This window comes from Lethenteron reissneri, chromosome 59, assembly GCF_015708825.2.
Source record: "Lethenteron reissneri isolate LAM-NWPU_2019-01 chromosome 59, ASM1570882v1, whole genome shotgun sequence".
NCBI classification, from domain to species: domain Eukaryota; kingdom Metazoa; phylum Chordata; class Hyperoartia; order Petromyzontiformes; family Petromyzontidae; genus Lethenteron; species Lethenteron reissneri.
The window spans coordinates 6,921,367-7,209,724 of record NC_083837.1 but is presented as its reverse complement, the minus strand read 5'-3'; the positions used below and the strand labels follow the sequence as shown (position 1 = coordinate 7,209,724).

The 288,358-nt window shown below is 48.3% G+C and overlaps 3 protein-coding genes across 8 annotated transcripts in view; 2 read left to right on the top strand and 1 right to left on the bottom strand.

The window, feature by feature from the left end:
- Positions 1 to 132,342: 132,342 nt before the first annotated feature.
- LOC133357662 (short transient receptor potential channel 7-like) lies at positions 132,343 to 217,725 on the top strand. 2 transcript variants are annotated; one of them, XM_061575742.1, is made up of 14 exons: positions 132,343 to 132,509; positions 173,781 to 174,139; positions 175,958 to 176,122; positions 178,624 to 178,889; positions 181,399 to 181,584; positions 184,029 to 184,193; positions 186,490 to 186,706; positions 188,136 to 188,366; positions 195,157 to 195,421; positions 201,379 to 201,574; positions 203,057 to 203,278; positions 214,653 to 214,724; positions 216,438 to 216,513; positions 217,241 to 217,725. In XM_061575742.1, the coding sequence occupies exons 1-14, from the start codon at positions 132,391 to 132,393 to the stop codon at positions 217,423 to 217,425; spliced, it is 2,724 nt and encodes a 907-aa protein (XP_061431726.1). In that variant the 5' UTR covers positions 132,343 to 132,390; the 3' UTR covers positions 217,426 to 217,725. The 2 variants fall into 2 exon arrangements, with proteins under 2 accessions (XP_061431726.1, XP_061431728.1); XM_061575744.1 differs by lacking the exon at positions 214,653 to 214,724.
- A 14,739-nt stretch (positions 217,726 to 232,464) lies between these two features.
- LOC133357647 (nucleoporin p58/p45-like) lies at positions 232,465 to 262,574 on the top strand. 5 transcript variants are annotated; one of them, XM_061575715.1, is made up of 15 exons: positions 232,465 to 232,696; positions 240,945 to 241,060; positions 242,827 to 242,943; positions 243,522 to 243,674; positions 244,347 to 244,745; positions 245,555 to 245,585; positions 246,392 to 246,457; positions 247,257 to 247,431; positions 248,226 to 248,305; positions 249,122 to 249,240; positions 250,307 to 250,389; positions 251,880 to 252,129; positions 253,512 to 253,592; positions 256,124 to 256,225; positions 260,308 to 262,574. In XM_061575715.1, the coding sequence occupies exons 1-15, from the start codon at positions 232,620 to 232,622 to the stop codon at positions 260,487 to 260,489; spliced, it is 2,031 nt and encodes a 676-aa protein (XP_061431699.1). In that variant the 5' UTR covers positions 232,465 to 232,619; the 3' UTR covers positions 260,490 to 262,574. The 5 variants fall into 5 exon arrangements, with proteins under 5 accessions (XP_061431699.1, XP_061431698.1, XP_061431701.1 ...); XM_061575714.1 differs by having other exon boundaries at positions 251,880 to 252,138; XM_061575717.1 differs by lacking the exon at positions 256,124 to 256,225.
- A 1,808-nt stretch (positions 262,575 to 264,382) lies between these two features.
- The window catches only part of LOC133357658 (fatty acid hydroxylase domain-containing protein 2-like), a 24,932-nt gene continuing 956 nt past the window's right edge, over positions 264,383 to 288,358 (bottom strand). Inside the window, exons 2-9 of the mRNA XM_061575738.1 lie at positions 283,787 to 283,837; positions 281,566 to 281,657; positions 276,443 to 276,546; positions 274,965 to 275,086; positions 273,765 to 273,970; positions 271,835 to 271,940; positions 268,968 to 269,134; positions 264,383 to 268,071 (exon numbers count right to left, since the gene is read on the bottom strand). Of these exons, the coding sequence (XP_061431722.1) occupies positions 267,909 to 268,071; positions 268,968 to 269,134; positions 271,835 to 271,940; positions 273,765 to 273,970; positions 274,965 to 275,086; positions 276,443 to 276,546; positions 281,566 to 281,657; positions 283,787 to 283,837 (1,011 nt within the window). The 3' untranslated portion in view covers positions 264,383 to 267,908. The remainder of the gene's footprint in view (positions 268,072 to 268,967; positions 269,135 to 271,834; positions 271,941 to 273,764; positions 273,971 to 274,964; positions 275,087 to 276,442; positions 276,547 to 281,565; positions 281,658 to 283,786; positions 283,838 to 288,358) is intronic.

Sequence of the window (288,358 nt, the reverse complement as noted above, 5' to 3'; positions counted from 1 at the left end):
TACGCATGGCAGTCTTGGCCACTGATGACTCTTCACTTCGCATCACATGGCCGTACCACCGAAGCCTTGCCTCAAGCATCTTGTCCGCAATGGGGGCCACACCAAGTCGCTTCCGAACGTCTTCGTTCATGACACGATCCCATCGAGTGAGTCTGAGGCTCCATCTGAGCATCCTCATCTCCATGGTGTGGAGAGCTTGTTCGTGTACAGTTGTGGCTGGCCAGCACTCGGATCCATAGAGTGCCACCGGTCGGGCGATGGTCTTGTAAATTTTTCCCTTCAGCCTATCCGGCATTTTCCGATCACAGAGGACTCCGGTGACTTTCCTCCACTTCATCCATGCCGCATTGACTCGTGACCTCACATCAGTCGTGATGCTACCATCTGAGCTGATGGTGGAGCCCAGGTACTTAAAGTCCGTCACTTTCTTCAGATCTTCTCCGTCAATGCTGATGGTGCCGTCGGTTTGGGGGCCACACTCCATATACTCCGTCTTTTTGATGTTGAACCTCATCCCGTTTTCGTCCAAACGTTCCTTCCACAGGCGCGTTTGTCTTTCCACTTCTCCTCTCTCTTCATCTGAGAGGAGGACGTCATCCGCGTAGAGAATTGACCATGGCAGGGGCGTGTGCAGGTCGGCAGTGATCGTGTCCATGCACAGGATAAACAGGAGTGGTGACAGGGCCGATCCTTGGTGCACTCCAACGCTGATGGGAAATGGCGGTGATATGCCACTGCACACCTGACTGCACTGGTGACCTTCTTGTATAGGAGTTGCACCCAATGCACGTAGGTTTCAGGGACTCCATGGGATCGAAGCGAGTGCCAGATGAGGTCGTGGGGGACTCTGTCAAATGCCTTTTCAAGGTCGAGGAACGACACGTGCACAGCTTTGTTCTTCTCTCTGTGCCTCTCCAGCAGAAGCCTCGCCGCGAATATGGCGTCCGTAGTGCCACATCCTTTGACGAAGCCGCATTGGTTGGGTGATAGGGTGATGATGTTTCTAATCCTCGTGTCCCAAACTCGCTCAAAGATCTTCATCGCATGACACAGGAGCCGGATTGGCCTGCAATTCGAGCATTCTGCCACGTCCCCTTTACCCTTCCAAATTGGAACTGTCGTGCTGGTCGACCAGGCTTCTGGGACCTCACCGGTGCTCGTGATGGTGCTGAAGAGCTGGGTAAGGAGGGCAGCACCCTGCCTGCCAAGGATCTTCCAGGCCTCAGCAGGGATATCGCCCGGGCCAGTCGCTTTCCCATTCTTCATTCTCTTGATAGCTTGTTACAGTTCGGTGATGGTGATAGGTGAAACCGGACCGAGGACGTGTTCAGAGCTAATAATAGGTGGGTGGGGAAATTCCTGGTTGCAGATTCCAGAGAAGTAGTCGCTCCAGCGTTGAAGGATGGCGGGCGGGTCTCTGAGAGCGCTGTGATTCTCATCCTTTATGCATTTGACCTGACCAATATCTTGAGTCGAACGATGGCGTGCCTTTGCAGTCGACATATCTTATTGGCACCTTCTGGGGTGTCCAGTTCGACATACAGTTGGTCGTATTGAGCTAATTTCACCGCTGCTACTACTCGCTTCGCTGCCAATTTGCAGTTTCTGTATTGTTGGTAATCCAGATCTGCAAGCGTTTGGCGCCACTTCTTGAAAGCTAGCTTCTTCTCTTTCACTGCTAGCTGAACTTCTTCGTTCCACCACCATATTTGCTTGTCAATTAAGTGTTTCCCGGCTTAGTTAGCCCCAGTGCTTCCGTTGCTGCTGTGCACAGTTGGCCGGCGAGATCTTCCCAAATCGCATTCGCTGGTCGGTTGGTGTTCACGTCAATCTGATTGAGGGCGACTCTCAGCTGATCCTTGCATTCCTTCATCCGCCACCACTTAATTCGCTGCTGTCCCGTTGTTGGTGGGCGATGTCGCTGGCCAATGTCCATTTTCATGTCCATGACCAGGATGCGATGTTGTGGGGCGATATTGTCCGATGGTATGACTTTAGTGTTTGTCACCGTTTTCACCTTATCCCGCTTGACAAGCCAGTAATCAATTTGAGTTGATCTCCCACCACTGGCGTACGTAATGAGATGGGACGGTCTCTTCTTGAAGAAGGTGTTGGCGAGGACAAGATCATGGGCTTCCGCAAAGTCCAGGGCTCGGTTTCCCTCATCGTTCCGGGTACCATATCCTGAACAGAGTCGACAATTTTGAGGACAAAAGTGCTGTCATGCGAGACGACGTAGCAGATGATGGCGCCGTCGCAGCCAATGATGTAGGGCACAACGCCGTAGCCGTTGATGGTGACAATGGGAACATGCTGTTGAGGGCTCGGTTTCCCTCATCGTTCCGGGTACCATATCCTTGGCCACCATGGTTTCGAGGGTATCCATCCCGGGCGTTTCCAACGTGTCCATTTAGTTCTCCACCAATTACTAACTGCTCTTCTCCATTTATCGATTGCATGTGTCCATCAAATTGTTCCCAAAATTCCTCCTTGGTATCTGCTGGGCAGCCAGGCTGCGGCGCATAGCAAGATACCACCCGGAGGCGTAGGTCGTTTGAGTCGATTTCGATGGACATGAGGCGGTCGGAAACACGGTGGACGGCCACGACGTTGTCTCGTAGATTTTGGCTGACTGCGATTCCAACGCCGTTCTTGGTGTTTCTTTCACTGTTGTAGAACAGTTTGTATCCTTCTCCAATCTCCCTGGCCTTTGCTCCACTCCACTTCGTTTCTTGGATGCATACGATGTCGATACGACGGGCCTTTAGGGCAGCTAACAATTCTCGACTTCTCCCTGTCAATGTTCCGATGTTGAGTGTTCTCAGCCGAAGTCGGACTAACTTCTTTAGCCTGCCCCATCCATGAGCAGGTAGCCCTCGTCCACTTCTCGCGTCGTTTGGGCGAGGACGGCGCGCGTTTCCCCCGGGGGGCGCCCTAGCTTGTTCCAAGTTGATTTGACGTTGCCATAGATGCGACACAGAAATACTTTGGCCGGTGGGTCACTCCATCTGACGCCAAAGACCCTCACCGTTGGTTGGAATTCAGCCGGCACCGCGTGGAGGTGGTGATGGGATTTTGCCAGCCATAGAAGTGATAAGTATGGTCGAGTAAATACGGTAACTTCTTGGAGGATATTTATTTTTGTCTGTGTGTGTGTATTCATGCCAATTTCACATTATAAACAAATGTAACGCGACGAAAGAATGTGCAACAATAATTTATTTTAAATGATGTTGATGATTATCCGGCGTTTTTCAAAATCCGGCGCCCCCTCTCCCCACTGGCGGAGGGGGGGGGGGTGGCACGTGCCCCCCCAATGATCCGATCGAAATCCCTAATTTCGATCGGATCATTGGGGTTTATCTACATACACAAAAGGGAATTTTGTGAATGTGTGTCTGTTTAAAATGTTTAGCGTACTTCCCGACATGCAACAAACTTTAAATTTGCCATGTGGGTACTTTCCAGACTGTACACCATGCAAAAATTATAAAAATAGACTTTTGTATTTTATTTTGGGGGGGGGGGGGGGGGGGGGCACAATAATGCATATATTTTGCACGGCAAGTGAGCTGTGACGTCACATGTCGTGTCACCCGCGCATGCGGAAGCGTAACGCAGTGTGCCTGCTGATGTCACGCACACCCCCCCCAACGCTCTGCGAGTAAAGTGCCATACAAATGTGTTGCAGGTCTAAGGCGTTCTTCACGCAGCATTGCTTTATTATTTCAGTCGTTAACTACCTTACGCACCCTGAAAGTTGTGTGTGTCTGCAGCAAGCGCGTGCATGTGTACCTATGGACGCGCGTGTGTGGGGGGGAGCGGTCGTGTAGTGGTTAGCGCTACGCTGCGCTACGAACCCGGCAACCCGAGTTCGATTCTCGCTCACGGCCACCACCGGTGACGATTATTTGAACCTGGTTCTGGGCCTCCCATAGGTCGACTCAGCCTCAAACGAGTAACTGGTGTGGTGTGTGAACATCGCCACTGGGGAGACAAAGGCGGCCGGGAGTGGTGAATCCAAGTCCGGGGCGAAGCCGGGTAGTAAAGATAGTTGGTAATAAATCGGCATTTTGCGACCCCCACTGCCACTGTGTAGCATATTACGTGCCAGGGACTCTATGAGATGATAGGACAATAGTCTGAGTCCATAATTGGCAATAAGTAACGGCAAAGCAGTTATAAGTGACTCAGAATTGTGCGCAGTTGCGTCTACAGTACATGACTTCCCTGAAGGCAAACACCTTCAGCGAGCGTGATGCCGATCACACATGCACCATCGCCGCACATGCGTCGAATCGACATGCTATTCTTGCTTACACATAGACTGACATTAACTTGCAAATTTTTTAATTAACTTTTACATGATTCTCTCATCAAAATACATATGCTAATTGTACATGCTAATCTGAGCTCTTATGCGCTACGGAAGCTCATTAACTTTGCACCATAATCCAACATGCTAATCTAATTTAATTTCCTTGAACATGCCACGCTATGTATTACCTTTGCACTATAATACCCCATTAACACTATTTCGGCTACCTTTGTTCTCAAAAACTTATATAAACTCTTGCTGGTAACAACTTCTCTTCACAAGTCAGCAAACATTGCGGCTGTCGTGATTTTCACCTGAAGACGATGGCTTGTGTTGCTATCGAAACGTCGTGATTCATTTTGTTTTATTTCTACCTACGTGACATACCGAAAGAACCAAAGAGTAAGGGGCAAGTCCTGACTTACTGACAACTCCTGTCAATTTTCATTGCTGGAGGAGTTGCCCTCCTTACCTGAAAATCCTGGCTCTGCCATTGCCTCCCCCCCTGAAGCTGCCGAATAATCGATGATCGACCGTATTTTGGATAACGGGCCGTCATCTATTCTTAGTGGCATGTCATCCCCAAGTCCACTTAAAACGAAACTACTGAACATTTTTTTTTTCAAGGTAAGGCCCACTGAGCTATATTGCTCTTTTTCAGAAGCAACCTGGCTATCACAAATGATAGCCCAACGACGTGGCTTACCATCATGTGGAAATGTATAGCAGCCAAATACTCTAAACGCATGTTTCTAAATGTGAAGGGAAAAACCGGAGGATCTTGATAAAAATACACGCGACCACGGGGAGAACATGCTAACTCCAAATATACAGGCATCATCAGGGTCTGGATCAGGATCGAACCCACGACCTGTATACTACCGCGGCACCCACTTGCTTGCAGTATACTTCGCAGCATTATACAGAAAAAAGGTCGGTGTTTTTACATGAAGAGCATTTGTTGTGCAAAAAACACCTTAAAGTTGTCTGTGAAAAGAGCAATGTTCTGAGAAAAGAATATTACAAAGGTATTGTTAGCACAATTTTTAATGATGAATGGAAATATGTAGAGCCATTATAATCATCAGTGATGAAAAAAATGGTTATGACTATGGCACATGTGAAGAAGAATGGAAAATTGGATAGAAGTGTAGTGGGTCCAACCTGAGTCGCAGACGTTGTTCCTTTTAGAGGCAATACTTTTATTTGTAACACCGTAACACAAGGGGGTAACTGCCCCTTTACCAGACTACAGCGAATTACTGCTACGAAGGGTCGATTCCTCACTCGGGTCTCCAACCACGTAGTTGTCTCGTAGGACGGAGAGCTTCAGCTTAAGATGTAGAGCTTCCCGCTTGTAGATGTTGAGCTTCCAGCTTGTAGAATGCAGCAACCCCGGTCCCTCTCAGGGACCCGCCTGATATCCCTCTCTGATCGAGGCCGCTCCGCCATCGACCCCGCCCGCCTTCTCGAACATTCTCGTTCCCTCTCGACCCTTCTCAAGAGCTCTCTCTGGACACGTGATCACCCACTAGTCCTCCCACCTAGGGCTCCCTGTGTGTACATTCCGGATCACGTGTCTACGGGGTCAACCAGAGTGCCATGGCCCGGGGCAACCCTGCCCCTGGGCTGACACTCACTCCCTCCCCCTCGGAGGAGCCCCACTACACGCTGTGCGTGGTGCCCACACTATCCCAGTGATCGCCAAGCCCCGCTAGGGCTGGTACTACACACAGCCACCCACATGGTGCTGTCCACGATGTAGGAACATCGAACGGCACGACCCTCCCGGGCCGGCACCATACAGTGATATCCCCTATGTCACTACAAGCAATGAGGCTCTGCAGTTTATAATCTCAAATACAATTTTTCGGGCCATTTGCAGGTTGAGTGGTTGCACGGTGGTTAGCACACTACACAATGCACCTTGTGCCCTGAGTTTAATTCCCAGCCACGGCTAACGTCAGTGGCGGCTGATATCTGAACTAGTTCTGGGCTCTCCACCGACACATACTGACCAGATTAGTAAAGTATGTACACTTTTGTCAAATACCAATATCCCCAGGAATAGCCTTTGACATAACTGTTGGTTCAGGTGGCCTTAGCGAGCACCTATGAAGATTGGCACTGCAACACAAGGGGGCTGGATGGCCAACACCACGGATGTCTGGACGCCTTTGTCTACCCAGTGGTGATGGTAGCACACTGAATCAGATCAGAAAAGGAATATTTATGTATACTGAAGGAATCCGATAACCTATAAGGCTCTTTTCCACAGTTGTCCATTATTTTCACAGACGAGTCGACGGAGGGGAGGACCAGGATCAGTTCACACATTCACCACTGATATTGACTGTCAGCGGAAATCGAACTGGGGTCATCAGGTTCGTAGCGCAGTGTGCTAACCACTGCGCCACCGATCCCCGCTTCCCACTCCATGACCAGCGGACGAGGGGAGGTCTTCATCCAGCAGTGGATTGACAGCATGGCTGAAACATTTTTTGTATTATTAGATGGTGGATACTGTCTCCGTCTAATGGTTATCAATCCAGAGGTGGTAGCTCAATCTTCCGGTGCAGCAATTGAAACAATGAGCAGGTTTTTTTTATGTTTGAATCCACGGCACTACTGTCTATCCGCACCTCCGATTCCCCGCACCTACGATTAGCATGGTTGGCTACGTACGGTGCGAAAAAAGTTGAACGTACATAAGTACTCACTCACCCACTACCACACCTTCGATTAGCACGTTTGGCTACGTATGGTGCGAAAGAAGTTCAACATACATAAGTACTCACCCACCCACTCGCACACTCATCCACTCCCGCATCTTCGTTTAGCACGGTTGGCTACGTGCGGTGTGACAGAAATTTAACATATCCAGCGGTATAAATGGGTAACCACAGTTAACTGATCGGCATGATGCGTACGGTGGGGTAACGTGTGAGTGCTCCAACCTCTTCCGGGGGGGGTGTCTGGAATGCGTGGGAGAGTAATCCAGAGCAGCGTGAGCAAGCAGTGGAGCGAGCAAAGTCAATTGAGGGCCGCACCATGTCTACCGTATGACACTGCGGAGCAATGGCACGTTGGGCGCAGCGTCCAGAGAGCGTTGCCCCAACCACCACCGCTCACGGCTTCTCATCGCACAGCGCGGGGCCATCTGGTTCTAGGAACACCACATTAAGGACCTGGGGGTGGGTGAGTGGAGAGGGATAATGTGGTAATTTAGACATCGCGCGGGTAATTCTTCAAATGTGCACCGTGCCACTGACACGCGACCGCGTACCCCGTGGCACGCGAAGAGCACCGAGAGGTCGCGTGAGGGCAGTGGGGGGCGGGGGGGGGCACGGAGCGCTCGCTCCTTGCGACGTTGCCCCGCAGCCGTCGCCGCCGGGCCATGGTCAATTCGTTGCTGATTGAAGGCCTCCCCAAGCCACCACCGACCACCACCATCTCTCGTGAACCCTGGCTATGGGACGGTCCGCCCCGGCGGTTCAATTTCATCGCTCCGTCTCCGCGGTGTGTGCGTAATCGCGGAATGCATTCGATTGCGCTCGGCCGCCACTCCATCCGTACACTCGGCCCAGGAGCACGGGATGGGGCGTGCGTACTCGTCCCCCCACCCGCCCCTCCTTGGTTGCCGATCCAGGGGTTAATCGGTGGCTAGGAGATGTTAACTACCTCGCCTGGTATACAGGAGGTTGTGGGTTCGATGCCGACCCTGACACCTGCAGCATATTTGGAGTTTTCATGTTCTCTCTCTCTCTCTCTCCCCGTTGGTCGCGTGGATTTTTCTCCCGGTAATCCGGGTTTTCCCTCCACATTTAGAATCAGTGTGCGTTTAGAGTATTCGGCCGCTATAAATGTCAACGTGATGATGGTAAGCCGCCACATAGCCAGGTCGCTTCTGAAAGAGAGCTGTATAGCTCAGTAGTGGCGCCTTACATGGTAAAATAAAAACATGTTTAGTTTAAACCTCAACATCAACGAGGTCACGGAGAGCCAGATAAAGTTTTGAGAGGATCTGAAAGTACGTAAAGACGGTGGTTGATCATTATTTTCTTCACCTGTTTACCCCGAAGGCAAAACTCGGCGATCCTTAATTGGAATTGACGTGGCCGTGGCGCAGCGAGTTCACACCAGACACAGTATCCCGTTACGGTTACTAAACTATGTTTTATTTGTATTTTACCAGGTGTAAGGCCAGCTTTGGATTGTTAAGTCTTCTAGCCCGCCCTCTCCAAAGACCAGAGATTGCCGACACTCTAGGAATCACTAAATTTGTAGCCGTTAGAAAGTGACGCCAGGCATCACACTTAGAACATTCAGTTATATTGCTCCGAACTATAAACTAAATAAATGTTGTATTTTTTACCAGGTAAGACCCACTGTGCTATATAGCTCTTGTTCAGAAGCGACCTGGCCATCACAAATGATAGCCCAACGAAGTGGCTTACAACGCGGAAATGTATAGCAGCCAAATACGTGATGTTGATTCTGAATGTGGAGGGAACAACCGGAGGACCCAGAGAAAAATCCACGTGACCACAGGGAGAGACACGCAAACTCCAAATATACAGCAGACATCAGGGTCGGAAGAGAACCCATGACCTCCTGTATGCCATCAACAACACAACCCAATTGAGCCCTTCTGCAGAGCGTAGACCGACAATGAGCCCTCATGAGAATTGGCTACAAGGGAGACATCTACATTGGTTGTCACATGTCCACGTGTACCACGCCATCTCGATGAGGGCTTCCCTACGCCATGTTGTTGGTCGTGGGGGTTATTTGACCATACTTCCCCACCTTGCTGGTCAGTGCGGTTTGATAAAGGCGATGGGCAATAAGTCTTGGAAGCATATACATAAGCACATTACGACAATTCATGTTGCTGCACTACCCTTTGATGCCCTCCGCGTGGCCCCTTATCCCCTGTGGCAACATATTTGTGGATGGTCGACACCCATTCATACACAATACAAGCTCAGGCCTGCTTAGCCTATGAGATTTGACAGCCGATTTGGCCGCGAGGCTATTAAATGTGAGTGCGTATGAACACAGACACGGCTCGGGTATGGAATTCCCTCGGGGACTGCATTTCGTCAAGGAGCATAAACCACCATCACCGCGTGAACTCCAATCATCCTCGCAGCACCGGTTTTTCCATGGACACCGAACAAAGACGGTGGTCACCGCATCGCACGGCGCTTTCAGATGCGCTTCCGCGGCTGTCTGGAACGCTTTTCCCCTCCGATGTTAGGAAGCCATTGGAGCTGTGCACTTTCAAATCTAGATGGACAAACTCATTTTTTTAGAACTTCTTTTTGTGTTTAGTTTATTGTCCTTCCCCTGCACCTCCGATTATCACGATAGGCTACGTTGGTGTGGAAGAAGTGCAACATACATATACGGCACATCGCTACAGAAAGTTGGGGATTTTTTCGGTAACGCGCGTCTATTTTAAGTCACAAAGCGCTCACAAGAGACTAATCGTGTTAAACAACACTGACATGACCGCCTTTATTATCCACTTAGTGAAAGCCAATTAACGAGCAATGTGTGGCGCCTTGAGATAATTACATGAATCCCATGTCAAAGACAAAGATCCCCGAGTAGCCTTAACAGGCTGTAGAGGCAAGTGCTGTTAGCGAGCACCTATGAAGGCCGGCACTGTGGCACACGATGGGGTGGGTGGCCAGTGGCATGCCTGGTCGCTTTTGTCTCCCTCGTGGCGATGTTTACACACCACACCAGGTACTCATTTGAGGCTCAGTGGACCTAGGAAGGGGTGGGGGGCAGGACCGTTTCAGTTAATCGTCAACGGTGTTGGCCGTGAGCGGGAATCGAAATTGGGTCGCTAGGTACTCGTGTCAATATTCCGCTCTCCACCTCATCGTTTTCCCATCCTCGGATGCTACTGGACATTAACCCCACACTTCCTCTCCGTTGTACATAAACGTTTAAACTAAAACTCGTGTACCACGGGGAGAACATGCAACTCCAAATATACAGCAGCCATTGTCAGGGTTGGGATTGAACCCACGACTTCCTGCATACCAGGCGAGGTAGTGAACATCTCATAGCCACCATGATGATGATGAGAGAGATAGAGACACACAGACTCCAAATATACAGCAGCAGGCATCGTCAGGGTATGGATCGAACCCACGACCTCCTGTACACCAGGCGAGGTAGTTAACATCTCGCCACATGAACACGCACTGGCCACTTCGTCAATCCCCTGCTCGACGGAGGCTTCCCTCTTACCTGACCATACTTCACCACGCTGCTCAGTGCGAGTTGGTCAACGCGGGGGAAGGTGGGGTACTGACGCGGGAGCACAGAAGTTCAGGACAACAATGGAAGTTGTCCCTCCGCACCGTCCAGGCGGTGGTGGTCACCCACCCGCTCTGGTGCTGTCCACTCTCCTCAAGCTTGCTTCGCCTCCGAGATCTGACGAGAAATGGGGCAGAGGCACAGTGATTGGTCGCGGGCTTCCTCGCGTTCAGAATCGCAGTGTTTATTTATCAGAATCTTTATTCATCCTGGAGGAATCCGATGAGCTGTGAAGTTCTATTTTTTAACAGATGTCCAGTCAGGGGCACAGGGGTCGGCAAGTTACAACAACAACAAGCAACACAGTCACACGGAACTAGAGTGCCAACAACAACAACAAACACATTAGAATGCACACAATTCACACTTGGGATGATTGCCCCTCTTTGCGGGTGGCGAGAAACTAGCGAACACAAAAAGCCTTTTCACACTCTCGCGCCAGCGAAGCTTTTAGCGAAAAGATCGGGAACAGCGTGGCCCACCTCCCAGTGAGGGGGCTCAGCACTCCCCTTGCGGCCCCCCCTCACCCCCCCTCACCCCCCGCCTTGAGAGACGGAGTTTGTGTGTCGGACTTTCTCCCATCATGTCGCGGGCGACTGCACCGGTTTGTTTGGGTTTCTAATTTCGGGCGCAGACAACGAGGCGACTGTCTCTCTCTAAATCTATTCTCTTCTAACCATTTGATTTCATTTGACCAGGTAAGGCCCACTGATGTATATACAGTTATAGCTCTTTTCAGAAGCGACCTGGCCATCGCCATACACCAGTTGACTCTGGCCTGCGGGTTAACCCATCACTCACGGCGGGTTTTCAAATACGGGTGTTGTTCGGTTTGCTCTTGTGGGCTTGCATATGTAACGAGTTCCGGAGACACTTGTAGAGGTAACTTCTTTATTCCACTCCAACAGCACTCCAACACTCCAACACTCCAACCTTTCCAACTCTCCAAAACTCCTGATACTCTGTTACAGCCTAGGTACACAGCCTAGGTACACAGCCTAGATACTCTACTCTGGCTACGTTCTGGAACTCGCCCTCACAAGGTCGTAGAGTCGGGAGTTCCAGAGTCCCACCACTGGCTCTCACAGCGTCCCAGGGTCCTCCGATGGCTGGTCTTGGGTCTTGGGTGTTGAGCTACGACTGGGCCCTGATCATCCAGGGAGCTCCCCTTTTATGCCTGGTCCAACGAGGGGTGTGGCCGTGTGCGCCACCAGACATCCCACAGAGCACACACAGCCCCCCCCCCCCCCCCCCCCCCGTTGGCGGCGCCAAGAGGCTTAAGCGTCTGGGAACCCAACGCCTGGTGCCAAGAGGCTTAAGCGTCTGGACCCGTCTGGGAACCCAGCGCCTGGTGCCAAGAGGCTTAAGCGTCTGGACCCGCCTGGGAACCCAACGCCTGGTGCCAAGAGGCTTAAGCGCCTGGCCCACCCAGGGTCCCAGAGCCCCCAGCAGCCCCTCCCTTCTTATGTCACTACACATATGTCACAAGTCTAGTTGCTCGACAAATCGCCAGTGATGGTGGTTCCAAATGTTGGCCTCCTCCCTCCTCCCCGCTCCAACCCCCTCCTACCTCCTCGCACTGCAAGGCTAATCGGTGAAGGCTTAATCATTGTTGTAAGTGGAAGAGACATTCAAACAAAAATCACCGTGATCACGCAGTAGGCTCAGTGGTTGACACGCCACGTTTTTAAGCCGGCGACCTGAGTTAAATTCCTCGTACCCTCTGACATCACTGTTAAGTGATATCAGAACTGGTCCTTTCAATTATACAACTATAACGATATTTATTTTACCAGGTAAGGCCCACTGAGCTATATACTTTTTTTCAGAAGCGACTTGGCCATCTCAGATTATATCCTTGTGTGGAAATGTATAGCAGCCAAAGACTCTAAAACACGTTATGTTGATTTTAAATATGGAAAGAAACACCGGACGCCCCCGAGAAAAATCCACGTGACCACGAGGAGAAAGAGAGAATGTGCAAACTCCAAATATACAACAGGCATCAGGGTTGGGATCCATACCAGGCAAGGGAGCTAACATCTCGCCACATGAACACGCACAGCCCTCTTTGTCAATGCCCTGCTCGTTAAAGGCCTGACCATACTTCACCACGCTGGTCAGTACGAGTTGTTGAACGCGGGGGGGAGGGGTGGTACTGATGATGGGAGCCAAAGTTTAGAGCACTCTAAGTGCACGATGTTGGTGTTAAATGTGGAGGGGAAAAACCGGATGACCCGGAGAAAAATCAACACGACCACGGGGAGAGAGAGAGAGAGACGTGCAAACTCCAAATATACAACAGGCGTCTTCAAGGTCAGGATAGAACCTACGACCTCCTGCGCACCATGCGAGGGAGTTAACATGTCGACACCGCCGCGGGCATGGCTTCGTAAATCTACAAGGCAGCCTGAGATTTGTGAATGGGCATTTACTTAATTTATTGTGCGCATGCTGTCTGACTAGATAGAAATGCTGACATTTTCTCGTTACATATTTTACATAGCGGAATATGAAAATAAAAATGTAGTCACGGGCAATTTGTTTGTCAAGGGATATATTTTAACCCACTCCGTTCGGTGCTTAAACAAGTACGGAAAAATGCATTCCATCTCCCCGCTGTTCTCGTCAAGCAGCAATAAACCATCATGCGAACTCCGCTCACCCTCACAGCAACAGCAGCAGCGGCTTTTGGCTCAGCTGTCGAACAGAGACGGTGGTAACCGCATCGCGCGGCGCTTTCAGATTCGCTCCTGCAGCCGTCTGGAACGCTCTTCCCCTTCCGATATGAGGAAGCCTCTGGGAGCCATGTACTTTTAAATCATCTCGATTGACAAACTCATTTTTGTTGAACTGCTCTTTGTGTTTAGTTTGTTGTCCTTCCCCCTGCACTTCCGATTAGCGCGGTTGGATACGTACGGTGCGAAAGAGGTTCAACATACATACAAACATACCTCATAATCACAGTCATCCATGATCAATCCACTGCTGCATTAATTCCTCCCCAAGCTGTCGCTCTTTCTCGCTGTGTTGCGATGCGATGATCCACCCAGCGCCTGCTCACGAACTCGTTCCATTGCTCCATCTCCATGTCGGTCAACCCCTCCCCCCTTTTTGGTCGCCACTCCATGAAAAAATAGTTGTATGGCTCATCGGATTCCTCCTGATATAAATTCATCTTCTGATTCTGTCGTCTGACCACGGGGCCGTCGACTCTTCTCGCGCTGGACATGGCTCACTACAGCAGAAGCCCTCTTAACGACCACCCTTTCTAACGACTAAGCGCTTAATAGTGCCCAATGTGTAGTGTAGTGTATAATAGTGTAGTGTATAGCAGTGTCGTGTAGTGTAAAGCCTCCATAGAGCCCAATGTGTTGACTTACCCACCATTCCCCTGTTAACCACGCACTGTTATAGATATGTAATATTGTAAATTACGGCAGCAGACCACTTGACGGGTAGCACACTTTATTAACACTTTCCTTAGCCACAATAACACGTGTGGACAACTACAGCTCACGCTACACGTTCCACCCGGCTACACACACACGGGCTCTCCAGCCCCATAGCTTCCAGGGGAACTCACAAACCCACCCCAGCTGGGATATGGATCACGACCGCTCGGTCCCGCAGCCCGGCCCTCACAAGGACGTCCGGCCGCGGGTCCCAAGGTCCCGCCTCTGAGCCACACAGGGTCCCGGCCCTTACAAGGACAGCGGGGCTAGGGGTCTCAGGGCCCTATCTCTTCCTCCTCCGTCTTCCGTCTTCACTGGTTACCAACTCCCCGAGCGCCCGCGCGCATCGCCTTTTATAGTCCTCCGCTCCCGAGGGGGCGGAGCCTATGCGGACCGCGATGTGAGCACCCACTCTAGTTGACCAATCACCACGCGCTGCCACACGATCCCTTTTGCCAGTGCGTGTCACCACCACATAACCAATCGCCACGCGCTGCCACACGATCCCTCACTGTCAGCGCGCGTCACCAATACACAGCCAATCACCACGCGCTGCCACACGATCCCTACTGCCAGCGCGTATCACCACTACATCACCCCCTCCCACATAGCTCGCAGCCGGCCCGGCTGCCAAAAAAAAAAAACCCCACTCCCCAAGTGTGCCCCGTAACATAACCATAATGCAACACAACAACACAACACAACAACGATGTTAACCAGTAACAATAACGAACTATGTACAAACCGACGAGTAACACAATAAAAGTTATTTTGAAATGACCGACGTGTCCAGTGTCTCCTCGATTCCCAATCCCCCTCCCGCTTGCTCCTTGAACGGAACGATAGAGCGGTCGAACGGACGGGGAACGCCGTGACGAGACGATCCGGCCGACTCGTCCCGCACCTCCACCTCATTTATTGGGTCAGGAAAAGTGGCGCGATCTAGCGCGAGTCCGCCTGGCCGGTCCGTCATACGGGACGGGACGCTGTCGACCGTCCGGTGGCTCCGGCAGCCCAGGAAGGCACGGTTCGGGCCTGGAAGAACCGCCCGTGCCGCGGGGATCAGGTCGCCGGTGGTCGGCAGATGTCAGTTCCGAGACACCTGGGAGCGGATCAGGCGAAAACATGTGAGGATCAGACGGAGACATTTCCCTCCCCGGGTCGTCGGTCACATCACATGCTCAGTCCTCACGACATAAAGGAAGGCCATATGGTGGCAAGAACGGTTTCAGCCGGGAGGGGTGAACGTACCAACGGCGCTTTCCCCATTTTATCTGAACACACTGGGGGCGTGCAACCCGCACGACCTCCACGGGTCCCCGCCATGGCCTAAATAATTTAGGCGACGTATCCAATGGTGCATGAGGGCAGTGCAGCCAGGCCCTATCGCCCGGTTTCCAATCATGCACGGACACCTTCCGTGCACGCAAGCGCCCGTTGGCGATTTGGCGAGACCTTGAATTTAGCCGTGCGGCCTCCCGTGCCTCGGCCAGTTTTGCAATGTTAAATTTAATATGGTCGACCAACTTGGAATTAGGCCGTGGCACGGAAAGCCCCAGCTGAGTCTCCATGGGCGGATCGGCCTCCCGACCGTACATCAGATAAAATGGGGAAAATCCCGTAGCTGCATGGGGGGCCATCCTGTACACGGCGAGGACCCCCGGGACCTGCAAGTTCCAGTCAACCTGTGCCTCGCACACCTGCTGGCACAACATGGAAGTTAAAGTTCTGTGGAGTCGCTCCACCATCCCATCAGTCTGTGGGTGGTACGGGGAGGTACGCACCTTATTTGTACCCAGAAGGTCGCACACCTCATGCAGCAGTTTGCTCGAAATTTTTTCCCTGGTCGGTCAGCAAGCGTTCAGGAGCCCCCTTGTCCAAGACGTAGCCCTGGACAAAGGCGTCTGCCACGGCCGCCGCCGACTAGTTGGCGAGTGGCCATGCCATAGGCCATCGAGTAAAGTATTACACACCAACCAACAGGTACTTGTTACCCCTAGGCGTGACAGGACTGCAGCGGTGGATTTGGCGCAACGGGCGGTGGTTTCCGTTTCGCGCAATCCACACACCCCTTCAGTATATTGACCACATCGCTCCCCATCCCCGGCCAATAATAGTCACGCTGGAGCAGAGCGAGCGTTTTGTTTACTCCCAGATGCAAGAGGCGTTCGTGTGCGGCCAGAACAACTTTGCCCCGCATAGCGGAAGGCACGACGAGTGCGTGCCGCCGGGACATATTGTCCCATCTCATTAGCAGGCCCTGCTTAAGCAGCCAGGAGCCAGCTCGCTTCTGACTTTCCTTGGGACCCCCCACCCTGCGACGCAACGTGAGCAGGGAGCTGTCAGCCATCTGGAGTCGGCCCCACTCAACGACAGACAGTGAGAGTAGCGAGTCCCCGCCCGCAGGAGTAGCGGGAACATCAACCAACGGTGCATTCGCGGCCGCGACCAACTCACCCTCGGGTACAGCACCATGCGGTTTACAGCGCGCCGACCCCATCAAGCACGCACATTCGGGACGAGGCGACAACCACGACAGGGCATCCGCGTTGGTAGTGGCGCAACCCCTTACGGTAAGTGGTCGTAAATTGATAGTCCTGGAGGACCTCCAACCACCGTGATAATTGGCCCGAGGGTTGGGCGACACTCAATGCGTACTGAAGCGCCGCGTGGTCCGTACAGACCGTAAAATGACGGCCATAGAGATAAGGTCTAAATTGCTGTACAAAAAAAACAATAGCCAGCAACTCGCGACGGGTCACGCAGTAGCGCTTTTCCGCTGATGATAAAACCCTGCTACCATAGGCGACCACCCGTTCGACTCCCCCAACGACCTGTGAGAGCACCCCCCCAATGCCCGTGTTACTAGCATCAGTATCCAGCAAGAAGGGTCTCGTAAAATCAGGGTAACATATGGGCGGGGCACCCACCAAGGTGTCCCGAAGGGAGCAGAACGCGGCCTCCTCTGGCCCCCATCGAAACCTGACCCCTTTGGCTGTCAGAGCATGCAAGGGTTTGGCAATGGTGGCGAAATGCTCAACGAATCGGCGGTAGTAGGAAGCAAATCCAATGAAACTGCGGACTTCAGAAACCGACGTGGGCGTCGGCCATGAACTGACACAGTTCGTCTTCGCGGGATCGGTGGAGATCCCCGAAGAGTCGACAACGTGGCCCAAGTACCTTACAGATTTCCGAAGCAGGTGGCATTTAGCCGGTTTAAACTTCAACTTAGCCGATCGCATCCGCAAGAACACCCCCCTTAATCGCTGGAGGTGTTCCTCGAAAGTTCTACTGAAAACAATGACATCGTCAAGGTAAATCAAGCAAGTATCCCATTGCAGACCCGACAAAACCAATTCCATAAGGCGCTGAAACGTCGCGGGAGCAGAATGGAGTCCCATGGGCAAGCGATTAAACTGGAACAGGCCCCCTGGGGTCCGGAATGCGGTCTTAGGTTTAGACTCATCGTCGAGTGGTAGTTGCCAGAATCCCGACAGTAAGTCATGTGTAGAAAAATACCGCGCCCCAGATAATGCGTCCAGAGACTCATCCATTCTGGGGAGCGGATACGCGTCAGCCACGGAGATCTTATTAAGGCGACGGAAATCTAAACAAAAACGCAAGGACCCGTCTTGCTTCTTAACCAGAACTATAGGTGCTCCCCACGGACTGGATGAGGGCCATATGATGTCGGCAGTCAGCATGTCATTGACGGCCGATTGAACGTGTTCCTTCTCGGCAGGACTCAGCCGGAAGGGATTCTGCCGGACTGGTGCCGCATCACCTGTTTCAATGTGGTGGCGTAACAGGTCCGTGCACCCAATATCATATTTGTGCTTGCTGAACACATCGGAGAATTCGATCAGCAGAGCGTGCAGCGCACCCAATTGAACCCTCGACAAATCACTGGAGCCCGCACACAGCGAGTCCACCCATTCAAGGTCCTCACCTGATTGAATTTTCTGCGCCGGGACGGGATCAACATGTGCAATAAGCCGCTCTTCCGCAGGGACCCGTGCCGCGTGAGCAAGCACGGTGCCCTGCGGAATAACGTCCGGCCGCGAACCAGCGTTTAAAACCATAACGAACGAGTCCCCGTAAGCCCGAACCAACGTTTGAGCCACCGCTAAATCCAGACCCCCGACAGCTCTATTCGACGGACCCAGAAGCACGCCTTGTCCCGCAGTCTCCCCACCCAATGGCTTCCGCAACCGGAGGTGTACCAACATCTGCGAACCCGGGGGCACGTGCACCGTATGGGTCGCTTGGATCGTCGCACAAGCCGTCCTTATTTCAGTAGGGTTAGACAAAAAGGAAATACGGCGACCCGATGGCAGCTCAATACAACCTTGATCAACCAGAATTTTAATGGGCATCTTAGCCAAAAAGTCTGTACCCAACAGACAAGGAACTGCTAGGGAAGAGGAGACCAAAACAGGTCCCGCCAATTTAATATCCCCTATGCAAATGCTCGCCCGAATCTGACCGACAATGCCCAACGAGCTCCCATTTGCCGCGTAACATGGCACGTCCACCGGGAGCAGAGGTCGACATTGGACAGGGAGAATGTTATAAATGAGATCGGAAATGATAGTCGCCGATGCTCCCGTGTCCACCAACACCCTGACCTCGATACCGTCTATGAATCCCATAACGACAGACGAGCCGGCCGACGCAGCCACTATTCTGTGGCCCAACTCGGACCATTTAATTTCCCCCGGGCCCCGTACGAACCCCCCTTTCCGAACCGAATCCCCGGCCCCCAATCGCACCTCCTCCGCCGCAAAGCGGCGGCCCATGTATGTCGTGTATGTAGGCCGAGCATGTGAAGTGCCGCGACTTGCCGGGGGTAGTTGGGACGACTTGGGGCCTTGGTCGTCGTTCAGCCGAGGTCCCGTGGCGCGCTGACGTGCAGCGCGGCACCCGGACGCCACGTGGCCCCGAAGGCCGCAGTTGTAGCACGTGACAAGGGACGTCGGAGGTCTCGGTTGCTCCAGCTTGCGGGTCGATCGCAGAGGCGAACGACCCCCCGACCTCCAATCCCCTGGTCGTACTGCAGCGAACGCCTCCTCCCATGGGCGAATGACTTGGGGCTCGGTGTCCACCGGGGCCGGAGCTGAGACCGCGGCAGAAGCGCAGACGACCACCTGTTTCCGCTTCAGGACCTCGTGCGCCTGGATGCTCGTCGCAACACGCAACGAACATATGTCCACCTCGTCGGCTGTGTTGATGGGGACCCCCAGGTCCTGAGCCAACTTCAGCAGTTGTTCCAAAACCATAGCGTCCTGCCCCTCCTCGTCCATATGAGGGAATGCGGCGTCCGCAAGAGCCAACAACGCCGTGCAGGTAGGCGAGCGCGGTCTCTGTGTCCGCCTTCCGTCGCTCGTAAAATTGATGGCGGCAGGCCGAAGGTGGTCCATACACCTTGGCCATGAGGCCCAGCGCGGCCTTGAGCGTGGAGCGGGCCGATCTCGGGGCGGACCTGAAGGCCGCAAGCGCGTTGTCGTCCAGCATCGCAGGCAGTGTCCACAGCGCCGTAGCGTCGGACCAGGCCGACATCTCTTGATAGGTGAGAAATCTTCGCTGGAATGCGCCCCAGTCACCCCCTTCCGCCTTGAAAGCCGTCAACGCGGGAATACGCTGCTGGAAAATAACGTCGTCCTCCGCCTCGTGATTTTCCCGCGCCGCACCGTCGGTAGGCGAAATGGCGGCCCCTATGACGGGTGGCTGATGGCGGCCCGTAGCGCACGCTGATGACGTGAGCGGCAGAGATTAGAGGACCCCCACCACGTGTTGCTCGCGATTCCCGCCAATAGACGGCCGCTCGGTGGAAATGGCGGGATTTTCAAAGTCATTCGTGTGAAGCACATTTTGGCGGGAATCCGCAACGCGACCCCTTTCGATGTCCGTCGCCGCTCTCCCTCCTCCAGACGTGGTGATCTCCGCGAGGATGGACGCCGCGGTGAGTAGCAGCTCTGCCAGGCGGGAGTGCGCGTCGCGGAGTCCGACCTTGGACCCCAGCGGCTCATTGGGCACCCATGAGGGGTCCTGTGGCGTCGGCATCTCCTCTTCTCCCTCCGATGCCTGCTGGCCCGAGTCGTCGTGGTTTTCCTCCCGGTCACGCTCGTGAGTCCGAAGAGTCTTCCTGGTATCCATGGCTGGAAGACTGTTTCACTTCTGACGCCAGTTGTAATATTGTAAATTACGGCGGGAGACCACTTGACGGGTAGCACACTTTATTAACACTTTCCTTAGCCACAATAACACGTGTGGACAACTACAGCTCACGCTACACGTTCCACCCAGCTACACACACACGGGCTCTCCAGCCCCATAGCTTCCAGGGGAACTCACAGACCCACCCCAGCTGGGGTATGGATCACGACCACTGGGTCCCGCAGCCTGGCCCTCACAAGGACGTCCGGCCGCGGGTCCCAAGGTCCCGCCTCTGAGCCACACAGGGTCCCGGCCCCTACAAGGACAGTGGGGCTAGTGGTCTCAGGGCCCTATCTCTTCCTCCTCCGTCTTCCGTCTTCACTGGTTACCAACTCCCCGAGCGCCCGCGCATATCGCCTTTCATAGTCCTCCACTCCCGAGGGGGTGGAGCCTATGCGGACCACGATGTGAGCACCCACTCTAGTTGACCAATCACCACGCACTGCCACATGATCCCTTTTGCCAGCGCGTGTCACCACCACATAACCAATCACCACGCGCTGCCACACGATCCCTCACTGTCAGCGCGTGTCAGCAATACACAGCCAATCACCACGCGCTGCCACACGATCCCTACTGCCAGCGCGTATCACCACTACAGATACAGTAAATATTAATGAACTCGTTGATTAACCACCTCTCTTTTAATACTATGAATTTATAATGCTGTAAATATATTCATGTATTAATATCCACTGTTTACATTTTATGAAGTAGGTATTTTGGGTGTAAAAGGGGTAACTTTCGATGCCATCGGATCTAATTAAGCCTCTAATGTGTATTTCCTCAACTCGCTTAACGACCAACATCACTTAACGGCCGGTTTCGTGGAGCCAATCACCGTCGTCAAGAAGGGTTCTGCCGTTTACGACGTCTCGAACTTGCGGATGGACAAGCGGCCGTTCATTGCTTAAGCGCGTGCAGCGTGGGACGGACGCGTTTAACAATCATAGGGCGCATGCAGCGTGGGACGAGCTCATTTGGAAGGGAGGAGGAGTAACATTGGCGAACGCGGAAAGGCCCAGCATCGTCGTCGTGGTGGTGGGTCACGAGGACGAGGACGAGGACTGCAGTTTGGGAAACCCTGCCGCTGAGAAGTCACGTGATATACGGGAGGCTTGAGCTGATTAGATGCACAGAACATTACTCTTTGGTTCTTTCGGTAAAGTCACGTATAAAGATAAAATAATACATTAAATAATAGCATACTACGACGTTCGATTGCAACACAAGCAATCATCATCAGGTATAAAAGAAAGAAATAGCAACAAAAATCTAACCAGAAAACTATAGACAGATATATAAGCAGACAGATATCACAAAGATACACAGAGAGAGGACATGCATCGGCACAAAGAGAGAGATCGTCTCTGTGACGGGGCCTTAAATAGAGGGGGGGCGGGGTCGGAGAGAGGGAGGTGGCAGAGGAAAAATTAGCATGTCAATGAGTAGGGCGACGTGTGGTACGGTACGCAAGCTTGAAAATTAGGAGAAAGGGAGAAAGACACACTAAAATTAAATAACCTAGCAAAATATGGAAATGTAATGTAATGCAACACAGAGAGTCGGTCAACACACAGTTTCTCTTTCTGCCTGTATCCTCTCTTTAGAATTTTCACACTTAAATTCTAACTTAGCAATCTTTGAAATACGTAATCGACCAGGCTATGCGTTAATTGTGTGTTGACCGACTCTCTGTTTTGCATTACATTACATTTCGATATTTTGCTAGGTTATTTAATTTTAGTGTGTCTTTCTCCCTTTCTCCTAATTTTCAAGCTTGCGTACCGTACCCCACGTCGCCCTACTCATTGACATGTTAATTTTTCCTCTGCCCCCTCCCTCTCTCCGACCCCGCCCCCCCCTCTCTATATTTAAGGCCCCGTCACAGAGACGACCTCTCTCTTTGTGCCGATGCATGTCCTCTCTCTGTGTATCTTTGTGATATCTGTCTGCTTATATGTCTGTCTATAGTTTTCTGGTTAGATTTTTGTTGCTATTTCTTTCTTTTATACCTGATAATGATTGCTTGTGTTGCAATCGAAACGTCGTGGTATGCAATTATTTAATTTATTATTTTATCTTTATACGTGACTTTACCGAAAGAACCAAAGAGTAATTCCTGCAGTCACGAAAGCTTCAAATTAAGATTGAAACACAGAACATTGATTATCCGGCGGTTTTGGGGGCGCCGGATAATCACCGCATCGTCATTATTCAAAGTAGATTATTTTTGCACATCCTTGTATGACATTCTGTTGATCGTGTTGTGTTTTTTTTTAGTGCTTTAAATTTGCTCACTGTATGGAAGTGGCATAAATAAACATACAACTAAACACGAATAAATATCCGACTGTAAAAAGTTACTGTATCGTACTTACCTCTTCAATCTCGAAGAATCCGCATGGGATGTAATTACGGAGCATGTGTTTTCATTGTTTAGGTTGTATGTAGTGTATAATGCACCGTATATAATATATGACACAACTCAAGCATAGATATTTTTTGTCACGCACACGGTGCCGATCGTCGGACTGGTTACAGCCTTCGGAGCGGTTTCGCCGGATCGGCCTGGGACCGCTAGACAATGTTGAAAGCAGCCGGATAATCGATGATCAACTGTATGTATATGTGGATTGTAATTTACGGGAGACATGTAGAGGCTTTGCGAAAACGTGTACGGTGTTTTTGTTTCTATAATGTATCCCAATGGTTTTATTGGGGCGTCTTCAAGTGAATCACCGGTAAATATGAATGTACAGCAGGGGTTTTAATTAAATCCGTATACAATAATGAGAAGGGAAAAAAATATCATAGCAGACGCCTTTGAGAATACTGATGGCTTTTCTCGTCATTAACCAATTTGATTATTGCTGGCATTAGCCAAGCTAATGGGTCCCCGCCCCCGCCACCCCCCCTGGGTGGGGAAGTGGAGACTCCGCGTCTACGATTTCCTGCGGCAGGCTTTGCGAGCAACGAGCAGTGGTGACCGTACAGTGCTGACAGGTCCTCGTGAGTGCAAAGCCAGTCAACTGTTTGCCCACCTCAAATCTATGTCGGCGGAGACCTAAGACAAGTGGAAGCCCCTGGAATTACACAAACTCCATACTCTTTGGTTCTTTCGGTAAAGTCACGTAGGTATAAAATAAAATAAATTAAATCACGACGTTTCGATTGCAACAAGCAATTATCATCAGGTGGGAAAACCACTGCAAGAAAAAAAAATCAGCAAAAAATGTTCATTTATTTTATTTTATACCTACGTTACTTTCCCGAAAGAACCAAAGAGTATGGATCCCTGCAGTCACGAAAACTTCAAATCGAAATTATGCAAACTCCTGTCATCATCTCAGCGGTGGCGGCGGCTTTTGGAGAGCCATCGAGCGGAGGCGGCCACCACATCGCGCGCTTAACAGATGCACTTCCGCGGCCACCTGGAAAGCTCTTCCTTCCAACATTCCGAAGCCACTGGAGCTTTTAAGTCACCTAGATCAAACACTAATTTCTTTAAAACAGTTGTTTGTGCTTTGTTCTTGCCCCGCACCCACAATTAGCATGGTTGGCTACGTACGGTGCGAGAGAAGTTCGACATACATACAACACTATGCAGTTCTTCAGGAACTGCTGATGATTTTTTTGCACAATGCCCCGCTCGGGCAGTAGAGCCCGCATCACGGATTTCAGCAAATAGACCACGGAACCAAAACAACACCGCAGGCCTCCCAAAGTCGCCATTCGTGTACCCACAATCCCCCACGGCCGTTCCAAAAAAAGCTTATCGAATTTAGGATTTCCATTTTTTATCCATAAGAAAGTTTTTTTTGGGTTAGATCGCGAAAGCCATCGTGTTTAAATTGATTGCATTTACTATTTGCTTAAATGGCCACGGCATCTGAAGGCGACTTCCAAACGCATGTCACACACACTCTGTGACGCTCAGCCCTTGGTCGATCCACTGCTGGCCTGTCCAGGTCGCGTAGGTCATTGCGGTTGCTTTGACCGTACTTCACCGCGATGGTCAGTGTGGGGATGGTGACGGCGGGGGTCGGGAGACCCAAGCCCGGCTCAAGGCATCACGAACCACCGATGTTAGCCGTGGCCGGGAATCAAACCCAGTTCGCCCCATCCTCCAGTGCAATAACCACCCACGCCACCACCGCTCTACCGCTGCGAGTACAGAGCGAAGAATGAAACGTGTTTGGGTGCGAACACGGTGGGAGGGGGGAGGGCAGGGTGTTGGATGAGAGAGAAAGGGGAGAATGAAGGGAATGAAATGGCACCGAGTCAAAGCAATTAGCAATTATCTTGACGACGTGACAGGGAGATTATACATGTGCAATATTATACAGCAATCGGTTGCAAAGGTGGCAATGGTGGTTAGTGCACCACGCTGTGAACACGCAACGAGAGCTCGACTTCCCCAGGCCGTAGCTACGCCATCGGAAGGGAGTGAAATCTGAAGCCCCAGTCTTGATCTTTTCTGTTACCGAAAGCCCCACTGGTGAAGTATGGCCGATGAGATATCCAATGTGGTAAGATCGTGTTGAGATGGCGGTAAGCCCCTGAGTGACCACCGTGCTGGATCGCTGTGCAGGCCCCACCAAACTCTGGCTTGCCACAATGGTGAGATGTTAACTACCTCGCTTGGTATGCAGGAAGTCGCGGGTTCGATTCGAACCCCGATGTCCGCTGTATATTTGGAGTTTGCATGTCTCTCTCCTTGTGGTCGCGTGTATTTTTCTCCGGATCCTCCGGTTTTAGCCTTCCACATTTAGAATCAACAAGCGTTTTGAGTATTTGGCTGCTATACATTTCCGCGCAATAAGCCACTTCATTGAGCTATCATTTGCTAGGGGGGGGGGTCGCTGTCCCCCCACTTGGAACGTCGATCGCCAGACCGAAGCGCACACAGCTTTGCCGGGGTTTTGCGCATCGAGACGCCCCCCCCCCCCCACCGAGGTGTCCACAGCGTGACGGCCGTCTCCCTCGGAGATGGAAATTGCGGTCACGCGGCACCATTCGTTTTGGACAAAGCAAACCCCGGATTGGTTTCGACCCTCTGCGTCTCGTCGGCCGATTGTTTTTTCAGACACGGCTTTGCTTATCGGAGAATGCTGGTGACGGGCCGCATCTCCCGTCTTCGCGATGACGCTCAGTTGAGCTCACGCGCAAACAAAAAGTCTATTCAGAAATACCCCATCTTCAAATGCAAATGTGGGAATACGTTGCACTTAAATATATCTACTTCCATTTGTCACTCCACATGCTTTGTTTAACAAGCCTCATTCGGATAATGAGGCTCAAAAGGTCGAAGGAGGTCAAGAGTTGATTTGATTAACTAATGCTTGTATGATGACTCGAGGCCAGAAGGCCAACACAAAGTGATGGGGGAAACATGTTTATTATGTTACGTGTACTGACACTGTGTACACGTTTTTTTAAAATTACATTTCCCATAATGTTCTGCACCCACATCTGATCAGACCTCAGGAGCTAAGCAGGCTTTTGAGCCTGGACGGTGCTTGCATGGGTGACCACCGCAATGCATAACAGGTGCTATAGGCTGCTGTGAGGCTACGTTGTCGGCAGAGGGCAGTGCGGCAAAGTACATTGCTGTACTGTACATTGCTGTACTGTACAGCAATGTACCCGCACTGACCAGCGAGGTGAGGGAGTATGGTCAAATAACCCCCACGATCGACATGGCGTGGTACACGTGGACATGTGGGCACCAATGTAGATGTTTTCCTTGTAGACAATTCTCATGAGGGCTCAATACAGGTCTATGCTATGCAGAAGGGCTCAATTGGGTTGTGTTGTTGATGTAACATCTCGCCGCGGTGGTGATATGTTAACTACCTCACCTGGTATACAGGAGGTTGTGGGTTCTCCGGGTCCTCCAGTTTTCCCTTCGCATTGTAAGCCACTTTATTGGGCTATCATTTGTGGCCAGGTCGCTTCTGAAAATGAGCTATACAGCTCAGTGGTCCTTGCAACTGGTAAAATAAAAATAACATATCGGTGGCGAGATGTTAACTACCTCACCTGATATACAAGAGGGCATGGGTTCGATCCAGATTCTGACGATGCCTGTATATTTGGAGTTTGCATATCCTCCCCGTGGTGGTGTGGATTTTGTTCCAGCTCTGACGGTTTTTTCCTCCACAATTATAATCAACATCATCCGTTTAGAGTATTTGGCTGCTATACATTTCCACGTGATAAGCCGCTTCATTGGGCTAACAATTGCCGTCGCTTCCGAAAAAGAGCTATACAGCTCAGTGGGGCCTTACACCCGGTCAAAAAAAAAAGTTTAGTTTAGTAACCGTAATGGGTTCTGTTCATCTGACTGTGACCCGGGAACTCGGTTGCACCCTGCTCGCGCATCCCTCCCTGCGCCACTGGCCACGCACGCACTGCTCGCTGCTGCTGTGAGGGGGTGAGCGTTGTCATTGTCTAGCCCCTTGAGGTGGGGTGGACACACGTTGGACAAGGTCACTGAGTTGTTGCCCTTTGAGGTAACAAAACAAACAAAAAAGCCAGGTGAAAAAGGCCAAACCGGCTCTTGCGCGACCTTGTTGATTCTTGAGGCAAGCTACCGGCGATCCGCGGGAATTAGAGCCGTCGCAAAATGAATCGGCGCGTGCACTTCGGATGACTGAGGTCAACTCGGAGGCATTAAGGAGCACAGAGGGTGGAGCAGAACAGAGCAGAAAGAAGGAAAATAAATGTTTTCAACTTTGTCGTTTGGGGGAAAGCTGTCTAGGGACAAGAGCGAGAATGGATAGTATTGATTGGACACCGCTTGAAGTCTTGCACCGTTCTACATTTAACGATTTTCAATATCAGATCATGTCAAGAGTTGATGTACGGATGCGAATTTCCCAGTGCAAAACAGATGACTTTGCTAAGATGCTGCTATTTGTGGGTAAAATGTTGCCTATATTTACATAATAACCATACTAAACCTCAATAAATAAACAAGAATCGGAATCCCTATTTCATCTCGTACAAGAAGACTGGTTGTCTTAATATTACACAAACTCAAGAGATGGCGACTCAGATGGCACGGACACGTACTCAGAATGGACCAAGGGGATTGTATACCAAAAATTGCCCGAAGATGGACATCACCGGGCAAAAGGAAAACCTGGGAGACTCAAGACCAAGGCCGTATTAAGGTTCTTGTAGGCCCTAGGTACAGTGGCTACTGTGGCCAATTGGATAATACGGCCCTGCCCAAGACCACCTGACGGCAGCGGTCAATCTCTGTTGGGGCGAGGCTCAACATGTTATCATGGACAGCAAGAAGCGGAGGGAACTTGTTGCGGCGCGATGTCGCATTGGGGATGAAGGGGATAACTAACTCTAAGGGCGCAATACTGAGCCAGGCCTGGCCAAGTCACATGTGTTATCCCTTCGGTGGCATTGCCTTCCCCTGCTTTGAAAACCTGGCAGGACCCTCCTGAGGATCAGTGAGACTCTCTCCGAGCTAAATGAGCGACGTGATGGATAGCGGAGATCAGAATTGGGAACTGTGCTCTTGTTTCCCATTGACCCTCAAGGATTCACACACAAAGTGCCGCGTTGGTCACTGCGACACAAACGTGAACGGTTTCTATTCGTGTGGAGTACTGTATTTCCTTTCAAGTACAGTACTGTATGTATGTTGAACTTCTTTCGTGCCATACATAGCCAACCGTGCGAATCGAATGTGTGGGGAAAGGAGAACTAACTAAACACATAAAGCAGTCCTAAAAATGGGTTTTGAATCTATATTTAAAAGTGCATAACTCCCAGACGGCCGCAGAAGCGCATCTGAAAGCACGCGATGCGGTGACCACCGTCTTTGTTCAACAGTCAGCCAAAAGTTGTTGCTGCGACGATGACCGGAGTTCGCGTAATGATGGTTTATGCTCCTTGACGAGATCAACGAGGTATTGCGGTTTATTTGTGGCAAGCACTTTGTGTATGTAATGAGCGTGACCTTAAAACGTATCCGTTCAGCAACCGGAAGCCAATGCAGAGGTTTGCCGAGCACTGGATGGACACGGTCGGATCTTGCAGTACCGCGTCACGACACGTGACACCGATGCAGCAGCGACTGGTTGAAGCAGCAGTAGTCAATCGTAGCACCGCTGTGAGGAGCTAAAAACGCAAACTCCAGGTGGTCCGTTGAACAGTTATAAAATGACAGCAGTGGCTTCATTGCAAGTTTCACATGACACGACACACACACACACACACAACTGTGTACGTGCATTGTGCGAAATAAATTATCAGCAATTCCTAAAGAAGCGCACTGTGGTAATTCTAGTCTTGCAAACTTACGACAGTGGTCACCAAAAAAAATTTAAGTCGAGCAAATGTGACAGTCGACTTAGAGCGGCGGTGATGGCGGCAGCAGCGATGCGGAGATGGGCGAGTTTCTACACAATTTATTCACAACGAGATGGGTTTCTCTCGTAGCTTATGGTTTTTTTATTGTCGAGTTCATCACACTTTCGTCCGCTCGACGGTGCCTTTCATAATCCGGGCAGGCCCCCCCCCCTCCCCCCCTCGAGAACCGCTCTGGTAAAAAGTGTGCCCGGCGAAATTGTGTTATTTCCTCTCCCCAGTTCACTCCTTGATCACAGCAGTAGCCTCACTCCCAAAGACATAAAAGGAGAGGACAACAGACTGAACACAAAAAGCTGTTCTAAAGAACTGAGTTTTGCCAATTTACATTTAAAAGTGGATAGCTCCAGTGGCTCCCTATTATCGGAAGGAAGAGTGTTACAGACGGCCGCAGAAGCGCATCCGAAGGTGCACAATCCGGCGCCCATCTTTGTTCGATGGCCAGCCAAAAGCCGCCACCGTAAAAAAGTCAACATCTCCTACAGCGACCCTACAGTTGAACCTCCCCAGGTTTCAACCTTACACGCCACCAACTGTCGACCATCGACCGAATCGAGACCGGGGTGGGCATGGCCGACGCGGCCACCCGATGCCATAAACGGCGCGTCGAATATTCGGCGGCCGGCGAGTGAACACTCCGCCGCTGCTGCTGTCTTCACTCCCTTAAAGGAGGAACGGAGGAGATCCACTCCGCTTCTGAGCAGACGAGTGTATAGCAACGTCTAAAATAACAATTTTAAATATGCTGCTATTAATCAGAATAAGAGACACTAGCGAGTTCCCTCCCACCTGTAGCCAGAAACGACGAGGGGTGGAGATCGCTTTCATCTGCCCCCCCGCTCCCCAATCTGGGGTCCACATGCGCTGCCACCCTGTGGGCGAGGCGCCTCTCTTCATCTAGGCGGAGGAATCAAAAGAGGTGAAGGTGCAGCCCTGCAATTGCCGTGCCAATTCGTTACTACTTCAGCACGCTGAAACACCGTGTGTTGGGAGAGTAAACCCGCAACATTTGATGAGGCTTGTTTTAATTACTGTCGAAATGTCACGAGCTGCTCGAATTGTAAATGCTGTAGTGGGTTTACTCTCGAAAATGCACCGGTGCATGCTGAAGTAGTAACTAATTGGCACGTTTTGTTTGCGTGGCAAAACCTTGCTAATTTGCCCGTGTCGGGTGGTGGCGGGTTTAACGACGCATTTATTGTGGATAATTTTGGTCGCGAAAGCCGACTGCTGCGTGTTAAACGTGCCACTGCTGTATGCAGGGGGAGGGCGCAGGGGGCATGGGTGGGGGGGGGGGGCAAAGGGGGGGGGGGCGTTGGCTCCCCTGCACCCCCCCCCACCACCAACCGTACTAATGGGAGGTGCGAAGGGCCTCCAACTGGAGGGAGCTCTGGAGAGCTCTCTCACGGGGGTGTTTTAGCCGAATCCTCCACGCAGGCCAGGCCGTCTTGGTAGAGGTGGGAGTGCCCACACTTTACCCCCACCTATTTATTACTTCTGGGGGAGGGGAACAGAGGAGATTCAATAAACCCGTCAGCATTTCATTTACCGTGCCCGGAGATCGAGCCGGGCGATCTCTGTGCTGCGAATTTCACCGTGCTAATCATTGGTTACATCAACGCGGAGTATAAGATTAGGAATGCATTAACAAACAAATATTTTCAACAATCGTATCCTGATTGTGTGTTAGCGGCGCCATGGTGTGGGACGGAGAGTCAGTTTGGATCTCTCAGCGGGGGTGCCATGCAAATCCCGACCCCGTGGAGTAGTGCACACTCTGTGGCCACAGTGTGTGCGTTTGTATGATGGCACAGACGAGAGCGGTGGCGAGGAGATGTTAACTACCTCGCCTGGTATAGAAGACGTTCGTGGGTTCAATCCTGGCCCTGACGATGCCTGTATATTTGGAGTTTGCGAATCTCTCTCTCTCTCCGTGGTCGCGTGGATTTTTCTCCGGGTCTTCCGTGTTTTCCCTCCACATTTAGAATCGACATCACATGTTAAGAATATTTGGCTGCTATTGTTTTCAACACAATAAGCCACTTCGTGGAGTTATCATTTGTGGCCGGGTTGCTTCTGAAAAAGAGCTACGTAGCTCAGCGGGCCTTACCTGGTAAAATAAAAATAAAGAATAGGATTTTGACAAAAGGCAGTCAATTTAATTATTCCTTGATAGAATTGTTTGCGAGAAGATTCACCCGAACTTCATGGCTAGTGGAAATATTGGGGCACGTGACTAATAAGTATAACCCGTAAAAACAAAGTTTTTCACTATAAATCCTTTATATGCGTGGCAGCGAACTTAATATAAAGGATTTAAAAATATATTCGCCTGTGGAGGACGCGGGGATCGATCCCGCGACCATTTGGCATGGGAAGCGAGGGCGCTACCAACTGCGCTACTCCGCCACGGCCTGTGGAGGGGTTACGCTCTGGGCTCTTACACGCTGACGTTCAGCCAAAGCCATGAATGCGTTCTATTTGAATATATGTAAAATAATTTTTTTTTGCCAAAAAAGTGTAAAATTTGGGGAATTTTTTTTCACGAACAATAATTGTCTGGCACAACGAGTCTGTGTGGAAAATGTCAGCTCGATTGGATCACGGGAAGTGGGTTAAAAAACGACCGGAAGATTTGCACGGTCCTAAGCAAGCACGCAGGCAAGCAAGCATGCGAACTTAATATAAAGGATTTAAAAATAATTCTGAACCCCCCTCAACCTCAGTCGGACCTTCTCTGCACCTCCGATTAGCACAATTTGCTACGTAGGGTGCGAAAGAAGTTCAACATACACACTGCCCATAGACTCAACACTACAACATCCGATTAGCATGGTTGGCTACATACGGTGCGAAAGAAGTTCAACATACATGCGTGCATACATGCCCAGCAGTTAGTACATGTGTAGTAAGTATATATGGAGGCTTGACGACAGGATCGGAGGCACACTTATTTATTACACCAACACAGTTATTACAGGTCACTTGGCTACAGGGATTTCTCGACAGCTAACCCCTCTAACCTATACCAACTCCTCCACTACGGGACTAGGGGAGGCTATCTGTCCCAGCTTGGTTAAGCTGGGATCCCGGCTCCCTGAGTCACCAGACCAGCTTCGTCTGGGCTCTCGGGGCCACGCCACCGGCTTGCCCTGGTCGGCCCTTAGAAGGACAGCGAGCCAGGGGAGCTCCGGGGCCTATACTAGCAGGTCTTCGTTCTTCTCTGGTTAAAGCTGAGTCCCGACTCCCGAGCCTTTCGGCTCATCACCTTTTATAGGACTTGCCCCCAAGGGGGGGCCCGTGGGGGATACACATGCGGACGTCGGTGCGAGCGCCACCCTTGTGTACGGCCGTAACCCCGCCCCTTGTGTTTGTTGGCCATCCGTGGCCATGCATAATCACGCCTCAACATTCGTAGCCATGTGCAATTACACCTCTACATCACCCCCCCCCCTGTACAGCTCGCAGCCGTCCCCGGCTGCAAAAAAAAAATCAGAATAAAGGTGCATCCCTCACGAAAACCCCGTGTGTGTGCCTCGCGTAATTTTTAACAAGAACAACAAGAGGAAGAGAGAGAGAGAGAAAAAAAATAACCCGACGCACCCTCCCCGGATAAATACCCCAAAACCAACATATATATACGCTCCGGACGCCACCTTTCCCATTGTCCGCAAGGCCCCCCAACGGCCGACCTCACAACACCCCTTCCCTTTTTGTCCGCAAGGCCCCCCAACGGCCGACCTCACAAAAGTCTGCGCGTTTTGGCGCGCGTTCTCGCGGCGGGCCCGTCACAAGGGCCCGTCCCGGCACGCTCAGTGACGGTTGTAGACGGTCCGGGTGCAAGAGGGTCAGGCGTCGCTGCCGAGTGACCCCCGACCCCTCCGGGAGGGGTTGGTGGGCGTGGGCCCGTCACTCCTGTTTCACCTGGGGACGGAACAGCTGGCGTCAGGTTAGGCGAGTGCAGCGACGACGGGGAGTCGGCGACACCCTCACACGTTTGGCCATGCGTGTGTGTGTGTGAACCACGGGGCGGCGTGACGAATGGTTTTAACCTTGAGGGGTGCACATACCACCGGCGCCTCCCCCATTTGACGCGAACACATTGCGGCCGCAAAACCTGCACGACCTCCACTGGCCCCCGCCACGGCCGTACCAATTTCGACGAGGTTGCCAGCGGCACCTGAGGACAGTGCAACCACGCCCTGTCCCCTGGTTTCCATTTGACCACCTGCACCCGCCCCAACCGAAGCCTCTCGTTCGCCTTCTGGCGGAGTTCGGAATTTTGCACGGCCGCTTCCCGCGCCTCAGACAATTTAGCGATGTTAAATTTAACGTGTTCGGACAAGTTAGACTTCGCCTGGGGCGCCGAGAGCTTCAGCTGGGTCGCCACAGGGGGGTGAACTTCGCGCCCATACATCAAAAAGAAAGGGGAAAATCCGGTGGCCGCATGGGGAGCCATTCTGTAGGCCTGCAACACACCGGCTATACGGAGGTCCCAATCCGTCTGGGATATCGACACCTGCTGGGACAGCATGGACGTGATGGTCCGATGCAGCCGTTCCACCATCCCGTCAGTTTGTGGGTGATACGGAGAGGTCCGAACCTTCTCCGTACCCAAGAGGTCGCACACCTCACGTAGGAGTTTACCAGAAAAATTCCTACCCTGGTCAGTAAGCAGCCGTTCCGGAGCACCTTTGTCGAGGACATAGCCCTGGACAAAGGCCTCCGCGATGGCTGCTGCCGACTGGTTCGCCAGGGGCCAGGCCATAGGCCATCTCGTGAAGTATTCAACCCCCGTTAGTAAATACCTATTGCCCCTGGGTGTAGCGGGAAATGGGCCAAGTATGTCCAGAGCGACGAGCTCGTTAACCCGGGAAACTTTTATGGACTGCAGCGGAGGGTTGGACCCCCTCGCAGGCGGCTTCCTCTGCGCGCATTGTGTGCATGACCCTAAGAGATCCCCCACGTCCTTTTCCATGCCTGGCCAGAAGAAATCCAGCTGGAGCGTGGCAAAGGTCTTGTGAACCCCCAAGTGCAGAAGCCGCTCATGAACAGCCCATACCACCTTACCCCTTAAAGCAGCAGGCACCACAAGCCGCTGGCGCCGGGTTTTTCCATCCCAGTGCATCAAAAGACCCTGGAACAACCCCCACGAGTCAACGTTTTCTACCCCCTGACCAGCCCCCCTGACGCGACGGCGCAAAGCGAGGAGGGAGGTGTCCTCCATTTGGAGGCGTCCCCATTCCGCGACCGGCAACCCCAGCAACGAATCCCTCCCTTCTTGCTCGATAGGACCCGAAGCCGAAGGTGCATCGGCAGCGGCCACGAGGACCGAATCGGTGGTGACGTTCGGGGGCCTACAACGCCCCGAACCCAACAGGCACGCGCACTCCGAAGTGGGTGGCAATCGTGACAGGGCGTCAGCGTTCGTGTGGCGGACACCCTTACGATATGTGGTGACAAAGTCATAGTCTTGGAGGATCTCCAACCATCGAGACAACTGGCCCGATGGTTGTTGAACCCGCAGGGCGTACTGTAGGGCCGCATGATCTGTACGGACGGTGAACCGCCGACCGTACAGATACGGGCGGTACTGCTGAATGAAATAAACAATCGCCAATAATTCCCGACGGGTAACGCAGTACTGCTGTTCGGCTGGAGACAGTACCCGACTACCGTAAGCCACCACATGCTCTACGCCCCCAATGAGCTGGGACAGCACGCCCCCGATGCCCGTGTTACTTGCGTCAGTATCAAGCAAGAAGGGTTGTGAAAAATCGGGGTAATTCAACGGCGGAGCCCCCACCAAAGCATTTCGGAGGGCGCGAAAAGCAGTCTCCTCCTCCGGCCCCCAATGAAACCTGACTCCCTTGGACGTCAAGGCATGCAATGGTTTCGCAATCGTAGCGAAGTCAGCCACAAATCGTCGATAATACGACGCGAACCCAATGAAACTCCTGACCTCTCCCACCGAGGTGGGAGTCGGCCAGGAGCTGACGCATTCCGTTTTGGCGGGATCAGTGGATATCCCCGAGCGCCCAACAATGTGACCCAAATATCGCACCGATTCGCGGAGTAAATGGCACTTCTGCGGTTTAAATTTCAAATTGGCAGCCCGCATTTTGAGAAAAACAGCACGCAACCTCTGGAGGTGTTCCTCGAAGGATTTGCTAAAGACGATGACATCGTCTAAGTAAATCAAACACGAATCCCATTGCAAACCTGCCAAGACCAATTCCATTAACCGCTGAAAAGTTGCCGGCGCAGAATGTAAACCCATCGGCAAGCGGTTAAATTGGAAGAGACCTTGCGGTGTCCGAAAAGCAGTCTTAGGTTTTGATTCGTCATCCAGAGGAAGCTGCCAGAATCCAGATAGCAAATCGAGGGTGGAAAAGAATCGCGCCCCCGCCAAGGCATCGAGCGACTCATCCATTCGAGGAAGCGGGTACGCATCTGCCACAGAGATTTTGTTCAGACGCCGAAAGTCGACACAAAACCGCAGTGAGCCGTCGTGTTTTTTCACCAAAACGATCGGCGCGCCCCACGGGCTGTTGGAAGGGGAAATGATATCGGCGGCTAGCATGTCATCAACAGCCGATTTGACATGATCCTTTTCGGCGGGACTCAACCGAAAGGGATTTTGGCGGATTGGCGCGCTGTCACCCGTGTCAATATGGTGTCGCAGCAATTTAGTACAACCAATATCAAATTTGTGTTGACTAAAAACGTCAGCAAATTCTCTCAGGAGAACTCGCAGCTGCGCGCGCTGCGAGTCGGACAGGTCCACTGAACCCGCGCAAAGCGCATCCAGCCATCCGTCATCACAGTCCGAATGCGGTCGCGACGGAGGATCGGTGGATACCTGACCCACGAGTGGTTCCTCATAGGGTACCGGCGTTGCGTGTGCAAGCACGGTCCCTTGAGGAACCACGGCCGTTCGCGATCCCACATTAAGGACTGCAATGAAGGGGTCCCCATCCCCTCGCACCATAGTCTGAGCCGCGAGCAAATCGGGTCCATTGACCCCGGCCCGAGATGGACCCAACAAGACCCCCCGATCCGCAACCCCTTCATCAAACGGCCGACGCAACCTAAGAGGGACGAGCATCTGGGCCCCCGGAGGCACGCGCACAGTTTTTGTGACGAGCGCCTGCACGGTGGCAAACGCCCGACGCTCCGTGGTGGGGGAAGACAGAAATGTAACGCGTTGGCCCGATGGGAGCTCAATGCACCCTTGGTCAATAAGGATGCGGATGGGCATTTTGGCCAGAAAATCCGTCCCCAACAGGCACGGAACCGCGAGTGAGGAGGAAACCAAAACAGGCCCGGATAATTTAATGTCCCCAATGCAGATAGTGGCGCGGATTTGGCCAATAATGCCCAGAGAGCCCCCGTTAGCGGCATAGCACGGCACGTCAACAGGGAACAAGGGACGACTTTGAACGGGAAGGATGTTATAAATCAAATCAGATATAATGGTCGCCGATGCCCCTGTGTCAATTAAAATCCGCACCTCTACCCCATCAATGTGACCGACCACGACCGATGATCCCGCCGACGCAGCAACGACACGATGGGCGAGCTCCGACCACTGACCCGGTTGGAGCGCTCGCCGCATTACCGAACAATCGCGCGCGACGGACGGGGAATTTGGAGCCCTGTTTAGTTGAGCGCGTGAGTGTGTGTCGGATGTGTGCGTGGGCCAAACGTGTGAGGTGCCGCGACTCGCCGTATTTCTCTGCTGGAGCTTGGGAGGAGACGGCGTGGCGTCCTGACGAGGTGTCGCCCCGCGCTGACGGGGAGCCCGGCATCCTGACGCAACGTGGCCTTGCAGGCCACAGTTGTAGCAGCGTGTGAGCGCCCCAGATGACCTGGGCTGCTCCTGGCGGCTCGGTCCATTCCGAGCCTGCGGTGCCGCCGATCTCCATTCTCCTCGCCGCTCCACCCCGCAGACCTCCTCCGATGGGAGGGCGGTGGTCGCCATGGCATGGCCGGCCGCCCCCTTTGCCGCCTTTCGGCGCAGGGACCGCAAGCCCCCGTGGATGTGGCGCGCGACCAGCAGGGACGACATCTCCGCGTCGTCCTGAGCCAGGACGTTGACGTCCAGCTCGTCAGCGAGTAGCAGCAGCTTCTCAGCCACCATGGCATCCACTCCTTCCTCGTCCATCCTTGGGAAAGCAGCCTTCGCCAGAGCCAGGAGGGCCGTCCGGAAGGCCAGGGGTGACTCGTTGGCGCCCCGACTCCGATCGTGGAACAGCTGCCTGCAGTCCGAAGGCGGCCCATAGACGGCTGACAGCAGCTGCAACGCCAGGTGTAGAGTGGCGCGCTTTTCCCTCGGCGCCGAGGTGAGGGTAGCCAGGGCGTCGTTGTCCAGCATCGCTGGCAGCGCGCGTAGGGCCTCGGCGTCCGACCAGTTCGCCATCTCTTGATGAGCGATGAACCGCCTCTTGAAGCCGCCCCAGTCTCCGTCAGCGCCGACAAATTCTTTAAGAGGCGGCAGACGCTGTTGTAAGGCGGCGTCCGTGGCCGCAGAACGCTCTCCGTCGCTCCCCACCGATGATACAGTGTGGGCGGGCCGTGCACATGGCATCGCCGGTCGCTCCGATGTTGACGCGCCGGCCGGCGTTGATGATGTCACGGCTTGTGCTTGGCGCTCAGCAGACACGTGACGCGGGCCGGCCCCGCCCTCCGCTCGTACTGTAGAGATGGCGGGAAATTTGACCGCGAGCCGCGTCGGGGTGGCGGGAAACGTCGCCCCGCGCCAGCTGCCGTCGTCAACCCGCGCTGCTCCTCCAGCCCCCAGCCGCGTGATCTCCTCCAACGCGGCGGCCGCGGCGTAGAGCAGGTCCGCCAGGCGGGAGTGGGCCAGCCGGAGTCCTTCGGCCGACGCATCCCCCTCCTCCTGTCGTAGCGGCGCGGGCGTACTCGGCCCCGGCTGCTCCGATTCGACCCCGGCCATCTCTGGTGGTGATTCGGCCGCGGCGTCTTCCATCTCCGACTCCCTGGTACGTGTCGTCCCTCGTGTGTCCATCGTTGGACGTTTACTTCTGACCCCAGATGTAGTAAGTATATATGGAGGCTTGACGACAGGATCGGAGGCACACTTATTTATTACACCAACACAGTTATTACAGGTCACTTGGCTACAGGGATTTCTCGACAGCTAACCCCTCTAACCTATACCAACTCCTCCACTATGGGACTAGGGGAGGCTATCTGTCCCAGCTTGGTTAAGCTGGGATCCCGGCTCCCTGAGTCACCAGACCAGCTTCGTCTGGGCTCTCGGGGCCACGCCACCGGCTTGCCCTGGTCGGCCCTTAGAAGGACAGCGAGCCAGGGGAGCTCCGGGGCCTATACTAGCAGGTCTTCGTTCTTCTCTGGTTAAAGCTGAGTCCCGACTCCCGAGCCTTTCGGCTCATCACCTTTTATAGGACTTGCCCCCAAAGGGGGGGGCCCGTGGGGGATACACATGCGGACGTCGGTGCGAGCGCCACCCTTGTGTACGGCCGTAACCCCGCCCCTTGTGTTTGTTGGCCATCCGTGGCCATGCATAATCACGCCTCAACATTCGTAGCCATGTGCAATTACACCTCTACACATGGGTTCGCCATGGCTAGTCGACGGGACAGGCCACGCGTGGTGGGGTAAAGTGTGGGTAACTCGCACGGCTTACATCATCCTTTAAAACGATACAAACTCATTCGCGTTTGTAATTGAAGTTAAAACAAATGTTTATATATAAAAACAAACGTTTTAAGGAACAAAACATTTGGAAATCCAAATTAGCCGCACATTGTCGAGCGATATTATTTTTTTTTTTACATTCCCTAGCCATGCGGAACTTTTGTACCAATAATTCCGGCCGCTCATTTGATAAGGAGATGATCTCCATGCGAATTAATTGCATACGACGGTGTCATGTTGAATGAGAGATGAGTGCTCGTGAGCTAACCAGAGGAACCCGCGTGCAGGACATGCGCGAGGTACAACGTAGAATGGGCTCTGGCCAGAGGAACTAATCCCCGAAGAAGCAGTGAATCATTGATTGATATTCAATCCTTAGGCCTCAATGGGATGCATAAGGATCGCATTTAGTTGGAAACAAAGAGGCATGTTTATTAAATTCCCCCCCCCCCCCATAGCCTCCGTCCTCCAAGCAATATAAAGGGGCAAATTGTTACGGTCATTCCATCGGCAGGTCGCGTGTGTGGGTGGGGTAAAGTGTGAGTACTTCCGCCTCTCTCAAGACGTCTGGCCAGCGCGTGGCATCTCAAGAGCCTCCTCTCTTGGTGGAGGAGACGTTTCCACCAGGTAGACATTTTTATTTTTTACAATGTTTTTTTTTATTTTACCAACGACCCCACTGAGCTGATGTTTAGCTCTTTTTCAGAAGCGACCTGGCCATCACAAATGATAGCTCGACTAGAAGTGGCTTATCATCACGTGGACATTCATAACAGTGGCCAAATTATCCTTATGGCGGTACCCCGGGGTAACAAATAATACAAAATGGCCAAGGCAATTAAATCGTTTATTTGTGGTACAATATTTTTTTCCAAGGGTGTACTTAAACTCCGCAACTGGGGTACCAATCAATTCGAAATTGATGTCGAAACGCAGCGAGGACGATTGCGCTGAAACCGTGGACGCTCGTATGCAGCATCGTGCATCGTGTACAGCTTGTCGAGATGAGTCGATTACCGCATCGCCAACCATCAACAGACTAAAAATTACTGCAGCACGGACATTATGCGAGGGTACCGCCATAAGGTGCAAATACTCTATATACACGCGTGTTGCAGCACCTACGCCTGGTATCTTTTTACGTTTTTAATGTTTTTGTATTGAGTTAATGTGCGGACCCGATACATCGCGTTGTGACGCACGTACACACCCACACCGTCAACATTAAACCAACCCGGTTGTGGAAAGCAGTGGGATATAGAAAGATGGGGGACGAGCTCGCTGCGCCAAACCAAACAGGGGGTCCCTGCGAATTGGGGAAAGGGTAACTTTTGTATTTATTTATTCATTTATTTTAAGGCAAATGTGCGAGCCCGTTACATCACGTCGTGACGTACACACACACACACACCGTCAACGTGAGCCAACCCGGTTAGGACAAGCAGGGGGGTATAGAAAGAGAGGGAAGGGACTTGCTGCTTCAACCCATGCAAGGGGGTCCCAGCGAATTGGGGGAAGGCTAACTAACTTATTTACTTTTTTAAGTAAGAGGGAAGGGATAGCAAAGGCAGGGAGGGACATAAACGCAACACACGCCTGACGTCAAGAAAATAAAAACACGAGAGGCGAGCCTAGACGAGTATTTTTACTTTCCATCCCTCTGAATCCGGCTCCTCCTCCAATCTGCTCGTGGTTATGGCCCCTTATCATCGGTCCCCGTATCCTGGACCCTACATCTGATGCCTGCTGTATATTTGGAGTTTGCGTGTCTCTATCTCTCCCCGTGGTCGCGTGGAATTTTCTCCCGATCCTCATCAACGTGCATTTAGAGTATTTTTGCAAGGGGGGAGTTTGACTAATACATTTATCATCGATTCCCGTCTACCAACCCTCCATCCTCCATTCTGCTTAACTTATTTCAGGTGTTGGGTGTTGTATGACGGGGGGGTGGGGGGGGGGGCAACCTCCACTTCATTTCTAAGTGGCTGGGGTGCCCCGAGGGAGTGTCTGAGAGCGATCACCCCTTGGAGCTTGGAGCCAACTCATTCCCGATAATTTCTGCGGACGCACGTAACCAAGGCAGTCGACCTCATTTGTTGACCTCAATTGGAAGAAGAATAGATCATCGTGGATCCATCGGGGGGGGGGGGGGTTGGGGGATGATCCACCAGGCCCCCCCCATACCAAACCCACCCCCCACAGCCCATGGCATTTAATGAATTGAGTTGTGATTCCATTGAAGATGCGATTCCTTTGTTTTTTTTAGCACTGCCGTGAATGGTAGCACCTCACTTAATAATCAGACTACATGAATTCCAGAGGTCAGTTTGAATATCAATGTGTTTTTAAGTCCAACTTCTCCTGTCGAATCCAAACACGGTGTACGACATGTCCACTAAACACGGGGAATATATAATCTCCTGTAGATTTAGATGCCACTGGTTCTTTACGTGGTGCAGATGTAGATGCCACCACCCCCATCTATTAATGGCGGTTGAACTTACGACTCTCGGTCCGAACAGGCAACTGGACACGCGGACGGCTTTGTTCGTATCTCTAAAAGCTCGTAAGTCGAATGTTCGTAGTAACAATTCGTAATAATGTTTTTATTATTTTTCTATCTACGTGGCTTTACCGAAAGACCCAAAAAAATGCTTTTTTTGTTAATCGCGAAAACGGAGTCGAATGTGCAATGTGCAACCTCTTTTTTTCACATGGACTCGCATGGGAAGCCACAAATAAGGGTGAAGCCCAGCCATAACCGGAGCCAACACATTGTTCGAGCTCTGTGGTCCTATATATTTGAATTTCCGACGCCATTAACAGCAGTTATTTCACCTGCCTCTTCACTACACTGGCCACGTGTGCAGGATGGAGAAGGGTAGTAGGTTCGTCAGACACACTCTGGAGTAGAGCCCAGAGGTTTGTGACCAAATCGAGATTGAGAACTCACTTTTTTATAACTGCCTCTGCGTTTAGTTTGTTTTCCTTCCCTCACTCTTCCGATGAGCACGGTTGGCTTATCTGTAGTGTTCCCACGTGTTTGTGCGAAAATTGTGCACGTTACAAAATTCGAGACCATTTCGTGGTTGGCTGCGGGTTATGGTTGGCGACGTACGATGCGAAAGAAGTTCAACATACATACAGTACATACACACCAAGGGGAAGGCCCGGAGCCAGACGTTGGTCTTAATGGCAATGCAAGAGCAAGATCTAAAAAAGTCTCGCGTCGAACTTCAGAACTATGGGATCGAGTCAAGTGATTGGTCACGATGACCTCTTAACCTTTCTGTGAAGAAGACCAGGCATTCTGTTGTAGACAGATCCACTATATTCCAGTGTCCCACTACCGTATTCTCTCCGGATTATGAGACGCTCCAGAAAGTAGCACGCACCCCCAAGCGAGTATGCCGATGTTATCCAACTCTGGTCCCACACACAAACACACGCCTACCGGATTATGAGGTGCACCCCCATGATGAAATTTCGCTTCAAAATAGACGGTTGGCAAAAAAAATGTGCATCTCATAGTGTGGAGAAGGCGGTATTCCCACGGCTGTATTCCAGTAGGCAGTGTGTCCGTCCTGGATGTTGCTCGTGGTTATGCTATTAACCCCATAAGGCTTTAACAAAGGACACACCCCACATTACTTGCAGGAACTAAGACATTTATATATTCCATTAAGGCCAATAAGATAATCTGATTTCCAACTGCTCAGCACTCCCAGGTTTAGGCAGTGCCGGATTAAGTTAGTGCGGGACCTGTAGCATCTTATATAATAAAAGTCTCTGCGTGGGAATAGGCTATTCCTTTTTCACCTCCGTCACCTTTAAATGAGTAAAATTAGCGATTTAGTGGGATATCAGTTTAACACGTAGGCTTTCGCGACCAATGTTATTCATAATCCACGTTTTTGGGTTTAGATCGCGTTTATTTATAAATGTGTCGTAACCCTCCACCACCCGACACGGCCAATCAGTAAAAATGTGTCACGTTGACAAAGACAAATAGTTCACTGCTTTAGCCCACCGGTGTGTTGAAGCCACAACATTTACAATTTGAGTACGACGTTTCGCTGGTAATTGCAACCAGCATCATCGGGCAATTCGCCAGAATGGTGAGGCTCTGCTGTCTCCCGTTCTTATATAGAGCAGCAGCAGGGTGACGTCATCATTAACTCATCAACTCATCAGGTGCAAAGATTCAAGGGGGGAGTGATTGTAATTATATACTAGATTAGTAATCAGGCTATTGTTACGATGCGAGTTGTAGATTAGTAATCATTTGGAATGTTTTTTTGTGACTATGCTACATTAGTAATCAGTTAGTGGTTGTTTTCCTTATAAGTAATTGTAATGTATCTTATTTAATAATACGCTTCCAGGCCGCACTAAGCCTGTAGCTGTCTGAGCGATTAAATTCAATTGATTTTGACAACGTGGAAGTGTTGTGTAAAACTAGTTACTACTGGCAAAGACTAATTAGAGAATCGATTGAAATTGAGAGAAACAAAAATAACTTTAATCGCTCAGACAGCTACAGGCTTAGTGCGGCCTGGAAGCGTATTATTAAATAAGATACATTACAATTACTTATAAGGGAAACAACCACTAACTGATTACTAATGTAGCATAATCACAAAAAAACATTCCAAATGATTACTAATCTACAACTCGCATCGTAACAATAGCCTGATTACTAATCTAGTATATAATTACAATCACTCCCCCCTTGAATCTTTGCACCTGATGAGTTGATGAGTTAATGATGACGTCACCCTGCTGCTGCTCTATATAAGAACGGGAGACAGCAGAGCCTCGCCATTCTGGCGAATTGCCCGATGATGCTGGTTGCAATTACCAGCGAAACGTCGTACTCAAATTGTAAATGTTGTGGCTTCAACACACCGGTGGGCTAAAGCAGTGAACTATTTGTCTTTGTCAACGTGACACATTTTTACTGATTGGCCGTGTCGGGTGGTGGAGGGTTACGACACATTTATAAATAAACGCGATCTAAACCCAAAAACGTTGATTATGAATTAGTGGGATATCTATATATATAAAATCGTTCATGTCTGTGTGTCTGTGTGTGTGTGTGTGGACTGCACTTTCATTGGACAGCGGTTGCCCCTGGCAACGGCTAGCCATGCCTTCGCAGCTTTCATTGGACGGCGGTTGCCCCTGGCAACGAGTAGCAACTTTTCTCCGCGGGGTGGACGCCATTTTTAATAGCGCGGCGGGGGGGGGGGACCGGCACCCGTACCCAGCGTTCGCCGGGTGGGAAAATCAGGCAAGGCGGGAGGCTCTGCACGGTGCTAGGCCTCGACACCCAACACGCCACTCTGAGGTAAATTCATACAAATTTCACGTCCTCTACAGAGTGGCGAGGGAGGCAGAGTGGCGAGGGAGGCAGAGTGGCGAGGGAGGGACTCAGCCTCAAAACGAGTAACTGGTGTGGCGTATTAACATCGCCACTGGGGAGACAAAGGCGGCCGGGCCTGGTGGATACAAGTCCCGGGCAAAGCCGGGTCATGACTATGTGTGTATGTGTTTGTGTATGTCTCTGTGTCTGTATGTATGTGTGTATGTATGTGTCTGTATGTGTTTGTGTGTATGTATGTGTGTGTCTGTATGTATGTGTGTGTGTATTGTGTATGTGTTTGTGTGTATGTATGTGTGTGTTTGTATGTATGTGTATGTTTGTGTGTATGCATGTGTGTGTATGTGTTTGTGTGTATGTGCGGTTATGTATGTGTGTGTATGTGTGTGTCTGCAGCAAGCGCGTGTATGTGTACCTATGGACGCGCGCGCGTGTGTTGTGTAGGGGGAACGGTAGTGTAGTGCTTAGCGTACTGCCTGTGTGTGTGTCTGTGTGTGTGTGTCTGTGTGTGTGTGTGTCTGTGTGTGTGTGTCTCTGTGTGTGTGTGTCTGTGTGTGTGTGTCTGTGTGTGTGTGTCTGTGTGTGTGCGTGTGTGGTGTGTAGGAAGAACGGTAGTGTAGTGCTTAGCGTGCTGCCTGTGTGTGTGTGTGTGTGTCTGTCTGTGTGTGTGTTCTGTGTGTGTGTCTGCGTGTGTGGTGTGTGGGGAGCGGTAGTGTAGTGGTTAGCGTGCTGTCTTTGTGTCTGTCTGTGTCTGTCTGTGTGTTTCTGCGTGTGTCTGTGTGTGTGTGCGTCTGTGTGTGTGAGGAGCGGTGGGTGTAGTGGTTAACGCTACGCTGCGCTACCAACCCGGCGAACCGAGTTAGATTCCCGCTCATGGCCACCACCGATCAAGATTATTTGAACCTCACATAGGTCGACTCAGCCTCAAACGAGTAACTGCTGTGGCGTATTAACATCGCCACTGGGGAGACAAAGGCGGCCGGCCGTGGTGGATACAAGTCCCGGGCGAAGCCGGGTAGTACAGCTAGTATTTATTTATTGTGTGACATTGGCCGTACCAACTTACGCCAATTGGGTGGGGGGGGGGCGGACCCTGCCAAGTGATGCCTGTTCGGTCGAGCTCACAGGGGACATTTTCTTTTACGCGTTCCACATGCAATAAATATATACATAGCGCTGCGGCTATTTCTTCACAGTGTCATGTCCTCTTTGCCTCCCCCAACACGTTGCGTGCAGTTAATACTACAGAGTCCGTAGATAATGATATTATAGTGGTTAGATACCATTATTGTTGCACGGGCGGGGGGATGGTGGTGGGGGTAGCGGCCCAGCCCCCAGCCTGGAAACATGCTACCTCCCCTGGCTCGGCAATGTAGGCCAGGACGGGGGCTCCGCACGGGACTAGGCCTCAACACGGCTATGGTAAGTACAAATTTCATTGCTTCTTACGTTAAGAACTTAGGTTCATTGTTTACTATTATGAAACAAATAAGTTGACAAATATGACAATAATCATGTTTGTGTGCAGATAATAACTCAGGTTCATTACTTGCTATTATTAAACTAATACGTTGACAAATGCTGTACTGGCAGTTTGTCATGAGGCCTGCTGCCTGCTGATTAATTTACGTCAGTGCACTGGCACTCTATTATCTATACTGCTAATTTGCCTTTTGCCCATTATGAGTGTATGCCAGTCTATAATCTGTTGCCTGCTTCTTTACCTCACTCAGTGTACTGCCAGCCTTTCATGTTCACTGTTTTCTGATTTTTCAGCTGCTGCCCGTATTGCCAGCTTTTTATGTCGACTGTACCAATGCTTATGTCATTGAGTCGGCATACTGGAAGTCTATAATCTAGACTGTAGTCTGCTTCTCAACTTACCTGTGTGTACTGCTGCTCTTTAATTTACACTTATTACAGCTTCTTTCTTCAATGCTTTTCTATTGTTTTGATTGCTCACGTCACGCTATTTACTGATACATAGTATTGCGTTGCTGATTAATGTGTTCTACTGCTAAATATGTTGGACTTTTTTAGCTACAGCCCATGGCATTTCGTCTGTCGTTTAGTTACATTAGTGCGAACATCACCCTTGAAATGTTGCCGTACCGCACTCTTTACTTTTCACCAAAGTAGGGAGCACACAGGGAGGTTCAATGCCCCTAATTTTGTTGACCTTGCTTTCTTACGGTGGGTAAGGAACATTTTCAGAGAGAGACATTGTTCATCCATACCAAGAATATACCATCGCACGATTTCCTGACACTAACAGAGTATACGATGCCCTACAATAACCTAATTTTCCTGTCGCAAGGCCAAGATGGGTACCACGTCAAGATTCCTCCTATTGCAAAGCTGCAGGACAAAACATCCTCACGAAACTGTCTCCTCTAAAAAAAACTTATATTCCTTCGTGATCATTGACAGAGGAGGAAACCCCATATTATTGTGCGCCAACCTCTTTCACCAGTATGTTGTCAATGACTATGCCAACATTGAGAGCGAGCGCCTTCTTTACATTCAACTGAATCAAAACCGCCTGCGTGTGAACAGAATGCTCATCTCTGGGATGCCATCAATGCTGAAGGAGATGCAAACGGTTACAATGTGGGCTGATTAGTCATTTTGCCTTCATCCTTCACAGCTCCACCAAGATACATGCATGAGAAGACTCAGGACGCCATGATGCCAATATGCCACGCCCCATCTCTTCATCACCTTCTCTTGCAATCCCAAATGAAAGGAGATCCAGGTTTACCTTTTCCCAAACCAAAAACCATCAGACAGACATGACATCTTAGCGAGGGTCTTAAAACTCAAAGCTTATGACCTCATGATGCTTATTACGACCAATGAAGGCGGCGTCTTTGGATAGACAAGCAGTAACTTGCGCACAATTGGGTGGCGAAAACATCGTCTTCCTCAGGCTCACATTTCGCTATGGATGAGGGAAACAATTCATGCAAGTCACATTGACACATTTGTCAGTGCTGAGCTACCTCACCCCCATCAAGACCCTGCCCTTTTTTATGTGATCTGCAACCAAATGGTCCATGGCCCATGTGGCCAGTTCTATCCAAATGCGCCATGTATGCAAGACCACAGGTGTACCAAGAGGTATCCACGGAACTACTTGAAAGACAGTCAGTCGGCCCATGATGGCTATCCTCTATATCGTCACAGAAATACTGAGCATGGTGGATTTCAAACAACGCTCAGACCTGCCACTAACTCGCTAATTAAGGTTCACAACCGGTGGATCGTTCCCTACTGCCCTCTTCTGTGCAAGATCTTTCATGCCCACTTTAAAGTGAAATTCTGCTATTCTAAAAATAGCCATCAAATATGTTTGCTAATACATCAACAAAGGCTCTGACATGACTGTTTGTGCCTTACAAAACAGAGGGGCAAAGTGTGCATGAGCTCAAACTTTTTTCCAAAGAACATACATCAGCAACAATAAGGCCATTTGCTCAATTATTGGCTTCCCCATCCATGACCGTCCCCCCACAGTCGTCCATTTCGCACTTCACTTCCAAAATGGTCAACGCATCTACGTCACCAAAGGAACTGCCCCACAACAGCCCTGGCTCCACAAGATACCACCCTGATGGCGTTCTTTGTTTTGTGCCCAAGTGACACATTTGCTGCCAACCTCCTCTACCATTAACTTCCCTCCTACTATACATGGACTGGTATAAAAAGATTGAAACGACGTGCTGCTGACGGTTAATCGGATGCCTTAGGACGAGTCGACACAGTTCATCCCAACAATCAGCAGTGCTACTTTCTCCCAATACTTTTCCATGTTGCTAAAGGGCACAAATATTTCCAAGACCTCTAAACAGTGGAAGGAGTTGTCTGTCAAACATACAAGGAACTTGCAATATTTGTGCAATTCTTGCGCTTGATCACCATCTTCATAAAGATATGACAGAAGCTTCTGTTGGTCAGTCCCCTTTCCAACTGACATTGCTCTTCTGCATACATCTTCAAGTTTGCAGTCCATATAACCCCATGGGACTCTGGCAAAAATACAAAGAGGGCATGAGTGTCATCCTCTACGGAGCTCAATGAGAAAATACAAACCTCGACGTCAACTTTTCTGATGTCATCTTAAAACAGGCCCTCATCCTACTTCACGACAAACTGCGCTCCATTGGTGGAAAATACCTCACGTCTATGGGACTACCAACACCCTACAGGGACAACCTGCATGCCCTTGCTCAAGAGATCCTATGTTAAATATGATATTATGCGTTACAGCTTCTTAAACTTATTTAGGAAAATTAACCAAAACTCACGCATGCACAAATTGAAGCCGACACGAAAATCTTGTAACACATTGAGACTACAAATCGAGTATTTTTTTCCCTTGATGCACCTGCCAGTACTGGGAAGACCTTTGTTTTCAAACTGCTCCTCGCTAAGGCTCGCCAGAAAGAGAAAATTGCTCTAGTGGTGGTGTCATTGGGGATTGCTGTGTAAGTCGATGTGTGTGTGTCAGTCGATGTGTGTGTCTTTGAGTCCATGTGTGTGCGCGTTTAGGTCTATATGTGTGTGTAAGTCCATGTGTGTCTGTGTATTTTTTGCCCGGGCAACGCCAGATGTGTGTGTGTACGTCGATGTGTGTGTGTAAGTCCAAGTGTGCGTGTCAGTCCATGTGTGTGTGTGTGTGTAAGTCAATGTGTGTGTGTGAGTCGATATATGTGTGTAACTTCATGGGTGTGTATCTACAGTCCATGTCTGTGTGTGTGAGTCCCTATGTGTATGTGTGTGTAGGCCAATGTGTGTGTGAGTCTATGTATGTGCGTGAGTCCATGCGTGTGTGTGTAAGGCGATGTGTGTGCGTGGGTCCATGTGTGTGTCTCCTAGTCGATATGTGTGTGTGTGTAAGTCCATATGTGTGTGTAGGTCTGCAGAACGAGGCGATTCTGTGTTGATTCCCAGAATCGATTCCCATAATCGACTTGACCCCCACCGACACGACTTTGCCATTTGTTTGGCGACAATTTCCCATTCTCCCCGCATACGCGAACACAATCAACAGGTCGCAGGAACAGACGTTCGATAACGTTGGTAAGCGCACACCTTTATCTGTCTCAGCTGAACATGATGAACGCTTGAGAGAGAGAACGAGGCACTTCGGTCTTGATTCACAGAATCGATTCCCAGAAACGACTTGGCCCCCACCGACACAACTTTGCCATTTGTTTTGCCACCACGGCAATTTCCATTCTCTCCGCATACGCTATCACAATCAACAAGTCGCAGGGACAGACGTTCGATTACGCTGGTACGCGCGCTACTTTATCTTTGTATGATGCATATGATAAACGCTTGCGAGAGAGAGAGGGAAGAGCGAGGAGAGGCCAAGGAGAGGCGGCCCACTCTTCTCTCTCTCTCTATTTGCCTTCATAATGTTCATTAAAGATTATTTTTCACTTCCAGTAACACATTATGGACGAGGACGAAGATCCCCTCGCAAAAAAAGTGTCGAAAGGCTAACGAACGAAAGCACAGATGGTTGGCCAAGCAAAGTCAGGAGTCGCTCGAGAGAATTCGTGCAGCACATTGTCAATCTCAACAATGTTACATCAATCGACAAACTGCTGAGCAATCCCAGTCGCGGCGTGAAGCAGATGCCACAGCCCATCGACTTCAAATCGCAGCAGAAACGCATGAACAATCGCAGTCGCGGCGTGCAGCGGTCGTTCAGGTCAGCGCTTAGTTACAGAGCGTCAGAGACACGTTCCGCAATGATGCCATATATTTCGACGACACTCGAGTAGAGGTGCACAATTGCAGTCCAATGACCATCATCTGCCAGTTCTGCGGCTCGAGAAACTTCATCTCAGAACGCCCTGTTGATCGGAAATTCACTTCGTGCTGCCGTAAGGACAAATTAAAGTTGCCAAAGCAAAAGGACATCAACGGAGTTGAGCTGGAATATCCTGAGTTTCTCCTCGCATTGCTGACTGACCCAACTCATCCGAATCACGCTCACTTCCGCGATCACATACGATCCTACAACAGCGTGGTCTCCTTCGCGTCGATGGGAGCGAAGATAATCGATTTGTCAGGACGAGGCCCATATATCTTCAAGGTCCACGGCCAGACATATCACCGCACATCTCACCTGCAGCCGCTTGACAATCAAGCACCGCAGTAGGCGCAACTGTACGTGCTTGACAGCACGCAAGCAACGGAGATCCGTCAACAGCACACCGCGAATGATCAGTGTCGTCAACCTATCCTGGACGAAATTGATCACTTTTTCTGCCGGCACAACAGATTCGCCAACAGCTACCAGTTGATGTGCTTTTGTTCGGGGGCGCCACAGGCACCCCCGAACAACTAGTTATAAAATATTAAAAGTAATTGTAACTATAAAAAATATATACTTGAAACTTTGTAGTCGAATGAAGTAAAATGGAGAGTACAAGTATAACAATCACATATTCATTCCACAGAATGAAAAGCCCTGGTAGAATCATTAAAATGAAAATGTTTAATAATAATCATTCAAAAAATTAACAAAAGGTATGCTTCTCCATTCTCCCATGGAGAAGCAAAATGCTCCTTCATGGAATAAATAAAAGGTGACCTTAGTAAATATAAATAATAAAATAGTTAATAATGAAAATTAATACAAATTAGTGTTAAAACAATTCTATTGTTTATATTTATTTAAAGTTGCGCATTTTGATGTGACGTCACATTTATCAAACCCCCCCTTCCCTCGTCACACCGTCACAAATGTCTGACCTCCCCCCCCCCTAGGTGTGTGACGTGATTTATGGACGGCCCCTAAGTAAAAAAACGTAAATATTAAAACACAAATGTTTAACTTGGACAGTAAAGTAATTGTATTTTATCATTTGCTATACAGCCAGATAATACGACAAATCGCTAACCTTAAACACCCAGTCGTTCGTAAAAGTTGAAGGCAGTATAGTACTATAGTAATAGAGCAAGTGCAGAATCACTGAACCGGAATTGATAGCTTGAAAGCATTTCGCGCGGGGCCCTTGAAAGTGCGGGGCCCGTAGCTACATACGTAGCTACTACTTATGTAGCTACTTCTGCTCCGAGGATAGCCCGGCAATGGGTCTCAGTTTTAGCTCTTTCGGCGATCGGGCTTTTGTTAGCATGGCCTTGCCATTTGAAATCCGTGCAATCAAAGTCGGCAGATATATTGATGTCTGCTTTGAAAACCCCATCTTTTTAAAGTGACCTTGCCTCTTTAATGTTGTCAATTGCACCTGGTTCTGTTTTTTGTTCTCTGTTTTTCATGCTTCGGGATCCTAGGATGGAACGCGCGTTATGCAATTGAATTATTAGTTCGTGTTTGAGGCAACGAGTGAATGCAGGCGCAGATGTGCTCGTAAATCACCGCGCGGTCGTTGTTGATCGGCTCCAATTAGCGCGGCATTGTTTGCCAGCGGCTGTGTAATTAGTCTCTTACGAACGCACCTGCGCTTTGCATCAGTTGCCACCGTGGCTCGTCAATACCCATGGGAATGTTTTAACTGATGTAGGGAGTGGGGGAGGCTCTCACCTAGGTTGACTCTGTCCGAAAGGAGCACCCCCCCCCCCCCCATTCATCACCACCAGGTCGGCTCAATGTGGGATCCATCCTTCAGGAGGTTTCTGTTGATTGCGACCCCGAAATGATGATTACATCGGTGACGAACGAGGAGGTAGTTGCAGCACACCGCGACGGCAGGAGACACAGCGACGCACCGGTCGAGAATGGTTGGCGCTGGGATAGAGCCATTAAATCGTACACCCGACCAAATCATCGATCACAGATTGGCCACCCCCTCCCCACCCTCCCATATATATGGCAGAAAGTGGGCGTGGCGTTGGCCAAAGGGCGCCTCTTTGCCCATATATGGTCATCTTGGATCGTTAATCGCGATTAGTTGTATGGAATCCCGCTCCGTCCATCTATAATAAACAAGACGTACATCGCTGTCGATTAAATTGGCAATCGCTCCGTGGATCGATTAATGATGTTGACACGCGCCCCCTTCGTCTGATTGGCTCATATCAGAGCCAGATCGGCGATTCCGTAGCAGTCCGCTTGTATTGTTACCACAGAGCGCACCGGGCTTGCAACCCCAGAAGGTCAACCGGTTTGACCTTCTGGGCAAGGAAGATCGAACCGGTTGGCCAGTGGGAAACATTGGGGGTGGCAAGTTTCTCTCATTATATCGACACCCCGCATCCCACCCCACAGTTACGTGATCGGCAGATGGCGCAAAGTGGAGATAAAGTGTTAAGGTAGCTCCCACCAAGACATTTTCTGGCCAGTGTGGGAAATAGTCGGTCGGCTTATCGTCTTCGAGCAGTGCTCTGGAGCTTCCTCTAGAGCAGTGGTTCTTAACCTTTGCTGCAGCCTGCCACCCCTTTGGTTCCCAAACGGGAACATTGTTTTTTTATAATGTTAATAAATACACAGGGTTTGAAACAAAGTACGCTGTACTTACGTGCCCGCGCTTAATTTGTCTTTTCGATTATTTACCTCCTAACAAAAATCTGACCATGTCTACGCACCCCCAGAAAGGGCATCTCGCACCGCCAGGGTTGCAGCGTGCACCTCCAGGTTAAGAAGACCCATTGCTCGAGTGGAAACGATTCTGCCAGCAGTGGTTGAGCGAGCTAAAAACTAAACGTTAAAACTGATTTATATTTACGTGACCCAGTAAGGCCCACTGAGTTACGTGTATCTCTTTTTTCAGAAGCGACCTGGCTATCACAATGATAGCTCAATCATCATTATCGTCACCACGTGGACATTTATTACAGCCAAATACTCAAGGGCGGAGTTTGGGGAGGGGCACGGTGGGCTGGGGCCTCCCCCCCTCCCAAACTGGACGCCTTTATTAATTTATGTTCAGCAGTTTACAATTCAAATAAAAAATGCACCCGCGATTCTTAAGGGGCCGTCCATTTAGTACGTAGGCAAAAATCTGTCAAAACGTGACCCCTCCCTGTACGCACGCATACTTTTTACTCCCCCCCCCCCCCACCTGCGTACGTACGCTTGACGCACCCTCCCCCGAATCCTATAGAACGGCCGATATTTAATCCACACAAAAACGATCAAGGATTAATAATATTAACGCGTTGAAGCAAACAGGTAGTCCACCGCCGGCTGCATTAAATAATTAAGTCGTGTACCTTAGGCCACTTATTTTGCTGAGCTGCGTGATAGCAGCAGTCAGGGGTCCGGTGGCACACAAGTGACACCTCTCCCACAGTCCCACTTCTCCCGGCAGTACTTGGTCTGACAGCTGAATAAACTGAACTATGGCTCATTTGAAGGCCAATGTAGACACATTATTATCGAGGCTTCACCCCCCGCCCCCGGCCGCCGTTTCCTATGCGTACGTACATTCAGTAGACCCCCCCATACGCAAGCGTACGCATTTGGGTGAACCCCCTCCCCCTCCATGTGTACATACTAAATGGATCGCCCCTAATGTAGGGGACAAATCTATCCCCCCCAACCCCCAAATATAGAAGTCAAACTCCGCAGTATGCAAATACTCCAAACGCGTGACGTTGTTTCTAAATGTGGAGAGAAAAAAAACATGAAGAGCGGCATCCTTTTGAATTACACGGAGAGATTCAAAGAGGAACCCGTAGATTAGAGAAGAGCTTCATGTCCCTTTGACATTTAAATCTCACTTTTTTAAAATATATATACCAGGTGAGGCCCACAGAGCTATGTGGCTCTTTTTCAGAAGCGAACCTGGCCACAAACAATAGATCAACGAAGTGGATTATCATGCGGAAATGTTAAGCAGCCAAAGCCTCTAAACAGCACGTTTATTTGATTTGGAGCTTTCGTGACTGCAGGAATTACTTTTTGGTTATTTCGGTAAAGACACGTAAAATTAGTTTTTTTATAATAGCATACGACGTTTCGATTACAACACAAGCAATCATCATCAGGTACAAATGAAAGAGAAAACAAATCTAGTACACTTTGAAATATAATGCAGTACAACACAGAGAGTCGGATAACATAACAGTCAACACCCAACCTGGTTGATTACGTTCTTCCAAAGATTGCTACATTTGAGAGAGAAACAAAACACAGACACAGAGACACATAGACAGACACATAAGTGTGTGTGTCTCTCTCAGTGTGTCTCTGTGTTATCTCCACTCTGCTTATGTGTCTCTATGTCTGTGTGTTGTCTCTCTCTCAAATTTAGCAATCTTTGGAAGAACGTAATCAACCAGGTAGGGTGTTGACTGTTATGTTAGCCGACTCTCTCTGTTGTATTGCATTCTATTTCTAAGTTTACTAGGTTTGTTTTCTCTTTAATTTGTTCCTGATGATGATTGCTTGTGTTGCAGTCGAAACGTCGTATGCTATTATTTCATCTATTTTTTCTTTCTATGTGACTTTACCGAAAGAACCAAAGAGCACGTTTATTCTAAATGTGGAGGAAAGACCCGGAGAAAATCCACGCGACTACGGAGAGAGAGAATATGCAAAACTCCAAATATACAGCAGGCGTCAGGGTCGGGATCGAACCCACGCCCTAATGTATACCAGGCGAGGTAGTTAACATCTGGCCACAGTTGGTGCCTTCAAAGCGATTGCAGGGCTGCGCCTCTGCCTCCACACCACCTGCAAAGAACGACGCGTGAAAGCTTTCCCCGCGGATGGATCGATGCGGTGTGAAATTGTGGCCCATTTGCAGAATGACTGTGTGAAATGACTGAAAACGAGTACTCTACCTTTAAACGCAATAAATGTTTCCTTATAACCCCCCCCCCCCCCCACAATATAGGCCTCTTGAGAAGGTTGTGTATTTAGGTTGCCGCTCTCTGCGCGCAAACACGCATCGACCCAGGCATAAATAAAAGCCGATATCCCACTGGTAAGTTGCCTTCCCAAACGTTTTAAAAAAAAATGTACGTCCAGCTTTTGTGGTGACAATGCATGGCCGAAAATTGAGCCGTTAGTTGTTTAGCGTAAGGTACGTCTTTAATCTCGCGGAGAGATATATGGAAGTATATCGATAAAAAACAAGATTGACCGAAACATATTCATGATGTTAAATAATAAATGAGCATAGCATTGGGCCTGGCCATTTGAAATTACAATCACGTGGCCTAAACCCAAGACGTAAATACCGATCAGTTTAACATGTGGTAAGCTTTCGTGACCAATATCCATAGAGATTTTTTGGGTTAGATCGCGTAAATATAAATGTGTTTAATACCGTAACAGGGGGAGGATTTCTCCACAACTCTGGCTGTCGCCTGATGATGCTGGTTGTAATTACTGGCGAAACGTTGTACTCGAATTATAATTGTTGTGGGTTTACTCTAGTAACGAATTGGCACGTAATATTAACGTGACAAACCTTACTAATTGGCCTTGTCAGGTGGCGACGGGTTTAACGACATTTATATTTACGCGATCTAATCGAAAAACTTATTTTGGATAAATATGGATCATTGTATTGCCTATTAAAGCCACATTTTTTTGTAAGTCACCAAATTAAATAAGTTACGTCTCCTTCACATGCGCATCTCTCCGCACACGCAAGTATTTATTTATGCAACCCATGAGCCGTACGGCCGTTCTGAAAGCGGCGCATCATGCCAGCGGCAAATAATTGGCGCGGAGAGTCGGCGGCGGTTCGAACCTGGAGATCTGAGTTTGATTTCCAGCCACGGCTAACATCAAGTGAAACTGATCGATCCTGAGCTCCACGCTTCACCAAGCCCCTACTGAGCAGGATTGTGAAGCATGGTCAAACAACCCCCATTACCTATACAGCATAGGGGGGGAGGGGGGTTTCCATCCAGCTTTTGTACTCATCTGGTACCCGGAGTAACCAGATGAGTACATCACGGTCTATCTACCGACTGCCTGTGGGTGGATTGAAATGTAGATGCTCTCACGAGTAGGCCAAAAAACCCTCTAGGTGGGGGCTCTCTAGAGCTCCTTCTAGTGGAGGCCCTTCTGTCAGCAGTGGCCTGAGCGAGCAATTGTAGGGATACACCTTTACCAAACTATTCAACTAAACTATTTTTATTTTACCAGGTAAGGTCCACTGAGTTAGATGGCTATTTTTCAGAAGCGACCTAGCCACAAATGATATCTCTACGGAGTAGCTTATCGCGGGCAAATTTATAGCGGCAGCCAAATGCTCTAAACGCGCGATGTTGATTCTAAATGTGGAGGGGGAAACCCTAAAGACCCGGAGAAAAATCCGCGCGACCACGGGAAGAGAGAACGTGCAACCTCCGAATATACAGCAGCAGGCATCGTCAGGGTTGTGATCGAACCCCCGACCTCCTGCATACCCAGCGAAGTAGTTAACATCTTGCCACCGCGGCACCCTGGTTGACCCCGCCTGCCCACCAGTGCCCGATTATCCTACTAGCAGAACTTGCTACATATGTAGCTACGGGCCCCGCACTTTCAAAGGCTCCGCGCTAAATGCTTTCAAGCGATCCATTCCGGTTCAGAAATTCTGCACTTGCGCTATTACTATTTTACTATACTGCCTTCAACTTTTACGAACGACTGGATGTTTAAGGTTAGCGATTTGTCGTATTATCTAACTGTATAGTAAATGAAAAAATACAATTACTTTACTATGCAAGTTAAACATTTGTGTTTTAATATTTACGTGTTTTTTATTTTATTTAGGGCCCCTTTATAACATATGCTACAGGACCGTACGAGCTTAATCCAGCACTGCTGCCAACCAGGTGTCCATGTGCCCGGGGTAGAGAGTCCGAGGGGATTGAGTCGGAGTTACATACCTTGGCGACTGTAGCAGATTGGCAGCCGCTGTTGGGAGCGAGCCGGCAGACAGGCAGGCAGGACGGGGGCCCTCTGGGCTCGCATCGGAGAGCCGATGCTGCTGTGAATTGTCGGTGTGCTGTGCGTTTGTGCATTCCTTTTGCATTTCCACGCCACCTCCATCACCGCCGCCACCGTTGCGCTACGAACCTTGGTAAAAAAGTACATTTATTAGTTTAGTTTATGCGCACAACGGCGAGGAAGTGTGGGGTTTATAGATCGTCTTAGGATGGGAACACGATTAGGCGGAGTGCGGAATGTTTATGCGAGCGCGTGGTGGTTGGGGAGCAGTAGTGTAGTCGCGGTGAGCGCGCCGCGCTACGAACCCGGCTACTCAAGTTCGATTCCCGCTCACGGCCAACACCAGTGACGATTAACCTGAACCGGTCCTGGGCCACCTCCACGAGGTCGACTCAGCCTCAAATGAGTACATGTTGCGGTGTGTAAACATCGCCATTAGGGATAACAAAGGCGGCCGGGTGTGGTGCTGGCCACTCACCCCCTCGTGTGCCGTGCCGGCCTTCATAGGTGCTCGCTAACAGCACTTGCCCCAACAGTCTATTAAGACTACACGGGAGATCTTTGTCTTTGTCCCCCCCCCCCCTCCCTCGTGTGCTGTGCTGGTATTCGCAGGTTTCTCACTCATAGAACTTTCCCCAACAGTCTGTGTGGCTATTCGGTGGGTTTTTATCTTTACTCACACACACTTGACCTGATTGCACACTCTCTCGGCGGACTGAGGTTCATAACGAATTGGTCTGGAAGATCAGAGGACTTGAAGTTTGTTTTGCTTAGGCAAACGGACGCCTGAGCCATACATTTTCTTTACTTCTTGATGAAATACATACGGAGAGGGCGGTGGCGCAGCATTTAGTGAACTTCACCATCACTCTGGCCACCTGCGTTCAATTCCCGATTGTGGTTTATATGAACGATGAGTTTCTAAACTGCGCCTGGGTGCCCGCTTCCAACGACCCTCACGGACCAGAATGGTGAAGTATGTTCAATCAGCCTCAATGACTGACGCAGCACAGGGAGGCTTTCATGCAGGATGGCGCTGGCTCAAGATGAGCAGCGGGGAGAGAGAAGGAGGAGTGCCCGGCAGGAAGGAGAGAAGGAATGACCGGGCTGAGGGGTTGAGAATGATGAGAGGGTGGTCGTGATGAAGATGATGATAAGGTGGTGGTGGTGATGATGATGATGAGTGGTGATGATGATGATAGTAGGGTGGTGATGATTATGACAGGGTGTAGATGATGACGATGAGAGAGTGGTGATGACGATGAGAGGGTGTTGATGATGCTGCGAGGGTGGTGATGATGATGATGATGAGAGGGTGGTGATGATGATTATGATTATAGGGTCGTGATGGTGATGATTATAGGGTGGTGATGATGATGATGATGAGAGGGTGGTGATGATGATGATAAGGTGGTGATGATTATGACAGGGTGTTAATGATGATAGGGTGGTGATGACGATGAGAGAGAATGGTGATGATTATGATTACAGGGTGGTGATGACGATGAGAGAGGGTGGTAATGACGATGATGATAGGTTGGTGATGATGAAAGGGTGGTGATGATGATGATGAGAGGGTGGTGACGACGATGAGAGAGGGTGGTGATTATGTTTATAGGTTGGTGATAACGATGATGATGAGAGGGTGGTGATGACGATGATGATGAGAGGGTGGTGATGACGATGAGAGAGGGTGGTGATGATGATTATAGGTTGGTGATGACGATGATGATGAGAGGGTGGTGATGACGATGAGATAGGTTGGTGATGATGATGATGAGAGAGGGTGGTGAAGTGAGAAGGAAGGGGCAAAAGGGAGCTGATCTCGCAGTGGGCGGTGGGGAGGGGTTCAGAGGGAGGGTGACCGACCCACACAGAAGTCACGTGATTTACGCTGATTTAGACACGTGTTGTTAAGACACATGTGCTGCGTATACATATTTATAAGCAGCGTGGATTAATGAGCACGTGTGGGTATGGGGGTATCCTATTGACTTGCGTCGACGAGCAATCACCATATAAATAACGTTGGTACGAGGAAAGTGATTCTAGAGTCCATCGGAAGCAGTCCATCACAGGTACAGGGGCGACTGCACTGAATCAGTCAGTGTCCCATCCCTGATAATGATCTGTGTTTGACTTCACACTGAACTCAATGTTCTGTAAGTGTCCTGGTAGGTTTCAATGGAAGACTGAAATTAATAGGGGTTGCTTTAACAAGATGCAAATCAAGGACGCGAAATGCATTGCGCATTTACATCTGCAAACTAATTCCAACGCGAATGAAGGATCTAAACTATAAATGCATGGGGAACAATAGCTCATAAAAGATCAAATCTCTCCAAAAATAAATCTGTACCGAGTGAATTGTTTATTTATCAGCACAAACGCATATAGGCATTTTTTTTTACCAGGTAAGGCCCCACTGAGTTATGCAACTATTTTTCAGACGCGACCCGGCGATTATAAATGATAGCTCAACGAAGTGGTGTATCACATGGAAATGTATAACAGCAGTGGCGTTGATTCTAAATGTAGAGAGGGCAAAACCGGAGGACCCGGAGAAAAAACCACGCGACCACGGGCGAATGAGTGACTCAGGCGTCAGTGTCGGGAATGAACCCACGACTTCCTGTATACCAGACGAGGGAGTCAACATCTCGCCACCGCGGCGCCCGGGTCAACTAAATCAATCAGTGGAAGAGTGACAGCGCGCGACGTGATGAGAGAGGTTGTCGTTGAAGGCTGAAATGCGGGCTTCAAGGTGAAGGCGACCAAGTCACAGAGTTCAGAAAGGAAAACAAATCAACGATCGGAGAAGGAAACCCAACAGGGAAAGTCCACGGCGTTCCTCCCAGTTCAGTCGAGGGGGAAGTAGACGGTATGGGAAATTTATGTACTCTAAAGTCTAAACGCAACATATTGCTTCTAAACGTGGAAGGAAAAACCGGCGGACTCGGAGAAAAATCCACACGACCACGGGGAGATGACATGCAAACTCCAAATATACAGCAGGCGCCAGGGTCGGGATTGAACCCACGAACTCCTGCACACCAGGCGAGGGAGTTAACATTTCACCACGGAGAGAGAGAGACACGCAAACTCCAAATATGCAACAAGCGCCAGGGTCGGGATCGAACCCACGACCTCCTGCACACCAGGCGAGGGAGTTAACATTTCACCACGGAGAGAGAGACACGCAAACTCCAAATATACAACAAGCGCCAGGGTCGGGATCGAACCCACGACCTCCTGCACACCAGGCGAGGGAGTTCACATTTCACCACGGAGAGAGAGAGACACGCAAACTCCAAATATGCAGCAGGCGTCGGGGTCGGGATCGAACCCACGACCTCCTGCACACCAGGCGAGGGAGTTAACATCTCACCACGGAGAGAGAGACACGCAAACTCCAAATATGCAGCAGGCGTCGGGGTCGGGATCGAACCCACGACCTCCTGCACACCAGGCGAGGGAGTTAACATCTCCTCGCCACCGCGGCAACACGTTGAATATTTTCCACAGTGACTCGCACATGATTGTTTCGTGTTGTCAGTCGCGCTGCTGGGTGGACACAAATAGACGGATTTCCGAAACCCTCGCTCCCCTCTCTTTATATTTTTTTACGATCAGAGGAAACAAGAAGATGCTCGGTGTAGTCGGCACTTTGCTTCGTTCATCATTTAGTTTTTTTATGTTTTGCTTTATGTAACCCCCCCCCCCCCCCCTTTAAATGAAAGATTTCACAATAAATTTCACGCTCTGTACTCCTTACCCCTTCCCTCTCTCTCTACCCCCCCTCTCTCTCTCTCTACCCCCTTTCTCCCTACTCCATAACAATGTTCCCCCTCTCTGGATTGCGGGGCCGGTGTGCTGACCGCGACAGCACGGCAACGTCTGTGTGTGTGTTCTGTCTGTCTAGGGCAGAGGAGTCGGATGGCTTCGGCTCCCGAGCCGGGTGGCCGTGGCTCTTTAAGGGACTGTTCCGAGACGTTGTTTTGTTAGGAACCTCCGTCGCGTATTCACCCGGGGTGCACTTATTGAAGGCTGACCAGGGTCAATAGATAAAGGGGCGATAGGCAGCGTGTTGGAGTGTTTTTGTAGATGTCAGAAGTGTGCATTTGATTGTTTCAAACGTGACGTGGCATTGTCATTGCAGCGCAACCACAGAAACGATCGAGAAAACAATTACAAACGAGGGTAGTAACTAAACTAGGCAAAACAGAAATAAAAACTGAAGTGTCCCGTAACAGCCATGGCCCTGAATGGTAATCACTGGCAGGGTCGTGACGTAGTGAAGTCAGTGTCAACACCGGGAGTGAGCAATGCATGCACAGACTAACAACTACCCATAGACTCAACACTGCCCATGGACTCAACACTGTCCGTAGACTCAACACTACCCATAGACTCAACACTGCCCATGGACTCAACACTGCCCATGGACTCAACACTGCCCATGGACTCAACACTGCCCATAGACTAACACTGCCCATATACTCAACACTACCCATAGACTCAACACTGCCCATAGACTCAACACTGCCCATAGACTCAACACTACCCATAGACTCAAAACTACCCATATACTCAACACTACCCATAGACTCAACACTGCCCATGGACTCAACACTGCCCATGGACTCAACACTGCCCATGGACTCAACACTGCCCAGAGACTCAACACTGCCCGTAGACTCAACACTACCCATAGACTCAACATTGCCCATGGACTCAACACTGCCCATAGACTCAACACTGCCCATAGACTCAACACTGCCCATAGACTCAACACTGCCCATAGACTCAACACTGCCCACAGACTCAACACTGCCCATAGACTCAACACTGCCCATAGACTCAACACTACCCATAGACTCAACACTGCCCAGAGACTCAACACTGCCCATAGACTCAACACTGCCCACAGACTCAACACTGCCCACAGACTCAACACTGCCCATAGACTCAACACTGCCCATAGACTCAACACTACCCATAGACTCAACACTGCCCACAGACTCAACACTGCCCACAGACTCAACACTGCCCATAGACTCAACACTGCCCATAGACTCAACACTGCCCACAGACTCAACACTGCCCATGGACTCAACACTGTCCGTAGACTCAACACTACCCATAGACTCAACACTGCCCATGGACTCAACACTGCCCATGGACTCAACACTGCCCATGGACTCAACACTGCCCATGGACTCAACACTGCCCATAGACTAACACTGCCCATATACTCAACACTACCCATAGACTCAACACTGCCCATAGACTCAACACTGCCCATAGACTCAACACTACCCATAGACTCAAAACTACCCATATACTCAACACTACCCATAGACTCAACACTGCCCATGGACTCAACACTGCCCATGGACTCAACACTGCCCATGGACTCAACACTGCCCAGAGACTCAACACTGCCCGTAGACTCAACACTACCCATAGACTCAACATTGCCCATGGACTCAACACTGCCCATAGACTCAACACTGCCCATAGACTCAACACTACCCATAGACTCAACACTGCCCAGAGACTCAACACTGCCCATAGACTCAACACTGCCCACAGACTCAACACTGCCCACAGACTCAACACTGCCCATAGACTCAACACTGCCCATAGACTCAACACTACCCATAGACTCAACACTGCCCACAGACTCAACACTGCCCACAGACTCAACACTGCCCATAGACTCAACACTGCCCATAGACTCAACACTGCCCACAGACTCAACACTGCCCGTAGACTCAACACTGCCCATAGACTCAACACTACCCATAGACTCAACACTGCCCAGAGACTCAACACTGCCCATAGACTCAACACTGCCCATAGACTCAACACTGCCCACAGACTCAACACTGCCCATAGACTCAACACTGCCCATAGACTCAACACTGCCCACAGACTCAACACTGCCCGTAGACTCAACACTGCCCATAGACTCAACACTGCCCACAGACTCAACACTGCCCGTAGACTCAACACTGCCCATAGACTCAACACTGCCCATAGACTCAACACTACCCATAGACTCAAAACTACCCATATACTCAACACTACCCATAGACTCAACACTGCCCATGGACTCAACACTGCCCATGGACTCAACACTGCCCATGGACTCAACACTGCCCAGAGACTCAACACTGCCCGTAGACTCAACACTACCCATAGACTCAACATTGCCCATGGACTCAACACTGCCCATAGACTCAACACTGCCCATAGACTCAACACTGCCCATAGACTCAACACTGCCCATAGACTCAACACTGCCCACAGACTCAACACTGCCCATAGACTCAACACTGCCCATAGACTCAACACTGCCCATAGACTCAACACTACCCATAGACTCAACACTGCCCATAGACTCAACACTGCCCATAGACTCAACACTACCCATAGACTCAACACTGCCCACAGACTCAACACTGCCCACAGACTCAACACTGCCCATAGACTCAACACTGCCCATAGACTCAACACTGCCCACAGACTCAACACTGCCCGTAGACTCAACACTGCCCGTAGACTCAACACTGCCCATAGACTCAACACTGCCCATAGACTCAACACTACCCATAGACTCAACACTGCCCAGAGACTCAACACTGCCCATAGACTCAACACTGCCCATAGACTCAACACTGTCCACAGACTCAACACTGCCCATAGACTCAACACTGCCCATAGACTCAACACTGCCCACAGACTCAACACTGCCCGTAGACTCAACACTGCCCATAGACTAAACACTGCCCATAGACTCAACACTGCACCTCCGAATAGCACGGTTGGCTATGCACGATGGTGCGAAAGGAGTTCAACATACGCCCGTGCGTGCGTACTCAATGGCCACGACAGCGACATCACCTCCTGTAACAACTTGGCAGGGCCCTCTTGAAAGAGAGTCTTGAGACTCATTGAAGGCGTTCCTGGGAAAACACAACGGAGACACGAACTGGAGAGTCCGTTGCAGCGACCAGTCTGCTCACCACCAAATAACAAAGCCGAGTGGCATATCACACTCATTTGGGACTGAGATTTGTGAAAGAGTTCTGATATATGAAGTTCCGCATAGATTCGTATTTATATGTTCACAGTTAATCGATTGGAAGGGTGGGCGTACAGTGGGGTAATGCATAGGCACTTCCGCCTCTTGCAAGACATCTGTCCCGCTTGGAAGAGTAGGCCAAATACCACTCTAGAGGGGCTCTCTGACGCTCCCTCTAGCGGAGGTCTTCCCGCCAGCCAGTGGCATGAATGTGTAATTTCAGGACTGCACCTTTCGTAACTGCTGAGCTTTCCTTTACATTTGCTCTGCTATCGTGTTTGTGTATTGTTTGTTTGTTGTGACCTTCTGACCCCGTGGCCCTACTGGACATTTGTGAAAAATAGCTTCACAGCTCATCGGATGTCTCCTTTCTCAACAAAGATGCAAATTATTTACACTGTGGCCTTTTAAATCAACGATGACAGTGATAGATAGATAGCAAACTTACAACTCTTTATTAAATAATTGCACCATCAATGTTAAATAAAAGTAATAAAATAATAAAAATAAAACATAATAAAACAATTCTCACGACGTTTCGGCCACAACGCAAGCAGCCGTCCTCAGGTGAAAACCAGGTCCGTCGAGGCGACAGAGTCTGAATGAAACAGCACACGGGCTTAGAGCATATATATAAGCTGGGCGCATTGACAAAGGAATTTGCATATCAACAGGAATTTAGCATATTTATGGGAAATGCAGGAATGTAATTAGTACTGCATATGCATGTGCATTATGCAGGATTAACAGCATCAAAGGGAGCTGCAGTTACTGCTGCTGCAGCAGTTGCTGCTGCTGCTGCAGTTTCTGCTGCTGCTGCAGTTGCTGCTGCTGCTGCACTTGCTGCTGCTGCTGCACTTGCTGCTGCTGCTGCACTTGCTGCTGCTGCTGCACTTGCTGCTGCTGCTGCACTTGCTGCTGCTGCTGCACTTGCTGCCTTATCCATTTTAATATAACACTATGTATTATTCTACCCACCCTAATGTGTATCATACTGCTATATGTTTACTGTACAATTACGACACCATACATTACTCTGCACACTGCACCATGCCAGTGAGTGGAACGCGGTCTGAAAGTCACCGTTAACGTGAACACAATCAGTTAAGTTGTGTTCACGTTAACGGTGACTTTCAGACCGCGTTCCACTCACTGGCATGGTGCAGTGTGCAGAGTAATGTATGGTGTCGTAATTGTACAGTAAACATATAGCAGTATGATACACATTAGGGTGGGTAGAATAATACATAGTGTTATATTAAAATGGATAAGGCAGCAAGTGCAGCAGCAGCAGCAAGTGCAGCAGCAGCAGCAAGTGCAGCAGCAGCAGCAAGTGCAGCAGCAGCAAGTGCAGCAACTGCAGCAGCAGCAGAAACTGCAGCAGCAGCAGCAACTGCTGCAGCAGCAGTAACTGCAGCTCCCTTTGATGCTGTTAATCCTGCATAATGCACATGCATATGCAGTACTAATTACATTCCTGCATTTCCCATAAATATGCTAAATTCCTGTTGATATGCAAATTCCTTTGTCAATGCGCCCAGCTTATATATATGCTCTAAGCCCGTGTGCTGTTTCATTCAGACTCTGTCGCCTCGACGGACCTGGTTTTCACCTGAGGACGGCTGCTTGCGTTGTGGCCGAAACGTCGTGAGAATTGTTTTATTATGTTTTATTTTTATTATTTTATTACTTCCCTTCTACGTGACTTTACCGAAAGAACCAAGAAGATGAATCCCTGCAGTCACGAAAGCTTTAAATCGAAATGTAATGTTAAATAACATAAGCAATATGCAACAATAATATACTGTGACTAAAAACAATACAAAATTGGAGCCTTTTTCCATAGCTCAGAAAACACGCGTATTTCTGGCTCAGGAATTACGTGTATTCATCAGTTTAACACGTAGGCTTTCGCGACCAATATCCATAATAGAGGTTTTAGGTTAGATTGCGTGAATATATAAACGTGTCGTTAAACCCACCACCACCCGACACAGCCAACTAGTAAGGGTTGTCAAATAAACAGAACATGTCAATTCGTCACTAGTACAGTACACCAGTGTTGGAGAGCCAAGCTACAACATTTACAATCTGAGTACGACGTTTCGCCAGTTGTAGTAATTACAAGTAGTAATTACAACAGTAATTACTACTTGTAATTACAACAGTAATTACAACTGGCGAAACGTCGTACTCAGATTGCAAATGTTGTGGCTTGGCTCTCCAACACACTACCCATAGACTCAACACTGCCCATACACTAACACTACCCATTGACTCAACACTACTCATAGACAAACACTGCCCATATAACTCAACACTGCCCATAGACTAAAACTACCATAGACGAATTGGCCACGTTCTGTTTACGTGACAACCCTTACGAGATGGCTGTGTCGGGTGGTGGTGGGTTTAACGACACATTTATATATTTACACAACTTAACCCAAAACCTCTATTATGTATGTGTACTCATTGCACGCAAATCACGTGTACTCACATCCCATCCGAGAGGACACAGAATCTGAGAAGACGGGAGCGATGAAATCGGTCCGTGGGCACGCACTGGTCGGAGCGCTGATGCCTCAATGACCGTGAGAGGTTTGGCCGGTGACTTGGGGTGTGTGAGGCCTTCATCCGGCGGCGGATCGGCCGCGGTGGCCGACTTATGACGGCGACGGCCGACCAAGCCCAGACGTCCCGTGTAAACCCATAGGCACAGGAATGACAAGGCCTCCCTCCCTCCACCCTCCGCCACCTCCACTGAAGTGCGAGTGACCGCTGTGATTCATTTAAAAACAAAAACACCCCCACTCTGTGAGATGCGCAGTCGCCGCGTGCCGGTGCGCGCTTTGGCCACATTTGCATAATAATTGGTTTTGCAGCCTTTTTTCATTGTTCCCCACACTTTTGACATCGCCTGTCACTGCACTCGCCGCTGTTTAAATCCTTCACGAGACCTCGGGCGGAGAGAGAACGAGTGAGAGTGCGAGAGCGCAGAAGGGTTGCCGTGCCCCGCTTTGCGCGCTGCGGTCCATTATATGATATATTTATTCGTAAATATACGGCACTTGCATGCATATCATCACGAGCAGCAGCATTCACGGCCTATCCCAGGGGATCGGCAACCTATGGCTCCCGAGTGTCGCTTGCGTCTCTTTACCGACCGCTTTGTGACGTTATGTAATGGTAACGTACGTATTCACATGCACTTGGTGGCTCTTTAAATGTTGAGTTTCATACCGAATTCAATAATAATGTATTTCATTTATATAGCGCTTTTCCCCAGCTCAAAGCACTGAACAGTAAAACGTATTCAATATTATACAAACTAAACATTTACTATTACATGAAGCAAAAAAATGGCATTTGTATAAAACAAAGAGCAGCATCACAGAAAGCATTCAAGGGACCGTAATATACAAGGTGAGAGAGTTGAAGAGAGAATTCTAGATCAGATTGTAAGACCTTTTCGAACAAACGAGTTTTTAATTGAGATTTGAAGGTGGAGATTGATTCAACGGATCAGATCTCAGTTCGAAAAAAAAACTTGCTGCTCTTGTTATTTCGGTTGCCGACTCCTGGTCTTATCTGCCGCTGGACACAGGCATCCCCTATGTGGTCAGCTATCCCTCATCACGCTCCTGTTAATTCCGCAGTTTTATGTGCGTGGAGACTAATCTCGTCTCGGGTGTGATCCCTCCTTATGGCCGCCATTCTGTGACCAGTCTCAATCACCGACTCACGTCCATCTCCAGCAATGTGCAGCCTTATTCTCCTGTTGTGCGCTGTGTAGTAATATAGTATAGGGGTAAAGCACAGTCCACGATAACACGTGAGATGCATACGCAGGCCGAACAAAGATTGAGGCGCCGTGGGTAGCATCTAGAAGCATCCAGCAGCATACCAATGCCTTGTGCGATGCTACGCCGAGGCAGCCGTTACAAACCGCTTATTCCTACTAGCGCGATGTAGCTCCGTTCACTCGATCGCGTTATATCAAATTCGCGTCATGATAACAACGCTTTGTAGGATAACGGACTGTATGTATGTTGAACTTCTTTCGCACCGTACGTAGCCAACCATGCTAATCGGAGGTGCGGGGGAAGGACAACAAGAAGCAGTTTTTAGTTTTCAATCTCGTGCAATGCTCCAGTGGCCTTCCATAACATCGGAAGGAAGGGCGTTCCAGACGGCCGCAGAAGCGCATCTTAAAGCGCGCGATGCCGGCCAAAAGATGGCCAGCCAAAAGAGTGGTGTGCAGGGAAATGTTTCAGCATTGGGGGTGTTTGGCAAAATATCAGTTGTATCGTATGGGGGTTGTTGCTATTTTTGTTATACCTCTGGGTGAAAAACCGGAGAACCCAGAGGGAAAACCCCACGCCGAACAGGGGGAGAGAGAGCATTAAAAAAACTCCACAAAGAGGCACCCTAGTTTAGGAATCGAACCCAGGGCCCTTTCTTTGCATTGCCACCCGGCGTGGTTTTTATCCTGCGCTGCGTCGTACTTTTGCGCATCTCTCTGGCGTTTTTTTCCTCCCTTTCTCCGGGCTGTACCGCCATGCGTCGCTCATCACGACGTGTCCACCCCCACCCCATCCTCCCCCCGTCCCCCCATCCCCACTGCAAGGTTTCGTTTTTTTTGCTCTGCCAAAGACGCGGGGATGCCTCATCGTGGGCGGGGAGTGAAACGTCGGCACGTCGTGACGAACCGACCCGCATCGGGGGGGCATCCTGGAAGCATCGCTCAGAGAGTCACACGAAGCGTGACAACAACAACCACAACAATAACTACAATTGATATTTTTCTTTTTACCAACAAATCCCTGAAATGAAAAGCAAAAGCCACGCTCAACAACAACAACAACAAGAGAGGCGGGGGGGGGCGTTACACGGAGGATGGATGATTAAAATGGCACAAACAGCCCAAAGCAAAACACGCGACTCCTCCGAGTGTCCCTCACCCGTCACGGTTTAAGAGAAGATGTGGAGCCCTCAGTCGTGCAATATCTCCGTCCCTTTCTGTCTTCACGTTGTTGTTCTTGATGATTGCGTTGTTGTCGATGTCTATGGGGACCTTTTTTTGGCCAGTCATCAACATGATGAAACAGTAAGAATAGGTTTCACCCTTTTTCGGCAATAAGATGTTAAAAATTAAATATATACATTTTGCAAGACATGAAGTCTGAATCTAATAAGGACATCTTCTTTATTGTATTCAAGTGGCCTTCAAACGGCCTACAGTTGGCATACAAGTAGTCTACACGCGGCCATCAAGTGGCCTTCAAGTAACATAGCAGTGAGCGACAAGTGACCTACAAGTGATCTTCAAATGGCCTTCAGTTGGCATACACGTAGGCCTTCAGATGGCCTTCAAATGGCCTTCAAGTAACCTACAAGTGACCTACAAGTGGCCTTCAAATGACCTTCAAATGGCCTTCAAGTAGTCTACACGCAGCCTTCAAGTGGCCTACAGGTGGCCTTCAAGAGGAACTTTAAGTGGCCTATAAGTGACCTATAAGTGGCCTTCAAGTGTCCTTCAAGTGGCCTTCAAATGGCCTTCAGGTGGCCTCGCTATCCTTCACGCAGCAAGTGGTGCATGCTCCTTTCCGACGCACCGTCCCATGGGATCGTTTGTCACGCTACTAAATCTATGTTATTAATTCTTAGAGCTAGAATTTAGGCAAATTATAGGGGCCAAACCCCGAATTGTTACGTGGAAGGCGGGTTTTGATTTCGTGCCGGTCATTGTTCATCTGGATGAGACCGTAAATACTCTAAATTGGGAGCCGTGGTTTAATCGCAGGTGGCTGATACCTGGATTTGAACCCGGAATCTCAGCCATACTCTGCATACCTTCATCCCAGCCATTCACAACAATGGGGAGGGGGGGGGGGATATCACCCATGTAACTCAGTAACATCCCCCCTCTGCTTGCCAGGTCAAGGTGGACTAATGGAGACTCTTGTGCTAATTGTGCTCATTTTAGGCAAAGTAGACCGATGGGTTTCTATTACTACAGAGCACGGTTCAGGCTGAAGGCGTGTACAGTATAAGTAGACCTCCGTTCAGTGTCTCCAGATATAAATACAATTATGTTTAGACAATTGGTATAATTGGCTTTCCAGAACAAATATTACGCGGCAGTACGCGTTACAATCTAAGCAAACCATGTACCGGTTTTGACCTCCTGGCTCTCATCAGCGGTCGGGCTTGTTGAACAAACGGCGGTTGGATTAACCCGGCGTCGTTGGCAAGAGCACTCCATCGCAAGTACGGGGCCCCTGTTGGGTGGTTCTACGGGGTAATCTCTCCGGGCTCGCTGCGTGTACGACTCCGTTCTAGTGTAATAAAAAAACTAAGTTTAGAGAAGCAAAAGCCTGGACGAGATTTTAGTTCAAATGTGATTTTTTTTTTAAATACCGGAATCGAGCGGATAAACATGCATAGGCGTTGGGCGTTAAGCCCCAAGAATAAAAGAAGATACCATTTGCGTGTAGGCTATACAAACAATACAAATTCTTATTATTCGATGGTCAAATATAGCTCACTTTCTAATTAAAACCAGAGCCAGAGTAGCAAAAACCTGGACTGGATTTTGGGTTGAAATGCGACAACCACGAATAGCAGTGGCATCGGCCGTCACGCCGTTTTAATCGCTACCCGCACAGTGGTGCTTGTAGGTGCCTGTGCACAAACACAGGTTGGCTACGTATGGTGCAAATGAAGTTCAAAATACGTGCGTCGCATATTCACACTCTTGTGGAGGTGCAATCTGCCGACGAATCCAACTGGCCCCTTCTTGTGAGCTCTCCGCCGTCGAACACTCAACAGCAATAATGTATATTCTTGGTTCTTTCGGTAAAGTCACGTAGATATAAAATTAAAAAAATAATTAAATTAAAATTTACAATTAATTAAAATGAAAAATAAAAGCAAAAAAACACGACGTTTCGATCGCAACACAAGCGGTCTTCATTAGGCCGCTTGTGTTAAGTCAAAACAACAATGTGGCCTTGAAAATAAATCAAATATAATAGGCGACGTTTTAGGCAGTGGCCCTGATTCACATCACATATGGGAGGCTGTATGCAATAAATCATTACGAAGGGCAGGCTCACTGAGAGGTTCCTGGGTGCCAATTCCGAGTGGAGGTTTGATCCCAAAGCCTCTTGCCTGCTGTATGTCAAAATCTGAATATTTATTTATACTGCAGTAGGAATCCGATGAGCTATGAAGCTCTTTTTGCATAGATGCCCAGTAAGGGGGTAGGTCAGTGCGTTACAACATCAAACGATACAGAAACACGATAGGAGTGCCAAGTATTGGCAAGGTAAGCAAATCAATGAAACATTTTCGTGGATTTACTCTCCAACACACCCGTGTGCTGTTCTAGTAACGAATTGGCATGTTCTGTTTACGTGACGAACCGTTACGAATTGGCTGTTTCGGGTGGTGGCCGGTTTTAACGACACATTTATATTTACGAGATCTAATACAAATATTGAGCAGGCGTTAGGGTCGGGATCAAACCCCCGACCTCCTGCATACAAGGCGAGGTAGTTAACATCACGCCACCGTCGCACCCCTTCCAAAGATGAAGGTTGAACTTTCAGAAAAAAACTCGCATGTATTGGCTGAAACTGCATAGAATCAGAATATGTATTCACACTGGAGGAATCCCATGAGCGATAAACCTCTTTTAGCACGGATGTTCAGTAGGGGCACCGGGTAAGAACGTTACTACAACGAGATACCAGGCAACCGGACGGATAGCCCTCCACACCCACCCCGCCGGAACGCGTAATCCTACAAGCTCTTACCATATAATTACATTTGCATTGGCGGTTTCCGTTTAGAAAGAAGGCGCGCACACACACACGCGCGTGCACACACACACGCGCGCACACACACGCACACACACACACGCGCACACATATACACGCGCGCACACACACGCACACACACACGCGCGCACACATATACACGCACACACACGTGCGCACACATGCGCGCTCGCGCTAATGTTTTTGTTTTATCCGAGTGCAGTTTGCACATTGATTAACAACAACGAAATCCGTGGTGATTCATTTCTTCCGGCCGTCAATTTGAAATTGTATTCATGCCGAAGGAGAAACCAAAAGCCAACCAAAAAAGAAAAACGCGTGGAACTAACCCCGTTAATGTAGTGAAAAACTAAGTTTTTCACTATAAATCCTTTATATGCGTGGCGGCTAGAGTCCTCTCGTCCTCTGGCTTGAGATGGCTGCCACCTATGGGTCAGATGATTGTCTGCCAGTATTAAGCAATTGGTAATTAAATATTTAATTTGTTTTCCCTAAACAGTGTAAAATTTTGGAAAACATTTTTCACGAACATTAATTGTCTCGCACAACGAGTCTGTGTGCAAAATGTCAGCTCGATTGGATCACGGGAAGTGGGATAAAAAACGACCGAAAGATTTGCACGGTCGTAAGCAAGCAAGCAAGCACGCAAGCACGCAAGCAAGCAAGCGAACTTAATATAAAGGATTTAAAAAGAAGAAACAACTAAACATGGTAAAACAAGCCTGGCTGTCTATCAATAACCTGTAATAGTTGTCTGTCAAATAAGATTGGCCAAATAAGTGTAGTTAAATCTTTGTTGCATGTGTAATAAAAGACTCGGACGCTTCTCTCTGTCCTGTGTCCTTTATTTGGGTTCGATCTCTTTTCCCTCACGGCACTCCCCCTTACTCTTCGCTCTGCAGCCCCAGGCTGCTGTCGCTCACGTAGCCCACTTCCCTCCTTGCAGACTCGCTGCTGTCTCGTCGTGCAGACCCCCCGCTGCCCAACTCCACCCTCGCAGACCCGCTGCTCCCTCTCCAGTCTCCTCGCTGCTCCTCCAGCCCCGGGGTCGGTCGCCGTTGGCCGACGGTGCCGATCCTCGGGGTGTGTGTGTGTGGCGATCTCGCCACTCTCTCTCTTCCCCACTCCTGCCCTACGTGGCCTCACACTTTCCCAGTTTCCGATCACTCCCCCACTGCTTCCGGTTTCCCCCCTTATAGACCTGAACCCTCTCCCCCACGTGACGTAACTCCTCCCCCCATGACGTCACCTCCGGAAGGTCGTCCACGCCCGCATTACACATGGTTAATCACATCTTTCCAATGATTACTCAGTTTGTAACCATCATCACGGTTGAAATTATGTCTGTGTTTGTATATTTGTATGGCTTCGTGTACAAACCTTTGATGGTAGCCAGGAGGTTTGCAGAGAACCTTGGTCTCGGAAAAGACAATTTCATGAGAGCCCACCGAGTTGTGGCAATGATCGGCAATGGCCGAAGAATCAGTTCTGCCGTGTTTCAAATCTGACTTGTGCTCGCGGACACGATCAGAAACATGACGTTTCGTTTCTCCAATGTAGCAATCACCACAAATGCAACTCAATTTGTAGACTCCAGGATACTGTAAGTCAGGAACGACATCCTTCACAGATGGAATCAGATCACGGATTTTATGCACTGTACTGAATCGGACTTGGATCTTATGTTTGTTTAGAATTTTGGAGATCTTTTTGGTCACGCCTGCAATGTATGGTAACGTGATAGTTTTGGTCGGAGTTTCATGTGGCTGTTTCTGTGTGGTGGGAGAAACAGCTTGGCGGATAGTGCGGTCAGAGTATCCGTTCATCCTGAGGGCCCGATGTACATGTCTTAATTCACCGGCCAGGTGGTGTTGGTCAGAAATGCCATGGGCTCTGTGGTATAGCGTTTTGATGAGAGAATTCTTTTGAGATGGGTGGTGGTGGGAATCCGGTTTCAAGTAGGAATCTGTGTGGGTGGCTTTCCTGTAGACAGAATGTCCCAAGGATCCGTCAGGCCTCCTCTCAAACAGAATATCCAAGAATGGTAGTTTACCGTCTTTCTCCACTTCCATGGTGAATCTGATGGATGGGTGTCTAGAATTGATGTGGTTCAAGAAGTAGTTCAATGCTGGGAGGCCATGTGGCCAGATGACGAAAGTGTCATCCACATACCTCTTCCACAGGGAAGGACGCAGGGTGGATGTCTGGATGGCGTCTGATTCAAACTTTTCCATGAACATGTTGGCTATAACTGGTGACAAGGGGGAGCCCATAGGGGTACCCTCATTCTGTTTGTAGAAGGTGCCATTCCAGGTAAAATAGGTGTTGGTGAGGCAATGCCTAACCAGCGCAGGTACATCAGAATTCAATCCATGTTGGACTAAGTCCTCAATTATTGTTAGGGTGTCCGGTACTGGGACTTTGGTAAACAAAGATACTACATCAAAACTGACGAGGATGTCATCAGGAGATAGTACCATGTCCTTAACCATAGAGACTAATTGGGTTGCCGATCATTGCTACAACTCGGTGGGCTCTCATGAAATTGTCTTTTCCGAGACCAAGGTTCTCTGCAAACCTCCTGGCTACCATCAAAGGTTTGTACACGAATCCATACAAATATACAAACACAGACATAATTTCAACCGTGATGATGGTTACAAACTGAGTAATCATTGGAAAGATGTGATTAACTATGCAAAAAAGATTTAACTACACTTATTTGGCCAATCTTACTTGACAGACAACTATTACAGGTTATTGATAGACAGCCAGGCTTGTTTTACCATGTTTAGTTGTTTCTTCTTTTTTCACACTATTGTTACGTAGGTCAGGCCTTGTCACAAACCGTATCTCTCCATAACAAAGGCTCATCCTCTTAAGCCTCACCTTACCATATGAATAAAAAGTGTGCCGTACTTGGCCCTTCCCCCCCTCTCCAACCATTATATATACGGAATGGTAGCTCTTGCAATCTCTCATTTACTTGATACAGCTGTCGTGGCTGTGACGGTTCCACCTGAAGACAGAAGCTTGTGTTGCCTCCGAAACGTCGTGATTTTTATTTTATTTTACTTTTATTAATTTTAATGTTTTACCTACGTGACTTTACCGAAAAAACCTAAGAATATGAATCCTTGCAGTCACGAAAGCTTCAAATCTGTTATAAATTGATTTGCATTTTAATGAGAGAAAGAAGTATTTGACCCTTCTGCAAAACATGACTTAGTACTTGGTGGCAAAACCCTTGTTGGCAATCACAGAGGTCAGACGTTTCTTGTAGTTGGCCACCAGGTTTGCACACATCTCAGGAAGGATTTTGTCCCACTCCTCTTTACAGATCTTCTCCAAGTCATTAAGGTTTCGAGGCTGACGTATCTCGAACCTTCAGCTCCCTCCACAGATTTTCTATGGGATTAAGGTCTGGAGACTGGCTAGGCCACTCCAGGACCTTAATGTGCTTCTTCTTGAGCCACTCCTTTGTTGCCTTGGCCGTGTGTTTTGGGTCATTGTGATGCTGGAATACCCATCCACGACCCATTTTCAATGCCCTGGCTGAGATAAGGAGGTTATCACCCAAGATTTGACAGTGCATGGCCCCGTCCATCGTCCCTTTGATGTGGTGAAGTTGTCCTGTCCCCTTAGCAGAAAAACACCCCCAAAGCATAATGTTTCCACCTCCATGTTTGACGGTGGGGATGGTGTTCTTGGGATCATAGGCAGCATTCCTCCTCCTCCAAACACGGCGAGTTGAGTTGATGCCAAAGAGCTCCATTTTTGTCTCATCTGACCACAACACTTTCATCCAGTTGCCCTCTGATTCATTCAGATGTTCTTTGGCAAACTTCAGATGGGCATGTATATGTGCTTTCTTGAGCAGGGGGACCTTGCGGGCGCTGCAGGATTTAAATCCTTCACGGCGTAGTGTGTTACCAACTGTTTTCTTGGTGACTATGGTCCCAGCTGCCTTGAGATCATTGACAAGATCCTACCGTGTAGTTCTGGGGTGATTCCTCACCGTTCTTATGATCATTGCAACTCCACGAGGTGAGATCTTGCATGGAGCCCCAGGCCGAGGGAGATTGACAGTTATTTTGTGTTTCATCCATTTGCGAATAATCGCACAAACTGTTGTCACCTTCTCACCAAGCTGCTTGGCGATGGTTTTGTAGCTCATTCCAGCCTTGTGTAGGTCTACAATATTGTCCCTGACATCCTTGGATAGCTCTTTGGTCTTGGCCATAGTGGAGAGTTTGGAATCTGATTGATTTCTTCTGTGAACAGGTGTCTTTTATACAGGTAACAAGCTGAGATTAGGAGCACTCCCTTTAAGAGTGTGCTCCTAATCTCAGCTCGTTACCTGTATAAAAGACACCTGGGAGCCAGAAATCTTTCTGATTGAGAGGGGGTCAAATACTTATTTCCCTCATTAAAATGCAAATCAATTTATAACATTTTTGACATGCGTTTTTCTGGCTTTTGTTGTTGTTATTCTGTCTCTCACTGTTCAAATAAACCTACCATTAAAATTATAGACTGATCATTTCTTTGTCACTGGGCAAACGTACAAAATCAGCAGGGGATCAAATCTTTTTTCTCTCACTGTAGTGACTCTATAGCAGTATCTACTGACTCGACAGTCATTGCTACTGACTCTGCCGTAGTATATACTGACTTGACTTAAAGCTTTTGTGACTGCAGGAATTCATATTCTTTGGGTCTTTCGGTAAAGTCACGTAGAACAAAAAAATAAAAAATAAACTACGACATTTCGATCGCAACACAAGCAATCGTCATCAGGAGGAAAACATGATGCCAACTTTACTGAAAGACCCAAAAAATATATACTGACTGTAGTGGAATCTACTGACTATAGTAGTATCTACCGACTCTACGGTAGTATCTACCGAGTCTATAGAAGAATCTACTGACTTTACGGTAGTAATTACCGACTTTGCAGTAGTATCTAATGACTACCGTAGTACCTACTGACTGTATAATAGTGTATATTGACTCAATAGTAGTATCTACTGACTATAGTAGTAACTATTAAATCCATAGTAGTATCTGCTGACTGTATAATAGTATATGCTGACTCGATGGCAGTATCTGCAGACTCTATAGCAGTATCTGCTGACTATAGCAGTATCTACTGACTCTATAGTCGTATTTAATAACTCTGCAGCAGTATATACGGTCTATAGTGATATCCACTGACTGTAGTATTATCTACTGACTATAGTAGTATCTACCGACGCTACGGTAGTATCTATAGTAGTAATTACTGACTCTATAGTAGCATCTACTGACCGTAGTATAATCTACTGACGGTATAGTAGTATTTACTGACTGTAACAGTATTTACTGACCACAGAGGTATCTACTGACTGCAGTAGTAGCTATTGACTCTATAGTAGTATCTACCGACTCTAAAGTAGTAACTACTAACTCTATAGTTGTATCCACTGGCGACAGTAGTAACTACTAACGCTACAGTAGTATCTACTGACTCTATAGTAGTATATACTCATTCTATAGTAGTATCTGCTGACTGTATAAGTATTTACTGACCGTAGTAGTATCTACTACCTCTACAGTAGTATATACTCACTCTATATTAGTATCTACTGACCTTAGTCGTATCTACTGAGTGTATAGCAGTATCTGACTGTAGCAGTATTTACTAACCGTAGTGGTATCTACTGAGTCAATAGTAATGCAGTGTCTTGTAAAATCACTCAGACTGACACGTTGTAACAAGTCACCTACTTACACTTTATTAGCCTATTCTCGCACCAGTTGTAGGCACTCCTATCGCTGTCTATATGGTCCCTTCTGTTAACCAATTCACACCCCTATCTACGTTACACCTCACTAACCTGCACACAGCTTCTCTCGCTTTCAGCAGCTCCGCACTCAAGGCTTCGCACGCAACGGCTCTCACACAGAGGCTTATTACGCAGTGGCTCTCACACAGAGGCTTGCACACAGCAGCGCTCACACAGCTTCTCCCACTCCACCACTGCCCTCGCCTACGTTCCCTCAGACCCACTCACTCGTCCGCCCCGGGCGGGGGGATCAACCATCCCCTGCCCGGCGACTCGTGAGGGTTGAGGTCCGTTCCCGGCTTGAGCAGCAGAAGGCAAGACGTCTTCTCTCTGGTCCCCAGCAACACGAACTCCCTCTCCGCTCTCACACATGTCCTTATATACCCCTCCCAATTGCCCAGCTCCTCCCTTGTTTCTCTTTAGGGCCAGACAGGCTGGCGTCTGTCAGGCCATCAATCACCCCTTATCGCACGTCTCCCTGGCAACACCTCCAGTGTCAGCGTGCAACCCCGGGCCGATCTGGTCTGCACCAGCTTCTCTCCCAAATTAGGTGGCGGTTTACCCGTGCAACCTCATGTTGCACACGCGCATGTGTTTGTCCTCGGTTGCCCTCAGCCAACAGTGTGCGCCACGTATTTCACCACACTACAGTAGTATCTGCCGACTCTATAGTAGTAACTACTGACTATATAGTAGTATCAACCAACTCTATCGTAGTAAATACTTACTCTACAACCACGCTTTCGAGTGACTCTGAGCTTGGCTCCGCGCCTCTGAGTTGCGGCCGTTACGTCCGCAAATTTGCGCGCGTTATAAATTGCATTATTATTATATTATTATCTAATGAATATAGTAGTATCTACTGAGTCTATGGTCATATCTATTGACTGTATAAGTATTTAATTACTGTAGTAGTATCTACTAAGTATACAGCAGTATCTACTGACTCAATAGTAGTGTAGAGGAGTAGAGGGGAGTGGTGGCGTCGTGTGCGCTGTTCGGTGCGGTGACATCACGGGACGTGGGGTCGCACGCGCTGGGCAGTGCACGTGACGTCACCCCTCCTAGGGTATTTAAGGGAGACCCCGTGACGTAAGCGGGGTCACTGGAGGAACGGGGATAGTAGAAGGGGTAAAGAGGGAACCAGGGATAGTGATAAGTGTTAATAAACCCTGGCGGAAGCCCCTAACTCACCTCCGTCTCCGAGTACCTCCGTCTACTACTCAACAGTAGTATATACCCACTCTATAGTAGTAACTACTGACTATAGTAGAATCCACTGGCTATAGTAGTAACTACTAACGCTACAGTAGTATCTACCCACTCTATAGTAGTATCTACTGACTGTATCAGTATATACTGACTGTAGTAGTATCTACTAACTCTACGGTAGTATCTATTGGCTCTATATTAGTATCTACTGACTGTCGTAGTATATACTGACTGTACACACAGACACCACAAACACACAGACACCACACAGACACCAACACACAGACATACAGCAAATCAGTAGCGATGAAGACTAAAACTCCACACACACAGACACCAAAAACACAGACACCACACACACAGACAGACATGACACACAGGCAGCACACACACACAAACAGCAGACACAGACACACAAACAGACATGGTTAGGCCTAGTCCCGTGCAGAGCCCCCCTCCCTACCGCCTGCTCAACAGTAGCAGTACCTACAAACTATACAGTAGTTGCTACCTACTCTGCAGTAGTATCTGCCCACTCTGTAGTCGTATATAACGACTCTAGAATAGTATACTCTATAATTCTGTGGGAGGTGACACGACTGACGTCTGCCATTTGGGGTCCTGCGCATGAAGCAGCAGAGGTGGTGTCAACTCCGGCGGCGAGGCGAGGTGCTGCCGATTGACCACAAAGATTGCCTTTGAATAAATAATTTACAGCGGCGGTGGGGGATTGGAGTGCCTTTACCCGCCGTTTGGAGCAGCGTACCAGTCCGTCGGCTGGACTGCGGAGGGGCGTTGAGAGCTTTACCTACGGCTCTTGATGATGATGGCCTCGCAGCGTTCTGGGTTATCCCTAAGGAGAAGAGGGATACACTTCATGATGCCTACAGAGAGATGTCTGCAGTATATGACCCACCGTCGGCCCCGCGTGGTGCCTGCAAGCATACGAAACCTTGCGAAAACGGACTTGGGTGGCTGCATGGACCGGAAAGTCTTGGACTGGAGACGAGTGGACTGGCCAAACATCAAATATTGTCTTGGAGCCATCGGAGGAAGAAACGTAGTCTACGTGGGAGGTGACATCAGCGGATCGTGGAGGAATGGCGGCGAGGAGGGACACTGGGATGGCACCAGGAGTGGCAATCCCAGTCCGATTCAGCACCTTCGCCACAGGCGCCCAGGCTCACCTGCTTCCGCTGCGGCCAGCTTCGACACTTCGCGCGGGGATGCCAAGATTCGTGGGGACATCATGGAGCTCCTCGCATCAACCGCCTCGTCGACAGCCACGGCCCAGCCCAGGCGAGTCGCGATGCACCAGACACTTGACTGCTAAAACCACCTCACGCATCAGGCCATCGGGTGTCGTAGAGACCAAACTCGAGCATGCAGTGGTAAAAGCTAGCGTGCCAAGTAGTGGCAGCAGCGGCCGGTTCATCGGGAATAGTCGGGTTTTGTGCAGAGTGTGGAAATGATGTGTTAGAGAACACAGGTGCCTGAGTTACTTTTGTATCTGAAGTTGTATTTTGTTACGCGACCCTTTAAAATAAGGGATTGTTGTGGTTCGCTTATGGTGATTGAGTGCGTAGTGGTGAACGGTGGGAGTTGGGGAATTGGAGCCCGTTTCAGATTGAGGCGAGATTGAGATATGGAGCCAGTGTTGGGTTTAAGACGCTTCAACGCTATCAAAATCAATTGAGTGTCCTTGTTGACAAGCATGCTCTGCCACTGCCGACAGTTGTGTTTGAGAAAATTTAATGTTTCTTTGGTGTTCTTTTAATCTTACGCTGATGTTACGTCTATCCAATATAAGTGTTGCCTAAAACGAATTATTACTGGCCAAGACTAATTAGAGAATCCATTGAAACTGGGAGAAACAGAAATAACTTCAATCGCTCTGACAGCTACAGGCTTATTGCGGCCTGGAAGCGTATTATTAAATACATACAATTACAATTCCTTATACCAATTGATTTCAATTGGATAATTACCAATCTATATAATTACAATACCCTCCCCCTCTTTTCCTCGAATCACTGCACCAGATTGAATTGAATTAAATGATTATGTCACCCTGATGCTGCTCTATTTAAGACCGGGAGCAACAGGAGAGGTTCACCATTCTTGCTCGATGAAGCTGATTGTAATTATCAGCGAAACGTTGTACTACTCAAATTAAAAAATGCTGTTGATTCTCTCATCAGCACACCGGTGGGCTAAAATAGTGAATTATTTTGTCCTTTCAAAAACGTGACACATTTTTTACTGTTTGGCTGTGTCGGGTGGTGGAGGGTTACGGCACATTTATAAATAACGCGATCTGACCCAAAAACCTATATTATGAATAATATTGGTCGCGAAAGCCTACGTGTTAAATTGAACCTGGATCCCCTGGATTAACCCCGTAACTGTCGAGGAACCCGCCACGGTGCCCACTACGCGATGAGCCAGTGCGTTCCACTGGTCGACGCCGCACAGCTAACACGCTAACGACCCCGCACTCCGTATATGAGTTGCGATGGAATGAGATTTCACAGTATGAGTCTGCACGCGACCTATGCTAGATGGATGATGGGACAAAAACGGCATGTGTCTGATGCATCCAGACTTGCCTGTGTATTGCGGGATGAGAAGATGTTGAAGCCAGAGGATAGAGGCGACGAGAACCCGCCAGTCCTGTGGCGGCAGTCGACGGCGATGTGGCCACAGGCTAGCGCTCATTCCCTCAGATCCCCGGGCGAAAGAGGCACATGCCCGCTCGTCCTTGGCTGGCTCCGCTGCACTGGCTGCCACCACCGGCCAGTCCTTAAGGTTGAGGTGTGCCTGGATGCCGCGGGCTACCTGCAGAGAAGTCAGGTTGTCTTTCTTTGCCACCGCGAGGGTGACCCCCAACTCCCGAGCCAAGGAGAGAAGCCGTTCCAAGGCAAGGGAATCAAAGGGGACTCTGTCCATACGCGGGAAGGCCGTGTGCCCCAAGGCAATAAGCCAGCGGCATCTCGCTCTCACCCCATCGCCGCAGCCTGAATCTTCTCTGAACGTTAGATGGAGGATCAAAAATAGCGGCCATCTCAGTGTAGGCGCGCTTGAGGGTTGCTCTATCTGACTCAGGGATGGCGAAAAAAGAGGCTAATGAGTTGTCGTCGAGGGCCGTGGAAAGAGCTTGAAGAGCCTCACAGGATGTCCATCCCACCGAAATGTAGGTGGCCTTGAATCAATGACAAACAGCCGTTCAATCTCCTCCTGCAGCAGTGAACTGATGCACCTGTGGCAGCCGTTAGAACTTGGAAGCGTCTTCAACCTTTGAAGTCGGTGGCTGCTGCTGCAGCACGGGCCAATCGCCCAAAATTGATGAACGGGCGGAGCACGGCTGCAGCCCCCGAAATGGCAGGAAGGTCGCCTCGGTCATGACAGCGGCGGGAAGCATGTCATGGCATCCAGTGGAAGTCGCAGCTGTTATCTGCTCGAAGAGATGAGCTGCAGCTGACAGCAATCTCCCCAGGTGACCGACGATGTCCAGCCAGCTCTGTGGAGGAGGCAGCTGGGCTGGACTCGCCGCGCAATCCTGAGCCGACTGAAGCACGTCATCGGAGCGGGTGCTCGGAGCTCCGGCAACCAGAGCTGTCGGAGGAACGACGTCTTGCTCGGCGTCATCGTTGGACAATGCAACAAGTTGGTTTCTACGCTTCACCACTGCTTTGGACATGACGGCAAAGGTTCGTCAGCACTTCTGGCACCAAATGTAGTGTCTTCAAAAATGACTCACGCCGACACGATGTAACAAGTCACCTGCTTACACTTCATTTCACCTGTTCTTGCGCCAGTTATAACTATCTGTACGGTCACATCCACTTGACTTTTTCCCGCTCTTATCTATTTTGCACCTCACCTATCCTGCACTCAGCAACTCTGCACACAGCAGCTCCACACTCAGCGATCCACACACAGCAACCGCGCACTCAGCGACTCTGACACAGCAGCTCTACACTCAGCGATTCGCACACAGCAACTTTGCACTCAGCGACTCTGCATCTCCACCGCTACCCTCACCTACGCTCCCTCATACCTACTAACCCTTCTGTCCAGGGCGGGGGGTTCAGCCAACACTTGCCCGGCGACAGCGTGAGGGTTGAGGTTCTGTTGACAGCTGGAGTGGCAGCGGCGAGATGTCTTCACTCGTGGTTCCTGGCAACAACAACCCCTCTCTCACACACACTCCCGCATATATCCACCTGCTCATTCCGAGTCCTCACGTGCTTCCACTTAAGCTCCTGTCAGCTTGGCGCCTGTTGCCCCATTAATCCCTTATCATCACTCCCATCTCCCGTCTCCTAGATGCCAACCCCTGGTCACAGTGTACCCACTTGTTTGACCTCAGTTGCACCCGCTTCTCCCCTTAATTACTGGCGGTTTGTTCGTGCAAACCTCATGTTGCAACGCACCCATCTGTTCGACCTCAGTTGCACCCGCTTAACTGTGCGCACCGCTTATTTCTCTCTTCTACATATGTGTAACAGGTTCCGGAGACACTTGTAGAGGTAACTTCTTTATTACAACACAACACTCCAACAGTCCTGGTACTCTGCTACAGCTTAGGTACACAGCCTAGCTACACAGCCTAGATACTCTACTCTGGCTACGCTCCGGAACTCGCCCTCACAAGGTCGTAGCGTCGGGAGTTCCAGAGTCCCAGCGCTGGCTCTCACAGCATCCCAGGGTCTTCAGATGGCTGGTCGTGGGTCTTGGGTCTTGAGTTACAACTGGGGCCGATCGTCCAGGGAGCTCCGGTTATATGCCCAGTCCCCAACGAGGGGTGGGGCCGTGTGCGCCACCAGACATCCCACAGAGCACACACAGCCCCCCCCGTTGGCGGCGCCCAGAGGCTTAAGCGTCTGGACCCCCTGGGAACCCAGCGCCTGGCGCCCAGGGGATTACGCGTCTGGACCCACCTGGGAACCCAGAGCCTACAGCAGCCCCTCCCTTCTTATGTCACTACATTACCCCCCTCTATGTAGCCTCCAGCCGTCCCGGCTGTCAATAATTAGAAAGTTTAAATTAACGAAAGGGAGAGAGAGAAGAAAAAAAAAATACGCGAGCTTCAACAGGAAAAGAAAAGAGAACAACAAAGCAACCATAAATACCATAACCAACCTGTACAACTCTACACTATATACAAGCATCAATCAACAAAAAGGTGAAGGAATGACACGTGAACAAACGACCCGCGGCCCACCTAGCCCTCCTCGGGATCCGCATAGAAAACGGGGAATTAACAACAACAAATATACAGATTCCGACGCGTTGGATGCCCAACCAACACTGGTAATCGAACCGAAATCACACAATCACCGCATGGATGGCAGGGATCCACACCACCCTGCCAGCCTCCCATCCGTCAGGTGGAGAGAAGGCGAAGACCAACATGTCGAGCATCCCTCTACACGCACTTATCCGGACGTCTGTCTACGTCCCGGGTCGAGAAGTCGTACTTCAGGGCCGACCCATGTACTGGGCAAAGAAGTCGTACTTCAGGGCTGCTCCAGTATCTACATTTTAAAAATATATATATATAAAATTTACATGACACAAACAAAATAAATCTGCCTGCTCCTGTCCATAAATGGTGGCCGCACGCATGAACCGCATCTCCAAAAGGCATCCCGTGCTTGCGTCCCAGCAGCCCTCAATGAGGACCACCACCCACATTACATGTCAACCGTTTGCACCCCCCGCCTTTCCAACGTGGCGTCTCCATCCTAAAACCGCGCACGTCGGCCATATCGGGGGGGACTTCAACCCAGTCTCTCTCCAAGACTCGCATCGCAGCATATAGCTGTACCGACCGATCTGAGACCCAACCTCTCTCCAAGACTCGCATCGCAGCATATAGCTGTACCGACCGATCTGAGACCCAACCTCTCTCCAAGACTCGCATCGCAGCATATAGCTGTACCGACCGATCTGAGACCCAACCTCTCTCCAAGACTCGCATCGCAGCATATAGCTGTACCGACCGATCTGAGACCCAACCTCTCTCCAAGACTCGCATCGCAGCATATAGCTGTACCGACCGATCTGAGACCCAATCTCTCTCCAAGACTCGCATCGCAGCATATAGCTGTACCGACCGATCTGAGACGACCCATTGTTCACTCCCTGCACAACATGCACCCTAACAACTGAGGGATACAGTCCCAACGTAACGGGACAACTACACCTGAACACCACGAATCTCCAGCCCACTGTTTCAACGCGCCTCGGAGTGTTTCAATCTCCGGGCCGTCAGGGTGAGCCTACTGCTCCAGATGTACCACGGAGGGTCTCAACCTCCGGGCCGTCAGGTCAAGCCGTCAGCTATTCCATGACGGGACCACACTCTCCGAGCCATGTGAGCGCACAGCCCACTAGGCTAGACATGCCACGGAGTGTTTCAATCTCCGGGCTGTCAGGTCAAGCCGTCAGCTATAGCATGACGGGACCACACTCTCCGAGCCATGTGAGCACACAGCCCACTGGGCTAGACATGCCACGGAGTGTCTATCTCCGGGCTGTCAGGTCAAGCCGTCAGCCATAGCATGACGGGACCACAACTCTCGTGTTAGACACGCAACACCCGCTGGGACATCCTGGTCAGGATCTGCACCCCAAGATATTTGAGAGCCAGCATGACAATTCAAATCCTTGGCAGCATGTCACCATCTCAAGATAAATGCCCCATACAGTATATACATCGTTAACAATGACAGCACAAGCTATACATTAACAATCACGAACAAAGCTCAATATAAACCATACATTGTTAACAATCACAAGCAAAGTTTCGCACACACATTGACAACACTCACGAGCGAAGCTCCACACAGTTTACCCAACAACAGTCACGACTCCCCGACGACAACGAAGAAAATATCAACAAAAAAATCATTAATCCGGAGCGCGTAAATGTACGAAATGTCAGGGGCCTGGTCTCCCAACCTCCAACCTTTGGCCAGAGCAGCAAAGGCGGCGAGCTGCGTGTCGGTCCATGTGCCGGCCCCGGCGCCGGTTACAGTAAGAATGGCGCCCTCACTGTCCGGTCGCAGCGCTGATGACGCGCTGTGCTAGGTTGCCAACAGCTGTCACCCGGCGGTGAGGGACGCAGCGCTGATGACGCGGCGTCGTCGGGTTGGCACACGCTGGGCCCGGAAGTGACGTCGCTCCCAGCGGTCACTGCTCCTCTGGTGGAAGTGACGACACACCCGGAAGTGTCCCTCACATCCGTGGGGGGAATGGCGGCGGCGTTGGGCTCGGGCGAGCGCCGCGCCTCCTCTCTCCCTCCCGCCATCGGCCGCGAGCACCGCAGCTCGCCCAGGAGGGAGGCGGTGGCGCAGAGCAGCTTTGCGAGGCGAAGCAGCGCCTCCTCCATCTCTGCTCCCGACGCTGGAGAGGGGACGGTCGGTGGAGCAGACAGCTGCTCAGCCGGCGGTGCGGCGTTGTTGTCGGCCGGCGGTGCAGCGTCGCTGTCGGCCGGCGTTGGCCGCCCCATCGCTGCCTGCTCCTCTTCATCGCCGTCAGGACTGAAGGTACGTGGTTCACCTCTTGTCTCCATTGCCACTTCTGACGCCAAATGTAACAGGTTCCGGAGACACTTGTAGAGGTAACTTCTTTATTACAACACAACACTCCAACAGTCCTGGTACTCTGCTACAGCTTAGGTACACAGCCTAGCTACACAGCCTAGATACTCTACTCTGGCTACGCTCCGGAACTCGCCCTCACAAGGTCGTAGCGTCGGGAGTTCCAGAGTCCCAGCGCTGGCTCTCACAGCATCCCAGGGTCTTCAGATGGCTGGTCGTGGGTCTTGGGTCTTGAGTTACAACTGGGGCCGATCGTCCAGGGAGCTCCGGTTATATGCCCAGTCCCCAACGAGGGGTGGGGCCGTGTGCGCCACCAGACATCCCACAGAGCACACACAGCCCCCCCCGTTGGCGGCGCCCAGAGGCTTAAGCGTCTGGACCCCCTAGGAACCCAGCGCCTGGCGCCCAGGGGATTACGCGTCTGGACCCACCTGGGAACCCAGAGCCTACAGCAGCCCCTCCCTTCTTATGTCACTACATATGTATGCTGAACTTCTCTCGCACCGTACTTCAGCCAATCATGCTAATCGAAGGTGCTATAGTCTCCTGAAATCATTATATACAAAATGGTAATTCACATTCCTGTGCCAATCCAGGGCTGGATTATAGCCGCCGTCCCACACCGTTGTTTGACCACATTTCACCAATCTGCCAAAGTAAGGGTAGGCCCAGAACCGGTTCAGATATTACTCGCCACTGATGATAGCTGTCGCTGGGAATCGAACTTTGATCTCCGGGGGTCATAGTGCAGTTACATGAACAACTGCGCCACCTCTCCGGAGACCCTTGCAAACGAGATCTTCCCTCTTGACGTCATATTTAAGCGAATAAGAAATTAAATCAAATCTACCCACCCAGTGTATGACATTAAAATACTTAATCAATCCTTAATGGCATGAATGTGTATTGAGCTAAAGTTGAATATTAATCAATGATTCATTGCGTCGTTACACCACCCCGAGTATTAGGATGCCGGCACTCGTGGGTTGTCACACCATCCTACATTATACCTCGCTAATGACCTGCACGCGGGTTACTCTGGTCAGCTCATGAGCACTCATCTCTCATGACACCGTCACATGCAATTCATTCACGTGGAGATCTCCCATTAAATCAGCAGTCGGAATTCGTGTGCAAACGTTTTCCGCATGGCCGGAGAATAATGGAAATTGCGCGAAAATATTAGCGACTAAATTTGGATTCACAACTTTTAAAATACTTTAATAACTGGTACATTAGGGTTAGGGTTGCTACGTACATTATAATTAATTGAAATAATTTTTTGTTCGCAAGTACTAGTTTTTATTTACGAAGAGGACACTGCCGTGGTGTAACGGATAGCAATTCCACACTGGTAATCAAGAGGTGGCTCGTTCCATTCCATCTCCCGGCGTGGCAGATGACACGATGGGTGTCAGATTCTTAAATATTTCCCTCCATCTTTTTTTCCCTCCAACCGTTATGAATGGGTTCACAACAATTGATTGGCATGTCATCTGTGGTGGAGTAAAGTATGGGTACTTCCACATTTTTAAACACATCTTAACTAAACTATAAACTATTTCTTTTATTTTACCCGGTAAGCGAAGCCAGATTTAGGCCTGGATTGTGCTTGAATGAATGACCACCGCCATCCATAACAGGTGCTATAGACTATTGCGGTGTCCATAATAAAGGTTTTTGGGTTAGATCGCGTTATTTATAAATGTGTCGCAACCCTCCACCACCCGACATTGCCAATCAGTAAATAATGTGTCACATTGACAAAAAACAAATAGTTCACTACTTTAGCCCACCGGTGTGTTTAAATGTGGATCCAAAACATTTACAATTTGAGTATGACGTTTCGCTGGAAATTACATCTAGCATCTTCAGGCGATTTGCCAGAATAGTGAAGCCATCCACCTGCTTCCGGTCTTAAATAGCGCAGGATAACGTCATTATTGTTGAACCCCGTCAGGATTCGAGATCAGAGGTTGGGGTGGGGGTGTATGCAATTATGTCATAGAACAGTAGTCAGCCACTTCGCATGTGACTTACCTGTAAGAAATTGCAATATGTGTCAATTTGTCCTCGTCTCCACCAGGTCTCGAATTTTTGTCCTGGTCTCCAAATTGTTTGGGAGTGGAGCAGTGACACGGTGGCGAACGCACCCACATGACCTGAGTTCGATCCCCAGTCACGGCTAACATCAGTGGCGAGCGATATCTGAAATCGCACCTCCGATGAACATGGTTGGCTACATATGGTGACAAAGAAGTTCAACATATGTACGTTGAAAAAAAGTGCAAAAAACCTCACTTGTTTATATTTCACCGACAGGACTGTGAGTGAATGTCTGTCAGCTACATAACCATGTGATTAATGTTTTGAGTGTCTTTGGTATATGGTGGCTTACTTATGTATTCAAGACAAAACACTGAGCTATAATTTGCCCTTTCGCTTTTGGGGTCGCGTGAAAATGATTAAGCTTGTAAAGATTTAGCGATCATATTCAAACACAAATCTCTAGAATGTTTAATTAGCGTATGCTAAAACGTAATCAATGCAAGTTTACATGTTACTTGTACAATGCAGCAAAAGCTTCAAACGCGCGGAAAGACGCGTGCATTGATACGCGTACGTATATTGAACTTCTTTCACAGCGTACGTCGCCAACCATCCTAATCGGAGGTGCGGAAATTACATTGAGAGGCAGGAATACTTAGATTGGAAAACAAAACTTTGTACCTATTGTTCACTGCAGGGAGGGCCGCAGAGTCAGGGATGTAATGAATGGAGAAAGAGATAGAAAGGGTAAATAATAAGAAAAGGTTTTACCCTTTCTGGAAATAAACAGGAGTTGTGTTAAGATGTTCAAACACCAAATAGATACCTTCTGCAAGGCATCAAGTCTGCATTAACCACACACACTTGTGGCAAAACATGCAAACAAACGTGCTCTGACAAACAATTTATGCATTCATAAGAGGTTTTTGAGTTAGATTGCGCAAATAAAAAAATGTGTCGTTAAAACCCACCACCACCCGACACAGCCAACAAGTAAGGGTTGTCACGTAAACAGAACATGCCAATTCGTCACGAGTACAGCACACGGTGTGTTGGAGAGCCAAGTCACAACATTTACGATCTGAATACGACCTTTGCATTGTCTTTGAAACTGATTGGCCTACAATCAAATTAATCATTTTTGCACACTGGCAAAAAAGGGTCCCGTAGAAAGTGAAGGGATGCCGGGAACGAAATCCCTGAGACGGACAAAGATGAGGGCGCTGGCCGATGATCAGCAGCAGCTTGAGAGGAGGAGGAGGACCCAGCAGGAAGGAGAGGATGATGAGGAGGAGAAGGAATGATCGAGCTGAGATGTTGTGGATGATGAGAGGTGTGGTGATGATGATGCACTTTAATATCATCTGAATTGAAAATGCATTTCTTGAGAACTGCTTTTTGTGTTAAGTCTGTTGTCCTTCCAACGCAGCTCCGATTAGCATGGTTGGCTTCATACGGTGCGGAAGAAGTTCAACATACATACATGCATTTTTTGTGTGTTTAGTTTGTTGTCCTTCCGCGTACATACGTACATGATGATGACAGATGCGGATACTTGATGCACAAATGGAAAAACATTTAAAACTCTTCAGCCGTGTATGACTGTGGTCATCCAGAACAGACCTACAATGCATAACGACGCAATGCCCCGATCCACAAATATGAAGGAGATATCGCGGCGATGATACACTACTCCGCTGCTCCTAACGCGGTTATCTGGGCTTGACCACCGTAATGTGAAGTTGTTAGTTGTTACTCTGCATCTACATCAGCAGCGTATGATAATGGTTGGGGTGATAGCTTTACGGATTGTGTAGTCTGAATATCCATTCTTCTTGAGGGCTTGGTGTACGTGCTCCAATCTAGATTGGAAGTTTTCGTGACTGCAGGGATCCATACTCTTTGGTTATTTTGGTAAAGTCACGTAGGTATTAAACAAAATATATTAAATTAAATCACGACGTTTCGGGCGCAACACAAGCGTCCGTCATCAAGTGGGACAACCACAGCAGTAAACAACTGCTGAAGTGGGCAGAAGGACTGCCGTAACACGAGGCTATATAGGCAAGAGAGGGGGGAGGGGCCAGGGAGGAAAGACAGAGGGGGGGGGGGGGTGTCGGGTAGGGGGAGTGGAGAGCTGCCGAGTGAAGACCAGCTAGAACGGGATTAAAGGGAATTGTCGGAGGGTGGGGAGGGGAAGAGAGCGGGGCAGGGAGTGGGGAGCTGAGGCAAAGCAAAAGGAGATGCGGATATGAAGGCAACACCATAAAACAGTTAAGGTTTTACCTGGTTAATAACATTCTTCCAATGATTGCTCAATTTGTATCCATCTTCTCGGTTGAAGTTATGTCTATTTTTATATATCTGGATGGCTTCATGAACAAACCTTTGATAGTAGCCTGACGGTTTGCAGAGTACCTTGGTCTCGGATTCTTACATTGGGGAAACGAAACGACATTAATCGGACCGTGTTCGCGAGCACAAGGCAGATCTGAAACACGGCAGAACTAACTTCTCTGCCGTGGCTGACCACTGCTATAACGCTACGTGCTCCAGTTCACTGGCTAGATGGTGATGGTCGGAAATACAACGAGCTCTATGGTGTAGAGTTTTGATGATGGATGGTGGTGAGTCAGGTTTTAGGTATGCATCCGTATGGGTGGCTTTCCTGTAGACAGTGTCCCATTGAGCCATCAGGTCTCTTTTCGATTAAAACATCCAAGAATGGTAACTTACCATCATTTTCCACCTCAATGGTGAATTTGATGGCTGGGTGTATGGAATTGATATGGTTGAAGAATTGGTCCAGAGCTGGTAGGCCATGTGGCCAGATGACTAACGTATCATCTACGTATCTCTTCCACGAGGTTGGGAAAGAACCATCTGAGGACCCAATCAAAACCATCACCTTGCCATACATAGCAGGGGTCACCAAAAAGATTTCCATAATCATGAGCAAACACAAGATCCAGGTACGATTTAAACACAGTACATAACATTCGTGACTTGATCCCATCTGAGAAAGATGTGATCCCTGACATACAAATTATGCTGTGTCTGCGGCAGCAGTTACATTGGGGAAACTAAAAGACATGTCTCGGATCAGATTCGAGAACATAAGGCAGATCTGAAACACGGTAGGACCAATACCTCAGCCGCGTCTGATGATTGTTTTAATGCTGTGGGCACACACGAAATTGATTTTGCCAAGACGAGGGTATTCTGCAAACCCGCTGGCTATCAGCAAAGATTCGTTCATGAAGCCATCCAGATATACAAACACAGACATAATTTCCACCGAGAAGATGGGTATAAACTGAGAAATCATTGGAAGGACGTTATTAACCAGTTTAGGTCATAACTGGCTGTGATGTTCCCTCCCTACCTACTTATGTTAGCAGTTATTTTCGACTCTGTGAGTTACATTCACTAACACAGCCACCGTTAGCTGTATTAGTAAATAGCGGCTTGCCATCCTTTTCCACCTCCATGTGGTGATGGCTCTTTCCGAGCTCCCTCCGAGCTTACATTTACAAACAAATTTCTTACATTAACATGCTAATCTCTCACAATGCAATGGCCACCCCCACATCTTCGTTTGTCAAGATTTCTCCTATCTTACATTTACATCCAAAGTTAATCTCTAGCCCTGCCCATTGACCCTTTGGCTACACCCATCTCAAACCTTTATAGCTCCCTGCCTTAGCAGCGCTCCCGCCATATATTCTCAGCAGCTCTCCCGCTATATTTTTCACCTTATGACGATTGCTTATGTTGCGATCGAAACGTCGTGAAATTGTTATTTTTTTTTATTTGTTCTATCTACGTAGCTTTACCGAAAGACCCAAAGAATATAGTTAACACTGTTGAGGGGGCATTGGGTAAGACATGGTGATGGAAGGGATGAAGGCCGATGTTGTCCATCCCTCACAGCTCCGATTAGCACGGTTGGCTATATACGGTGCGAAAGAAGTTCAACATCCATACAGGTTTGTTATGAACTTAAAACATAGGTTTTCATAGCCAAAGCACCGCTCCTTATTCGTCTTTGAGTTAGGGTCATGTGGTGGTCGTTTTATGCCAAAATTATTTCCAATAACCCTCCACCGCCGACACGATTGTCACGTTCGCCGAGACATTATTTGTACATTGCCAGTGCATCGATCGAATTCTCACCGGTAAATATTCAAGTTTGTAAATTCATTCATTCGCGCTGTCATTGTGGCATCCCCATGGCTCCTGTGCTTCGGTAAACACAGTCCACCTGTTTACGGGAAAGTAAATGTATATATATTTATTTGTGTATTGTTGGACTTCTAGGAAAATATGGTTAATTTGTGTCCGTGGCAGAGGGGCACGGGTGACTCACTTAGGCAAGGAGGCAGCGGCTGCGATTTCAGCAGGGGCCGTAATGACGCGTCGCCCTTCGGTGACGATGGACGCTTATTCCTGAGCTCTCGTGCTGCCCGAGCACGGTTGGCTACGCATGGCGCGAAAGAAGTTCGACGTACGTACATACTAACAGCGGTGAGCACGCTTGACTCTCGATCAACGGAGGTCCGCCGGTTTCAATGAGTTGAGTCGATTTTGTGTAAACCAGGGGAGATGTCAAGGGCTGCAGGATGAGGTCTCAACGGTTGAAACGATGCGGGGAGAAAATGTCTTAGCCCCCCCTACCGCTTCTCTACAGCACAAGTTAATGCACTCGGGGCGGTCACGTGGTGGGCTAAAATGTGGGTCATCCCGCCTCTTCCAGCATGGAAGAGGAGGCCCTAGAGGAGGCCCTTCTGCCAGCAGAAGCGCGAGTGAGCAATCCCAGAGCTTGCACCTTTAATTTTTTTTCCGTCATCGTGGTGAATTGTTGCGCCTCTCGTGGCTGCAGGAATTTACTGACCCCGATTAAATTCAACAAATACAAATCAAGAAACGTCTACTATCAAGTAACCCCCACAAGACACAAGGTGTGGGGGAGGCCCTCATCCAGCAGTGGAGTGGCAAAGCCCTGTACATGTGCATTACAATATTTATTTAAAAAAAAAGACTGCATTTTCTTTCACATTTGACAAATATATCGAATAAATACGAATCATTCTTACAGTTGGAACTCAAATCACATTCCTTGAAGATGTATTAGGGTCCTCTGGATTCTAAGGATGATGTAATGAATAAATAAAAATTAGCCATCGGCTATTAATTATATCGATGATTAAGTTTGTGTGTGTTTTTTTGATGTCTATAATCGTGGAATGCATTCATGTTTGTCTGCCAGCAAAGTCGCCCTTGAAAGATAACTTATTAATTCGGTGGACTTTAGTGAGTGGGAAAAACACCCAAACCTGTCAACCCCTTATACGTGTCTACCTGATTACAGACCAATTCAGAACTTATTGGTCACCCCGTGCCCTTATAAATCTCAACATTCATCCTACAAATTCCCATCGCGAGGGAGAAACGCAAACAAATATATATTTGCCTGCATTGAAACTGCTGTACACCGTATGGACCTGAATACTGCATTTTGCTATACAAGAATACGGGTAAACCGTATGGGTTGACAGGTATGAATACTTCCTATTCTGATTCTGCCAATGGGGACAGTGTAATGAGGCCAATGTTACACTCGACTTGCCAGCTTATTGTCACAAATATGTTAACCACCTCGCCTGGTGTATAGGACGCCTGCTGTATATTTGGAGTCTGCGTGTCTCTCTCCCCGTGGTCGGGGCGATTTTTCTCTGGGTCCTCTGGTTTTTCCATCCACATTTAGAATCATTTGGCTGCTATAAGCTTCCACGTGACAAGCCACTTCGTTGAGCTATCATTTGTGGCTAGGTCGTTGATGAAAAAGAGCTCCATAGTAGATCAGTGGGGCTTTACCTGCTTAAGTAAAACATTGTTTCGTTTTAAATAGTTTAATTTAAGTTTGAACTCCTGCTCAAATGAGCGCGGAGCCATTGGTGTTCATCTCCCTGAGTGAATTGTGGAAATTACACATTTCTATGAAGTGGAGCGAGTCTATCCATAGAACACAACCATCGTTGACTTCCCTCACAAAGTGGTGCTCGTTTCATCGACCACGGAGGGATGATGATGGGCCAAGTCGACCCACCAAGCAACCTTGCGTGTATACACGTGTGTGTGTATATATATATATATCTCTCTCAGCCAGGAAAACATCATGGTACAAAGTGGGGATAACCCTGCTGAGGCCGCGGTGCCTCAAATATTGGAAGAGGTCACCCCCTGTGAATGGCTGGCTGAGGTGCCATCTGTTGAGGAAGTACTGAAGGCGATCCGGAGTCTGAGACCAGGAAAGGCACTGGGCAGAGATGATATCCCAAGCGAAATGCTGAGGGAGGGTGGCGTTTGTGCACAGACTACTCTATATGACATCATAACAACAGTCTGGACTGCTGGATGGGTACCGCAGGATTGGAAGGATGCCCTGGTGGAAAGGGCGGTCCTGCACAGATGCCATATTTTCTGTTCGTCTGCTTCAGCAGAGGTGTAGGGAATTCCAACAAGACCTACATCTCTGCTTTATTGACCTGGTCAAGGCCTATGATACCATCAGTAGGCCTGGGCTCTGGGTTGTTCTTCGTGCTTTCGGAGTCCCTGACCCTCTGCTCACGATCATTAAGGACCTTCATGATGGTGAGCGGGCCCGGGTAAAACTACGTGGCCGGGAGTCAGAGCCTTTCCCTGTACACCTTGGGGTGCGACAGGGATGACCTCTGGCTCCCACATTATTTAACATCTATTTCGACTGCGTAGTTCGTGAAGCCTTCAATAGCTGTACCGGGGGAATTTCCATTTGGTACAGATATAATGGGAGGCTGATCGACGCCCGGGTCCGATCAAGGGATGGCTCCCTATTGGTCAACCACGTTATGTATGCCGATGATTTGGTAATAGCTGCTCATTCAGAAGAGGAGTTGGAGACGCTGCTGCTGAGACTGGAGCGTGCCACTAAGAGGTGGGGCCTTACCATCAGCCCCACCAAAACTAAGCACCTGCCTGGGTATTTTGTACCATCGGTCACTCCACCCCAACAAATCCCAATCGGTGATGGGGCAGTTGTGGAGAAAGTGGAGAGTTTCCCATACCTGGGCAGTGTGCTTATGACCGGCTCCAGTTTATCAGCAGAGGTCTCACTCCGAATCAGTCAAGCGGCAATATATTTTCATCGGTTGCGTAACGCTGTGTGGAAGCTACCTGGTCTGTTGCTCCGCACGAAGCTTCAGGTCTTCTCGGCCACGGTCATTCCCTCCCTTCTCTACGCTTGCGAAACGTGGACTCCCCTAATGGAGCATCTTCGCCGGTTGGAAACATTTAGGCTGGCCTGCCTACGATCCATCCTGGGTTTAACCAGGCTGGATTGTGTGAGGAGCTCACAAATCCTTGAAAGATCTGGGCAAAGTCCCATCGGTGAGCTCCTCCGGCAGGCAAGGCTGCGTTCGCTGGGTCATTGTAGCCCGCATGCCCAGCCACCGCATGCATAAACAGCTTTTGTTCGGCCGGATCAAGGGGGCTAAACGGGCGCGGCACGGGCTAGAGAAGAGATGGAGTGATGTGGTACAGGAGGACGTGGAGCTGAGTGGACTTGCCGATGACTGGTACCAGCGGTGTCAAGATCGGCCTCAGTGGAGGAGGCTCGTGAAGGACGCTACTGGGCAGTTGGAGGCAGTCGCCCTCCAACAACAACGGAGGGCGGAGGAGCGACGCTCACAACAACGAGCGGAGTGCCGGGTGGCTAAAGCACAGCAAGTTGGTACAGTAGGGGGCACAGGTGGTGCATCAGCCAGTCATCTCGGTCATCTCGGTCAGTCGACCCGTGGCACCTGGGTCTGCCCCGTGACCTCCTGCCAGCGGGCGTTCGACACTTCATGTGGCCTCAAGGTGCACTTGGCCTGGCACAAGCGTCGTGGTGACGTCACCGCCACTTAGTGGCGAATGGCGGTTGTTGTTGTTATATATACGTGCAGTTAGTGCGCTGCGCTACGAACCCGGCAGCCCAAGTTCGAGTCCCAGTTTCAAAGACAATGCATTTACTACCAGAGCATGTTGCTTGTTTGCATGTCCACCACCTGCAAAAGGGTTCTGTTTGGTGTTTTAACACCTTAACACAACTGTTTTATTTCCAGAAAGGGTAAAACCTATTCTTATATTTTGATACTGGCAAGCGAGGTCCCATAATGTAGCTGCTCAGCACGAGCTCTCAATGCCCTGGTAGTGGCGTTGTCTTTGTGCTGTTCGCCTTTTGGCGTCCTTTAGTCTTAACACTGTTTGAGACTAGGCTCTAGTTTCAAAGACAATGCATCATATGTTACAAGAGCATGTTTTTTGTTTGCATGTTCACCACAAGTATATGTGGTTAATGCAGACATGATTCCTTGCAAAAGGTTTCTGTTCGGTGTTTTAACATCTTAACACAGCTGGTGTATTTCCAGAAAGGGTAAAACCTGTTATTATTTGAACCGGTCCTAGGTCGACTCAGCTTCAAATGAGTATCTGGTGCGGTGTGTAAACATCGCCACGAAGGAGACAAGCCGTCGGGCGTGGTGTTGGCCACCCACCCCCTCATGTACCGTTCTGGCCTTCAAACAAAAGAAAAAACATGAACAAGAAAACATCTTCAAGTGACTATGCCTTCACAGGTGCTGCTCGCTCACAGCACTTGCCCCCGACAGTCTGTTAAGGCTACACGGGGGATCTTTGTCTTTGTCAATGCATGTACATTTGCATTTATGTAAGTATACACAATGCAAGTATACGCCAAGTTCATGCACGTGGCATGAACGTGGTGTGATTCGATCATAACGCTCCGGAGTTCACACAACACTAATCAATGCTGCATTCGCTATGCTGGCGTGAATGATCGATTACTCCATAGCTGCTTGGAGAGAGTTTTGTATGTTGAGGGAAGCGGAGGGGGGATGAACAATCAACGCCCATCGCTTTCTTTCAAGTTGACAAAAGTTATTTAAATTGGGTCCGGTTAGTGTTATTAATATTAACCGGGGCCTCGGTTCCTCGAAGCCGAAACCAATTAGAGACGCGTATAATCAGATCATTCGGCTCAGAGTGGTTTGTGAAATGAAATGCGTCCGATCGTCGCGGTGTTTTACTTCGCCGGCCCTTCTCCTTCACCCCCCTCCCCCCATCTGAAGTCAACTTTTGTAGTTGTACGGCCGTGTTGCCTTCGGTTCAATTTCACGAATGCGTTTCTGCCACAGTCAGTGAAGCGGGGCAGGGCAATGAGACACCCCTAAAAGACATGGCGGGGGAGTTGCTGCACATAATCGGAAATTCAATTATATTAGAAAGCCACTGGGAGATATATAGCACTTTTAAACATAAATTGAAACCTCATTTCTTTAGAACTGTTTTTTGTGTTAGCTTGTTGTCCTCCCCCCCACCGCACCTCCGATTAGCACGGTTGGCTACGTACAGTGCGAAAGAAGTTAAACATACATGCATACTGCTCATAGACTAACACTACCCATAGACTCAACACTGCCCATAGACTAACAACCATAGCATCAACACTGCACCTCCAATTAGCACGCTTGGCTACGTACGATGCGAAAGAAGTTCAGCATACATACATACATACTGCCCATATACGAACACTACCCATACAATCAACACTGCACCTCCGATTAACACGGATGGCTACGTACGGTGCGAAAGATGTTTAACAAATGTACATATACGTACATCGCATCTCAATCATTCAATTCCAATCTGGAGTTTTCTCTTTCAGCTCTGGGGGACCCCTGATGACAGCTGTCCCTGTGCGACACGTGGTTAGTGTTCAGGGTTAGCCTCCAGTTGGGGGCGACGTTGCTGTTGGTTATTCCGATCAAGTAATTTGCGAGTCCTTTTATAATTTGTGAGTCAATAAATTTGCGAGTCAACTTTGGAGGGAACAGTGACCCCAAACACACATGGACCTACTGTTAATTTATTGTATTTATATGTAGTGACTATGATTGTCACTATGAAGCCATGGCAGATAATGTGTTCACATTATGTGTAGCCTGCTTACGGGGCATAGTACCAGCCCTAGCGGGGCTTGGGTGACTGCTGGTCAGTGGAGGCACCACGTACAGTGTGCCGTGCGGGCTCTCGGTGAGGGAGCGAGAGGGAGTGTCAGCCAGCCAGGGTTACGTTGGGACATGATACGCTGATTGACCTGCTGACACGCGACTGGATGATATTGGAGGGGGGCCACCGGTGGACGGGGGCCGCTGGGCGGTCACGTGGTATAGAAGAGCTCTCAGGGAGCTTTTGGGAAAGAGCTCGAGAGATCTAGAAGGTGGGCGGGGCGAGGAGCGGAGACAGCCCCAGCCCAGGCCAATATAACGGGGCCCCGTGTGGAGCTCGGGGTTCTTCGTGTTGCTGGTGATGAACATCCACGTCGGGTAAAAGAAGCCTCAAGCCACACGGTCCGGGACCCAGCTTGTTGTACGGCCCGGGATAGCGAACCGTGTCTAGTTCTGCCGTAGCGTGGCTAGATGAGCATTCAACACCCAAGTGTAGGTTGTGTTATGTTATGTTATGTTGATTTATTGAATAAATAGTATTGCTCCCAAGACAACATCTGCGACTCAGTTGGACTCACTACATATATATATATTTATAACATCATGGGAGCTCAAATGTCCACCGTAACTCTGACAGCACGTAGTACGTTACCGTGGTTGCACACTGCAGTATTAATCAGGGCGGCCCGCCCACTGGTAAACTTGAACTGCAAACCTATGGCCAAGAAGCGTAAAATGAGCCCGCTGTGGCTGGAAGATGTTAACTACCTCGTCTAGTGTAGAGGAGGTCGTGGGTTCGATCCCGACCCCGATGTCTGTATAATTGTAGACTGCATGTCCCTCTCCCCGTGGTCGCATTAATTTTTCTCCGGGTCCTCCATACTTAGAATTAACGTGCGTTTAGAGTATGGGGCTGCTATTAACGTCCACGTGATGATAAGCCACTTTGAGTACCGATTCTGAAAGACCACAAAAGCCTAATGCTTCAGTGCTTTGTCTCACACACCTATCTCTCTGACCTGTAGAGTAACAGACTCAACACAATAATCAATAACACTGTGGCCTTAAAAAGAGACGGATATAATAGCTGTCGTTTCGGAGGTTAAACGGACTTTCTTCTTTACTTTGTGCTAATTGCATTTCAGACAATTGGCCTACTTTTCCTCTTTAAGACCGCGGCGTTCATTGACTAATATGTTGTGGGACCTTTTGTTATTCATGCTGCCAGCAGCAGCAGCAGATAATTTGGGGTGAGATAAAAGACTTTACATAGCCGACCCGACGACTTGATTTAGCACACATTGATTCATGCCAAAGCTTACAAAACCATCAATATTTCCCTTGGGCCAAATATTTGTGACATAGACTAATAATGTCCCTAATTATTTTCAAGCAAGGGATCGAGATTAACGATGCGAGAGATCATCACAAATGTTCGGATTAAAGTTGTTTTACCTGAAACGAATTTACCATTAAAATATCGTTAACATTGTTACGTAAAAATAAAATAAAACAAATCATCACGTTTAGATTGCAACACAAGCAATCTTCATCAGGTCGAACAACCACAGCAAGACAAATGCTGAAGTAGGCGAGAGAGCTGCCGTGGCAAGAGGTTATATAGGTAAAGAAAGGGGGAGGCAAGGGGGGGGGGAGAAAGAGGGGGGGGGGGTGTCGGGCAGGGGAACGGGGCTGCGTGAGCGCTAGGGGGAGAAGGTGTGAGGCTGGGGGGGGGGAGTGGGCGGGGCTAGAAGTGGGAAGCTGAGTGTGGGACACGGGGGGAAAGTAACTCGGAAAGATCTAATAGTAAACGGCAGGTAGGATGGAAACAACAACAACCAGTTAAGGCTTTACCTGGTTGATAACATCCTTCCAATGATTGCTCAATTTGTATCCATCGGTTGAAGTTATGTCTATGTTTATACATCTGGATGGATTCATGAACAAACCTTTGATAGTTGCCCGAAGGTTTGCAGAGTACCTTGGTCTCGGAAAAAACAATATCATGCGAGCCCTCAGCGTTATAACAATGGTCCAGCTACGGCAGAGGTATTGGTTCTGCCGTCTTTCAGATCTGACTTGTGTTCGCGAACACGGTCCGAGACATGTCGTTTCGTTTCCCCAATGTAACTGCTACCGCAGGTACAACTCAGTTTGTAAACTCCAGGATATTACACGTCAGGAATGACCTCTTTCACAGATGGGATTAGATCACGGATTTTGTGTACTGTATTGAATCCGACCTAGATCTTGTGTTTGTTTAAGATTTTGGAAATCTTTTTGGTAACACCTGCTATGTATGGTAAAGTGATGGTTTGATTGGCTTCTCATGGGATTGTTTCTTCATGGTTGGAGAAACAGCTTTGCGAATAATGTGTTCCGAGTACCCATTCATCTTGAGGGCCTGGTTTACGTGTTCTAGTTCACTGGCTAAGTGGTGTTGGTCGGAAATGCACTGGGCCCTATGGTGTAGTGTTTTGATGAGGACATTCTTTTGGACTGGATGGTGGTGGGAATCAGGTTTCAAATAGGAGTCTGTGTGGGTGGCTTTCCTGTAGACAGTGTCCCAACGGGCCGTTAGGTCTCTTCTCAAACAAAACATCCAGAAATGGTAGCTTACCATCCTTCGCCACTTCCATGGTGAATTTGATCGATGGGTGTATGGAATTGATGTGGTTGAAAAATTGGTTCAATGCTGGCAGGCCATGTGGCCAAATGAAGAAAGTGTCATCTACATATCTCTTCCACAAGGAAGGACGTAGGGTGGGTGTCTGGATGGCATCTGTTTAAAATTTCTCCATGAAAACATTCGCTATCACTGGTGACAAGGGGGAACCCATGGGGGTACCTTCATTTTGTTTGTAGAAAGTAACATTCCAGGTGAAGTAAGTGCCTAACCAAAGTTGGTACATCAGGATTCAGTCCATGTTGGACCAAGTCTTCAATTATTGCTAAGGTGTCACGTACAGGAACCTTGGTGAACAGAGAGACTACATCAAAGCTAACAAGCAAATCATCTGGGGACAGTGAAATGCCCTTAATTAGAGATACCAAGTGAGCTGAGTTACGTACTGCTGAGGCAGTCTTGCCCGTGAATAGAAGCAAGGTCTCAGACAGAAATCGGGCTAGTTTGTAGGTAGGATGAGTTGATAGTGGAAACGATCGGCCGAAGTAGAGTACCTTCTTTATAGATTTTTCGAAGACCATAGAATCTGGGTGGTCTAGTAGCAGAAGGTTTTAGGGAGAGCCGCTTGAATGGTTAAATTAGATAAGTCGAATTGGTAATTATATTGTTGCTTTTTGTAGCCAGGCGGTTGGTAGGATCTTTGTTGATTTTGGTGTAACTGCCATCATTAAGAAGGTCCTGGATTTTGTTGTTGTATGTGGTTTTATCCATGATGACAGTAGCATTGCCCTTGTCGGCTGAGAGGATGACTATGTCCTCTTTCTTTTTCAATTTGACGAGTTCAGAGTGCTCGTCTTTACTGATGTTACTAATGGGTTTCTTAGCATTTTTAAGGATGGTGGCAATTTCAGATCTTGCCACGTCTGTCGGGATGTGTCCCAAGCCTTTGAGGGCTACATCTACCTGGGCAATTATATCATCCACTGGGATGTGTTTGGGGGTAACAGCAAAATTCAGCCCTCTCGCTAGTACCGATTTTAGGCTATTGGAGATTGTGCTGTTACTCTGAATGATAACAGTCTTGTTAACATCTTGCGTTTATTAATTCTATTATCCACGTTATTTTTTTTTTGCTGGATGAGAGAAGCAATCCGCAAGTGGCATCCATTTCATTATATTGTCCCCAGACACTTTTGCCAAACGAATATATAATGAGGGCGTACCCACTGCACACAAAGTGTTTCCCACAAATGAACCACAATATCTCGCTGATCTCGTCAAGGAGCATAAACCATCATCGCGCGAACTCCGGTCATTCTCGCAGCAGCGGCTTTTTGGCTAACCATCGAATAAAAACGGTTACAGCATCGCACGCTTTCGGATGCGACTCTGCGGCCGTCTAGAACCCTCTTCTTTCTGGCTTTCGGAAGCCACTGGAGCTATGCACTTTTAAATAATCTAGATTGAAACTCATTTCTTGAGAACTGCTTGTTCTTGTGTTTAGTTTGTTTTCCTTCCCCTGCAACTCTGATTAGCACTGTTGGCTACGTACGGTGTGAAGAAAGTTCAACATACCACAATATATTCACAGATAAACGTAAGCTAATACTAAAATAAACAATATTTGTTTCACCATTTAAGGCCAACTGTCTGTGTAGCTATTTTGCAGAAGCGAACTGGCCACAAATGATACCTCAACCAAGTGGCTTATACGGAAATTTATAGCAGCAGCGAAATACTCTAAACACGTGTTGATTCTAAATGTGGAGGGATAAACCGGAGGACCCAGAGAAAAATCCATGCGACCATGGGGAGAAAGACATTGCAAACTACAAATATAGAGTAGGTGTCAGAGTTGGCACCGAACCCACGACCTCCTTCATACCAGGCGAGGCAGTTAACATCTCCGAGCCACCGTGATGATGATGAGAGAGAGAAACGTAAACTCCAAATATACAGCAGGCATAGTTAGGGTCACGATCGGACCCACGCCCTCCTGTAAGCCAGGCGAGGTAGTTAACATTTCCTAGCCACCGTGATGATGAGTGAGAGAGAGAGACACCGCAAACTCGAAATATACAGTGGGGATCGTCAGGGTCGGAATCAAACCCACGCCCTCCTGTATGCCAGGCAAGGCAGTTAAGATCTCCATGCCACTGTGATGATGATGAGAGAGAGAGAGAGACACGCAAACTCCAAATATACAGCAGGCGTCAGGGTCAGGATCGAATCCACGACCACCTGTATGCCAGACGAGGCAGTTAAGATCTCCTAGCCACCGCGGCGCAATGGAAATGTATGCCAGCAGTGGCCACACGTCGACGCGGATGGAGGAGAGACTTTGCTGCACCACGTCCTCAAGCAAGTTCCTCATCCAGGGCACTTTTGTCCGAGACAACTGACGCACGGCAGGGCTAATTGGCATTTTGAACCACGGCGACCCTGCCCATTGGGGTCAGTGATGATTGATGGATGCTGACCCTGACCCACCCCACCCCCGCCCCCCCCCTCCACCCCCCTCCCTCTGACGATCTCCGCGGCATCGCAGGGGCACTCCGCGGCTGTGACCTCTCAAAAGGCACCACGCTGTTTTTTTCATTCAGAAACAAATGAATCGCGCGTGAAAGATCCCCGCCTTGACATTTCTGTCTCAAATGAGTAGAGGCTGCGTGGCACGCACTGCATGGCCTTGAGCGGAGCGGGGTGCGGGGTCGTATTAACTAATAAGCCACAGTAGGCACTGTGCCTAGGGCCTGCTCACCTACCCACTCACCCACCGACCCACTCACTCACCCACTGATTCATTCACCCACTCATTCGTTCACCCACTCACTCACCCACTCACCCACATACCAGGGCGGTATTATCCAATAGGCCACAGTAGGCACTGTGTCTAGGGCCATCTCACTCACCCACTCATTCACTCACCCACCCAATTACTCAGTCACCCACTCACTTACCCACATACCAGGACCGTATTATCCAATAGGCCACAGTAAGCACTGTGCCTATGACCTACGAAAACTAAAGGGCCGACGCAAAAAATAATTTGACTATGTTTTTTATTGTTTTTATGTATGTGTGGTGGTCATGATTGACACACACGCGCCACAACCAGGGGCAGGGGTAGAAACCGGTCCGGACCGTTCGGGCCAACGGCGGTTGGAACCCCTCTGAGGGGAGGGGGCTGGCAGGAGCTACGATCCCCCAGAACTCCGCCCCTCAGGGAGAAAGAGTATATAAGGCGGGTCCCTAAGAGCACGAGTCAGTCCATCTCAAGCCGAAGCCAGAAGCTGCCTGAAGAAGAAGAAGACCCTGGACCCCAAGCCGCCGACGTCCTTCTAAGGGCCGGGGCTCAGTGCGGTGCCAGGGGTCGTGGGGTTAGGACCCTGATGTTCCTCGGCCTGATGCCCTTGTGAGGGCCAGGTCCGGACGGGCCAGTGGTCAGGGACCCACCGGGTCAGCGGTGGGCCAGCCTCCTCTAGGTTTAGCTAGCCGGAGGGCTGAACTAGGGAGAGTTGTAGGTACGATAGCCCGGAGGCTGTACCTCCCTAGGTTGTGAGTGAAAGGGGCCTATATTCCTTTGTGTTAGGGATTAGTGTAAATTGTTTGGTGAAATAAAGCGTGTTGCCTCTACGAAGACTCCGTCTCCCTCCAAGAACATTACATATGTGTAGTGCAGTAGAACCACGCGGAGACGGAGAATTATATATGGGCTGTTGCCGTTTAATAAAACACTGTTACACTCGACATCCTACACTCACAACAGTGTAGGTGCACTCTATCTCAGTTTTTTACCCTCACTCATCTGCCCAGAGCGGGATTTCATCGAACACCGCTCCACCCTCTTCCAGCCGATCCTAACCCTGGCTCCCCACGACTATCCCGCCTTCATCATGGGGCCCCCCTTAAGAACATTTTGGGTGGCTCCTCCCTCCAGCTTGGCTCCGCCCATGTTCCCGAAGGTGCTCTGCAAAGCCCCTTATGTAACCTGTGACCTTACATCATTCTTGACTGTAAACCCGCTCTCACCTCCTGATGTTCGCCCCCTCATTGGTTACTCACAATACTCTACTAAATCTGTATGATAAAAAATGTAACCAAGATACCTTCTTGATCGATGAAAATGGATGGCATCCTTTTAAAGCTGCGTCATCTGTATATGATGATCATAGTGTAGTGACATTGAATGAGTCACTTTAGCGCGTGGCGCTGGGAGATTGGTAGACAATAGAATTAGGGGTAGTAGCCCGTTCTACCAGTTGGATCCGTGGGCCAAGCCCGGACCCTTCTATAGGATCCAGAAGGGTGCATGGCTGAGGGCGGAGCCTGGCCACTCTGGGGAGAATAAAAGGTGAGCTCTGACTCCCAGAAGGGGCCTGCTGCCATCAGGAATGGAACTCGTCATGCTTCTGTCGTTGTGGTCTTCGGCTCTTCAAGCTGCTGGTCTGGAAGCATATTAGCTGTTCCGACCCAGTATGGAGTTATCCCCTATGGCTGTGAGAGCCAGAATAAACAAGAGGGATAACGCCTCCTACTAGTGTCTCTGAATTAGTACACTACAATAGTAACACAAAATCTGTAAATTTTCGTTCAAAATCTTTTTTAGGCTTACCTTGTTTTTTTGTCCTCTCAATAATTTCAAGTTAAATCTGCTTACCTGCGGCACACAGCCACGACCCAATCGAATTAGGGCACAGAATAAATAACGAACGCATCAGCAGTGACGACCTCTGTCCTGCGGCTGTATGAATTATTGCGTGTGAAACAAGCGGGGTTGACAATGGCGGTAGTGGTGACAAGGGACAGCAGCAGTACCAACCGTAAAAAGTTATCACTGGAGGCCTAAGAAACTGAAGTGCCTAAGGTCTACAAGAACCTTAATGCGGGCCATGGTGGAGGTACGTGGGAGGGTTCAGCGAGGTGGGTCTGGAGTCAGGAAATCCTGAAGTGGACACGCGTGAAAACGCTCTTTTTAATGGCTTGTCGGATTCCTCCAGCATTAACAAATGTTATTCTGATGCTGAATGTGAGTCTCAGAGGAGGCTACTATGGTTCAAGCCCTCCACTGTTACAACATTTAAAAATGTATACGTATGTACGTACGTGTTTTATGTTGAACTCCTTTCGCACCGTACGGAGCCAACCATGCCAACCGGACGTACGGGGGAAAGACAACAAACGAAACACGAAAATCAGTTAGAAAGAAATTCGTTTTTCAATCTGTAGAAGAGCAGCACAACAACTTATGAGATTTAAACTCAACACGCACAATGCCCCCTCCCTCCCCCCAGCCAACACGTTATATAGGCATAGTCCAGTGTCATGCGAATGATCAAATCACCCCGAAATGAGCCGGATCCCAGAGGCTAAGCAGGGGTTTAACCTGGCTGGCACTTTAATGGGTGGCCACCGTGCATGCCAAGTTACCACGGGCGGCTGCGGCACCACGTCACGATGTGGAGAACAGAGCGAAGCGCAGCCACAAAAAAATATCCAATGTTGCGCTGCACTTCTATGGTCCCGCGCCTGCGCTCCCACGCATTCGCACACCCCACCGTTCTGACCAGCGCGGTGAAGTATGGCCGAATAAATCCAATGACCAGAGCCGCATAGGGGAGGCACCCCTCATCTGAAGAGAGGCATCCGCAAGGCCAAAGCAGACTACAGGAGGAGGATTGAGGAACGCCTGGACAGTCACGACAGCAGGCAGGTGTGGCAGGGAGTCCAGCACCTCACCAACTACAGGGCCAACCGCGGAGCTGCTGATGGTGACAACGCTCTGGCAGAGGAGTTGAACCTCTTCTTTGCCCGCTTTGAGGTGACACCACAAGGGACAGCATCACCAAACCTCATGGTCCACAGCAGCTTAAACCTCACAGTAGAGGAGCATGAGGTGAGGCGCACGCTGCGGGCCGTCAACCCGAGGAAGGCTGCGGGACCTGATGGCGTCCCGGGACGTGTGCTGAGGGACTGTGCTGACGAGCTGGCTGGAGTCTTCACAAGGATTTTCAACCTGTCTCTGGAACAGTCCACCGTACCAACCTGCCTAAAGTCCTCCACCATAGTCCCGCTGCCCAAAAAAAACCCACATTTGCAGCTACAACGACTACCGGCCAGTAGCACTCACGCCAGTGGTGATGAAGTGCTTTGAAAAACTGGTCCGGAGTCACATCATAGGAAGCTTGCCCCGAAACCTTGACCCCCACCAGTTTGCCTACAGAGCGAACCGATCCACGGAGGACGCCGTGGCCACAGCACTACATGCTGCATTGTCACACCTGGAGCAGCAGGGGAGCTATGTGCGGATGCTCTTCGTGGATTACAGTTCTGCGTTCAACACCATCCTCCCACACAAACTGGTGGAAAAACTGGGCGACCTGGGGATTCCACATTCCACCTGCATGTGGATATATAGTTTCCTCTCGGGCCGCAGACAGAGGGTCAGAGTGGGCCGTCATACATCCACAGCCCTGAGCCTCAGTACCGGCTCCCCCCAGGGCTGTGTACTGAGCCCCCTGCTCTACTCCCTCTACACACATGACTGTGCCGCCGTCCACCATAGCAACACCATTGTGAAGTTTGCTGATGACACCACAGTGGTGGGGCTCATCTCTGGGGGGGATGAGTCTGCCTACAGGGACGAGGTGGAGCGGCTGACAGCATACTGCAGGGGCAACAACCTGCTCCTTAACACCGCAAAGACCAAGGAGCTCATAATAGACTACAGGAGAAAGAAAACGGACACTCCACCACTAATCATCAGCGGGGACTGTGTGGAGAGGGTGGCAGACTTCTGCTTCCTGGGAGTCCACATTGGGGAGGGCCTGACCTGGAGCGCCAACAGCACTGAGCTTCTGAAAAAGGTCCAGCAGAGACTTTACTTCCTGAGAATTCTCAGGAATAATAACATCACACAGAAACTGCTGGTGTCTTTCTACCGAGCCTCCATCGAGAGCATTCTTACATACTGCATCTGTGCATGGTACACCAGCTGCACAGTGGCTCAGAGGAAAGCGCTCCAGAGGGTCATCAACACAGCCCAAAAGATCGCCGGCTGCCATCTCCCCACACTGGAAGAACTACACAGTTCACGTTGCATCAAAAAAGCACAGAACATTATAAAGGACTCTTCTCACCCTGGACACTCACTGTTTGAGCTGTTGCCATCAGGCAGACGATTCAGATCAGTCAAAACAAGGACAAACAGATTCAAACAGAGCTTTTATCCTACAGCGATCACCACACTCAATAATGCTAATTAATTATTAAGTAATAGTGTTTACAATCGATTGTGAAATAGAGATGTGCAATGACAAAATGTAACATTATGTGGGTATGTGGGTATACTTGGGCTGTTTTTATATATAGTATAAATTGATTATCTTTCATTTAATTTTATTTTTATTTTCTTGTTTTATTTAATTTAAATTTATGAATGATGCCCTGACTGGTGAGCATTTTAAATTTCGTTGTACTGGTGACAATGACAATAAACGATCTATCTATCTATCCAGCAGTGGACTGACGAAAGGTCTGTAACGTGCACACGCGTGCACAGTAGTTTGCTGTTTCACTGTGTGTTTTCCACTGCAGTTGTGCCTGTGCAACACAATAGTGCAACAAAACATGCCTCCGCATTACGGGCATGGAGTTTAGTTTAATGGGCAATTTGGATACAGGGCGGTTGTGTTCAGGGACCCGCCAGTTTGTCACAATTTCCCCCTTTTTGCATCATGTCAGTGAATCATACATCTGGCGAGTACTGCACGTGCACACGTGTGTGCAACAGGTTGACCGCGATGCCGGCGATGATACTGCAGTGCCCATCGTATCCATGGCGATCGAGCCGTCCGTTCGGCAGAATGCCGTCGCGTCGTCACTCTCGCTGCTTTGACCGGCCATCGAACGAAGACGGCGGTCGCCACATCGCGCGCTCTCAGGTGCGCTTCGGCGGCCGTCTGGAATGCTCTTGCTGCCGATATTATGAAGCTGCTGAAGCTGCGCACTTTTAAATCGCTATCTAGATTGAAAACTAATTTCTTTAGAACTGCCTTTTCTGTTAAGTTTGTTGTCCTTCGACCCGCACCTCCAATTCGCACGGTTGGCTGTGTACGGTGCGAAATAATTCAACACGCAGTTTCTTCTCCTATAACGCAGTAGCTGCTTTCCTGAAGGACACTGCGTTATGGAAAAATTGTGTTATAATAAATAATATGTAGGGTAAAGCACAGTCGGCAATAAGACCGTGAGATGCGTACGCAGGCCGAACAAAGACTGAGGCGCGTGGTTAGCGTCTAGAAGCATCCAGCAGCATCCCAATGCCTTGTGATGATGATGCTACGCTGAGGCAGCCGCTACGACCGCTTATTCCTACTCGACGTAGTTCCGTTCACTCGATCACGTCATATCCAATTCGCGTTATAAAAAAATGTGTTCCCAAATACATTCATTATCGCGTTATATCCAATTTGCGTTATGAAACAATGTGTGATAGTAGAACTGAATGTACATGCATACATCACTGCTCGTTTGAAATTTCTCGAATATGTTTAAACTATACACAGGATACAGATGAAAAATAAATAATGATGGCGATTAAAGTTACGAAAAATATACACAGCTTTTATGCGTTATACCTCGTGTCATGTAAAAACTTTTTGGAGTAACAGAAGGCGCATAGTGGTTTAATGAAGTCATTCTTTCTCTGACAGCGCGGATTATATTTTATCTATTAAAAATAACTTGGAAAAAATCGCTCGAGTTAAACAACCTATCGGTAAGGGTGCCCAGCGCGTCGCCTCGCAAGCGTTACGAGGGCTCAACGTTGCAACGCCTACGAGATGTGTGGCAGCTGAATGACCATCAAGCAAAGCTTCATCCCTACGTAAGGCACGGCAAAGATACAAGAACAATGCAAGTGAAGGGGGAAACTGATCTCGTAATCACCGTATCATGAGAATTCATATCGCGGTGAACTCAAACTAGTTATAAGAGTATAGTTCTCCATAATAGAAGTAGTTTTGGGTTAGATCGCGTAAATATAAATGCGTTGGAAAACCATCCATCAACCGACACGGCCAATTAGTAAGATTTGTCACGTCAACAAAACATGCCAATTCGTTTTCTTGACGTGATAAGCCTTATTAATTGGCTGTGTCGGCTGGTGGCGGGTTTAACGACACATTTATATTTACACGATCTAACCCAAACGCCTCTATTAGGATAATATTGGTCGTGAAAGCCTACATGTTAAACTAATACTAGTTCTGATCAACCCCTACTCGACATCTGTGAAAAAGAGCGTTGTAGCTCATCAGATTTCTCTCGTATTAATACAATATTCTGATTCTGCATAAATAAATCGCAACCTATTCCTCATGAACAACGCTGCGGCCTTAGATTGGATACTAAAACAGTTGGAGACTGCACTTAACACCATTGGGCCTGATGAGAATTCAAATTTTAAAAATGCACATGACCAGTTTTTAAATAGACAAACGATGTCAAAAATTGCTGCTCTATAGAGCATCTAAGTGCCCAACCTGTCAACCCCTTATCAGTGCCGACCTTATTACAGCACAATTGAGACCTTATTGGTCACTCTGTGCCCTTATACATCTCAACGTTCATCCTACAAAGTTCCACCACAAGGGGAAAACACAAACAAAGAGACAAACACGATTTTTTTTGCCCGTATTGAAAGGGCTGTACGCCGCATGGACCTGAAAACTCAATTTCCCTGTATTCTTTGGTTATTTCGGTAAAGCCACGTAGATAGAAAAAATAATAAAAATGTCACGACGTTTCGATCGCAACACAAGCAATCGTACAAGAATATGGGGTAGACCGTATGGGTTGACATGGTATGCAAACTAAGGGGCTGGGAGGAAGATTTCCACCAAAGATGGACACTCTTCACTCCATTTCCTCCAATGAGCATTGATTCTTAAGAACATTCATGACGGCATTTAGCCCCAGCCCATTCCCCCCCCCCTCTTTTGTTTACCCTTCAGAGCTTAAGAAGACACCAGGGTAGTAGAGTTTATTGAAATTGTTCAATGAAATATGCGTTTTGGAAAGGTTTCCATTGCACTGTTAATCCGCCATGTGTGGTTTGTGCTGGTGTCAACCACATTTCATATCCTCTGTGTTGTGTACCTGAATCGTCTTGGTGATAATAAAAGAATTTAGAAAAAAAATTCTGACATATGAATAGTTACCCTTTTAATCGTAGCTATTGAGTAGCGGGCAAAGGCTTCAATGAAAAAAAAAAGTATGACGACTAAATAAACTCGTTACCATTAAAATTAAATGAATACGTTGCCGGCACATTGTATTGTGGGAAGTATGTGTTCTTCTAAGTCGATGGCACAATCCGATTAAGGGGCCGTCCATAAATGACGTCACGCACCTAAGGGGGGGCTCAGACATTTGTGACGATGTGTGACGAGGGGGAGGGTTGAGAAATGTGACGTCACATCAAAATGCGCAACTTTAAATAAATATAGACAACACGTTCTACTTAATTAAATGGACTTTTAATCAATGTTTTCTCCTACAACATCAGATTGCAGCGGCACATTAATACGCACTATAATAACACGGGGGGGGGGCAGAGCTTTGTGACGTCATACTTGAGGGGGGTCTGACTTTTTGTGACGCCGTGTGCCTAGGGGGGGTGGGGGGGGTCAAAAATCGTCCAAAATCGCGTGACGTCATTTATGGACGGCCCCTAAGCAGTACAATCCCGGGCTCGATCGCCATCTCACTACGCGCGTGTTCTACTGACTGGGGAGCGGAGGGTCTATTAAAACGGTGTCCCAGTATCGACTTGGGTCTGCATTGCTATTCAACCGAGTGACCTTTTCCCTGCACCCGTGAATCACGTGAGTCACAGAATGTTCTCGGGTTTAACCCGAGACAACCGCCCCGCAAGCGCTGTTAGCGAGTAGTACCTATCAAGGCCGGAACGGCACACGAGGGGCTGGGTGGCCAGCACCACGTCCGGCCGTCTTCGTCTCCCCAGTGGCGATGTTTTACACACCGCTCCAGGTACTCGTTTGAGGCTGAGCGGACCTAGGGGAGGACCGTGACCGGTTTAGATAATCGTCACACACACACGCCCGTCTGCATCGCGAACACTGCAAGCACATTTCACTTACCGCATCTTCCGGGATCATGAGACGTACTTCACTCCATAGATGTTTTAGAAGAAGAATGCTTGGAAGTGCATTTCGCAATTGCGTCGCTGTGTGTGAGAGAGGCCCACAGCTCTGGATCGGTATTAGACGCCGGGCACACGTTATGGGGTGCAGCGCTTAAATCTTGACTTAAAGTTTTCGTGACTGCAGGAATTCATTTGGGTCTTTCGGCAGATAGACTTTACCGAAAGACCCAAAGATTATGTGCAGCGCTTACTTTGCGTAGCGTCTTGTAATCCAGAGAATGCGTTAACGTGGTTGGGTTTTTTTTGCTCCTTTCTATTTATTCAGGGCCGGATTAAGGTTCTTGTAGGCCATTGTCACTTCTGTTTCGTAGGCCTCCAGTGATAACTTTCTAAAGTTTGGCACTGTTGCGGCCCCTTGTCACCGCTGTCACTCGCTGAAGTTAATCAAAAACGATCTCCGATCGACCATGGGACAACAACGCCGCCTTGTCTTCCCTCGAACCGCTCTCTCTTGAGAATGAGATTGTGCGAAAGACACAAATTGAAGATGTTATTCGCTAATTTTGCAATGAAAAAAAAAACACATCTCTAAAAGTTCATCTCCGGTGTTAATTTCTCTCTCGCCTTACGAAAAAAAAACGATTGACATTGAAGTGACTCTGCCTCTTTGTATAAACACTGTCGCCTATCCTTGCTATATGTAAGTATATTTATTCAAGAACATATAATGGTTACATTTTTTATCATACAAACAACAAAAAACATGCTCACTTTTTTTTCGTAGGCCCTTTAGTTTTCAGAGGCCCAATACGGCCCTGCATTCATTCCCTCACATCGGTCCCACCTGCCACGTTTAACTCCACTCCCAACAATGAGCGGCGCCGTAGGTGGCCTTACAATCAAGATTTTATCTCCCGGCGTGGCAGCTGAAACAAAGGGGGCAAGTTTATGAAATTGCACCCCCCCCATCCCCCCCCCCCCCCCATCGCTTTTTTAGTTATAGAAAATAAATCAGTGGACGGTTTAACCATAACCAGAACACATCAGCAGAGTGTCGTGACCACTTTCCTCCCTGCAGCAAAGTCTGTGTAGGTTGTCACAGTGCACTTGCAATCCAGAGGTCTATTCGATCTCCCTGCGCGGCGGATGAAACAACGATGCAGGCTTCCGAAACCCCCCTGCTGCCAAACCCTTGTCCGCCCGGCGGTAACCAATGGGGATTGCAACCATCGATTGGCAGGTCGCGTGTGGCTGGGGTAGAGTGTGGGGCAGGTCCACCTCTTCCAAGGGGCCGTCCATAAATGACGTCACGCGATTTTCGATGGTTTTTGACACCCCCCCTCGTCACACGGCGTCACAAAAAGTCAGACCCCCCTCAACTATGACGTCACAAAGCTCTGCCCCCCCCCCCCCAAAAAAAATTCAACATGCTCCAAATCGCTTTAAACTATTGTCATTTTCTTGGTTCTTTCGGTAAAGTAACGTTTAAGGGAAATATTAAAATAATAAAAATTAAACATAATAAAATACAATTCTCACGACGTTTCGGCCACAACGCAAGCAGCCGTCCTCAGGTGAAGAACAGGTCTGTCGGTTAGGGGAGGAAGGGCGCCTTGACAAAGGAATTTGCATATCAACAGAGGAATTTAGCATATTTATGGCAAATGCAGATATGGGATTAGTCACTACTTGTGGAATGGAGCGTCCACGGAGATCGAGCCTCATGAGCAAGCGAGAGGGAGGCAGCCTCTGGTCAGAGTGAGCGGTCGACGCATTAACGAGCACGTGACCGAGGTGGCCAGCAAGCCTCAAAGGAGGTTAATGCTTTGCCCTTTGTCAGAGCCAGGAAGCGGGGCTACTAAAAAAATACAATACAAAGTTCAAATAATGGGCTCCCGGTTTTGATGAAAGCAGGTTCGCAAGGCCAACTCAGCAGAATGGTAATCGGAGTAACCGGCAAACCGGCTCCACAAAATCGCGAGGGTTCAGTTGTACAGTAAATAACCGATATATATACACGCGAAGTTTAGATGCGTTCCTGGAGCTTCGTTCGCATATAGTGAAACTTCGTACGTTGAGTAGCTTATCGCATTAGTCCTACCTGGATGCCGTTCCCAGCCTTCGCAACTTCCCATTTCGTACTATAAACATTTCATAGCTTGCCCTTCATATTTTAAACAAAGACTATTTGTGTTGAAAATAATATATTTCACAATGTACGGTGTTAATATTTAATACGGACGTAAATAAAAGAAGCAGAGTGAAGAAACATAGTTGGTTTCTTATTTATACATTACTATAGATTGATGATTGCATTATTTATTAATTTAAGTGCACATTTATTTATTACTTTACTTTTTTGTGCTTTTTGTGAAAAACAATGGGTAAAAAGTTTCACACGTAGGCTTTCACGACCAATATTGTTCATAATAAAAAATGTTTGGGTTAGATCGCATAGATATAAATGTGTCGTTAAACCCGCCACCACCCGACACAGCCAATCAGGAAGGTTGTGTCACGTGAACACTAAAGTGGACACCTCAGATCCCACTGAAGTGGACACCTCAGATCCCATTGAAGTGGACACCACAGATCTCACTAAAGTGGACACCTCAGATCCCACTGAAGTGGACACCTCAGATCCCACTAAAGTGGACACCTCAGATCCCACTGAAGTTGAAACCTCAGATCCCACTGAAGTGGACACCTCAGATCCCACTGAAGTGGACACCACAGATCCCACTGAAGTGGACACCTCAGATCCCACTGAAGTGGACTCCACAGATCCCACTGAAGTGGACACCACAGATCTCACTGAAGTGGACACCACAGATCCCACTGAAGTGGACACCACAGATCTCACTGAAGTGGACACCACAGATCCCACTGAAGTGGACACCTCAGATCCCACTGAAGTGGACTCCACAGATCCCACTGAAGTGGACACCACAGATCTCACTGAAGTGGACACCACAGATCCCACTGAAGTGGACACCACAGATCTCACTAAAGTGGATACCACAGTTCCCACTGAAGTGAACACCACAGATCCCACTAAATTGGATACCACAGATCCCACTAAAGTGGACACCACAGATCCCACTGAAGTGAACACCACAGATCCCACTAAAGTGGATACCACAGATCCCACTAAAGTGGACACCACAGATCCCACTGAAGTGAACACCACAGATCCCACTAAAGTGGATACCACAGATTCCACTGAAGTGGACACCTCAGATCCCACTGAATTGGACACCACAGATCTCACTAAAGTGGACACCTCAGATCCCACTGAAGTGGACACCTCAGATCCCACTAAAGTGGACACCACAGATCCCACTAAAGTGGATACCACAGATCCCACTAGAGTGGACACCACAGATCCCACTGAATTGGACACCACAGACCCCACTGAAGTGGATACCACAGATCTCACTGAAGTGGACACCACAGATCTCACTAAAGTGGACACCACAGATCCCACTGAAGTGGACACCACAGATCCCACTGAAGTGGACACCACAGATCCCACTGAAGTGGACACCACAGATCCCACTGAAGTGGATACCACAGATCTCACTGAAGTGGACACCACAGATCTCACTGGAGTGGACACCTCCGATCCCACTGAAGTGGACACCTCAGAACCCACTGAAGTGGACACCACAGATCCCACTGAAGTGGACACCTCAGATCCCACTGAAGTGGACTCCACAGATCCCACTGAAGTGGACACCTCAGATCCCACTGAAGTGGACACCTCAGATCCCACTGAAGTGGACTCCACAGATCTCACTGAAGTGGACACCTCAGATCCCACTGAAGTGGACACCACAGATCCCACTGAAGTGGACACCTCAGATCCCATTGAAGTGGACACCACAGATCCCACTGAAGTGGACACCTCAGATCCCACTGAAGTGGACACCACAGATCCCACTGAAGTGGACACCACAGATCTCACTAAAGTGGACACCTCAGATCCCACTGAAGTGGACACCTCAGATCCCACTGAAGTGGACACCACAGATCTCACTAAAGTGGACACCACAGATCCCACTGAAGTAGACACCACAGATCCCACTGAAGTGGACACCACAGATCTCACTAAAGTGGACACCTCAGATCCCACTGAAGTGGACACCTCAGATCCCATTGAAGTGGACACCACAGATCTCACTAAAGTGGACACCTCAGATCCCACTGAAGTGGACACCTCAGATCTCACTAAAGTGGACACCTCAGATCCCACTGAAGTTGAAACCTCAGATCCCACTGAAGTGGACACCTCAGATCCCACTGAAGTGAACACCACAGATCCCACTGAAGTGGACACCTCAGATCCCACTGAAGTGGACTCCACAGATCCCACTGAAGTGGACACCACAGATCTCACTGAAGTGGACACCACAGATCCCACTGAAGTGGACACCACAGATCTCACTGAAGTGGACACTACAGATCCCACTGAAGTGGACACCTCAGATCCCACTGAAGTGGACTCCACAGATCCCACTGAAGTGGCCACACAGATCTCACTGAAGTGGACACCACAGATCCCACTGAAGTGGACACCACAGATCTCACTAAAGTGGATACCACAGTTCCCACTGAAGTGAACACCACAGATCCCACTAAATTGGATACCACAGATCCCACTAAAGTGGACACCACAGATCCCACTGAAGTGAACACCACAGATCCCACTAAAGTGGATACCACAGATCCCACTAAAGTGGACACTACAGATCCCACTGAAGTGAACACCACAGATCCCACTAAAGTGGATACCACAGATTCCACTGAAGTGGACACCTCAGATCCCACTGAATTGGACACCACAGATCTCACTAAAGTGGACACCTCAGATCCCACTGAAGTGGACACCTCAGATCCCACTAAAGTGAACACCACAGATCCCACTAAAGTGGATACCACACATCCCACTAAAGTGGACACCACAGATCCCACTGAATTGGACACCACAGACCCCACTGAAGTGGATACCACAGATCTCACTGAAGTGGACACCACAGATCTCACTAAAGTGGACACCACAGATCCCACTGAAGTGGACACCACAGATCCCACTGAAGTGGACACCACAGATCCCACTGAAGTGAACACCACAGATCCCACTGAAGTGGATACCACAGATCTCACTGAAGTGGACACCACAGATCTCACTGGAGTGGACACCTCAGATCCCACTGAAGTGGACACCTCAGAACCCAGTGAAGTGGACACCACAGATCCCACTGAAGTGGACACCTCAGATCCCACTGAAGTGGACTCCACAGATCCCACTGAAGTGGACACCTCAGATCCCACTGAAGTGGACTCCACTGATCCCACTGAAGTGGACACCTCAGATCCCACTGAAGTGGACTCCACAGATCTCACTGAAGTGGACACCTCAGATCCCACTGAAGTGGACACCACAGATCCCACTGAAGTGGATACCTCAGATCTCACTAAAGTGGACACCACAGATCCCACTGAAGTGGACACCTCAGATCCCACTGAAGTGGACTCCACAGATCCCACTGAAGTAGACACCTCAAATCCCACTGAAGTGGACACCACAGATCCCACTGAAGTGGACACCACAGATCTCACTAAAGTGGACACCTCAGATCCCACTGAAGTGGACACCTCAGATCCCACTGAAGTGGACACCACAGATCTCACTAAAATGGACACCACAGATCCCACTGAAGTAGACACCACAGATCCCACTGAAGTGGACACCACAGATCTCACTAAAGTGGACACCTCAGATCCCACTGAAGTAGACACCTCAGATCCCACTGAATTGGACACCACAGATCTCACTAAAGTGGACACCTCAGATCCCACTGAAGTGGACACCTCAGATCCCATTAAAGTGGACACCACAGATCCCATTAAAGTGGATACCACAGATCCCACTAAAGTGGACACCACAGATCCCACTGAATTGGACACCACAGACCCCACTTAAGTGGATACCACAGATCTCACTGAAGGGGACACCACAGATCCCACTGAAGTGGACACCACAGATCCCACTGAAGTGGACACCACAGATCTCACTGAAGTGGATACCACAGATCTCACTGAAGTGGACACCACAGATCTCACTGGAGTGGACACCTCAGATCCCACTGAAGTAGACACCACAGATCCCGCTGAAGTAGACACCACAGATATCCCACTGAAGTGGACACCTCAGATCCCACTGGAGTGGACACCACAGATCCCACTGAAGTGGACACCACAGATCCCACTGGAGTGGACACCACAGTTCCCATTGAAGTGGACACCTCAGTTCCCATTGAAGTGGACACCACAGATCCCACTGAAGTGGACACCACAGTTCCCATTGAAGTGGACACCACAAATCTCACTGAAGTGGACACCACAGTTCCCATTGAAGTGGACACCACAGATCCCATTGAAGTGGACACCACAGATCCCACTGAAGTAGACACCACCGATCCCACTGAAGTGGACACCACAGTTCCCATTGAAGTTGACACCACAGTTCCCACTGAAGTGGACACCACAGATCCCACTGAAGTGGACACCACAGATCCCACTGAAGTGGACACCACAGATCCCATTGAAGTGGACACCACAGTTCCCATTGAAGTGGACACCACAGTTCCCACTGAAGTGGACACCACAGATCCCACTGAAGTGGACACCACAGATCCCACTGAAGTGGATACCACAGATCCCATTGAAGTGGACACCACAGTTCCCACTGAAGTGGACACCACAGATCTCATTGAAGTGGACACCACAGATCCCATTGAAGTGGACACCACAGTTCCCACTGAAGTGGACACCACAGATCCCATTGTAGTGGACAGCACAGTTCCCACTGAAGTGGACACCACAGTTCCCACTGAAGTGGACACCACAGTTCCCACTGAAGTGGACACCACAGTTCCCACTGAAGTGGACACCACAGATCCCACTGAAGTGGACACCACAGTTCCCAATGAAGTGAACACCACAGATCCCACTGAAGTGGACACCACAGTTCCCACTGAAGTGGACACCACAGATCCCACTGAATTGGACACCACAGATCTCACTAAAGTGGACACCTCAGATCCCACTGAAGTGGACACCTCAGATCCCACTAAAGTGGACACCACAGATCCCACTGAAGTGGACACCACAGATCCCACTGAAGTGGACACCACAGATCCCACTGAAGTGGATACCACAGATCTCACTGAAGTGGACACCACAGATCTCACTGGAGTGGACACCTCAGATCCCACTGAAGTGGACACCACAGATCCCGCTGAAGTAGACACCACAGATCCCACTGGAGTGGACACCACAGATCCCACTGAAGTGGACACCACAGATCCCATTGAAGTGGACACCACAGTTCCCATTGAAGTGGACACCACAGATCCCATTGAAGTGGACACCACAGATCCCATTGAAGTGGACACCACAGATCCCACTGAAGTGGACACCACAGATCCCACTGAAGTGGACACCACAGTTCCCATTGAAGTGGACACCACAGTTCCCACTGAAGTGGACACCACAGATCCCACTGAAGTGGACACCACAGATCCCACTGAAGTGGACACCACAGATCCCATTGAAGTGGACACCACAGTTCCCATTGAAGTGGACACCACAGTTCCCACTGAAGTGGACACCACAGATCCCACTGAAGTGGACACCACAGATCCCACTGAAGTGGATACCACAGATCCCATTGAAGTGGACACCACAGTTCCCACTGAAGTGGACACCACAGATCTCACTGAAGTGGACACCACAGATCCCATTGAAGTGGACACCACAGTTCCCACTGAAGTGGACACCACAGTTCCCATTGAAGTGAACACCACAGATCCCACTGAAGTGGACACCACAGTTCCCACTGAAGTGGACACCACAGTTCCAATTGAAGTGAACACCACAGATCCCATTGAAGTGGACACCACAGTTCCCACTGAAGTGGACACCACAGTTCCCACTGAAGTGAACACCACAGATCCCACTGAAGTGGACACCACAGTTCCCACTGAAGTGGACACCACAGTTCCCACTGAAGTGGACACCACAGATCCCACTGAAGTGGACACCACAAATTCCTTTGTCAATGCGCCCAGCTTATATATATGCTCCAAGCTCGTGTGCTGTTTCATTCAGACTCTGTCGCCTCGACGGACCTGGTTTTCACCTGAGGACGGCTGCTTGCGTTGTGGCCGAAACGTCGTGAGAATTGTTTTATTATGTTTTATTTTTATTATTTTATTACTTCCCTTCTACGTGACTTTACCGAAAGAACCAAGAAGATGAATCCCTGCAGTCACGAAAGCTTTAAATCGAAATTTAAGAGTAATTTAACTCTAATGATCAATGCTCATCACGCAGCCAAACTGATTGAATATAGTACTGAAGGTTGGATCTTAACAAAGCCAATTCGTGGCCACGTGAAGCACTGAGTCTCACTAGAATGAGTGTCTCATTCTAACAACCTTGTTTCTCCACATTGTCGTGACACCATCATCATCATCATCATTACGACCATCGATATTAACATCAAGCACCACATCCGTCTGTCTTTGTACCTCTTGTTGCTGGTGCCCAGGTTCAATGCCACTCGCCGTTGGCGTTTTTCACCTGACGTTGGAATCCAGGACAGCTCGGGAAGTGACATTCGGGTACTTCGTGTTGTCTGGAAACGGTGAACGCTGCGTTTATGTACGTGTGTGTATGTTTAAATTATTTCGCAATTAATATTGAAAAGTGCATAGCTCCAAGTGGCTTCCTTATCTCGGAAGGAATAGCGTTCCAGGTGGCTACAGAAGCAGATCTGAAAGCACGCGATGCTGTGACCACCGTTTGACGGTTAGCCAAAACCCGCTGTGAGGATGACCGGAGTTCACGTGATGGTTTATGCTCCTTGACGAGATCAGCGAGGTATTGTGGTTCATGTGTGGCAATCACTTTGTGTGCAATGAGCGTTTGACAACCAGAAGTCAATGCAGCCTGGCGAGCACTGGACGGACACGGTCGGATCTTGCAGTACCCCGTCATGACACGTGCCAGAGAATGTTGACACACTGCTGCTTGGCAATGTGTTTTTTATTTGCTAAACGTCCCGTAGAGTTGTGAGTTGCAATAAGTGGTGCTTCGTCGACATTACGACGCTACGCGCCACCGCCGCGTTGGCTGCGGCACGGCTTTATCGTGGCTGCTTGTGTCGTAGAGCCCTGATATTAACAATGGCAGGATCATGAAATGCCCAAAGCAATCACCATATGACGAGCGTTACGGCGTTCATAAAGGGGGGGGGATTATAGGCCACGCTTTGTTTGCACTTCTCCAGAGGCTTAGGGATGAAATCCTTGGCTGAGGGTGGATTGAGCGAGGCGGACGGAGGCCCCCGTCGCGCCGCGCGCGTGCCAAGATGGACTTCGCGAGTTGGCGCGTTTCTCGCCAAGTCTTTGTTCCACGTATTAACTATTTAACTAACGAATGCTTTATTTTTTTACCATGTAAACCTCCACTGAACTACGCTATCATTTTCTATCGCAAATGATAGCTCAACAAATTGACTTTATCATCATCATCATCGTCAAGTGGAAATTCAAGGCAGCAGCCAAATGCTCTGAACGTGTGACGTTGGTTCTAAATGTGGAGGGTAAAGCCCCGAGTACCCCGAGATAATTCCACGGGGAGGGAGACACACATACTCCGAATATACAGCAGACGTCAGAGTTGGGACCGAACACACGACCTCCTGGATACCATGCGAGGGAGTTAGCATTTCGCCCCCGTGGTACCTCCATTAGCAAGGTCAATATAACAGTGGCGCATATTAGAAGCGGTGCTGGGCCTCCCCTAGGTCAATTCAGCCTCAATTGAGTACCCGGTGTGATGTGTTAAGTTGGGAGCAGATATATATATTCATTTTATTCTCTGTGATTATCATGTTCTTGTTATGTGTATTTTTTTTCTCTCTCTGTCTCTCTCGTTGTTTATGTATTGATTTTTTTTTTTGCTGAGTAGTGGGGTTTTGTTTTTGTATTAACTGTGTAAGAGACCGGCGAATTGATGAATTAGGCTCTGTGAAATTAAATTATTATCAGACAAGAGCGATTGAAGGAGAGTACAATAATATATTTCGCTGTCGACAATGGAGTCACGCAGCAGCCTCCGATAACTTGTTTCATGCATCGTGTTTTACCCATCCAAGAACCCATCCAGGCTCCAACCTGCTTAGATTCCGAGACGAGATCGGAAGCATTCTGGTCGATTTCGTCGTAGGTGCCACACACTCAGCTCAACGTCAATCATTTTACGGCCGGCTAAAGTCGAGATGTAAGTTTAACCGTGTGCGTGAGGGCCCAGGTACCAGTATCAGCTAGCTGGGGAAATGTCCGGCTGTCCTCCTGGACCAGTTCAACCCTGAAGATAGGGTGGAGAGAGTGGGTAGGGTAGAGTGGGTTTGGGTGGGTAGAGTGGGTGAGTCGTATGTATGTACGTTGAACTTCTTTCGCACCACCGTACTTAGTCAGCTGCTTCGGCAGCTCGCGCTGTAACGAGCTCGTGGCGTGTTCAGTTACAATGAAAAGCAACAAGAACAAGAAGAAAGAAAAAACAGCTTGAGGTCATTTTCGAGGGTGGGTGACCGTGCACCAGTGGCAGAATCGTCAGGAATCCCCCCCCCCCCCAAAAAAAAGTGTATTTTGAACCAAAAGGTTCGCCGCAAAGACTCATGGGCTGGCCCAGGACAAGCTGTTGCAGGGACGATGTTGCTCGGCTGGCCTGGGAATGCCTGGGAATTCCCCAGGGAGATCTGGAGTCTATTTATAGTAGTGTATAGTCGTTTGTAGTAGTGTAGTGTATATTAATGTAGTGTAGTAGTGTTTCGTCATGTATAATCGTGTATAGTGTAGTAGTGTAATGTATAGTAGTGTATTAGTGTATAGTAATGTAGTGTATAGTAGTGTAGTGTATAGTAGTGTATAGTAATGTATAGTAGTGTATAGTGTAGTGTAGTAGTGTATAGTAGTGTATAGTGTAATGTATAGTAGTGTAAAGGGAGGTCTGGTCGGCCTACTCAACACACTGCCAACGCAACCCTCGCCAGGACAAGCGGACTGAGAAACGAACGAACGAATGTCCGCCGCAAAATTACGAATTTGGAATATACGGAGCAAGCGTTGCACCTCCCCGGACCCCCACTACTCTGCAAATAAAAAGGGGTTCATGAGAGTCTCTGCGGAGACTTTTCGCCCACCCCAGGGAATTGGGAGGGGGTTGAAGCCGCTGCTCGACTCGACTTGCAGTCCCGAGATCCGCCAGCTCAAATTGCATCTCTGCGAGTAGCGAGGAGGGCTGGAACGAAACGAACAATCTGCAGGGTCGCGTGCGCCGAGCGGGGCTGAGTGGCGTCGAAGAGGAGCTCCCCTCCTCTCTCGATTACGGAGGCCCCTTTCGCCCAACAGTGGAGTGAGCAAGGCACCTGCAATGGGAGCTGCACCTTTTTACTGCTTCGTAGCGTCGAGAAGCGCTCTCACTTCTACATTGTGAAGGCCCCTCGGCCCAGCGGTGGAGTCAGAAAGCAGCAGAACCTTTCTTCGAGAGGAGCTCTACTCTCGAGATCGTGGAGGCCCCACCGCCCAGCGGTGGAGTGAGCAAAGCGCCTGCGGGCGGCTGCACCTTTTTGGCATTTTTTGTTCCCATGCAATGAGGTGCGACTGTTTAATGGGAATCTCGGACGAAGCAACCCCCCCACCCCTCATCCAACGGCCTTTGGGCCCCTGCCCAAAGGCCGTGTTGCATTGTGCTCCGTGTTTCTCAGGCTGGGGCAGCGCAAACGCTCGTAAATCATTGAAATGAAAACACGTCGACTTTCTGTGCGTGGGTTTTATTTCATTTTTTTGGAAAACGAAAATATAAAGAAGACGAAGAAGGAAAAGGCAGACCCGTCGCGGGGATGCATTGGAATGTTCCTTCATTCCCACTTCTGTTGCCTTCTTTATTCATCAAACGATTCACGCAATTTAACAATTTGTTTCTGTCTAATCCACGAGCCCTCTCGCTCATCTGCGCAACCTCGAGCTCCGGGAGGTGCGGTCGAGTTGCACCGCGCGCCGTCCGTGCAGAAAGAAAAAAACGAAGGACCCCAAAGACAAATCCACGCGACCACGGAGAGAGAGAGAGAGAGACGCGGACTCCTAATACACAGCAGGCGTCGTCAGGGTAGGAATCGGACCCACGACCTCCTGTATACCAGGCGAAGTAGTTAACATATCCTAGTCACCTTGATGATGATGAGAGAGAGAGAGAGACTGCGTACGCAGACTCCAAATATACAGCAGGCATCGTCAGGGTCGGGATCGGACCCACGACCTCCTGGATACCAGGCGAGGTAGTTACAGCGCCCTGAAACAATCGTTATCAGGGAGAAGGTTGATCAAACTCGCCCCATTGTTTCGACCGCCGCCGGCCCGAGGTGGTGGTGAGAAGATCGAATCGGACTGGCGACCTCTGTGTGTAAGCGTGGTCATTTGTTTGGATTGTAAATGATCAAATCGCATACGCAGGATTTTAATTCGCGTTCCGTGAGCATACGAATGGATTTGAAGGAGAAAAAAACATCGGCGAATCTACGCATCAGCGTATGGCCGAGGGATCGGCATCCGTAATCTAAACCGTTGATTCTTAGAAATGTCCTCAAACGCCGACGTGTGTGTGTTGCCTCCTAATAGGGCTTGGCAAGACATCAACAATAATAATTTTAAAATGTGACGCGCCAGTCACACGGTGTTCGCTCTGCACTCTTGTAGAGATAAGACGAGGAGGAGGAGGAGGAACGATGGACGAGCGGGGAAGGACGCTGCCGCTCGGTGAGCCCGGCACTACCCACAATTGCCCGAGCTCTGTAGTCCTCGATATATTGAGATGTTTTCAGCCAATTAACGAGCGTTTATAGATGTGGGAAGAGACCCGGAGGACCCGGGAGAAACCCCACTCGTGTGAGGGAGCAACGTTCTATCCCCGTTCAATTATAATGGGTGGGGAGATGAATCCACTTTTCTCCTGGCGAGTCAGGGTATGGCATCCTCGTCGATGCCCAAGGCAATATGTGTTATACGTATGTTGAACTTCTTTCGCACCGTACGTGGCCAACCGTGCTAATTGGAGGTGTGGGGAAGGACAACAAACTAAACACAAAAGGCAGTTCTGATTAAATGAGTTTTCAATCCGGATTTAAAAATTAGAGACCCCCCCCACCCAAAGTCACACGGCGTCACAAAAAGTCAGACCCCCCCCGCCCCTCAAATATGACGTCACAAAGCTCTGCCCCCCCCAAAAGAACATGCTTCAAATCGCTTTAAACTATTGTCATTGTAGTGCGTATTACATGTGCCGCTGCACTCTGATGTTGGAGGAGTCTACTTAATTAAGTATAACGTGTTGTCTATATGTATTTAAAGTTGCCCCCCCCCTAGGTGCGTGACGTAATTTATGGACGGCCCCTTAGTTTAACGGCGTCTGTTCCAGTGATCTACCAACCCTCGCTGCCTCCACGCTGCCGCATTACAAGCCACGTGCATATAGCCCCCGAGGAAGCACTTCCGGCTCTTCCGGTGACATCTCGAGGCGGTAAATATGTTCACCTTGCAGGCTTCGCGCAAATTCGCCTCGATAATCCGGCTTAGGCCCCATTGTTTTCCCCTCTAACCCACTAATCCCCCACTCTTTATTCTCTGCTATTCTTCTGCTCCGGCTATAGTTTTAATTAGAAAGTGAGCAATATTTGACCGTGGAATTATAATTCCTCGTAATGATGTTTGTATAGCCTACACGCAAACGGTGTCTTCTTCTTGGGGCTTCACACTCAACGCCTATGCATGTTTATCGGCTAGATGCCGTTAACAAAAATAAAATCGCATTTCAACCAAAATCACGTCCAGGTTTTTTGCTTCTCTAAACGTTTTTTTCTCTCCAATGGAACGGAGGCGTGAACGCAGCGAGCCCGGAGAGATCGTCCCGTAGAGCCACCCAACAGGGGCCCCGTACTGGCGATGGAGTGCTCTTGCCAACCACGCCGGGTTAATCCAACCGGCGTTTGTTCAACAAGCCCTGATGAGACCCGCGAGGTTGAAACCGGTGGAGGGTTTGCTTCGATCGTACCACGTGCTGCTGCTGTTAACTGCTGATACAGCTTTTTTTGGGTTAGATCGCGTAAATATATAAATGTGTCAATAAACCCACCACCACACGACACAGCCAATTCGCTAGGTTTGTCACGTAAACAGAACATACCAATTCGTTATTCGTACAGCAACATTTACAATCTGAGTACGACGTTTCTCCAGTAATTACAACGAGCTTCATCAGGCGACAGCCAGATTTGTGGCGAAGTCCACCTGTTTCGTTCCTTAAATAGAGGCGTAGATGTGATGACAAAACGTGTGCGCTCTTCTTGTAGGGCGGGTGGGACTCATGAATGCATATGCATGACGATAGGTACCCATTGCCGTTTGGGTTATTTGTATGGTAATCAATGTACATAGTGCATGCGCCTTAGGCAAGCCCATTGTTCTTGTACTTCCTGTCGATTGTGTGTACTAAAATAGCTGCGCCAACGGTAATCCCTATTGAAGTATGGCGACCTGTTTAGGCATGTATTGCAACAGTGCATTATTTGATGATGAGCTGTTGTTGAGGCGTGCGTTCTGCGTTGTCTATCCGTGTGTCTTGTCAACTCGGCGCTGACCTGCCCCCCCCCCCCCCCCGTGTGCCGTCGGAAATTTCTCCTGCACGGTACCCGAATGCATCAACCCCTGCGACGTCGCCTCCCAGGGAGCCTTTCACAGCGCCGGGTTGGATCGGGGTTGGAGCAATTCCGACTTGATTCCTTGCTAAAGGTTTCTATTTGGTGTTTGAACATTTTAACACAACTCCCGTTTTATTTCCAGAAAAGGTAAAACCTATTATTACTTTTAAAACGTATTCATACTTTAATAACTGGAAAACAAAGTTCCCATTATGTATTGAATACAGTTGGGTTATCGTAAAGTGTGTTTCGTGGGCAGTGGCGATGGCCCGCAGGCCCTTGTCATTGATGGTGTGGTTCAGATTACGTTCAAAATTACGTTCCAATTTACGTTCACCACAAGTATGTGTGGTTAATGCAAACTTGACTCCGTGCGAAAGGTATCGATTTGCCGTTAGATCATCTAAACACCTGTTTTATTGCCAGAAAAAGGGTACAACCTATTCCTATTTTTCAAACGATGCATTTGCATGCCAGTGGGAATAATATCCCGCAGGTGCTGCCGAAGCGACACGTTGTGAGTGGCTCGTGAGTGCTGTGAGTGTCACGCGTCTCTCGAATTACGATACACGGGCACCCACTCAGGTGCAGTCGGTCGGTTCACGACTGAGTGAGGGGATGATGCAGGAACACCGAAGGGGAAGCCGTGTTTAACAATCAAATGCGAGGTTAAATGGGTAATCACGAGAATCGCATCGTCACCACGTAAGCACACAACATGGCGTGACGTGGAGATAATATATGAATTCGTCGTCGTCATCGGCCATAATCAATCCACTGCTGTATGAAGGTCTCCGCACACCGTCACCATCCGTTGCGGTCTAGCGGCTTCTGCCGTCCATACCACCGTCCGCACACACTCGTCGCTCCATCTCCAGGGTTGCCCTCCTATCCGATGCGTTCTATCACCCGGGCTGCCATTCCATAACTGCTTTTGGTCTTCAGTTTGTTGACCCCCTCCGCACCTCCGATTCGCGCGGTTCGCTCCATGTGTGGTGCGAAAGAAGTGAATCAGACGTGCAATCCACGATTCTCACACTTCTGATCTCCTTTCCCAACTCCACTGGCTCCCTGGTCTACTAACGCTCTGGGATTTTCATCGCGTGGGAAAAAGACGTAGGACCCGGAGAACAGTCCACGTGACCACGGTAGAGAAAACACGCAGAACTCCAAATAGTGAGCGGGCGTCAGGGTCGGGATCGAACCCACGACCTCCTCGCGAGCCAGGGTGCGGCACCTCCTCGACGCCCAGGGGAGGGGAGGGAGGATTCACGCCATCTGTGTGTGATCCGCCAACCCTCGCTGCTCATCTCCGCAGTGCTTAATTACAGACAGGCACGTGCGGCACAGCCACCAAGCGATAATAATAGTAATTATAACATCACTTGAGGCGATTTTGTTTAAAATACATGTGTTTTTTATGTATGAGCAATATGTTGCCAACATTTCAACCACGCACTTCGACGACTGTCTATAATTGTTTAATATTGATCTTGGAAGATACCTTTGCTTGGAGTCTTATTATTTTACATTGAGCCCCGATGCAAACTGAGATGGAGATCGTGGGTGCGCGTGTGTTCCGCACACACGGTGGGGAGCAGTGGCGCAGCGGTTAGCGCACTGCGCCACGAACCCAGCAGAGACCCGAGTTCGATTCCTGCTCGCAGCGAACATCGGTGCGCCTGATATCCGAACCGGTCGTGGGCCTCCCCTGGGTTGACTCAGCCTTAAACGGGTACCTGGTGCGGTGTGCTTACGTCAACGTTCGGGAGACAAAGATGGTCGAGCGTAGTGCTGACCACCCACCCACCCCCTCTTGCACCGTGCCAGCCTTAAAAGATGCTCGCTAACAGCACTTGCTCCAACGGTTTTGTTAAAACTAAATGGGGGATATTTATCTTTGTACGCAACACCTGGGACCACCTGGGACCTGCTAAATAGCATTCGACTGTCAGTGTGCACATAGCCTGGCACAAGCACCGTGTTTGTGTAATGATACGTATCCTTCTGTATGTGTGATCATGTACTCGTCGTCAGGTGCGTGCAGTGCGTAACAACTGCGTGAGCAGGGGACGGACCGCCGTTGGTCTGGGAGATCAGGGTCAGAATCTTTATTTTTGTCCTGGAGAAATCCGATTAGCTATAAAGCTCTTTTGCGCAGATGTTCATTGGGGGCACTGAGTCATAAAGTTACAACAAACAATAAAAAAAAACTACTGGAATGCAAAGTATAGGAAAGGCAAGCAAATCTTTAAACGTAAATACATAGAATAGAATAAGTATATGAGTACATATTGGAAAATTGGATAAATTCCTGCCGATTTTTCAACAACAAAGATCGATGCTCGAGTGATCGGGCTAGCCGATCACTCGAGCGCTGGATTCGACGACCGTAGAGATTATCGACCCATCGGATATCACACGCAACAAGATGGGCACTGGTACCTCTGTTCCCACGTGTGTCGGTGCACGAGAGGGTGATGGGCGGGGCTTCGTGTGACGTCACAGGCATCGTCGTCATAATCCGGGTGACACTGCTGGGCGTGCCTTTATAGGTGCGGGGGGGGGATCCGAACCTTCAAATGCGCACGAAATAAAATATGACAGTCCCCGACTTACGAACCCCGCACTTACGAGCACCCACACTTACGAATCAGCTTCCATGAAAGATTTGTGTTTTAAGCATCGACTTAAAACGCCAACTCCCACTTGCAAATTGAACCGCGGCACTATTTATGTTCGGCCGAGCGATCGTTCGCGAGATGTAAATGAGTCAGCCTCGTGCTGGGAGTGAGTGCTTGTGTGTGGGGGCATTTAAATATGGAGTAGATTACTGCGTTATGACTTACGAACCGTTCGACTGACAAATTGTGTTCGTAAGTCGAGGACTGTTACCGTGGAATGTAAAAGGCGAAGGCCCACAATGTCGCGTCAAGGTCACGGAACATGATTGCTGTTGCCGGTTTTTGTGCCGCCATTTAGCGAGAGCTCGGAGGAGCAGCCCTGCAATTGCCTGCTCACTCCACTTCTGGCGGAAGAGCCTCCCACTCGAGGGAGAGAGCCCTTGGGAACCACTCTCGGACGAGATTTGGGCCACGCTGGTCAGGGCTGGGTGTACCCACACTTTACCCCACCACACGCCACCTGCCAATCATAGACCGTGGTGCACCCTATGAATATTGTTTACCTTTCCTATACGTTGCACACCTATCATCTTGTCGTTGTCATCGTAGCTTTATGACTCGCCGCCCTGACTGGACATCTGTGAAAAAAAGCTTTGTGGCTCATCGGATTTCTCCAAGAGCAATATCAAGATCCTGATTTCGACTGCTGGGTGATCGGAGGTGGGTGGGTGAGGGTTGGAGGGATTTAGGAAACCTGCACCGCTGTTTTGAACCGCCGCCGCCGCCGCCGGGAGATGGAATAGAACCGGCGAACTCTGAATTGCAAATCAAGTTCGCTTTCCCCTGAGACCACTTACACCACCGCTTGTAGCCGCAGCAACTTTCGACCGCTCGCTACGAGAGACGACGGCGCCTTGCCTCAGGTCCCTGTAAGGGGGAGGAAGTGGAGGCATCGACCCCTAGAGTATCGACTCAAGATGCACCGAAGGAATGGGGCGCTGCATTGGCTAGGAGATGTTGACTCTCTCGCCCGGTATGCAGGAGCGAGTGGGTTCGATCCCGACCCCTGACGCCTGCTGTATATTTGGATTCTGCGTGTCTCTCTCTCTCTTCCCCGGTGGTGGCGTGGATTTTTCTCCCGGTCCTTCGGTTTTTCCCCTCCACATTCAGAATCAACATCACGCGTTCAGAGTATTTGGATGCTGTAAATTGCCACACGATCACAAGCATCCACTCCGTTGAGCTATCAATTGTGCCCAGGTCGCTTCTGGAAAAGAGCTAGAAAACGCAGTGGGCCTTGCCTGGTAAGATAAAATAAAGTTTACAGAGCACCCGACCACGGGGAGAGACAAATATACGAGTGTCAGAGTCGGGATCGAATCCAAAGCCCTCTGTATACCAGGCGAGGTATTTAACATCACACCACCACGGCGCCCTAACGATACTGATATTACATACCGCAAACTAGGAAAGTGAACCCCGAATGTAATGGATGTAATAAAATGACAGACAATAAATCCCCACGCAACATCGAACGCGATGAGAAACGCCGGTGAAAACCTGCCCGACACAACAGCGACGAGCACCCCTAAGCCTAAAACCCGATGACAGCAGCGGTGCGGGGGGAATCAGCGGACGGCCAGAGACCATGGGATGGGAGGATGGTGACGGGGTGGGATGGGAGGATGGAGCCGGGGTGGGATGGGAGGATGGAGCCGGGGTGGGATGGGAGGATGGAGCCGGGGTGGGATGGGAGGATGGAGCCGGGGTGGGATGGGAGGGTGGAGACGGTGATGGGATGCGAGGATGGAGCCGGGATGGGATGGGTGGACGGGATGGGGTGGGTGGGTTGGTGCGTGGGTGGGTGGAGAGAGAAGAGGAGGGAGAGGCACTCGACGTCTGTGTGAAGGCTTCGTTGCGGTCTCCAGGGAGGGCTCAGTCCGGCCCGGCACAGCTGCTGGAATTACCATCGTCGCGTCACGGCTGAGATGCGCCCTCCACCACCGGCAAGAGGCCACCTCTGTCCGGAGCGCGTCAAGTGCTCCCGGCACCACCGCCTGTGGGATTCTGTGTTCTGTTAACACACAACAGACACACGCGCGCGCACACACACACAGAGAGGGTGGTGGGGGGAGGAGTGACTGCCGTGTGTGCAGCAAATTGGGGGCAATTGACCGACGCGGAGTGGCGAAGGAGAGATTGAGAGGGGGGGGGGGGGGAGCCCAGTGAAAAGTAGCGGAGAGAAGGGAAAGCAAGGAGAGAGAGGGAATATAGTCATGGAGTAGGGAGAGAGGGGGTAGAGAGAGAGGGAAGGGGTAAGGAGTGCAGAGCGTGAAATTTATTGTGAAATCTTTCAATTAAAAAGGGGGGGGGGGTTTACATAAAGCAAAGTTTAAAAAAACGAAATGATGAACGGAGTATAGTGCCGACTACACCGAGCATCTTCTTGTTTTCTCGGATCGTAAAAAATAGGAGAGCGAGGGAGGAGAGGGGAGGGAAAGAACCGAGAGAGATAGGGAAATCTCGGAGGGGGTGGGAGGGAAGAGGCTTTGTGTGAAGGGGAAGCAAACAGTGGTGGCATTGAGAGTGAGCGGCGCCGTACAGACAGACACACACACAGAGAGAGAGAGAGCGACCCGCGCAGAGACACCGGGAGGACACGGCCGTGGTGGGGGGGGAGATGATGGTGTATTAGAGAGAACGACCGAGAGAGGGGGGGAGAGAGAGAACGCTACACAGAGAGAGAGAGAGCGAGGTGAGAGAGAGACGCAGAGAGCTCGCAGCTGGCGGAGGGGATGGAGGCAAATTGGATTCCAAGTGGAGACGGATGGGTGCGGCGCATCGAGAATGGGACCCTCCCTCTCGCGGCCGAGTCTGCGGCCGGATCTACCGGCACGGACCAATCCATCTACCCGTGAGTAGCCATCCACGACCCAATCCCTCTCCCCGTGAGTCCCCATCCACCCATCCACTACCCAATCCCTCTCCCCGTGAGCGCCCATCCACCCATCCACGACCCAATTCCTCTCCCCGTGAGCACCCATCCACCCATCCACGACCCAATTCCTCTCCCCGTGAGCATCCATCCACCCATCCACTACCCAATCTCTCTCCCCGGGACTTTCCATCCACTACCCAGTCCCTCTCCCCGTGAGCGCCCATCCACCCATCCACGACCCAATTCCTCTCCCCGTGAGCACCCATCCACCCATCCACGACCCAATTCCTCTCCCCGTGAGCATCCATCCACCCATCCACGACCCAATTCCTCTCCCCGTGAGCATCCATCCACCCATCCACTACCCAATCCCTCTCCCCGTGAGCGTCCATCCACCCATCCACGACCCAATTCCTCTCCCCGTGAGCATCCATCCACCCATCCACGACCCAATTCCTCTCCCCGTGAGCATCCATCCACCCATCCACGACCCAATTCCTCTCCCCGTGAGCATCCATCCACCCATCCACGACCCAATTCCTCTCCCCGTGAGCGCCCATCCACCCATCCACGACCCAATTCCTCTCCCCGTGAGCATCCATCCACCCATCCACGACCCAATTCCTCTCCCCGTGAGCATCCATCCACCCATCCACTACCCAATCCCTCTCCCCGTGAGTCCCCATCCACCCATCCACGACCCAATTCCTCTCCCCGTGAGCACCCATCCACCCATCCACGACCCAATTCCTCTCCCCGTGAGCATCCATCCACCCATCCACGACCCAATTCCTCTCCCCGTGAGCATCCATCCACCCATCCACTACACAATCCCTCTCCCCGTGAGTCCCCATCCACCCATCCACGACCCAATTCCTCTCCCCGTGAGCACCCATCCACCCATCCACGACCCAATCCCTCTCCCCGTGAGCACCCATCCACCCATCCACGACCCAATTCCTCTCCCCGTGAGCACCCATCCACCCATCCACTACCCAATCCCTCTCCCCGGGACTTTTCATCCAACCATCCACTACCCAATCCCTCTCCCCGTGAGCACCCATCCACCCATCCACTACCCAATCCCTCTCCCCGGGACTTTTCATCCAACCATCCACTACCCAATCCCTCTCCCCGTGAGCACCCATCCACCCATCCACTACCCAATCCCTCTCCCCGGGACTTTTCATCCAACCATCCACTACCCAATCCCTCTCCCCGGGACTTTTCATCCAACCATCCACTACCCAATCCCTCTCCCCGTGAGCACCCATCCACCCATCCACTACCCAATCCCTCTCCCCGGGACTTCCCATCCACCCATCCACTACCCTGCTCGCATCACCCCACGCCCTGCCTCGCCGAGTCTCGCGGCTCCTCTTCAGGAGGAGCCTGCCGAGTTGTCACACAGGCAGGAGGAGACGTGGAGTCGGGGTGGTGGCTGCAATGTGATGCGTTCGCACGGTGACCGCGAGCGCGCATTGGCCCACAGTGTGTGCCCGAGACCCGAGTGACAATGTAGTCATTGCGCCGTCGTATTTCGTAACAACATATAATGAGCACATACTCATGTCGTCGCTTTTGTTCGTATTTAAATGAGGGTGATCAAAATCATCGTGGCTGTCACCCGATCTGTTCGTCAGGTGATTTATTTTGTTTCGCCAGGCGAGGACTTCAAAAGAGTCCAGGAGTAGAGGGTGAGTCTCATTTGCTACGACGCAATCAGAATCTGATTTTTTTTTCTGGAGGAGGAATCCGATGAGCTGCAAAGCTCCCCCCCCCCTCTCACAGATGTCCTAATAGGGGCGGCATCAGTCTGCCAGTCGGGGGCCAATCCACAGTTGAGTAATTCACGGTGTTCGGTTTTCGAAATCGGGGAAACATTTGGACTCTGGCGCCGGCACGCAATGGCCCACTCTTCTTCGCAAATCACCTCGCGAGATCTTTAACGTCGACAGCGAGTGAATGTGTGTGTATGTACGTATGGGTGGGTAGTGGTGGTGTAGCGGTTAGTGCTACGCCGCGCTACGAAGCCGGCTATGACCTGAGTTCGATACCCGCTCACGGCCTACACCAGTCGACGATTATCTCAACATGTCATGGGGCCTCGCCCTCGGTCTATTCAGCTTCAAATGAGTAGCTGGTGAGGTGCGTGTAAACATCGCCACTGGGGAGACAAAGGCGGCCGGGCGTGGTGTTGGCCACCCACCCCTTCGTGTGCCGTGCCGGCCTTCATCGGTGCTACTCGCTAACAGCACCTGTCCCAACAGCCTGTCTAGGCTATACGGGGGATCTTTTCCTTCTCTTTGTTTATGTACGTAGAGCATGTTGAACTTATTTCGCACCGTCACGCCAGCCAATCGTGCCCCGTGAAGCACGTTACAGCCGATGTTCGAGCGGCGCTAACTAGGGCGGCCGCTGAGATTCGAACCATCGGGAAGTCTTTTCGCATGAATTCGCGGATGCCGCGGGGCCGTGCCACCGCACGAACGACATCTGCTCTCGTCTCGTCGTCGTGAATACGTTTTTTTTTTCCGCAACGCACGCGGAGAAGGAGCGGCCTCGGGTTAGACCGGATCGGCTTCCACCCTGACCGGGTCGAGTTGAATTGTATCTCTCTCTCTCTGGCGACCACGCCGTAAGGGGCAGCAGAGGGATGGGAGGGGGGACTCCGTCGCTGTTGTTTTAAAACCAGCGCTCTATTCGACACCAAGATGTAAACACAATCTGGGGATGCCGCGGTGGCGAAATGTTAACTACCTCGCCTTGTATACAGAAGGTCGTGGAGTTTGGTAAGCTGCTCAAATTAAAACAATATTGAAGCAGTTTTATTTTGGCACTGTGGAGATACTTCATATGATAAAAATCAAATTAATATCTCTCACCCCTACCTTGTCTGCGCCACGGTGGCGAGATGTTAACTACCTCGCCTGGTATGGAGGACGTTGTGGGTTCGATCCCGAACCTGACGCCTGCTGTATATTTGAGGTTTGCATGTTATCTCCCCGTGGTCGCGTGGATTTTCTCCGGGTCCTCCGGTTTTTCCCCTACACATTTAAAATCAACATTACGCGTTTAGAGTATTTGGCTGATAGAAATGTCCAGGCGATGATGAGGAGCCATTTCGTTGAGCTATAATTAATGGCTAGATCGCTTCTGAAAAGACCTAAGTAGCTCAATGGGCCTTGCCTGGTAAAATAACAAAAATTGTGTAAAGTTTATCATTCGCGTGTTTTTCTTTTTCCCCACCGAGTCTCCGGGCTCTCTGTAACCCAGCGCAGCTCTGTTGCTCTGGGATGTTTGGAAAACTCCCGTTAGGTGAGACCAAGTACAGGCCACCAAAAAGGTTCCAAAACACGCCGAGCGGTCCAGCAACAAACGGCCCAGAATTAAGTTTTGTCAGGATGAACGCGTGCCCGTGTGAGGAATAGCAAGCAGGACACAATCTCGCCCTCGTTCAAGAATGCCTTGCCCAGTCTCATGAGACTCGTTTTCAGGAGAGTTCTGCGGTAGAATATTTGAACGTCTCGGGCAGTACACCGGTGGTGCCCGGTATAGTATTATTATTATTATTTTTTGCTGGCAGCCACGGCGAGAGGGCTTCCGTCAGAGAGACAGAACGTTCGCGTCGTTTCGCTGCTCCTTCTCCATTGAAGGAGTGAAAACCACAGTGGCGTTACCACATGCTCCATAGTTTGGTTGTTCATTCATATCTAGTTTAAGTTTTCAGTTTCATGTATTTGGTATAGCCCTGTGAGCCATTCGGCTCGTTAATCGGGTGCAACCGCAACAAACAAAAATATGAACAAGAACATCTTAAAGTGACTACGCGCAAATAGAAAAATACAGGAAAAAACATCAAAATATTCCAGAAAAATCACCGTATTTCATCCACGCATGTTTCCAATGTAACAAAAACTATTTAAATATTTCTCCAGCTAGAGATGTATACGTTCGTGGCAAGGCCATCGTCAGTGAAGTAAGTCAGCGAGGTTTTATTAACGCGGCAAACAAACCGGAGCCTCGGGCCAATCGGGATGCTGGAGGTGACGCTGCTCCAGCTGCGCTCGGTGATGGAGTGAAGGGGATTGCGCTGCGTCACTCCAGTGGAGGGCCACAGGGGCCTGGGCCATGGGTTTAGCTCAGAGGTCGGCAACATGCGGCTCCGGAGCCGCATGCCGACTCTCTGACTTCCCTCCCTTGTGGCTCTTTGGCTGCCCCCCTTGTGACTCTTTGGCTGCCCCCTTGCGGCTCTTTGACTGCCTCCATGCGGGCATCCGTTTAAAAAAACACAACTAATCTTTAAACACAATAGGACATAGAGATAATTTATTAAATATGGCAGATGAATGGGGTCACATCGGAATATCTTGGTGACGACAACATGTATAACAGTCGCAAGCTGTTATTGTTAAAGAATAACTAAGCGGGGGGGGGGGGGGGGGCAGCTAAATCGACGCAATTTATTCCATCACCTGTTTTTTGTTGAAGTCAAAATGTGTTGTTGTTTTTGTCATCTGCTGTATACCAGCTGCTGTGTCTGTGTACAAGTGGCTCTCGGTCTATTTTGGTCAAAGACAAATAAATAAAAAGTTATTCTTCCTCAGAAGGTTGTCGACCCCTGTGTTTAGCTGTATGGTGTTGGGGAGTGCGATTGTGTGGGGAGCGGTGGCGCAGTGGTGAGCGCACTTGCACTCCGAACCCGGTGAGCCGAGTTCAACTTGCCAAAATATTTGCACCGGTCCTGCAGCTCCCTCGCCCCAGGTCGACTCAGCCTTAAATGGTTACGTACTGCGGTGCGTAAACATCAGCACTGAGGGGACAAAGGGAGCCCGGTGTGGTGGTGGCCTTCATAAGGGCTCGCTCACAGCACTTGCCCCCAACCTGTTAAAGCCTACACGGGGAATGTTTGTGTTTGTGACTATGAGTGCGAATTTATAATCGATGAGCGTTGCGGTGGCTCGGAGATGTTAACTACCTCGCCTGGTATACAGGAGGTCGTGGGTTCGATCCCGACCCTGACGCCTGCTGCTGTATATTTGGAGTTTGCGTGTTATCTCCTCGTGGTCGCCTAGATTTTTCTCTGGGCCTTCCGTTTTGTCCTTCCACATTTAGAATCAATGTCCGTTTAAAGTATTTGGCTGCTATTAATGTACACATGACGACAACCCACTTCGTTGAGCTAGATAGCCAGGTCGCTTCTGAAAAAGACCTCAAATATCTCAGTGAGCCTTACCTGGTTAAATGAAAAAAAGTGGCGTTGTAGTTTACTGTATAAGAGGAGTGGTTTGTTTGACATTGCATAACAAAGGGTATGGCACTCACTTTACGGTCCATATGGTGAACCACTGTCGTCTGTGATTCTTTAACGGAGGAAGAGGAACAGCAAAACGTCCCGAACTCTCTCTGCTGAAGCCCTCGTCGTGGCTACCAGCAGACCTCCAACATTGGTACCTGGCTCCTGAACTTAATGCCATGCGCAGGAGTAGAATATAAAGCAAGCACAGCTCTGCGACACATTCTAAAATGTAAAAAAAAAGACTCGGCACGTTCGTTTATAACACCGTGGCCTTAAAAATAACAAGTTGAAAAAAGATAACGGCTCATAATAGAGGGTTTTTTGGGTTAGATCGCATAAATATATAAATGTGTCGTTGAAACCCGCCTACACCCGACACAGCCAACTAGTAATGCGTTGTCACGTAAACAGAACGTGGCCAATTCGTCACTAGTACAGCACTTACCGGTGTGTTGGAGAGCCGAGCCACAACATTTACAATCTGAGTACGACGTTTCGCCAGTAAATGCAACTAGCTTCATCAGGCGACAGACAGATTTTATATATTTACGTGATCTAACCCACAACAACCTCTATTATGGATTATATTGGTCGCGAAAACATACGTGTTAAACCAAAATAACGGCTGACGTTTCGGGCAATGGCCCTTCTTTACAGCACGGATAAAGGCTAGGGAGGTAGAGTGGATAACTGTTTGACACGTAGGCTTTCGCGACCAATGTTATTCATAATCAACGTTTTTGGGTTTAGATCGCGTTTATTTATAAATGTGTCGTAACCCTCCACCACCCGACACGGCCAATTAGTAAAAATGTGTCACGTTCACAAAGACAAATAGTTCACTGCTTTAGCCCACCGGTAAATGTTGTGGCTTCAACACACCGGTGGGCTAAAGCAGTGAACTATTTGTCTTTGTCAACGTGACACATTTTTACTGATTGGCCGTGTCGGGTGTTGGAGGGTTACGACACATTTATAAATAAACGCGATCTAAACCCAAAAACGTTGATTATGAAGAGTGGATAACTGTTTGGGACAGCAAGGACAAAGATCCCCCGTATAGCCTTAACAGGCTGTAGGAGCAAGTGCTGTTAGCGAGCACCTATGAAGGCTGGGCACGGCACACTCGGGCCGGCACCACGCCCCGGCCGCCTTTGTCTCCCCAGTGGCGATGCTTACACACCGCAACAGGTACTCATTTGAGGCTGAGTCGACCTAGGGGAGTCCCAGGACCGGTTCAGATATTTGTCAGTGGTATTGGCTGCTCTACAATGACAATAGTTTAAAGCTATTTGAAGCATGTTTTATTTGGGGGGGGGGGGCAGAGCTTGACGATGGGGGGAGGGGGGTCAAAAATCGTCCAAAATCGCGTGACATCATTTACGGACGGCCCCTTACTTGGTCAAACACATTCTAACAACAGTTGAGACGCCCACACACATTGCGGCTTGACGAACAAACCCACTTGCTACGCTGCCACCTCGTGGCCGCGTCCACGCTGCAGCCCGAGCGGCGGGTTTTGCGGGGGCAGCTCCGCACTCATCCCCCGCGGATCTGTCAAACCCTGGCGAGGCAAAGCGCCGGGTGGCCGAGCCGCGCGCCACCGCCAAACCCCAGAGCCGATCCCCCATAACGCCCTCCGTCATTGCACCACGCTGACAACGCGGGTCCCAATCGCTCAGTCGTGTCGGTGCGAGCTCGCACAAAAGGGGCCGTCCCTAAATGACGTCACGCGATTTTTGACGATGTTTTACCCCCATCGTCACACGGCGTCAAAAAAAGTCAGATCCCCCCTTAAATATGACGTCACAAAGCTCTGCCCCCCCCCCAAAATAAGACACGCTTCAAATCGCTTTAAACTATTGTCATTATACTTAATGTGGCGCTGCACTCTGATGTTGTAGGAGAAAACATGTATTAAAAAGTCTATTTAATTAAGTAGAACGTGTTGTCTATATTTATTTAAAGTTGCGCATTTTGATGTGACGTCACATTTCTCAAACCCCCCCCCCCCCCCCCCATCGTCACACATCGTTACAAATGTCTGACTCCACCCCCCCCTAGGTGCGTGACGTCATTTATGGACGGCCCCTAAGAGCGAGCATGGGTGGGACAATTTTTTGCCACGAGCCCCGCGACTCAGTGAACTTTCGCGGTTTGATGGCCCGTGGGGGGGGGGGGGTGTGGCGGCGGTGCGGTGTGCTCGCCGGTCGTGCGCCGTCCTGACCTCAGCTGGACGTTCTCTGTCACCGCTGCAGCCGTGAATGCGCACGCATGCACAAACCCTATCCGGGGCGCCACAGTGGCTAGGAGATGTTAACTGCCTCGCCGAGTATAGCGGAGGTCGTGGGTACGATCCCGACCCTGACACCTGTTGTATATTTGGAGTTTGTGGTCTCTCTCTCTCTCCCCGTGGTCGCGTGGATTTTTATTCGGGTCCTCCGGCTTTCCCCTCCACATTTAGAATCGTTTGGAGACTTTGGCTGCTATAAATTTCCACGTGATAAGCCATTTCATTGGGCTATCATTTGTGGCCAGGTCGCTTTTGAAAATGAGCTATATAGCTCAGTGGGCCTTACCTAGTATCATAAAAAGTGTGTATGGAGATATTAACTACCTCGCCTGATATACCGGAGCCCTGTTGTATATTTGCAGTTTGCAGTATCTCTCTCTCTCACCGTGGTCACTTCGATATATTTTTTTCTCTGGGTCCTCCAGTTTTCCCCTCCTCATTACGAATCGTTTGGAGAATTTGGCTGCTATAAATTTCCACTTGATAAGCCACTAGCCTCAGTCATTCGCAAGACACACTGCCTCAACGTTGAATAGGTCGCACGGAGACCCCAGGACTTGGCACTACACTCTTGGCCCCCAAGATCCCCAGACATCACACCCTGCGACTTTTTCTTGTGGGGATACGTCAAAGACCGCGTTGTTGTGCCACCATTAGCGACTAATCTGGATGACCTCAAAACAGAATCACGGCAGCGGTGACTTCAGTGGAAGAAGACACTTTGAGAGGCGTTTGGGACGAATTCAACTATCGTCTCGATGTTGCCCGTACAGCAGGTGGGAGGGCAGATAGAGCATTTATAAAATGGTTAGTAAAACTTGATGACTCCGTTTATAAATTTGTGTGTAATTGTAACATGTTGCTTTCGTGAAATATACTGCTTTGAAATTGGGTCAATCTTTTTTTCACGAGGGCCTCCCTATGCCGTACGGGTCTTGCTTGGGTGGGGTTAGGGGCCATCCATTCAGTACGTACGCATGGAGGGAGGAGGGGGGGTTAAGCCAAATGCGAACGCTTGCGTATGGGGGGTCTACTGACAATGTACGTACGCATAGGAAACTGGTGGGGGGTGGGGGTGAAGCCTCGATAATAATTCGTCTACATTGGCCTTCAAATGGATTACAGTATATAGTCCGGTGGTGGACTATCTGTTTGCTCAAACACGTTAATATTATTAATCCTTGATCATTTCTACGTGGATTAAATATCGGCCGTCCTATAGTATTCGAGGGGTGCGTCAAGCATAGGTACGCAGGTGGGGGGGGGGGGTGTAAAAAGTACACGTGTGTACAGGGAGGGGGGGAGGGGTCAAGTTTTGACAGATTTTTGCGTACGTACTAAATGGATGGCCCCTTACTTGACCATACTTGACCAAGTTGGTCATTGCGTTGTTCCTGAAGGTGGAGACCATGGTACAGTACGATGGACTTTCCTGCACTGTCGTCTGCTGACGATTTAGCCCCTCGGATTGGGGGCAGAACACGAGCATCCGCTGTGGTCTGGGCATCAGCAATGGGGAGACTAACATTCAAACGAAACCATTTTTTAACTTACCAAATGAGGCTCACTGAGCTGCTGGGTGGCCAGCACCACACCAAGCTATCATTAACGATAGCTCGACGAAGTGGCTTATCATCATCATCATCACGTGGGAATGTAGAGCCGCCAAATACTCTGAATACATGTTGATCTAAATGCCAGGAGAAAAATCCACACGACCAAGGGGACATCATGCAAACTATAAACACGGGATAGAACCCACGACCTCCTGTATACCAGGCGAAGTAGTTAACATCTCGCCAACGTGGCGCCCCAAATGGTGAGTTGAGTTCATGTCGACGTTCATTTGTCGCGCGGAAAAATCCCGTGTAGCCAGTGACTCAGCTCGTCTGCGAGGCAAATCCCGTGGCGCCATAATCAGCACTGAATAAGAGCGACATCAGAGCGATCCGTTCAGGGGGCCGGCGACGGCGGAACGGAACGCGTCGGATTAAGCTAGTGCGGGGCCTGTAGTATATGTTATAAAGGGTCCTTAAATTTTAAAAAACGTAAATATTAAAACACATACATTTTTTATTTGCATGGTAAAGTAATTGTATTTTTTCATCTGCTATACAGCCAGATAATACGACAAATCGCTAACCTTAAACACCCAGTCGTTCAAAAACGTTGAAGGCGGTATAGTACTATAGTAATAGAGCTAGTGCAAAATCACTGAACCGGAGTTGATAGCTTGAATGCATTTAGCGAGGAGCCCTTGAAAATGCGGAGCCCGTAGCTACATATGTAGCTACTTCTGCTCCGAGGATAATCCGTCACTGTGTCGGAGGGGCCCGTGGTGACCACATCACAACGGCCTCACCGAGTGGCCTCTTGTGTCGAAGAATGAGATTGTGAGTGTGTGAGAGTGTGTGTGAGTGTGTGTGTGAGAGTGTGTGAGAGAGTGTGTGAGTGTGTGTGTGAGAGTGTGTGAGAGTGTGTGTGAGAGTGTGTGAGAGTGTGAGAGTGTGTGTGAGTGTGAGAGTGTGTGTGAGTGTGTGTGAGAGTGTGTGAGAGTGTGTGAGAGTGTGTGAGTGTGTTTGAGAGTGTGTGTGGGGAGCGGTAGTGTAGCGGTTAGCGCGCTGCGCTATGAACCCGGCGACCCGAGTTCGATTCCCACTCACGGCCAACACCAGTGACGATTATCTGAACCGGTCCTGGGCCCTCCCCTAGGTCGACTCAGCCTTCAAATGAGTGCCTGGTGTGATGTGTTAATATCGCCACTGGGGAGACAAAGGCGGCCGGACGTGGTTGTTGGCCACCCACCCCCTCGTGTGCCGTGCCGGCCTTCATAGAGTGCTTACTCGTTAACAGCACTTGCCCGAACAGTCTGTTAAGGCTATACGGGGTATCTTTGTCTTTGGAGTTTGTATGCTCTCCCTCTGTAATGCATGGGTTTCCTACGGCTTTTCTGTTTTCCTCCTGTAGCTAAATAGAGCAAAGACGATGTCACCGGTATTGGCCAATGCCGAAAATGTGCCTCCAAATCACTCGATTGGGATCGCGCAACAGCAGTAGCAGCAGCAACATCGCCCTCGACCCACACAACGTGGCAGGACCCTCCTGAAAATGAGTCATGAGACTCGCGACGAGGCTCTCCTTCGTAAATAAGCGTGGGAGCAACAATAATAATAACGGCCCGCAGGCCATAGGTTACCGATGTCTGGCTTTGCCAGCACGGGGGAGAGATTTTATCATTTCCTCTACGAATGCGAAATGATTTTTACATTAAAGTGTTTACTCTCGCCACGGACGGTCGTGAGCGCGGCTCGAACCGATGGCTTGCAGAAGAAGGCGAAGCGTCAGTTCTAAGTAAACAGCAACAGCGAGAACGACGATAACAACAATAAAAAAAACAACTTACGTGCGCTACGTTGGCGGTGGTGCGCAGGCGAAAATGAACCGGAGACCTGGGTCATCAACGCGACGAACGGGCGACGTCCATGTAACGTTAAAGTAAAATAAAATAACTTTTCTTTATTTTTTTAATCAAGTAAGGTCCACTGAGCTGCTATGCATAGTGTGCTTCAAAAAAACGTTTAAACTTCTGAGAGATTGCAACAATACCACGAGAAAGGTGGCTCCGGGCTCTGGAAACCACCTGGAGAAGATTCGAGGCACGCGTTGACAATGATGGCGAACAAGTGGAGACTCTTTGACTTTTTTAACCTATGAAATGTATATTGTATCATGTTGCCGTGTGTTATCCGTTCTTTTTACATAAAAAACGATAGTCCCATGTATGTGTGAACATCTTTTGAAGCACCCTATACTGCTGCTATCTTTCACAAAACGATCTGGCCGTGAACGATGAGCCCAATGAAGTGGAAATACATGTGGACATTTCTAGCACCCAAATGCTGTTGTTTTTATTTAGCGAATGCTTTAACGCCTGACTGTCATATACCGCAAACGCGCGTCTGGTTTAACCCCCGACCAGCACGGTTGTGCTACGTACGGTGCGAAAGGAGATCAACATACATACACACACTACCCATAGACTAACACTGCCCATAGACTAACACTACCCATAGACTCAACACTGCCCATAGACTCAACACTGCTCATAGACTAACACTACCCATGTACTAACACTGCCCATAGACTAACACTGCCCATAGACTAACACTACCCATAGACTAACACTGCCCATGTACTAACACTGCCCATAGACTAACACTGCCCATAGACTAACACTACCCATAGACTAACACTGCCCATGTACTAACATTGCCCATAGACTAACACTACCCATAGACTAACACTACCCATAGACTAACACTGCCCATAGACTAACACTGCCCATAGACTAACACTGCCCATAGACTAACACTGCCCATAGACTAACACTGCCCATAGACTAACACTACCCATAGACTAACACTACCCATAGACTAACACTGCCCATAGACTAACACTGCCCATAGACTAACACTGCCCATAGACTAACACTGCCCATAGACTAACACTACCCATAGACTAACACTACCCATAGACTAACACTGCCCATAGACTAACACTGCCCATAGACTAACACTGCCCATAGACTAACACTGCCCATAGACTAACACTGCCCATAGACTAACACTGCCCATAGACTAACACTGCCCATAGACTAACACTGCCCATAGACTAACACTGCCCATAGACTAACACTACCCATAGACTAACACTGCCCATAGACTATCACTGCCCATAGACTATCACTGCCCATAGACTATCACTGCCCATAGACTAACACTGCCCATAGACTAACACTGCTGTACTGGTAACGAATTGCCACATTTTGTCTACGCGGCACAACCTTACTGATTGGCTGTGTCGAGCGGTGGCGGGTTTAGCGACGCATTTATATCCACGCGGTCTAACCTAAAAACCTCTATTATGGATGTGCGAAAGAAGTTCACCGTACCTACGTACTTTCCTGTCAGCCACACGCGTCACCAACGCCTGCCTCGATACTTTATTTCGTCAACAACTCGACCCCTTCAACTCACCAAGGGTAACGAGGTGGCTGTGTGGAGGCCTGGGGGGTGTCTCTACGTGGGGCAGTGATGCTCGTGGCACTGCTCCTGTTTGGCAGCAGAGATTTTACTTTTAATCAGCGGCATTATCTTTTCATTGGCTGTGGAATGCGGTGCGGAATCTGCCCTGGACTGTCGCTCCATGCAATGCAGTGCTTAAGAAATGCGAATGCCTTCACAGGCACACCTGCACTGGCTTGACATTTTCAGGGTGGCCTACCTACGATGCGACCTGATGAGGGCGCCGCAGTGGCGAGATGTTAACTCCCTCGCCTGATATGCAGGAGGTTGTGGGTTCGATCCGGATCGAAGCGCGGACCCCCCCCCCACCCCGCCCAAAGTAAGGGGTCCGGGGCGGTGCCCCCCCGATTCGCCGTTACCCCTAGGGATGGCTCTGCTGGGAGATATATCTGGGTTTGCTCGATTGTGGGAAAGATAGCGACCCTGCTTTGGAGAGCCAGGGACACGGTGGTGTGCATTATACGTGTCTCCGTCCGGTGTCCATCCAATCGATCTCGTCAAGAAACGTACACCATCATCACGCAAACTCCGGTTATCCTCTCAGCAGCTTTTCTCAAACCATCGAACAAAAACGGTGGTCACCGCATCGCACGCTTTCAGATGTGCTTCTGCGGCCGTCTGCAACGCTCTTCCTCCCGATAATATGAAGCCACTGGAGCTATGCATTTTGAAATCTAGATTGAAAATACATGTCTTTAAAGCTGCTTGTTGTGTTTAGTGTGTTGTCCTTCCCCAGCACCTCCGATTAGTACGGCTGGCTACATACGGCGTGAACGAAGTTCAACATACACACAACACTGCCCATAGACTCAACACTGCCCACAGACCCATCACTGCCCAGAGACCCAATACTGCCCATAGGCTGCTTTTTGTGTTTAGTTTATTGCCTGGTTTGGAGGAGGTCGTGGGTTCGATCCAGACCCTGATGTTCCCTGCTATATATTTGGAGTCTGCATGTCTCTCTCCCCGTAGTCGTGTATATTTTTCTCCAGCTCCTCCTGTTTTTCCCTACAAATGTAGAAGCAATGTGCGTTTAGGATATTTGGCGACTATACATTTCCAGGCTATAAGCCAGTTGGTTGAGCTGTCATGTGTGGCCAGGTCGCTTCTGAAAAAGAGCTATTTAGCCCAGTGGGCCTTACCTGTTCACATTAAAAAAATTGTTGAAATGGTTTGATTTTTAATGGAGGCCATTTTTCGAGTATGTCAGCCTAATCTTCCGCTCTGGCCAAAATATTTAAAGAGGTCGGAGTACCTCCACTTTGTCCCACCACACGCGGCCTGCCGCCGATCGACCCAACTTTGGTGAACCATTTTGTTGCTTGTTTTACCGCTGCCTTGCCGAGGCGGATTTAGGAAACTCGCCCCATCGTGTTCAACACTCCGCGATTGAATCGGAACGGCGACCTCTGCCCTTCGCAAGTCCGGCGCGCTGCTGACCACCAATACAAACACATTTATATCCGCGACTCTCTTATTGTGACCGCGGCAGCTTCCGCCACAAAAGCGAAGTTTGAACGGGAAATTATTTCGAGGTTGGAACAGCGGCGAAAAAGAAATCGCTGGAGAGGATCGTTTGCTTTTAATTAAACTTTCAGCGTTTGAAATACAAAAACAAATAATCGGCATTCTGCGTGTGTGAACACAATGCCAGACGGGTGAAGCATGCAGACTGATCGACAGTGTATGATGGCATGGCACAGGGATATTATATGTTGTTATGCACGTATTAGTTAGTCAGTGAATCCTCTTCATCCCCTGTGGAGCAAAAGGCCGCAATGAGTTTTCTCAAATTTTTCCCTGTCCTCGGCAACATGTTGAGCCTTGCCCCAAGAGGTTGATCGCTGCTACTAGCTCATCCTTCAGGTGGTATTGCGCAGGGCCGTATTATCCAATAGGCCACATTAGGCACTGTGCCTAGGGCCTACTCACTCACCCAGCCACCCACTCACTCACCCACCCACCAGGTCCGTATTATCCAATAGACCACAGTAGGCACTGTGCCTAGGGCAGGGGTGTCCAAACTTTTTGCAAAGAGGGCCAAATTTCATAAAGTGAAGATGCCCGAGGGCCAATAGTTCCTTCTGACATTTTTTTAACCACAAAAGTTACATGAAAATACACACTGTTATAAAAAAATTTCATTGTCACAATTACCTTCATTTTTCAAATGACAATGTAACCAAATATAAGCCACTCAGGCAGACGTGAACAACTCTAAAAACGCATTTCTGCCTTTCATTCAGTCAGATAACATTGAACAAACTGTATAGAATACCTTAAATTTCCATTAGTTAAATATCTTTGCCTCATGAACATTTTAAACAGGAGTTATAAGTAATGCAAAGTGGTCTGTTATCATTAAACTTTAAAACAAGTGAATTTTGCCCTTGTCTTTTACAAGATCTTTCAGAAAGCAATAGTTTGTGTCACATCTACAGGTACATAACATCAACAGTTATAACCAAATCTTATTCAAGAGTTTAATAAAACAAGTGCCATAAGTCCAAGTGCATTAGTGTGCTTTAGGCTTTTCACTGTTAATAGTGACAAATGTTACCGTTCAAAACACTAAATTTCAGATTGATCAAGGAACAGCCACCTCACATCATTGTGATATATTACGTCACCGTATAAATGATTCGAGAGGGGTTCGCGGCACGGATGCAGAGCCAGATAGCATTAGAATGGTGCTGCCACCGTGTGGTGAAATGAGGAATTACAGCTTTAAAGTTTTATGATTTGTTTATTCTGATAGAGCTAGCGAGCCATAAATAACACGTTATAAGACCGAAGCTGCGGGCCATATGAAATCTGACCGCGGGCCGTGATTGGCCCGCGGGCCGGACTTTGGACATGCCTGGCCTAGGGCATACAAGAACCTTAATCCGGCCCGGGTCTTGGGTCTCCCAGGTTTTCCTTTTGCCCAGTGGTGTCCATCTTAGCGTCATTCTGAGCACGTGTCCGAGCCATCTGAGTCGTCGTCTCTTGATGTCTCGTGTGATATTAGCGAATAATAATACAAATATACAGTTCCATTATTTCTGTTACTGTTCCTGATTATGTGCATATGTCACGCCTGGTCGGTGCGGATTCGTGAAGGCAGGGAGCATAGATGTTGGAGCCGCGGTACAGTAAAACAATGGATATTGCTGCACTGCCGGCTATTGACACTGTAGCCTACAGGACCGGTTTTATTCACGGTGGCTAAGCCTCTGCTGAGCTTCCGAGATCTCACGAGGTCGGGCGCATGCCGTGTGATTGGTCAATGATTTACTGTTGCTGTGGTTTTTTGTTGCAAAAAGATATTTGGTTGTTTTTATTTGAAAAATATGCACGGAATATTTTTATTTTTATTTTTTTTCATTCTCATAAATCAGAACACAGATATATGGCGCTCTAAGCCTATTAAGAATGCAATAAGCATTGGCGAGAATTGTTCCAAGGTAGCCTGGACAGCTGCCTTGATGTGATTAATGGCTTCAAATAGCATTCTCTCAGACTCTCTATCGCAGCCCAAGTTAAATTTCCAGTAATGTCACCAGACTGCCAGGGCTTATGTGCCAACGCACCTGCACTTTATCACAAGCCTGCGCTGTCCGATTTCAATGGACAAATGGCTTCTGCGACTCGATCAAACTTCGAGTGAGTTTAAGGAAGTCGAGCGGTTAAATCCGGTTTATAGGAGTAGAATCCTTCATTCTGTTTTTAATTTAACCACGAGATAAAATATCGGGCCTGTTGAGACGCAAGAGACCCATGGTGCATTGCCACCTGGGTCACATCAAGTCGTAGCTAATGGTGCAGAACATTTTTGTTCATTGGGTCTTACATCTCGCGGAGCTAAACTACTCGTTACAAATTCGAATGCAAGTGAGAAGACAATTTGAACTTGACGGTAACATTTTGAATGTCCAGGAAATATAGCGCGATAACCGGAATTCGATGCGACTAAATTAAACAAGTGGAGGCAATGGATTAAATGCCAGGCTCGGTGTGAAAATATAACTCTCTCCGTCATATGTAGGACCATCGATTTAACTCCCCGAGTGTTAACAAAGCAACGCAATGGATTTGGCTTCATGCCGAAGATGATTAAAGATACAACATGTGTACGTATTGGTGGTTAAACCGGTGCAGCATAACACACCGGCCCTCATAAAACCGTCTAAAATTTTAAAATATGTAATCAGCAAATTTTCTTCATCAGTCTTTAGTTGACCCTGTTACCAAGTATGACGCGATTCGAAGGTGTATTCAGTCGACGGTGGCTTTCTAAACAAAAGGTCAACTTTGACCCTGGATTTGGGTTTGTTGACTCGAGGAACTGCCGACCAAGTGGAGGGCACGGGGAGTCAAATCTTGCCTCGGGGACACGGAGCCAGCCCACCGCCATCCCCTAGGGCCGGGTGCTGCTGTACGGCAACAGGCCGCGCCAAGCTTCGTGTTCAGCCGCTCGTGTCAACGTTCCGCATTACAGAGTTTGACTCGCACCACCACCACCAACCAACCATCCACCCCACACGATTTTATGACTGGAGTTGCGAATGGCGGGAAAATAAATTATTATCGCGAAAATGTTGATATTTTTTCCTGTCACCACGCACCACCGGTGGACCGCCAATTATGTTAATTTGCAGAAGGCTGCTCCCTCCGTTAGCCTCACCCACTTTTACATAACCACGCCCACTCAACCACAACCCCCCCCCCCCCTCCCACAGTGGTGCAGTTTTAAAATGAAATTTTATAATAATTAGTATGATTATAACTAAATAATTAAAAGCAATGTGCACATAGAGTGGCTTCCTCTCTCGAGATACATTCCCTCACCTACTCACCCACTCAATCAATCAACCAACCACCCGCTAAACCAACCACCGACTCACCCACCCACTCACTCAGCCACTAAATCAACCAACCACCCATTCTCTCAGTCACCCACTCAAGCAACTATCCACTCACCCACTTACTCACGCACTCACTTATCCACCCACTCACTCACTCAACCAACTACTCACGCACTCACCCACTCACTCAACCATCCACTCACCCACTCACTCCTCCACTCACTCCTCCACTCACTCCTCCACTCACTTCTCCACTCACTCCTCCACTCACTCCTCCACTCACTCCTCCACTCACTCCTCCACTCCACTCACTCCTCCACTCACTCCTCCACTCCTCCACTCACTCCTCCACTCACTCCTCCACTCACTCCTCCACTCACTCCTCCACTCACTCCTCCACTCACTCCTCCACTCACTCCTCCACTCACTCCTCCACTCACTCCTCCACTCACTCCTCCACTCACTCCTCCACTCACTCACCCACCCACTCACTCACTCCCCCACTCATTCACTCACTCACTCACTCACCCACTCACTCCCCCACTCACTCACACCCTGATCCACTCACTCACTCAACCAACTACTAGCCCATCCACTCAACCATCCACTCACCCGCTCACGCACACAACCACCCACTCACCGACTCACTCCCCCACTCACTCACTCACCCACCGTGCTACCGATGAAACCAGCATTTCCCCCCCCCCTCGCACCAAGCAACTTTGAAGTTCCTTCTGCCATCGTTTCTTTCCCCCCAGTCCTCGTAGCGACCCTGTCTCAATTCAAGAGGTGCGTGGCAATCGGCAGCTCCCACGGAGTGGGAACGGACACTCCTGCTCCCGCTCCACATTCGCCAAATGAAGTCCCTTCCACTGTTTAAGTCCCACTTAAAATAAAACTTTTGTTGTCGTTGTTTATTTCGGCCTTCGACCGAGTTGACCTTGGTTAGGGGTGTCCGACGTTATCTTGCGAGGAGCTACTTTTATTTTATTTATTCATCGCTGTTGTCTTTTGCAGTGTTGTGAGATGCAGTTTTCCGTGAACGACGCTATATATATAAAATACATATCATTATTAGTGCTGTTTGCTGCTGGCTGCTTGGCGTTGTTGGCCTTTGGGCCTCGTGCGGAATGTGTGCGAGTGGGAGGGGGGGTGAATATGCCGAATTTGTGCCATCGGCTTTGATTGCTTCTTAAAGTCGTCGTTTCTTCTTTCTGTCTTTCTTCTTTCGATAAGCCTTTTGTGTTTAGTTTGCGGTCCTTCACCCGCACCTCCGATTATCACTGTTGGCTACATACGGTGCGAAAGAAGTTCAAAGTACATGCACTACGATACACTACTATACACTACACCACTATACTAAATTTAAAACGAATTTCGTTAGAAATGCTTGTTGCTGTTGTGTTTAGTATATTGTCCTTCCCCGGCACCTCCGATTAGCATGGTTGGCTATGTGCGGTGCTAGTGAGTTAAATTGAGTCACAGACGTACTCTCGGAGGCAACACATTTATTTAACACCAACACACAGGGTAACTGCCCCTTAACAGAATAACAACCTATGGTGGTGACCATCAGGCTAACCGCACTAATTACAACATAAATAGCTACTACGGACCGGACCACAGCTTGGGTCCAGGCCCACGCGTTGGAGACTCTGTAGAACGTAGAACGTAGACGAAGGTTTCTTCAAGATGAACAACAACGCCGGTCCCTCTGGGGGACCCGGCTTATATCATCTGCGGCGTGGCCGGCTCCACCCTTGGCCACGACCACCTTCCAGAATCCTCGAGCAGGATCTGGACCCCGACCATGTGACCACCCCTAGCCCCCACTTGTGGCCCCTTTCTAGGCTTAACTGGTCACGTGTCCTCTCGGATCAACCAGAGTGCCACGGCCTTCAGTAACTCCATTTCTATGGCCGGCATTCCCACACCCTATCCTGTAGGGGCCGGCACTGCACGCCAAGCGTGGTGCCATCCAGCGCTATCAATCAGCGCTCACCGAGCCCCTCTAGGGCCGGAACTACACCCACGTCATAGCGGTGTCCGCGATGTCGTTACATGCACGCCGTGCCTCTCCAGGGCCTGCACAGAACAGTGACATCCCGCGATGTCACGACAAATGTACAGACACTACTATACACTACACTACTACACACTACATTATACACTACACCACTATACTAAATTGAAAACAAATTTCGTTACAAAAATCTTGTTGTTGTGTTTAGTTTATTGTCCTTCTCCCGCACCTCCGATTAGCATGGTTGGCTACGTACGGTGCGAAGGAAGTTCAACGTACATACTCTACACTATAATAACTACACACTACGGATATCCCTGTGTTAACTGTCTAAAGCGAAGATCCCCTGTGTAGCCTTTAACAGAATGTTGGGGTAAGTGCTGTTCACGAGCACCTGTGAAAGGCAGCACGGGCACACGAGGGGGTTTGTGGCCAACACCACGTGGTGACGTTTGCACACCTCACCAGGCACTCATTTGACGCCGAGTCAACTCCAGGCAAAACAGGACCGGTTTAAACATTCGCTGCCACTGTTTATTGGTCGTGAGCAGGAATCGAACTTGTGTCGCTGGGTTCATAGTGCAATGCTCTGAGCACAGCGCCACTGCTCCCAAATGAAATACATGCACAACAACAACATCCATTCGCCACTAAGTGGTGGTTACGTCTCCATGGCGCTTGTGCCAGGCTATGTGCACGTTAAGGTCACGTGAAGTGTTGAACGCCTGCTGGCAGGAGGTCACGGGGCAGACGCAGGTGCCACGGGTCGACTGACTGGGATGACTCGCCGATGCGCCACCTGTGTCCCCAACTGTGCCAACTTACATGTACGCACACACACGCGCGTGTGTGGGAACACTATGTAACACAATTTTTGTTCCTGGGTAGTAAGTGTTATTTCGTAATTGCTTATGCCTAAAAAGTGTAGAAAATGGCTATTATTCCCCACAAACTTTGCTTTTGTGACCAGGACAGTGATATTTAGAAATTTACCTATTTTCAATGAGAAAACAGAAGAATTTGTGTCTTTTCGTTCACATAAAATCAGAAAAACAACATATGAATCAAAATTTACATGTATCTATATGAAGTAATAAAAAAATGACTGCAAAAGATTTAGAAGTGAATAGTTTTTCGAGATTTACGATTCTACTGTAAATCACTTTCATGAATCAGCCCCCAAATGTAGTCTCCCATCATGTTCTCGTTATACTGTCCTTGGTAGCGGCGTTCAAAGTCCAGTATATCCTGGTGGAAGCGTTCACCTTGCTCCTCCGAGTACGCTCCCATGTTCTTGAATCTATCAAGATGAGCATCAAGGATATGCATTTTGAGGGATATCCTACAGCCCATTGTGCCATAGTTCTTCACCAGCCTCAACCAGCTCCACGTAGTTTTCGACCTTGTGATTGCCCAGGAAGCCACGAACCACTGGGACAAAGCTGTTCCAAGCCGCGTTCTCCTTACTAGTGAGCTTCTTGGGGAATTCATTGGACTCCAGGATCTTCTTTATCTGTGGTCCGACGAAGATACTGGCTTTTCAAAAAAAAAATACAAATATTATAAACGTAAAATTCCGAGCAACAATTGTCCATCGTACCTTCCAAAGTTTTTTTTCATTGCTCGCAGGTGAAATGAGGTGCCCAGGGTTTGTCTTAATCCCAGACAGGCATGCTGAAATATATTCCTTGTAGGCCTCACACATCTTAGCAGATGCTTCCACAAGAGTACTTTTTCGCACTTGTCTTGATAAATTGGCCACAGACATAGCTAAATGTGTCTGCCGGATGCCTGCAGCCTCTTGATGCCATCTCAGAAAAATGCAGATATGTATCCACTTAGGCAGCTGGAACTAAACTAAACTGGTGGGCTTAAGGTCCCTGTATTTATACTACTATTTATATTGCTGGAAAGTTCTAAAATGTTCTCGAAGTTACTCTAAGTTTACTCAGCACGGAATCTATCTGGAATGTTCTGGAAAATAGGTAAATTTCAAAATATCAATGTCCCGGTCAAAAAAGCCAAGTTTGTGGAGAATAATAGCAATTTTCTCTACTTTTGAGGCATAAGCAATTAGGAAATAATACTTACTACCCAGGAACAAAAAAAATGGTTACACAATGGCATCAGTGATTGTATACGGTGTATGCAATGGGCTGATGTGACTCGTTACAGCCACGAGTTGCCACTACATCCACAATGAGCAGCTTAAAAACAATCTTTGTCGGGTGATTGAAGGCTCACGAAACGACCAAGCACGTGGTCCGAAGCAAAACTAAATAAGGATCATTGCGTTGGCGACGAGGGCACTGCCTTTTAAGTTAATGACAAACCCTCTTGCTCAGCTGTGCATGACACATCGTGAGAGTCTGCGCGTGGTGTGTCTGTGTTGTACATATCGCTGTGCAAAACATCATTGCGCGTTGCTGCTGGAGCAATTAGCGCGCTGCTCTACGAACCAGGCGACCCGGGATCGATTCCCGCTCACGGCCAACACCGTTGACGATTATCTGAACCGGTCCTGGGCCTCCCCGAGGTCGACTCGGCCTCGAATGAGTACCTGGTGCGGTGTGTAAACATCGCCACGAGGAAGACAAAGGCGGCCGGGCGTGGTGTTGGCCACCCACCCCCTCGTGTGCCGTGCTGGCCTTCACAGGTGCTCGCTAACAGCACTTGCCCCAACAGTCTGTTACAGGCTATACGAGGGATCTTCGTCTTTGTACTTATCGCCGTGTAAAATGCATTGTGCATTGCTGCTGGAGCATCGATGACAATTAAATAAATAACCTAATACATGAGTGCACGAGACTTCCACTCATCTCTCCATATAAAATATATTCACAATTGGGTGGGGGGGGGGTGTTAGATTGTGTAAATACAAATGTGCCGTTTAACCCGCTACACAGCTAATCCGTTACAGGCACAGCACACCGGCGTGTTGGAGAGTAAACCCACTACAGCAATCAAAATTCGAGTACGGCGTTTCGCCAGTAATTACAGCAACCAGCCTCATGAGGCGACAGCCAGAGTTGTGGAGAAATCCCCAAATCCCATAAAATCCCCCAAAACCTCTTATGGATAATATTGGTCGCAAAAGCCAATATATATTGTTTTTATTCCATCTACCTGAGGGCTTTCCAGATCAATATTACCCCAGCAGCAGTTATATAAACACTACGCATGTATGTTGAACCTCTTTCTTCACCGTACGTAGCCAACCGTGCTAATCGAAGGTGCTAGACGAGTCTCAACGTTCAGGAGCTCATCAACAGAGCCAGGTTGGTGTTAAAGAGCTGCTGCTGCTGCTGCTCCTCGACACTGTGACATTACGACCGAAGCAATACAATTTTAAACTCGCATTTTCCTTTCCCCTTTTTTCATTTCCGGCACATGTGTATGGAACAACATTTATTCTCTATTCTTTTTAACTCACAGATTAAATCAATGGGGACCTTTCTTTTTTTCCCTCTCAGCTGGTCCAGCCCCCCCCCCCCCCCCTCCCGGCTATAAGAGCTCCTGGTGTTTTTTTGTTTTCCCCTTAAACCGCATCCATCACAGCTCGTTGTTGTTGTTGTTTATTTAGCAGCACGCACGCCGTGATAGATATGACAAGCCGTCAGGCGGCACTGCTAAACAAAAGATTCATTGCGACCTTTTCCGCGAGATATGAAATTTCCCACCTCCCCCTCCCCTCTCCCTCTCGTGCCATTGTTCACCAGAGACGCTCAGGTCAGGGGCAATGCCACAAGGCCCTGGGCCAGGGGGGGGGGGGGGGGCTCGATGCCACAGGATGTCAAAGTTGGTTGGGAGCATGATGGGAAGAAGAGAACAAAAGGATATGATTGAGCCCTTTGCTGGCAGCAGAAAACGGGAGTTGTGTTAAGATGTTCAAACACCAAACAGCAGTGACGTCTTCTTGGTTCTTTCGGTAAAGTCACGTTGAAGGGAAATAATAAAATAATAAAAATAAAACATAACAAAATAATTCTCACGACGTTTCGGCCACAACGCAAGCAGCCGTCTTCAGGTGGAGAACAGGTCTGTCGAGGAGACAGTCTGAATGGCACGCCCCAGACCTGTTCTCCACCTGAAGACGGCAGCTTGCGTTGTGGCCGAAACGTCGTGAGAATTATTTAATTATGTTTTATTTTTTTTTCCTTCTACGTGACTTTACCGAAAGAACCAAGAAGATGAATCCCTGCAGTCACGAAAGCTTTAAATCGAAATTTAATTATTTTATTATGTATTATTTTTTTTATTTTATTATTTCCCTTTTACGTGACTTTACCGAAAGAACCAAGAAGATGAATCCCTGCAGTCACGAAAGAAGCTTTACATCGAAATTTAATTATTTTATTATGTATTATTTTTATTATTTTATTATTTCCCTTTTACGTGACTTTACCGAAAGAACCAAGAAGATGAATCCCTGCAGTCACGAAAGCTTTAAATCGAAATTTAATTATTTTATTATGTATTATTTTTATTATTTTATTATTTCCCTTTTACGTGACTTTACCGAAAGAACCAAGAAGATGAATCCCTGCAGTCACGAAAGAAGCTTTAAATCGAAATTTAATTATTTTATTATGTAAAATTTTTATTATTTTATTATTTCCCTTCTACGTGACTTTACCGAAAGAACCAAGAAGATGAATCCCTGCAGTCACGAAAGAAGCTTTAAATTGAAATTTAATTATTTTATTATGTAAAATTTTTATTATTTTATTATTTCCCTTCTACGTGACTTTACCGAAAGAACCAAAAAGATGAATCCCTGCAGTCACGAAAGCATTAAATCGAAATTTTATTGTGTTTTATTTTCATTATTTTATTATTTCCCTTCTACGTGACTTTACCGAAAGAACCAAGAAGATGAATCCCTGCAGTCACGAAAGAAGCTTGACATCGAAACTTAGCAGTGACGTCGGTCCCCGGTGTTTTGCTGTTAACGTTTCGTCTCCCGTCGAGGACCCCCCCGTGGTTTCGACTCGCGTTAACATTTTGACGTAACGGTACCGTGTTTACGTTGTAGTGCACGCGGGGGCGCCCATTTCGGCCAATCCGAGCGCTCTAAAGATGGGGGCTGAGCCATGCCCTCAGCCAATCAGCGACGCCCATTTGGGAGCCGTTTCGACGTCGACTGGCTTTGTTGAACATTTTACGTTTTCTGTTTTGGCAGTGGAAAAACACTGTAGCTCCCTTGCAGGCTCATGTAATCCTTATATTCGATAAAAAGTTATTTCGGTGAACAGTAGTTTTCCGTGGAATGGATAAAAAACGTTAACAGAGGGACTACTGAAGATACTTTTTGCAAGGCATCACGTCTGCATTAACCACACACACACATTTGTGGCAAAACATGCAAACAAACGTGCTCTGATAATAATTGTATCTATTGTCCTTTAAACTGATTGGCCTACACCAGAGACAGCCTTCTTTATGGCCTTGTCTCACCAGTGCTAGACCACAGGACGTCAAAAGGCGAACACTACAGAGACAATGCAAGTACCAAAATTTCGATTTAAAGCTTTCGTGACTGCAGGGATTCATCTTCTTGGTTCTTTCGGTAAAGTCACGTAGAAGGGAAATAATAAAATAATACAAATTTTACATAATAAAATAATTCTCACGACGTTTCGGCCACAACGCAAGCAGCCATCCTCATGTGAAGAATAGGTCTGTCGGAAAGACAGCGTATGATGAAATCAATGGACCTGTTTTCCCAGCTGGTCCGTTGATTTCCCGTTTACAAGACCTCCAGTTTAACGCTCATTCAAAGCCAATTGTTACTCAAGCAGGCGGCCGACTCTCTACGGATATCCGATAGTTCAATGTTAATCTTCCATTCTATTGTGTTATCTTGGCATGGTCTGGGACTGTATTGTTGATTTTTCTGCCTTGCCCGAGCTTAATTAATCAGGCTTATATAAATAAATAACTATTTGTTTTATTTACATTTAGTGCCTTACCACTTTCTTTATTTTGCACTCCTGTCGTTTTTTTTTGTATAGTTTGCTATTGAAATTCCCTGACCCCCCCCCCCCCGTGCCCCATACTGGACATCTGTGAAAAAGTGCTTCACAGCTCATCGGATTCCTCCTCCTGCAGTCTAAATAAACATTCTGATCTTGACTTAAAGCTTTCGTGACTGCAGGAATGCATATTCTCTGGGTCTTTCGGTAAAGCTACGTAGATATAAAAATAACAAAATTATCACGATGTTTCGATTGCAACACAAGCAATCGTCAACAGGCGAAAAAATATAGCGAGAGAGCTGCTGAGATAGGAGAAATTATTATATCCTGCCTCGGCAGCTCATGTTGATTATAAACGTGAAGAGAAAAACTGGACGACCTGGAGAAGAATTCACGCGACCGCGGGGGGAGAGAGACATGCAAACTCCAAATATACAGCAGCAGGCGTCATGGTCGGAATAGAACCCACGACCTCCTGTCTACCAGGCGAGGTAGTTAACATCTCCTAGCCAACATGGTGCCACAGAGGAAGGCTGAGGAGTTTTGACGGAAGGCTTTGATTGCTGGAGCTGAGAGAGCACTTGGAAGGGGAGCAATACGAAGGGGCGATATGAAGAGCAATATGAAGATCAACATAAATAGCAATACAAAGTGCAATATTAATAGAAATCTGAAGAGCAATATGAATAGCAATACAGTGCAATATTAATAGAAATCTGAAGAGCAATATGAATAGCAATACAGTGCAATATGAATAGCAACATGAAGAGCAATACGAAGTGAAATATGAATATCAATAAGAAGAGCAATATAATAGCAATATGAAGAGCAATACGTTTGTGGCGAAATGCTGACACAGCTTCTGTCCGAGCTGTAACGGAGCCGATTTTCCCGAAACGTTGAACTCGCAACCTACTCCCTGCGCTTCCTCGTCTCCCTCCTCTCTCTCGCCCCCTCCTGCTCCTCCTGCTGCTGCTTTCAGTCGCAGCTGGGCACGCACGGCACGGCAAATAGACTCTGGAGCGGAATCGATTGTCCCTTGTCAAACCCAATCGATGCGACGTTGTTATTGCGACAGTTCGCCCCCACCCACCACTCGCTAGCTGCGCTTTGACAAGGATCGTCAAGCCCCATTCGCGGAGAAACCGTCGCTAATAATGATTGATTATAATCACTTGGCCACGGTTGGAACTGGTGCCCGGCGAAACAACAACACGAAAAGCAAAGCGGCGGATGGGCGTTTCCAACGTGAAACGAAATAATATTTTTAAAAAAACGCTTTCGTGAAATGTACCGTACTAGCAATGGAAAAACTCCACGACTCCAGGAAGTGGCCCCAAAGCTTGCCATAACGTAAGGGGCCGTGTCCATTTACAGCCAACGTCAGTTGACCGTGGATAAGAATGTTTCAAATAATATATATAATTTATATATTTTAACGATATAATATAGTATTGTCATCAGTATGACATAAGTATACCAAGTTTACAGTCGATACCACATTGGGAAGTGGGTTAAAATTTAGCTACAAGATTTGAGGATACAACAACAGCAACAGACAGAGTGAGTTAATAAAAAGCGTGTAATAATCAGAGGTGGGACAAAGTCATTGTTATGCAAGTCCAAGTCGAGTCTGAAGTCATCAAATTCATGACTCGAGTCTGACTCGAGTCCAAGTCACATGACTCGAGTCCACACCTCTGGTAATAATGATAAAAAAAAGAAAGATAGCTTAACACGTAAGGCTTCCGCGACCAACATTATCGACGAGAGAGGTGTGTTTTGGAGTTAGTTCACGTAAATATGAATAAATGAACAATGCCGATTTGTACCGCGCGCAATATTCATTCGCCCGAAGACAGAAACCCCAAGGCCCAGCTCAGAGAGTTCAATTGCAAATGTTGTGTGGGTTCACTCTCCAACACACAACCGGTGTGTGGCTGTACTAGCAAACCTGACTAATTCATTGGCTGTGTCGGGTGGTGGCGGGTTTAACGACACATTTATATTTACGCTATCTCACCCAAAACCCTCTTTTATGGAAAAAAAAGGTCATGTGACACAGCTAACTGCTGCCTTGGCAACGGCGCACCGGCGAAAGTAAACAAAAACTCACCACATTTGTCCAGTTAGAAATATATCCATATAATAGGCCACGTTTCGGCAAGTTTACAGGAGGTCGCGGGTTTAATCCCGGACCCTGACACCTGTATATTTGGAGTGTGCATGTTTTGTCCGTGGTCGCGTGGATTTTTCTTCGGGACCTCCGGTTTTTCCCTCCACATTTAGAATCCACGTGCGTTTACGCGTATTTGGCTGTTAGAAATGTACACGCGATGATAAGCCACTTTGTTGAGCTGTATAGCTCAGTGGGCCTTATAGCTAGTAAACTAAAAATATATAGTTCATAGTAGTCAATAACATTTCCTACTTTAAATCTTGTGCCACGATCACTTAGAAGTGGTGTTTCCGCGATAATGCTTTTCCACGATATGATCTTGAACTTTCCAATATGGTGATATCGCGATATAAAAACGTTCCTGATACCCGTTCATAAGTCGTAAACACACCAATGTGCCGTATTTAAATGCAAATATGGTCAGTGTTATACAATCTCAGTTTAACACGCAGGCTTTTGCGTAGATGTATGCCAATGTGTTATAATTAACAATAAATAACTTATGGAATAAATTTCGATTTAAAGCTTTCGTGACTGCAGGGATTCATCTTCTTGGTTCTTTCGGTAAAGTCACGTGACTTTACCGAAAGAACCAAGAAAACTTATGGAAGCTCCTTTGTAAGTGCGGATGTTCCTAAGTCGGTCGCTCGTAAGTCCGGGGACTGCCTCTATAATGTATTGTGCCTTTCTGTGCATCTCGTACAAATAAAAATTACTCTCAATTCATTCAACCGCAGTTTATTCAACACAAACATCAATCAATCGAATCTGCAACGACCTACCAGGCCGGATCCCGTCACTGCCTTCATTGGTCGAACACCAAACGGTGCCCACAAAGTGACTACTCGCTGCAACTGTACGCTGGTAAACTGCAGGGCCCGCTGGGAATCACCGCAAATTCAACGGAAGCAGCAGCAGTTGTGGCATCAGTGACAATTCATTCATCCCCACCTCAAGCAGCTGTCGCGTGGCTTTCGAATTCGCGGATAACGTGAGCACACGACTGTTGTTCTCTTGTCCTTGTATTGGCTACCAATCAAATATCGAAACTCATTGTAAGGTTCCTGCTATTGACCTACAAGGTTGTCACAATGGGTTAGCCCCACATTACTTACAGGAGCTGATCCACTTCTATACACAACTAATGAGGTCCTTGAGACCTTCTGATCTCATTATTATTCCAAGGGTCAAGGCTCCATTCCTGGGGGTGATCGGGGGTTTTGCCAGTGCAGCTCCAAGACTATGGAACGCGTTGCCCTCAGATAATTATAAGAAAATCTGAATCTTTTGAGCTATTTCAACCTCGTCATGAAAAACTCACCTCTTTAAAATGACATTTCCCCCATAGTTTTTGGGTCGTTTATGCTGCTGTCTCTGTCTTACATGGTGGCACATTGGGATCCTTGGATGAAATGGGCCTTACAAATGTAAATTAGTATTATCACGTTTAATTTCTTTCACCACCATACATAATCGTAGGTGCGGATCGTTATGTTGCAATTCACTAAGCTGCACGCAGAGAAGTACATCAGCTTACCGGAGGTTTTCCAATCGCAATATTGTAACGCCCTTTGAACGCACATCCTATCAGTTACCTTGAGAAGGCGAGAAGAGAGGAAAGAAATGAAAGGCTCAAAATGAATAGAAAAAAGGCTGACATGTTGCGAGCACTTGTCACCATCTGGGGAGGGACGGGAGAGGGAGTAAAGAGACGGTTCCGCAGCAGTGGAGTCGTGGTGAGCCTCTGGAAGTAAATTTAAAGAAACGGAGCCGTGCGGAGCCGGCCTTGGATTGGCACGGCACGGCCTTCTGAAATCTCCCGTAGGTGTGAACAGACTGCGACGGGACTCCTTGGGCCAGGCAAGGCACTCTGAGCCTGCGACGCGCCCCCCTCGCGTGCATCGTGGCAAGGGGTGTCCGCCGATCACGTGGCAGCAAGAAAGACAAATAGCAGTGCATTCTGCAGAACCATCCCGGCTGCTCATGATGAAGAAGATGGAGTTGGTGTGCTCCGTTTATGAGGCCAACTGATTAACCGTGCGACCAGCGTGGCGAGAGAGAGCCGCTAGCCAGCGAGTCGGTGAAGTTGGGGGGGGGCGGCTGAAATGACACCACCGTGCGGGATAGAATTTGGGGGGGGGGGGGGTTGCAATTGCGGAGGGCCCCGCATTTTCTCCCAGTCCTCGTTACCGTGACCGTCGGGACTGCTTGCCTCTTGTTAACAGCCCATTCTCTGCATCCCCTCCCCGGTCACCCGTCCTACTTCGGTGATTCGGCACAGCTGGCAGCAAGAGCATCGGTACAATTGTAGTGTGTGATACACTGAGGCGCACACACTAACTCGGAGGCAACACGTTTTTTTTAACACAACACTAACCACTCGGGTGTCAGCTATGCTGTCGCGATGTGCGTGCGAGTTAACCCTAGCGAACAGGCCAGCCAGCACTCACGCTGTCTGACCCACGATTCTCTGCTAAAGTCCAACCGACGAACGAAGAGCGAAGATCGAAGAGTTCCAGGACGATCCCCACAAATGAGCCCCGAATCTCCTCGGCGCTCCCCCTTTATTTCCCTGGCCGCCGCGGCCTCGCTCCGCCCTCGGCCACACCCCTGCTGTATCAAGACCGGGGCTCCCGGCTCCCTGTCACGTGTCCCCAACTCTTTTATGGAAGCTCCCGGCGCTCAGCGGCACTCCAGAATCAGTGGCTGGCGCTACAGTACAGTGACCCTTATTTGTGTCACTACACAATTTTTTTTTATATACCAGGTGTAAGGCCCCACTACTGAGCTCTCCGCAGCTCTTATTTCAGAAGCGACCTGGCGATCACACGCGATAGCTCAACGGAGTGAGCTTTAACATCGCGTGGAAGTGCACAGCAGTCGCCAAATACTCTGAGCGTGCGGTGATGTCGATTTCTAAATGTGGAGGGGGAAAGAACGGAGGAACCAGAGACAAATCCACGCAACCACGGGGAGAGAGAGAGACACGCAAACTCCAAATATACAGCAGGCATTATCAGGGTCGAGATCGGAAACCCACAACCTCCTGTATACTAGGAGAGGGAGTTAACATCTCGCCACCAAAAAGGCCAGGCGCAAGTGAAATTGTTTGCTGAATGGAGTTGAGATTGAAGTTGGGTGGAGTACACGCTGACCCAGCTGCTGTACCGTATTAAATATATCAGTTCAACGAAGTGGCTTATCATCACGTGGGCATTTATCGCAGCCAAATACTCCTAAACACACGTTTATTTTAAATGTGGAGGGGAAAATCCGTAGAACCCAGAGAAAATCCCACGTGACCACGGGGAGAGAGAGACACGCAAACTTTATATATGCAGCGTCAGGGTCTGGATCGGAACCCACGTCCTCCTGAAAACCAGTCGAGGGAGTTAACATCTCGCCACCAAAAAGGCCAGGCTCAAGTTAAATTGTCTGCTGATTGGAGTTGTGATTGAAGTGGGGCGGAATACACGATGAACCAGCTTCTATACCGGATTACTGGGAGAATGCCAAGTTAGCTAGAAGCCCAGAACAGCACTGATCACACGATATCCTATCGCCAGAAGCATGGACCCACTGGCACCGCTTTGGCAGGCTGACTGAATAATAGGCACGTTTAATTGTATTTTGTGTAACCGCTTGAGAACTCAACGAGACCAGGGTGGGTCTCATGCGCAAGAGTGCCCCTGCGGCATCAGTCTGCCGGGAGGGAACAATGATTGCTGATATGAGTACAGGGCGTATGTTGTACTTTTTTCGCACCCTACGTAGCCAACCGTGCCAATCTATGGGTGTCCGTGGTTCTCTGTGTATCTCGCCTTAACCTAAGTTGTCTTGTGGTTGTTGTTGTTTGACTTGCATGCCACTGGGATTTTTTTCACACAGTGTTGGTGTACGGTGCTTTTACTGCAATATTTCCCTGTCTTTTCTTGGATTTTCTGTTTGCACATAGTCACTATAAGATTCTTGTTCATGTTTTTGTTTTTTGTTTGTTGCGGTTGCACCCGATTCAAGAACCGAATGGCTCACAGGGCTATACCAAATAAATGAGCTTGAACTTGAAATGAACTTGATGGGGACTCTATGGGTGTCTGTGGGTCTGGTTGTCTGTGGCTGTCTATGTATTTTGAACTTCTATCGCATCGTACGTAGTCAACTCTGCTAATCAGAGGCGACAGCAAACTAAACACAGTCAGCAGTTCTAAAGAAGTGAGTTTTCAATCTAGACCAAATTCGCGGTGCAATGTTTTAATTTGGCAAATGTAGAGCCTGACTTCAGCACGCGATGGACTCCTCTTGCGAACGACGTCACGGGGTCTTTAACGTCGACTGTGAACCAGACGGCGCGGAGAATGACGTAACGATCCACAAATTACCCATAATCGAGGTTTTTGGGTGAGATCGCGTGAAAATGTAAATGTGTCGTTGAACCCGCCGCCACCCGGCGAGACGTCACGGTGCTCGAACTGTAAATGTTGCGGGTTTACTCTCCAACGCACAACCGGTGTTTTTTTGTTGGATTCGTCGTGTGGTGACGGGTTTAACGACGCACTTAAACTTTACGCATTCGAACCCAAACCCCCCCCCCCCCTATTATGGATAACATTGGTCGCGAAAGCCTACTAAATGTTGAAATGCACGAAATTAATCAGCTGTGCTATATTCTCGTGATCGCAATGCATAAGGTTTCCTCGTAGTTTTTTTTTATATTTTGGCGGAGCGGTGGAAAGAGTGGTTAGCGCACTGCACTGTGAGCTCAGCGTTCAATCTCCGGCCACGGCCCCACGCCAGTGACGAGTGACGCCTGAACTGGTCCTGGGTGGTCTCCCCTTTGAATTATCAACCCACACTGACCAGTGCGGTGAATTATGGTTAAATACCGCCCACGACGAACACGGCGAAAGGTCGGTCATCATCCAGCGGTGGATTAACCACGGCCTATGCTGCTGATGATGATGACACCTTGTACGCAAATCATAGCTGCTCACCTAGGGCTCTGAGATCCTCCCGTGCTCTGGATCGAAAGGCAAGCGCCACTAAATGTGACCGATAATAAAATATTGATGATGGCAAAGAAATAAAAACAAAGTTAAACCAAACCCCCACCTCCCACAGAACCCGTCGATCGGTCAAGCGGTTGGCAGACAAGGGTGTCAAGGCGAGACAGAGTGATAGCCATGATTCAACAGCTACCGTATATAGATTTGGAGTTTGCGTGTCTCTCTCCCCGTGGTCGCGTGGATTTTTCTCCACGAATCAACATCAACCTTATATAGATTTGGAGTTTGCATGTCTCTCACTCTCAAAGGCGTAGCTAGGATATTTTGCGCCCGGGGACGAACTATAAAAATTGGCGCCCCCCCCCCCCCCCCGTTTTATCACATTTTCCTATTATATCGAATAAGGAATAACAATTTCAATTTTAATGAAACATTGTATTTAAAGAAACAAATTTATAGAAATTATATTACATGGCTCACTCAGTCACTGTCGTAGACTGGTTGACATAGTCTACAAAAGATTAATTTTTCTTGATTGCCCTGTCGCAAACTGGTCAATCACGTAATCAAAATCTGTTTTTCCAATGTTTCTCTTGCAACGCTAAGAAGAGCAAGATCGCTGAGACGATCTTGTCCCATTGAAGCACGCAAATACGACAAAATAAGTTTCAATTTGCAAAACGACCGCTCACAGCTTGCAATTGAAACTGCTATTGTTAATAACATTTGCCGTGAAATTCGCAAATTCAGAAATATGTCGTCTCCATAAAACACAACAAAACCAAGAAGATCCAAAGGAGTTTCTGGTAGAACTTCATTCCGGTTACTGAGCAGCATTTTGCAATCTCCAATTTCTGTGAAAAGTTCGTGGCCATTGATGTCGGTGTCATAGAAATTTTCAAAATCTGTGCAATTTCGACGAATTGCATCGACATCTGTGTCGGATAGAAGAGTTTTGACGTCCAGCAGAAATCCAAATTTTGTGTTCAGGTCTTTTAGTCGTAAAAACCGTGTTGACATCTCCTGTTGAAGTCGATAAAATAAGCTCTTCATAACGCGCACAATTTCTTCTTCTGCTGAAAGTCCTGCATCTCTTGCCAGCTCTCCTGGCATCTTCCGACGTCGCCTAATTCTTCTGTCCACATCGATCCCCCAGGCTGTGCATCTTGTTTTGGCGTTTTCTACAGCAACTTGGCTCAAATCATCACGAAGCTTGACAAATCAATGCTCCAAAGATTCAAGATCAGTTGCTGCTTACTTAAAATTCATAGTAGGATCCTGTAAGCGCTTCTGAACACGATCAATTTTTCCAAGAATGACATTCCAGAAATGTAATAAAACTATGAAGTTAAAATTTAATACGCATGCCTGTAACTGTTCTGCATCACTTCTGGTTTCAGGCGTCATAGTTACGTCCTCCGATAATTTGTCTAGCAGCCCTACTAGTTCATCCAGTCGTTCATAGATAGCTTTAACAGCTTCTGATCGTCCACTCCAGTGTGTTTCAGACTTCCGCTTTACTGTGATGGGCACAGCTTTTTTTAACTCTTCCCAACGAATTGTTGAACGAGAGAAAAACAAATATATACTTTCAACTGTTCCAAAAATGTGACGACAAGTGGATCCTGTTTAGCTGAGTGTACTCCTGCTAAGTTTAAGCTGTGGTTGTCACAGTTGACAAACAATGCTCTGTGATTTTTGTCACATGTTCGTTGTTGAAGGCCGAATATATGCCCAGTCATCACAGCAGCATTGTCATAACATTGTGCCCGACAGTCGGATAGAGGTATGTTGTCAGATTTCAGTCTCTCGACGATGACTCTTTCTAGGCTTGCTGCATCTTTTGCATGTATCTCGATATAACCTAAAATGATTCTTTGATAGTTACTTTTTAGTTTGAAAATCCACATCCACAAATCTTATGACGTGAGGAAGCTGTTCCCGATGTCCTAGATCAGGAGTTGAGTCAAGTAAGATACCGTAGTACTTGTTTTTCCTGATATCACTCAACAATTGGTTCTTTACAGTCGACGCAAATATGTGGATACATTCATTCTGGATTTCCGGTGACAAATAAGAAACTGATCCCGGATTTTCTCCTGCGTGCTGCACGTGTTTTGCTAACAATGGGTCATACTGAGCAACGAGTTTGATCAGCGCGAAAAAGTTTCCAACATTTTTATCCTCATCCGCATTCAAATTTTCCGCGTACCAAAATGTAATTACATGACATGTAGGCTGTGTGTGGCGGGATATATAAACTTTTAGGTTGAGGTGTAGATTTGTGCAGTAGTTTCAGGCTGCCGCGCCCGCCGCAATAAGTTATAATGTGACGTTGTAAGCCTCATTTTGGCGCCCCTTTACCTTGGCGCCCGGGGACATGTGCACCTCCCTGCCCCCCCCCCCCCCTTTAGCTACGCCTCTGCTCTCTCTCGCCGTGGTCGCGTGGATTTTCCTCCGGGTCCCTCACTCACCATTGTAGATGATCCAGCACTCGCTGAATCAATCCAGCCAGTCACTTCCTTTTGGGGTACCTTGGTGGTAAGATGTTAACTTCCTCGCATGGTATACAGGATGTCGTGGGTTTGATCCCGACCCTGACACGCGTTGTATATTTGGAGTTTGTGTGTCTCTCTCCCCGTGGTCGTGTTTAATTTTCCGGGGTCCTCTGAGTTTTTCCCCTTCACATTTAAAAACACCTCGGATTAGCTCGCTTGGCTATGTACGGTGCGAAAGAAGTTCAACGTACATACAAGCTGTTGTGTAAGGTGGTCGCCCATCCAAGCACTGTCCGGGCTCAAACCCTGCTTAGCCCCCCGGACGTGATGACGAGTTGGGGGCACACTCTTGGGAGATTCGTCCCACGAGCAGAGTTAATGGGGGTGCGGCGTGTAACTTTTATCATAATTTGCCCCGCGCGCACGTTTTCCCTCGTAACCTCCGCAACCGCAATAGGCACGGCTCTGCAATTCGTTAAATAGATTTGAAACATTAAAAAAATTGCAACTCGCGACGCGCCGGCACCAACGGTAGTACTCGCTCTCCCCATGCCCCTCCGTCCCCCTTGCTATGGTTGTATGTGAAGAGGAGTCCGGAGACTGGTAAGCACCTCCTTTATTCTTCCAAGTACAGCCACTCTCGTTCCTCAAAGCAACCTCGAACACGCGTTTCACAGCCCCATTTGAACCCTCTATCTCTGCCCCCCTTCCGAATCCACATCTCTTGTATCTCGCGTCTAGTGTATTCCCGTGCGTGTGATTGGTGTATGCTATCTTGATTTGAAGCTTTCGTGACTGCAAGAATCCATACTCTTTGGTTCTTTCGGTAAAGTCACGTAGTATTAAAACAATGGATCACGACGTTTCGATCGCAACACAAGCAATCGTCATCAGGTGGGACAACCACAGCAAGAAACAACTGCTGGATTAGGCGAGAGATCTGCCGTGGCACGAGGTTATATAGTAGTGTATAGTGTAGTGTAAGTAGTGTATAGTGTAGTGTATAGTGTAGTGTATAGTAGGCCTCGGCAGTAGAGGGGAGAGAGAAGGGGGGAGGAAGGAGGCGGGGCAGAAAGTGGACCCTGCAGCAGCACCCGGCTGGTTTGTCCAAGTGGTTTTGCTGTACCCCAGCAGAAGCCGTTGTTCGACTGCTGTGGGTAGGTACAATCAATGTCAAACACTGCACTGTATATCCATTTCATTACTTTCAAATGTGTTAAAAAAGTAAAAAACTAGAATGTAATATGAGTGTTACATTGCCTATATCACTGTCGAGTGGAAACAAACGTTTTTAGGTGAAAACGGGCCGATTTGCGATTGCTAATCAATTAACCATCACTAACGTTAGCTATCATAGAGAAGTAAGTGACTTGGAAAGTTAATTAGCCGCACATTTACCCAACCACTAACAATGGCGCTCACGGGGTATTCAACTAACATTAATGTCTTTATTACGTTATATTTGTCAGAAAGCTCACGTGAAGTCTGACTAAAGTGTCAATAATTTATGTTGCGCTGCATGTGTCATATTTGTCGACAGCAGTAGCTTTCATTTATTGCATATTATTGTAGTATAGTGTATAGCTGTACTTATGATAAAGAGCATTATTAGTGTTTCTTTGATTCAAGTGCAAGCAGTTGTATTACAGTCAGCTTTCATTCACAGTGAGTGTCATCATAAGCAAAAGGAAGGGTGGCAGTGACATCAGTTTTTTGGGCTGCTTCAGAAAAGAAGAAAAGTAAGTTGAGAGCGGTGAGAAAATGGGTACCAGTCAGATGATATAAGTTTACAGTAGTACAAGAGATGAGTCAAGGTTTCTCAATATAATATTAATTGCCCTTCAGATCAGAAATGGTTATTAATCCATTCCTGAACATCATGGCAAGAAACACCACTTGTTTACTGATAAGATTTCTTCCATGTTCGCTTTGGTGCATTCAGAGTAAAGAGAGAGAGAGAGGGAGAGAGAGCATGAGGATGCCGACAGGGCAGTGTGAGTAGGTGAAGACCGAATAATGACACCACAACAGTCTAATCCTAATGTTAATTAAGCTGATATATTCCTCTAAGTACGGTATGGCTTCTCAGGTGTATTTCAGAAAATACAATCAAGCAGGGAGAGTGAGTTTGAGACAATTACAGAGAGACAGAGAGAGAGCAGACAGGCAAGTGACGATGAAGGTGCAGGAGAGGGTGGGGAGGAGCTTGGACCTCGCCCAAATCAGCCAAATGTTAATGTCATACCTACTGTTTGGTTCTTTCGGTAAAGTCACGTAGTTAGAAATAAAATAAAAAATCACGACGTTTCGATCGCAACTCAAGCGGTCGTCATCAGACAAAGGAGTCAGCCTCTAAAGGCAAACTGTTTATAAGGGTTTGGGGATGGGCGTAGCCCAAGTGTATCAACAGCACCAGTACCATGGGCGGTGCACTCGGGACTTCTGCAGTCACGAAAGCTTCAAATCAAGAATGTCATACCTAGTCAAATCCTATCAAATAGGACACTCTACTTTCAGGAGAAATGGTTGAAAGATTATACTTGGTTCCATTACAGCCCCTACTTAAAGGGGGTACTCTGTTTCTATTGTGCAACACAAAAGTCTAAGCTTGCGTCAAAAGCAGATTCAGCTTTTGTCAAGACTGGCTTTCAAAATTCGAAGAAGGCACTGGAGAAATGTAGTGCACATGAAGACAGCCAGTGTCACAAATTAGCTGTGATGACTCAGATTCAGGAGCCAAACCTGTTAATGTGCAACTTTCACGTGAACTTGAAAGACAGCAGCAACAAGCGAGGAGAAATCTTATGAAGATTGTTGGGGGTGTGAAGAATTTGCCACGGCAAGGTCTGGCTTTTCGAGGCGTTGATAAGGAGAGTGGGAATTTCAGCCGGCTTCTAAAGTACAAGGCAGAGAGTGATGTAGAGCTGACCACCTGGCTGAAAGGTCACTTTGATTTCACCAGTTCCCAAATGCAAAACGAAATTTTTAAGCTGGTGGGCAATACAATCGTCAAAGAAATTGTGTCGGAAAAAAACATCAATACCAGTGGTCCAGCTCGCATTAATCTTTGATGGCACCCAGGATATATCAGGAGTTGAGCAGTAGTCAATATGTTTGTGCTTTGTAGATGCAGATCTACAACCAAAGGAAGAATTCCTGGGACTCTATGAAGTGTCATCAACGACAGGGCAAAATATACCCAAGATGGCATGTGATGTGATGATGCATCTAGGCCTTCCTCTGTCCCAACTTCGATGGTGCTGCAAATATGACTGGACGATTGCAGGGGGTGCAAGCCATTTTAAGGAAAGAACAACCGCTGGGTATGTATTGTCACTGTGGTCCACACTGCGTGAACTTAGTAACGCAGGCTGCCTGTGCAGCCTCTCCCCCAGTAAGATAATCAATGGGTCTGGTGCATGAATTGGGGAGCTTCTTTAATCAATCTGGCAAGTTCAAGGTGATTTTCCAGGAAATCGCAAAATCAGAGCATGGTTTCACCTCGTTGAAACCCCTCTGTCCCACCAAGTCGACTGTTCGCACCCCTGCCTTACGCTCAGTTCTCAGCCAGTATGAGTCAGTGCTGACAGCCCTTGAATAAATGGCATCATGCAGCTCATCTGACACTTCAACTAAGTCCAATGGTCTTCATGGAACATTTCTAAAAGGGAACACTGTCCTCGGCCTTGTAATGGCTGAAGACCTATGGGGGATTTGGAGTGACTGAACACCTCCCTGCAGCTTAGGAAACTGTTTCAGGCATGTTGGAGGATGTGGACCATGTCAAAACAAGCATGCAGGACAAGCGAATGGAGGATCACATTATTTTCTTGTTCGCAAAAGCAACTACTATGGCAACAAAGTTGGACCAACAACCTATTCAGATGCCTCATATCCGCAAACCTACAAAGCGTTGCACCGGTCAGGCTGTAGACATATCCATCCGGATGCGCAGTCTTTTTACAGAGCCCAATTGTACAACGCCTTGGACACAGTGAATACTCAATTCATAGAGATGTTTGATCAAGCTGGATACCACAATCTGCAGCAGCTTGAAAATGTGCTGCTACGCAGAGACGTGGACAAGGTGGTAGACGAGTATCCTGAGTTGAATTCAAGATTACTGCAGGTGTAGCTGGCCATGTTTGGGGCTAATTACACAAATCAAACGGGCTCAGATGTTGCTAGCATTATTAGGGAAATTGTGCCAGAGGTGAGAGGTCTCTTCAGTCAGGTAGAAGCTTTAGTAAGGCTTCTGCTGGTCATCCCTGCCTTAAGACATGGCTTATATCTTTGATGAGTCAAACAAGGCTGAATAATGTGGCCATGTGTCACGTGCACCAGGAGAAACTGGACAGATTTGACCTTGAAGGAATATTCCGGTCATTTATCGGTGTCAACGATAAGCGCAAATAGGCCTTTGGATCCTTTGCTTGAAGAATGACAAGTCAAAACACTTGTCATTGCCTGGAGAGGAGATGAGAGGATAGGAGAGGAGAGCAGAAGAAAGGAGCAGAAATGACTGCAGAGCAGGGGAGAGGCAAAGAGATGACTGGAGAAGAGAGGAGAATATAAGACCAGAGAAGAGGAGACGAGAGGGCTGGGGAGGAGAAGATAGGAGAGCAGAGCAGAGCAAACGCCCCCGCTGCTGCCCACCCAAGTTTACTTGTAAATATGTAAATAAAAACAACAATTTGCTCAAGCTTGGCCACAATATCTGGACATGTCTTCATATAACAATGCATAGATTTCTGTTTATATGATTTTGGTTATGGTTGTACTTTATTAATCCCTAATCTCTGCCATTAGATACAATGAAACAAGAAAAGGTAAAAAATAAGAAAAAAAACACAATTTGACATTTTGGTAAAAAAAATCCATCCTATGTGTTAGTGAATTTTTTTAATATTTTAGGCAGGAAATGGCAGGAAATGAGTTTTCAAATTAAGATTTTTTTTCTGGGGGGGGGGATTTGAACCCCCCCAATGTTGACTCCATGGCTACGGCCTTGGTTCCAGGCCCGCGTCGCATGGCTGGGCTTTCAAGATTTGCTTTGGGATGGCTCGCCAATTGACCCCGGGACTTGCCTGCTGATGTGTTCGTGATTGCTTCATACATATATACGTGTGTGTCTGTGTGTGTGTGTGTCTGCGCGTTTACTTGTATGTGTGGTAGTGTAGCGGTTAGCGCGCTGCGCTACAAACCCAGCGACCCAGGTTCAATTCCTGCTCACGGCCAACACTGTCAGTGACGATTATCTGAACCGGTCCTGGGCCTCCCCTAGGTCAACTCAGCCTCAAATTAGTGCCTGGTGCGGTGTGTAAACATCGCCACTGGGGAGACAAAGGCGGTCGGGTGTGGTGCTGGCCACCTACCTCGTGTGCCATGGCAGCCTTCATCGGGTACTACTCGTTAACAGCACTTGCCCCAACAGTCTGTGAAGGCTACATGGGAGATCTTTGTCTTTATGCAATTTGTTATAATTTCAAAAGTGGGGTGGGGGGGATCAAGATAGTTAACGTCATAGCACATAGTAGGAGGCTTTCGCGACCAATATCATCCATAATGAAGTTTTTTTGTTGTAAATATAAATGTGTCAATACTCTTTGGTTCTTTCTTTAAAGCCACGTCGGTATAAAATAAAATAAATCACGACGTTTCGGGCGCAACACAAGCGTCCGTAATCAGCATCCGTAATCAGGTGTTGCGCCCGAAACGTCGTGATTTATTTTATACCTACGTGACTTTACCGAAAGAACCAAAGAGTATGGATTCCTGCAGTCACGAAAGCTTCAAATCAAGATATAAATGTGTCGTCAAAACCGCCGCCACCCGACACAGCCAATTATCCATCAGGTCGCCGAGCTTGTGACCAGCGGCTCGCTCTGTTCGAGAAGCCGGTGTCGATCGTGGGCAGCTCCCAGCCCAAGACCTCGGCGCTCCGACTTCGGAGCCACCCAGCGACCTCCTCGAACCTTTGGCTCCCCAACAAAATCAAACATTTGCTTCTTCTCCTCTTCTCTTTCTCCCCGCCAACCCGCAGGAGAGCGTCCGTCAACCGGCAGACGATACGGCGGCGGCCCACGATGATGCGGGAGAAGGCGGGCCGGCGTCAGGCGGTGCGGGGCCCCGCGTACATGTTCAGCGAGCGGGCCACGAACCTCACGGCCGAGGAGGAGCGCTTCCTCGACGCGGCCGAGTACGGCAACATCCCCGTGGTGCGCCGTATGCTGGAGGATTGCGGCGCTGGCCGCTCGCTCAACGTCAACTGCGTGGACTACATGGGCCAGAACGCCATGCAGCTCGCCGTGGGCAACGAGCACCTCGAGGTGGCCGAGCTGCTGCTCAAGCGCGACAAGCTGTCGCGGGTCGGCGACGCACTCATGCTCGCCATCAGCAAGGGTGCGCGGAGGCCCCTGTCCGAGTCGCGGTGTGCCGTCGACCGCAGTCGTGTCGTCGTGGTCTTGTCATCACAGTCCTGTCGTCGCGGTCGTGTCGTCGTGGTCATGTCATCGCGGTCGTGTCATTGCGGTCCTGTCATTCAAGTCATATCATTGTGGTCGTGTCATCGTGGTCATGTCATCGTGGTCATGTCATCGTGGTCATGTCATCGTGATCATGCCATCGTGGTCATATCGTAGTCATCTCATCGTGGTCCTATAATCGTAGTTATATCATCGTGGTCATCCCAATGTGGTCATGCCAGTGTCATTGCGTTACTGCCGTGTTAGAAGACAGTGTTGTTGACTACATTTTTCGGTGGGGGGGGGGGGTAAATTCACTCGAGGCGCCTCGCAAGTACCCAATTAGCTGTTTTCTATTGTTGACGTCATCACATCGAGCACCGAATCGCTGCAACAGTTCTTCGAGCAGGGTAGAAGGCCACAATCTCGTTTCTCGCCTCAAAGTCGCCCAACACCCCGTACCCCCATCGAACCTCGCAGCGAATCACCAAACCAGCGGTGGGCGGCAGACGAATCGTTCCATTCCCCGCGGAAGATCGAATTAAGCGGCTCGGGTTTTGTAAATGGTTTACGCGCGCTGCGTTCTACTTTGCGAGGAGGTGAGCTCGTGACAGGGCATCACATATGATTAGTGTGAAAAGCATGAATAGGTGTTTACCCATTCCTGGCAATATAACAGGAGGTGTGTTAACATGTTCAAACGCCAAATAGATGCCTTTTGCACACACGTACTTGTGGTGAGCATGCAAACAAACATGCTCTTATAATGTACGTATTGTTATTCTTAGGTTTTTTCGGTAAAGTCACGTAGGTACCTACGTGACTTTACCGAAAAAACCTAAGAATATGAATCCTTGCAGTCACGAAAGCTTCAAATCTAGAATGTACGTATTGTCTTTGAAACTGATTGACCTACACCAGAGGAAGCGGCCTTCTTATCAATTTCAAAGACAGTGCGCACATTATCAGAGCATGTTTGTTTGCATGTACGTGTGGCTAATAATGCAGACTCGATTACTTGCAAAAGGCATATATTTGGTGTTTGAACAGCTTAACGCCTCCTGTGTTATTGCTAGAAATGGTAAACCCTATTCTTACTTTTCATACGTCGATACCGGCAAAAGAAAAGGTACCGTGATAAATATGATGAGTGTGTTGACGCGTGGTAAGCCGGCTCGGGAAGGGACATAACGTACCAGCAATGGAACTGCTTGAGTGGTATTTGTGTGCTTTTATTGGGGACTGGGAATAGCTCTTCGGCTGTTGGTAACGTCCCGTTCCAGCAAGCGGAAAATCACAAAGGGTCGCGACCTGGAGTCATCGTGTGTTGCGACTGATTCATTTCAACATGCTTATTGGATTACTGGACTGATGCTCGTGCCGCCTCACAGTAAGAAGGGCCTGGGTTTGATTTCCGATTCGCACTCCATCCTGTGTGATGTTCTGCATTATCTCCTCTTCTTTTCCACGTGGGTTTGCTCCTAGTTCTCCCATAGCAAATAAAAAAAACACAGCGTAACTGCTCTTGGCCAAAAACAGCGCAATGCGGAGAGATTTCCTGCAAATCACTCAATTGGGATTGCACACAGCAACAGCATCACCCCCTGCTCTGAAAAAAAACCTGCCAGGACCCTCCTGGCAGGCGAGGCTTTCCTGGGTGAACGAGTGGAAGAACAATGATCACGATGATCACCCTAATGATGATCATGATGATCACCATGACGACAACAATGACGCCGCGCGGTGTGCGTTTCAGGCTACGTGCGGATTGTGGAGACCATCCTCGCCCACCCGGCCTTCGCCGGTGAGAAGCGCCTCATCCTGAGCCCCCGGGAGCAGGAGACGCAGGACGACGACTTCTACGCCTACGACGAAGATGGCACACGCTTCTCTCCCGACATCACCCCCATCATCCTTGCAGGTCGGCTGTGGATACCTCGGGGGCGGGGGGGGGCGGGGTGTGATGATGTTCAAGATAATGATGATGATGATCACAATGGTAAACGATGATCACGATGATCGTGATGATCACGATGATCGCGATGATCATCATGATAATCATGATGATAATGATGGTCACGATGATCATGATGATCACGATGATCATGATAATCATGATGATCATGATTATCACGATGATCGCGATGATCATCATGATCATGATAATCATGATGATAATGATGGTCACGATGATCATAATGATCACGATGATCATGATAATCATGATGATCATGATAATCATGATGATAATGATGATCGCGATGATAATGATGGTCACGATGATCATGATGATAATGACGATCACGATGGTCACGCTGATTATGATAATCACAATGATGATGATGTTCATGATGATGATGATGATCATAATGATCATTGTGATCATCGGGGGGTGGGGGGGTCACTACTGACTTCTACACCGGGAAATGTTGCAGTCGCTGAGTGAGCAACTGGAAAGGCGATCCCAGGCCCTAAACAACACTTTAGCTTCTTTAGAACTGCTTGTATGTGTTTAGTTTGTTGTCCTTTCCCCGCACCTCCGATTAGCACAGTTGGCTATGTACAGGGGCGTCCCTAGACCAGCTGCCAGCAACTGGCAGCACCCTAGGCGAACCATGAAGTCAGCACCACTATCCCCAGACCCCAAGGGCAGATCTAAGCCTGAGGTTTTTGGTAAACTGGGAAACACTTTACATCTTGACTTAAAGCTTTCGTGACTGCAGGAATTCATATTTTTGGGGTCTTTCGGTAAAGTCAAGTAGATAGGTTAAAAATAAATAAATAAAAATCAATTGCGACGTTTCGATCGCAACACAAGCGACTGTGATCAGTGGAAAAAAGGGGGGAACACCACGAAAGGCAAGCTGTTTTTACAGGTTTAAAATGGGCGTAGCCCAGGCGTCCTGGTATCAGAACGAAGTGGGCGGGGCACAAGTGGCCTGGGGCCTGTGCAAGCGTAGATGGTGATGTTAATGTGGATTCGGAATTAAGAGAGGGGGAGCCGCATGAGACGTGGAGAATTTAACAACTTGTGCTACTCCCGATGCATGGGCGACACCGCAGGAACTGAAATTGCTTGTCACATCTTTGGTAAAATAAAACCAACATCGGAAGGTGACAAGATGGAAACATCACAGCCAGTTATGACTTAAACTGATTGATGACGTCCTTCTAGTGATTGCTGAGTTTGTACCCATCCTCTCGGTGAAAATTGTGTCTGTATATATGGATGGCTTCATGAAATAATCTTTGTTGATAGCCAGTGGGCTTGCAAAGTACCTTCGTCTTAGAGAAATGGGAAACACTTTGCCCCTATTTTTCGTTTAATGTTTTTTTAAGCGTATTCTTCTTTAAACAGAGGCATAACTATTCAGTTTGCCCGTCCATTTGTCCAACCAATACATTCTCAGGAATGTTGAGAAATGAATTATAATTCATATTCCCTCTGTGCGCGCACAGAAATTGAAATAATTAAAATTGTATCCTCGAATTTGGCGCCTCACTTGACTTGGTGCCCAAGGCGACCGCCCAAGTTCGCCTGTACAGCGCAAAAGAAGGTCAACATCAATACACACATCATCGTGATCATCACGATCATCGCTATTTTGCTCGTTCACGCCGCCTATTTTTGTTTTGCTCCAATTGCAATTCCGTGGTGGTGATGACCTCCCAGCGGGGGTCACCCTTTGCTAATGAGATATATTGTAGGTCCCTGCCTGCCTCTCTCTCTAAACTAAACTATAATCCAATTTTTTTTTATTGTGGCAGGTAATGGCCACTGAGCAATGTGTCTCTTTTTGCAGAAGCGACCTGGGCCACAAATGAGAGCTCAACGAAGTGGATTATCATTATCACTTGGAATGTATGGTGGACAATAACTCTTAAACGCGTGACTTTGATTCTAAATCTGGGGGAAACTGGAAGACCTGGAGTAAAATCCACGTGATCACAGGGAGAACATGCAAACTCCAAATATGCAAGCATCAGGGTTGGGGTCGAACCAATGCCTGCATACCAGGCGAGGGAGTTAACATCTCGCCACCATAAAGGCAAGACTCAAGTGAAATTGTCTGCTGATTGTAGCTCAACCAAGTGGCTCATCATCACGTGGGCATTTATAGCAGCCAAATACTCTTAGACGCACGTTGATTCTAAATGTGGAGGGAAAAAACCAGAGGACCCGGAGAAACATCCACAGGGAGAGGGAGAGAGAATACGCAAACTAAAAATATACGGCAGGCATCTTAAGGGTCGGGATCTGAACCCACGACCTCTTGCATACCAGGCGAGGTAGTTGACATCTCGCCGTTAGCGGCACCCTCTCGTGTCACACCAAACCGGCACTCGCCTTGACTGCGTCGTCCACTGCGCGTGTCGCCCCCCCCCTTTTCCCCCCCCCCGACCCCCACCGCGTGCTTCCAGCGCACTGCCAGGAGTACGAGATCGTGCACATCTTGCTGCGCAGGGGGGCGCGCATCGAGCGGCCGCACGACTACTTCTGCAAGTGCGGCGAGTGTACCGAGAAGCAGCGGCACGATGCCTTTTGCCACTCGCGCTCGCGCATCAACGCGTACCGCGGCCTCGCCAGCCCCGCGTACCTGTCGCTGTCCAGCGAGGACCCCGTGCTCACTGCCCTCGAACTCAGCAATGAGCTCGCCATGCTGGCCAACATCGAGAAGGAGTTCAAGGTGCGTGCGTGTGTGTCTGTGTCTTTGTGTCCGTGTGTGTCATTATCTTGGAGGCACTGCTGCTGAACCTGCTGAACCTGGAGCATGCCACTAAGAGGTGGGGCCTTACATCAGCCCCACCAAAGCTAAGCACCCGCCTGGGTATTTTCTGCCATCGAACATTCCACCCCCACAACTCCCAATTGGTGATGGGGCAATTCTGGAGAGAGGGGAGAGTTTTCCATACCTGGGCAGTGTGCTGATGACCGGCTCCGATTCGACAGCAGAGGTCTCACAGAGGTCTCACTCCGAATCAGTCGGGCAGCATTATAATTGCTTTGGCTGTGTAACGCTGTGTGGAAGCTGCGTGGTCTTTCGCTACACACGAAGCTTCGGGTCTTCTCAGCCACGGTCATGCCCTCCCTTTTCTATGATTGCGAAACGTGGACCCCTCTAATGGAACATCTGCGTCAGTTAGCAATATTTAGGCTGCCCTGACTATGATCAATCATGGGTTTAACCAGGCTAAATTATGTGAGGAACTCACAAATCCTTGAAAGATCTGGGCAAAGTCCCATCGGTGAGCTCTGGCAGGCAAATCTACATTGGCTGGGTCATGTAGCCCACATGCCTAACCACTGCATACCTAAACAGATTTTGTTCGGTTGGATAGAGGGGGGTAAATGGGCGCGGCACAAGCTGGAGAAGAGATGGGCTGATGCGGTACAGGAGGATGTAGAGCTGAGTGGACTTGCCGACGATTGGTACCAGCGGTGTCACGAACGGCATAAATGGAGGAGGCTCGTGAAGGAAGCTACTGGCGAGTTGGAGGCAGTCACCCTCCAGCAACAACGGAGTGCAAAGGAGCAACGCTCACAACAACGAGCGGAGCACCGGGCGGATAAAACGTAGCAAGTTGGCACAGCTGGTGCATCTACCGGTCATCTCAGTCAGCCAACCCACGGCACCTGGGTCTATCCCGAGACCTCTTGTCAGCGAGCCTTCGACACTTCACGTGGCCTCAAAGTTCACCTGGCCTGCAACAGGCGCCGTGGTCCATGTCACCGTCACTTTGTGGCGAATGGCGGCTGTTGGTATACGAACCCGGTCACCTGAGTTAGATTCCTGCTCACGGCCAACACCGGTGACGATCATCTGTACCGGTCCTGGGCCCCCCCTAGGTGAACTCAAATGAGTACCTGGTGCGATGTGTATACATCGCCACTGGGGAGACAAAGGCCGCCGGGCGTGGTGCTGACCACCCCCCCCCCCTCGTGTGCCGTGCCAGCCTTCATAGGTGCTCGCAAATGGCACTTGCCCCAACAATCTGTTGAAGGCTATACGGGGGGGTCTTTGTCTTTGTTAGTTCATGTGTGGGGGAGGGGTGGCGCAGTGGTTAGCGCGCCGCTGATGACCCGAATTCAATTCTCGAGCCGGGCTACACGTTCTGTGTTTTCACCGCGCGACAAACGACATCTTGGAAGCAAATGAAGCAAGTTCCCAATCTAAAACCCACTTGCACAGCAGCGACTCCCAGGTTTGCTGTTTCGCACTTTTCTGTCAGCTCTGTGCCAGAACCGTCGCCTTCATCGCGTGCCATCCGTCAACCCCAATCGTTCCCATCCATCCCACTCCCTTCAAACCGGCCTCTTGTATGTGTGTATGCTGAACTTCTTTCGCACCGTACGTAGCCAACCATGCAAATGGGAGGTGCGGGGGGGAAGGACAACAAACTAAAAACACAAAAGATAGTTAGTCAATCTGGATGATGCACAGCTCCAGTGGCGCCATAATATCGGAAGGGAAGAGCGCTCCAGACGGCCGCAGAAGCGCATCTGAAAGCGACCCGACCGTCTCTGTTCGATCGCTAGCCAAAATCCGCCGCTATCGCTGTTGAGAGGATGACCGCTCCTGCCCTCTTCCTCCGCCTCCTCTTTTCCTCCTACCCCCTCCTCCTCCCTCCCCCCTCCTCCCTCCCTCCTCCTCCCTCCTCCTTCCTCCTCCCCTCCTCCTCCTCTCTCCCTCCTCCTCCTCCCTCCCCCCTCCTTCCTCCTCTCTCCCTCCTCCTCCTCCCTCCCCCCTCCTTCCTCCTCTCTCCCTCCTCCTCCCTCCCTCTGTCCCTGCTCCCTCCTCCTCCTTTCCTACTCCTCCGTCCATCCCTCCTCCTCTCTCCCTCCTCCTCCCTCCCTCCTCCTTCCTCCCTCCTCCCTTCCCCCTCCTCCTTTCCTACTCCTTTCCACCTCCTCCCTCCCCCCTCCTCCCCCCTGCTCCCCCCTCCTCCCTCCTCCTACCCCTCCTCCCTCCTGCTCCCTCCTCCTCCCTCCTCCTCTTTTCCTCCTCCTCCATCCCTCCTCCTACCTCCTTCTCCCTTCATCCTCCTACTCTCTTCCTCTCTTTCTACTCCTCCCTCCCCCCTCCTCCCTTCCTTTTCCTCCCCCCCCTCCTCCCCCTCCTTCCTCCTCCTCCCTTCCTCCTCCTTTCCTCCTCTCTTCCTACCACCCCCCCTCCTCCGCCACTGCACTCGTCCCAGAACGACTACAAGAAGCTGTCGGTGCAGTGCAAAGACTTCGTGGTGGGGCTGCTCGACCTGTGCCGCGACACGGAGGAGGTGGAGGCGATCCTCAACGGCGACGCGGAGCTCAACCCGCCAGCCTGCGACCGCCAGCGAGCAGCCCTCATCCGCCTCAAGCTCGCCATCAAGTACGAGGTCAAGAAGGTAAGGGGCCAGGAGCGCGGGGGGGGCTCAAGCCCGCACGCCAGGGCTGGACATGCTTTGGAACAGATGACGCCTTGGGCTAGACCGCAGTGGGTTCTCAATATGCGGAAACTCCTGGGAGGAGGGGGGGGTAACGCGTGATAATGTCCCGAGAGGGGGTACGTGAGGTGATTTATAAATGTGTGAAATTGTATAATTCCTGAGAGTCATCGGTGTTATAATCGTGCCGTATGAATCTGTCGATGTAAAATAACTACGGTAAGGTTTAAATACAAATGGTAACCTATAAAGATATAAAAGACCTTTCTAAACTCATTGATCGTAAACAATGTCGGTTTCCAAGAGTAACCAGCGTCACACGCCCAGAGCGCCCGTTGAATTTTAGTTTTATTGGCTTGCAGTCACTAGCTGGTTAGGATATCTCACAAAATGGACAATTGATAAAAATATGATGTTCATTATTCATACATGTATTTCTCAGAACCATGTTGGGTCAGGCAAGGGGGATACTCGGTTGAAACTAAATTCAACAAGGTGGGGCAGAGTGGCCACAAAAATGTTGAGAACCGCTGGGATCGGTGGCCAGGGCAGCATGGGCATTTAAGTGTATTTACAAACATGCGTCTTGATTATTTCCAAACATGCGTCTAGATGATTTGGCTGCTATAAATCTCCGCGTGATGATAAGCCACCTTGTTGAGCTATAATTTGTGGCCAGCTCACATCTGAAAAGCAGCTAATAGCTCAGTGAGCCTTACCTGGAAGATACCAAAAAAAATGTTTAATTTTATTTGGAAATTTTTAAAGTGATTTGTTTTCCTTTCCTATACTTTGCACTCCAATCAGATGTTTTGTATTATTTGTTGTTGGAACGTTCTGACCCACCCCTATTGGACATCTGTGAAAAAGAGCTTCATTGATAATCCGATTTATCCAGTGTAAATACATATTCTGATTCTGATCTCTGTTGAACTTCTTTCGCACTGTACGTAACCAACTGTGCTCATCTGAGGTGCAGTAATCGGAGGTGTGGGGGAAGGACAACAAGATAAACACAAAAAGCAGTTCTGAAAGAGATTAGTTTTTTACTTAGATTTAATAGTGCTCCCAGTCGCTTCTTATTAATATCGGAAGGAAGAGCGTTCCAGACGGCCGCAAAAGCGCATCTGAAAGCGCATGATGTAGCGATCACCGTCTTTGTTCGATGGCTGAACCAAAAGCCGCCACTGCTGCGAGGGCGACCGGAGTTTGCGTGATGATGGTTTATGCCCCTTGGGCAGTTGTTCTGGGCAATTGTTGTCTGTTGTTACCGAGATGTGATATAGCAGCCTGGCCTATTATGGCTACTCCCACAGGCAGGCTGGCAGCCACTTAATTTGTGTACCTTCCTTGGTCATGCAATAACTCGTCTCGGCGTACGGTTGATGCAGCAGCACTTGGCATCGTTAAATTAAAAATGATGTAGCCGGGCGGGCTCAGAGGTCAGGGCACCGAGTCGGTACCGTTGAGAATCCTGGGTTGGAATCCAGGCCTGTGGCTAAACTGGTTGACGGTCTAAGCTCAGTCGCCGATGACTGGGGCACCACAGTGACAAGATGTTAACCGCCTCGCCTGATGTACAGGAGGTCGTGTGTTCGATCCCGACCCTTGAGGCCTGCTGGATATTTAGAGTTTGCGTGTCTCTCTCTCCGGGGTCACGTGGATTTTTTCCAGTGTTTCCCTCCACATTTAGAAGCAACATCACGCGTTTCAGAGTATTTGACTGTTGCTATAAATCTTCACATGATGATGAGCCACTTCGTTGGGCTATCATATGTGCTTGTCAGGTCGCTCCTGAAAAAGAGCTTATATAGCAGCTCAGTGGGCCTTTCCTGAGTAAAATTTTAAAAAGTAATCGTTAGACTACAGACTAACACACGTAAACAAAAAACATCGCGTTATACGTCCGTGGCTGAATTCCAGCTCTTGAGAATTTAAAATATACATCGGTTAGACTGTCACTCGAACGCCATTACTCTACCTGTGGTCGGGCAGCCGGGATAAAGTTGGCGCGCCCTCAACTTACAAAAAAACCCCGACGCATTTGACGAATTGGGTTTGGGTTTATTTTCGCGCACCACTGCCCTTCGCGATCATTGCCTCGTCATTTTGCCCTCTACCGCAGGGCTTTGGAGGAGAGCCTTGAAATGTCACCATAGCAGTGAAGAAAGGCCAAGAGCGCGTGTATATTACATGTGGGGCAGAGTTACTGACGAACACATTGAGGTTTCGTTATCTGGCGCACCACTGCTATCGCACTGTATGCTACTGCTCCTGCTGTTTTTGCCGCTGACTGCTGTCTGCTGCTGCTGGCTGCCACTACTGGTTGCTGCTGGCTGCTGCTGCTTGCTGTTGGCTGCTGCTGCTTGCTGACGATGGCTGCCGTGCTTTCCTGGGCCTTGCAGTTTGTGGCTCACCCCAACTGCCAGCAGCAGCTGCTGTCCATCTGGTACGAGAACATCTCGGGCCTGAGGCAGCAGTCCAACGGCATCAAATTCCTCGTGGTGCTCTCCGTGGCCATGTCACTGCCCATCCTCGCGCTCGCCTACTGGATCTCACCTTGTAGCCAGGTACCCCCCCCCCTCACCACCCGCATCTCCGATTAGCGCGATTGGCTAAGTACGGCGTGAAAGAAGTTCAACATACACACATATACACTACACCACTATATACTACACTATACACTACACTATTATACACTCTGCTCCTATACACTACACCACTAGACTAAATTGAGAATTCATAAATTTAGAATTACTTTTTGTGTTTTTAGTTCATCGTCCTTCCCCCGCACCTCCAATGAGCGCGGTTGGCTACGTATGGTGCGTAAGAAGTGGTACGCGTTGGCATCACCGCTGCCCGCGCCAGGGGTTGACGGGTGGTGCCACGGGCCCTTTCCGTAAATGTTAGATTTTTTCCCGCATTTGCCATCATCGCGGGTGGATGTTGATGTCGCTCGAACCGAGTGCCATGACGCGGCGTCGACCGTGCGAAGCTGCGGGAAAAGTGCTGCACAATCTACAGAGCCAGCGCGTTAGAAGTCTGACCTCAAGGCGATCCGGCGAGCTTGGTACCTTGTTCCTGCACTCGGTTTGGGTACGTTTCAGCTCTTGAGATTCAAACGCATCAGCATGCAGCCTTTCACCGTTCCGCTGGACATACATGTGTGCGTCATCAGTTTTTTTTCCGGTTCCATTCCGTGTGACGTACGTGTGTACGTCATCGGAACGTAACCGAAGGAAAAATTAAAAAACTTAATCGGTACCGAGGTTCCCACAAGGTCACGCGGGAGCCTCGGTACCGATTAAGTTCGGTGCCAGCCATCGTAGAGTGCGGCGGTCGTGTCGCTTACAGTTCTCCACGGTGAGTAACAACATCTCTAAAAACAACGGCGCTGGCCAGGAAAACCATATTGAGTTTGTGGAAGAACCACGAACCTCCATTCCAGTACTCAATGGCTGAATTCATTAAGGCCCGATCTCAGCACTTGAGCATCTGAGCTATAAGCTCAAGAGACTAGGAAAAATAATACAACACGTAGGTGGGGTCCATTCCTCAGCCTTAGAACGTTCTTAAATACCTGAGCCCAGAACGGCAATGACCTGGCCAAGCCCCCCCCCCCCTTCCCCAAAGTAAATTCCCCTCCTCTCCGCCTGCTCTGATGAGTCCGGGTTTACTTGATATCGTCGATACCCTGCTAGCGCCGTCCAGAACGTCAGGATGTTGCAATGTACGACTTGAGGGAGGATGCGGAATAAAAATATTATATAAAAACACACAACTGCGCTACCACCACACACGTTTGCGAAAATCTCCGGTGAACAGGACGAGACCCCACCACCCACCCACGCCCTGCGACTTGCAGTACGCCTCGGAAACGGGAAAAAGGGGCTTGAATTGTCACGCGACGAATTTTACGTTCAGCGACAGGGTGGGCCAGAGGTGGTCACTCGAAGGAATATCAGTGGCAGCTCTGTAGCGTCCGCTTCCGTGGGGACGTCGTCCAACACACGGGGCAGTTTGCGCTGCCCTGCGAGGCATCCGTTGGATCCCCTCCCACCCCACCCCCCCTCTCTCTCTCGTGACGTGATGGACCGAGTAATCGGGATAGAGCCCGGGGGGAAATCCAAACAGGCTTCAAAAAGGAATTGTGAATGCTTACGGGGGGGGGGGGGGGTGGTCTATAAGGCCGAGCTCAGAATCCTAATCTAGGAATCCGATGAGCTGTGAAGCTCTTTTTCACGGACGTTCAGTACGGGCGGCTGTGGTGGCTACCCACGTGGATGCCTGCAATTCAGCGCTGCGAGGGTTGGTGGATCGCCACGGGTTGCGGAACTCCCTTCCCCGTGGAGGCGTCGGAGAGGTGCTAGCCCCTGGCTCTCTCGAGGCAGCAAAGGCGGGCGGTGTAGTAGAGCTCAAACGAATCCCCATCTGTCCCATCCATAGAGGATACAGCGTTGCCCCCTCGCACGTGTGTGGGTCGCTTCACCGGGTGCTCCGGTCTCCTCCCGTGATAAGCCGCCACTTCGTTGGGCTATCGTTTGTACCAGCCAGGGTCGCTGCGGACAAAGACCTACATAGCTCACCTGGTAAAATAAAAAATAGTTGATAGTTTCGTCGATTTTATCATTCCGAATAACCACCGGGAACCATGCACGCGAGCGTGGCTGTGCATGACCCCCAGTGGGTGGCCATCCGTTGACCTCGGTCAACCCATGCCCTCCGCGACGCTTCGTGATCGCTCACGCGGGCACCTCCACGGAAAGACGACGGAACCGGGGGGGGGGTCTAAACGATCACCGCCGCCGCTGCCCCCCCCCCTACGCCCCTACCTACCCCCACCCCCGGGTTCGTCACGCGACGCAGATCGGGAAGGTGCTGCGGAGCCCGTTCATGAAGTTCGTGGCGCACGCCGCCTCCTTCACCATCTTCCTGGCGCTGCTGGTGCTCAACGCCTCCGACCGCTTCGAGGGCGTCAAGCTGCTGCCCAACGAGACGGAGACCGACCACCCGCAGCAGCTCTTCCGCATCAAGACGACGTCCTTCACCTGGACGGAGCTGCTCATCATCGCGTGGATCATCGGTGGGTGGGCACGTGCTCGCTCGGACAGCAGGCGAAACGCCAAACAACTGCGTTGTGCGTGTGTTTAGTTTGTTGTCCTTCACCCGCACATCTGATTAACACGGTAAGGCTATGTACGTTGCGAATGAAGCTCAACGTACAAACGTACGTGTGGACACGTGTATCGTGTATGTATGTTGTGGGGAGCGGCAGTGTCGCGGTTAGCGCTCTGCGCTAAATACCCGGCGACCTGAGTTTGATTCCCGCTCACGGCCAACACGAGTCACAATTATCTGAATCGGCCCTAGGCCTCACCCAGGTACTCAACGAGTACCTGGGTGAGGTGTGTAAAACATCGCCACTCGGGAGACAAAGGCGGCCGCACGTGGTGTTGGCCACCCACTCCCTCGTGAGCCGTACCGGCCTTAATATGTGCTCACTAACAGCACTTGCCCCAACAGTCTGTTAAAGCTATATGGGGGATATTTGCCTTTGTGTCTGTCGGCATATCGCGGATTTGCGATTGCGGCTCTTTTAATGAAGATTACTCATTTGAGGCTGAGAAGACCTAGGGGGAGGTCCAGGACCAGATATTGGCGACTGATGTTGGCCGTAAATGGGAATCGAACCCCGTGTAGCCATGTTCGTAGCGCAGTGCGCTATGACCGTCGCGCCACCGCGTGCACGCACAATCGTGTGCACGCACAAACGCACGCACAAGCACTTGCGTGCAGGAAATTGGGGACCAATTTATTTCAGCTCAACTCGATGCTGTAATATCACGTCTACACATTAAATGTGTCCGCATGTAAAGTCAATCCAATATAATATAGATTGCGTTGCTGTTGGGGACTTAGGCTAAATAAAACCAACACAATTTATCAAAATTGGAAAATGTTTGCATATTTGCACATTTCTAATATGCTACCATACCATTCATTAAATACTTCCAGAGACAATTCCATGCTGGGAAGTGTGACATAATTCTGGTGCCAGTGGCAATATGTTAACTTTCTTGCCTGGTTTACAGGAGGTCGTGGGTTTGATCTCGACTCTGACAATGCCTGTATAGTTGGAGTCTGCGTGTCTATCTATCTTTTCTCCATGGTCACATGGATTTTACTCTGGGGTCCTGCGGTTTTTTCCTCTCCACATTTCCAATCGACGTCACGCGGTCAGAGTATTCAGCCGTTGCTATCAATTGCGACGTGGCGACAAGCCACTTCGTTTGAGCTATCGTGGGCGATGGCCAGGTCGCTTCTGAAAAAGAGCTATATAGCAGCTCAGTGGCGCCTTACCTGGTAAAATACAAAAAAATAGTTTGTAGTTGTAGTTTTATAGTTTTTCCACCGCATATGGTTATTTAAAAAAAATTCATTAAAAACATGATGCTCGTGTTTCCACTGCCCCCCCCCCCCCCCCCCGGCTTCTCGTCACCACCTCGCCGCAGGAATGATCTGGGCCGAGTGCAAGGAGCTGTGGGCCGAGGGGCTCAAGGAGTACCTCTTCCAGCTGTGGAACGTCCTCGACTTCGGTATGCTCTCCATCTTCGTGGCGTCGTTCACGGCGCGCCTCTTCGCCTTCCTCAAGGCCTCCGAGGCGCAGCGCTTCGTCGACTCGGAGGGCTTCCCCAACGTCTCCAACGCGACGCTGCCCGAGCACATCCGCTACTTCAACCTGGGTGGGTTTTGTCGTCGCCGTGTGGGTAGTAGGATTCCGCCAGAACCGATGTTATTTATATATGAGGCTGTTTTTTTTTTTAGTTTACATCGTTAAAATATAAATATGTCGTTCAAACTAAACTATGTTTTTGTATTTTACCGGGTAGCTCTTTTCTTTTACGTAGCTCTGTTTTCAGAAGTGACCCTGGCCACCACGAATGATGGCTCAACGAAGTGGCTTATCATCATCACGTGGACATTCATAGCAGCAAATACTCTTAAAACGTGCAATGTTGATTCTAAATGTGGAGGGGAAAACCGGAAGACCCCAGAGAAAAAATCCACGCGACCACGAGAGGAGAGAGAGAGACACGCCGACTCCAAATTTACAGCAGCAGGCGTCAGGGACGGAATTGAAACCACGATCTCCTGCACACCAGGCGAGGTAGTTAACATCTCCTAGCCACCGTGATAATGATGATGAGAGAAAGACATGCAGACTTCTAATATACAGCAGGCATTGTCAGGGTCAGGATTGAACCCACGACCTCCTGTATACCAGGCTGAGACCGTCAACTCATCGCACGTGATGATAACTCAACAAAGTGGCTTATCATCGTCGTCACGTGGACATTTATAGTAGTCGTCAAGTCGCTCTAGATGCATGACGTTGATTTTCATTGTGTCAAAGGAAAAAAAATCTAATGTCGTGGAGAAAAATCCACGCGATCACAGGGAGAGAGATGTGCAAACTCCAAATATACAGACGTCAGGGTAGGGATCCAACCCACGACCTCCTGTATACTAGGCGAAGGAGTTAACATCTCGCCACCATGGCGCCCTTAAACCAGCCACCACCTGGCACAGCCAATCAGCAAGGATTGTCACGTAAAGAAAACATGGAAATGAATTACTAGTTCAGCACACCGGTGTGTTGAGGAGTAAACCACAACATTTACAATTCGAGTACCGTGACGTTTTACCTATAAATACAACAACCAGCCTCATCAGGCTACAGCCAGAATTGTGGAGAAATCCTCCTCCTCATCGGTCTTAAATAGGGGGGATAAATGCGATGTCAGCTGCGAAGATCAGAGTGGGGGTTAATGTAGCCATATCCATTACTATGGATATCTATTATTAGTAGGGTTATGCACAGTTAATTATTATGTTAATATAATTAATTATGTAAATTGTATTGCAGAAGATACAGAGTGTCCATTACTGGCTGCTCACAGTTAATCACCATCGACGTACAGTACCTGTGTAGGCATGCTGTTTCAGCGTATTTCTTGGATGGGCTGCTCCCTCCTCCGCTGCTGACGTTCCCAACGTGCATTCCCGACGGCATTTCTGACAGCGTTCCTAATGGTGTTCTCAATGGCGTTCCCAACGCGCATTCTCGACCGAGTTCACGATCATGCTCCCAACGGTTTTCCCAACGGCGTTCCCACCGGCGTTCCCAACGGCATTCCCGATGCTTGTTCCCAACGCACGTTCCCGATGGCGTTCCCGATGCGCATTCCCAGCGGCGTTACCAACAGCCTTCCCGACAACGTTCCAGATGCGTGTTCCCGCCAGCGTTCCCAACGGCGTTCCCGACACTTGTTCCCAATGCACGTTCCCGACGGCGTTCCAAACGCGTGTTCCCAATTCGCGTTCCTGATGGCGTTCCCGATGCGTGTTCCTGATGGCATTCCCCACATGCGTTCTCAACCCGCATTCCCGATGGCGTTCCTGGTGTACCGTTCCCAGCGTCGTCCCGGACGGCGTTCCCGAATTGCTTTCCTCACGGCGTTCCCGACCCTGTGGGTGCCGCCCGACGCTCTCTGGGTTTGTACCGGGCATCCTTCGAAGTCCAACGTTTCCATCAGCGAGCCGGAAGTCTTTTCGTGATTTTTAATTCGGTTTTTGACTAAGAAGCTCCGGGCGTGTGGAGCGGAATATTGGACGTCGAACGATGAACAACTCGCGGTCCAACCCGCAACGCGTCGGAGAGTTGTATGGCACCACCATGGCAATGTGTGCAAGAGCCATGCATCAAATCCATCGTCGTAATCGGCTAAGAACAATCCGCTGCTGGATTGAGGCCCCACAACCCCCCCCCCATCTCACGTCTCATTGTTCCGCCGGCGGTGGTGGGGGTGCAGAAAGCCAGACAATAAAAGCGAAGCGTTGCAGAAAGATTTCAAAATTAAATTCATGAAGGTTGTAACGCCACCTGGTCCTCAAGAACATCTCACGCTTGAGGAGAAGAGGGATGAGGCACGGGCCAGCCCCGTGCTGAGTAAGGTGACAGGCGCAATACTAAGGTGGTGTATACATATACTCAATTATATTCTTGGTTCAAAAATTGTTTAGTTTAACAATTGAGTATATTTTGATTTAAAGCTTTCGTGACTGCAGGGATTCATATTCTTGGTTCTTTCGGTAAAGTCACGTAGAAGGGAAATAATAAAATAATACAAATATAAAACAATAAAAATTCTCACGACGTTTCGACTGCAACACAAGCAATCATCATCACCTGATGATGAGAATTTGTATTGTTTTAATATTTGTATTATTTTATTATTTCCCTTCTATGTGACTTTACCGAAAGAACCAAGAATATGAATCCCTGCAGTCACGAAAGCTTTAAATCAAAATATACTCAATTGTTAAACTAAACAATTTTAGTATTTTACCAGATAAGGCCCAACTTATGTTTACATCTCTTTTGCACAAGCGACCTGGCCACAAATGACAGCTTAACGAAGTGGCTTATCATCTCGTGGAATTTTATAGCAGCCATATACTTTAAACACGCGACGTTGATTCTAAATGTGGAGGGAAAACCCGTAGGGTCCCGTAAAAAATCGCCAAATATACAGCAGGCGTTAGGGTCGGGATGGAACCCATGACCTCTTGTATACCAGGCGAGATAGTTAACATCTTGCCACCACGGTGAGGAAGAGCTTAGATCAGGTTTTGAAGAATGTCTTTGATGAAAAAAATTAAAGAGGGGATGATTCAGGGGAGAGACAGCAAACAAGGTGGCTGGGCTGCCTTGGGGAGGACGAGATGGAATTGGGGGTGAGATTGAGAGGTTGAATCAACGAATTAGGATCACAAGAGGAAGGAGGAAAGCTGACGAGGAACCCTACCCCATGGCTAATGGGAATGACGGCAATTAGAGAAGCTGACCATTAAATTCCACGTACATTTGAAGCTTGTGTGTGAATGAGTTGTTTGTATCATTACATTTCAGAATCGTGTGAGATGGTGACTACTTTGGTAGGCCTTCATCCAGAATAATAATAATAATGATGAAAAGCACGTTTGCAATTAAAGGGACATTACTTTGGAAACGTTCGGCAGCTTTTAGCCCGGCCGGCCAATTGAGTGGTCACCGCTCACCGCCCACCACCGACTCATTTCGCGCACACAGAGAGTAAAACCGTTGTCATCCTCACGGCTGTCCGCTGACTGCCGCCAAGCCGTCTGCCGCGAATTAGAACGCGAGAGACCCGCGGGGCGGCAGTGGCGGCGGCGGGGTCAATCGGGTCACCCCGCCCTCCCCCCCCCTCTCCAATGTGCCCGCTCCGATCGGAGCGGCGATTGTCAAGACGATCGGAGCGGCGATTGTCAAGACGATCGGAGCGGTGATTGTCAAGCTGATCGGAGCGGTGATTGTCAAGACGATTGGAGCGGTGATTGTCAAGACGATTGGAGCGGTGATTGTCAAGACGATCGGAGTGGTGATTGTCAAGACGATTGGAGCGGTGATTGTTAAGACGATTGGAGCGGCGATTGTCAAGACGATTGGAGCGGCGATTGTCAAGACGATTGGAGCGGCGATTGTCAAGACGATCGGAGCGGTGATTGTCAAGCTGATCGGAGCGGTGATTGTCAAGACGATTGGAGCGGTGATTGTCAAGACGATTGGAGCGGTGATTGTCAAGACGATCGGAGTGGTGATTGTCAAGACGATTGGAGCGGTGATTGTCAAGACGATCGGAGTGGTGATTGTCAAGACGATTGGAGCGGCGATTGTCAAGACGATTGGAGCGGCGATTGTCAAGACGATCGGAGTGGTGATTGTCAAGACGATCGGAGTGGTGATTGTCAAGACGATTGGAGCGGCGATTGTCAAGACGATTGGAGCGGCGATTGTCAAGACGATTGGAGCGGCGATTGTCAAGACGATTGGAGCGGTGATTGTCAAGACGATCGGAGTGGCGATTGTCAAGACGATTGGAGCGGCGATTGTCAAGACGATTGGAGCGGTGATTGTCAAGACGATTGGAGTGGTGATTGTCAAGACGATTGGAGCGGCGATTGTCAAGACGATTGGAGCGGTGATTGTCAAGACGATTGGAGTGGTGATTGTCAAGACGATTGGAGCGGCGATTGTCAAGACGATTGGAGCGGTGATTGTCAAGACGATCGGAGTGGCGATTGTCAAGACGATTGGAGTGGTGATTGTCAAGACGATCGGAGTGGCGATTGTCAAGACGATTGGAGCGGCGATTGTCAAGACGATTGGAGCGGTGATTGTCAAGACGATCGGAGTGGCGATTGTCAAGACGATTGGAGTGGTGATTGTCAAGACGATTGGAGCGGCGTTTTGCCGCTTTCTCACCGAATGCATTTTCAATCACATCCTAAAGTGGTGTCCTCAGTTTTAAAGTGGCTCTAAGTGCCGAATTTATGACCGGGTGTGTTGTTGTTTTTTTCGTACTTACTTACGAGGTTCCTGCACTGCTCCGCATTTATGCAGGAAAATAATTAATAATTATGTAAAGATTGAAAACAAGGGACCACTTACATATGCGTGCGTCAAACCCTCTGATTGGTGCAGAGAGGCCTCAAAGGGGATTGGCTACGACCAGATAATTAAAACTAATAAGTAGAGCAATTCAAACGTAACAGGCGGAAAACGAGGGTTGACTATCGGTGTGACGATTTACAACTGTTAAGAGAAGGAGGACGACGATTGGCTGAAGGAATTGGGGCTGAGCGAACCTTCCAGAAAGGGGGCTCGAGGGATATTAAAGGGGGATAGCACGAAGGGAAGGGGCAGCTTGGAGAGATGACATTCGAGAATCGAGAACCAAGCCCGAGTCTAGGAATAGTTGTTGGTGTCCACAATAAAGACTCTTAGTAAAGCAAGAACGAGTCTCAGAGTCATTACAATTTTTTTTTATTGTCCTCACAATGAATGCAAGCCGGGCAATTGCAAATGCCAATATCGCACCTTCCTCGCCCATCGCGATTTTGATGTAAGATGATGAAAGATTAATGTGATAACCGCCCGCTAAATTTCTGCCTCCAGGGGGGAAAGTTTGTTGCTGCGACGACGATGACGATGATGGTGGCGGTGACCGACACTTCAATTTCATGCAATTTGTGCAATATTCATGCGCCGTGTGCATATATGCGTGGTCGTGATGATGTATAAATTATTTATGAATCGATGGGGCAGGCTCGTGGTCAGTGCAATAACGGCTGAACCGCTGTGTGTACACAGAGGTGACGTGGCACCGTGGAGCGTACTGCTATTGTTCTAAAACGATGAGTGAGGAATTGCATGCGCGCATCGAATCCGTGCAACGCCATCCAACGCGCGTTGGTCTCTGGAGGTATTTGACGGGCGATTACGACGTGACCTTGTCAGTTGTACGGCGGCCGAGTTGACGAAACGGCAACCCCTTTGATCAATTTGGCCGGTGTTTAATGTGCATCGAAAAGCCCCTCTCAGCGTGAAGCGCGACGTCGGAGCCCCCCTTTCACGAGAGTCGCCGTGACCTCTGCATCGCGGATGGAGCCAGATTCATTCGCACTTTCAAATTTAAGTGAAAGTGACTACTGGTCAGGATCTGTGCTGCCTAAAAGGGGACACTAAAGCCCCGCTTGGCAATCGTCGCACACAGGCACAAGTGCTGCTGCTATCAGGGCTCAACATCTCAAGCGTAAACAACGTAAACATTAATAACCATTGTCATTTTGAGCTTCAAAATCATGGAAATATACCAAAAAAACAGCTTGCGTGGCTGCAAATAAGATGCGATTCATAATTAGTTTATTTCTATAAGTGGGTGCAGATAATATGCGTTTCAAAATTAAGTTTATTTCGGGCTAGATTGGCGTGTAAAAATAGGTTTTACCCCTTCTGGCAATGAAACAGGTGTTAGGATGTTAAAACACCAAACTTAAACCTTTTGCAAGGAATCATGTCTGCATTAACCACACATACTTGTGGTGAACATGCAAAAAAAACATGCTCTGATAGTATAAGCATCGTCTTTCAAATGGATTGGTCCACACCAGAGACAGCTTTTTTTAGAGCCTAGTCTCAAATGGTGTTAGACCAGACGACGCCAAAAGGTGAACAGCACAAAGACAACGTACTATCAGAACATTGCGAACTCGGGGCGAGCAGCTACATCACGGGACCTCCCTTGCCAGTATCAAAGTATAAGAATAGGTTTTACCATTTCTGTCACTAAAACAGGTGTTAAGATGTTAAAACACTGCATTAACCACATATACTTGTGGTGAACATGAAAAATAAATTCTCTGATAGTATCTGCATTGTCTTTTAAACTGTCACGGCACGTCATGGCACGGCTTGGCTTTCTGCAGTGGAATAAAAAATCAATGCCGGCACCTGCGGAGCTATGCTGAGGGCCGATTTGGCATGGCCTGCCCCTCGGCGGCGATGGCGGCGGCTCTGGCTCGCTTGCGTGGTGGGGGAAAAAAATGCGGAAGCTACTTGTCCAACAATTTGACAAGTGTGCGCGCGTGCGCGTCTGTCTACCCCACCAGCTCGGAGCCACTGGCTCCCCTCGGACCCTCAGATCATCTCCGAGGGCCTCTACTCCATCGCCATTGTGCTGAGCTTCTCGCGCATCGCCTACATCCTGCCGGCCAACGAGAGCTTTGGGCCCCTTCAGATCTCCCTGGGCCAGACGGTGAAGGACATCTTCAAGTTCATGGTCATCTTCATCATGGTCTTCCTGGCCTTCATGATCGGCATGTTCAACCTATACTCATACTACCGGGGCGCCAAGGTCAACCGCGCCTTTGTCACGTGAGTCTCTTTGAGGATTTGGGGAGGGTTGGGATGGGAGGGAGGTTCTGGTCAGAGTGGGCCTCGATATCAGAATCTTTCTTTTGTATCCTGATGAGAAATCCAATGAGCTTAGAAGCTCTCGATTTAAAGCTTTCGTGACTGCAGGGATTTATCTTCTTGGTTCTTTCAGTAAAGTCACGTAGAAGGGAAATAATAAAATAAAATAAACATAATAATTGTATTTAATTCAGTTTTATTTTTATTATTTTATTATTTCCCTTCTTCGTTCCTTTATCGAAAGAACCAAGAAGACTTAGAAGATCTATTTCACAGGCGTCCAGCAGTTAGCCTCATTTTGACCCACGGGGCACCCCGAAAGGTCAAAACGCCGAGCGGCCAGCAGCGACGAACAGCAGTCGCAAAAGGTGTCGTCAATAAAGAGTCGACGTTGCTCAAATTGGACGAGGTTCAAATTGGGAGGTCGAACTGGCGACCTCCAGATTGCAAGTCTGCTGTGCCGACTGTTGCTCCACGGCCACGTCTCACGTATCGTGATGAGAATTCCTGAATGTCCGTGCGTACATACGTTGAACTTCTTTCGCACCATACGCAGCCAACTGCACTAAACGGATGTGCGGCGGCAGGACAACAAACTAAACACAAACAGCAGTTGTAACGAAATATGTTTTCAAGCGAGTATAGTGTAGTGTATAGTAGTGTAGTGGATAGTAGTGTATAGTATAGTGTATTGTAGTGTATAGTGTAGTGTATAGCATAGTGTGTGTAGTCTATAGTGCAGTGTATAGTAGTGTAGTGGATAGTAGTGTATAGTATAGTGTATTGTAGTGTATAGTGTAGTGTATAGCATAGTGTGTGTAGTCTATAGTGCAGTGTATAGTAGTGTAGTGGATAGTAGTGTATAGTATAGTGTATTGTAGTGTATAGTGTAGTGTATAGCATAGTGTGTGTAGTCTATAGTGCAGTGTATAGTATAGTACGTATGTTGAACTTCTTTCGCACCATACATTGCCAACCGTGCTCATGGGCGGTGCGGGGGAAGGACAACAAATGAACACAGAAAAAGCAGTTCTAAAGAAATGAGTTTTCAATTTAGTATACTGGTATAGTGTATAGTATTGTATAGTGAAGTGCATAGTGTAGTGTACAGTGCAGTGTCGTGGATAGTGTGGTGTATGATAGTGTAGTGTATAGTGTCGTATGTATGTTCAACTTATTTCGCACCGTATGTTGCCAACTGCGTAAATCGGAGTCGCGGGGGAAGGACAACAAACACAAAAAGCAGCTCTACAGAAATGATTTTTCAATCTACATGATTTAAAGTGCATAGCTCCAGCGGCTTCCTAATATTGGAAGAAAGAGCATTCCAGGCAGCCGCAGAAGCACATCCGAAAGCCAAAACAAGCCGCTGCTGCGAGGATGACCACAGGAGTTCGCGTGATGAACCATCATTGGGCTAATCGAGAGACAAGCATCAGCGTGGCCTCTCCGTGATTATGAAATGCTCGTCCCGTGCGTGTGAGATTTAAGGTGGGGAGCGGCAGTGTAGTGGTTAACGCTACGCTGCGCAATGAATCCGGCACCCCGAGTTCGATTCCCGCTCACGGCCAACACCAGTGACGATTATGTCAACTGGTCCTGGGCCTCCCCTAGGTCGACTTAGCCTCAAATGAGTAACTGGTGGGGTGTGTAAATATCGCCTCTGGGGTCCTGGCCAACCACCCTCTCCTGTTCCGTTCCGGCCCTCATAAGTGCTGCTCGCTAACGGCACTTGCCCCTACAGTCTGTTGAAACTATATGGGTGATCTTTGCCTTGCCTTTGTGAGATTTAAGATGTGGATGTGTGAACAAAAAAACTAATTTCTGCAATGAGTGCGGTTCCCTCCGAGGGCACATTCATTATTTGCAACTCAGGGCCTACGGCAATGACTGCACTAAACTTCCACAGTAACTGGATGGCATTGCGACCAATTTGTTTTGCTTGCAGGAAGCTTTGATAAAGTCTGCCATCAAGTCCGCGGAGGGTTGCGGCAATTTTGTATTTCTCAGTACCGCTTTGTAATTTCCTCACAATGTTTTGCATGGTTTAAAAAAATCTAACATTAAGCTCCGTCTGTGACCCATTTTCTCGCCAAAATGGTGGCACAAACGATCTCAAAGTGGCTACATTACAATTCCCCCAATGCATCATATCGTGGAGAGTTCTCAAAAGTATAAACGGTTAAATAAGATTTTTTTTCTATGGATTACGTAATAAATCAAATTTTGCAAAATTGGTCGACATATTTTCATTGCATAATTAAAATTCACTTTCTTTTAATATGAATATTAATCCACCAATGGGTGGAGGCTACACCAAGCCATGTCTTTCATGGCTTTTTTTGGGGCCATGCTTCACCACGCTGGTCAGTGCGGCTCAGCGAAGGTTGTTGAACTCGGATTACCGGATTCGTAGCGCCACAGCAACCGCTGTACCACAATTTAAAAATAGGTAACTTTATTCAACCTTTAAAGTCTTCATCACATTTTTAATAATCCTTTTGTGTTTCTCCAACGGCCACATTTATTGTGTTGTTGTCCTTTCCCCGCAACTCCCATTAGCACGGTTGGCTAAGTACAGTGCGAACGAAGTTCAACATACACACTACCCATAGACTCAACACTGCCCATAGACTCAACACTACCCATAGACTCAACAGTACCCATAGACTCAACACTACCCATAGACTAACACTGCCCATAGACTAACACTGCCCATAGACTCAACACTACCCATAGACTCAACACTACCCATAGACTCAACACTGCACATAGACTCAACACTGCACATAGACTCAACACTACCCATAGACTCAACACTACCCATAGACTCAACACTGCACATAGACTCAACACTGCCCATAGACTCAACACTACCCATAGACTCAACACTACCCATAGACTAACACTGCCCATAGACTCAACACTACCCATAGACTCAACACTACCCATAGACTCAACACTGCACATAGACTCAACACTGCACATAGACTCAACACTGCCCATAGACTAACACTGCCCATAGACTCAACACTACCCATAGACTCAACACTGCACATAGACTCAACACTGCACATAGACTCAACACTGCCCATAGACTAACACTGCCCATAGACTCAACACTACCCATAGACTCAACACTACCCATAGACTCAACACTGCACATAGACTCAACACTGCCCATAGACTCAACACTACCCATAGACTCAACACAGCCCATAGACTAACACTACTCGTAGACTAACACTACTCGTAGTCTCAACACTACCCATAGACTCAACACTGCACATAGACTCAACACTGCCCATAGACTCAACACTACCCATAGACTCAACACAGCCCATAGACTAACACTACTCGTAGACTAACACTACTCGTAGTCTCAACACTACCCATAGACTCAACACTGCCCATAGACTCAACACTGCCCATAGACTCAACACTGCCCATAGACTCAACACTGCCCATAGACTCAACACTGCCCATAGACTAACACTACTCGTAGTCTCAACACTACCCATAGACTCAACACTGCCCATAGACTCAACACTGCCCATAGACTCAACACTGCCCATAGACTCAACACTACCCATAGACTCAACACTGCCCATAGACTCAACACTACCCATAGACTCAACACAGCCCATAGACTCAACACTACCCATAGACTCAACACTGCCCATAGACTCAACACTGCCCATAGACTCAACACTGCCCATAGACTCAACACTACCCATAGACTCAACACAGCCCATAGACTAACACTACTCGTAGACTCACACTACCCATAGTCTCAACACTGCACATAGACTCAACACTGCCCATAGACTCAACACTACCCACAGACTCAACACTGCCCATAGACTAACACTACTCGTAGACTCACACTACCCATAGTCTCAACACTGCACATAGACTCAACACTGCCCATAGACTCAACACTACCCATAGACTCAACACAGCCCATAGACTAACACTACTCGTAGACTCACACTACCCATAGTCTCAACACTGCACATAGACTCAACACTGCCCATAGACTCAACACTACCCATAGACTCAACACTGCCCATAGACTAACACTACTCGTAGACTCACACTACCCATAGACTCAACACTGCACATAGACTCAACACTGCCCATAGACTCAACACTACCCATAGACTCAACACAGCCCATAGACTAACACTACTCGTAGACTCACACTACCCATAGTCTCAACACTGCACATAGACTCAACACTGCCCATAGACTCAACACTACCCATAGACTCAACACAGCCCATAGACTAACACTACTCGTAGACTCACACTACCCATAGTCTCAACACTGCACATAGACTCAACACTGCCCATAGACTCAACACTACCCATAGACTCAACACAGCCCATAGACTAACACTACTCGTAGACTCACACTACCCATAGTCTCAACACTGCACATAGACTCAACACTGCCCATAGACTCAACACTCCCCATAGACTCAACACTGCCCATAGACTCAACACTGCCCATAGACTCAACACTACCCATAGACTCAACACAGCCCATAGACTAACACTACTCCTAGACTCACACTACCCATAGTCTCAACACTACCCATAGACTCAACACTGCCCATCGACTAACGATACCCATAGACTCAGCACTGCCCATAGACTCAACACTGCCCATAGACTCAACACTACCCATAGGCTCAACACTACCCATAGGCTCAACACTGCCCATAGACTCAACACTACCCATAGACTCAACACTACCCATAGACTCAATACTACCCATAGACTAACACTGCACCTCCGATGAGCGGGGTTGGCTACGTACGGTGTGAAGGAAGTTCAAGGTATATATACACACAAATTACCCGCAATGCAGCCCACCTCATCCAAATATCAGAAGCGAAGGAGAGTTGAGCCTGGCGGGTGCTTGGATGAACAACCACGATGCATTATAGGCTGCTGGGCTCTGTGGAAGGCAATGCAATTGACCAGACCTCAGGCCGGTTAAATCAAGGCCCTCTAGGCTGGTTTATTGGCTAAATGTATGTATGTAATCTTGAACTTCGTTTGCACCGTACATAGCCAACCGTGCTGTGAGGAGAACCGTGCTCAATCAAGGACATTTAACCGAGGCATATTTATGTTGATAAACTGACAACCATGTACTTATATACTTTATTTGGTTTTATCTCGTGACTTGCTTATCTTTCCTTTACTTTGTACCCCTATGGTGTTTTTATATTGTTTGTTGTAACTTACTGACCCGCCCCTTACTGGACATCGGTAGAAAAGAGCTTTGTATTTCAACGGATTCTTCCAGGCGAAATAAAAAAATCTGAATGATTCTGAAGACCACGTGACCACCATGCATCAGCACCACGCGACCACGGCTGTGGGTCTACGTAGTGACCATCAGTGGGCATTGCAATGAAACCCATGGTTTATTATTTTCTCATTATTACACCCGCGCCACTGATATACAGGAGGTCGTGGATTCGATCCTGCGGTGTCTTCCTCTCCCCCTTGGTCGCGTGGATTTTTTTCTCCGGGTCCTCCGGGTTTTCCCTCCACATTTAGAATCGACATCACGCGTTTAAGAGTATTTGGCTGCTATAAATGTCCACGTTTTAAGCCGCTTCGCTTAGCCATAATTTGTGACGGCCAGGTCGCTTATGAAAACGAGCTGTATATAGCTCAGCGGGCCATGCGTGTGGTAGTTTTATTTTATCTATGCATCCCATGTGGTTAAGTGGCAGGAGGTCTCTCGTCCAGCCGTGTATTGACCGTATCGTATCAGACTCCGTGCCCCATGCTGCTGCAATTCCCTTGGCCCCCCGGGAATTGTTGACGTTTATCCCCCCCCCCCCCTTTTACCCCTCCCCCCACCACCGATCATTTGCGCCGCACCAACACGCGCAGAGTTGAGGAAAGCTTCAAGACCCTCTTCTGGTCGATCTTCGGCCTCTCCGAGGTGGCTTCGGTCGTCATCAACTACAACCACAAGTTCATCGAGAACATCGGCTACATCCTCTACGGGGTCTACAACGTCACCATGGTGGTGGTGCTGCTCAACATGCTCATCGCCATGATCAACAGCTCCTACCAGGAGATCGAGGTGAGGAATGTGGGGGGCGGACAATGTTGCTTCCCATAATAGAGGATTTTTTTTTGGGTTAGATCGCGTAAATATATTAATGTGTCGTTAAAACCCGCCACCACCCGACACAGAACGTGCCAATTCGTCACTAGTACAGCACACCGGTGTGTTGGAGAGCCAAGCCTCAACATTTACAACCTTACTAGTTGGCTGTGTCGGGTGGTGGTGGGTTGTAACGACACATTTAGATATTTACGCGATCTAACCCAAAAACAACTCCTCTATTATGGGCGATATTGGTCGCGAAAGCCTACGTGTTAAATGTTGCCTTCACGTCAACAAAATATATATAAAGAGAGCTTGTAGTTGTTAAATTAAGATGTAAAATCGATCACCGATTATCCGGTGGAGCGATTATCCGGCTTCCAACTTTATCCGGCGGTCCCGGGCCGATCCGGTGAAACCGACAACAAACCGCTCCAAAGGCTGTAACCTAGTCCGGCAATCGGCACCGTGTGTGTGACAAAAAAAAAGGAGCTGCGCTTGATTTCAGCGTCAGATAGTATATACGGTACATTATACACTACATACACCTTGAACAATGACAATACTACACGTGTCTACATCTTTCATGACTTATAACGACGGTGATAAAAACAATACAGACGGTGAGATCTGGCAAAAAAGTGCGTTGTGTTATTCGGCGTTCGCCGGAGCACCGCTCTCAAGGCTGCATCAGTCCGGCGATCATCAAACTCGAGTGGTTGTGTTGAAACAAGAGCCTAGCGGCACTACATACATCACACCCCATGATGCGGAGTCTTCGAGATCGGAGTGGTAAGTATGGTACAGTAAATAGTCACTCTTCACAATAGGATATTTATTTGTCTGTTTATTTATTGACATTTTTATATTGTAAACAAATTGAAAACACATACAAACAGCACCTAAAACATAACGCCTTTTAAGAACGTGCAGAAAGCCACCAGATAATCGATGATCTCCTGTATATAACACAATCGTCAGCCAGAGGGCAATGCAGCAAGAGCCCATTGTTGCACTGCACGGTAATCATTCCGGTTTATGTCGCGGATGCCTTCCTAAACGGTGCGACGAATGTATGTCTGTACGGATGTTGAACTTCTTTCGCACCGTACTTAGCCAACCATGCTATCTGGAGGTAAGGCCCACTGAGCTACGTAGATATTTTTCAGAAGCGACCTGGCTATCACAGAGAGACTCATTGACTCGCCTCAAATGAGTACCTGGTGCGGAGTGTAAAAACATCACCACTGGGGAGACAAAGGCGGCCGGGCTTGGTGCTGGCCAACCCACCCCCTCGTGTGCCACAGTGCCGGCCTTCATAGGTGCTGCGACTCGCTAACAGCACTTGCCCCAACAGTCTGTCACAGGCTGCGCCGGGGATATTTGTCTGTGTGCGTCTAAAAAAATATGTATTTGACAGTCGTTCTCATGCCGAAAAAAATACTTCACCGGCAGGACGATTCGGACGTGGAGTGGAAGTTCGCTCGCGCCAAGCTCTGGATCTCGTACTTCGAGCAGGGCCGCACGTTGCCCGTGCCCTTCAACCTCGTGCCCAGCCCCAAGTCGGCCGTGCAGCTTCTGTTGGCAGCGGTGCGCGCCCTCGGCCGCCTGTGCCGCTGGCGCGAGCACAAGGGCAAGCTGGACGTGGAGATGGACATGCTGGACGTCAAGGCCAAGGTGCGTTCGCTCGCGCCGCGCGAACATACCGCGTGCGCACGCCAGCTCTTCCCGGGTTGTGGATCGTGGACACGTGCCGGTGGCCGTGAGGCCATGAGGAGTGCTCAGTGGAACTGGAGCAGATACATCGGTTTTGTTTTGTACGCGTGCACGTTGAAATCCTTTCCAACGGTGCCTATTGGTAGTGCAGAGGGAAGGACAACATACGAAACAAAACAACAAAAAACAGTTCTAAAGAAATTAATTTGTCAATCTCGATTATTTAAAAGTGCATAGCTCCCAGTGGCTTCCTAATGTCAGAAGGAAGAGCGTTCCAGACGGCCGCAGAAGCGTATCTGAAAGCGCAGCGATTCGGTTACTGTCTTTGTTCAACCGCCGGCCAAAAGCCCCCACTGCGAGGATGACTGGAGCCCACGTGATGGTAATTTATGCTCCTTGACGAGATCAGCAAATGTATTGCTGCTCGTTTGTGGCAAGCACTTTGTGTGTGATGATTGCGACCTTACAATGTGTTTGTTCGGCAACCGGAAGCCAATGCAGCTCGGCAAGCACTGGACGGACACGGTCGTATCTTGCAGTATCCATCACGACAAGTGGCAAAGATTGTTCTACACGCTGCAGCTTGCTAAGGTTTTTTCCAGCTGTCCCGTAGAGTAGTGAATTGCAATATGTGGGGTGGCAGCGGAGAGTTTTCCAAATGCTCATTAATCATTTATGACGTGAGGATGTTTTGAGGGTTGCCAAGGTTGCGCGTGTCCAGAGAGATCGGGAAACCGCTGCAAAATTGGCATGCAATCGCTCAAAATGAAGTCCTTAATTTCAGCTGGAAAAGGTCCGGAAGACTGTGCCGGGAATTATTTTGGCACGCCGCATCCACCTGGCAGGCTTATAGAAATGAAGATTACAGCAATGGAGGGTACAAATAACAAAGGCTTAAATTTTGGAAAGGCATAATCTGTGCTCAGCGGTAGTGCCCTTAGGTAATAATCCCTTACTGCAAGCGAGCAAGCCTCGGAGCATTTCAGAATATACTGAGAGAGGAAAAAAAATTAATCCTTGGAGCGTTACAGAAAATGTTCAGAGCCAAATTAATCCCTGGTGACAGGGAAATATTGAGGGCTGGAATAATGTAGGAGCTTTCAGGGCTGTAGGCCATGGTCATGGATTCTGAGGGAGCTACCAAATGTATACAGAAATATTAAAACATTAATAATCATTGAAATGTAATACTGGAGCACAGAGTGGTCTCCGGTTTACGATGGTCAGATTTGCGACAATCCACATACAGTATTACGTTTATACTACTAAACTATCCGACATGATTCCCAAACGTAAATTCATTCCGCATTCCGGTTTTCCGACGTCTCCCGGCGTTTCCGAGCCTTTAGTTATTCTCGAGTTGTTTTGTGTGGACGACTTTTACCTCTTCATAAACCCCGCTAAATAAAAACGGCTGATAAATACGAAAAAGAAGAGAAAAAAGACACACCGGCAAGTGACGTCTCTCCTGTTTCGACCGTCTATGGCAATGTCGTTATTCTTAACCTGGGGTGCACGCACCCCCTGGGAGTGCGAGATGCCCGTTCTGGGGGTGCGAGACGCAGCCAGATTTTTTTCTCGAAGGTAAATCATCGAAAACACAAATTAAGCATGGGCACGTAAGTACAACTACTTTGTTTCATCAAACCCTGTGTATTTCTTAATATTATACTTTTTTTTTACGATTGAGAACCAAAGGGATGCAAGGCTGCAGTAACGGTTAAGAACCGCTGGTCTATCAGAAAACAGAGGTCCTGATTTACGACAATTGTAATGCGGTTGTAAACGGCCCTTCTGAGGTGCCGTCAGGGGGGGAGGAGTTAGGTCACGTGGGGGGCAGAGGGGTTGAGTATAGAAGGAGGGGAACCGGAAGAGCAAGAGGAGTGACGGGGAACCAGGAACAGAGGAAGGCCACGAAGGGCGAAGCGGGGTGTGGTGAGATCGCCACGAACACGGGGGGAGCGAGGATCGGCACCGTTGGCCAGCGGTGACCGACCCGAAGCAGCGAGGAGGCTGCAGTCAGCAGCGGGGCTGCACAGAGAGGGTGGGCAGCGGGTCTGCATACAGTGACAGCCAGAGGGTCTGCACATAGGGGTAGAAGCGGGAGTCTGCATAGGGGTAGCAGCGAGTCTGCAGGGAGGAGGTTACAGTAGATGAAGCAGAGAGTCAGAGGGGAGAGGAAGCTATAATAGCAGTGAATAGCCGGGGGCTACAAATACAGGAGTTATAACAGAGTGCCGTGTGGGTAAAGACGTGAACCTGAATAAAGACACGAAGACAGAAAGAAGTGTTCGAGTCCTTTTATTACACTGGAGTCAGAAGTGAAACGGCATGGCGAAACAACTGAGGAAGAAGAATATCCCATCTCCGGCGTCGGCTTCATCATCGGACGACGACGATCTTCCTCCTGAGGTCGGCTTCACTTCGGCGGAGGGAGAGATCCGTGAGGGCCCGGGTGTGGAGGAGGTTGCCGCTGCGTCCGACCCATCTGCGTTGAAGGACGAAGATTTAAGATGGACCCGGATGGCGGAGCAACTGGCGACCCTAAAAACCGTCATCACGGAGTTGTGTGACCTTGTCACGCCAAGGGCGGCGTTGGAAGGTGATGGTGGTGATCGGCAGGAGCCCGGGTCGTCTTCGATGGCGCCGCCATCGGCCACGCGGCGTGAAGACGCCATCTTGGGCGTGGCGCACCACGGAAGGCGGGAAGCCGCCATTTTGGGGCCGCCACGAGGATCGTCCGCCATCTTGGCGACACCGCGTTGCGACGCCTTGCTGAACTTGCCGCCGGAAGAGTCGGTGACGGACGGAAGCAAGCCAAGGAGCCGCAGTCGTCACCTTACAACTGTTAAGGAGTTCTCCATCGGGGGCGATTGGAGTGCGTTCGCTTGTCGATTTTTGGCGGCGGTACGAACGGCAAGGTGGACGGACGCCGAGGCGCTGGAGGTGCTTCCGACTCTCCTTGACGATGAGTCTGTTCGTTTTTTTCGCTCTATAAAAGCTGCGAAGAAGAAAACATTGCGTGGAGTGTTCGACGAAATGGCGGACGCGTACGAGCCACCGGATGACGCCCATCGCCGCTTCGTGCAGCGGCAACGCGCACCGGAGGAGTCGCCTGTAGCGTACAGGGGCGCCGTGCTGGAACTCGCGATGGCCGCTTACCCGGAGACGGAGCCTGACCTGCTGGAACCTCTCATCTTGGGGAAGATGTTGGAGTTATCCCGGGATCTGGGCATTCCTATGCCGGCGTGCGGTCACGAGAAACTCACGTCCCGGACCGTGGCCAAGTGTTTGGACGCTCAGTTCAATCTCCGCCGCTGGAAACAAGTCACGGCGTGGACGGGCGGTCCTGTCGTCGATGGGGGGGCCGTAGGGTGGGACCCTACAAAGGCCGTGTACGTGCCGGATGCGACCGGCCCAAAGGAGCTGTCGGCCGCCTCCACTCCGTGGCCGGCTCGAAGCGGGCCGGGGCCGCGGGCTCCGCCGCCGGCGCGGCCACGTCGGGACGGGGGGCCTGCTGCGCGCCGACCCGACGTCGACTGTTTCCGCTGCGGCCGTCGGGGCCACTATGCCAGGGACTGCTGGGCCCGGGTTCCGGGGCCGCCCCAGCAGGAGGCCTCGATCGCGGACGCCCCAAAGAAAGACCCTCCGGCACAGACAAGCCGGCCGTGACACCGCAGGGAGGAGGACCTTCCGCTTGTGGGACGCCGACCGGAGCCGCAGAACCCACGGGACCTGCAGCTCTTCCTATCCCTCCGCGGACGCGAGTACGGGATGTTTCTGGACGCGAGCGGGACAGTGGCGGGCCTCCAATGGCGACGGAAGAACTTGCGCCCGTCGCCCCTAAAACCCTTCCACGTTCCCGCTCGGCGGGTGGGTCGCCGACCGTCCGGGACGGCCCGGCTACCCGTACTCGCTCGAAATCCCTCACGTTTCGTTAGATTGTGTTGTGTTGTGTTATTGTTATAATGTTCTTCAATGCTTCGTGTCTTTTTGCGTGTTGGCCCTTTACACCCGCATTGCTTTTCAGGTTGCAATTCAGCCGAGGTCGGCTGGATTTTCTTTAGGGGGGAGGGTGATGTAATGCGGTTGTAAACGGCCCTTCTGAGGTGCCGTCAGGGGGGGAGGAGTTAGGTCACGTGGGGGGCAGAGGGGTTGAGTATAGAAGGAGGGGAACCGGAAGAGCAAGAGGAGTGACGGGGAACCAGGAACAGAGGAAGGCCACGAAGGGCGAAGCGGGGTGTGGTGAGATCGCCACGAACACGGGGGGAGCGAGGATCGGCACCGTTGGCCAGCGGTGACCGACCCGAAGCAGCGAGGAGGCTGCAGTCAGCAGCGGGGCTGCACAGAGAGGGTGGGCAGCGGGTCTGCATACAGTGACAGCCAGAGGGTCTGCACATAGGGGTAGAAGCGGGAGTCTGCATAGGGGTAGCAGCGAGTCTGCAGGGAGGAGGTTACAGTAGATGAAGCAGAGAGTCAGAGGGGAGAGGAAGCTATAATAGCAGTGAATAGCCGGGGGCTACAAATACAGGAGTTATAACAGAGTGCCGTGTGGGTAAAGACGTGAACCTGAATAAAGACACGAAGACAGAAAGAAGTGTTCGAGTCCTTTTATTACACAATGAAGGGGTTTCCAGGATCGCATTGCGACGTCGTAAACAGCAGGGACCGCTTGCTCTACGATACATCCGACCGCTAATTTGGCAATTGGAGACGCAGCATTTTTAATAGCATCAGTGGTGCCCTGAATCTCCCACCCTCACAACACCGCTGTGAACCCCAAGTTAATAGTTATTTGGATGTTATTTTGTGCAGATGTGCACGCATGTTTGTTTGGCTACAGCTGTGTATCATGTGTGCATGATTTTTCGTGCACAGGTGTGTGTGTATATGTGCATAGAGTTGGCCTTAAGAGATGATCGCTCACAACACATTAACTTATTTCTTTCGAACTGCATTTTGTGTGTAGTTTGTTGTCTTTCGCCCGCACCACCGATTAGCATGGTTGGATATGTACGGTGTGAAAGAAGTTCAAAATACTTCAGAATCAGAATATTTATTGATATTGGAAAAATCCGACGAGTTATAATGCTTTTTTTTCCACAGATGTCCAGTAGGGGCGGATCAGAACATTACAACAACAAATACAATACAAAAACACGATAGGAGTGCAAAGTATAGGAAAGATAAACAAATCACTTCAGATATATCTTGTTTAATCTTAAAAGGTAAAGCCAACTGAGATATTGGCTTATTTTTTCAGAAACCACCTGGCCATCACAAACGATAACTCAACAAAGTGGCCCATCACGTATAGCAGCAAAATAATCTGAGCAACATGAACAGATGTTTTTTTCTCTAAATACGCTTACTCAACGCGCGTGAGTTTCAGATTCCAAAGAACACAGGATGAGATGTTACTATCCTTTGTGCAAGCACTTCCAAGAGTTCATGAACAGTGAGCCTGGTGAAATTTGGGGAGCGCATCGTCAGTAGTGAACCTTTGGTTCCTAGGGTGTTTCGGCCTTTCATACTATACACCCTCCCCAAAGGCGGCCAGCGACAGGGTGATCAATCCTACGCTTGCGTCCCATTCCCAATTAGTCATAGGAGTTGCCTTGTTGTTGATAGCCAACATCCCATGGGACTATGCATGGCAGGGGCGTCCTCCTCCCTGAGTCAAGCATTGTTGACTGCATACCTCCTGGCCCTCTCACTTTGGGGCCCAGCTGGGGTCTTTCCTCTTCATCCAGAGCCACTGACTGCTGCCTTCTGCCACCTCCGATACAGCTCTGATTGCTGAACGCTGGCTCTGGCCCTTAATTCCCAGGTCTCTAAGCAGTCTGGTTGTAGATGTTGCCACAAAACCTCTGCAGCCCACCTCCACTGGTCGGACTTCTGTGTTCCAGCCATGATGCCGTGCTTCGGCAGCTAGATCGGCATAGCGCAGATGTTTTCGCTCATAAGCCTCATCTACTGAGTCCTCCCAGGGTACTGTGAGCTCAATGATGAAGACCTTCTTGAGCGAACGGGACCAGAGCACCATGTCAGGTCTTAGGGTGGTGGTTGTGATCTCCGGAGGAAACACAAGTTGCCGGCCAATGTCAGCTAGCATTTTCCAGTCGCGGGCCAAGTGCAGCTGGTCTCGCTCTATTGGTGTAGAGCCGCTCTTCGGTGGTTTAGCCCCTTCGCGGACAAAGGTCGTCCGTAAGGGGTGTGATGCTGCTGGGGGTGGTAGGGAGTTGGTGGCAGCTCGCTTGTCCTCCAGGGCGGACGCAAGGTTTTTAAGGACTTGGTTGTGACGCCAAGTGTAGCGTCCTTGGGTGAGGCTTGTTTTACACCCTGTGAGAATGTGCCTGAGGTTGGCTGGCATGGAACAGAGGGCACAGTCCGGATCTTCACCATACCATTGGTGAAGATTAACTGGTGTTGGAAGGACGTCATATGTTGCTCTGATGGAAAAGCTCAACCGCCTCGCTTCCATGGCCCACAGATCCGTCCAGCTGATCTTCCTCTTCTCCACACTGTCCCATCGAGTCCACTGTCCCTGTTTGGCAAGAGAGACTGCCTTGGCCCACCTTGCAGCCTCCTCCTGATGGCATACTTCCTGCACTACCATCTTCCGCCGCTCTGGTGCAGTGGCCTTACTCCAAGTAGCACGGCTAGTTAGCCCAAGGCCTCCTCTCCCTTGCTGAACATGACCCACACTGTCTGAGGGCTGCTGTTGCTGTTGCCTCCTGGACTGCTTTTCCTGGCCTCCATTTGCGCCCAAGGTCAGCGCGTTGTTGCTCACCACTGGGTCTCGAGATTCATTCAGTGTCATCTGGAGCCTGGTTTTTGCACACTTGAATTCCTCGGTTAGACTGGTGAGGGGCAGCTTGAGGACACCATCTCCATAGAGGCCTATGGTGGTAAGGCATCGTGGAACTCCGAGCCACTTCTTTAAGTAGCTCGTGACTCCTCTTTCCATCTTCTCCACTATTGAGATTGGAACCTCATACACTGCTAGGGGCCACAACACCCGGGGTAGGAGACCAAACTGCAGACACCAGGCCTTTAACTTTCCAGGTAACTGGGTGTTGTCGATGGACTGTAGGCTACTACTGATGTCTTTGCGCAGCTGTTGCACCTGGTCTTTGTCCTTCAGGCTTGCATTATACCACCTTCCAAGGCTTTTTACCGGCTGCTCAGACACTGTTGGTATTTGGTCATCTCCGATGAAGAATTTCAGGTCACAGAGTACTCCCTTCACAATCGAGATGCTGCGTGACTTGGATGGTTTAATCTTCATACGGGCCCAGCTGATGTTCTCCTCGAGTTTTCTGAGCAGTCTCCTGGTGCATGGGACAGTGGTGGTCAATGTTGTAATGTCGTCCATGTAGGCTCTGAGTGGAGAGAGGCGAAAACCAGAGTCGACTCACTGTCCACCAGCAACCCATTTTGAGGATCTGATGATAACCTCCATTGCCATTATGAATGCCAATGGAGAAATGGTACATCCCGCCATTATACCTACATTCAGGCATTGCCATGAGGTGGTGAACTCTGAGGTGGTGAAGCAAAACTGCAGATCCTGAAAGTACGACTTCACCAGGGTTGTGATGGTGTCCGGTATAAATGTACTCGAAGTGTACGTGAGTAAATTCTGATCCGAATGAGAGTTATTATCTCTCGCTCTCTCTCGAGCTGCTCAATTACTGGTGATTTCATTTGACGAGGGGTATAAAGGGTGAACCTGTGGGCAGGGACGCGGTTCCATTCCAAACCGGCCCACGGCCTCATGAAGCCCAACACTGCAGAACAGCCCGCATATGTATTTATGTACAGGCACTCCTCTACTAACAAACAAGTTCGGTTCCAAAGGTCTGTTTGTAAGTCGATTTTTTGCAAGTCAACTTTACTCCTGTCGATTCCTAACGTGTTGTACGGCATGTGCACTATACACGGGGAATGGCTTCAAAAATTGTCGAATCTCCTGTAGATGCCGTTGGTTCTTCAGGTTCTGCAGATGTAGATGCAACCATTGCCATCTATTGCGCGGTGGTTGAACTTACGATTCTCGGTCCGAACAGCTGCAACTGGACATACGGAACAGGTTTGTTCGTATCTCTGAAAGTTCTTAAGTCTAATGTTCGTAAGTAGAGGAGTCCCTGTATTCAAAATAGAAGTTTTTAGGGGGTTAGATCGCGTAAATAAACATGTGTCGTTTGAACTGAACTATTTGAAATTTTTATTTTATTTTACCAGGTAAGGCCCCGCTCAACTTTGTAATTCTTTTTTCAGAAGTGACCCTGGCCATCACAAATGAGAGCTCAACAAAGAGGCTCATCATCGTCACGTTTTCAGTTTTTTTTTCAGTTTAATGTATTTGGTATAGCCCTGTGAGCCATTCGGCTTTTGAATCGGGTGCAACCACAACAAACAAAAAACAAAAACATGAACAAGAAAACATCTTAAAGTGACTATGCACAAACAGAAAAATCCATGAAAAAACTGCAAGGTCTTCCAGAAAAAAAAGCACCGTACACCAACGCTGTGCAAAAATCCCAGTGGGATGTAAGACAAACAACAACAACAACCACAAGACAACTTAGATTAAAGCCATCATTCTGGACACTTATAGCAGCAGCAGACAAATACTGCACGTCTGTGCGGATGTGCTGCTGCAAAGCCCGCCCCCACCACCCGCCAGAGCCAATTAGCAAGGTTGTGTCACGTGAACAACACGTGGCCATTTTGTTACGAATACAGCCACACACCGGTTGTGTGTTGGAGAGTAAACCCACCTCGACGTTTACAGTTGGAGTACAGTGATCCCTCGTTTATCGTGGTTAATGGGGACCGGAACCCCTCGCGATAGGTGAAAATCCGCGAAGTAGGATTGGCCCCCCTAGGAATTTCCGTATATGTGTGTGTGGGTACCAGAATGTTTAAAATATGTATATTTATACTTCATATATATATATTTTACTTAAATCTATTTAATTATAAAACCTTAATATTATACATTCACTCACTCATATTTTACTTAAATCTATTTAATTATAAAACCTTAATATTATACATTCACTCTCTCTTTCTCATACGATACGTATGGGAGAGGATGCGATGATGCGCAGCCAATCAGCTCACGGGATGCTGTACATCCACTCGTGCTCTCATTCGTCGATCTCGCTCCGGGAACCAATCACGTGCCTTGTCTGAGTGCCCGTGGGTACAGTATGTACAAAGCCTCTGAGAGAGTTTCTCTCTTTGTCTGGCATCCTGGGAAACCGTTTCTCTCGCGCATCACGATGAAACAACGCTGCTTTCCGCAATACGGCTGCCGATATGGCGGTATTTTTGAATTTTTATTTTTCGATGAATATTTTTGAAAAATCCGCGATGCACTGAGGCCGCGAAACTTGAACCGCGAAGTGGCGAGGGATTACTGTACCGTCACGTTTCGCCCGTGATTACAATGACCACCAGCATCATCAGGCGACAGCCAGAATTGTGGAGAATTCCTCCTGTTTCGGTCTTATATGTTGAACGTATTTCACACTGTACACAGCCGACCGTGTAAATCGGAGGTGTGGGGGAAGGACAACAACACACACAAACACATTTATAAAGAAATTTTGTTTTCAATCTTAATTTAAAAGTGCATAGCTCCAGTTGCTTGATTTAAAGCTTTCTTGACTGCAGGAACTACTCTTTGGTTCTTTCCGTAAGGTCACATAGAAAGAAAATAGATTGAATAATAGAATACGACGTTTCGATTGCAACACAAGCAGTCGTCATCAGGTAGAACTAAATTTGAGAGAGAGACAAAACGCAGACACGGAGACACACAGACAGACACACAAGCAGAGAGAGACAACACAGATACACACAGAGAGAGACACAACATGGACACAGAGAGACCCAATGCCTCTGTGTCGTGGCCTTAAATAGAGAGATAGGGTGGGGGGGCAGAGAGAGAGGTGGGTCGGCTGGAGCAGAGAAATTACCATGTCAATGAGAGAGTTGTGTGGAAATCCACCCCGAAACGGCCGGGGGAGAGAAAGAGTGAATGGACCTATGAGAGCCTGGTAAATTTTAGAGAGAGAAATAGGCAGTTTGAGAAAACAACCTTAGCTAATTTTTGGAAATGTAATGCAATGCAACTCAAAGAGCCGGCTATGCGTTAACTGTGTGGAAATCCACCCGCTTTGAGGAGGATTTCCACACAACTCTCTCTAAAATTTACCAGTCTTGCTGGGTCTTTCTCTCCCCCTGCCGCCGCGGGGTGGATTTCCACACAGCTCTCTCATTGACATGGTAATTTCTCTGCTTTAGTAGACCCACCTCTCTCTCTGCCCCCCCTCTCTCTCTATTTAAGGCCACGACACAGAGGCATTGGGTCTCTGTGTGTCTATGTTGTGTGTCTCTCTCTGTGTGTATCTGTGTTGTCTCTCTCTGCTTGTGTGTCTCCGTGTCTGTGTTTTGTCTCTCTCTCAAATTTAGTTTTACCTGATTACGACTGCTTGTGTTGCAATCAAAACGTTGCATTCTATTATTTAATTTATTTTCTTCTACGTGACTTTACCGAAATAACCAAAGAGTAACTCCAGTTGCTTCTCCTAATAAATATAACTCATCTGTGACTGCGAGCATCTTAGCCACAAAAATCGGGTACCAGAGGGAAATATGTTTGACCTTGCAACACCCTTGAAGTGAGAAAAGTGAGTGGAGTGTGCTACGAACTCGGCGACCCGGGTTCGATTCTCGCGCACGTCCAACACCAGTGACGATTATCTGAACCGGTCCTCCTCTAGCTCGACTCAGCCTCAAAATGAGTATCTGGTGTGGTGTGTAAACATCGCCACTAGGGAGACAAAGGCGGCCGGACGTGGTGCTGGCCACCCACGCCCCCCGTGTACCGTTCCAGCCTTCATAGGTGCTCGCTAACAGCACTTGCCCCAACAGTCTGCTAAAGGCTACACGGGGGATCTGTGTCTTTGGTTGCCCGCCAAAGGTGTCTGAAAGTCCGACTTGGTCCTAAGCAAGGAAAGAAATTTCCAACAATGGTCTACGGCTATACAGTTATAATCTTGACATACATACAAAGCATGCATCATTCCGTTGTTTTGAGTTAATCTCTCATCATTTAATTTAATGAGTGATCTAACTTCCTCTGTTGTATTCCGCCATTGCAAACCCGTCTTTTGAGCCAGACACCCTGTGTTTTAAAGGGCTCCATAGCTCGTCGTTGGGTCTGTCCAGCTTCAATCAAATTGTCTACGGCTACTGTCGACAGGTTGTGCGTCAATGGTTGTGCTATCATGAGTGTGTGCGAAATGTCATTCCTCAGGACCTGTATAGCCTGAGGAGCAACATGAACCGAAGCATGAACAGCATAGGTCAGCATCCCACCCGCTACCAGGTAAACACACACTTGCTCCACACGAAACGCTACGGTGGCAAGATGTTAATTCCCTCGCCTGGTATACAGGAGGTCGTGGGTTCGATCCCGACCCTGACGCCTGTGTATTTGGAGTTTGCATGTTCTTCCCGTGGTTGCGTGGATTTTCCTCCAGGTCCTCCGGTTTTTCCCTCCAAATTTAGAATCAACATCACACGTTTAGAGTATTTGGCTGCTATCAATTTCCACATGATAAACCACTTCGTTGAGCTATCATTTGTGGCCAGGTCGCTCCTGCAAAAGAGCTACATAGCTCGGTGGGGCCTTACCTGGTAAACCATGATGCCATGGTTTGGTACGGATGGTGTTTTTCTTCTCTTTTTTTAAACGCTTAAACGTTTTTGATATAAAACGCAAGAGACACCCCATGTACACAAAGGAGGGTGAGACTGAGAGCTTCGTCCCACAGGTAGTCAAGCATCCATCCCGATACGGCCATCTCCTGGCCACTCAGCAGCCCACTGGTTATTTATCAGTTAGTCTCCCTAAACTAAACTAATTTTACTTTTACCAGGTAAGGTCCACTGAGCTGTATAGCTCTTTTTCAGAAGCGACCTGGCCACAGGTGATAGCTCAACAAAGAGGGACTATCACGTGGATATTTATAGCAGCCAAATACTCTAAATGCATGATTCTAAATTGTGGAGCGAAAAACCGGAAGCTCTGGAGAAAAATCCATGGGACCTCGGGGAGAGACAGAGACACGGAAACTCCAAATATACACCAGGAATCAGAGTCAGGAGAGAACCCAGGATTATCCTGCATACCAGGCAAGGGAGTTAACATCTCCTAGCCACTGCTCCCGTTCAGGTACTAACCAGGCTCAAGCCCGCTGAGCTTTACGAGATATCGGGGCAGCGGCGTGGTTGAGCGGTGGCTCGTCGCAGAGGTTCACGGTGTGAGTCCAAGGACCGCCCTGGTTAATACTGCGGGTGCGGGCACAGGATACCACGCCCGACTGTCTGCTACAAATTGGATGTCAAAGGTCCCATGATGTCATTGGCAAGAGTAGGCCATTGTGCGCCGGCGGTGTGTCAAGGTCTAAACTTAATGTCGCCGCTGATTACTCAACCGGGAATATTCTCCACCCATAGCTGGCGATCATTGTCCCTCCACTGGCAGAGCGATGCCCCCACACAGGTGTCTCTTGCAATAGATCGGATCCATTCGGGGGTGACTTGTTCATCCTGATTTTTTTTTTAATGAAAAGTCCTCCGGTTTTTTCCCCTCCACATTTATAAACATGCATGTGGCTTATTTCGTTTATTTTGGCTGCTATAAATGTCCAAATGATGGGCCACTTTGTTGAGTTATCATTTGTGAACAGGTAGCTTCTGAAAAATAAGTTAATACCTGACTGGGCGTTGCCTGGTAGGATGGGGATGGTTTAGTTGTATTTGTATATTTTTTGGTGATTTGCTTACCTTTCTTGTACTTTGCACTACTCTAGTGTTATTGAGCTGTTTGTTGTTGTAACGTTCTTACCCACCCCTACTGGACATCTGTGAAAAATAGCTTTATAGTTAATCAGATTCCTCCAGTATAAATAAATCTGCTGATTCTGATATGCTCATATATTATCTCAGCACGACAGCACAATTACAATGGCATTGCAGTATCAGGCACCGCGCAATGCTTGCTCGCGGTCACCGTTTCTGTCACGCTGTTCCGCAGCAAATCATGAAACGGCTCATCAAGAGGTACGTCTTGAAAGCCCAGTTCGACAAGGAGAACGACGAGGTCAACGAAGGTAACGGCCACATTCAATTAAAAACACTTTTTTGAAATTACTGATGTTGCTGATGGTGATGACGATTATTGCTCACAATGACGACGACGATGATGACGTTTTTAATCAACGTAAATTTAAATAGTATGAACCAACTGTGGCGCTTTCGAACCGAGGATGAAAGCACTGATTAGCAATCTCCGTCTGGTCTGTCCATCCAAAATGCGGGTGGGGGGCACAATAAGTTATGTAAATGTAAACCAATGGGGAGTTCAACTTGAGTGCAAAGTTGTGTTGCTATCAGGGATTTTCCCCATTGATTAAAGAGGGTTTCCCAACACTTGAGAGACGTAAAATTTGCGCCAAAAAGGATTCGCCCTGGCATTGCGTGTGAGGTCATTGTGCGACACATCACACATGGGGAGCGGTAGTGAAGTGGTTAGCGCGCTGCGCTACAAACTCGGCCACCCGAATTGGATTCCTGCTCACGGCCAACATCTGTGACGATTATCTGAACCGTTCCTGGGCCTCCCCTAGGTCGACTCAGCCTCAAATTAGTACCTAGAGCGGTGTGTAAAACATCGCCACTGGGGAGACAAAGGCGACCGGGCGTGATGCTTACCACCCACTCGCCCCCTCATGTGCATTGCTGGCCTTTATAGGTGCTACTCGCTAACAGCACTTGCACCAATCATATGTTCAGGCCACACGGGAAATCTTTATGTATGTGCCCGCGTGTCACTTGCAGGAGAGCTCAAGGACATCAAGCAGGACATCTCTAGCCTGCGCTATGAGCTCCTGGAGGAAAAGTCCCAGAATGCCGAGGACCTCGCCGCCATTATCCAGCAGCTCAGTGAAAAGTTCAACCTGGAGATCCCACAGCCGTCCGACAACGACGAGATGGACTTGGAGGAGAAAGACGTCAGGTTATAGCCCTTGGAGCTGTGGGTTCGTGGGGGAGGAGGTGGCGAAAGTCTCTCACTTAGGGCGGTGTGCGTGTGATTGACGTACAACGACAGAGGACGCGGGTGGGGGGGGGGTCAGCGGCGACCTTATCGTTGGTCTCTTTGCTGAGTAACAAGAGGACGACTTGCTTGTGTGAAGCGGGCCACACTGAGCAGTCGTAAGGAGCCTAAAAGTAAAACGGGACGAGGACAACGCTGCTTGCGCGTGCAAAACGTTTGCGTTTTCCATTCGAAAACGACGCCCCTCCCGCCCCCCCCCCCCCCCCCCCCCCCCCATCGTGTTCCCCGGTGTAAACGAAACAAAGAGAACATATACGTCGTAGCCTGATTACCACATCCGGTTGGCCATTTTTCTGCGTGAAATTACCAAAGCAGGCCGTCTGCTGTAATGTGGACGTTAAACAACAACAAAAAGACAGGGGTGATCGTTCATAAGGACGGGCTATTTGTGTGCTCATGCATTAAGCCCAAATCCCAAATGTGAAAGTTATAAGAAATTAAATTATATACAGTAGTCCCTCAGTTAACAGTGACATCGGTTAACGTTTTTTGCGGTGAACGTTTCGCTTCCCACAGAGAATCCCCGTGGTTTGAACTGACGTTAACACTTTCATGTAACGGTAACGTGTTTATGTTGTGCACGCCAATTTTTGCCAATTCCAGCGCTCCTAAGTTAGGGCTGAGCCATGCCCTCAGCCAATTAGCAACTCTCATTTGCAAGCGTTTAGACCTCGAATGGCTTTATGCTTAACATGTTTTCTGTTTTTAGCAGTGGAAACACTATTTTGGCAGTGGAAACACTTATAATTGAATTAGATTAACAGTCATTTCGGTGAACAGTAGTTTCTGTGGAACGGATTAAAAACGTTAACCAAGGGACTACTGTGTATATATATTTCTGCAGCATTATTAAAATTGCTAAGTTCCCTCTTGCAATGGGCTGTCACCAGATGAAAGTACCAATTGGTTCCATTTAACATTGGAGCAGTTTCTTTGTCCCATATTTAAGATGCGTTTGTGCCAGCAGACCTGCATTGGCTTCATGCGTCCCGGCTCCCACAGTGCCCCACTCCTGAATATAGCAGTCGTGCTAGCGTGAGATATTATTTTGACCACGTTGAATTTGGACCCAGATTAGTATACGGTAGATTATTTGAAACCCGATGGGTGCACGTGCAATTTCATACCGACCTCCCAGTGCACCTCTCGTTTTGATCTGGCTGTCCCATATCTTATTACAGACCAATTCAGACCTTATTGGTCACCCCGTGCCCTTATGATTGTCGACGTTCATCCTACAAAGTCCCACCACAAGGGAGAAACACAAATAAATAGACAAAAACATACTTTCATTCAATTTCCTTGTACAAGAATACGGGTAAACCGTATGGGTTGACATGAATGCTATCCTGTCATGTTGGCTTCCATAATGCACTTGCGCGCTGTTATCTTGGACAAATTTAAAAGCAGTGTGAGTCACGTGAATGCCACTTTCAATTCCTCCCCCCCCCCCCCCCTGTGAATGAAGCTTATAAAACTCAAAACAGACAGCCCGGCGCATACATCCTGTGTGCTCCTATTAAAATAAGAGCTTCTGGTTTCCGAGGTTGTATTTGTAACCATGGTGGAGACCCCCTCTCTCCATTTAGAAATGACGGGCCAACTCATTTTCACAATTGATTCTAAGACTAGTGGCTCTGAGTAAGAGTTGTTAATATGCCCATTCTCGTCAACCTTAGCAGAGTAGGGATGGGTTTTGGATATAAAAATTCAATATTTTCTGATCATTTCCATTTTGTAATAGTGGAAACCGTGCTTGAGCGAAACGAAAGCGGCATCACGTGGCATTGTTGCCACTTTTAGCGGGGACAAAAGGGGAAGTGACATACTGTTAAGACGTCATTTCCTGTGGCATCATACTTTCAGATGAATCCGAAAGAAAAATGGACCACCCTAAATTTTGCATCTCGGTCTGATTTCCAGATTGGTATTTTGAGGATTAAACTAAATTGGAAGCATATCCCTACTTCTAAGTTACTTCTGCAGGGAATTACCAAAGTACACGGTCTGCTGAAAGGTGGACATTAAAGACCCAACAAAACATTATCTGCAAGAGTGTGTGCCAGCGTTGGATAACTTAAACGGCGGAGAATCCAAACAAATTATAAAATTCCCAAACAACGGATGTCGTACGAAAAAAACTATACATTTACTGTGCCTATGTAAATATGAAAATTAGACATCTTTTGCAAAATATATATTGTGAATCTCTTTGGTCAGTCACATCCAGATTATATTATTGACATTCGCCCATTATTACTTATTTTAGTTTGTGTCCACCATCACAGAGTAGTCGTAGTGTAACTCTAGGGAAGCACACTGGTCGTGTTCTTCTCTTAGAGGTTATTGGCACAAAATCAAACGATCAAACGATGTATTTAAATGGTTTTCTATTAAATGAGTACGCGTTAGTTGAAAGTAAGATGTGTGTATATATACGACAGTATTTTTATGCCAAAAAAAGACAAACGTTCTAAGCAATTCAATGGGGTTGTTGTTTTGTTATTCCACCATTCAACACATTATTTAAGTTGGTGTTTACACTGTATTTTGTCTCTGGGCCCCCTCAAAGATCTTTGGGGTTCGTGTTAAACGGATAACTCATCAAAATAAGTGGGCATTCATAATGATTGATGGAAACCTAGCTGATGACAGCATTTCCTCAAACAATAAGGGGTTGTTCCCCCCTCCCCCCTCAAATCCCAGCTTCTGGCCCACATGCACACACAAGCTACCATCAACTTTGGAGCCAATTCACAAGGTTGATGCGTGAGGACTTGCAATCTCAGAGTCCGCCGGTTCGATCTCCTGGCATGACAAGTTTCTCGTATCAACGCAACCTCTGTCCGCCCAGCAGCACAAACAAGTACAACCCACAGTTGATCAGCAGGCAGGCCGTGCGTGCTGGGGTGGAGTGTCGTTTTCCTTTGCGGTGGCATGTGCTGTGACTTCTCCCAGAATTTGCACGCTGTGTGTGCATGTGAGCACAGATCCGTGAGTCTCCATCCATACGACCACCTCTGTCTGTTTTGTAAGACACGGAGCCATCACTCGCACAGTATTTAATCGCCAATTGAGAAGAAAGGGGCGTTTAAAATCAATGTGTGTACGTATGTTGAATTTCTTTCGCACCGTACATAGCCAACCGTGCTTATCGGAGGTGTGGGGGAAGGACAACAAACTAAACACGAAAAGTAGTTCTAAAGAAATTGTTTCAATCTAGATTATTTAAACGTGCGTAGCTCCAGTGGCTTCCTCATATCGGAATGAAGAGCGTTCCAGACGACCGCAGAAGCGCATCTGAAAACGCGCGATGCAGTGACCATCTTTGTTCGATGCCCAGCCAGAAGCTGCCGCGATGATGACCTTGACGAGATCAGCAAGATAGATATTAAATCAAAGGGGTATGTTAAAACAGATCGCGCTTACCTTTGCATTCCCCCTGAATGTAGACTACGCATCGTTAAAAATATGTACAATTTCTAACGTGTCGTCATTAAAATTGTTAATGTGCATAATTGCCTGAATTATTATGATGCGGTTAGAGCCAAAATTAAATGTTTAAGTCACTAGATGCCTCTTTAGTCGCACGAATCAGGGTACCGTAAGGGAATATTTTTGACCCAGCAACAACGCGTTTACTAATTTTCGCACGCACAAAGTCACTTCTGCCATTGGCGAGGGTATCTTGCAGTGACAAGTGACTTGGAATAGGTGGACATGGAAGAGGTTCCCTGGCCCCTCCATTAAACATTTGGTGTTTACTTTCTGACCCAATTAATTCAGTTCATTACCTCGAATGTGATGAGGAAAAGAGGAACGTCTCTGGCCTGGACTTGTACAGGGGCAGGGAGTCGACAGCGCTGATGGATGGCGGAGGGACGTTCCAGATTACGGGGACAACAGAGGAGAAAAAGCGACAATCACTGACCAGAGTTCGACTGAGGCTTCGATAAAATGCCATGAATACCGGAGGAGAGTGAATTTGGTTTGGAATGACTCTTAATTGTAATCAAAGTAGTCAAATAATTAACTCTCATGGTGGAGCGATAGCTTAGTGGTTGTTGTGTTTCCAGGCCACAGGTAACATCAGTGGCGAGTGCCATCCAAACCGGTCCTTGGCACTTTCCTTTACCGACCTTCACTCACCACAATGGTGAAGAATGATCGTACAACCCCCACATACTGGCACGGTATGAGGAGGCCTAAATTCAACAGTTGATTAACTTGGGAGCTGTAAACTATAATTGTAATGGTATAAGAATTAAAGGGTTTGCTTTTAGCATGGGTATTGGACATGCAGCACTGACTTAAAACAATGTAAGCTCACGATATACAATGCGTCTCCTTGTGCAAGAATTATTTTTAACTCGCATAGCCCGTGTGCAGCCACTGCAGGTGCATTCAACGCGATGTTATGAAAATGAGAGCATTTCATCATTTGTGACCCAAAATCGTGAGAATTCCTCGAATCCGAGGAGGAGTAAAATCATTCCATGTAGAACTGGGCTATCCATTTGATCGCTCGACTCATTGGATAAAACAAAAATAAAAACTGTCATTGCACGAAGAGGTCCGATCTCAGTTGCACTTGTGCCGCTGGGTGGGAGGTGATGGACTGGGCATCGTGACGTCATCAGTATCATCAACGTCACGCTGGGCGTGGCTTAAAGGGGGTTTCCAGCCTTGGAGAGGAGTACTATCAAATGGGCCCGAGTAATCGACCGCGCAACAGTAGTCGATCGCAATTCGCATCCAATGAATCCATATAATCAAATAGTCGCCAGTTCTAACTCCATGGCAAGAATGCACGTGACAATCCACCTCCCAGTTTGATGGATTTACATGATTCTGCGTCACAATGTCGACCACAATTCAATTGTTGTGAATAGTTTTTTTTCGTCTCCTTTGAATTGTGTCGAATGTTTTTTTGTCTCGTTTTGTCTCGTTCCTTCAATAAGCCAAAAGGATAACATTTGCAGAAACCGTACAGTAATTTGCATACACTGTCATTTGCTCAAATCACGATTCTTACACGCGCGATTCGATGCAATTATCGTGAGTGTGAGAATTGATTTTTGATTGATGGATCATGACATGCCTAGGATGCTGCCGTAATGCAATGGCTAAGCAGATTGGACTTGCAATCCAGGGACCCACCGGCATGATTCCATTTTGTGGCCCGACCGGAGAAACAACGGGGCCAGTTACTTAAGATACCACCACCTCTGTGCACCCAGTAGTATACAGTTACATGAGTGTAGTGAAAACGTGGGGTTTCCCATACGTCTTTTCTAAAATGCCTGGACAGGGTGGAAGAGTAGGCCCATTACCCTCGAGAGCAGTGGTTCTTAACCTGGGGTGCACGCTGGCACCCCCTGGCGGTGAGAGATGCCCTTCATGAGGGTAGCGAAACATGGTCAGATTTGTTTTTTAGAAGGTAAATCATCGCAACGTAAACTAAACACGGGCACGTAAGTAACAACTACTTTATTTCATCAAACCTACGTATTTATTAACATTAATGTTTCACGATTGAGAACCAAAGCGGCGCAAGGCTGCAGTAAAGGTTACGCACCACTGCCCAAGAGGGTATCTCTGAGAGCTCCCTGTAGTAAAGGCCGTTCGGCAAGCATTGGGGTTAAGAGCTGCCCGTAGTTAAAGCCGTTCGGCAAGCATGGGCGTTTAGCACCCTAACTTGGCCTAACACTTGATGGTAACACTTGATGTTAAGCCACGTTGGATTGCTTGGTGGATTGTTCGTTGCCACTAATTAATCGTTGCAATTGGTTTTGTTGTTTACCGTAGCAAAATGCCCGATTCTCAAACGAAAGGTTGTGAGTTCAATTGCCGGTCTGGAACGGTCGATCCTACAGTGCGGACTGGTTCCCACAATAGAAATGTCGAGTTGACACCGCTAGTTCAGAGCCACCAACAGGGATGAGCCTCATGTATCACTTGCTTAAGCATAGGGCACTTTTGACTTTGAATTTATGTAATCATCAAATAGTTATTGTCAGTTTTACATTGAACAAAGGTTCCCCAGTTCCGTTGTTACGTGTAGGTTTAGCATTGTATAATTATCATAGTCGCCAAATGAAATGAAATGTCTTATATTTTGTATTACAGTATTATATGCGAATAAAATATAAACAATGTCTCAGTAGCCTTCAATTGACATTTTCATGTATGCTGTTGGACTTCTTTCGCACCGTACGTAGCCAACCATGCTAATCGGAGGTGCAGTGTTGAGTCAATCGGTAGTGTTAAATGTATGGGAAGTGTTGGGGTAGTGTTAGTATATGGGGTAGTGTTAGTCTATGGGAAGTGTTGCATCTATGGGTAATGTTGAGTCTATGGGTGGTGTAAGTCTTTGGGCAGTATGTATGCATGATGGACTTCTTTTGCACCATACGTAGTCAACTGGGCTAATCGGAGGTGCAGTGTTGAGTAAATGAGTTGTATTAGTCTACGGGTAGTGTTGAGTCTATGGGTAGTATTTAGTTTATGGGCAGTGTTGAGTTTATGGGAATTGTTGAGTCTATGGGCAGTGTTGAGTCAATGGGCAGTATTAGTCTATGGGTAGTGTTGAGTCGATGGGCAGTGTTGAATCTGTGGGAAGTGTTGAGTCAATTGGGTAGTGTTGAATCTGTGGGAAGTGTTGAGTCTTTGGGAAGTGCTGAGTCTATGGGCAGTGTTGAATCTGTGGGAAGTGTTGAGTCTTTGTGAAGTGCTGAGTCTATGGGCAGTGTTGAGTCTATTGCCTAGTGTTAGTCTATGGGAAGTGTTGCATCTGGAGTGGCATGGTTGAACATGATCGCCACTACCTATAGTCGGCAGTACTAGCTTGTGTCAGTAGGGAGCGGAAGGGAGGCTGAACCTGCTGGATAATGATGACGGCCATTGGCCCTAGGCAATCCCTGGGGGGAGCATCGTGCCCAACGGTCGGGACCCCAGACCCCAGGAAGGGTGCTGGGGGATCGTGTTATTCTCCAGGCCTTTGGAGACGGTCCTGGAAGAAAGGCGTGGCTAGAGGCAGAGTGAGCCGGGTCCCTGTATATAAGCCAGGGCCCTGAGCGGTCCCAGCAGTCATCGTCCGGCCGAACACCGAAGAGCTACACCGGGAGCTCTGAAGAGAAGAGCCCAATGGGCAGAGCCGAACCCCTGGCTAGGGTCGGCTCGAGCTCGTACCAGTGAGAGCTCCAGCTTATAACCAGTGAAGACTCAAGAGAAGACTCAAGCCCCAGCAGTATAGGCGTAGTGATAGACAGTAAGAGGCGAGCTAGCCCGGAGGGACTCCCTCCATAGAGTATCAGGTGAAAGGGGCCGTTACCCATTTGTGTTGTAGTCTGTTGGTGTTGTAATTAACGTGTAGCCTCAGAGTAAGCTTACTCCAGTTTATTACCCATTACACATCTATGGGTAATGTTGAGTCTATGGGTAGTGTTAGTCTATGGGTAGTGTTGAGTCTATGGGTAGTGTTGAGTTTATGGGCAGTGTTGAGTCTATGGGCAGTGTTGAGTCTATGGGTAGTGTTGAGTTTATGGCAGTGTTGAGTCTATGGGCAGTGTTGAGTCTATGAGTAGTGTTGAGTCTATGGGCAGTGTTGAGTCTATGGGCAGTGTTGAGTCTATGGGCAATGTTCAGTCTATGTGCAGTGTTGAGTCTATGGGCAGTGTGTATGTTGAATTTCTTTCGCACCGTACGTAGCCAACCGTGCTTCATCGGAGTGGTGGTGTTCAGATCACTGCGCCAATCAACCCGGCATACCAAGTTAGGGGCCATCCATTTAGTACGTACACAAAAATCTGTCAAAACTTGAAAACTCCCCCCCTCCCTGTACGCACACGTACTTTTTACACCCCCCCCCCCCGAATCCTATAGGACGACCGATATATAATCCATGCAGAAACAATCAAGGATTAATAATATTAACGTGTTTAAGCAAACAGTCCACCGCCGGACTAGCTAACTCATTTGAAGGCCAATGTAGACAAATTACACTATGTAACACAAGTATACAAAATGGCTATTATTCCCCACAAACTTTGCTTTTGTGACCAGGACAGTGATATTTTTAAATTTACCTTTTTTGAATGAGAAAACGGGTAAATTTGTGTCTTTTCATACTCTTTGGTTCTTTCGGTAAAGTCACGTAGGTATAAAATAAAATAAATTAAAGCACGACGTTTCAGGCGCAACACAAGCGTCCGTCATCAGGTGGGACAACCACAGCAAGAAACAACTGCTGAAGTGGGCAAAAGAGATGCTTGTGTAGTGTTGTATATATTGACGAATAAACTTCTAATGAGGCAACACGATATTTTATTGTCTTTACTACACAGTCCCTAACACAAAGGATATATCGGTCCCTTTACCCGATACCTGGGGAGGTATGGCCTCCGGACTATACGAGACCTATCACTGGGTAACCTGTTCCCTATTGTCCTCCGGCTGGGACCTAGGGGAGGCTATCTGACCGTGGGTCCTGACCACTGGCCTCACTGAGCTCCGGCCCTTAGAAGGACAGCGGAGCTTGGGCGCCAGGGTCCTATTCTCCAGCCTAGGTCTTCAGTCTTCAGCGTGTAGATAACTGAGCCAGAGCACTGAGGGCTCTGGCTTATATACTCGTTTGTGGCTTGCCCCGCCCTAGCCACGCCTTCCTTCTGGAACATTCTGGACCATCTTGGAAGGTGACATCATTCCACCAGTTCCCCCCCACCCGGGGGCCTGGGGAATGTGTCCTAGGACCCGTTTACTGGGATCTGTCGTTGGCCCCTTTCTGGTCCATGGACATTTGCCTGGGCGTGGTAACGCTTCTGCCCCCTATTGACAATAAGGGGAACTACCGGCTTGCAGAATGGCAAGTGACAATCACCCATACACTTGTATCACAAGGCTATATAGGTAAGAGAGGGGGGGGCGGAGCCAGGAAAGAGGGATAGGGAGGGTGGGGGTGTGGGGTCGGGAGGATGGGGTGCTGCAAGCAACGAAGCAACCACGGCAAGATGCCAGTGCTGGGAAGTAGGCGGGGCTGGGAGCAGCAGGCTGAAGAAAACTGGAGATGCGGATATGAAGGCAAGCCATAAAGCAGTTAAGGTTTTACCTGGTTGATAACATCCTTCCAATTATTGCTCAATTTGTACCAATCTTCTCGGTTGAAGTTATGTCTATGTTTATATATCTGGATGGCTTCATGAACAAACCTTTGATAGTAGCCGGAAGGTTTGCAGAGTACCTTGGTCTCGGAAAAAAACAATATCATGAGAGCCCACAGCGTTATAGCAATAGTCAGCCACGGCGGAGGTATTAGTCCTGCCGTGTTTCAGATATGCCTTGTGCTCGCGAACACGGTCCGACACATGCCATAGTACAACTTAGTTTGTAGACTCCCGGATATTGCATGTCAGGAATGGCATCCTTCACAGATGGGATTAGATCACGGATTTTGTGTACTGTACTGAAACGGACCTGGATCTTGTGTTTGTTTAAGATTTTGGAAATATTTTTGGTAACGCCTGCTATGTATGGTAACGTGATGGTTTTGATTGGTATCTCAGGGGTTTGTTTCTGCATGGTTGGAGAAACAGCGTTGCGGATAATGCTGTCCGAATATCCATTCATCTTAAGGGCCTGGTGTACATGTTCCAGTTCACTGGCTAGGTGGTGCTGATCAGAAATGCAGTGGGCCCTATGGTGTAGTGTTTTGATGAGGGAATTCTTCTGTGCCGGATGGTGGTGGGAATCAGGTTTCAGGTAAGAATCTGTGTGGGTGGCTTTCCTGTAGACAGGAAAGCAACACCCCATCCCCCGATCCCACACCCCCAACCTCCCTATCCCTCCTCCCTGGCTCCGCCCCCCCGCTCTCTTACTTATATAGCGTCGTGATACAAGCACCTCTTTTGCCCACTTCAGCAGTTGCTTCTTGCTGTGGTTGTCCCACCTGATGACAGATGCTTGTGTTGCGCCCGAAACGTCGTGATTTAATTTATTTCATTTTATACCTATGTGACTTTACGGAAAAAAACAAAGAGTATGGATCCCTGCAGTCACGAAAACTTTTAATCAAGATTGTGTCTTGTCGTTCACATAAAGTCAGAAAAAAAACATATCAACCAAAATTAACATGTATTTATACTAAAGTAATACAAATATTACTACAAAAGATTTAAAAGTGAGTAGTTTTTCGAGATTTACGATTATACTGTAAATCACTTTCACGAATCAGCCCCCAAATGTAGTCTCCAATCATGTTCTCGTTATACTGTCCTTTGTAGCGGCGTTTAAAGTCCAGTATATCCTGGTGGAAGCGCTCGCCTTGCTCCTCCGAGTACGCTCCTATGTTCTCCTTGAATTTATCAAGATGAGCATCAAGGATATGGACTTTGAGGGACATCCTACAGCACATTGTGCCGTAGCTCTTCACCAGAGTCTCAACCAGCTCCACATATTTTTCGACCTTGTGATTGCCCAGCAAGCCACGACCCACTGCGACAAAGCTGTTCCAAGCCGCTTTCTCCTTACTAGTGAGCTTCTTGTGGAATTAATTGCACTCCAGGATCTTCTTTATCTGTGGTCCGATGAAGACACCGGCTTTGACCTTTGCCTCAGACAGCTTAGGGAAGTCTTGAAGGTACTTGAAGGCTGCCAACTCCTTATCTACAGCTCTGACAAATTGTTTCATAAGGCCAAATTTGATGTGCTGTGGTGGGATCAGTACCTTTCAGCGGTCCACCAGTGGCTCCAATTTGACGTTGTTCCTCCCCACAGATAACTTGTTCCGCTCTGGCCAGTCCCGCCTGTGGTAGTGCGCCTTGGTGTCCCTGCTATCCCAAATGCAAAGATAGCAGGGGAACTTGGTTTCCTGCTATTTTGAAGTCTCTGATGACCTCTCAGCTGTACTCATCATACTTCAAGGTGTCCAGCAAGGTCTTGATGTTATTGTAATCCTCTTTGAGGTGCACCGAGTGAGCCAGAAGAAAAGACGGGTACTTGTTACCATTATGGAGCAGCGCAGCTTTGAGGCTCCTGGATGAGCTGTCAATGAATAGGCGCCACTCATTCTGGTTACAGGCGATTCCGATTGCCTCAAACAGACTGGTCACATTGTGGCAGAAGGAGAGCCCATCTTGATGGATGAAGAAGATGAAGAAGCTGAAAAAAGGTTGGTGACGCTTCCTCTAATCTGCGACTTGCACACTTTCATCCAACAAGTTCCACTGCTTGAGCCTCGACGTCAAAAGCTTGGCATTGGATTTGGTGAGACCAAGATCTCTGATCAAGTCGTTGAGGTATTTTTGGTTGGGGTAGTATGGGTTTCTCTCCTCAGCTCCATCTCTGAATTTGTTATCTGGATCTACAACATCTTCCTCGCTCTCTGACTTGCTGCTCTCTTCTAAAGACGGCTGCTCTCTCTCCGGAGGAGTGGGTATGGGGAGCTCATGGTAGTGTGGCACTGGGGCGATGGATGAAGGAAGGTCCGGATACATGATAGCAGGTGCCTTTTTGCCAGTCCGATGTTTGGAAGGGTCCACCATGCAGAAGTAGCAGTTGCTTAGGTGGTCAGTAGGTTCCCACAACATTCTTGGGATAGCGAACTTCATGGCTCTCTTTTCCCCTTTGTACCATCCTATAAAAATACATTTATTTCACCCATGACTAATGTGTAAGAGATTATCGCAACATTTTTCAGAAATGATATATTTTTTCAATAACATTCAAAATTGTAAAACATTTTAAAATACAAAACTTTTACAATTTGTTTTATTTTAACAAATTTTATAACGTAAAATTCGAAGCAACAATTGTCCATCTTACTTTCCAGAGTTTTTTTGCATTGCTCGCAGGTGAAATGAGGTGCCCAGGGTTTGTCTTGATCCCCAACAGGCATGCTGAAATATGCCTTGTAGACCTCACACATCTTAGCAGATGCTTCCACAGAGTACTTTTTCGCTCTTGTCTTGATAAATTTGCCGCAAACATAGCAAAATGTGTCTGCCGGATGCTTGCAGCCTCTTGATGCCATCACAGAAAAATGCAGATATGTATCCACTTAGGCAGCTGAAACTAAACTGAACTGGTGGGCTTAACGCCCCTGTATACTACTATTTAGATTACTGGAAAGTTATAGAATGTTCTAGAAGTTACTCCAAGTTTACTCAGCACTGTATCTATCTGGAATGTTCTGGGAAATAGGTAAATTTCAAAATATCACTGACCTGGTCACAAAAGCAAAGTTTGTGGGGAATAATAGCAATTTTCTGTACTTTTGAGGCATACACAATTAGGAAATAACACTACCCAGGAACAAAAAAAAATGTTAGTGTTATTGAGGCTTCACCCCCCCCCCCCCACCCCCGTTTCCTATGCGTACGTACATTGTCAGTAGACCCCCCATACGCAAGCGTACACATTTGGGTTACCCCCCCCTCCCCCCTCCATGCGTACATACTAAAGGGATTGTCCCTCAGACTCCCGGCCATGGCTAATGTCAGTTGGCAAAATCAATATCCGAACGGGTCCTGGGCCAGTCATTTACGAACCCACAATGAGCAGCTTGAATTAAGGGTCAAACAGCTTCTACAGCTGATTAATATATAGATTTGTGTAATCGTGTTGCGTACAAAAATGCGTGTTTGACACTCCTCCACCCGACACAGCTTATAAAGTTGTCACGTGAACAATAAATGTGCCAATTTGCGACTGCATGTGCGTTGGCGAAGTGATTCATGCATTGTCGCCAACTTGTTAAATGCGGTCATTTTAATTTATCCTAAAACGTGGCTGTTCTGCTCAAATGTATCTTCATCTTCGCCGCCGTGTTTTGATTTATTGTACCGGATTCACTTTTTGTTGTCATTTTTGCCTCAGGCCACTCTTGCGAATGAGACTCAACCTGGTCTCTCGAGTTCTCACCTACTTAATTCAACCAAATGGGTACAACACAACACAGATCATGTTTAAAAACTTAAAATGATCTTCCCCAAGGACATTTACACAACGGTTAAACTCGCTTTGACCGAACATGTTTCGTTTAACATTTTTTAAAGGTCAATTTAGAGGTACAGTCCACAACTGTGGTTAGGTATTGCTGTGGTATTGCAGCTGTCAGCCCTCAATGGCTGCAGCCTGTATGGGTCTATGGACGGTGAAGTCGATGAATCGATTAACAACCTGACATCGATTACTTTTATCGCTCTCTTTACTCGGAAGAGGGGTTTAAAAATAACGAACAGAAGTTAGCTATCATTTTCCAGTAGGTATCTACCGTCTTTTATTAGACAACTACCATCTTCCAAACTTGATTTGAAGCTTTCGTGACTGCAGGAATTACTCTTTGGTTCTTTCGGTAAAGTCACGTAGAAAGATAATAAATGAAATAATAGAATGCGACGTTTCGATTGCAACACAAGCAATCATCATCAGGTAAAACTAAATTTTAGGGAGAGACAAAACACAGACATGGAGACACAACAACAACAACCGCCATTCGCCACTAAGTGGTGGTGACGTCACCACGATGCTTGTGCCAGGCCAAGTGCACCTTGAGGCCACGTGAATTGTCGAATGCCAGCTGGCAGGAGGTCACGGGGCAGACCCAGCAGGTGCCACGGGTCGACTGACCGAGATGACCGAGATGACTGGCTGTTGCACCACCTGTGCCCCCTACTGTGCCAACTTGCTGTGCTTTAGCCACCCAGAGCTCCGCTCGTTGTTGTGAGCGTCGCTCCTCTGTCCTCCGTTGTTGTTGGAGGGCGACTGCCTCCAACTGCCCAGTAGCGTCCTTCACGAGCCTCCTCCACTGAGGCCGATCTTGACACCGCTGGTACCGGTCATCGGCAAGTACACTCAGCTCCACATCATCCTGTACCACATCACTCCATCTCTTCTCTAGCCCGTGCCGCGCCCATTTAGCCCCCTCGATCCGGCCGAACAAAAGCTGTTTAGGCATGCGGTGGCTGGGCATGGAGACACACAGACAGACACAAAAGCAGAGAGACAACACAGAGACCCACAACAGACACCATCTTCCAGTAGACAACTACCATATTATATACCCTTTGGTTCTTTCGGTAAAGTCACGTAGGTATCAAATAAAATAAATCACGACGTTTCGGGCGCAACACAAGCGTCTGTCATCAGGTGGGAAAGTGTGATCTGCTGCTGCTGAGGCAGACTGTTTTTAAAGGTTTGAAATGTGTGTAGCCCAAGGGTCATAAAGAAGTGGGTGGGGCTAGTGATGTTAATGTGAGAAATGAGCATGTAACTGTAAGAACGGAGAGCGGCCTCCTCGACGAGGGCACAGAAGTGGCTGTGTTAATTCGGCTTTATTTTGGTGATTTCGAAAACTTTTTTGGTTTGGCCATGTTTGTTTGTTGTAGTACGGAGTTAGAATGATGGCTTTAATCTAAGTTGTCTTGTGGTTGTTGATGTTGTTTGACTTGCATCCCACTGGGATTTTTGCACAGCGTTGGTGTACGGTGATTTTTTTTGGAAGACTGTTTGCGCCTAGTCACTTTAAGATGTTTTCTTGTTCATGTTTTTGTTTGTTGCGGTTGCACCCGATTCAAGAGCCGAATGGCTCACAGGGCTATACCTAATAAATGAAACTTCCAAAACCCCACTACCATCCCCTCGGGAGCACTCTCTACCATTCCCAGAAGGCATTTCATCAACCTTCTTCCAGAAGACATCGACAGTCTTCCAGAAGACCTCAACCATCACCGAGGTAGAACCTACATTTTGATGACATACAGTTGTCGTGTTTATTTTCGGAAGACAACCACCGTCTTCCGGAAGACATCCACCGTCTTCCGGAAGACATCCACCGTCTTCCGGAAGACATCCACCGTCTTCCGGAAGACAACCACCGTCTTCCGGAAGACATCCACCGTCTTCCGGAAGACATCCACCGTCTTCCGGAAGACAACCACCGTCTTCCGGAAGACTACCACCGTCTTCCGGAAGACAACCGCTCTGAGTCACGAGGGAAACGTTGACGGGGAGTTGCTTCATTTTTTCGCGCCGATTTTGTTTGACTCGACGGGGCGGCCTTCATCTCGGGACGTCTCGAAGCGAGGAAGCGGGCACCTTTTTGGAGCCATGGCGACGGGCACCAGCGGCTTCTCGTTCGGCGGAGCCGCCTCCACCACCGGCTTCGCTTTTGGCGCCACGGGCGGGTAAAGGCCTACCGCGGGTTGAGGCGCAACTGGGAGGGAGGGTGGGAGGGGGGTAACCGGCCGCGAGACGTCATCGCAATGCGGTTCGGTGGCGGCCATTTTGGTAGAGTAGCGCCGCCGTTTTGTTGGATGCAAGTGCCGAGGTGGCGGTGCGCGTCTCGATGACGTCGCGGGGGGGGGGGGGGGGTCGTTGTAGCGGATTGTTACCTACGTAAGATGGACGCCGCGGGTTTCTGCCTTTATGGTTAAAGCAAGCGTGGTCCTTCGATTTAGAATTGTTGTTCGGGTAAAGTCTAACATCGCGAAGTGGCCGAGTGTACATCGCAACACCGAATTTATTGCGCACGTTTCACAGCAATTTGATGTAACTGTAAAAGAGCTGTGCAGGAATTACATACGATCGCCGCCAGAACGGCTTGAACTCGTGGGGTGGGTGTCGGTGTAACGTTAAAAGAACCCGTAGGCAGTGCTGTAGGTAGTGCTGTGTTTAACACAATGAACTCGCAGCACCGCCTTCAATAGCAGTGTAACACCAACAGCAGTGTGACACCAACAGCAGTGTAACAACAGTAGCAGTGTAACACCAACAGCAGTGGAATAACAAGAGTAACAACAGTAACAGTGTAACACCAACAGTAACAGTGTAACACTAACAGTGTAACACCAACAGTGTAACACCAACAGTGTAACACCAACAGTGTAACACCAACAGTGTAACACCAACAGTGTAACACCAACAGTGTAACACCAACAGTGTAACACCAACAGTGTAACACCAACAGTGTAACACCAACAGTGTAACACCAACAGTGTAACACCAACAGTGTAACACCAACAGTGTAACACCAACAGTGTAACACCAACAGTGTAACACCAACAGTGTAACACCAACAGTGTAACACCAACAGTGTAACACCAACAGTGTAACACCAACAGTGTAACACCAACAGTGTAACACCAACAGTGTAACACCAACAGTGTAACACCAACAGTGTAACACCAACAGTGTAACACCAACAGTGTAACACCAACAGTGTAACACCAACAGTGTAACACCAACAGTGTAACACCAACAGTGTAACACCAACAGTGTAACACCAACAGTGTAACACCAACAGTGTAACACCAACAGTGTAACACCAACAGTGTAACACCAACAGTGTAACACCAACAGTGTAACACCAACAGTGTAACACCAACAGTGTAACACCAACAGTGTAACACCAACAGTGTAACACCAACAGTGTAACACCAACAGTGTAACACCAACAGTGTAACACCAACAGTGTAACACCAACAGTGTAACACCAACAGTGTAACACCAACAGTGTAACACCAACAGTGTAACACCAACAGTGTAACACCAACAGTGTAACACCAACAGTGTAACACCAACAGTGTAACACCAACAGTGTAACACCAACAGTGTAACACCAACAGTGTAACACCAACAGTGTAACACCAACAGTGTAACACCAACAGTGTAACACCAACAGTGTAACACCAACAGTGTAACACCAACAGTGTAACACCAACAGTGTAACACCAACAGTGTAACACCAACAGTGTAACACCAACAGTGTAACACCAACAGTGTAACACCAACAGTGTAACACCAACAGTGTAACACCAACAGTGTAACACCAACAGTGTAACACCAACAGTGTAACACCAACAGTGTAACACCAACAGTGTAACACCAACAGTGTAACACCAACAGTGTAACACCAACAGTGTAACACCAACAGTGTAACACCAACAGTGTAACACCAACAGTGTAACACCAACAGTGTAACACCAACAGTGTAACACCAACAGTGTAACACCAACAGTGTAACACCAACAGTGTAACACCAACAGTAACAGTGTAACAGTAACAGTGTAACACCAACAGTGTAACACCAACAGTGTAACACCAACAGTAACAGTGTAACACCAACAGTGTAACACCAACAGTAACAGTGTAACACCAACAGTGTAACACCAACAGTGTAACACCAACAGTGTAACAGTGTAACACCAACAGCACTGGAACAGCAGTAGCAGTGTAACAAGAATAGCAGTATTCTTGGTTCTTTCGGTAAAGTTAAGTAGAAGGGAAATAATACAAATAAAACATTAAATTCTCACGACGTTTCGGCCACAACGCAGGCAGCCGTCCTCAGGTGAAGAACAGCTTCTTGTTTCTTTCGGTAAAGTCACGTAGAAGGGAAGTAATAAAATAATAAAAATAAAACATAATAAAACAATTCTCACGACGTTTCGGCTACAACGCAAGCAGCCGTCTTCAGGTGAAGAATGAGACACTACCAAACTAGGAGCTTATATATAAGCTGCATTGGGGGTTGAAGAGCGCCTTAACAAAAAGAATGTGCATGTGAAGAGGGATTTAGCATATTCATGGAAAATGCGTAGGCGTTGGGCGGGGGGGTGTCAAAGTCATATTATGCCCATGCATTATGCAGGATCAGCAGCAACCAAGGGGGGTGCAGGGATTAGCAGTAACAAAGGAAAGGAATGTTAATGATATGTAGCTGCAGTTACTCAACAACACGTAGAAAACTAAAGTATAAACTACATAAAAACTAAAGTATAAACTGCATCGCACCATCAGTATACTTACTATACTCTATAATAAGCTGAGTTACTAACAGCAAGTAATACATTACAATTTTACCTCGTAAAAATTCTATAATATGCTTCCATCTAAACCTTATTCTCTTACATCACACGAGCATATACCGTACTATATACTGCCATAGATAAACCCAACATTAAATTATATACTGTATTGCTGTAAACCAACCTATATCTTATACATTTAATATCACACTATGTATTATTCTACACACCCTAATGTGTATCGAAATGGTTTATTACGTCCTTCCAATGATTGCTGAGCCAGAATCCATCTTCTCGGTTAAAGTTGTCTCTGTGTTTGTATATGTGGATCGCCTCATGAACGAATCTCTCATGATAGCCAGATGGCTTGCAGAGAACCTCTGTCTTGGAGAAGTCAATATCATGTGAGCCCACTGAGTTGTAACAGTGATCTGCCACGGCTGAGGTGTTAGTCCTACCGTGTTTCAGGTCAGCTTTATGTTCACGGATGCGGTCCGATACATGTCGTTTGGTTTCCCCAATGTAACTGCTACCACAGAGGCAACTTAGTTTGTAGACGCCAGGGTACTGTATGTCTGGAACCACATCTTTTACAGACGGTACCAGATCACGGATTTTATGTACTGTGTTGAATCGGACCTGGATCTTGTGTTTAATCAGGATTTTGGAGATCTTTTTTGTGACCCCAGCAATGTAGGGTAAGGTGATGGTCTTGAAAGGCTCCTCAGCAGGATCCTTCTTGATGGTTGGAGTGATGGCTGCTGAGGAGCCTTTCAAGACCATCACCTTACCCTACATTGCTGGGGTCACAAAAAAGATCTCCAAAATCCTGATTAAACACAAGATCCAGGTCCGATTCAACACAGTACATAAAATCCGTGATCTGGTACCGTCTGTAAAAGATGTGGTTCCAGACATACAGTACCCTGGCGTCTACAAACTAAGTTGCCTCTGTGGTAGCAGTTACATTGGGGAAACCAAACGACATGTATCGGACCGCATCCGTGAACATAAAGCTGACCTGAAACACGGTAGGACTAACACCTCAGCCGTGGCAGATCACTGTTACAACTCAGTGGGCTCACATGATATTGACTTCTCCAAGACAGAGGTTCTCTGCAAGCCATCTGGCTATCATGAGAGATTCGTTCATGAGGCGATCCACATATACAAACACAGAGACAACTTTAACCGAGAAGATGGATTCTGGCTCAGCAATCATTGGAAGGACGTAATAAACCATTTCGATACACATTAGGGTGTGTAGAATAATACATAGTGTGATATTAAATGTATAAGATATAGGTTGGTTTACAGCAATACAGTATATAATTTAATGTTGGGTTTATCTATGGCAGTATATAGTACGGTATATGCTCGTGTGATGTAAGAGAATAAGGTTTAGATGGAAGCATATTATAGAATTTTTACGAGGTAAAATTGTAATGTATTACTTGCTGTTAGTAACTCAGCTTATTATAGAGTATAGTAAGTATACTGATGGTGCGATGCAGTTTATACTTTAGTTTTTATGTAGTTTATACTTTAGTTTTCTACGTGTTGTTGAGTAACTGCAGCTACATATCATTAACATTCCTTTCCTTTGTTACTGCTAATCCCTGCACCCCCCTTGGTTGCTGCTGATCCTGCATAATGCATGGGCATAATATGACTTTGACACCCCCCCGCCCAACGCCTACGCATTTTCCATGAATATGCTAAATCCCTCTTCACATGCACATTCTTTTTGTTAAGGCGCTCTTCAACCCCCAATGCAGCTTATATATAAGCTCCTAGTTTGGTAGTGTCTCATTCTTCACCTGAAGACGGCTGCTTGCGTTGTAGCCGAAACGTCGTGAGAATTGTTTTATTATGTTTTATTTTTATTATTTTATTACTTCCCTTCTACGTGACTTTACCGAAAGAAACAAGAAGATGAATCCCTGCAGTCACGAAAGCTTTAAATCGAAAAATTGAAGAACAGCTGTCGGATAAACAGCCTCCTAATGAACACTGCTAAGCTTCCCTTCTTCGTGACTTTACCGAAATAACCAAGAATATGAATCCCTGCAGTCATGAAAGCTTTACATCGAAATTTAAGATTAGCAGTGTAACAACTAGCAGTACTAACACCAATAGCAGTGTAACAACAGCAACACAATTGCATATGACGTGCCATATGACCATCATCCAGGATGCGCCCGATCTGGATAGATCTCTGGAGCTTAAGCCTTTGATTGTATGCGAGTCAGTGCGTGGTTGGTGAACACACGGACTACACGTATGTGGTGTTCTTTTGAGGACGATTGCATCTGAATCTATTGTTGTACTGTACATATATGGCCCCTCGCCTTCAAGCCACATTGACCAGTGATGCCGTAGTAGATATCCATCAGACCTGGACATGAACTTTGCCAACGAACTCATCCAATTCAAGTATTTCGTTTCGATTTAAAGCTTTCGTGACTGCAGGGATTCATCTTCTTGGTTCTTTCGGTAAAGTCACGTAGAAGGGAAGTAATAAAATAATAAAAATAAAACATAATAAAATCAAATAATTCTCACGACGTTTCGGCTACAACGCAAGCAGCCGTCTTAAGGTGAAGAATGAGACACTGCCAAGCTAGGAGCTTATATATAAGCTGAGTTGGAGGTGGAAGAAGAAGAGAGCCTTAACAAAAGAATGTGCATATCAAGAGGAATTTAGCATATTCATGGAAAATGCGTAGGAGGTGGGCGGGGGGGGTTTCAAAGTCATATTATGCCCATGCATTATGCAGGATCAGCAGCACCAAAGGGAGGGGGGGTAGCATTAACAAAGGGAGGGCATGTTAATAGTATGTAGAAGCAATGAAACATGTGAATGGGAAAACGGTGGCAGGAGATCCGCAGCGGAGCAAATAATGCATTCCCTGTGGAGAACACAAGATACACAGTTAATGCCAGTGAGTGGACTGCGGTCTGAAAGTCACCATAAACGTGAACAACAATCAGTTAAGATCCGAAGTGGTTTATTACGTCCTTCCAATGATTGCTGAGCCAGAATCCATCTTCTCGGTTGAGAAGAGACAATTTCAACCGAGAAGATGGATTCTGGCTCAGCAATCATTGGAAGGACGTAATAAACCACTTCGGATCTTAACTGATTGTTGTTCACGTTTATGGTGACTTTCAGACCGCAGTCCACTCACTGGCATTAACTGTGTATCTTGTGTTCTCCACAGGGAATGCATTATTTGCTCCGCTGCGGATCTCCTGCCACCGTTTTCCCATTCACATGTTTCATTGCTTCTACATACTATTAACATGCCCTCCCTTTGTTAATGCTACCCCCCCCCCTCCCTTTGGTGCTGCTGATCCTGCATAATGCATGGGCATAATATGACTTTGAAACCCCCCCGCCCACCTCCTACGCATGTCCCATGAATATGCTAAATTCCTCTTGATATGCACATTCTTTTGTTAAGGCTCTCTTCTTCTTCCACCTCCAACTCAGCTTATATATAAGCTCCTAGCTTGGCAGTGTCTCATTCTTCACCTGAAGACGGCTGCTTGCGTTGTAGCCGAAACGTCGTGAGAATTATTTGATTTTATTATGTTTTATTTTTATTATTTTATTACTTCCCTTCTATGTGACTTTACCGAAAGAACCAAGAAGACAAGTATTTCGTGTCTGGCTCTTGAGGGTGAGAAGTGCCCAACTAAATTGCTTGAGACGTTGCAGGCACTTGATCTGCTGTCAGTGTTCCCCAATGTTTTCGTGGCACTTGGGATGTTTCTAACTTTGCCAGTAACAAACTGCCAGGGTGAGCGGACATTTTCCCTTTTAGGCAAAATAAAAAAATTGCTGCGGAGTAGCATTTGCCAAACACGTCTCAGCTCATTGTCACTTATGTCAATGGAGTCAGACTTTGTCAGACAGCTAGATTTTGACAATCTAGTGGATAATTTGGCGAGGGGGAAGGCAAGAAAGACACCAATATAGGAAAGCGGGGGGAGGGGGGGCCTCCAAAAGATATGTGCCCAGGGGCCTCACGGGACCGTGATCCGGCCCTGCCTCTATACCATGACGTTTCGCAAGAATCCACATCCCTCAATGGATCCGTGATGTAAGTGGGAAATAACTTAACATGGTTGCTGTCATATCACACTCGGGGATGTTGAGTGGAGACATTGTCGAGACTAACGAAACGACTTGACTCCCCCACCTCGTGCACCTCGTGGAAGAGTGACGGAGTGACGAGACGAAATTCACCAGGTCACGATGAGTAGGCAGACCTAAGATACGCTTCAGTCTCATTATTAGAGAGAGAGTGCGGTGCGCTGATGAACCCCAAAGATGGTAATTGGATACACGGTGTATGCCGTCGTCGGCAGTCCCTCGGAGTTCGAGGGTGACATCCGTCAAGGTTTAGTGGTGGTGGCTCTGGAGGTGGCTGAGGAGTCCCAATTCTAGATCTGCAGATCTTTGGGCAATGACTAAAATTAAATCAACATTAAGGCTTGTCCAACGTTGTTCAGGTTGTTGTCTATAAGCCTACTGTATGTATGTTGAACTTCTTTGGCAGCATACCTAGCCAACCGTGCTAATTTGTAGGTGCACCTTATGCAGTATGACCAGGTTAAATATGATTCTGGCCCAGTTAACACGAACTGCTTGTATCCATGGGTTTCTTGTTCATCAATGTGAAACCATGGTCAAATGAATTTCTTTCAAATGTCTCCCTTCGCTTGTAGACAAAAACACACAAACGTACAGTACATATTTAAATGAACGTGGCTTACATTACGTAACAGACGTGAAAAACAATGTCAACCAATATCATGAATGTCCTATATTCTTGTCTGGAAAAATGTGCACCATACCTAGTTGAATCATTAGTCCCCAGACATTGTGTCATTCATAGATTCTGGGTAATGCATAGAGTCTGTTTAGCTTGGGTTAGTTGCTATATTCTGGAACAATCATTCCATTGGGTCAGTTAGTAAGGGTGGCATGGACCTCCTGGGAAGGTGGGGGGTGGTGTGCTGTTAATTTCTCAAACGAAATCATTATTGAGCATTTGTAAAGCCCTCCCTGCCACCCCACGTATGTCCTGTATCTCACCTACTCGACATTCAACATACAGTAGCTCAGCTATATTGTGATAGAGGGGTGGAGCGGTGGTACAGTGGTTGGCACACTGCGCTATGAACCGTGTGACCCGAGTTCGATTTTGAAACACGACTAACATCACTGGAAAATGATAAACGAACCTGTCCTGGATCCCTCCTATTACTGACCAGCACTGAATAATGTGGCCTTGTATGGTCAGACAACACCCCCATAACTGACACAGCATGGGGAGTCTTTCATCCAACAGTGAATTGACAGAGGACTGTAAATTATTACCCACATTTAATTTGTCAACGGACGGAAACAACCACTTCAGTCACAGGTGTCTGAAAACCTGGCTTTGAACCCGGCATTTCAAATGGGTGCCGGCTCCACGCTCTGACCCCTGAGCCACCCGGCTGACGCAAAGAAGTAAATTCTTCATGACCCCAAATTGTGACCCCCACATCACGACGTGGATTGGATCATGACACACTCGGCCCCTCTCACCGTTCTGTTGTGCTGTCGCAGGGGTGGCACCACGACGGCTCCTGCAGGCTTCAACTTCGGAGGGCCAGCCACCACAGGCGCTGCTACTACCTCTGTTGCGCCCACCGCCTCACTCTTTGGCACCACGGGCACCTTGGGTGAGTTATTTATTATCACTATTCTCATATACAACACACTATATTAAAACATTAAAAAAATATCCCCTCCCTCCCACCCGTGTTAGGGAAGGGCCGTGGAAGCGGATATCACAGAGCTACCTCTGAGATCGATTAATTTAGGGGCGGCACTTTTCCACCTGCCCTGCCATTGAGAGTAATGTTAGTTCCATGAAAGTAAAATCTATATTTGTTTAGCTCTTAGAGCTGGAATTTAGACAAATGAAGCACACAGCCAAATTTAATGCGATGGGGCGTTTTGTTGTAGTCATTGGTGCCCGGGCTCGGACAATCGACTCGTTACGTTTTCTAACTCTTTAGATGCTTCATCTCTTGATATTACACCAATAGCACAATCAGGAGCAAAGTGAGAGGAAATTACTAAAAAAAGATTAACATTAAAAAAGTAAGTATTTTCTCACTGTCATGATAATTTTGTTGTTGTTTGTGCTCTTTGTTTTTGTGCCATACGTTAATTTGTTTATTCTTTTTGAATTTGCTTGGTAAGTAGGGTTTTCATTTGCTTTGCAGTGGCTGTATGTGGGATTTGGTCCTTATAGAAAATTAATGTACAGCATTATGGAATGCTATGAGCATGAATGACACTATAAAATATAAGTATTATAATGGCCTCGGCATGGTTATTGATGACTGCACCCAAACAATAATGTAGTGTTTCACTTAATGATTTATTCTGGCTCCTGAGAATGGAACATTTAGGTCTGATTAACATGTGACAAACATTCTTTACAGGCGATACAAATGCATGCTCCTAGTGTGGATAACAATCCATATTAAAGTGGATTAAAACAGTATGTCTGTGACTTTGTCTTCTGGAACTATTCTCTGACACAGGATGGTGCACCAGTAGTTCTGTAAGTTTCAAATGCAAATATCTTAGTCCAGTGTCATGGCACCAATAGCATAGTTGGAGTATAATTGCGTACAACGTTTAAGAGGAATTGATTACAGCATTTGAAGATAACGTATTTAACTACAGAAGCTGTAATTGACAAATATCAAGGCACTTTTTTCAGTTTGATTTGAAATGGTGGGGACCGATTATTTTTTTTCGAACAATTTAACGATTTTATAATCCCCTGATGTGTGTCAATGTTTCTGTTGTTCATGAACACTTGCCTTATAAACCTGAATCTCATTTTGGTTCCAACATATGCTGTGTAGAACACATTGTTAATTTAAGTGATTTCCAATTCCATGTTCACTCATGAACTGGTTAAACAATTCAAGGCCTGTCTGAAAAGATCTTGAAACTTAAGCTTTCCTGAATAACTGAAAATATAATTATGATTACGGGACGTTTTACTTAAAATACACATTTGTCTGAAAGTACATGTCCATGAGTGTATGCATGAGACGTAATACCCAATCTATAACACTGCCTCTGGCGTGGACTTCGTTATTACACTGTACCACGCGGGGGCCTGCACAGCCAGAAGGCTCCGATGGAAATTTAAAGTGATTTAGCATCGCCAAGTAATGGCGAGAACGAATTACGAATGGGTCCACCGTGCAAAATTCAGTGGATGCGAAAAGCACAAGGGCCCCAATAATTGAATTATGCAGAGCCTACGTTGGAAAAGAGGCAATTAATCTGAATGGCCTCGGACCCTGTTAAAATTAAGACTTGAATAATTGATGATGTACACGGCATGTCACGTCTTGACCTTCACCAAGTTCATTTGCTGACCTGAATGCGTTGCTGTTGCTTTGGTCTGATTTGGCAGGGCTGGGCAGGCCAGCAGGTTCTGCCACTTTGTTTGCCATGCCGATGACAAGCAATAGCTCCATGGGGGGTCTTTCCCAGGGCACCTTCACTGCCACCACCAGCGCTCCCACAACAGGTAACGATGACGCGGTATGCACTTAGGGTAGTCATTGTTCGTCTCCGGATTCGTTGAATTGTCACAATTCGTCGTCACGTGTTTTTTTTTACATTTTTGTGTTTGGCTGTCACCTGATGAGGCTGGTTGTAATTACCGCCGAAACGTCACGGTACTCGAATTGTAAATGTTGTAGTGGGTTTACTCTAACACACAACCGGTGTGCTGAAGTAGTAACTAATTGTCATGTTTGGTTTACTTGGCAAACCTTACTAATTGGCTGTGTCGGTAGTGGCGGTTCTAACGACACATTCATATTTACGCGGTCTAACCCAAAAAAACCTTTCGTAGATTGTGGTGTTTGTAGCGGCCTCTATTGGCCAAAGAGATTATGTAAAATCATGGATGACATGCATTGAAGAAAAACATGGATTCTTCCACACGCATGTCTGTTGAGCTTAAGAACCCACATTAATTCAGGATGCTTCCTTACATCGCTGGTATGCACCCGTCACTGCACACACAACACTTCGTCGTGGCGGTGCGGTGGTTAGGGTGCGCGTAAATGTACAATTGTATGATTTTTTTTCCATCCAAAGGCTTACTGGGAGCTAGCGGAGGACTCTCATTAAACCTTGGAGGAACCACAGCCACCACCACAGCGGCCGCTGGTGGCCTGAGGCTCGGAGGAAACATGTTCTCTTCAGCGGTGGGAGGCTCCCTGTTTGCAGGGACCAGCACAGCAAACACTGGTCAGTGTTGGTTCGGTTGCAGTGGTACTTCTAAGGTTGCTGCTGTGGTGTAATGTTTACCATACCGGGGAGCTCGCCAGTTCTTTCTGCTGGCGCGGTAGTTGAGGCAACGGGAAAGTTTCTTCAAAATCCAGCGGGACAGATGTGTACGCCCACAGACGATTGGCAGGTTGTGTGTGATGGGGTAAAGTGTGGGTATCCGGTTTTTCCCTCCACATTTAGAAACATGCGTTTTAGAGTGCTTGCCTACTATAAATTCCCACGTGATAAGCCGCTTCGTTGATCTTTCGTTTGTGATCAAGTCACTTCTGAAAAAGAGCTGTGTAGCTCAGTGGGCCTTAACTGGTAAAATAAAATAAAACGTTTACTCCCACATCTAAGATGTAAGGCCAGCCGTGCACTTGGTGCTGAAGAGCTCCCTCTAGTGGAGGCCCTTCTGTTGCAGTATCGTAAACGGGCAATTGCCGGGCTGCACTTTTAACCTCGCTGTGGTAATTATTATTGGATTGTTCACAACTCGGTGAGACACGCTCTCCGGAGACGTTTTAATTGTGTTACTTAAGTACTGGCCACACCACCATGTGCCATTTTAGCCTTAACAGGTACTCGCGAGCAGCACTTGTCCTACAGTATGTTAAGGCTATACGGGGGATCTTTGTGTTTTAACTGAAGGCACGGGCCTGAACTTGGGAGGCACAGCCGCTGGCCAGGGAATGCTCGGCCTCGGGGGCGGCGGTGCAACCATGGTGCTCGGAGGGACGGGCTTGGGGCTCGGAGGGACGGCTACGGGGCTCGGAGGGACGGCTACGGGGCTTGGAGGTGTCGGCACAGCGCTCGGAGGAACAGCCACGGGGCTTGGTGGGATTGGCACGGGCCTTGGAGGAGCGGGCTCCGGGCTGGTAGGTGTGACCGGGACGGGACTTGGTGGAATCGGCTCGGGGCTTGGTGGGATCGGCGCGGGACTCGGGGGTATGGGCACTGCGCTTGGTGGAATGGCTGCCGCCGGCACCAACGTGCCGGTCAGCAAGGGGCTCGGAGGCGTGGATTTCACCAGCTCCTCTGACAAAAAAGGTAAAGTTTGCATCGCTCTTTTTGCTGAACTTTGTTCAGTCGTGGTTGATATGATTGAACGCTCGTGTGCATAGCGCACTGGTTTCTTCCCGCATGAAGCAGCATGCTCCTTGTTTGCAAAGGTTGTTCTGCATAAATAAATTAAATTTATTAGTTTATACCTTTTTTGCATATTTATATGTTTTTCGCATGTGTCTTAATATCTGCGTGTGATTTTGAAATACATCACTCACTACCTTCATAATTAGAACTGCTTTAAAACAAAATGTCTGGTATGCTAAATATTTTGGTAGTGACCCTTGTTAAGAGCAAAGAGAGGGGACATTCAGATACAATGTTCACATATCATATGAGCAGCTAACCGCTATTAAGTGACTAACTAAGCTTTAAACAAAGTAAATAAGTGGACTATATATCTCCATATATCTGTTTCTCCATTTAAAATTTTAGGTATCTTTTTTTTACACATCTCGTCAACCAAACGGCCTTCTGGAGTGTAGAATCTCAGGAGAATTTGTCCATTAACAAGCAGCATTGGTTTGTTCATACAATAATAACCGGTCCAGGGTTTGGACCGGTTTGCCTGTCAATGAACCGAAGCTGCTGAGAATATGCACTATTTTTTAGGATTCGGGAGGTCATCATTTGTTGAATGTTTTTGAATGAAGTGTTACATTCCTAGCAACTACAGCTATCGGATCTTTCCCCAAGTTATTGTGAACATCCATGTCTTCCCCCTCACGTATCAAAACACATTGCTTAACTATTAGCAAACCAGCTAATCTGTGAATTGTCTTTTTGTCCTCTAGACGACAGACTGTCTGCTGGCGGGGGCCCAGGGTGAGTGCATTAAATGCATGAGGGGCGATCTCTGACCCCCAACATCCTTTGGCTTGGTGCCCGTGTCAAAGCACTGTGCCAAAAACCACTCTTGAGATCCTGGATTCTAGTCCAGGCAGCCACTTGCGTTTAAGCCAAGTTCTCAAGCGCAATGAATACCACGACAAGCTGCCCAGCGAGGCCATTAAGGGAGACTTCAATTTATTTCATGAGATTTGACAGTCCAAATAAATGTGCCGATTTAAACATGGGCGTAATAGACTAAATTACCTGCAATGTGTCAGACCTCAGAAGCTAAGATGGGCTGAGTGGATCATGCTTGGATGGGTGACTGCCATGCAGAGAGCCTGTGTGGGGCTACATCGTGGGCAGCAGAGGGCAGTGCAGCAAAACGCGCTGGCGGGAAGGCCCCTCGTGGCAGTGGATGGACAAAAGTGCCGTACTTGTGCAAGTACGAGCAATGTAACAAATTATCGGCGCTGGTAGAAATTGAAGCTACGGATAATGAAAGTGATTTTGAACCACGTGGGTTTTCTCTCAATACCATCTTCTCCACTGTGATGGCTGGCAGAAAAAGCACCCAGGTGACAAAGTGACCGACTTGATTTGTTTTGCCGTACTTGTGCAAGTACGAGTAATGTCACAAATTATAGTCGCTCGTAGAAATTGAATCTACAGATGATGAATGTGATTGTTAACCACGTGGGTTTGCCCTCAATAGCATCTTCTTCACGGTGATGGCTGGGAGAATCAGCACCCAGGTAACAAAGTGACTGACTTGATGTTTTTGCTTCTATTTGTTTAAGGGACAGCAAGACACTGAAGTCCCAGGTTCTGCCACCTGAGATCTGCAAAGACGTTGAAAATTTCCAGTGAGTTTTGCTTTACTCATGTTAAATGTACGTTATTTGTCTTGTTTACAAGCGGGCGATCACCATTTGACAGGGATTTCTACTAATTTCGGGGAGATGGGTGTGTGGACAAATAAAAATGTTTAATATGAGACCAGGTGGCTTAACAGTCAGAGGACGAAGCTGGCACTGCTGAGATCCTGGGTTCATATCTGGGATTCAACCATATTCGATTAAATGGAGTTAATCCGTGTAGCGAGTCTACGGTCGCACGTCTAATCGATACAGGGGTGACCTGAACTCCAAACGTACGGCATATGCAAATTCAATAAAAACAGCGGTTCGTACGCACGAGAATGGATGCCCGTGTTGCGAGCTCACGAATCGATATTAAGCAATGAATCGATGATGCGACATTCCACCCCTACGAGCCACCTTCTGACAGCGCCTCTTAAAAACAAGTTGGGAACATTGCTGCATAGCTTGAGCAAGGTTTTGCAACGTGTGTTTGTCTTCGAAAGTTTTTCATCCGTTGTGCAGAAGCCGGCGCGTAGTTGTTGGCAGAATGCTTTTTCATATTTGCAATTATCCACCATTTTTTGCTCTAGTTTGTGTCTCTAATATTTTGGAAACTCATTAATAAAATTGGCCAGTTTTCTATAGATGAAGTCCTTAACAGCAACGCAACCAGGCTTAATGCCTTGGTTGGAAAACGTTAAACCCTTCCATCCTGCCCACCTAGCAACCATTACACCCCAAGAACAACAACTTCTTCAGCTTTTCCCAATGTCCCCCCTGTACCCGTTGCTCCGGCTCGCAGGAAGTTCGTTAAGGATCAGCGGCAGGTGCAGGAGGAGATCGGCCGCAGCTCCTCCAAGGTGATGCTGCGGGTGCAGGAGGAGACCAAGGCTCTGCGGCAGATGCTGTCGCTTGTGGCTGCTGGGCTCCAGCGCAGCACGCTCGCGGTCGACAAGCTGAGAGCAGAGGCTGCCCAGGTAAGGAAAGAAGCAATGTTCCCAACCCCTTGAGCTAGGAGAGATTAAAATCCTGAGTTTTATAAATAGTGCGTGCAAGGAGGGTGGATGGGTGGGCCCTTGACCTGACCTGTAGAGCAGGGCTGAATGAATGAATGGGCAGTGATTGATTATGCTCACTCAGTTGAGCATACTCAAGTTAGAGACCTATTGAGTGCTGCCAACAGTAAGGAGATTTGAGTAGGGTATGTCGTGAGAAGGGATGATGGCCGGTAGTAGAGGTTAACGATGGAATGGCAACCTAAACTCCACTTTTATTTTACCAGGTAAGGCCCACTGAGCTATATAGCTCTTTTTCAGAAGCAACTTGGCCAGAAATGATAGCTCAACTAAGTGGCTTATCACGGATGTTGGTTCTAAATGTGTATGGGAAAAACCAGATATACAAGCATCATAGTCAGGATCAAACCCACGACCTCCTGTATACCAGGGAAGGTAGTTAACATCCCTTGATCTTTAGCCGTGATCAATCCATTAGAACATCCACTGTGGAAATGGAGCGATTAAAATCAGTTCATGTACAAGTGCTAGATGGATTGTTGCTCCGCGAGAGATGGCGGCGACTTGCAGTGTTCTCCATCCAGCGGTGGATTGATCACGGCTAAAGATAAAATGAGTATAACTTCGAGTTTTTTTTTACTGTATTGTAAGTGTAAGAATCGATACAAGTTGGTGCATTGTTCTCAAAGCTACATAATTCCTGCCGGCAGTGCTGATGATTTACACGCGCTCGTTAACTTGCGTGCGCACTGCAGGAGCTGAAGAACGTGGAGATAGCGGTGCGCACGCGAGAGACGCCAGATGGCTTACAGCACGAGAACACGGCGCCCACCGAGTGAGCCATGCCCTTCATTATCGGTGTCCTTCAGTTTTGCTTTGCAAGTGCTTATTCACGTTTATTCATTAGTTCCCCCTGTCCGTAATGATGGTGGGGCACAATATTCGTCAACAGGATCCTCTTGTGAACGAAACTTGGGTTTGAAAGTTGGGGACTTTCCCAGGCCACTTTTGCAAATGTGGCCTATCCTGGTTTTTTTTGGAGCATTCAGCTGTTTTAGCAAATTCAATGTGAGACCATGTAAAAACCTGACCAAATTGATCAAAAGGGTTGCCCAAAAACTTGAGAGACACGATAGTACCAGCGAGGAAAATCCTTTTCTTAGCTGGTTTTTATTTCCACTTGAATTCTTGTCTTGGATTAATACACAGCCGACGCGGAGGGTTTGGGGGAGGGATACGTGACGTCAGCAGGAACACTGCGTGACGCTGCCGCATGCAGGTGACATCATATATGTGACGTCACCGCTCACTTGCCGTGCAAAATATATCCATTATTGCGCCCCCCCCCTCCAAAAAATTTTTTGCATTGTGTACAGTCTGGAAGCTACCCACATGCCAAATTTTAAGTTTGTTGCATGTCGGGATGTACGCTGAACATTTCGAACAGACACACGTATTCACAAATTTCCCTTTTATATATAGATAAAATATTGTTTCACATTAAATCGATCATATTACAGACGGACAGAGCAATGCATTTTCGCTCCAAACCTTGGCTTGTTTAGCATTAAAAACGACAAGAGAATGACCTTGTGGTTGAGTAACCGGCTGTGGCGGTATTGTTGGGTCTCCTCCCTGTCTTGCCGCTCAGGTATTTCCGCCGCTTGGCCGAGCAGTTCGAGGTGCAGATGCAGCTGTACAGGCGGCAGATCGAGGAAATGGAGAACCACATCACCTCCCAGGCCACCAGCGCGCACATGACACCACAAGGTGCGTATTGCGTCTTATATCGACGAGGCTCGATTATTGAAACTCACTACTCTAAGCAATGTCTGGAAAAAACATTACTGAGCTGCAGCAGAATTCTCTGGCACGTATCGTGACGGGTACGGCAAGATCCGACCGTGTCCGTCCAGTGTTCGCCGAGCTGCATTAGCCTCGATTGCCGAGTGAACACGTTATGAGGTCGCACTCATTACTACACAAATTGCTTGGCACAAATGAACCACAATACTTTTCTGACCTCGTCAAGGAGCATAAACCGGAATGCAAACTACGGTTTTGCTCACAGCGGCTGTTGGCGAGTGGATCTATGCACTTTTAAATAATCGAGATTGAAAAACTCAATTTCTTTAGAACTACTTTTTTGTGCTTAGTTTGTTGTCCTTCCCCTGCACCTGTGATTAGCACGGCTGGCTACTTACGGTGCGAAAGAAGTTCAACATACATACATACATCTGTATCAGAGGCCCGGCGAGGGATTGCTTGGAGGGATATGACTACGTAGAGACATCGAGCCAGCACTGCCGAGGGGCCTGGGTCTGATCTTGGGTTGTTAATCGATTGTAAATGCATCCATTTTTGTCATTGTTTACAGAATAAATTTTTCAATTTGAAAAGTCATGGAATAGATTATCTTGTTCTGTGCCGTCGAAGATCACTCAATCTTTTCATGTTTTTTGGCATACGTTGAATCTTTCTCAAAACATCGAACGTTCCACAATTTTATTTCAATCTGCCATATCGTTAATTCCTTAATATCGGATGATACCTTTTTGGCACCCTGTGCTTCATAAATGTTATCCCAAATAAGGTGAAATGGTGATTTTATTTGCTAGACTTTTGTTATCGTCTCTATTTAAAAAAATGCAAGGATGACAAACGCCCTCATCCCGCTGAATGCTCGACAGATACGAGGCCCGTGCTGCAGAATGCTCTTGTGCCGTATTTACACGTCGCGGGCCTTTGCATTATTGAAGTGAAGCCGACTCGAAGTTCGTGTCAAACGTACGCCTCGTCATTTACCCAGCCTGTCTGTATATCGTACGTCCTGCAGACCTGTCGCTGGCCATGCAGAGGTTGTACGAGACGTTCATCGCGCTCGCCGCGCACTTGCAGACCGTTCACGAGACTGTCAAGGTGAGAACGTATCTCCGCTGCCTCTGAACGAGCGATGACGCGTCCGCCTCCAAACCCAGGCCACCACCGCCTAACCCTATAATGGTATAGTTGACATCATCGGTGTCCACATTTTAGTGCTCCACTGCTTCAGTCCTCGGCCGGTAGTGGACATTCCAGGTTAAACTATTTTTATTTTACCAAGTAAGGCCCACTGAGCTATTTAAAGCTCATTTTCGAAAGCGACCTGACCTCAAACGATAGCCCAACAAAGCGGCTTATTGGATGGAAATTTATAGCAGCCAAATACTCTCAACGCATGTATCTAAATGTGGAGGGAAAAACCTGAGGACCCGGAGAAAAATCCACACAATCACGGGGAGAACATGCAAACTCCAAATATACAGGCGTCGGGGTCGGGATCGAACCCACGACCTGTATGACAGGCGAGGTAGTTAACCTTTCTCAACCGCATCCACTGCATAAACCATGCCAGGTGCAGATACCGAATACACAAATGGGAAATGAAACTCTCCAATGTGTGACTGGTCATCCAGAACAGACCACACAATGTATGACGACGCAATGCCCGATCCACAAATATGGAGACATTACGGCGATACATTCTGCTGCTCCTGACGCGGTTATCTGGGCTTGACCACTTGAATGTAAAATGTTAGTTCTTGCTCTGCGTCTGCATCAGCCATAGAAAAGAAGAAGATTGCTGTGGTGGAGACCAGTGTCTCTTGCCCAGGAATATAATCGATCGTTGTTTGCTGCCTTCTGACTGCGCACTGCTGAGATCTTCCCCCGTTCACATCCAGGCTGAAGCCTTTTCTCTTTTGCCCATGACTCTCCCTATGAACTGTCTTCATTTGCACTTCCACCACAATGTCCTCTCAACTCCCTGTCTGGCCAAAAGCAAACTTCATCTCTTTCCATGCTCTCAAAACATATCATCAGCTCTGAGCCAATCCGCAACCGAATGAAAGCGTCGCCAAGCCATTCATCGTCGAGCGATCTAACAATCCCATTGGCACCTGCGCACGAGCTCATTTAATCGCTCCATCTCCACGGTGGATATCCTTTCGGGCGTATTCCGTCCCGTGGCTGCTACCCGGTCGTTCTTCTCGACCTTGTTGGAGCGGTGGCCACGTGCGGTAACCGGGAACTCACCCAAGAGGTCGTCAACCACGGAGGTGGAGACGTTCAGGTGGTATCTCGCAAGACGCTGGGGAGGCGGAAAAGTCTTGGGGGATGTCGAGTTCTTCATTCAGCAGCGGATTAATCATGGCTATGGAGGCGATGTGCTAAAGTAGTAACTGATTGGTACGCTGTGTGTACGTCACAAACCTTACTGATTGGCCATGTCGGGTGGCGATGGGTTGACGACGCATTCATATTCTCCCTGATCTAACCAAAAAATTACTTTTATTGCCATGGTGTTAAAAGGGACCGAGCACTTCCATTTTACCCAGTGCTAATGACTTGTCGCGATCTCGCGAATGCAGAGGCAAAAGGAGCAGTACCTGAGCTTCCGCAAAACGTACCACGGGGACGACACGGACGTGTTTGAGGCCCACCGCATGGCCAGCAAGCGCGTGCGCGACGGCCCTGGGCCGGGCCTCACCACGGGCCCCGCGCCCTTCGGCAGCCTCCCCAACGCCGCCGCCGTCGCCATGGCAGCCACGCTCACGCAGCAGCAGCAACAGCAGCAGCAGCACCAGCACCTGGGGACAGCAGCAGCGGCGGCAGCAGCAGGTTTCTATAGTGCGATTTTTTTCTACGTTTGCATTCCACTAGCGTTTTACGATGCGATTTGCTTTGTATTTATTACGCGTGTGTCATCATGTATGTATGCATGTATGAGATTAGTAGAGCACTGTTATTCGTGTAATTTTTACAGCATGAAGGCAGTCAGAAATGGGCTATGTTGATGCCATGTAAGCTCCACAGAGCGTTTCCTACTTGAGCCTACGGCCGAACTGGCGACCAGTTAGTGACAAATCCAGGCCAGTGGCCGGCAGTGAGTTTCACAAAGAAGTTAAGCAGCGCTGTCGCTGGATAGTGCCTGGATGGATGACCGCCAATCAATAACACCGGTCGAGGTTTTTTTGGGTGAGATTGCGTAGATATAGATGTCGTTAAACCCGCCACCACTCGACAAAGCCAATTAGTGAGGTTTGTCACATAATCAAAACATGCCAATTAGTTACTAGTTGAATTGTTATTGTAAATTAGAATTACTCTCCAACACACGGTGTGCTGCGCTAATAACTAATTGGCATGTTTTGATTACGTGACAAACCTCACTAATTGGCTGTTGGGTGGTAGCGGTTTTAATGACATTTATATCTCTGCGATCTCACCCAAAAAAAACCTCTTGTGGATAATATTGGTGGGAAAGGCTACATGTTAAAACAATACAGGTGTTGTATACTACTGTGGGGCTACATTGTTAGCTGTGCATACAATTTGCAGATGTGACAAATGTTCCCAACCTTTAGGCCACACTGACGAGAATCGTAAAGTATGGTCAAATATCCATAATGGAGGTGTTTAGTTACAAGTTAAGCACACCGATGTGTTGGAGAGTAAACCCACAACATTTATAATTCGAGCACGACATTTCACTGGTAATTACAATCAGTCTCATCAGGTGTCGGATAACATTGGTCGTGAAAGCCTCCGTGTTAAACTATGGATTTGACCAAAGGGCTGTGCCTTAACCCTTTCCCCGTTGGCAGATGTCTGGAAGTTGCAGGTTGGGTGTCCCATTCACCCGCTGAATCTCAGAACGCGCGAGCGGCTCTGCGTTAATTTTATTTAGAGAGTCGTAGTAGCAGCGCCGTTGTTTTTAAAGACATTGCACTCACCGCAGAGAACCGTTGCAACATGACCGCACTCTGATAGGTGGCTTTAAACTTTGCCACACACCCTCCCGCATAGCCTTGTGGGAGCCTCCGTACCGAAAAAATACTTTTATTTCAGTTTTTCCTCCGGTGTCGTTTTGATGATGATTCACACACGTACGTCATTGGAACGGGGAAATGGTTGACACTGTTTGAGAGATAAAGGCCCAAGAATATGAAGGTGTGAAGGTTAATGAGATTGCTGGTGTGTTTCTGCCGTTTCTGCCACAGGGTCCCAGGGCTCGCTAGGTCTGGGCATAGCTCCCTCGCTCGGTACTGGCCTCTCAGGGGGCCTCGCCTCATCCCTGGGAGGTACCCAAATGCTCACTCTGCCCTTTGGGTCGTACTCGTCTAAGGTGCCCATCGCCTGATGCTCTGGTCTATGAGCCTTTCAAGTGTTCGAGTTACATTCGCGGCCCCGTTGACGTTTATTAATCCACTCTGGAACCTTCGCGACGAGCTGATTTCATTGCTTCAATTTCCTCGGCAGACGTTCCTTGGACTGCCACTCCCGTCCCTATTTTTGGTTTTCTTGGCCGTCCCTTCTCACAATGTGCCCTCCCCAAATTTACATCACAAGGACGGCAATTCTTTTGCACTATTACAATTTATTTATAAAATAAAGAATATTAAAACTCACACGAGTGCATTCAATTTTCTTTTACTTTTTAGAGCATTTTGCATGCATAATTGGAATGGATAGGAACAGTAGGAAACCCAATAAATGAAATAGGTGATTTATTTGACATGCTTGGGATATGAGGATAATATGGGCTTGTTAGCTAGGACCTTTGAAGGGACACCACTACTGAGACCGGATGCTTTAGCTGTGAGGTGAGATCTGCGAGCAGAACATTTTACGATTATTTGGTGATACTGCGTGAGCCATGGTGCACAAAGCACAAAACGACGCTAAACTCAACACATTTTGTCAAGAGCACTGCCTGAAATGGGAAGAAAAAAAATCTAGACAACGTTTTTGGGCAACAACCCTAGAAGAACTATTGCCTGAACAGTTGCCTATCATATAGATATCTGGGGCCGTTGCCCTAAATGTTGCCTATTATAATTTGATGTACATCAAATTGGGCCTTATGAAACAGTTTGTCAGAGCTGTAGATAAGGAGTCGGCAGCCTTCAAGTACCTTCAACATTTCTTCCCTAAGCTGTCTGAGGCAAAGGTCAAAGCCGGTGTCTTCGTCGGAACACAGATGAAGAAGATCCTGGAGTGCAATGAATTCCCCAAGAAGCTCACTAGTCGAGAGAAAGTGGCTTGGAACCGCTTTGTCGCAGTGGTTCGTGGCTTCCTGAGCAATCACAAGGTCGAAAACTATGTGGAGGTGGTTGAGACTCTGGTGAAGAATTATGGCACAATAGGCTGTAGGATGTCCCTCAAAGTCCATATCCTTGATGCTCATCTTGATACATTCAAGGAGAACATGGGAGCGTCTTCGGTGGAGCAAGGCGAGCGCTTCCACCAGGATAATACTGGACTTTGAACGCCGCTACCAAGGACAGTATAACGAGAACATGATGGGAGACGACATTTGGGGGCTGATTCGTGAAAGTAATTTACAGTAGAACACTGTGTAACAAAAAATATGTTTTTTGTTCCTGGGTAGTAAGTGCTATTTTCAATTTGCATATACCTCAAAAGTACAGAAATGGCTATTATTCCCCACAAACTTTGCTTTTGTTACGACACAAAAGCAAAGTTATTAATCCACTCCATTAATAACACTGTGTAACAAATGTATTCATTTTTTGTTCCTGGGTAGTAAGTGTTATTTCCGAATTGCTTATGCCTCAGGTACAGAAAATGGCTATTATTCCCCACAAACTTTGCTTTTGTGACCAGGACAGTGATATTTTGAAATGTACCTATATTAAATGAGAAAATGTGTGCATCATGAGACCTCCTTTGCCAGTATTATATTATAATAGGGTTTTCCCCTTTCTGGCAATAAAACAGGTGTTAAGATGTTAAAACACCAATCTGAAACCTTTGCAAGGAATCATTCTGCATTAACACATATACTTGTGGTGCATGTGCATGTTCACACGATAGTGCCAAGTACAAGAAAGGTGAACAAATGACCCAAACACATACAAATAAACCATCCCCATCCTGACTTAAAGCTTTCGTGACTGCAGGAATTCATATTCTTTGGGTCTTTCGGTAAAGTCACGTGACTTTACCGAAAGATCCAAAGAATATGCATCCCCATCCTACCAGGCAAAGCCCACTGAGTTATTAACTTATTTTTCAGAAGAAACCTGGCCACAATTGAGATAGCTCAACAAAGTGGCCCATGATTTGGACATTGCACAAAAATAATGTAAATAATCTCAATGCATGTTTCTAAATGTGGAGGGGAAATTCCGAGGACCCGGAGAAAAAATCCACATGACCACGGGGAGAAAATGCAAATTCCAAAAATACAGGCTTCATAGTCGGCAAAACGGCAGCAAATTAAAGTGTGCAAACAAAACAGCAAAAAAAAATCTCGTTTGAAAAATGCGCATTAAAGTAGTTAATTATAAATCTTTACAAGCATCATTACAAGTTGGGAATACAATAATGAAAAACAACTGCGAGAGCAAGCGTGTTTGAGGAAGGGTGTATCTGCCATGGGCCACAATACAAACTTTTTGTAAGATTCTGGACTATAATATTTTATTCCATTACGGCCTAGCCTTTGTAGACTGAGCCTGCGTGTGGCGCATGGTGCTGGGTCGCCCCCACGCGTGCACGCGCTCACTCGCGCACACACACATAGAGAGAGCGCCTTCTGTCTCACGCCATCGCTGTGCTTGCTGTGCTCCGTGTGTGGGGTGGGCAGGCTCTACGTTTGGAGGGGGCTCGGGTTTCGCCTCCGGCTCCTCCTTCAACTCGGGCTTCAGCTTTGGCGCTGCCAACAAGCCGTCCGGCAGTCTGAGCGCAGGCAAACATTTTCGTTGTTTGTTCTTCGTGTACAGCGACCGTTGAGATTCTGGGTGCTTCGGAAGCATAGTGAATGCCACCCTCTAGACATTTATTACCTTTTTTCTACTGCACGGGCCACGCCGAGCCAGGTCGATTTTCTAATGCAGTAAGCGCCGAGCCATGCCATTAACGTTGCCACGCTGTGACCGAATTGAGACGCATGTCAGCGACGCGGTTGAAGCCGTGTTCGAGTTGAATGCCGATTGACGGTACACGCAACGAATGCGTCGTTAGCCCCATCCCTGACCCTGCTTGGCCTCCGAGCCAGATGCAGACAGACGTCTTGTGAGGTCAGCGTATCGGCGGTGAGGTTCTGACTTTTTGCGGCAAACGACCATTGGAAAACCACCCATACTGTGAGAGCCTTGCGCTAGTTCAGCATGGGTGAGCCAGTGGAAAAAGCGGCATCACTTTCTGTAATACAGCACAATCTGGATTTCTAACAAGTTTAAATTGGAGGAGGCTGGGTTGGCACAGAGGTCAAGAGCAGTGAGCTGGCAACACACTGAGATCTTGGTTTCTCATTCAGGCAGCTGCCTGTGATTACACCAGGTTCTGCAGTGTAGTAGTGAGTTGGATGGTCTTAGGCAGGACACACCAATGTCTGCACAAAATTTCATCTCATTAAATTTGGTTGTGCACTTAAATTTGGCTAAATTTCCAGCTCTGGCAGAGCATTGTGGGGAATTAATTGTCCCCTTCTGTGCGGCACAGAGGTCACTTTGGAGCATCTGTGTGCCATTCCCTAAACACAAATGATTGCACTGCTCTCCCCGAATGGATTTTTTCGTGTCGTGATATGAAGCAGATATGGATTTTTTTTTAAACACGAACAGCATAAAAACAAGCATAAAATTGGTGTTTCAAGATGCTTATAGATGGCGGGCTCAGTGGGGCGGTCAGAGGACTGAGCCGGCACCCTCTAATCAGTTCTAGACCGCACGAGCATGGATTGGAGGTAACGAGCGATGTCCCCCGCAAATAGGTTGATTGGTGGCTTTACCCAGGCCCCTTTCGCGAATGAGACTTCCCCTGGTCTCACGTGAGTTCTCGCCTGATCAAACAAAAACTTGACTTGCCCAGTGAGCTCATTAGGGCCTCTGACCTGCTGAACTTCTAAGGCCTTGCAGTCTCCATCATTGGGAAAGAGATGCCCCTGCTGACGTGCAATCATTACCGAGCGTGTAATGATTCATTTTTAAAATGGATTATTATGCTCACGATACATAAATTCATGCGTGTAAGAACCAACTATTTAATTATGTGCAAGTTGTAGTTAAATGTTAAATTTAGGCTGATTGGTCTCAATGAGACACTCTCAAAAGTATAGTCAATTTTGTTTCATTATTTGGATGATAACAATAGAATGTTATTGGCATAAATTGTACATAATTGATTCTCGTGCCGTTCTGTGCACGTATCATGCACGTAATAATTGATGAATCGTTCTCTACTTAAATACCGACAACGCTACACCACCGGCTTGCTGTGCTCGGTGGATTATTTGGCCCGCAGCAATTCACCGCAAATCCTTAGGTGTTGCTTAGTGCCGCGCCTGCCGCAACACGAATCGCAACTCAAAAGACCCACACTTTTTTCCCCTAGTTTGGAGATAAAAAATATATATAAAATAATCCTGGCCTACTACACCTGGTCCAGATGCCTGCTTATTGTGACCAAACCAGTATTGGGATTCCATGTGGCTTGCGAGACTCCACCATGGCAGCGCGCTAGCCTCGTTCACAGGACACGGGAGATTATATTTTTACGCTGGGCGTAAGTGGTGGACGCACACTTGTTATCCAGTGCTTTGAAAGCAGCGTTGTTTCGGTGGATCACAGATAGGCAAATAACTATGCATCGAATCGTCAAATTAAAATCGATTCCTGTGCTCGTGATGCACACATCACGTGTCTGAAACGGATATTTATGATGTATAAAAATGAAATGCATTTTGAATGTTACACTCGGGCTAGAGGAGCGAACAAAACTTTCTAAAGGAGACAAAATTCTGGAAACGGCACAATTAGGACAGTAAAATAAAAAATGATGTTCTTGATATTAATTGCAACCTCATATCACGGGAGATTATTGGTTCGTTGGCGGTTGAATAATTGGACACCGAATTACAGATTTGGAACTCCTAAATCCATAGGTTGCAATTTCGCCAGGAGTTGGTAGCACAGCAAGTAGATTAGATAACCCATCTGTGTAGACCTTCCTTTACATCCCCTCTTCTGTCTGGGTTTTCTCCGGTTACTCCAGTTTCTTCTCACACGCAAACACTCCCTAAGAAGGCAATTGGCCAAACGTTCCAATGCAGGACCATCTTCAAAAGAAGATCTGAGGCTTTTCTGGATAAATAAATGATGTCATTATAATAACCTAAATAATTTGCATTTAAATAATATAATGAATGTGGTCAGTTTTTGTCATAGCATGATCTGTACACAACAAAATTGTTGCCAGATAAGGATTTGCATTTAAAGGCCACTTAAATTCCTCAGCAACTCAAGCTCCTTACATTTCATCTCATCGCAATCATTTGAATGCCCGACTATGGTTTATCCCTGGGGACCCCTGGTGACAGCTGCCCCTATGCGGCACAAGGTGAACGCAGCACCGTCCTGCAAGTGGATATCACTGTGCCAGTAGGGGGCCATGCTGGTACGTGCTTTTTCCGTTTGAGGTATTTCAAGATTATTCAAATTTGCACCTTGACACCAGCACTCGCTTGGCCTACTTATTTTCATTCAACATGACGGGATATTTAACGTTCACTGTCAAGAAAACCACATTTTTTGGTAAACCCCTTCCTGAAACCTCTGCAAGTTGCAAGGTGGTGGTTGTCCTATTCACCGCTGAATCTTGGAACGCGCACACGGTTGGCGTTAGTTTCATTTAGAGAGGCATCGTAGCTGCGCTGTTTTTAAAGACATTGTACTCGCGGCAGAGAAACATATTGACACGACACACTCGATGATAGCTGCCGCCAAAACTGCCACGCGCCCTCCGGCATGGCCGTGTGGGAGCATCAGTACCGATAGTTATTTTAGTTAAGTGCTTCTGATGACGTACATGTACGTCATCGGACTGGGAAAGGGTTAATACACCAACGGTATTAACCAGGGCACCTGCAGGGTTTTAACCAGGGCAGCTGCAGGGTTTGAACCGCAAGCCTCTGCAACAAGCTACAAACGTACGAGCTCTCGGTCGTTTCACCGCCATCGGATAGCACTTTATTTTCAGATTAGGCATTTCACTGCACTGACTTAAAATGTAACATTTCCTCACATGAAAATGTGTCAGGCGCATCATCCAGCACTTGAACAACATTATCCCTGGCACCTGCTGCCGCATGCATAGGTTCTACACAAAAAGGAGCATTGCAGGCACATTTCTGGTGTCCTTGGGCATCTGTCCCAGATGCAGTAAGTAGGACCCTATCAACTCGGTGTCCACTTTCATTCTCTGCGCGACATACAGCAGCACATTAAACCATTTTCCATAGACAATACGGACAGCATTAATAAAACAACACAATGTATCCCTGTGTTATACAATCTTGTGCTTTCTGGCACCACATTTCTGCACCCTGATCTCTTGTTTTGAAAATCTTTAATAGTTACTGCAGGTATCTCTTACAAAATTACCTCCTTGTCTGATTAGGCTGTCGGTGAAACTTATGGCCGCTAGACGGAACTGCGGAAGTGCGCTACTTTTCCCGGGTTATTTGTACAGCCTGCCATTCGACTAAGCGTTGTGAAGCCATTTATACCGCTGTGTGGACAGAGGCGAGGAGGGAGGGTTTAATACACGTGCACCTTTGTTTCAACTGCGGGGGGCAACAAGTAGATCGCATCGCAAGTCAAGTGTTGCTCACCGCAGCTACACCATAGCGCAAGTGCACGCAGTTATATGCAAAGAATATTGTAAGTGTGGCCAGCGATACTTTGGTGGGATCTCCTGAAAGGTGTGGACCACAGTCTCGGACCTCACGCGGCACGTGTAATGGAATCCCCCCCACCCTTGTGGCGGCAGGCTTTGCAGGCACAGCAGGAGGGAGTTCCACCTCCGGGTTCAGCTTCAGCAACCCGGGACTCAACCCGTCGGCTGGGCTCACCTTCGGCGTCTCGTCCACGCCTGGCCTGGGTCTGGCCAACGTCTCCCAGCCGCTGCAGCTCAAGAAGCCACCACCGGGGAACAAGCGCGGGAAGAAGTGAAAGGACGGCCGACGGGGGCCGGCGGTTCTGTTTGTGGAGCCCATCGGCAGCGGGTGGTGGGCAGAGCGACCGGGGTGAAATGGAAGAAGCGAAGGGGGTGATGAGAAAGGGGTTTGGGACTGGCAATCGATGCAGTGACGTAACAATTCTTAGATTGTCCCGAATCCACAATGTTAAGTTAAAAAGTGTCTCCCTAAGCGAGCAAGCGAGCAAGCATTGGGGGCTTGGTGACCCTGACCCGATGGAGGAAATTCAGCATTGTCATTGTGGGGACCCGTCCCTCCATAGGACAACTGCTGTGGACTTTGCCACATCGAGATACTTGTTTTTTTCCACCTTTTGGGGATGGTGTGCCAAGTCGACCTCATTGGGGTTCGAATGGATGTTCTTCTGGTTGGGGCAGATGCTCTGACCACAGCGCCACCTGGCCGGATTGACCCTTGCCAACGACACAAAAGAAAATTGACCACGTGTTGTGCTAGTTGCTGAAGCGCAACTTTCCATTGGTCTGATTTTTAAGTTGGGGAAATAAGAGCTGAAATGTATTCTGTAAAGAGCCCAAAGTGCCCGTCATCAATCGTAAGCATACTTTTAAGCCCATTTGCCCCAAGTCACTCGCACAACACTCATTACCTCATATGTAAAATAGAGAAACCCGAAAGTTTCCGATAAACTCGCCGAGTTCCAGGGCTGGAAATTGTAGCATTTCATTGTCTCGGTGACTGAAAAACTAAACATTATTATAGCTTACTTCTTTTTTCTCCCCCTCAATTTTAACTTGGCACTAAGCTATACATTTTGCAACAGGGTAGGAAGGTGAATTGCTGGGGAGGGGTGATTGGTGCATTGGGGTTGGAGGGTTGTTGAGTGAGTGGAGTGCAGATGTCGCATTACCACAACTGTTGAGATGTGAAGCTGGCCCGGAAAAGTTGCTAGGCCCACATTCCCATGGCAGTCTTGCCGAGGCGAAGTCAGTCCCCCTACCACACCGTTTGGCTCTCATTTTAAAAAGTAAAGCTTTACTCGGCTTCCCAGTTCAGTCTCCAGACTGTGTCGTTGCCATCGTGCCGTGAGAGGGAGAAGCCGTGAAGAAAACTTAACTTTTTTTTTCAGGGGACTTTTCCCGAATAGCAATATTTTATATACAAAATAATAGAAAATTACAACAAAAATACTTTTGGTTTGGAACATTGTACTCTAAAGCAAGCGTGCATGAAACTGTAAAGCAATGTTATAATAGTATCCCTCTGGCCACAGAGAGAAAGGAGGCAAGGAAGAGGCAGAGAGGATGCACCGGGTAACAGAGCGCTGCCCGGCTATGGAAGCATTGGACAATACTCTATGACTGTTGCAGAAACAGCCCGGCATGGCTTTGGGTATGTTGCACATTGGTCGTGGAAACGGAGCACACATTGTGTAGGGGTAGAGCACAGGGCAGCAGGTGGAAGGTGGTTAGATGATTAGAATGGAGTAAGTCAGGAGGGGGAAAGAGAAACTAAACACATCTCTTATTTTACCAGGCTCGGCCTGCTGAGCTATATAGGAGCTCTTTTTCACGAGTGACTTGACCACAAATGACAGCCCGGCCGAGTGGCTTATCACGTGGAAATCTAGAGCAGCCAAATACTGCAAACGCATGTTTCCACAAATGTGGAGGGTGGAAACCGGACGACCCGGATAAAAATACACAGGGACAACACACAAACTCCAAATATATAGCAGGCGTCCGGGGTCAGGGTCGAACTCACGACATCCTGTATATTCGGTGGGGTAGTAAATATCTCGCCACCGTGGCACCCACCCGGCAAGTGGCTGTCACTGGAATGGGTGGCAGCTTCGTCTCGTGCTTAGCAGCACGAAATGAGACCCGTTGATAATTTCCAAGAGGATATATTTTAACTATCGTTGAACGTGTGTGTGTACGCGTGTGGTGGTGTTGTTCTGGGAGTAGTGGAATGTGAAAGTTGTCTGATTTGCCGAGGTGAAGGCTGCATAGGCTTTTCAACCTCTCAGTGACGGGTACTGTGAAGTTGCTATGCAGTATGAATGTTGTCTAAAATAAAAGTGGCTTCTTTGCGCAAGACAGACCGAGTCTCAAGATGCCTTTTTTCAGGTGGGATCCTGCATGGAGGCGTTTGACCATTTATACTGAGTTTATGTTCACGTGGGAGGAAACCTGATCCTGATGAAAATCCACGAACGAGAGGGGATGACGCCGCACAGATGGGACCCCGAACTCATTTGCTGTACAGTGGTCTCTCGGCGAACGATATTAATTAGTTCGCCGAAAACCATCGTTAACTTAGACGATCGTTAATCGAATATAGGAAATAGATGTGCAAGGGCTTTATTTGTTCCAAGACGATCGGAAGTTGACTTTTTTCCACCCTAAAAACATAGTTTATAATATTTAAACACGCAATTATAAATTAACATATGAACATTAAAGTATTCATAATAGAAACATGGGTAAATAATGAGAAGAGCATACAAAGGTGCATAAGTAGAGCATTGCATTGCTTAGGCTAAGACAATGCCTTAAGGGGTTGATGGAGAAGTTGGGTTGGGAGAAAATAGTTTTCATCACTTGTCTTCACATTCATTTTAGGGGCCATTGTTAGTGATCTTATGTTTTAAGTAAAAAAAAAAGTCTTCAAGGGCATCGTTTTCATAAGCAACGCACCATCAAACACTGAAAAGCTGTCAGCCAGTTGCTCTCAAAACGCTCATAAAATGGCGTTGATGATTGGCTCAGGTTTGCTGCCAAGTCTGCTTAAGGAGCACTCCGATTGGCCAGAATTGGTGTGTCCGCGTGATATCATAAACATCGAAAATGTATCAGGAACAATGGGGGAACCCTATGGGAGGCGGATTGTGAATCCAAATACGGTAAACCGAGGGACCACCCAACAGATTTAGGATTTTTTTTCTAATTCCTTCACGATCTTGCCTCCCAAAGTTCTAGATTGCAGGGCACCATAACCACTATTTGGCCCCAGAGTAAAACTTGCTAACTTCAGATGGGGTGCCATAGTGGCGAGATGTTAACTACCTCGCCTGGTATACAGGTCATAGGTTTAATCCCAACCCTGGTGCCTGCTGTATATTTGGAGTTTGTATTTTCTTCCTGTGGTTGCAATGGATTTTTTCTCCAGGTCCTTTGGTTTTTCCCTCCACATTTCGAAACATTGAAGCGATGACCCCAGGGCCGACCCAGTACACGCTGGTGAAACTGTCACTCGGCTGGCCTGGGAACACCTGGCAATTCCTCCAGAACAGCTAGAGTCCGTCCCAGGGAAAAGGTCTGAGACCCTCCTACGCAGCATCCTGCCCCCCGCTACCCTCACCAGGACAAGCGGATTGTGAAACAAACTTTGAGTATTTAGCTGCTATAAATTTCTACATAGCCACTTTGTTGAGCTATAATTAAATGTGGTCCGGTCTCTTCTGAGAAAGAGCTGTGTGGGCCTCATTTGGTAAAATAGTTTAGTTTTATTTTAAGATATCCTGAATTTGAATCCAGGTAGCCAACCTGTGATTAAACTGGGTTCTCAATTATGATTTGGCCTCCGTCCGGTCATCAACGACCATACAATTCGGCAAAGTTTCAAATTATTAAAATGTTAAATCAATGTCATGCGATGAACATTATTACTCTTGGTGGCAGGGCGAATGAGTACTGCCCTCAATGTTGACCAGAGGTCGCTTAAAAGCGATCTCGGTGGAAGCTCTGATGTCCGCTGCCCCGTTCACGAACAGCAAAGGGGGTTGGGGGCCCGCTCCTTCCCGAGAAATCCGAATGGCTGCCTTCGTCACGTGACGTGATGCCACCATTGACCACATTTGGGATAAAGTTTGGAGGGGGGAAAGACGACACAAATGTAAATGAAATATACTTTGCAACAATTGGGCCCTTTATTAAAACCACACATATACGTGTAACACGTGTACAACAGCAGAAACTAGTCACGATCAGCAGTTAAACGTTAAAGTTAATGGAGTACAACTTGTTGCGTCCAACTACGCAGAATCTAAAAAAACGTCAAAAGCAATTAAAGCGCACCAAGAAAATTGACCATCTTCCAGAACACCACAGCTTGCCGATTAACTGATAAGTATTTTGTCAAAATACAACACGTAAAGTTTCAACCTGATCTTTGTTGCGTTAAGGCAAATAGTAGGCAAGGAAATGCTTCGTTTTGGTGCACAATTCGGAAACAGGTTAGAGACTTTTGACGTGGTTTGAGTGTTACAACAAAAAGTGCATTGAAGTCGTCTGTTACTAAATGCCACGTGTTTTTTGAGTGCAAAGAAATCCCAAGAAAACGCAAGTCTTGGAGTGGTAAGGTCCCAGTGCTATTGGGGTTTTTCGTTTTTACACACTGCATTGCTCAAGTGCCATGGAAAAAAACACTACAAATGCTGTTCCCTGTAAAACTTCCATTCCTAGTAGAATGTTTTTAAATGTTGGGTTTGATACCAATTGAAATATGAACCCACAAGGTGCCCACACAGACATCCCAGTTTGAACTCTATACGGTCCAATGTCCGAATTACATGAAAATCTAAAGTTTATGCCAAATACAAACGGCGTTCGATTTTCAAAAGAAGCACATTAGAGGAGCATTCGCAAGAATTGCGAGGCGTTAGCCAAGCGGCTGGGCCTCCCAGATGTAACGATGTGCGTCGCGATTGCCATGGTGGACACACGTAGGTTCAGAGAGGATGACACTCGTTGCGATAAAAATCTTGATGTGTCCTAAGCGTGTGTAGGTCTATCAACCTACCTCAAAAGCTGCTGTGTAATTATCCATTTGCGGAATGGTCGATCCCTTTATGAACACACTTCGCAGACCTGGACGGTCGTTTGTGAGTCGCAGAGTAATTTTTCGTGAGTTATTGAATCTTCATGAATATTGCAATTCTCTTAATAAAGTGCACTACTACTCTACTAATTAGCTGTTAAACATAATGTGAATACACGTAGAAGAAATCGTGGAAGGCTTGTGAGCAAATTACAGATGTTTCCACGGATGACAAAAACAGGTCACGTTGAATGCAATCGAACGGAGCGGTATCACAAAAAGTAATCTTCAATTTAAGTGTAAATGTTGGATGAAACATAAATGGTATAATCTCCACCAAACGATAATTGAAGGCATAAAAACACATTTGGCAACCAGGAACACATGAAGATCTGATCATATGGCACTGCTCACAATCCATACGCTACTAAACATTTTTACTATTTCTTCATTTCAAACGGGAGCATTCAATCAATTCCACGGAATTAAAATAAGACTAAAAACAGAAGAAAATGTATCCGTTTAAGAAAGTACGTTTAGACATTTTATAAATCACTATAAAAATGACGAGACCAATGAACAACATCAATCTTTACCCAAGAGAGCTTGGCAGACGGGTGACTAAAATATATCATAAAGCGACCTCCAATGAAAATGCAAGTCACCTTACAATCAAATGGTTGTTGACATTAATCACCAGGGAAAAACATCAGAAAGCAGCTTTCCTGGGTAAAGTATCGAAAGACGTCAACAAAAGCTGGTCGTTGGACTTGTTAAGAGCGATGGTTTGGGCAGCACACATCACCAGCCCATTGGTTTGAGTTGCATGGGTTGCGCATTCCATGTTCGTACGCAGCAATGTTTCCGATTGTTCCCGTAGGCAGCCATTGCTATCACGAGCCGGGTGGCCATTAGGCACGGATCTCACAATCGTTAAAACTTTTCTCAATGACGAGCGACAAGTAAATCACTTCACTCCTTCCAAAAAGATTAAACGTGTTAAATGGGTAAACTGGAAAAGTCATCTGCCCACGGCATGAAGGGAGTTAAACCCAGAGGAGATTACACCGATAAGCAGTGAAGATTCTCGTGTGTAACATGCCCAGGCAGATTAATTTTCTCAAAACACTGCAACACACCCTCTCTCTCTCTCCAGCCAATATAATCCACAACATTGGAAATGAACCAAAAATACTTGCGCAACAAAGAATGGTTCTGCATAAAGTATCTCAATGCATTGTGCACACACACGGGGTGCGGTGGCATATTTAGTAATTCACGTCGATTTGTAAAACTGCCCAAAGCCCGCCAGGCTGCAAAAGGCAGCCAGGAATATGGCACAACAGAAATTCGGTTTGTGAATCTGTACATGGTATCCATTTGTGTGCCTTGGTTTTCAGCCGGGTAACTCCAGTTTCCTCCAGAGCGAAAGGCGACTTAAAAAGGAACTGGAAAAGACATTCCAAGAGGAGATCTTCCTGGAAGTCCCTTTTATCAACAAAAACGAATCGTGAAACAGTCCAGAAGTGCATTTTCATTGGCAATTCAAATGAAAGACAATAATGTGTCAATTTCTGAACGTTTTGCTTAAGCTGCTGGATATTTTATGACGCTGTACCTACAACTTGTGGTTGGGTCCTTCAGCTGAGCTTACGATGTACTGTAGAGCTTTTCTGCCCCACGATGCCTTGCAAGCAGCTGACCAGTATTTGCCACCCTGGCATGTGCGACTCTGATGACATTAAAATGAAGCGAAATCTAAAAGTTATTACGCGAGACACACAAAGTGATGTTAGCAAGCACCTATTAAGGGGAGCACTTAACACGATTGTTTGGAGAGTAAGGGGCCATCCATTCAGTACGTACGCATGGAGGGGGAAGGGGGGTGGTTAACGCAAATGTGTACGCCTGCGTATGGGGGGTCTACTGACAATGTACGCACAGGAAACGGGGGGGGGGGGGGCGGTGAAGCCTCGATAATAATTTGTCTACATTGGCCTTCAAATGAGTTAGATAGTCCGGCGGTGGACTATCTGTTTGCTTAAACACGTTAATATTATTAATCCTTGATCATTTCTGCGTGGATTAAATATCAGCCGTTCTATAGGATTCGGGGGGGGGGGGGGGGGGGGGTGGTGCGTCAAGCGTACGTACGCAGGTGGGGGGGGGGGGGTGTAAAAAGTACACGTGTGTACAGGGAGGGGGGGAGGAGTCAAGTTGACAAATTTTTGCGTACGTACTAAATGGATGGTCCCGAACTGGTGTATTGTAGTGGTTTGTACACTGCACTTCAACCTTTGTACCTCGGTTCAATTCCTGGCCACGACAAACCATTGACAAATGGCACGTACCTTCCCTAGATGAACCCGGACTTCAACGAGCATTTACTGTAACGCAGCCAAATTCAGCGACTGGGGAGATGCAATATGGCCATGCACGTCCAAGCAATGCCCTGCCACTACCAGTAAACTCGTGCGTGGTGCAGACCTGAACAGGTGCTCGCTAACAGCACTTGCACCCCCCAACCTCGAGGAGATTGCGAGGCTCGAGAGAGAGTGGGGGGATTGGCGGGGGGGGGATCGGCGGGGGGGGGGGGGGTTCGGCGGGGGGGGGGTTACTCCCCCTTGCCGAGCTTGGGAGTCTCGGGGATGCTCTCGCTGAGAGGGGTGAGGCCCAGCAGCATGATGTGCCGTTCGTATGCCTTGGTGCGGCGGAACGCGGCGTCGGTGCCGTGCAGTCGGTCGAGCACACCCAGCACGCCGAAGCACTGGTTAAACCTGCGGGCCGAGCACACAAAAATAACCCACGGACAGTGAAGTATAGGGATGTGGATGTAAATGGCATGGATTGAACCTGCGAGCAAGGGCATATCAATGACACACAGAAACAGTGAAAGAGGTGTAATAACCAAGCACACTCGACAGCACTGGTGTAACCTGCAGGCATACCAAATGAGGCAGTACCAACGAGACAAACACGATGAACTTATTGAATCCAATTGTGATTCTAAAAACGTGACAATTCCATCACGTCGCGTACAAGGATGAATCTGTTACAAGTGTAATGGATGCACACTTCTTAGCCATGATAAATCCGTGACCTCACGGCTGGAAGCTGAGGTCAGCTTGGCTAAAAGGGGTGGTGATTTTTCAAGGATGCTCGCTTTCTTTCTAGCCAGCTCGATGGACCGATATCCAGCCATTCCACCAAAGTGGACTCCCTGGGAGATTCTTATTTTCATCACGCTTGTTTACCGAGGAAAGCCTGACTCTAGCCTGAAGACTGTTTTTTCAGGAGTGCCTTGCCCCATGTTTTCACAGGAGGGGGGTAACGTTGTTGTGTAATTATAAATTATTAATTTGCAGGTATTTTTTTAAATTGAGATGCTCTACCAAAAACAGTTACAATTTATCTTTTTTTTACTATGGCAGGAAAACGGAGAACCCAGAGGAAACCAAAGCAGAATCTGGGGCGAAAGAAACATACAAAAAGGCAGCCGAGCCAGGAATCTAACCCGGTCCCTTCTTGCCTGAAGGCACGAGTATGAACCACTGCGCCACGTACCCCGTGACCCACCCGAGACAGAGACGAAGGCTCCGTAGCTCGGCCCCGAGCCAAACTAGCCGTGAGTGACAGGCAGGCGGGCGGGTGATGCTCAAGGAGAGAGACTCACTTGAGGTGGTGGAAGTCGTGGAACTCGGGCGAGGGCAGCAGGGGCAGGTGGTAGCCGCAGTGCGCCACACTCGTCGACAGCAGGGCCATGGTGAACCACAGCATGATGGTGGCGGCATGCGAGCCCATGAGCACCGGGCCCATCACGGGCGGCAGCATGTTGGACAGCTGCCCGACCACAAAGACAAAGACCCCTCATATAGCCTGTAACAAACTGTTGGGGCAAGTGCTGTTAAAGCAAGTACCTATGAAGGCCGGCACAGCACACGAGATGGTGGGTGGCCAGCACCTATATCTCCCCAGTAGCGGAGTTTAAACATCACACCAGGTACTCATTTGAGGCTGAGTCGACCTAGAGGAGGTCGAGGACCGGTTCAGATAATCGTCACTGGTGTTGGCCGTGAGCGGGAATCGAACTCAGGTCGCCTGGTTCGTAACATAGTGCACTAACCGCTACACTACCAATACCCGCGCCATTCGCCACTAAGTGACGGTGACATCGCCACTGTGCCAGGCCAGGTGCACTTTGAGGCCACGTGAAGTGTCGAAGGCTCGCTGACAGGTCTCAAGACAGACCCAGGTGCCATCGGTTGGCTGACTGACATGACTGGTAAGATGCACCAGCTGTACCCCCTACTGTGCCAACTTGCTTCATTTTAGCCACCTGACGCTCCGCTCGTTGTTGTGAGCATCGCTCCTCTGCCCTCCGTTGTTGCTGGAGAGCCACTGCCTCCAACTGCCCAGTAGCATCCTTCACGAGCCTCCTCCATAGAGACCGATCTTGACACTGCTAGTACTGGTCGTCGGCAAGTCCACTCAACTCCATATCCTCCCGTACCGCATCAGTCCATCTCTTCTGCAGCCCATGTCGTGCCCGTTTAGCCCCCTCTATGCGGCCAAACAAAGCTGCTTGGGCATGCGGGCTACATGACCGAGCCAACGCAGCCTTGCCTGCCAGAGGAGTTCAGTGATCGGAATGTGTTCAGATCTTTCAAGGATGTGAGATCCTCACACAATCCAGCCCCGTTAAACCCAAGATTGATCGGAGGCATGCCAGCATGAATGTTTCTAACCGGCACAGATGTTCCATTAGAGGGGTCCACGTTTCACAAGCATAGAGATGGGAGGGCATGACTGTGGCCGAGAAGACCCGAAGCTTCGTGCGGAGCGACAGACCAGGTAACTTCCACACAGCGTTACGCAACCGATGAAAAGATAATGCCGCTCTACTGATTCGGAGTGAGACCTCTGCTGTTAAACTGGAGCCGGTCATGAGCACACTGCCCAGGTATGGGAAACTCTCCACTCTTTCCACAACTGCCCCATCACCGATTTGGAGTTGTGGGGGTGGAGTGCCCGATGGTACAAAATACCCAGGCAGGTGCTTAGTTTTGGTGGGGCTGAAGGTAAGGCCCCACCTCTTAGTGGCACACTCCAGTTTCAGCAGCAGCGCCTCCAACTCCTCCTCTGAGTGAGCTGTAATTACCAGGTAATCCGCACCCCAAGGTGTACAGGGAAAGGCTCTGACTCCCGGCCACGTAGTTTTACCCGGGCCCGCTCACCATCATGAAGGTCCTTAATGATCATGTGCACGAAAAAACATGCACTCACGATACACATATGCAGCCAAACACACATGTATGCACATCTACACAAGATAACATCCACACCCATAAACAAAGATCCCTTTAAAACTTTACAAACTGTAAGAGTAAGATCCGTGGTGAGCGATTATGACGGGCAGCAAGACGCACGAGGATGTGTGGCCCGTCCCAGGCCAGGCCACCTTTGTCTCCCCAGTGCCGATGTTAACACATCATACCGGGTACTCAAATAAGGCCGAATCAACCTACGGGAGGCCCGGACCAAATTCTGATTCTCATCTGTTAGCGCCATGGCTGGAAATTGAACGCAAGCCGCTATGTTGATAGCGCAGTGTGAACCACCAAGACACAGCACGCCACTTCAGCATGCACAGTTACACAATTAAACAAACGTACGGACGTGCGCACACGCATTCACACACGCATACGTGAACACACACAAACACAACTTGCATGTACAAGTCATGATAAGGTACGTGAATGTACTGTCAGTAACGCTTTTCACTGGCTGTTATAAAGTTACAAAAACGTGTGGCGTTATAGGCTTGTTTAGTGCTTCACACAAGGCTTAAGTGCAGTGTACAAGTGTATCACTGTTAGTACAATGAACCCTGCGTCTATTTACAACCACCACCCCATAAATCACAGACAAACATTTGAGTTGACTCGTGTGGTCATCGGGGGCGGGGGTAGATGGAACCCAAAAAGCCAACAGATCTTATATTGTAGATCTGTACTTGGGCTGTGTGTCACAGGCTATCCAACACCAAACTTGCAGCTTTCTTCGTGAATAATAACCTTTAAAATCGCAATTGGCAGTTTGGACAATTGTGGCAGATTGTTAACAACAGGAGCTCGTGGGTTCGATCCCGACCCTGATGCCTGTAGATTTGGAGTTTGCATGTTCTCCCCGTGGTCGCGTGAATGTTTCTCCGGGTCCTCCGGTTTTTCCCTCCACATTTAGAATCAACGTCACGCGTTTAGGGTATTTGGCCGCTACACATTTCCACGCGATAAGCCACTTTGTTGAGCTATCATTTGTGATGGCCGGGTTGCTTCTGAAAAAGAGCTGTATAGCTCAGTGGGCCTTACCTGGTTCAAAATAATAACTTTAATGCGTGGTTGCCCTCATCCAGCAGTGGAGTGACAAAAGAGCTGGAAACGAACGGCGCAAACTTTTGAACAAGAGGACTAAGAGACTGCCGCACAACGAGCCACCTGATCCTGATGCTTGCTCGGGTTGGGGGGGTGGGGAGCAACTCACAAAGTGCTCGAGAGGGTGTGCGTAGAGGGACACGAGGCCGATGGGCGCCGTCCACTCGTGGTGCTGCTTGTGGAATCGCTTGTAGAGCGCCGGGTGGTGGAAGAGCCTGTTTGTAAGCAAAGGCAGCAGCAGCAGCAGCCGGCAACAGTCAGTATTCATCACCACCACCGCCACCACGTTCTTGTTCTTTCGTATGGCTGCTGCCGATGATGATGTAGACGCAGAGCAACAACTAACAAAGTTACATAGTCGCAGGTGGACAAACCGGATAATCGCGTCGGGAGGCAGCGGAGTGTATCAGCCTACTTCGTATTTGTGGATCGGGGCATTGTGTCGTTATACGTTCTATGATCTGTTCTGAGTCTATAGGCAGTGTTGAGTCATTATACGCTATATGGTCTGTGCCGAGTCTATGGGCAGTGTTGAGTCGTTAAACGTTGTACGGTGTATTCTGGATGCCCGCAGTTGTACCACTCTTACTGGAGAGTTTTTAATATTCTTATTTGTGCATCAGGTATCCGCATCTGCAGCCATGTTTTGTGTGGTGGATGCGGTTTGGGGTGGACCATGGCGCTTCGTGGAAGATCAAACTGAGTGGTGGAGGTGGCGACAGTCACGTAGCCCTCGAGTGGTGGTGCAGGCGGTGCAAATGCACCGGGGCCCAACGGTCGGAACGTCTCAGTTGCCGTGCTACCAAGAAGTTTTATTTTGTATTGGGTGCAATTGTGAACAAGAGCCATATCAGACAATAGTGATCATTGGTTCACTACAGCTCAAAGACTCAAATTCTACAAGGCGTGTGGTGAAGTTACGAGATATCCATGTGTGCTCGGCATTTGAAGGCCTGAATCAGTGATTTCACCGACAATGTGTTCAGGGAGGCAGTTCGATATCCGGAGAGCAGAGTGAAACGGCATCTTTCATATGGGGGGTGGAACCGTGGCCCAAAGGTCTGTGGGGGGGGGCAGTGGTTGGTGTGCATGATGTACTAGTGACTGTGGCAGCAGTGACTTGTTGACAGTGTTGCAGGCTGGGGATGGTGAGTTGTGTGAAGGTTGGGGGATATTGGAAAGGAATAGCGCCCCCAATTAAATCCATGCACCAGTAGCCATGCCAAACCGCATGACGCCACTGGTTGGTGACATCACCACAGTACCCGTGGCCAAAGCTTTGTGAATTTAGCAGGCTACGGTGATTAACCGATGTCCCTGACAATGCAAGTAACAAAAACTAATAAGCAAGTGTGTATAGGGCAGACCAGTTTCTGATGAATTATTTATACAACAGACCGATTTCTAATAGCAGCTTTAAACATGTTGACTGGCCTTTTTAACACGTAGGCTTTCGCGACCAATATTTGAAGCTTTCGTGACTGCAGGAATCCATACTCTTTGGTTCTTTCGGTAAAGTCACGTAGCTAGAAATACAATAAAATGAAACAAATCACGACGTTTCGATCGCAACACAAGCGGTCGTCAGGCCTGATGACTGCTTGTGTTGCGATCGAAACGTCGTGATTTGTTTAATTTTATTTCTAACTATGTGACTTTACCGAAAGAACCAAAGAGTTGTGGGTTTACTCTCCAATACACCGGTGTGCTGAACTAGTAACTAATTGCCACGTTATGTTTACGTGACAAACCTTACTAAGTGGCTGTTAGGTGGTGGTGGTGGGTTTAACGAGACATTTATATTTTACGCGATCCAACCCCAAAAAATCTTTATAGATTGGCCTTTGGTTAAAATCTTGTAAACAAGAGACTAAACAGTGACACGGATCTCAGACGGACCCTTCAGAATAATAAACAGACTGATCCGTGACGGGAGTTTTCGTACGGCAAGACGGAAAAAACTGAGCCCCTTAAGATGACACAAGCGGAGACCCGTTCTCCGTTGGCTCCCCCGCGCACCGAGCGACCGGGCCGCTCACCTGTGTGAGTAGTAGAACATCACCTCCTCGATGAGGCCAAACACCAGCAGCTCGAGCAGCACCCAGTGGAACGTGGGCAGCTCAGGCCCGCAAGTGCCACCGCGCCACAGCGAGATCACGTACGCGATCAGCACCATGGGGAAGGAGATGAACAGCTGATTGGCCAGCACCGTGAAGATGGCGTTCCTCAGCTTCGCCGGGTCAACCTGCGCGGAGAGGGGGAGAGGGGGGGGAGGGTATGCCCAACCGTGAGGAATGAAGCCAATTATAAGCATATCACTTGGCAATACTGAATTGGCAGTGGTGAATAAATATCCACCGCAGTGAACGTCAAAGATCCCTTGCCTGCGTCACCATCCAACTTTGACAAATTTCGAACGACAGTCCGGTCTCATATAACGCGATAGTAGTTGTGTTCCTGAGGACCACTGCGTTAGGGAAAAATCGCGTTATAATAACCATTGTTTCAATGGGAATTATACACTTAGGGGGTAGTAGGCTTTGAAAACATCAACTTGACTTCACATATTTCACAATCATTTGTTATATTATCGTAGATTTTTTCTACGTGTTCTCTTATAATTACCGCTTTTCAGTTTAAGAATATAATTCCTTCATTAAATAAAAACATGAACACGAGTGAAAAATGCATATTGCTGTGTTAGTCGCTAAGACACTCGTAATTAAAAATCAACAAAGTTGTATGCAAAGCAAGACAAATAATATAAAATAAAGCACAGTCCGCGATAACAGGTGAGATGCGTACGCAGGCCAAACAAAGACTGAGATGTGTGGGGTAGCATCTAGAAGCATCCAGCAGCATCCCAATGCCTTGTGTGATGGTGCTACGCCGAGGCAGCCGTACGACCGCTTATTCCTACTCGCGCGATGCAGTTCCGTTCACTCGATCGCGTTATATCCAATTCGTGCCATGAAAACACGCGGCGTTATATCAGAACTGAATGTACTTACAAATTACTTAATTGGATAAACACAAGACGGTAATAGAACCCCCCCCCCCCGCCTACCGAGAGAATATACCCGTCGGTGAAACGTAGCACCTTCGCAAGAGCCCTCGCGCTCTTAACGGAATTTCGCAAATACCGAATGCACTCAATTGTTTATCCGATTGTTATTATTTGTTTTTGGCTGGAATGGGAGGAGCAGTGCCCCCTGGGCACCACCCCAGCTAGCGCTCACCGGCACGTTCTTATCGGCTTGGATCTTGTAGCGGAGGAAGAACGCGGGCCAGCCGGTCACGTCCACGCACATCAGCAGGGCGTTGAAGAGCCAGAACATTCCGGTGGGGACCACCATCGAGCCTGGCTCCACCACCACCACCACACAAAAACGACCAATCTGCTTGTCAGTGCTTTTTTCACATGTTACTTTTGTTGTTGCTGTTGCATAATTAAAAAGAGTTTCGTTTTAACTTTTACTCCATTCATACAATCTGAGTCTTTCGCAAAGTAGCACAATCCTTCCTTGTTATAGCGAAAAGCCAAGGGAAGCGGATATCAGCTACCTTGTGCGATTCCCTTACAAGTGACCTCTGGTGTATGCAGTAAGGTGGCAGCACTTTCCCATCTATCCTGCCCCACCACGCCCCCCCACCCTGCTCACTCAATGAGTCACCAGGTAAGTAATGCATAGTGGTAGTAGTCACTATGCCACCACTACCCCCCCTCCCATACACATTTTCCATATGCAAAGAAAAATATTCCCTGTATAGTCTGAACAGACTGTTGGGACAAGTGCCGTTAGCGAGCACACGAAGGGGCGGGTGACCAATACCACGTGCACACACAGGCATGAGCCAAGCCAATCAAAGCAAGCGAGTCTATTACATTCAAAACAATGACAATGCAAAAGCTAAGCCTTGCAATGGCCTTGTTCCCAATACATAACATTCTGATATCCAATTTCACAATCTCTTCAGTTATTGTTTGTTAAAACAGCGTGTACCTTGCATAAAAAAAACAAGCATTGCCAGGAGATATACTTGAGGCAATACATGTTTGCAATTGCCTTTTAAGGCTGGCACGGCTCACAAGATTAGTTTGGGTCACTTTCCTCGTCTCTCGTATGTCAGGTACTCAATTCAATTGAGAGGAGAATCACAAATAAGCTGGTGGAACTTCAAGTATTTGCTGCGATCAAGGGATTGAGATAACAAAGCCTCTAATGGATAAAACGTCTAGATTCATAGCAACTCCTATTAACCCTTTCCTGTTCATCCGATTCCATTCCGATAACGTACGTTTACATCACCACGCGGGAGGCCACGTGGCACAGTTTGGCACCAGTTATCAAGGAGCGCGGCGGACTTGTCGCTACAGCTCTCTGCGGCGAGGACAGTACAATGTCGTAATTAAAGAGAGCAGTCCTACGCCTCTCTAAATCAAATAAATGCCGAGCCGCTTGCGCGTTCCGAGATTCAGAGGGCGAATGGGACACCCGCCGAACCTGCGACTTGCAGTATGTGTCTGAAACGGGATAAGGGGTTAACTACATCGATATGGGGGTGCCACTCTCCGTGTGGCCTCAACGTGCACCCCATCTGACACCTATTCCATCGTGACGTCACAGCCGCACGGTGACAATTCATGGCTGCTGTTTGTTGTCGTTGTTGTTGAATGAAAGTGTGCTTTTATCTCGCATTCGACTCGAGCACGCACAGAAGACGAAGATCTTGAAGGGCTCGTCCTCGTAGGCGTTGTAGAAGAGAGCCCATTGCGACTGCCAGAAATCACCGGACGCGCCCCAGAACTGCTGCAGGTGCCTGTGGACCAGACACAACGAGTCGATAAAGCCAACCCGGAGCTCATTCCTTTTTATAGTATTTGTTTAACAAAAAATCATAACATCAAATTTATATCCTGATTGGGTTGTCGTAATCAAAGTATCCATTCAGATCTCACCGAGGCAAAGTGGTGCAATCCTTCGTGTTACGAGAACTGCCCACAAAGTGAATGTCACAGAGCTACCTCTGAGATCCCTCCAAGTGATCTCTGATCGACATAGTAGAGGCGCAGCGTTCTTACACCACACTCTGCCGTATGAGTGATGTACGTTGAACGTATTTCGTACCGTACGCAGCCAACTGTGCTAATGGGAGGTGCAGGGGGGAAGGACAACAAACTAAACACAAAAATGCATGTCGTCCGTCAGAATCTGAATATTTTATACTGGAGGAATCTACAACAACAACAAACAATACAAAATATGATACGAGTGCAAAGTACAAGAAAGGTAAACAAATCATCCTCTTGGTTCTTTCGGTAAAGTCACGTAGAAGGGAAGTAATAAAATAATAAAAAAATAAAACATAATAAAATAATTCTCACGACGTTTCGGCCACAACGCAAGCAGCCGTCCTCAGGTGAAAACCAGGTCCGTCGAGGCGACAGAGTCTGAATGAAGCAGCACACGAGCTTGGAGCATATATATAAGCTGGGCGCATTGACAAAGGAATTTGCATATCAAGAGGAATTTAGCATATTCATGGGAAATGCAGGAATGTGATTAGTACTGCATATGCATGTGCATTATGCAGGATTAACAGCATCAAAGGGAGCTACAGTTGCTGCTGCTGCTGCAGTTGCTGCTGCAGTTGCTGCTGCTGCTGCAGTTGCTGCTGCTGCAGCAGTTGCTACTGCTGCTGTAGTTGCTGCTGCTGCTGCAGTTGCTGCTGCTGCTGCAGTTGCTGCTGCTGCTGCAGTTGCTGCCTTATCCATTTTTAATATAACACTATGTATTATTCTACCCACCTTAATGTGTATCACACTGCTATATATTTACTATACAATTACGACACCATACATTACTCTGCACACTGCACCATGCCAGTGAGTGGAACGCGGTCTGAAAGTCACCGTAAACGTGAACACAATCAGTTAAGATCCGAAATGGTTTATTACGTCCTTCCAATGATTGCTAAGCCAGAATCCATCTTCTCGGTTAAAATTGTCTCTGTGTTTGTATATGTGGATCGCCTCATGAACGAATCTCTCATGATAGCCAGATGGCTTGCAGAGAACCTCTGTCTTGGAGAAGTCAATGTCATGTGAGCCCACTGAGTTGTAACAGTGATCTGCCACGGCTGAGGTGTTTGTCCTACCGTGTTTCAGGTCTGCTTTATGTTCACGGATGCGGTCCGAGACATGTCGTTTGGTTTCCCCAATGTAACTGCTACCACAGAGGCAACTTAGTTTGTTGCCTCTGTGGCAACTTAGTTTGTTGCCTCTGTGGTAGCAGTTACATTGGGAAAACCAAACGACATGTCTCGGACCGCATCCGTGAACATAAAGCAGACCTGAAACACGGTAGGACAAACACCTCAGCCGTGGCAGATCACTGTTACAACTCAGTGGGCTCACATGACATTGACTTCTCCAAGACAGAGGTTCTCTGCAAGCCATCTGGCTATCATGAGAGATTCGTTCATGAGGCGATCCACATATACAAACACAGAGACAATTTTAACCGAGAAGATGGATTCTGGCTTAGCAATCATTGGAAGGACGTAATAAACCATTTCGGATCTTAACTGATTGTGTTCACGTTTACGGTGACTTTCAGACCGCGTTCCACTCACTGGCATGGTGCAGTGTGCAGAGTAATGTATGGTGTCGTAATTGTATAGTAAATATATAGCAGTGTGATACACATTAAGGTGGGTAGAATAATACATAGTGTTATATTAAAAATGGATAAGGCAGCAACTGCAGCAGCAGCAGCAACTGCAGCAGCAGCAGCAACTGCAGCAGCAGCAGCAACTACAGCAGCAGTAGCAACTGCAGCAGCAGCAGCAACTGCAGCAGCAGCAACTGCAGCAGCAGCAGCAACTGCAGCAGCAACTGCAGCAGCAGCAGCAACTGTAGCTCCCTTTGATGCTGTTAATCCTGCATAATGCACATGCATATGCAGTACTAATCACATTCCTGCATTTCCCATGAATATGCTAAATTCCTCTTGATATGCAAATTCCTTTGTCAATGCGCCCAGCTTATATATATGCTCCAAGCTCGTGTGCTGCTTCATTCAGACTCTGTCGCCTCGACGGACCTGGTTTTCACCTGAGGACGGCTGCTTGCGTTGTGGCCGAAACGTCGTGAGAATTATTTTATTATGTTTTATTTTTTTATTATTTTATTACTTCCCTTCTACGTGACTTTACCGAAAGAACCAAGAGGATGAATCCCTGCAGTCACGAAAGCTTTAAATCGAAAAGTAAACCAATCACCCAAACATACAAATACAACTAAACCATCCCCAGCCTACCAGACAAAGACTACTGAGGTATTAACTTATTTTTCAAAAGCAAGCTGGCCACAAATACTAGCTCAGAAAAGTGGCTTATCACGTGGACATTTATAGCAGAAAAATTATCCAAATAGTCTAAAAGCATGTTCCTAAATGTGGAGAGAAAAACCGGAGAACCTGGAGCAAAAATCCACGTGACCATGGGAAAAACATGCAAAATCCAAATATACAGGCATCAGGGTTGGATCGAACTCCCGACCTCCTGCATAACAGGTGAGGAAAATAACATCACACCACCGTGAGTATGGTTTGGCCAGAAACAATGTTGTTGAATTTTCACAGGCTCAGTTTCACAGCACACCGCCCCCCTCCCTCATCCCCTCCGCTGGCATCGCAGGGCACCCAGAAGAACGCCACTCAAAAACATTCCACCTCTAAGAATGGATGATGTTCATTTGCATGACAGTCAAAAGTGAAATTTTTTCAGAGCTGGAAGTTAGCAGCGCCATATTTAATGAGATGGAAATTGATTCAGACATTGGAGAAAAGGCCGAGACCAGCAACTCCTTGCATATGAGATCCTGGTTTAATCACAGCAGGCTGCCTCAATTCGAACACAAGATTTTAGCGGTTTCCAGGATCAGCGCTCTGACCTCTTGAGGCACCTCTATCTAAAGCTCATTTTTGAAAACAGCCTGCTACATCTGACTTACATGTGGTGATCACCCATCCAAGTGCCCTGTAGACTCAAGCCTGCTTAGTTTCTGAAATATGCCGGGAAAAAAAAATCTATGGTCGGCGCAAGCAGGCAACGGGTTGATGTGAGAACTTCACTAACTGTGAATAGGCAGCACTAAGCCCCAGCTGTTGTTTGTTTAACTTGGCAATGTTTATGGGGCTGAACTGTTGTGCCTCTAACTTGGCAGTAGTTGGGCACCACGGTGGCGAGATGTTAACTGCCTCGCTTGGTATATAGGAGGTCGTGGGTTCGATCCCGACCCCCAATGCCTGTTGTATACTTGAAGTCTGCATGTTCTCCCTGTGGTCGTGTGGATTTTTCCCCGGACCCTCCGTTTTTTTCCTCCACATTTAGAATTGACATCACGCGTTTAATAGTATTTGACTAATGTAAATTTACAAATGATAACGCACTTTTCGGCAAGCTATTATTTGTGGCCAGGTCGCTTCAGAGCTCAGGGGATCCTGGTAAAATAAAAAATGGTTAAGCTAAAAAATGAAAAAGTTTGCTGTTACATAATTTGCGTCTTTTTTGCCGGATGTCACTTCCATTTGTGTTTTTATAATACTGTAATCAGAAACTGGTACACGCGCTACACAGTTCACAACGCGTTCGCTCAGCAGCACCCCAGCTGCAAGTGACAATATATTTTCAATAGCCAATGACACTCACTGCTAATCAAAGTACACATACAATATATATATTTACAAATAGGCCTGTAGCAATTCACCGCCCCACCAAAAGCATTTCCATAAATTGTAACGTAGTTTTGTTTTGTTCCATTTTTGCTTCTCATCTGGTTAATATAGTTTTGTTCACCCCATTAGCCTAATCTAATGATTGTGTAGTGAGTTCAACCGAGTCGCAGACGCACTTCTTGGAGGCAACACATTTATTAAAACCAACGCACGGGGTACTACCCCTTAACAAGATAACAACCCATGGTGGTAGACCACCAGGCTAACTGCACTAATTACACTGGAACTATCTACGATGGACCGGACCCGAGCTTGGGTCCCGGTCCACGTGTTGGTGACTCTTGTAGGACGTAGAACGTAGAACATCGATTCTTCAGGATGAACAACAGCAGCCGGTCCCTCTCAGGGACCCGGCTTATATCCTCTGTGGCGTGGCTAGCTCCGCCCTTAGCCACGACCATCTTTTAGAACCCTCGAGCAGGATCTCGACCCTGACACGTCACCACCCCTAGCCCCCACCTGGGGCCCCTGTGTAGACTTTACCGGTCACGTGTCCTTCGGGGTCAACCAGAATGCTATGGCCTATAGTAACCACATTCCCTTGGCCGCATCCCGACACCCCATCCTGTAGGGGTCGGCACTGCACGCAGAGCGTGGTGCCATCCAGCACTGTCAGGCAGCGCTCACCTAGCCCCTCTAGGGCCGGTACCGCACCCATACACGTGGTGCCCGCGATGTCGCTACATCGCACGCCGTGCCTCTCTAGAGTCGGCATTACACAGTGACATCCGCAATGTCACTACAATCGCATACGCTTACATCGTGAGTGCATTATTAATAACCGATAGTTGCGCAAATTATTTCATGCACACATTCTAAGCCATTGAGGAAGGAGTGCAATGCTCGCAATTTCCACCATGGTGCAACCATTTCACGATTACCAACCATCAGGCGCGTGCAGTGCGTGCGGCAGCTTGATCTACGCGAGAATGGAAACGTATCTTGACGATCGCAGGCAAGCTGCATGGTGCGAGGTGCTGGCGAGGACTCGGGTGGGGGGTGGGGGGGTTTGAGGAGGACTGAACGTCGAGGTTCTCACCATGTGATCGTGTTCCTCGCTGCGGCAAACACCAGCAGACCGGTCCCCAATACGAATGCTGCTTTCTGCACAGAATCCCACACCTGTCCACCCTGCACACAAACACCACACACAACCAAAGCCTCATTTTCACGGACACTGGGAAATGCTGGCCTTTGCGGGCACAGGAACAGCACAGGAACAGCAACAGGAACAGCAACAGGGCCTAGATCAATGTCCATATGCATGGGCTCAACCTCTCTGTTTACTATTGTTTGCATTTGCAACAACAGCAATGAGAATAGCAATACCGTTTCCAATTTTGAATTCATTTTTCATATAACCTTTAACTCAAATGAAATTGAGCACTGCTTTGTGCGTGTTAAGTGTAATTATCTGACCAGAAACATAAGAATAGTGGTGCTGCAGATATTGAAAACATCTGTGGCAACAAGACAGATTTGGCCAAATGTTCCGTCGCGTATAATCACAGTCATGTGTGGAGTCACTGCACTTCTGTTAAATCTCAATTGAAAATTAATTTCTTTCGAACAGTTTTTTGTGTTTAGTTTGTTGTTCTTCACCCACACCTCCGATTAACACGGTTGGCTACGTATGGTGGCAAAGAAGTTCAACATACATACATCTAACTTGGCTGGAGCCACTACTGTGAAAATAGGGGATATTAATTTGTAATTTAGCTGCAGAAAATGTTTACATTTTGTTTATGAGCTATGTATGCCACAGGAATGGAATGATTTACTCTGGAAAATTACATCACGCGGTTTTCAATGCCCTCTGTACAGCAGATGTATGTGGCACATTTCAGGGCAGATATAATGGACTGCGACCGAATTGAAAACACCAACTCACTGCACTTGAGAACCCAGTTTAGTCACAGAAAGCTGCCTGGATTCCACCCAAGGATTCTCAGCGGTGCCTACACGGGGCTCTGACTTCTGAGCCTCCCGGCCACATCATTTTTAATTCAACGATGTGAAGTGCTGCTGCATCAACCGTAAGCCGAGACGAGTTATTGCATGACCAAGGAATGAAAGGCCAATTAAGTGGCTACCAGCCTGCCTGTGGAGTAATATCTCATCTCAGCAACAACAGAACAATTGGCCATGCATGGAGGGGGTGGTCACAGTTTGCTGACCTACATATACAGGAGGGGATGGCACTGGTCTTACAATCCAGAGGTCGCTTGTTTAATGCCCCAAAGCAGCAGTTGAAATAATGGTACAAGGGTCTTAAATACCCCCCCCCCCCCCTTGAAAACTATCTTTTTTAGATTGAAAACGTATTTCTTTAAAACTGCATTTATGTTTAGTGTGTGGTCCTTCCCTCGCACCTCCGATTAGCACGGTTAGCTACGTACAGTGCGAAAGAAGTTCAACATACACATATACACACTACTATATACTATACTATGCACTACACTATTGTACACTACACTATTATACAATAAACTACTCTACACCACACTAAATTGAGAACTCATTTCTTTAGAACTGCTTTTTGTATTTAGTTTGTTGTCCTTCCCCCGTACCTCCGACTCGCACAGTTGGCTACGTACGGTGCGAAAGAAGTTCAACGTACATAAACACCACCACTTCTATCCACCTAGCAGCATTAATGAGTGCACACACCAGTTAATCGACTGGCAGGTTGCCTATGGTGGGGTAAGGGGTGAGCGCTCCCACCTCTCCCAAGAAGTCTGGCCAGTGTGGAAGAGTAGGCCACAAATACCCTGTCCAGTGGGACTCTCCACAGCTCCCTCTAGACGAGACCTTCTGCACCAGCAGTGGTGCGAGTGAGAAATTGCAGGACTGCACATTCACATGTTTCCCTTTTTACAAACTAATCTAGAACTGAACTGTGTTTTTTTTTTTTACTAGGTAAGGCCCATTGAACTATACAGCTTTTTCAGAAGCAACTTGTCGCTATGAAAAATTATTGCCCAACCAAGTGGCTTATCATGTGGAAATCTATCGCAGCCTAATACTATAAATGCACGTTTCTAAATGCGGAGGGAAAAACCAGAGGACTCAGAGAAAAATCCACGTGACCATGGGGTAGAACAAGCAAACTCCATATATACAGGCATCAGGGTCGGGATCGAACCCACAACCTCCTGTATACCAGGCGAGGTAGTTAACATCTCGCTTGTGTACAAACAGTACACAGGTGAGTGTGTGTGTGTTATGTTGGCTGTGTTTGTGCTCAAGGATTCTTCTACCTGTTTCACCCGCACTGGGCGCAGCACAGGAGCACAATTCTCCGATTTCATCTGTGAACAATGAAAGCACAATGCAGTGTTAAAGAGACAGCGTCGGTCAGAAACAATCGGACAGAAATCTCACCAATTTAAGTTTGATTCTGCACTTAAATTGGGCTAAATTCCAGCTCTGAAAATTGGATTGGTTTGCCTGTCAGACAACAACATTTACGCACTCACCCAAAAAAACCTTTATTATGGATATTGGCTGCGAAAGCCTACGTGTTAAAAAAAGATTCTCAATAGACTGAGTGGGTGGGAAAAGTGCTGCTCTTTACTGTGTGGAACATAGCTCACTTGCAGGGAATTTGAGAGATGGATCTCTGGTACCCTCATCTATGGGGCCCGTTCTCTCAAGACAAAGGCTCTGCACTGCTCTGCGAGCAGTCGGAATGGATTTTTCCCGTCTCGTGACATTGCCACAGCAGCACAATCGGGGACATCTTTGGGGAATAATTTTTTTTTAATTAAATAACAAAACAATCTTCAGCACTGCTTCCAGTACGTAGGTGTGAAATGGTAATTTGTCCGAATACTAGAGGCCACTGGGGTAACTGCTGAAACATATTGGGGGGGGGGGGGGTGGTGGAATATATACACACACATCCATAGCAGTGGTCGGAAAACCTGCGGCTCGGGAGTCGAATGCGGCTCTTTGAGGACTGCAGTACGGCTCTTCAAATAATAAAAGGCTCCTCTTGTTATATTGGTTGCTGACCCCTGACCACGGGATTCCAGTTTACCGTGGGAGTCCGGTTTACCGTGGGAGTCCGGTTTACCGTGGGAGTCCAGTTTACCACGGGAGTCCAGTTTACCACGGGAGTCCAGTTTACCACGGGATTCCAGTTTACCGTGGGAGTCCAGTTTACCGTGGGAGTCCGGTTTACCGTGGGAGTCCAGTTTACCACAGGAGTCCAGTTTACCACGGGAGTCCAGTTTACCACGGGAGTCCAGTTTACCACGGGAGTCCAGTTTACCACGGGAGTCCAGTTTACCACGGGAGTCCAGTTTACCACGGGAGTCCAGTTTACCACGGGAGTCCAGTTTACCACGGGAGTCCAGTTTACCGTGGGAGTCCAGTTTACCGTGGGAGTCCAGTTTACCACGGGAGTCCAGTTTACCATGGGAGTCCAGTTTACCACGGGAGTCCAGTTTACCGTGGGAGTCCAGTTTACCGTGGGAGTCCAGTTTACCACGGGAGTCCAGTTTACCATGGGAGTCCAGTTTACCACGGGAGTCCAGTTTACCACGGGAGTCCAGTTTACCGTGGGAGTCCAGTTTACCGTGGGCAGGGGTCGGCAACCTACAGCTCTTCAAGGGACTGCTTCATGCTTTATTTATTAAGGACCACCGTCTCGTATTCACCAAAATGGTTCATTGCGGCTCTCTTGAAATTTGTTTACCAAATTCGTAAAAAAATTGCTCTTCTTGTTGCTTTGGTTGCTGACCCCTGATCTAGATGCATCAACACGGTACCGGTGTATCCCTTGATTTACGAGTTGGAATGACCGCCTTAAATACATCCCTGAATTTTAGTATTAACTTATAAAACGGGAAAAGCCATTCCGATTTACGAAATGTCATTTTGAGTGTTTTTTTTAAAGAATCTATCATCCCTTTAGTAAATCTAGGCGACTCCTGTATAATAAACTCGCTACACTGGCAGCTGCTTGGGACTTGAGTCCAGCTCAGCGCTCTGACCTCTGAACCACCGGACCACCTCCAAAGATCACATTGCTTAAACAAAACACGAAAAAATTCACCATGTGCATCAGAATCAGAATATTTATTTGGACTGGAGGAGCGATCCAATGAGCTATCAAGCTCTTTTTCAGACACGACCTGGCCACAAATAATAGCTCAACAAAAAGTGGGTTATCATGTGGAAATTTATAGCAGCCAAATACTATTCAACACGTGATGTTGATTCTAAATGTGGAGGGGAAAACCGGAGGGCCCAGAGAAAAATCCACACGACCACAGGGAGAACATGCAGTATACAACAGGCTTCGGAGTTGGGCTCGAACCCACGCCCTCCTGTATATTAGACGAGTTAGTTAACACCTCACTGCCAAGTTCGAGGCACAACAGTTCAGTCCCATAAACGTTGCCAAGTTAAACAAACAAAAGCTAGGGCTGAGTGCTCCCTATTCAGTTAGTGAATTACTCACATGTCCAGTAAGAGGGGCATGGGGTCAAAACATTACAACATATAACACATTCCTGCGGAGGGAGCTGGTAGGAACGTTGGGTTGCTCGGTCAATGGCCAGGGTCAACGGCGGCGTGGTGTATTCCGCAAATATGCCCGACTGAGGGTGGGCACAAGCCGGCGTGAGTAGGTTAAACGTTGAGTTTTATAAGGGCACCACGGGGTGACCAGCCCCTCCCCACCCAGCCCCTCCCCACCCAGCCCCTCCCCGCCCAGCCCCACCCAGCCCCACCCAGCCCCTCCCCACCCAGCCGCTCACCACCCAGCCCCTCAACACCCTCCCCACCCAGCCCCTCCCCACCCTCCCCACCCAGCCGCTCCCCACCCTCCTCACCCAGCCCCTCCCTGCACGACGGACGGACACAATAATCCCCTATGGGCTGGTGTAACCAGGAGGTTCCTACCAGTACAAAAACACAATAGGAGCCCAAAGTATAGGAAAGGTAAGAAGATCACAAAAAATACAAATAAAACTAAACTTTTTTTATTTCACCAGGTAAAGCCCAGAGTAATTAGCTTATTTTTCAGAAGTGACCTGGCCACAAACGATAGCTCAATGAAGTGGCTTATCACGTCTAAATTTGTAGCAGCCAAGTAATCTCAACGATTATAAACACTTCTCAGCCTTAAGCGTTACACACAACCATCTACTCCTATGCCTTTTAAAGAGTTCAATATTTGGCTAAGAAAAAATACTGCTCGTCAGCTTTGCCAAGAGCAACATCACGCAACAGCTGCGTGTGATTGCCATGCAAGACAACATGTGCGGTAATTAAAACAATACCACCACCTCACATGATTCCTTGAAATAGAACAGGGCTCATGCCCAAAGGCACACAAACAAGCACTGATGTCTTATCGCACAGGTGGCAAGGTGATGCCAAAAGATTGTACCACATTCATCTCATGGTCCAAGGTTCATTGGCTTCAAACTGTGAGTGTGCACCACCACCCGCAGAGAATGACCGTCCGTAGCCTCTCCTGTAGTACATTGTCCAGTTGCATGACATTTATATGACAAATAATACACGGGGATAAGTCACTTCGGGTGCTTTAAGCAAACCAGCCACTGGGTCTCCTCCCCACATTCCACACCGTCAACACTGACCTGTTGGTTAAAACAATATCCATAATAAAGGTTTTTATGTTGGGTTAGATAGCGTAAATTTGATGTGTATCGTTAACCCACCACCCCCACAAAGCCAACTAGTAAGGTTGTTCTGTAAACAAAACGTGCCAATTCGTGACTGCGTCAACACTCTCTGGGTGTGTTCGGAGAGTAAACCCACAAGCCACAACATTTACAATTCGAGTCCTGTGACGTTTTTGCCGGTGATCACAACAACAGCAACCATCAGCTTCATCGGGCGATTTGCCAGAATGTTATTAGATATCTTCACGTAGCAGTGGATTGGCAAAGAGCTGTAAATTATGTTATTGTAGGAGGCCCTTGGGACCAAAATACTGTAGCTGTATGCAGAAAACGGCATAATTAATATCCAATGTCTAAAACGAAATAATCGAGAGGGAAAAAAAGACAATTTTAACAATGGTACATTAACACGACGCTGTAAAGCCACTGCTGGATGAAGATATCCCTCCGTACACTGGACCCAGCCCCTGTCATGCACGGTGGTAGTCACCCCATACAAAGCCATAGCTGTCAACCCATACAGTTTGCTCCTTATTCTTGTACATTGAGTTTTCGGGTCCATACGGAATACAGCCGTTTCAATAGGGGCCATCCATTAATGACGTCACGCGATTGTGGACGATTTTTGACCCCCCCCCCCCTCGTCACACGGAGTCACAAAAGTCAGACCCCCCCCCCTTAAATATGACGTCACAAAGCTCTGCCCCCCCCAAAAAAATAAACATGCTTCAAATCGCGTTAAACTATTGTCATTGTGGTGCGTATTTAATGTGCCGCTGCACTCTGATGTTGTAGGAGGAAACATTTATTAAAAAGTATATTTAATTAAGTAGAACGTGTTGTCTATATTTATTTAAAGTTGCGCATTTTGATGTGACGTCACATTTCTCACCCCCCCCCCCCTCGTCACACATCGTCACAAATGTCTGACCCCCCCCCCCCAGGTGCGTGACGTCATTTATGGACGGCCTCATAGGCCAACAACAATTTTTGTATATTTGTTTGTGTTTCTCCCTGTTGATGAGACTTTACAGGATGAACATTGGGATTATAAGGGGCACGGGGTGACCGACAAGGTTTGAATTGGTCTGTAACCAGGTTCGGGTTCGGGGGTTGACAGGTTTGCAAAGCCATGGTCTAGATTTATAACAAGTAAACCCGTAAAAACAA

What these genes read in the sequence shown, in the direction of transcription:
- LOC133357662 (XM_061575742.1), top strand. Translation starts at nt 132,391, where the DNA reads ATGGAGGCAAATTGGATTCCAAGTGGAGACGGATGGGTGCGGCGCATC. An exon ending in GGATCTCACCTTGTAGCCAG is followed by an intron (nt 184,194 to 186,489) that starts GTACCCCCCCCC and finishes CACGCGACGCAG; the next exon opens with ATCGGGAAGGTGCTGCGGAG. An exon ending in AGCATCCCACCCGCTACCAG is followed by an intron (nt 214,725 to 216,437) that starts GTAAACACACAC and finishes GCTGTTCCGCAG; the next exon opens with CAAATCATGAAACGGCTCAT.
- LOC133357647 (XM_061575714.1), top strand. Translation starts at nt 232,620, where the DNA reads ATGGCGACGGGCACCAGCGGCTTCTCGTTCGGCGGAGCCGCCTCCACC. An exon ending in TGGCACCACGGGCACCTTGG is followed by an intron (nt 241,061 to 242,826) that starts GTGAGTTATTTA and finishes CTGATTTGGCAG; the next exon opens with GGCTGGGCAGGCCAGCAGGT. An exon ending in CCTCGCCTCATCCCTGGGAG is followed by an intron (nt 253,593 to 256,123) that starts GTACCCAAATGC and finishes TGGGGTGGGCAG; the next exon opens with GCTCTACGTTTGGAGGGGGC.